The sequence below is a fragment of the Hyaena hyaena genome, unplaced genomic scaffold, assembly GCF_003009895.1.
Source record: "Hyaena hyaena isolate Hyena2069 unplaced genomic scaffold, ASM300989v1 scaffold_89, whole genome shotgun sequence".
Lineage (NCBI taxonomy): Eukaryota > Metazoa > Chordata > Mammalia > Carnivora > Hyaenidae > Hyaena > Hyaena hyaena.
The window spans coordinates 126,804-415,161 of record NW_024080719.1 but is presented as its reverse complement, the minus strand read 5'-3'; the positions used below and the strand labels follow the sequence as shown (position 1 = coordinate 415,161).

The 288,358-nt window shown below is 37.8% G+C and overlaps 2 protein-coding genes across 13 annotated transcripts in view; one reads left to right on the top strand and one right to left on the bottom strand.

The window, feature by feature from the left end:
* LRBA (LPS responsive beige-like anchor protein) overlaps positions 1-112,505 on the top strand; it is a 737,219-nt gene extending 624,714 nt beyond the window's left edge. For 3 of the 6 annotated variants that reach the window (XM_039234336.1, XM_039234333.1, XM_039234338.1), the window contains 10 exons: positions 34,501-34,668; positions 64,180-64,269; positions 68,629-68,821; positions 73,088-73,150; positions 78,186-78,341; positions 84,271-84,438; positions 99,271-99,372; positions 101,030-101,226; positions 105,271-105,422; positions 111,336-112,505. In XM_039234336.1, coding sequence (XP_039090267.1) covers positions 34,501-34,668; positions 64,180-64,269; positions 68,629-68,821; positions 73,088-73,150; positions 78,186-78,341; positions 84,271-84,438; positions 99,271-99,372; positions 101,030-101,226; positions 105,271-105,422; positions 111,336-111,426 — 1,380 coding nt within the window. In that variant the 3' untranslated portion in view covers positions 111,427-112,505. The remainder of the gene's footprint in view (positions 1-34,500; positions 34,669-64,179; positions 64,270-68,628; positions 68,822-73,087; positions 73,151-78,185; positions 78,342-84,270; positions 84,439-99,270; positions 99,373-101,029; positions 101,227-105,270; positions 105,423-111,335) is intronic. The other 3 variants (XM_039234337.1, XM_039234335.1, XM_039234334.1) reach the window with 2 other exon arrangements.
* Positions 112,506-117,913: 5,408 nt separating this feature from the next.
* On the bottom strand, positions 117,914-272,578 carry DCLK2 (doublecortin like kinase 2). 7 transcript variants are annotated; one of them, XR_005528756.1, is made up of 18 exons: positions 272,061-272,578; positions 251,645-251,979; positions 178,884-178,986; positions 175,834-175,935; positions 174,894-174,944; positions 170,510-170,604; positions 151,698-151,773; positions 150,766-150,874; positions 148,623-148,680; positions 141,274-141,393; positions 140,888-141,034; positions 134,354-134,487; positions 133,852-133,929; positions 127,915-128,011; positions 127,203-127,283; positions 125,917-126,033; positions 122,902-122,984; positions 120,526-120,609 (listed from the first exon to the last, which is right to left on the bottom strand). XR_005528756.1 is itself a non-coding variant. In XM_039234366.1 (17 exons), exons 1-17 carry the CDS (start codon positions 272,479-272,481, stop codon positions 120,382-120,384), a joined length of 2,352 nt encoding a protein of 783 aa, XP_039090297.1. In that variant the 5' UTR covers positions 272,482-272,578; the 3' UTR covers positions 117,914-120,381. The 7 variants fall into 7 exon arrangements, 5 of the variants coding, with proteins under 5 accessions (XP_039090297.1, XP_039090298.1, XP_039090299.1 ...); XM_039234366.1 differs by lacking the exon at positions 122,902-122,984 and having other exon boundaries at positions 117,914-120,609; XM_039234367.1 differs by lacking the exon at positions 122,902-122,984 and having other exon boundaries at positions 117,914-120,609; positions 151,698-151,770.
* Between the last annotated feature and the right edge of the window lie 15,780 nt (positions 272,579-288,358).

The following is a 288,358-nucleotide window of genomic DNA, read 5'->3' as shown; positions in this document are numbered from 1 at the left end:
CTGATATTTCCCAGCATTCCACATCTTGAAGTTATTATCAATATCAGAAATTGATCTGGGGAGTTTACATTCATGTACATTCTTTAGACAATTGAGAACTTTGAAATTATAGCACTTTGAAAAATAATAAAAGCCATTAATAAAAGTGTGTTTTGTTTTCATCTGGAAATATGATTTACTCAGGTACAGAAGAAATAGAGGCTGTGAATGACTATGATCAATTTATGAAAAGCAGCAGTTGTTATTATGTACCTGTTAGGGATCACTGATCAGTCAAGCAAAGAACAGTAAATGAGAAAAAAATTAATAATATATCCTGCCTTGATGAGAGTATCAGTGTTCAGTGGAGTTCAAAAAGCAAACTGGACATGCAGCTTATAACCAACCACTTATACATCAGAAGGGAGGGTTTGTGCTAATAGTAAAATGTCTTGTTACTACTAATGATTGACATGATTTGGAATATGCTATTCAGAACGATGACAAGATATGTGAAATTTAGGAAGATATAGACTTAAATTTTTTTAAATTCAGGTGATTCTCAAGTGGCCAAATACAGATTCTACTTGTTATGCCCTTGGGGACCAACAATGATAAGGCACTTTGTTAATTTTTTAAACTTTTTATTTATTAATTTTGAGAGAGAGAGAGCACGAGCAGGGGAGAGGCAGAGAAAGCGAGAGAAAGAGAGAATCCCAAGCAGGCTCCATGCTGTCAGCGCAGAGCCCAATGTGGGGCTCAGACTCATTAACCATATCATAACCTGAGCCAAAACCAAGAGTCAGATGCTTAACCGACTGAGCCTGCCAAGCACCCCAAGGATAAGGCACTTTTAAATTAGTGTAGAACAGATACTTAAAGCAGTTATGATAGATTCCAAGTTCCTATAATTCAGACATTGGTTTACAATCATGATTAATTACGTATGTTATTTATAGTGTATTACATTTTAAAACTTGACCTGGGCATGTGTCTTATTGAAAACTGCAGGTCTTGGGACACCTGGATGGCTCAGTTGGTTAAGCATCCGACTCTTACCTTAGACTCAGGATCTCACAGTTCTTGAGTTTGAGGCCCACATTGGGAAGAAGCCCAGAGAAGCCTGCTTGGAATTCTGTCTCCCTCTTTCTTTGCCCCTATATGTCCTCTTTCTTAAAAATAAAACACACATGCACACAAAACTACAGATCTTATAGAGATTTGAAATACTATTTCTTAAAGAGGTATGACTTTTTCTTCTACTTTGAGGATTGAAATAATCCTGTTTCTAAAGATTTTAACTCAAGTCATAGTCTGCATCAGCTGCTGCATTGTAAATGAATTATTTAATTTACTTGGTAGACATGTTCACATGCACTGCATAGTTTATGAGTGACACCCTGAATGGCTGATTATGGACCTGGGGTTCCACATGCAAAACAGCATGAACTAAGTAGTTGTTCTGTTGTCTACTTATTGGTAGACTATTTTAAAATACTTAACACTAAAGTGTTTAAAGTACTTTTACTAAAGCCACCAATGTTTCTGCTTAAAGGCCTGGTGATCTTTAATATAATAGCAACTTTAACCAATAAAAAACAACTCCTAAACAGATTTTATTACTACCAAATTATTAATAGTAATAGTACTTTAGGTATGAGATTTAGAAATTATGGCCAAAGAATGCATAATAATAATAACTTAAAGTTGTATATACTTAACATGTATAAATAGCTTTCACTTCTTAGTCATTTGAGCCTCATAATGTCCTTGGAGGTTGGTAATGAAGATATTCCTAATTTTCTAGAAATTCAGAAAGGCTGATTGGCAAGGTTACACAATTAATAGCAAAAATTCAAAATTGCTTTCCAGAATCCTATGCCATTACCTTTTCTTTCTAATTTCATATTATAGTACTTCATAATTTTCAAAGCAATTTTTATACATCTTATTTGACCTTTGGAAAAATCCTTTGTTGTAGGTTATTGGTTTTATAGGTTAGTGGTTTTATAATAAAGAACGGTCTAGAAGTCCTAGCCAGAGTAATTAGGAAAGAAAAAGAAATAAAAATCATCCAAATCAGAAAGCTAAAAGTAGAAGTGTCCTTATTTGTAGATAACAGGGTCTAATATACAGAAATCCTAAAGACATACAAAACTATTAGAACTAATAGATGATTTCAATAAAGTGTTCTTTTTTATACACTGACAATGAACTATTTGAAAAGGAAATTAGAAGAACAATTGCATTTATAATAGCACCAAAAAAACAATAAAATACTTAGGAATAAACTTAAGGAGAGGAAAGACTTACATGCTGAAAACTACAAAACATTGATGAAAGAAATTAGGCACAAACAAATGGCAAGACATAATGTATTCATGGATTTGAAGACGTAATGTTGTTAAAATGCTCATACTCCCAAAGCAGTCTACGGATTTAGTATAATCTCTATCAAAAACTCTAATGTCATTTTTTCCAGAAATAGAAAAAAAATCCTAAATTCATATGGAAGAACAAAAGACTCTGAATAGTCAAAAAAAAAAAGTCTTGAGAAAAGAGAACAAAACTGGAGGCCTCATACTCACTGATTTCAAAATATGTTACAAAGCTATAGTAATTAAAATATGATACTGGCTTAAAACAGACATACAGACCAATGGAACAGAATAGAGAATCCAGAAATAAATACATGTATAAATGGTGAGCTGATCTTCAGCAAGAGTGCCAAGAATATAGAGAAGGGAAAAGATATTCCCTTAAATCAGTGGTACTGGGAAAACTGAATATTCACATCCAAAAGAATGACATTGAACACTTAACCTACACCATATGCAAAAATCACTCAAAATGGGAAGACTTAAACATAAGACCTGTATTCATAAAACTCCTAGAAGAAAACATCATGGAAAACTTCCTAACATTGGTCTTGGCAGTGATTTCATGGATATGATACCAAAAGCACTGGCAAAAATACAAGAATAAACAAGTGGGCCTACATTATACTAGAAAGCATCTGCACAGCAAGGAAAACAATTGATAAAAGTGAAGCTATGAGATGAGAAGATACTTCCTTTAAAAAAATTTTTTTACATTTATTTATTTTTGAGAGACAGATTGAAACAGAGCATGAATGGAGGAATGGCAGAGAGAGAAGGAGACACAGAATCTGAAGCAGGCTCCAGATTCTGAGCAAGCATTCAGCATCAAGCCCTACGCGGGGCTCGGGGCTCAAGCCCACAAACCATGAGGTCATGACCTGAACTGAAGTTGGATACACAATTGACTGAGCCACCCAGGTGCCCTAAGAAGATATTTTCGAACCATATTTCAGATAAAGGCTTAATTTCCAAAATATGTAAGGAACTCCTGCAACTCAGTAACAAATGAAACTTAATAATCTAGTTTTTAAACTGTGCTAAAGACTTAAATAGACATTTATCCAAAGAAAACTTCACACTAACAAATGGCCAACATGTGTGAAAATATGCTCAGCATCATTACTCATCAGGGAAATTCAAATCAAACTATAATGAAATATCATTTCATACCTGTTAGAATGAGTATCAAATTTAGAAAAGACAAGTCCTGACAACATAGGTGGATCTAAAAGGTATTATGCTAAGTGAAATAAGTCAGAGAAAGACAGGTACCATATATGATTTCACTCATATGTGGAATTTAAGAAACAAAACAAGGAAAAAAGAGACAAACCAAAAAACCATACATTTAACCATATAGATCAAATTGGTGGTTACCAGAGGGGGGTGGGTAGAGGCATGCGTGAAATAGGTGAAAGGGATTAAAAGTACACTTACCGTGATAAGCACTTAGTAATGTATAGAATTGTTGAATCACTACATTGTACCACTGAAACTAATACAGCCTTATATGTTAATTACACTAGCATTAAAAATAAATTAATAAAGAAGGGGAAGGTGGTTATCTGTATTGAATTATGTAGTTGAGTAAAATAAAGATTACGTATTGACTACAGGATTATATGACGTATATAGGCGATTAATGAACTTGACAGTGGAGTTTTGATATTGTAGTTTAAGACAGAAAAGAATAAATGTTATTAGAGCTAGAGAAACTATAAAATTTCAAGAAGAGCAGAGATTTGAGCAGTAAATATCAGGTGAACCAGGAAAAAAAAAAAAAGACAAATCCTCGTGAGAATGTAGAGAAATTGGCAATCTTCTCCACACTTGGTGGGAATGTAAAATGGCTGAAGTAGCAGAGCAGAGAGGGGCGTTCATGTCTGGCATGAACAGAATTGAATAATGGCTATATTGAATAATTGGCAATAACAGTCCCAGATGAGTCCTACTTCCTTTCTGATAATGAATGTGCTAGAACCTTTCTAACCTCTAGAATTTTGTACTTGTTCAGCCCATCTAGAATACTCTTTCCTCACCTGCTTTGACTAGCTGATTTTTATCCTTTAAATCTCAAGTCTTACGCCACCTTTCTAGAGGAACTTTTCCTACTCATTCTACTCAAACTTTTCAGTTACCATGTATCTCATCACTTTGTCCTTAGCACTAATTACTATTTGACATCATTTTGTTGAATAGTTTGTATGTTAATGTCAGTTTTCCCACAAAAAAAATGAGAACAGAGACTTTGTCAGTGTTTTTTACTGCTATGTTCCCAGGTTTTAGCATAATCCCTGACATGTACGGGGACCCCTGACACTAAGAATGTTTAATGGTGGAATAAATGAATCAACTTAGGGTCAGAGGATTTTTGTGGCTAAGGAGGTTAAGTGGTACACCAGAAGAGGACAGTCATTGTTGAATCCCTACTATATATCAGCCATTATTTTAGGCATGCTTTCATATATTATTTTATTCTCCCTCTCTAGATATATTACTCCTATTTTAAGGAAATTAGGGTTTACTAAAAATAAGCTATATACCTATTTGTCATAGTTGGCCTGGGAGGAATCTTTTGATTCTTACAGAGACTTTAAGTCAGGGATAATGATAGAATGAGTGTCTGGTTCTACTGAGGAAGAAACTATTCTCTTTCAGATTAGAAGGCTTCTGAGGCAGTCCCATATGCCAATGAAGAGAAAAGGAAAATACCATTGGGGACGAGATAGAAGTCATATTTCTTCAGACATTAGAGCCATCTGCAGAACTTGGGTTCTTCTTAGTTTGGACTCTATACCTAATCACCTTCTTTCAGTGGAGAAAAGATCAAAATTCAACTAATTTTATTTAAAGCTATTTTTATGAGTCTAAAGCAGAGATCAGCAAACTATGGCCCATGATGGGCCACATCCACCCTGCTGCCTGTTTTTTGTAAATAAACTTTTATTGGAACACAGCCACCATATTTATTTGTTTATATTGTCTGTGGCTGCCCCTGAGCTACAGTACTAAGTTGTAATTGTGATAGTGATCATATGGCAAAGCCCAAACTATTTACTATCCAGACTTTTATAGGAAAAGTTTGCCAAGGCCTATCTAAAGCATAGTTAGCACTGAGGCACCTGGATGGCTCACTCAGTTAAGTGTCCTATTCTTGGTTTTGGCTCAAGTTACGATCTCACAGTTTGTAGGTTCAAGCCCTACATTAAGCTTTGGCTAACAGTGTGCAACGTGCTTGGGATTCTCTATCTCTCCCTCTTTCTCTGCATCTCCTCTGCTTCCTTACTCTCTCTCTCAAAATAAAGAAATAAACACCAAAAAAAAATAAATAAAGCATAGTTAGCAGCAAAACATAAACAAAAATAAAACCAGTTCTTTCAAAAAGGCAATAATGAAAAGTCTATAAAAATCATAAGATTACAGTGGTTAAATCTCTAGCTGACCTTAAACACTTAGCCAAAGATGGGGCAACTCTTAATTTCCTTTCCCTCTAAATCCCTGCTTTTTAAATTTCACAGTTGTTTATTCAGATGATATCATTGTTCATTTAGAGAGTGAACAAACAGTTCTTTTATTTTAATGCATTTTTTACACTATGCCATCAAACTGAGAGAATTTACCATTCATTTCATTGAATCATATATGTTCTGTATTTTAAAATCCATTTCAAAACTGTCTTTTCTAAAGTAGAATTCCTGAGTAACTTAGAACCACCATGTGAGAGCAGCATTTCTAGTTTCATACACAAATATATCTAGTTTGAATAATGCATAATTTAGAAATATGCAAGGGAAGTGGAATATCTTTTTTAATTTTATGATCAACTACCTCAGAAATCACATATTTACTTCTTTGGTAATAATGACATGATGAGAATGATACTGTCTTTCTTTAGCAGGCTTTTTGATATCTCAGGGTCATCTGTATATTATTAATAGGATCTTCAGTCTATGAGAATCTGGAGTACTATTGTTATTTTGTTCTGCTATCCATGAAATGCAGTAAGCCCCTCTACATTTCCCTCAGGGATGATTATCTAGCTTCTGTGTAAACACTTTGGTTGACAGGTGGAAATATGTGTGACTGTGTTGAATAAGGGAAAGAATGAAGGAAGAGGAAATTGAGGGCATTCTCTCATGAGACTCAGACTGAGAACTAGGTATGCATAAGTGAATAGTTTCTACCCTATCCCCACTTCCAGCTGTTTACACATAGGAGACCTTCTGCAGCTATCTGTTAAATTTTTATTTTAATTGAATTTCAGTAAATGAAAGAACCTGTACAGAGACACACAAGAGAGATGTTATTTTGGCTAACAGCAATCTAATCTGACTAATGAAGAAAAGAGAGTAGTTGCGACTTAACACCATAAAGGGAGTTTGAGGTCACATATTCAAAGGGACTTGAATGTGATGATAAGGAGTTGGATTGACTCTGTGAACAGAAGAGTATATAAGAATTTTGTGGGGGCGCCCGGGTGGCGTAGTTGGTTAAGCGTCCGACTTTCGCTCGGGTCATGATCTCGCGGTTCGTGGGTTCGAGCCCCGCGTCGGGCTCTGTGCTGACTGCCAGCTCAGAGCCTGGAGCCTGTTTCAGTCTGTGACTCCCTCTCTCTCTGACCCTCCCCTGCTCACGCTGTCTCTCTCTCTCTCTCTCCTAGAAATAAATAAAACATTAAAAAAAAAAAAAGAATTTTGTGGAGAAGAGTGGTATGACTGAATTTCTAATTTAGGAAGTTTTCTCTAGCAGCATCATATAGGATTGAATGAAGGACAATTTCAACAGTTATGAAATCAGTTTAGGAAGCTTTTATGTCCAGATAATATGAGACTGAGGCAGAATGGTGACATTGGGAGCATGTGGCACAGAAGACAAATATATAGGTAGTTTTGTAGGATTTTGTATCTGAAAAGAAGTTAAATGGTATTTTAAAGTTTTGACTTTAGGTGACTGGAAGATGGTGGTGAATTTAACACAATTGATAAGTCTAGAAGAGGAAAAGGTTTTGGAAATACAGTCATGTTCATCCTTAGACAGGTTGAGTTTTAGATGTTGGTATAACACAGGAAGCCTGACAATTTAAGTTCTAGAGATAGAGCAGAATTTGGAAATTTTTGGTAGCCTATGGGCAATATAAACCTGCAGAAATGGTTTTCACATGGTGTTTTTCATCTAAAATGACTTTTTTTATTCTCACTCTTTGGCTAATAGGTTGACTCTTCTCTCTCCTATCATTTAGAAAATATTGTTTCTCATTTTTGTTCTTATTGTTGAGAAATCCATCAGCTATTTCTTTTTAGGCTGCTTGTAACATTTTTTCTAATTGTCCAGTATTTTGTAGTTTTATAATGTGTCTAAGTATGTATTTATTTTTAATATTTTTAAAAATTTTTTAATGTTTATTTTTGAGAGAGAGAGAAAGACACAGAGCATAAGCAGAGGAAGAGCAGAGAAAGAGGGAAACAGAATTCAAAGCAGGCTCCAGGCTCTGAACTATAAGCACAGAGCCCAACGCAGGGCTCAAACCCACTATCCATGAAATCATGACCTCAGCCAAAATTGGACACTCAACTGACTGAGCCACCCTGGGTACCGCTGACATATTTTTATATTCTTCTTGGGATTTATTTTGTATCTTGAATAAAAATGTGTGTCTTAAGTACATTCTGGGAAGTTTTCAGAAATTAATCATTTTGATACTGTCTACTCCCCATTCACTCAGTTTATTCTTTTTTTTTTTTTTTTTTAACGTTTATTTACTTTTGAGACAGAGAGAGAGCACGGGCTGGGGAGGGGCAGAGGGAGAGAGGGAGACACAGAATGTGAAACAGGATCCAGGCTCTGAGCCGTCAGCACAGAGACCTGACAAGGGGCCCAAACCCGCAGACTGCGAGGTCATATCCTGAGCCAAAGTCGGACGCCTAACTGACTGAGCCACCCAGGTGCCCCTCTCTCAGTTTATTCTTGATAGAATTCCTTTTAGATGCATTTTGGACCTTCTCATTCTATCTTCCATGACTACAAAACCTCTCTTTTACATTTCCCATTTTATTGTTTCTGTGCTCTGATTTTATAATTTCCTCATACTTTTTAGATCATCACTTGCCTTTTTGCCTATTTCAAATCTGTTTAAGCAGTCCACTAAAAGTTTAGTGACTTTTTCCCCCTAATATTTCTTTGGTTCTTTTTCAGATCAACTTTAAAAAATCATCTTCTTAAATTCTCATTTGTTGTATGCTTTTAACAGCTTAAAACAGTTACTTTAAGAGCCCTATTCAATATTCCTGTTATCTTATTACATTTGTGTTTTTTGATAACTCTTGACAGTCTATTTCCTCATATATTTGGTAATTTTGGATGTGTGTTCAACTTTAGGAGAGCGATTACCCATTAGAATCCTTGATTGATAGTATTACTCTCTAGAGTGTTTTGCTTTTGCCCCCTCATTGTGTCACAGCCTAGGACCAATTTGTATGTAAATTTCAGACCACTTGGTTATATTTTTAAGTCCCATGTCTATTTAAGGGACAGACCTGTAGATATGAATTCCTAGGGAAAGCTTTTCTACTCTAAGCCCAAATGAAGACAGATAAATTTGTCCTTATGTCCTTTTGTTGGAAGATGTTTCTTCTGGTCCCCCTTTTTCTTGGTGTATAACTCTTTGTGGGTTCCAGCTTTATATGTGAAAATATTTCATTTCCAAGTCCCTTTTTCCTCACCACCAGAAAAGAGGAGCGAAGGCATTCTCTACTTTTTCTGCATGGGCATTAAAACCAAGCTCTTCAGTGGCTGAGACGTGGAGAAAACACCTGGGGGTTACCTTTACCTGTTTATAACTTGCTAATACAGTTTTCTCATTTTATTGTTGTTAATTGTCTCTGACTCCTGGGGATTTCTTTTGCTGTTTCCTTTCTAACTCAGTTTTCAATTTAAAAGCTTACTTGTTATTTTTTTTCCTTTGTAATTAATATGCACAGCAACTAAATGCAATATGGGATTCTCTCTTTGGTCCTAGAACAGAAAATGGGTATTGGGGGAAATGGTAAAAGTCACCTAATCTCTGCATATTAGTTCAGTGTGGCACCACATAGATTTTCTGGTTTTGATACTGTATAGTTATGTGAGTTGATAACATTTGTAAAAGTTGGATGAGGGGTATACAGCAAATGTACTATTTTCATGTAATTTTTCTGTAAGTCATATTATTTCAAAACAAAGTTTTAAGAAAGCATATTCATTTTTATTTAACATTTCTGGGTGTTTTTTTTAGTGAGAGGGCTTTCAAATTTATTTATGAAATAAACAACCTGATTAAAAAGGACTTGGTTGCCAGCATTAAAAAAAAAAAAAAAAAGAATAGAGATCCCTTCTTCTTCCATATTTAGATTTGTAGCCTTTCTTTAAAAGTAGACTATCTGATTGCCCTGGAACTACATTACTGCATGGCATCATCAATTAGAGCTAAGTGATGGCCACACCTATAAATAGGCATATGTCTCTAGTTTTCTTCTCTCTCTTTCTACTGTTTTATATCCAGTTTGTCTTGTTAATTTATTTTTTTACCTACCTAGTTTTCATAGATATTTAAACATGCAACCTTTGGTATAGCAATTAAGAGAGAGAGCAGTGTTGGAGATAGTGATTTGGTGTGCATCTATATTGAATGATAGTTGGAGGTAGAGGGAGTTTATGACTGTATCTTATGTAATATTTGGCATAGAGGCAAGAAATTCAGGGACAAGCCCTGGGAAATAATTTTCTTCTGAGAGCAAGAAGAGAGAGAGTGGAACCCACAAAAAAAGATATCCATGGCAGCTGGAGAGGTAAGAATGTATGGTGTTAAACATAAAAAAGAAGAGGGTTTTTAAAGAGGAATTGTACATTAAAAAATGTGCTTCAGAATGGGTCAAAAGTACCAAATCCTGATGTGATACTATACTTTTAACTTGCTAATAGATATACTTCTCTTTCCCCCTTGTCCTCCTCCATGCCATTCCCCCTTCTCTGCCTTCCTTTATGCCCCAGAGGGCTGATGACTAGGACTGCAAATGGCAGGTAGTAGATAGGAGAGCAGGAGAAGAAAGAGGTAACATTATTCTCCACCAATACCACTTCTAGACTGTAGACCTTTTACAGCTACCGCTACACGCAGGTAGTTTTCCCTTCTATAACTTCACTTCTCAACAGTCTCTAGTAATAATAATTCCTCCCTTTTCTCCTTCAGGCCTATGGGTTGTAATTCCTTCTCGTTGTTATGAGACTGCAAGTTCCTCAGAATGTCTTTTTGGTTCCCTTGACCCTGTATGTGAGTTGAACTTTTATCAGATTTCCATCTAATTGTACCATCTATTTTTTGCTAGGACCCTGACCAATATACTAAGTGCATTAGTTATACTACAGGCTAAGTTGTTTTCTGTTATGTTTAAGACACTGTATCTTAGAGTCGTCTTATATCTCTTTCATGTACATAAGAACTCTATAGTTTTGATTTGTTACTGGTAATATTATTTAGGGTCTCCTCATTGTTTTCTTGTGTACATAGGAAAGGAGTCTAAAGCAGAAGAGCACCTTTGCCAATTATAGCATGTGACTTCTATATCTGGACCCAAGGTGGGTCTAGTTTGCTTTGCTTCCCAGCCAGTAGAAAGATAGAAAGGAATCCTTTTGTTTTGAGCTGAGCTACCCAGACGTGGAACAAATTACCAGTGTTCATATCTCATTCACCATAACTTGATCACATGCCTCATCACATTAGAAGGGAGAGTGGTGAATGTGTTTCTGACTTAAATTTTTTAGTCTAGCTACAATAGTTCACTTTCACAGAGGGACAAAAATTTTCAGACATAAAGGGGAGAATATTGGCAACATTCAGAAGAAAATTTCAATAGAGTATGGTGAAATCTAGGTTTCAAGGAGTTGAGGAGTGAAGGGGTAAAGAGATAGTGGAGTGAATGCATATGCTTCTTTTGAAGAGCATGCTGTACAATGAAAAAAGAGGTGATTCTCGGATAAAAAGGAGTTAACGGAAAGATACTTTTTAGGTAGGAGAATCTGAGTAGTCCCAGAGAAGAAATAACATAGAAGAGAAGAATTGAAAAACCAGGAACATAGCATATTTTTAGGAAATGTGAGGACACTTCTTACACCAAAGCACAGGGAAAAGAGGAAAGAGCTAAGATCAAAATCCAAACATGTTGCAATGGAGAAGAAAATCAAGGAAAAGTGATACCCTCTTTTTGAAGTCAAAGACCAGATAATCAATTGAGAAAGTGAGGCAGGTATGTAATTTAGAGTAGCCACTGAGTGGGGTATGATATTAGTGAACGAGAAGCATAAAATAATCTGAGTAGAATTTGAGGCTCAGTTGAAGACAGAGAGCCTGGATTACAGTAAAACTGTTGGTATTTGTTTTGATCATTCTGTAATGAAATATAGCAGCCTATGTATAAAAGATAGGAAAATAGATCATGGAATTTCCTAAGATGAAATGCTATCAAAGTAGGTTTGGTAAGAGTCAAGTTGGTGAAATGTTGCTTATAAAAAATCTAATTGAAAATAACCACCATGGGATCTGCTATGGGTTAAAAGAGGTCAAGGAGGTCTGAGGAAAATGTAAACTAGAAGGTGTATTAGTGATCTGTTGCTTTGTAACAAGTTACTCCAAAATTTAACAGCTAAAACAACAGTAGGCCTTTATTATCTTGCATCATCCCATTGGATCAGGAATTTGGTAATGGCTTAGCTAGGTGGTTCTGGCTCTCTATCTCTCCTTAGATTGTAGCCAAGATGTTTATTGGAGATATAGTCATCTACAAGTATGAGTGGGCTAGATGTGCTTCTAAGATGACTTGCTGACTTTGTTTATGAGTTGGCAGGAGACCTCAGTTTTCTAGGACAAGGACCTCTCCATAGAGCTGCTTGAATAACTTTACTGTATGGCAGCTGACTTTCCCCAGAGCAAGCAGTCAAAAATAGAGGAGGGTTGGAGAACAGTGTCTTTTATGAGTTAGTCTCAAAAGTCCTACTGTGTTATTTTCTTCTCTATTCAGTTGGTTATAGAGGTCAGCTATATTCAGTGTAGGATGGAACTAGCAAGAACATGAATACCAGGAGGTAAGAATCATTAGGGACTATTTTGAAGGCTCACCACCGCAGAAGGAAAACTGGAAAGAGAACTGACATCTAAAAAGAATTTACTCTGTACCAGGCATATAACTTAATTCTTATAATAACTTTATGAGGACTGTATCAGTTTTTCATTTTAGAGATGAGTAAATTTAAGCTTTAAGAACTTAACTGTTGCCAAACATTTTATAACATTTCAGCCAGGCTTGGAATCCAGGTTTGTTAGCCTGTTCCCATAACATTTCATCATATGGGAAGAAAATATGGTTGTAGTTGTTTGGCACATCTACTTTGAAGACATAAGGTTGCTTGAGATTAATTGATACAGTTTGTGCATATTATCACTGTACTCAAATACTTATTGGCTGTTTTTATTATGTGTCTTTGTAATTTAAGAACTAAAGTTACAGAAGTGAGGATAAAGGACATGTTTGAAGGAAAAATTAACTGGCAGAAAAGAGGTTATGGTTATTTAAGGACATTTAGATTTGAATTGCTTTGATTATTAAGCCAAAAGCATATTAATGCTGAAAGGTGACTACGGTGCAGAGAGAGGGAAGACTTCCAAGAGAAGAACCATTAGTATGAAACCTGAAGCCATCAAGAATGATGGCAAAGAATAGAACTATGACCCAAAGGCTGAAATAGTTGAAGGAAATGGTATATGCTTCATGAAGGCAGTTCATAATTTGATTAAGAATAATTTGATAAGACATTGAAATGAGAATATAGGCAGTATTTTAAGTTTTAAGCTTTATGATCTCTTGAGTGTTGATTGATGAAAATTATATTTTTATCTCCTGACTATTTAAAATGAGGTATTTCTTGGGGCACCTGGGTGGCTTAGTCGGTTGAGCGTCCGACTTTCACTTAGGTCATGATCTCACGGTTCGTGGGTTCGAGCCCCACGTCGAGCTCTGTGCTGACTACCAGCTCAGAGCCTGGAGCCTGTTTCAGTCTGTGACTCCCTCTCTCTCTGACCTTCCCCTGCTCACGCTGTCTCTCTCTCTCTCTCTCCTAGAAATAAATAAAACATTTAAAAAAAATAAAAAATAAATAAAATGAGGTATTTCTTTAATATTATTTGTACATTCATCTGAAAGGGTGTAATACTACTTAAGCTCATTTTGTGCTCTCCTGTCTCTGCTGTCTACTCCCCTTTGTACATAGTTGTGCCTAGCACAGTGTCCTAAACATAATAATAGATAGTGAATATTAGATAAATTAGTGGCTTGCCAGGTCATACTTCACAACTCGCTCTGTAAAAGAGATAGATTATATTCATACTGGGATATACTAATAAAAATCATAAGAAAAGTCTGAATTTAATATTTTTAATGTTTATTTAATGGAGCCTGATACGGGGCTTGATCCCACAGCTGTGAGATCATGACCTGAGCCAACATCAGAATTCAGATACTCAACTGACTAAACCACCCAGGCGTCCTGAGTTTAGTATTTATTAATACATCTCATACTGTAGGCCTTAGTACACTTGGTGGGAATGAAGGCTCTGAAAATCCTTTAAGTAGGTCAGCCATTCTCCTTCCCCTTCAAAGAGTAGCAATTAAAGCCCCCATGTGTACCAATAACTGTGTTAGGCATGAGAACCAAAGATGAACGAGTTGTGAGTCATACTTTAAGATACATCAGTGAAGGAAGAGGCAGACATATAAACATCATTTAAAAAACTAATCAACTTTATATTTTAGAGCAGTTTTAGTTTTTTTTGAAAAATGGAGGGAAACTTAGAGTTCTATATACCCCTTACTCTCTGGCCTGCCCTCCATTCTCTCTATTATTAATATCTTGATTAGTGTGGTACGTTTATTGTAATTGATAAACCAGTATTAATACATTATTATTAACTAAATTCCATATTACATTAATGATCACTTTTTTTGTTGTACATTCTATGGGCTCTGACAAATACATAATAATACATCTTTACTGTTACAGTACCATATACAATAGTTTCACTGCCCTAAAAATCTCCTTTGTTCTTCCTTTTATTCTTCCCACTCCCACTACTCCAAACTCCTGGCAACCACTGATCACTTTATCATTTCTATAGTTTTTCTTTTTCCAGAAGGTCGTGTATCGAGAATCATATAGCATATAGCCTTTTCAGATTGGCTTCTTTCACCTAGCAATATGCATTTAATGTTCTTCCATGTCTTTACATGGCTGGATATGATGGCTGATTTATTTTTATTGTAGAATAATATTCCTGTGTATGTATAGATATACCAGTTTATTTAGCCCTTCAGTTACAGAGGGATATCTTTGTTTTTTCTAAGTTTTAGCAGTTATTAATAAAATTGCTATAAACATTCATGTGCAGGTTTCCATGTAGACATAAATATTCAACCCAAGGAGTGCAGTTGCTGGGTCACATGTTAAGAGTATATTTAGCTTTGAAAGAAACTGGCAAACAGCATTCCACTACACAGTGTTACTCCATTAAACTTCATTTTTTATGTATTTAGTTATGCTTTAAGGCAGAGTTATCACAGTGGAAGTATTAAGATAGAAATATCATAGTTAACAAACATAAACATAGAAGAGGATAGGAGTAGTCATAAAGAGTACACTAAATGACAGTTCTAAAAATGAGAGAGGGATTTTTTTTTTCGTTTTCTTTTCTTTTCTTTCTTTCTTTTTTTTTTNTCGTTTTCTTTTCTTTTCTTTCTTTCTTTTTTTTTTATTTTTTTATTTTTTTATTTTTATTTTTTTTTTGAGAGAGAGAGCATGAGTGGGGAAGAGGGAAAAAGAATCTTAAGCAGGCTCCATGCTCAGCACAGAGCCTGATGGCAGGCTCGATCCCACATCACTAGGATCACGACCTGAGCCACATTCAAGAGTTAGACACTCAACTGAATGAACCACCTAAGTGCTCTGAGAATTTTTCTTTTAAAATGCTGCCTCATTTGGAGTGCCTGGGTGGCTCAGTTGGTTAAGTGTCCGAATCCTAGTTTTGGCACAAGTCATGATCTCTCAGTTTGTGAGATCACCCTTATCTGGCTCTAAGCTGACAGTACAGAGTCTGTTTGGGATTCTCTCTCCCTCTTTGCTCTTCCCCCACACTCTTACACTCGCTCTCACTCTCTCTTTCAAAATAAATAAACTTTAAAAAATAGTTTTATAAAAAATATTAAAAAATAAAAAATAGTTTTAAAATGCTACCCCGTACTACTTTTTAGAGGTATCACAGGCAATGTTGTGTGGAAAAACAGACTTAAACATTTTTGAATCAGGAAGTAATTCAGAAGAATCGGACTCTCTGAAACTTTTTATGAATAACCGATTTACTTCATTTATACATTTTAATATGCAGACAGTACATAATAAAATCTGTGTCTAAAAAGTCTATAGCTCTTTCAATCAATATAAAACTAAAATTTTGTATGATAAAGCATTTTGTTATAATTATTGTAGCTCTTTTTAATTCTTAGAAATACATTATATAATCAATATATCTAATAATCAGTGGAGTTTTAAGGCTATGAGATTCGTATAATTTATATGTGTTCAGTAGGTCTCAACTAAAGATCATTATATCCCTAGAACTGCCACAGCAGTTTTTAAACATTTTCAACATAGTTCTCTTACCTATAATAAGATAACATATGTTAAATTCTAGTTATTGTGCTTTTGTAGCTAAATTATATCCAATCAGTGCCACTGGCTTTCTCATTCTAATCAGAAGTTCTGGTAGATGCGTACATCTTTGTCAAGTGTATTTGATAACATTTTTCTTTTTTTTTCCTTTCTTAAAATTTTTAAATTTATTTCTGAGAGAGAGAGAGAAAGTGTGAGCAGGGACGGGTCAGAGAGAGAGGGAGATGCAGAATCTGAAACAGATTCCAGGCTCTGAGCTAGCTGTCAGCACAGAGCCTGACGTGGGGCTCGAACCCATGAACTGTGAGATCATGACCTGAGCCGAAGTTGGACGCACAACTGACTGAGCCACCCAGGCACCCCAGATAACATTTTTCAATACATGTCCTTGGAGAAGAGAAACATTGAAATAATTAAAAAGATTCTGAGATAGTATTTCTTTAAAAACAGGGTATTCTTAATATATAGTATTGTAATAGTATCGGTTTCTCATTTTATACTTTATATTTAAAGTAATATTCTTGTTTGGGTCAAAAACTACTAACTCTTCAAATAGCTATCCAACTACTAGGAATATTGAGTCTTATAAATAGTGTTTAAATGATCTATTTCAAGGTTCATTCTTTAAAAAGAAGTAGTCAGATTGGAACTCTCAGCTTCTGAATCCTCAGTACCTTATCCCTACAGATATTTAAAACTTGGAAAAAGTGGAATCCGTCTTCAGGCTATGTTCCAGTAGATCCAAATATAGTACACAGAAAGACATCCATCCTGTAAACATGAGTGAGAGGAAGAGAACAATTAGATAATACAGTAATGTTTTTAGATGTGTACATAAGAAGCTCTTGTTAGAAAATGTTTTCTTAAATTACTTGACATCAGCATATGTAAGTTAAACAGGATTTGGTTCATAGTAGTTTCTTCCTTTAGAACTGTCTTTCCAAGAGGGATGATAAAGTGAAATATAAACACTACATGAGAAAGTGAACAGGTTTCTAAATATTTCATTGATTTTTTTTTTTAAATAAACAACTTATCATTGTTACCTTTAGTGTGGGTACAGTGTCTCCTCAGGTTATTATGTAGTAAGAAGTACATTTTAAATGTTTTTATATATTTGATAGGGTCCAAATGCTTCATTAATGGTCTGATATTGTTTACATGAGCATTTTTGTTAGACTGTGAACCAATACTCTAGGTGCTTTCCAGAATGAAAACATGATGCAATATAGTTGAAATAAATCAGCTTTCATTTTTAAAATGATAGTTTAGTGGACAATTTTGCATTTTTTCATTTTTAGAGAGGTTTTTAATCTATGTATTTGAGTAGTACTACTAATGGGAACATTTTCTGCAGGTTAGATAATGAACAGTGGATTTTTCCGAAACTGAGTAGTAATTTAGGAGTATTGTGATTTCTCACTTCCTCAAGAAGTGAATATTGACATCTGAGAGAACCATGCAGCACAGATTACTATAATAAAAATCTGGAACCTGGCACCTTGGAAAATGCGGATAACTCTTCAGTTTTTAATGGCTGAGTTTGAAGAACCATTGCTTCTCCCTGGGTTGCTTTAAATCCTTTTAAATAGCATATAGTGGTGACCTTTAAAAAATATATACTGGGACGCCTAGCTGGCTCACTTGGCAGAATGTGCAACTCTTGATCTCAGGGTTGTAAGTTTGAACCCCACAGTGGGTATAGAGATTACTTTAAAAAGTCAATCTTTAAAAAATAGCAAAATATATATATATATATATATATATATATATATACTATTTCTTAGTCTGTGCTTTTTAATATTGTCACTTCTAAAATGATAGAAAATAGTCTAAGACAGAGTTTAAGGGTTATATTGTTAATCTTAAATCTGCTTTATTTTCCCTTTGTTGATATTAAAGTCATTATCAATATTTGTCAAGGGAATATTTTTCATAGAAGAAATTTGAAATAATTAGGTAAAACATTTGGACCGACATTTACTCCTGTCTTTGTGCGTTTTATTGGAATGCATTGCTAAAAGTGGTTCAGGGTATAAGCAAATTACTTCATTTTGATTCTAGATGCTGAGCTCCTAATAGGTTTTAAATTTATACAGTTTCTGTTTAGCTGTCAAAACATTTAATTATATCATGCCCAAAGGTGTAAAGCTGTCAAATAAATCTAAGTTTAGGCGTAAACATTTGCTAAGTTACATGTGCTACTATACCGTAGTTGGTACTGGACAGCTTGTGAACCTGTTTCAGGGGAAGGGGTGTGTCAAGGAACATTAACTCAGCAGGTACAGAACAACATTGGCCCAATGAATTGATGATTACTTGTAAAACAGCAGGTAGTAATGCCCCCAATCTTTATAATTCCTCTCTTTGTAAAATAAAGCAGACTAGAAAGTGTATTGGATTCCTTGGCTCGATTTGTACTGTAAGAAAGCTTTTTTGTGGAAATATATACTCTCTTTCCTGGCCTTAACATTTGTTTTATTTTCTCTTCAAAAACAAATGTACCCCATTCATACTTTATAACCTTCTCCCTTTCTACAAGGGTCTCTTACATAGGAAGAATAATTCCTAAGGCACTTATAAAAGAAGCATTGACCCTGATCAACAATTAACTATGTAAACATTTTTAAGCTTAGTGTGATTGATAAATAAAAAATATGTATATTCAGTATGTACATGGATGTTGTAAACATTTTTAAAGAAGGGAAAATTTTAAAGTTTTGTCTTTATCTGGTTATTTCATAAATAAAAATTTGGGATATTTGATGACATTACTTGGAGGTAGATTGGTAGCATAAATACTAATGCAGACTTCACATGCAAAATTCACTAAGAGGTAGGGGAGTAAAGTAAATTAGTTCTACTTTGAAGCTTTTATTTTCTTCCCCTTTCAAAATGAATGGGAAGGCCCTTGAGAGGCCCTTGAATGAAAGCTGCTTTTCATTAGTGCTACCAAATACCTACTTGAAAGAGTTGAGTTCTAACTGAACACCCACACAAGAGAAAGGGAAAGCTTCCTTTTTCTACTGGAAGACCATCAGCTAAATAGCTCTTGGCTTCTCTTTTCCAATCAGGTGGTTTCACATCAGAGTTAATTACTCCAGTCATTTATTCTAATCACCCTCCTCTTATGGCTAGCTGCATTCTGTCATGGGGTGGCATCGTTTGAAGCCAGTTAAGTTTGAAAACCACTGCAGGGTACTTGAGGCTCATTAGTGAGGCCTATCCATGCCTGGCTTTGGATTTGCTCCCTGATTAACTCTGCATCTTTCGGCCTTGCTCCCTCCTCCTGCCATCCACCAGCCCCCACTCCTCAAGGCTGTTGCTCTAAAGAGGAATGTTTCAATTAACTCTTGCTTTGCTGTTTGTCTTTTCACCTACGTATTTAAGAAAAATTTAAATGCTTAAAATGCTAATAATATAGTTGATAGATTCTAGCCTTGTAACTGCATCCTTTGAGTTGAATTTAACTGAAAAGGTAGATATTCCACAAAGAGTTATTTCGAACAACAAAGGAGGAAAATGGTGGCCTCTCAGAATGAATACATCTATGTCCTTGATCCAGTTCTCTTAACCTAATAAAGGTCATGATTCCAACTCTGATTTTACAATACTCTAGTGTTTCTTAAGTCTTATCATAGGAGTTATCTTTTTAAAAATCTCAAAACATTTATTTGTTTGACATTGTTTTTATTATTATAGTAATTAAATTTAAAAGTGTTTGCCAACTGGCACATTTAAGAGATTAACATCACAAATGCAAATAATGTTTGTGCTGTACTTTTTAAAAAATAAAAGAGATAAAAAAGAAAAGAAAAACATGGAATCAGTATCCTGAGTAGATAGTTCCAGACAGTGTTATTACATGAAAGTATTTAAAACATTTTCCAAAATTAACAAAAACACATACTGGGTTTGGTAGTTAAGTGAAAATGTTTATTTAACTAGGAAATGAGAGAAATTTTCTTGGTTCTTTTTACATGGTAGTTTGATTTTAAAAAATCAAGCGGTATGTGTGTCAAAATAAAATATGATACACATTAAAGTATGTGAAATCACATATTTTAAGTTGCTAACGTCCGTGAGTGTTCAGAAATTAGAATGAGCTCTGATTGTTAATTCTTATCCCATAATAGTATTTAATGGATTGCGTCTTTATTAAGAGACTTTGGATGTAGCAATAAATATGTTCTTATTCTTTATCTTGCTCTAATGGGTGACTTTTTTAAAATCTGAGTTTTAAAATCCTCCTAATGAATATACAGTTAACTTAATGAAAATGAGGCCAAGAATATAAATTTCATTTTCAGCTCTGTAAATATTTATTGAATGTGTACTATGTGCCCAGTTCCAAGGATGCCGATAAAATCTCTGCCTTTCAGGAACTCACAGTTTAGTGAGGAACACAGAAAAATAAACTATAATGCAAAGTGAGAGTATTAGTTTTCATATGTAAAACCAAAAAAAACCCCAAAAGAACCTATAAATAAGTAAGTTGAAATAAGTTGAAAAACCGAAAGGACCTGTAAAGCCTCCAGGTTGACGCAGCATATTAGGTCAGAAACTCTTAATAGTGATGTTAACAAATGGTATATGTGAAACTCATTGACAGTAACTCGTAGTATGAAATGGCTTCATAACTTTAGAATTTTTATACTGTAGCTTTGGCCTATACCATTCTGTTAAAGAATTTTTCAAGAGTATATATAGTGGTTAATAACATGGCTTTAGGAGTCAGATATGGGTTCCTGCTACAACTCTGACATTTACTAGCTGCGTGACAGTAGGCAATTTACTTAGCATTTTAGCCTCATTTGTAAACCATTTTTTAAAAATGTAGTGCTTATCTCATAAGATTATTGTGAGGATTAAGTAAAATAATCCATGTAAACCATTTCTCATAAAACTGGGTGCGTCATAAGCACTCAATAAATGTTAAGTGCTGCTGTTATTGTTATTATGTTGTTTGGTTGGTTAGTGAATTTCTTCCATGTTGACCTTCAGATGCATTTTCCCTGCGTAATATATTGTCTTTCTAGAGCTTTTGCCAAGTTTATGATTGACATCATTTGCATCCATCTTCCTGACATTGTTCAAGAGAAAATAAAACCTTGAAAGATGATACTGTAACATCTACTTCACTTTTTCTTCCTTCCATGTAATCACCCTACCCCAAATTTGATTGATTGGTTAACAAACTGTGGACATCTTATTTGCAATGGCTAGTAATCACAGAAATTCTTCACATTTTCTAAAATTCTGCCAAATTAGCACTGTATCAACTGGATAAAGTTTCTGTGGTCAATTTCATGCTTTTCATACAATGCTTGAAGATCATAGTCCCACAGCAGAGACACTGAATTGTGCAAAATCACAAGAATTTCTTAAATGCCATTCATTCATTCAACATTTATTAAGGGCCTACTGGGTAATTAGGTCTGTGATCACAAAATTGGAAGAATATGACACCTGCCCTTTCGGGGCTGTCATTGTGAAGATCACATAGACATGGCAGTAACTAATTAGAGAAATAGATTAAGTGATGTATTTGTGTATTCATTCAACAAATATTTTGTGATTTCCTACTACTTATTAGTCTTTGGGACTATAATAGTGAGAAATACAGCATAGTACTTGCCCTTTTGGAACTTTATTGTTTAGTGAGGGAGATGGACAATAAATAAGAAACTAACATAAACATATAACTTGTGATAGTATATAGTGTTATGTAACAAAAAATATAATACTTGTGATGTGTACCATGAAGGAGGTGCCATTAAAACAGTTGGCATTTTATTTATTTGTGTATATATGATTTTTTAAATCTTACTGAGATATAATTGGCATATAACATATTAGTTTCAGATGTACAGTATAGCTATCCAGTATTTGTATATATTGTGAAATGATCACAAGTCAACACCTGTCGCCATACTTAATTTTTTTTTTTTTTTACTCTGAGACAGAATGAGGAAATACCTTATTTTACTTCCAGAAAAGGTTGAGGAAGGCTTCACTGTAGGAAATTACGTTTGATCTTTAAGAATGAGTAGGAGTTCTCCAGGGAGGGAGCAAGATGCTGGAAAGGGCATTAGAGATATAAGAAGCAGTGTTAACAGAGATCTTACTGTTATCGTATAGTACATGAGCTGTGCTTTATCCAGAAGGTAGAGTGCAATATGTGTATAAGAGAACTGTGAGCATTACCTATGGAAGGATAAGACTGTAGCCAGATTGTGTGAACAGTCTTAATGGCTTGTCAGTAGTTTGAACTTTTTTCTTTGGCATAGTGGACTCCAAAAGGCGGTTGCCAGGCCAGAAGCATCAGTATTGCCTGAGAACTTGTTAAAAAGGCAATCTTGAGCTCAAGTCCAGATCTACAGAAACAGAAGCTTTGGCAAGGGGAGCCCAGCAGTCTGTGTTTTAACAAATCCTCCAGGTGATTTTAGTGTATGTTGAAGTGGGAGATCCACTGTTTCAGGGAAAGCAGAAGCAGCGAAAAGTCTTACAGAGAGCCGTAATTTGGCTAGGTTTTAGATAGCAGTTCATATGGAGGAGGGATTGAAGGAGGCAGAATTCTAGAGATAAAGAGAACAGTTTGGATAGTGTTAGAATAACTATACTAAGCAATAATGAAGCACAGAACCAAAAATAGTCATAGTGGAAAAGAAAGAATGAGTGAATTGGAAAGATATTTTGGAGGCTTACTGTCTGATTAGATAAGGTTTTAGAGGAAGAAGAAAAAGGAAATGTCAGGATGACTGCCACATTTCTGAATTGGCTGGGTAAAGGAGGACTATATCCATAATCAAAAAAGCAAGAAAGTAAACAAGTTTAAGAGGAAAATTATTCATTCTTTTTTTTCTCTTGCTACATTAGGTTTGAGTTACCAGAAGCATACCAAAATAAGTAGTCTAATGTGCAGTTGACATTTTGGACTTGAAATTCTGGAAATGGTGATAATTGTCGATTAAGGTAGTTGAAGCTCACCTAACCTGAGTTACATCAAAAACAAGGGCCTGGGACTGTATCATGAGGAGAACTAACACTAAGGAAGTAGATGAAAAAGACCCTACATTAAAAAGCAAGGAGGTTCACCTGGCTGGCTCTGTCAGCAGAGCATGCGACTCTTAATCTCGGGGTCATGAGTTCAAGCCTCTTGTTGGGCATAGAGCTTACTTAAAAAAAAAAAAAGTGAGAAGGAAGTCAGAAATGTAGAAAGAATCTGGAGGTAGGGTATCAAAGAAGCTTATAGATGAGAGAGAAACGTAAATGCCATAATGCAGAGAGGTGAAGGGGGATAAGCATCTATTGGATTCAGACAATTGGGCATGGTAATCTTAGCAGAAACATTTTTTTGTGGGGTTGCCTATAATAGAATGATAAGAGATTAGTTAATAAGTAAAAAGGAGGTAAGGAAGTATAAATAAAAAATTTACTTAAATCTTTTAAGAAGTTTAGATTGATCTCATATTGCCTGTTTGTTTAATCATGGCTGCATAAAAATATTTAAGACTGGCCCTATTAACTGGACATTATTTCACTGATAATTCAGAAGGAATCAGACCTACAGTTGTCATTTGGAGAATCATAAACTATTATTACATATATTAAGGAATATCTAGGAGTGAGCAAACACAAGTTAGTTCTATCTGCTACTAAAATCAGGTACTTTTTATGAGGTTTATGAATATATCCATGTTGCCTACATATTTCATATAACTGGGTTTCAGCAAATGTTGTGTTCTCTATACTAAATTGTAATCTATGGCTATATGCTAGCTCTTAAAGTGCATAGCTGATACCGCTATGAAGACAATATGTAAGAATTCCAACCAAGGACTTTTGAGGATGAAGTTTACAGATAGCATCATAGTTGCTATAATTAGGCCTTTACCTGTAGTAAGAGAGAATGGTCATAATGCCTTCTTTTGAATGCTTCCAGAATTCATCAGAGATTTGTAAGTGGCTAAAGAATATACATTCCAGAACACTATGTCTGTTTCATACCTGAAGATGTTTTATTTCTGCTGTCATGTCCTAAGATTTAGCCATTCTTCACTGGGAAGTGCCATTCTAGCACTGAGAATTGTAATGACCTCTTTAAAACTGCATCAAAGGTCATTTTGTAGTCTGCAGGTGCCTGTGCTTTGTAAGGTTTACCTTTATTTTCAATAAGAGAATCTGTATTTTTAAAAAGGTTAAATGTTGTTAATCCCTGAACTCTGTCTAACATCGAAATGCTGTAAAAATCTGAATACAACTGGGATGAGAGGTACAGCATAGAGAATACAGTCAATGTTGTTGTAATAGCATAGTATGGTGACAGGTGGTAGCTACACTTGTGGTGAACATAGTATAACATATTGTGTTGTCAAATCACTGTGTTGTACACCTGAAATTAATGTAATATAGTGTGTCAACTCTAATTCAATAAAAAATCTGAATGCAGATTCAGTATTTGGAACTGAATAAAGCTTTACTGTCCAATGTTGAAACTACCATTCATATGTGGCTATTGATCACTTGAAATATGACTAGTCTGAATTGAGAAGTGCTATATGTTGTAAGTATAAAATTCATACCCGATTTCTAAGATTTAATACAAAATAAATTTTATACTGATTATATTTTAAATGATTTTTTAATATTCTCAGTTAAATATCCTAAAATTAATTTTACCTATTTATTTTTTTACGTGTGGCTTCTAGAAAATTTTAAATTACACATGTGGCTTGCATTATATTTCTTTTGGACAGCATGGGTATAATGTCTTGGTGATCATTTTCTTTCTCCAGTTTGTTGTTGTTGTTGTTGTTGTTGTTGTTGTTGTTGTTGTTTGGACATCCCAGCATTGAACGTGAGAGTATTTTAATACTTAAGTAGTATATACGTTTCTTTTATAATTAGCAGCCTTAGATTCAAAACAAAAGCTTAGGGTTAAGTTCAAATCTGTTTTAAAAAGTCCAAAATATTAATACTAAATTCAAAACTGAGTTAATCTCTTACCATATAAACTCTTCCTTCTCCAGTATAATTAAGGTCCAAAGTTGAAACCTGGGTATCATCCTAGACTCCTTTTCCTTCACCTCTCATAGTAGTTATCAGTTTGTGTAAGTGATAACTCTTTCTGAACTCTTTCCCTCCTTCTTCACTTCCATTGCTGCTTTCTTGAGGCTCTCAGTACTTCTCACATAGACTGTTATAGTCATCTTAGCGATGACCTTTTGCCTCTTTACTCTTCCTCCAAAGGGATATCTCATCTCTTTATCCCCAGAATCTAGCATAGAACAAAACCTATAGAAAGCATTCAGTAAATGTTTGTTGATTGAATGGATGAGAGAAATGCTGGTATTAAAAGTTGTAGAATGAAAAAAGACTTTTAAGGGTGCCTGGCTGGCTCAGTTGGTAGAGCATGCAACCCTTGATATTGGTGTCATGAGATCAAGCCCCCATTGGGCGTAGAGATCACTGAGAAAAAAAATACTTTTATTCCTACATAATGTATGTGTATACAGTTACATACACAGAGTAACTGCAGATGTAATTTCTGGCTGAACTTGTCAATGCCTTTAAAAAAATATTCAACTTTGCATCATATTCTTCAGTTCAGGTTTTCCTTTATTGGATAGTCTTGGAAGTGATGATATCATAAGTGTGCTATTTTGCCAAGGATTTTGATTTGCCAATATAAGTTTATAGCATTCAGTCTAGGGAATCATTGGTGCCCTGAAGACAGCTCCTTGTTTTTGTCTGGAGTCCCCATGGGATTAAACTACATCTGGCAATAAGTAGGGATTCTGGTCTGGCCATCTTCAAAGGCAAGAGACTGCTAGTATTTATCAGATCTGTGCGGATAAGCAAATGGGAAGGGATTAATTTTTTTTTTTTTTGGTTTGGTTTTCCTTCTTTTTGTAAGTAACTATAAAATAAAAACTACAGAAATTCACACAGCAAAGTAATATATTTTCAATGTTGTTGGAGAAGAAATCTATTCTTTTTTCCATACATACATGGATAATTGAGAATTTTAGATTAATACTTTATTTAAATGTATTTTTAACTAGTTTACCTTAAAGAGCATAACAATAATTTACAGTGTTCAATATTAATTTTCCAAGGATACTTTGCTAAATCTTTTTAAAGGTTTAGCATTTACTACAGCACTTTTAAACATTTTAACATCTATAGTATTAGGAGATCATGGTGGCATTTGGAGCTTTTTGTTGCCTATTTATCTATGTGGGAAAGTTAACCCAAAGTTACTTTCTGAGGAGAATCTTGAACCTGTCTTAGCATCACATAGACTACTATCCCTTTCAGGTGAAGGTGGGCCTGACTTCCATAGAGGCTTGTTTGTGTCTTTCTCCTCATACTCTTCACATGTTTGAGATATTATTAGTCCTGTGACTCAGTTAGCTGTTGTTGAAACATGTGGCTCTACATTTAGCTGACAAAGCAAAATGGCTGCATTCCAGGTACTTGTCACGGAGTGTAATCTAGAATTTACCATTCAAAGCCTCACCTAAGAGAAATAATGTTTATGCAGGATTGCCTGAAGAGTATGTAGTCTCTCCATTTGTCTATACTTTAAATCTATCCCAGGATTAAGTCAGTCCCTCTGAGAGTCACATACCTGGATTCCATCATATTGCCAAGGGAGGAATTTCTTATCTCAGGAATAGAAATAATGTGTTTTTCTAGGCCATCTGGTTTGTTTTTACATTATGGTCAATTTTTGACTCTTGTAAGTGTTCGTGTTTCTTTCTTTATGTTGCCTGCTAGAAAGTTTAGGAACAAATACATGGCACACCTCTAAGTCTATGGAATTTCATGGCATTGTTATGTACTTATTAATTTTGCATTACCTTCTCTTATGTTAAATTTATCTTATCTTGATGCATACACATTGTTTTAAGCTCTGTGAACTGTTTTCTGCATGAAGTCATGCAAAATGCAAACACATAATAAAATAGATTGGTATATCTATCATTTAATTGTAGTTGTTCCCCATCCGTTCTTACTAAAATAGAATTTTTTTAAAGCTCCATCTATGTGTGTTATATTGTAACTAGTTTAAAATTTCTGTATATTATGAATTCCTGGGTTTTAGATTAAGAGTGACCTAAGGTTGAAATGTTAATTAAATGTTTTAATGTTCTGTGGCTCTAAAGAAAATAGTTGGATAAAATGTCAGCATATAGGACTATTTTAAACATTAGAAAAAAATCATCTCTCTGAAAAGGAGGGTAATTGTACAAGTTTGCCTAATCCTTTTGATCTTGGCACACAGCAATACAGACTTCAGTTGAGATTAAAACTATGAATTTCAAAGGAAACATGGCCTTCAGTGTGTAAAATATATAACAGCTGGTTGACTAGTCCATTTAAAACTACACAATAACAATCGTAGACAGAATGATTCTCCTGCCAAAAGATGCACGAGTGCTTGATGGTTATATCAAGATATGATACTAACTCACACTTTTCTTCAGTAATGATATAAATGTAGAAATGAACAGCACGCTGCCGGCTCCAGTATCTTTCTTCTGCCCAACAGTTCAAGGGCAGTTTAGAAGTACAGAACTCCTTTTAGTGATTTCTCTATCTGCTTTTCAGCCTGAACTTCAATGTGTTGTGACTAAATTACACTTTTTTTAACTGTCAGATAGTAAGTTTTATTCTTAGCATCCCACAGTTTTTTTCTCTAAATCCTTAATTCTCCTTTTTTTCTTCTTTGAAATTCATGACTCGCTTTTAATGTTACAGCTTCGCACGTATTTTTAAGCCCTCAAAGTTAAATTTTTCTTTGTAAATAATATATAATTTATTATGTTTCATGTTTTTGTTATATATTTATAGTAAGGTAAATATCTGAATTCTGAAGCACTGTGATATTTGTAATTAATATAGGACAGTGTTAAACTCATGTTAGATTATACATCACCACATATCCTAACATTTTCACTGTTGTGTTTCATCTGAACAAGTAATTCTGTATACTTTAATTAATGCATTTTCTTAAATGAGAATTAGTGTGGATTTTTCACTTTTGGAAAATCCCATTTGGCAGTTAAATTTATATTCTGAATTTGTATCTGTCCAATTAGAAAAAATAATTTTTTCTGTGACCTCATTTTTAAAATTTTGATATAATAGCAAATTTTCTTTACTATTCTTTAAATTTGTTTGAAAGAAAAAACTTATAGGTAAATTAAAAATTTGCTACATTTACTTGGATTCATCACAAGTTCAGAGCCAGCATTTAAAGAGTTAATGTATCTTATTAGGGTGACAGGAAATCTGGCAACTATTGCAGAAACTAGACCTAATGGTGCACACAAACAATTTGTCAGTCTTCTTAAATGTGAATAGCTTTCCGCAAAGTGGCTGCTCTTGCTTTGTTTGAACAGGCTAAACTTTTCCTTTTTGGACTTTAAATCTTAGAAGTGAAATGTGATCCACATATTCAATCAAAATCATTTAATTCAAAGCATATTTTGATTGGAACAAAGTTGACATGGAAAGAAACTCTAGAATAAAAAAGTTGAAAGGACTTTATATCATATATTTAGCAGGAAAATTTGAAACAGTTCTAATTAGGCTGAAAAAAACAGCTTTCTTCAATGTAAATTACAAAGGTCATATATCAATGTTAAGGAAACATTACCACTAGTGTTTGAAATCCAGCACATGCAAACATAACAGACCAGTTCATTTTAAATCTGTGTGTATGTGTGTGTGTGTGTGTGCGTGTGCGCGCGCGTGTGTGTGTGTAGAGGAAGAAGGCTGCATTACATGTATTTGAAGTGAAAAATACTTAAAATTCCAAGTTCATAATGTTCTGGTCAGTCCAAAATTAACTCCTTTGAAACATGTGCTCTACACTCAGATGAATTAATACTCTTAATTTATAACAGTACAATTAAAATTTTATAAAACTAATTTTTATTCTTCCATTTAAAATATGACTGGGTTGCCTGTCTGGCCCAGTCAAAAGTAGATGCAACTCTTAATCTCAAGGTTGTGAGTTTGAGCCCCAAGTTAGGTATAGAGGTTACATAAAAATTTTTAAAAACCTTTAAAATATGGTTAAATACATCTCATAATTAAATGTATACCAAGGCAAGAGGGTGATTCAGTCATTTTTATTTTCTTCTTTGATACTTATAGCTAATGCATTTTGAATCTCAGAATTGAATCAGGTCTTCTAGAAACCTGAGAATGGAAGTGGTGGTATAAGTGTGCATAAATGTTTATCTGTGTTACACAGACCTAATTCATTCTGTTATATAATTATTTCTGTACTTAAAGGTTTGTAAATACTATGTGATCCTTTATTTTTTTCATAAACATCATTTGTTCTATAGATATTAGTAGCTTTTATTTAGTGGCTTTTAAAAATGGTGTGGTATGAGAACATTTAACAAAAGTATAAATGAATATTAGCATTAATTTGGGAATAATACACAAATAAGGTTTTCAGATCTTGAGTGAAACAATTACCTTTCTTTTGTTAACTAAAATTGATTTTCAGGGTACCTGGGTGGCTCAGTCAGTGAAATGTCTGACCCTTGATTTTGACTCAGTTCATGATCCCAGGGTTCATGGGATGGACCCTCACATCCGGCTCGGCAGTGAGCACGGATCCTGCTTTGGATTCTCCCACTCTTCCTCTGCTCCTTTCCCCCACTGGTGTCTCTTTCTCTATAAAATAAAAAAAAAATTAAAAAATAGGGGCCTCTGGGTGGCTCAGTCAATTAAACACTCGACTTCAGGTCAGATTATGATATCATGGTTCTTGAGTTTGACCCCCGTATTCGGCTCTGTGCTGACAGCTTACAGCCTGGAGCTGCTTTGGATTCTGTGTCTCTCTCATTCTCTGCCCCTCCCCAGCTCAAGCTCTGTCTCTCTCTCAAAAATAAATAAACCTTAAAAAATTTGTTTAAGTAATTAAAGTAAAAAATTTTTAAATAAATAAAATTGCTTTTATTGATTTTAAACTTCTACATTATTTGTTTGAAAACAAAAGGAAATGGCTAGAATATCTCTAAAGCATACATAGATTAACAAACATTATTAATGCCTTTTATTATTCCCAAACAGCTTAGGATTTTTTGAAAAAAGTAAGCCATTTCTATATAAATTATCATACTATTTGATTGTAGTAAGGAAACAAGAATAATTTTTTAAAAATATTTTTTTATCTATAAATAATTCATTTCCTTAATGGGTTAGTTTCAAGAAAACACAGGTTACATTCTTTCAGTGAGATTTATTGTAAGACACATATTCATATATGTTATAATTATTTCTGACACAAGATTACACAAATGAGTTGTTTATGAATAATTTACTATTATCTTTATAATATTAAAGCTTGAATTTGTTGATGTTCTGCATGTGGACCAAACAAATGAAAGTTACTAATAAGTGTTTGTATTTGACATCTGTATACTGTACTTTTTAGCATATCTCAAGTGTTTTAGTCTCTGCTTAATAGGTCTCATTAAAAAAGCAGATATCAGCCCCAAGACAGTTTGTCAAGACTAATATGAGTCCCCCTGGATTGGATTGACAATTTGTATGAGGCTTCATATGATAGTCTTTTCATAGTCTTATTTGATCCTTAACAATTGGGCATTAGTCACTGATTTATTTTATAATAACTCAGATGAGTTGAATATTATTGTATTGTGTCGGACATTTTAGTGGATTTTCTTTTTACAGTTTTTACTCAGAGCACACATTGGATGTAAATGATGTATCCAGCCTGCTAAGGGAGTACTAACAATTGATTGGTTAGGTTTGAGAGCAGCATGGGAAGAATGTTACTATCCCCTAGCTGCAAACCATATTTAACTCCAGTCTTAATGAGGACTGTTGGACCTAAAGGCTTTGAAAAATCACAAATGCTCAGCATTGCACTGTCATGTTTTTTTTTTAAATTACAAATGTGAATATAAGTATTTTATATAGATTATTTTTTTCAAAAAATCTTAACATAAAAAGAGATTTAAAGAATTTTAATATGTTTTATGATTCATGTTTTTGAATTTCAAAAACAAGGTATAAGATGTATTCTCAGGGTATTCCATTTTGAATTAGTTGTATTTCTGTCCCTCAATTTTATTCTGCTTGTCGTTACCTCTTAGCTCAAGTCTTTAGTACATGTTTATTATTATGTACCTTCGGTTAGGCAGTTGTCATTCACTACTACTAAAAGGATGTTAAAGACCTTAACTGGCTTTTTCTGAAATGATTTTAAACTTTTTTGGAAGTCTTATACCCATAGCAGTTGTTCTTTTGTATCCCTTTTTAAAGCTTTGGTAAATTGCAAGAAATGTTTGAAGACTGCTAATGACATTTTTGGTTTAGTTTTTTAAAATGTAAATGAAATCTACCCATGAAAGTAATTTGTTTCTCAATTTCTGGAAAAAAATTTTGCCAATATATCCATGAATTACTAGTCAACCTCTTAAAGGATTGACCAGTATGACAATGTAACGGGAGGGGTGAATCATCACACTGTGGACATCTCTGCACCTGTGTTTGAGGTGTAACGGGGATATACGGTGTCTTTCATTTCAGTATTTTTGTTTAACGTTCTGATGTAGCATCAAGATATAAAGGTTTAAGGATCTAAATGTCACCAACTTTACCATTTTGAATATGCATAAAGAAGATTAGAAAAACTCGCAATTCCTTGTTTGATGACACATAAAATGAAATTGTACTGGTTTTTAGAGCTTTAATATTGAGAAAATTCTCTTGTACTTTATCATTTGCTCAGCCTTCTGGAATTTTATAGTCTCAAATCACAACACCACAGACACTCAGGAGACTCCTGACTGTTTTATCTTATTAAACAATTTTGAAATCATTAATTTTTAATTAGCTTGGATGCAGGGGTTTTTTTTTATTGTTTCAATAGTGCGTGTATATGAGCTAAACGTTTTTTATTTAAACTACTGGCGAGAGTATTATTTACATAAATAAGTGTAGGTTCTTTCTAAGAGTGCATACTGTGAGTTTGTTTCACTATATAGTCACACTTTTTTGTAGACTCAGAGATATTACATGTTAATCTATTATTGGAGGGCTTTTCAGTAGTTTATTAACTCAGATTTTGAACAACTAAAAAGGATGTAAGCTCAAAGATATGTGTAGGTCCTTCCCTGATTGAAAGTTCTAATTAAGTGAATTGGAGAAAATTAACTGAAATTAGCTGTCAGAAAGTCACATTTAAATGAGTGATGAGCTAGTCTGGCAGTAAACATTTAAATGATATAAATTGCCATTTAAGTGTATGGTTTAATGTTTGTCATGCATTAATGTGACATGAGACTGCCGTGACAATCAAGCAGCTTGCTCTAATTTGAACATATTTAGGGCTTTTGTGTGGAGTGCACTGCACACAAATTAAGACAATTGCTGTTTTTATGTGTCACTTTAAACATGGCCCCCACACCCCCATCCCTACTCGAGCCCCAAGTTAATGAAACAAACGTATCATTTTTGTGTGCATCTTCCATTAATAACTCCTGAATTTTCAGATTAATTTTAAATCTATGTACTTACTACAAGCTCTTCTTTAATTTCAAATAACATTTGCAGCACTTATGTGCCCTTAGCTTTTTACTAAATTTATAAATATAATGTTTTATAAGAGATATCTAAAATAATAACTTTCACAGTTGAAGCTAGCTAAATATTTTTATTTCATTTCAGCTATGCATTACAATATGAGAATTGACTAGTGTTTTATTTACAGAATTTTTTTTTTACATTTTACATAGTATGTGATATATGTGAAGTCATCTTAAATATTATTAAAGGAGATATTTGAATTCAGTTGTAAATATCTTTCTTATTCATAGGCATTTATTTTAGATAAGGATTTTTTTAAACATTTTATTTTAAGTAATCTCTGTACACAGTGTGGGACTTGAACTCAGAGTCCTATGATCAAGAGATGGGGGAGAAGAAGGGGGGAAATGGTGGGGGAAAGGGAGAGAGGCAAACCATGAGAGACTCTTGAATGCTGAGAACAATTTGAGGACTCATGGGTGTGGGGCGGGAGGGGGGAGATGGGCATGGAGGAGGGCACTTGTGGGGATGAGCACTGGGTGTTATATGGAAACCAACTTGACAATAAACTATCTGTAAATAAAAAAATAAAATAAAACTTAAAAAGGAAAAATAAAAGAGTCACATGCTCTACTGACTGAGCCAGCCAGGTGCCCCCACAAGCATTTATTTTAATGAAGCGATACTTAACACAAGTGTATACCTGTGAACTAATATGAAGGGTTTTGTCACAAGATGGTTTATATCTTATTGGTTGCTTACTATAGAGGTTACCCAGTTTGTTTTAAAACCAACAGATTACTTTTTATGATATTGATAACTTAGCAAGCCACACCAAAAATACATCACAACCATATACTTCTTATAGTAAAAATAAGAATTTCCGTGAGATATATCATCTGATATAATTTGGTGTACTTCAAATCAAGCTTCAGCATTTGTCTTAGAGCTCTGTGACTTGAATAGCATTATTTATTGATAATCGAGTCCATATTCTAAACTTTTATGGTGAAATAATTTTGAAGAACATTAAATAATACAAATCTGAACACTTTTATGAAAATGTATCCAGTTTTTTAACCTTTTTTACATTTATAACTGTATTAAATGCAGCAAACATTTATTGGTACTTACTGTATGTTGGGTACAGTGCTGGTAACTTGGAATGTAATGATGGGTTGGAAGTGAATCTAGTGCCCATATCCGCTGAACACTTGATTATGTTCATTCATTATTTATTGGGCACTATTAATCACATCAAATGTCTGGTCTGGTTTGATATTAATACCTAGAATAATATCAGTAATTATACTTCAGAAATTGTAAGTATTCCTCCAAAGATCAGATTTGTTGGCATAAAACTCAGTTGAAATCACTAAATAATTTTATTTTAATTGTTACAGTAGACAACAAAAGGTTTATATCTAGAAAAATCATAAACAGGTGGATAGTAAATGTTTCATGTTTTCTCTCTTTGAAGCATGAATTGGGTACCTGTCAGGCCCAAGTTACAAGTTACAAGTTACAAATATCATAAAGACAGACCCAGTCCAGGCCCTCACAGTGCTTATAGTATCATAGAATAATACTGAAATGTAAGCATGCTAATATAATTCAGCATGACGAGTACCAGAAGGTTTCTAATTATAAACAAAGGAGAACAAATTTTGGTGGAAAATAGACCATCAGAATAAGTCTGTTCCCAGTAAATTTAGTAGAACTACTACATGTTCTAAATTTCTGCGTGTTCTAAAAACCAAATTTGGCATAATAATATGTTCTGTGCCCTTTTTTTTTTTTTCAGGCCCTGGAGAGTGAATTTGTTTCCTGCCAGCTTCACCAATGGATTGATCTCATTTTTGGCTATAAACAGCAAGGACCAGAGGCCGTTCGATCCCTCAATGTGTTCTATTACCTGACCTATGAAGGAGCTGTCAATCTGAATTCAATAGCTGATCCTGTATTGCGAGAGGTAAGTTGTCTGATTGGATCTCCTAGGTATATTTAGACAAAATAGACACTGGATATCATCTTCCACATGCCTTCAATTTGCTTATGATGAAACTCAAACCACATGAGTGTAGTGACTTACACATAATAACCTTTCAGTTTGTGATCTCACTGAGACTTAAATCCAGGACTTCCCTCCAACAAAATGAGTCAGTATGAAATGAGAGCTTCTTCAGTTTGAACCCATTAAGGGATCACCAATCATAGTTACATAGTAACTACATAGTAGTTAAACGCTACTCACTCCCTCCTACACTGTTGGTGGGAATGTAAACTGGTACAGCCCCTCTGGAAAACAGTATGGAGGTTCCTCAAAAGATTAACACTAGAACTCCCCTGTGACCCAGAGTAGCACTGTGAGGAATTTACCCAAGGGATACAGGAGTGCTGATGTGTAGGAGCACATGTACCCCAATGTTCATAACAGAACTCTCAACAATAACCAAATCATGGAAAGAGCCTAAATGTCCTTCAACTGACGAATGGATCAAGAAGATGTGGTTTATCTATACAATGGAATACTAGACGGCAATGAGAAAGAATGAAATCTGGCCATGTGTAACAACATGGATGGAACTTGGGGGTGTTATGCTGAGCGAAATAAGTCAGGCAGAGAAGGACAGATACCATATGTTTTCACTTATAAGTGATTCAGGAGAAACTTAACAGAGGACCATGGGGGAGGAGAAGGGGAAAAAATAGTTGGGGAGAGGGAGGGAGCGAAACCATGAGAGACTCTTGAATACTGAGAACAAACTGAAGGCGGATGGGGGGGAGGGGAAGAGGGGCGATGGGCATGGAGGAGGGCACTTGTGGGGATGAGCACTGGGTGTTATATGGAAACCAACTGGACAATAAACTATGAAAGCAAAAGAAAAAAATAAAAGGCTACTCACTAAAGTATTAGGAAAATAATAATTATTAAAGAAATAGATCGTAAGTATAAATTTATTTAAACATGATAAAACTCATATGTATATATATATATATATATATAGTACATAAACATGTATAACCATATAGAAGTTAATTGTAGGAAAGAACTCTAAACCTTTCCTACATCATCAAACTTGGGCTTAGAAGTTATTGAGACTTTTTTTTTATATTTGTCATTTATATTCTGTGTAAAACACTCAGAACTTGGTTTTGACAAAAACAATATTCACTAAATATTCTGTATTTAGCCTTGATTTTTTTAAAATTTTTAATCAATTATGTATCCCTCTAACTCCAGCCTATATCATGTGCAAATATTATAGGATTAAATGGATCACCTCAAATATCTTTACAATTTTAGAACAAAAGTATACTTAAGAAACCAAGATTGATTCATAAGGAGTTTTATATCACTTTAAAGGGAACATTATTTGTGGTAAGGTTTGCCATTTTTCACCAACACTTGATGCAGCCCTTTAGAATTCTACTTATGACCTACTAATATTGACAGTATATAATCATATATTTAAATGTAGTTGCTTGTATATATCAGTGCAGGGTTTATGAGCCAGATAAGAGTTAGTACACAAAGAAAAGTACCATGTATTAGATGCACTTTTGTCTTACAGTGCACAGGTTTTGAATTATTTTTCAGTTTAACTTGGAGCTGGATCAAATGAACTCTTAAAGAGTTCTCTAATTTTCTAACATTGTTTTGAAGATGTTCCCTACAGGGCTATTTTATTAAAGCAACAACAGATTGCATAGTTCCATATATGCAATTGAGGTTACAACAAACATACAAATGGTGTTATAAAACAATATGTAATTTCATTGTAAGTATAGAATAGCAGAGGCCAGTTTACTTTTTTGTTTTAAATATATTTGAACAATGTTAGTTTGTTTCATAGATGTCCATAATTCTTCACCAAATACACTACCTTTTTTTGTTTTTTCATGTTCCCTTATAGTAATTATTCATATATTTGCTTAGCTACTTTATGACTGAAATCAGATTATAGATTTGATTTTAGAAACTCCTGTTTTACTTGACATACCAGTGTATTACTTTATATTGTTATAATCTGTAATTTAAAATTCCATAATATTCTATAGAGTTGCTCTGAAGATATTCTTAACACTTTTTTCCAATGTAGGATCCTGTTTTTTGAAAAAGACTTTATTAGGTTATCCAAAATGATGTAACTACACCTTCCAAGTCATTAAAGTTGATTCTATATTTGCATGATAAAGAAAGGTTTTCAGCCAGTATCCTTGTGAAACTGCTAGTTAAAAAGTGAAACATTTAGGGGTGCCTGGCTGACTCAGTGGTTGAGCGTCAGACTTCAGCTCAGGTCATGATCTCACCGTTTGTGAGTTCGAGCCCTTCATCAGGCTATGTGCTGAAGGCTCGGAGCCTGGAGCCTGCTCGGATTTGTTGTCTCCTTCTCTCTCTGGCCCTCTCCCACCCACTTGTGCTCTCTCTCTGCCTCTCAAAAATAAATAAATGTAAAAAAAAATAAACAAGCAGTAAAAAAAAAATTAAGCGAAACATTTAGTGGATCTTTGTTTTACGGGCTTTTTTTCCCCTTTTCTCTATTTCACCCATTCCCCATAGCCATCTCTCCTCTGGCAACCCCCATTTTGTTATATGTATTTAAGAATCTGTTTTTTGGTTGTCTCCTTTTTCTTAGTTTGATTTTTTTTTATTCTTAAACTCCACATATGAGTGAAACCATGTAATATTTGTCTTTCTCTGACTTATTTAACATTATACCCTCTAAGTCTTTCTGTGTTTTTGCAAATGGCAAGATCTCATTTTTTATGGCTAAGTAATATTCCATTGTGTGTGTGTGTGTGTGTGTGTGTGTGTGTGTATACATACATATACATATATATACCATATCTTCTTTATCCATTCATCTATAGAAGGACACTTGGGTTGCTTTGATAGCTTTGCTATTGTACAAAACGGTGCAGTAAACATAAGGGCACCTATACCTTTTTTATTCCATATTTTCCTTGTCTTAGGGTAAATACCCAGTACTAGATTACTGGATCATATGATAATTCTATTTTTAATTTTTTGAGGAACCTCCATACTGTTTTCCACAGTGACTGCATCAGTTTGCATTTTTATCAGCAGTGCAGAAGGGTTTTGTTTTGTTTTGTTTTTTTCCTCCACATCCTCACCAACACTCGTTTCTTGTCTTTTTGATTTTTAGCCATACTGGCAGGTGTAACGTGGTATCTCATTGTGGTTTTGATTTGTATTTCCCTGATAATTAGTGATGTTGAGCATCTTTTCATGTGTCTGTTGGCCATCTAGAAGACATTTGGAAAAATAAATTCTTTATATACTTTGGATATTAACCCTTTATTGGATATATCATTTGCAAATATCATCTCCCATTCGATAGGTTGCCTTTTTGTTTTGTTGAGTTTCCTTTGCAGTGCAAAAGTTTTTCATTTTGGTGGAGTCCTTATAGTTGAATTTTGCTTTTGTTTGCCTTTCCTGAGGATACATCTGGAAAAATGTTACTATTTGATGTCAAGGATATTACTGCCTATGTTTTCTTGTAGGAGTTTTATGTTTTCAGGTTTGACATTTAGGCCTTTAATTCATTTTGAGTTTATTTTTGTGTATGGTGTAACAAAGTAGTCCAGTTTCATTCTTTTGCATGTAGCTGTCCTATTTTCCCAGCACCATTTATTGAAGAGACGGTCTTTCCCCCCATTGTATATTCTTGCTTCCTTTGTTATAAATTAATTGACCATATATTCATGGACTTATTCCTGGGCTCTGTCTTCTGTTTCATAGATGTATATATTTCTTTTCATGCCAGTACTATATTGTTTTGATTGCTACAGCTTTGTAGCCTGTCTTGAAATCAGGAATTGTGATACCTCCAGCGTTGTTCTTCTTTCTCAAGGTTGCTTTGGTTACTTGGGATCTTTTGTGGTTCCACAGAACTTGAAGATGACACAAACAAATGGAAAAATAATCCATGTTCATGGATTAGATGAACTTATATTGTTAAAATATCCATGCTACCCAAAGCAATCTGCAGATTTAATGCAATCCTTGTCAAAATATGAACAACATTTTTCACAGAACTAGAACAAATAATACTAAATTTTGGCTCTTTGTTTTTATTCTGGATTGACCTCTTCCTCACACACAGGTATATGTGATTTACATATAATATTTATAGTATAATGTAAAAGAGCACTGTCCAATGAAACTTTCTTCAGTGACTGATGGAAATATTCATTATATCTACACTGTCCAATATAGTAGCCACTAGTTGCATATGGCTGTTGTGCATTTGAAATGTGGGTAGTGTGACTGAAGAACTGACTGTCTAATTTTATTTATTTCTAGTTCATCCAAACATAAATAGCCCCATGTGGCTACTGGCTACCATATTAGATAGTAGAGATCCAGAAGAATGTCATATATCTTTGGTATTTTCTGAATCCAAATTCTAGGCATGTGGTTATACAATGGGAGAGTACATGTTTGTTATATTAACTCTGTAGAATATTTAAATATGAGTATTGTCCATTTAGACATTAGATATATAGTTCAAATATATGTATAAATGATAATTTTTCTTTCACTTTAAACATGTGGGGACTTCAAATAATGTTTTTTATTGTGGTGAAATGATAGCATAAAATTCATTATTTTAACCATTTTTAAGTGTAATTCAGTGGTATGAAACACTGGTATGAAACACATTCACATTGTTGTGCAACCATTACTACCATCCATCTCCAGAAGTTTTCCATCTTCCCAAACTGAAACTCTATATTTGTTCAAATAGTAACTCCTCATCCCTCCCACTGCCCTTAATCCTTGACCACCACCATTCTACTTTCTGTCTCCAGGAACTTGACTACTCGAGGTACCTCATCAAAGTAGAATCATATAATATTTATCCTTTTGTGGCTGGCTTATTTTACTTAGCATAGTATCTTCATCTATGCTGTAGCATGTGTCAGTATTTCCTTCCTTATAAGGATGAATAATATATCCATTGTTTGTGTATACTATATTTTGTTTATCCATTCATCTGTTCATGGACATTTTGGGTTGTTTTTACCTTTTGGCTATTGTGAATAGTGCTTCTATAAACATTGGTGTTTAAGTCTCTGCTTTTAGTTCTTTTGTATGTATACCCAAAAGTAGAATTGCTAGAGTGTATGGTAATACTATGTTTAACTTTTTGAGGAGCTGCCTTACCAAATAAGTTTTTAATATTTATTTTTCTAGATCAGCATTTGCTAAAGATTATTTAAAACTTCTGCTTTAAGTTTGCTTGGCTTCCTTTTTTATACCCAAAACCCCAAAGTGTTAATTATTAGCAAATTAAACTCTAACTGGAGAGTTTTCCATTTATCACACCCAAATTTATTTTTATGTTATATAAACACATATATATTCAGCATTCATTTAAAGAATATGGCATATTATGTTCTAAGTATAGTAGGTGCCCAATATTCTTGAAAGATGAATACAGTAGTTCCCCCCCAACCCTTATCCATGGGGGGATATGTTTCAGGACCCACAATGGATGCCTGAAACTATGGATGATACCAAACTCTATTCATACTATGTTTTTATTATACAAATATACCTATAGTAAAGTTTATTTTATAAATTAGGCATAGTAAGAGATTGACAACAATAACCAATAGTAAAATAGAACATTATAGCAAATACTATAATAAAAGGTGAATGTGGTTTCTCTCTCTCTCTTTCAAAATATCTTATTGTATTGTACTTACCCTTCTTGTGATGATGTGAGATGATAAAATGCTTACATGATGAGATTAAGTGAGATGAATGATGTGTAAGCATTGTGAATAGTGTTAGGCTAGTATTGACCTGCTGGTGTGGCAGAAGGAAGATCATTTGCTTCTAGACCATAGTCGATGACAGATAACTAAATCCACCAAAAGCAAAACCACAAATAAGGGAGGACCACTGTATATCATTTCATTACTTAATACTATTCATATAAATATGCATGATTAATTCTCAAAGTTTTCTGGATGTTATTAAAACAAATATAATTTTTTATTATAGCCATTCCATATCCTAGTGTTAAGTCTTGTGTTACAATGCAGTGTGATACAGTAGAATAAACAAACAAGCAAATAGATGATTGATAGATACATATATAGATAGGAGTTTAATTCCTAACCCTGATGGCTACTAGTTATGTGACTTGGATCTTCCTTAGACTGTGTTTCCACATATATAGAACTGGTATGAGAATGCTCACCCCATAGAAGACTAGACGGGAGTATAATACATGTAAAGTGTCTGGCATGGTACCTATCTTATCATAAGTATTCATCATTTGTTAGTTCCTTTCCTTATGTTGTTCTCAGTTAAACCCCTGGGTTAAGAAACACAACTATAAAAACTGATCATCATAAGATCATAAAATGGTAACACTAGATAGTTTATCAGAGACTGTTTCCTAGAAGACACATGCAGAGTTCATTGTAAAGTGAGGCAAGAAGAAAACAGAAAACAAGAATAGGTCATTAATTTATTCACTTATTTGAACATTTTTTAAAAAATTTTTTAATGTTTATTTATTTTGAGAAAGATACAGCAAGCAGTGGAGGGACAGAGAGAGAGGGAGATACAGAATCTGAAGCAGGTCCAGGCTTTGAGCTGTCAGCACAGAACCCAGTGCAGGGCTAGAACCCACAAATTGTAAGATCATGACCTGAGTAGAAGTCAGATGCCCAACCAAATGAACCTCCCAGGTGCCCTAATTTATTCATTTTTTAAACAACCTTTTACTAAACCCAAATTATATAAGGTTAAAAGTTGAACTCATCAGCTTGAGCTCATTGTCTAGCGTGGAAATCTGGATAAGTAAACAATTACAAATACTGTGATGAATTCAGTATAGAAGTAAGTACACTGTATGTGTCTACAAGCATATAGAATAGGCACTAAACCCAGACTGCCAGAATCCAGTCCTGTTTTCTGGGAAATGAGAGGCTCTAGATTGAAGGGTAAATGAGAACACTGAGTAGAGTCATGAGCAAGGGGTATCTGCACAGAAGAAAGTGTAAATGCTTTATGCACTTAGGTGAGAGAGATCATGATAGGAGAATCCAGTTAACCAAAGGTGATAGGGTGAGAAGGAGAGACAAGACCATACTCTAAAGGAAATTTAATGACATAAAAAGTAATTACAGCTGCACTATAAGGCAATAGATTATGTAAAATTGAAGGTTTAGTGACATAACCACATGTGTGTTTTAGAACCTGTTTGAAAGAAAGATTGAACAGATAAGAACTGAAAGTTACCCACTGGATTATTCTAAGAATCACTGTGTGATCTTACAGAAAGTAACTTAGAAGCAGTATATAGGACACAAGCAAGTAAACACAGTGAGAAAAGCAAATAATTGAAGGGAGAATCTTTAATCACTTTTTTGAGATATAGCTCACATATGATACAATTCACCCATTTAAAGTATACAATAGTTCTTAGCATATTCATAGAATTTTACAAGCACCACCACAATCTAACTATAGAACATTATCATCTCCACAAAAAGAAACTCCATCCCTGTTAGCAGTCACTCTGAGCCTTTTTTTCTTTTTTAATGGGTAGATATTTGACCACGATTCTGTGTTGATTGGGAAGATCCAAAAAGAGGGAAGTATGTCAAACATACATGAAAGAAAGCATGTCAATAGACTATCAAGCTCTATGAGGAACAAGAAAGGACCAAAATCAATGACACTGATAGAGATAAGCACTGGACATCAGGGAACGATACTGCCTTGTCTAAGAGTAGAGAGTAGAGAGTAAACCAGCCTGAGGACTGGTTTAAGTAAATGTGCATGAATGAGGGGAAAAGGCAACAAAATTATGTGGGTTTGTATTAATGTTGAGATAATATTTATGGAAATACCTAACATAATAATAGGTGCTTAATAGACGCGCAGTAATAAATGATTACTTTTCTTTCCATCGTATTTCTCTGTTGTCAACAGCAGGAGAGTGGGTGTACAAACACATTGACTAGAGAAGGGGTGTTTGTGTGTATGTGTAAATATACATATGGAGAGAGAAACAGATGGGCTTTTGCATGGCAAAATTACGGTAGAATATATAAAGAAGGATTAAAAGTGGAAGGGTGATTGGTGAAACTGTTAAAAAGTAGATCTAGGTTGGTTTGCATAGATGAGGAAGGTGCTGGTAAATTGGGAGAATATGCTCTTTCATTCATTTATGCAACAAATACTCATTTAATTCAAGGTACTAATAATACAGAGATGAGCAATAAAGTCAGAGAAAATCCCTCCCCTCATGGAATTCACAATGTAATGGGGGTGCACAGAAAATAAGCAATAAAGATTAATCTTAATTAGTGATAAATGCTATGAAGAAAATAAGGCTGGGTAACGGGATACAGAGTGAGTTGTGAGTATGGCACTATTTCAGAGAGTTTGCTCACAGACTGCCTCTTTATAAACATGGCCCAGGAAGGTAGCTCCTACTGCTCTAACCCTGCCATGCCATGTGCCTGGGCAGCCTCCAAGTCAGGTCTTGTCATAGCCTCCTGCTAAGTTGTAAAGCTCCCACTATTTCCCTTTCTTTGTTTTGCCCCCCACCCCGTCTCTCGGCTCCGCTCTCTTTTCTTCAGAATCTTGTTCCCCTTAGATGCTTTAACATCTCTAATACTAGTAGATTTGTGCAGACACTTGACTTCTATTAAAACATTATCTCTGTAAGATCACAGCATTGGGACCACAATAGATCTCTGCTTCTGCAGTATTAAAAGCAGACTAGACTAGACTTCTTACTGTCAGTATCTATAGTTTTACTTATTTCTGTTCACTAGTATATATATATTTAGTTAAACTTGAAACACTTAGATATTCACAGAGAGACAAGTTGTTTATGTACAAGTCATGTATTTACCTACTACTTGGGAAAAGCCTCATTTCTCTTGAGAAAGTTTTATTCTAGAGTGAATGGTTAATACATATGGCATAGTAAGTGATCATAAAAATAATCTCTCTATAAAAAAAGCACTAAACAATAGAAATAATAACTATAAGAGGGGGAAGAGTAATCAGAGAAACAGCCTGCAGCACATTAAACTTTTATGTTGTTTTTAATTTTTAGAAAACAGCTGGGTTATCAATATACAACTATGTCTGCATTTACATGTATCACACACCAGAGAGAATTATTTTTCAGACAAATGCACTATTTTTCTTTCAAATATCTATGACCTCCACTAAAAGATATGTTCTTATCTATAGCTTTTTATTCTAACAGACCTCTTTGCTCTTTATTTCTGTCTCTTTCATTATTTTTAATCTGTTCTATTTTCCAGCATATTATATATATATATATATATTCATTTTTTGCATTTAAAAAATTGAAGTATAATTGACATACAAGATTTTATTAGTTTCAGGAATACAGCATAATTGATATTTGTATATATTGTGAAATGATCACCACAGTTAAGTCTGGCTAACACCTGTCACCATACATAATTATGGAATTTTTTTTCCTGTGATGAGTATATACATTCTTTCGTGGACAAAATATAAATAAATAAAAGTTGGTTATTTTCTTACTGTTAATTCTACTGAAGTTGGTTTTACTTGCTTCTCTTCCTTCATACAATCTTATCAGTCCTTTCTGGGGTGCCTGGCTGACTCAGTTGGTAGAACATGTGATACTGGTTTTGTGAGTTCAAGCCCCATGTTGGATGTGGAGGCTTAAAAAAACATGTTTCTAACACCATTTCAAAAAAACTAAGATGAAGGAAAGAAGAAATTTAGAAAGAGAAAAATTAGGATAATTGAATTCAGAGTCAGATATGAGTAAGAATAAATAATTTTATTAAGGACAAAAACCTTCTAAAATACAAATTCATAAAATAAATATATAACAAATTGAGTATTAATTATACAAATAATTTTTCTTTTCCTAAAAAATGTAACATAAGTATTTACCTTATATATTTTATTTAAATATATTTAGAATATGATTTTATTTACAAGTGTGATTTTTAGAACAATCTTATATTCTTATCCACAGTTCAACTATCAGTTTTAATATAACTGATATTTGCTCTATCCAAAAGTTCAGAACTCTGTTATCTATCCCTTAATATAAAACATTTCATTGATAGAGTTTTAGTAGGTCAGGAATAAGTTTTTAAAGTTGTATATACAGTGATATGCTCCTCCTGAGATTTATACACTCTACATAGGAGCACAAAGGAGGAAAAGCCAACCCTGATTAAGGGGGTAATAACTGCCTAAACCTAATCCTTAAAAAATGAGGGCTTAAATAGGCTAAGCAGCAGAAAAGGTAAGGGCATTCAAAGCAGAGAATACAGCATATGGGAAGGAGAATAGTAGGGCTCTAAGACTGGAAAAAACTATGTGGTATGTGGGGAAGGTATGGGAAGTTGGTTAAAGAATCGCAGTGTTGACAATAGCCAAAATATGGAGTCCAAATGGCCATCAACAGATGAATGGATAAAGAAGATGTACATACATACACATACACATACACACACACACACACACACACACACACACACACACACACACTGGAGTATTACTTGGCAATCAAAAAGAATGAAATCTTGCCATTTGCAACAAAATGGATGGAACTAGAGGATATTATGCTAAGCGAAATTAGTCAGAGAAAAACAAATACCATATGACTTTCACTCATATGTGGAACTTAAGATGCAAAACAGATGAACATAAGGGAAGAAAAGCAAAAATAATAAAAACAGGGAGGGGGACAAAACATAAGTAGGTCTTAAATATAGAGAACAAATTGGGGGTTGCTGAAGGGGTTATGGGTGTTGGGATGGGCTAAATAGGTAAGGGGCATTAAGGAATCTACTCCTGAAACCATTGTTGCACTATATGCTAAAATTGGATGTAATTTTTAAAAAAGCAATAAAATAAAAAGATAGCAACTAAATTGATGGTTTCTCCAAAACATATTTGGAAACCATTTATGTCTTCTATCATTAATCTAAGCCACCAACATCATCTCTCTCCTGGCTAGTATTAATACACCTGGTCACCCCTTTCTGTCTAGAATCCATTTTCTACAGAGCTGCCAAAATCTTATTTTAAAAATGTAAATCAGATCAAGTCACTCCTCTACTTAAATCTTCCCCTTTCACAGTAAACATAGATTAAAATCCACTTTGATCCATGTGATTGTGCCCTTGCCTGCCTTTCTGATCTCATGCATGCTATTCTCTTACTCATTTGTGTGTTCTGCCATCATATGAAGGTTGTCATTGACTTATTAGCACCTTTTTTTGATGTTGCTTTCTCTGATTATTTCAGATTTTCACATTCTGGCTCCTTATTTATGCCTCACCTTAAAGGTCATCACTTCAGTGATGGCTTGCCTTCCTACATGCAATCTAGTTATCCTTTTGTTACTAATTTTAACTTAAAGCTAATGAATGTGGTATATATGATACAGATTATTTGAAATCTGTTGAGACTTGACTCACTTTGGACATAGTTAAGTTTCATAAATCTTTTTTTTTTTTAAACTTTTTGCAACTTTATTCTATTCTATTCTATTCTATTTTAATATTTTTAGAAGGGGGGGAGGAAGGGGACAGAGGAGAGAGAGGGAGAGAATCCCACGCAGGCTCCATATTGTCAGCACATCGAAGCAGAGTTCGAGCTCACCTGATGTGGGGCTTAAACCCACAAACCGTGAGATCATGACCTAGGCTGAAGTTGGATGCTTAACCAACCGAGCCACTCGGACGCCCCTAAATCTTGTGTGTATTTGTGAAACAATGGATGTGCTACAGTTTTTAGAAGTAGAGGTCATTTTACAGGAAGACATTAATGAGAAGTAGGGATAATTAGCAAATGTGATTTTTAAAATTATTAATATTAGTTATTGTTCTGTGTTAATTTTGACCTTAAAGTAAACAATTCCATACTACTATTTTTCAGTTCTTATGCTCTCTTTTTATATATTTTTTCTATTTCTACCCTCAAGCTATCAGTCTTGCTTCTTGTACTGTGTCAAGTATATCTTGTATATAGATATATACAGTAGCCATCTATCCCCCTACTCTACAATTTCATAGATGCACTAGCCTGAGAAACCAGATTTGATAGAACTAAATCAAAGAAAAAGTAAATAGGTTTGGTTACTTTATGAGATACATAAGCATAAACCACAGCAATGAAGACAACATGTTGTAGTGAAGGAACTGAAGTTCAGTGGAACAAAATAGAGCTTCCAAAAATAGGCATATTACATCTGAGCATTTTTGTTAAAAGTGGTATTTTAAATCACTTGGGAAAAGGCTATCATGTGTTCTATGTGATGTTGGGACACCTAGCTAATTGTTTAGATAGAAATTAATTTAGATTCCAGTTTCACATCTTAAAGTGGAAGAAATTGCAAATGAATTACATGTATTTGTTTAGAATAAAGATTATGTTATGAATATAAAAAATGAAACTACAGAACTTAGAAGATAATATAGGTGAGTAGTTTTATACTCTTGGAATGGAGAAAGCCCATTTTGTAAGTCCTTTATTAATATTAAAGAAATTGATGTACTTGGCTACATAAAAACTGAAGTTTGTATACATCCAGAAAAACACCTCAAAACCATAACAAAGTTTAGGAACAGTTGGTTTACAAAAGATGAAGTACAAGCCACAAATGATAAATAGTTCATCCTCACCAGTAATCAATAAAATTCGGTTTAAAATGTGACAATATTTTTGCCTTTTAGGTTACTTAAGATTAAAAATAATGAAAATCCTAATGTTAGAAAACAGACATTGTTATGAATCTTTAGTTTTTTCTTCCCCCCTCCTCTGGAAAAGGGTTCTGTTTTCACATTAGAATCTCAGAATAGTTTCTGGCAATTAAAAAAAAAAGAAAAAACAGCCATATTTGATATAGCCAAAATCTATATCAGTTTTTTAAAATATTCATGCATTATTTACAAAGAACATTAACCAAAGCAGTAATTGAACAAGTATGCAGAAAAATATGTTAAGTCGTATAGTTGTTCATAATAGCAAAAAAAAAGCACATATATGTCTAATAATAGAGCTGATTGAATAAATACTGGTAAATCCATACAGTACAATGCTATACCTAATCAAAAATATTGCTTTGGAAATATATTTTGCTACATTGCTGGGAAAACGTGTCATAAACAATTTAAATACAAGTTTTATATGTGTATGTATGCATAAGGACAAGTCTGGAATTATAGACTTCAAGATGTTTATATGGTGGTCTAACCAAAAATGGTCATTATCTTTGGTTAGTGAAATCATAGAATTCTTTCATTTGCTACTTTCTGTATTCTGAAAATTGTTTTTCTTAAAAATCAAGGAGAAAAAGCCAACCAATTCACAACTCTTTTTCTCTTTTGAAGAGGAAAAAGTCTCCTCTTGAAAATCTGAACAAGTAAGGCATGTTAACATGAGGATAAGGATATTGACTTTGCTTTTGGCTCTTCAGAAGTCTTTTATGATTACTTTCTGTTTTTTTGGTTATGTGAATATTTTAAACTTTTTCTCAGAAATCAGAGTACCTCCAGTCTCTTATTGTGTTACTTAATTCACTGAGCTATGATTTTTTCATACATTTAACAATATATTTCTTCACTTTTCCCATCATATTTGAGGAGGACCAAAAAGATCACTTCTACTTATATGGAAAATAGCTTAGATATATCACTGCTAATGGTAATTCTTGTCATCATTTTCTAAAATCAAGAAGGCTAGGGGTGCCTGGGTTGCTCAGTTGGTTAAGTGTCTGACTTAGGTCATGATCTCACGGTTTGTGGGTTCGAGCCCTGCATCGGGCTCTGTGCTGACAGCTAGCTCAGAGCCTGGATCCTGCTTCAGATTCTGTGTCGTCTTCTCTCTCTGATCCTCCCCTGATCACAGTGTGTGTCTCTCTCTCTCTCTCAGAAATAAATAAAAACATTTAATTTTTTTTAAAAAAAATAAAATCAAGAAGGCTTTTGGCCCAATATTAATGAATTCTAGATCTCTGGGTTCACTGCTTAGTTGTGTGTGTGTGTGTGTGTGTGTGTGTGTGTGTGTGTGTAATTAGTTATATGCTTTTAAAACTTATTCAGCAGATTGGGGCACCTGGGTGGCTTAGTCGGCTAAGCGTCCGACTTTCTCTTAGGTCATGATCTCGCGGTTCGTGGGTTCGAGCCCCGCGTCGGGCTTTGTGCTGACAACCAGCTCAGAGCCTGGAGCCTATTTCAGAGTCTTTATCTCCCTCTCTATCTGACCCTCCCCTGCTCACGCTGTCTGTCTGTCTTTCTCTCTCTCCTAGAGATAAATAAAAATAAAAAATAAATAAAAAATAAATAAATAAAAATAAATAAAAAAACTTATTCAGCAAAGCAGTGCATAGTAACTATAAAAATTTTAAATAATGCAAAACTATAAAGTAAAACAGTAGAAAGCCCCATCCCTAAATTTGTATTTTGTTAACTAATACCAGAGTCACATGCTAAAGTCAGCCATAATAGTTCCTATATGATGTGGTTTGATATATACAGAAAAAAAACCCTCTGCAACAGAATCCTTCATCTTATGCTAATGCTTAAAACTCCAGCATTAGAGATACAGTAATTTGATTACACATCTTTTTTTTTTAAACAACCCTTTCCAATCATTCAGCTCTTTGTGCACAGGATTTGATAATAGGTTTTGACAAACGGGGAAATACAGACACAGCACAGGATCTGACCTGCCATTGTGTGGGAAGTGCAGGGCAAATCTTGAGGTGTATGAAACGTTAGAAGAAGAGGTGGAGAGGCAGAAAAATACATTGCTCAGGTAGATAGATGTTGCTCAGGAACAACATTAACATGAGCAGTAATTGTCTGTGTTTTGTCATCTTGCACCTTGCCAGAAGTATTCACCACATTTCCTTCGGAAGGGTCATTTCTTCTTTACTTTTTAAGCAAAGACAGTGTTATTTTATGTTTATGTGAGTTCAGAAATTAGTTATTAATTTTCTTTTGAAAATAGAACTCAGCTCTATTTACATAGATGGATGGGGATGAGGAGGAGGAGAGCCATGATATTGCTCAATTTAAAGAATTATATACAATGGGTCTCACAATGTGAAAGTAAAATCTGAAAAATTTCCCCAAGTTGTGTTTAGTGTCAGTGGTTGGTTTTACCTCTTCCAAATTTATCCTTCCAAATGCTGTTTTAGCAACACATAATCACTCTGAGAAGGTCTGTTTTCCAAAAGCAGCAGCAGCAGTGTTTAAGTTTACATGACCCCAGTTTCATGACAGCAGTAGCAAATCAGATATCTTATCCAAGGAAAAGCATTTTTGGCTTAGAATTCAATCACTTTCATGGTGGGAGTCAACAACTTGTTTCAGCTCTAACACTACTGCAGAACAGTGCCTGCAGTGAATCTTTCAGAAAGCATAAACACAATTGGTATTTATAGCATTGTTAACATTTGTTAAATAGTTATGGGAATGGGCTATAAGTCTGTTTTAAGCAGGTGGGGCAGGAATCTTTGTTGTGACTGCAGTGAGATTTAAGACTAGGACAGTAAGACAACATGATTACTATGATTGTGGCAATAGAGTAAATTAGAATACAGTGAGTTAAGATTTCATACAGCCACAATTCAATGTTACAAAAATAATTCTGAAGTATCTCTGGCTAGCAGTATGTTACACAGATGGCATATTTGACACAGTGCAGGGCAGGAACTATACAATGAAAAGCCAAATAAACAGTAAGGATTAGTCAAGTTTTAATTGAAAACCTCCATAAAAAATAACTTGAAATTATGCCAGACTTTCTTGTATATAAAAACCACAGTAAATAAAGTTTCCCTTTGTCAACTAAATGAACATCCAAGTTGTCAGTAAAGCTGATTCTTGTATTTTGCTAGTTATTACTTCATATTGCAGTCTTAGTTCATAGGTGTAACTAAATTATACATGCAAGGATATAAAGCAGGCAGGGTATTAATATTTCTGTGATTTTTTTACCCTGTCAACTACCCAAGGAATTCGGAGCCATTCTATCATGCTGATGACTTCTGTCATGGACCCTTTTGCTTCAGATACCATCTTCATTCTAAATTGAGAATGTGAAAAGTAGTTCCAAAGCAAGTAATTGACTTTTTGTTCTCTTAATTTTAAACTAAATAAAGCTTCTAGAAATTGTTAAGATGAAAAAAAAATTGCATGGATTTGAAAAATCTGTGTAAGATTATTTACAAGTATGTTAGATTTCTAAATGTTCAGAGTAGCAACTTTAAAAGCATTGCTAATGGATGAGCACTGAGTGTTATATGGAAACCAACTTGACAATAAACTATTAAAAAAATAATAATAAATAAAAGCATTGCTAACAAAGATGAGGAAGTTTAGAATGTAATCACTGTTTTTAGTTTTCATTATTGTTGCAAAGAAGGAATTGAAATTCTGTTCATATTTGGGAAATTCTGGAGTCGTACAAATGTTTTTCATGTTAAGTATTATTAAACTGTACTATAACAGTAAATTTGTTTTCTTACATCTCTCTATCCCTGCCAGTACTGTTTAATTGGAGTGTGTGTGTGTGTGTGTGTGTGTGTGTGTGTGTACTGTCCTTCAACTCTAAGGTCCTTAAGATCAAAGATCATGTCATCTGATCCTTCACTGTACCTCATTTCATTATTCTTACACAGTAGATGCTCACAAATATTACTGAGAAAAAAGATTAAGTGATTTTTACCAAATGAATGATTAAATGATTGCTTATTTCCATGATAAAGTTTAAACACATTTGTCTGATTTTGAGAAATAATTATTTCATGTTCTGAATACAGAAAACTAACTCTCCTGATTTTTTTTTCTTTAAAACATTTGCACTACGTTTTCACTGCTTTCCTCTTAGTGTTGGCAACCTCTTTGAAGCAGCATTTCACTTATTTTTCTAGGCAGGCTGCTTTATCTACTCATTTCCAGTAGCTAGAGATGGAGGTGTTTTGAATGAGCACATCAATGTTCTAGACAGAGATACTGTTTGAAATTATCCATGAACACAGTGCCGCTGAACGTTATTGAGTGACGTTTGTTTCTGTTGGTTGTGTCTGCTCTGACTAGCTGGTTTCTTTCAGATTGGCACCTGGGATTATGCTGCAGTGGATGGACAGCTATAAGAAGTGGAGATTGTAGTAAGGCTGGGCTGAGCCTCAATTTAATGTGTGTCTGGAATGTATGGGTTCAGTTAAATGCACTAATGGGTTATCTATGCATATTTTTACAATTTAAAATTGCCTTATGTTTTACTTACTAAATTCCATATTATTGAATAAATTTATAAGTAAAAATCCCTCCCCTTCTCTAATGTTCTCTCTGTGCTGATTAATTACTGCATTCTTATTTTTTTAATAAGTTTTATTTAGCAAGCTACCCTTTATCTTTGTTCTTCATGTACTCCTTACCATCATCATGACATGCATATGCCCCCAGGTAACTGTGAGAAACTAGTTTACTTATAAAACTTATATGCTTTTATGAATATTTAATTAATACTAAATGATGACAAAATATTGCTAAAATGAATGGTTCCTTGAAATCAGGTAGACATAAGTTAGGGAATAAGCTCAAATAACTAAATTAACTTTGTAGCAGAATCTGGATTTCACTATTTTTGACGAGTTTATCAGCTAGAGTTGTTTCCAAATGATTAAAAAATTCTTATGGCTACTATGTTGATGGAGAAATTAAACTTCATAAAGCTGTATCAAATATGGCAGATTTTTATTTAGATTTTTATATTATTTAAGATTTTTTCAAAATAGAAGAATTTTTTGTTTTTCTTTATTTTTTTAGATATTTTTAAAAGTTTATTTATTTTGAGAGAGAAAGAGAGCACAAGCAGGAGAGGGGCAGAGAGAGTTTCTCAACCAGGTGCTACACTGTCAGTGTGGAGCCTGATGCAGGGCTCAAACTCACAAACCCCAAGATCATGACCAAAATCAAGAGTCAGACACTTAACTGACTGAGCCACCGAGGCACCCTGTTTTTCTTTATTTAAAAATGTTTTAATGTTTATTAATTTTTTAGTGTGAGAGACAGAGAGAGCGAGAGGAGGGGAGCACAGAGGGCAGGGAGAGGAGACACAGAATCCAAAGCAGGCTCCAGGCTCTGAGCTTTCAGCACAGAGCCCAACACAGAGCTCAAACTCACAAACCATGAGATCATGACCTGAGCCAAAGTCAGGCACTTAGCCAACTGAGCCACCCAGGCGCGCCCCATGTTTTCCTTTATTTTTAAAGTAATGCATGTTTTGTGTAAGATGTTAAGCAGTATAAAAGGAATAAGGTATTAATTTTTATTCTGCCAGTCCTTCCATCTACTCCCCATCAGAGATAACAGCTGATAATAGTTTGGTACATCACTCCCAGATTTTATACATATATATTCAAGTAAAGTAAAACGTTGGATTGCAAGTAACTTGTTCTGTGAATATTCCACAAGGCAAACAAACATTTCTAATAAATTTTAATTTGATAAATGAGTGATGTCTTGCAATATGAGTAGTACGTGATACTGAATGTCACATGATCACAACTGAGCCAGTGGCTCTTGAAATTCACTTTGATTTACAGGTGCTTTGGATTACAAACATGTTCCCAGAGCAAATTATGCTTAGAAACCAAGGTTTTACTGAGTATATGTATACTCACATAACACATGTAAATATATGTGTGTGTTTATATATTTTTATTTATTTTTATTTTTTACTTAAATGAAGTCATACACTATATTCTTTGGTAATTAGGTTTTTTTGTTCCAATCAGTGTATTGTAGACTATTTTCCATGTCAGGTACACTTAGTTCAACTTACTCATTTTAATGGCTGCATAGTATTCCATTATCATTGTTTAAGTAGTTTTTGCTCCTGAAGTTTTACTGTTGGAGACTATAATATTTGTTTCTACCATTTCGCATTCATCTGATTCTTTCCTTATAAAATTTTATAGAAGTAGGATCAAAAGCTTAGTCTTTAGTTGAAAACATAAAAATTTGACTCTTAACTGAATTTTTATTTTACTATATTATAATTTTCAAAATTTAAAAAAAGACTATGTTTCAAGTCCAAGTTTACAGAAAATTACTTTTGTTCAATTTAACTTATTACTTAACTATACCGTTTGGTTTCTATTTTGAATATCTATCTGGTTGAGTTTAACATATACCAGTATATCCATGACATTTTTTTTTCCCTGATAGGCTATTTATCTTTTACATTTATGCTTTACAAAGTTTGAATTCTTTTTTTTAAATTTCTATTGCACTTTGAATATTTACATTTCAATCTTAAATGATTCCTTTTAGATAATTTGAGTTAGGTTCATTATGTGATCTTTTAAAAATTTTGTGCATTTAAAAATTTTGTTTTGGGGCACCTGGGTGGCTTAGTCGGTTAAGCGTCCGACTTTCTCTTAGGTCATGATCTCGCGGTTCGTGGGTTCGAGCCCCGCGTCGGGCTCTGTGCTGACTGCCAGCTCAGGGCCTGGAGCCTGTTTCAGAGTCTGTGACTCCCTCTCTCTCTGACCCTCCCCTGCTCACACTGTCTCTCTCTCTCCTAGAAATAAATAAAACATTTAAAAAAAAATTTGTTTTGACTTCTAAAAAATAATTTTATATTTCTTTTTTTTTTTTTTTTTTACAAATAGTTTATTGTCAAATTAGTTTCCACATAACACCCAGTGCTCATCCCCACAAGTGTCCTCCTCCATGCCCATCCCTCCTCCCCCCCACATCCATCAGTCCTCAGTTTTTGTCAGCATTCAAGAGTCTCTCATGGTTTGCCTCTCTCCCTTTCCCCCACCATTTCCGCCCTTCTTCTCCCCCTTGGTCCTCTGTTAAGTTCCTCCTAATCCTCCTATACGTGCACACATATGATATTTGTCCTTCTCTGCCTGACTTATTTTGCTCAGCATAACACCCTCAAGGTCCATCCACGTTGCTACACATGGCCAGATTTCATTGTTTCTCATTGCCATGTAGTATTCCATGGTATAGATAAACCACATCTTCTTGATCCATTCATCTGTTGATGGACACTTAGGCTCTTTCCATGTTTTAGCTATTGTGGAGAGTGCTGCTATGAACATTGGGGTACATGTGCTCCTATGCCTCAGCAAAAAATAATTTTATATTTCATTTCTTAGGTTAAGAGTCTGATTTCTCCATGTTTATAAATGATGCTTTGGTTTTTTTTTAAGCAGCTAGAGATGTTATCCAAACAAAACCATATTTATTATATAGATAATTTTCTCTTTTGCAATCTTCATGTATTTCTTATCAAGTACATTTACTTGTTATGGGTCGTCTTTTGATCTTAGTAGTTCATATTATCAGGATTTTTGTCCTTTAGGTATTAAGTACAAAGTTAAACATATTATGAATAAGTGGTCATTTTATTAGTATACTTTTTAAATTTGCTGACACCAAAGCTAAACTTTTTTTTAAAGTTTTATTTATTTTGAAAGAGACACATTGGTGGATAGGGACAGAGAGAGAGGGGGAGAGAAAGAATCACAAGCAGGCGCTGTGCAGTCAGGCCAGAGACCTACCCAGGGCTCAGTCCCATAAACTGTGAGATCATGACCTGAACCAAAACCAAGGGTCAGATGCTTAACCCATGCTCCCCCACCCCCCGCAAAGCTAGGTTTTTAACTGTGGCCCCAGAGGGCATTGAGGCTGGTCATCTAGTAGTCAGTAAACATTGAGTGGACACCTGCTCCAATATCTGGCAAGTTGTCCTCAACTTAAGTTCAAGTGTGTGAAGGGCAAGAGGAAAACTGGCACAAGTAATGATAATTATATGTAATAGTAGAAATCAGTGAATGTTCTTAATGTGCTCTTTTTTAAATACTGAAAAGTGAATTCTGAAATATAAAATATAAAGTCTTATTTGGATTTTTAAACCTTTCTTACTAAACAATTACTCTAGAATCTTAAGACCACTTTGTAGAATTTCATTTTGGTAGTGACAGAAGATCTTGATATATTAATAAATATGTGTTTACTTAATGAGTTATTTTTTTCAGTTTCTAAATATATTGGGGATAAAATGCAATTTCAAAGTTGTGTTCTTAAAAGCAATAGCATACATACTGTGTTTACCTTAATCACATCCAAATGTTTAAGTTATTTCTCTTCCAAACCCATCTTAAAATAAAATTTTACAACTTTATTGTTGGTTGCTAAGTGTTATACTGATTTAACTTGTTTTCTATGTTGGATTAAAAGAACAGTTCTGAGAGACTATAATAGTCATTGTTAAATTGAAGCCAAATACCACATTGTCACTAAGCCAAGTCTACTTTTATTTACTTTTATTTCTTTTCTTTCTTTCTTCCTTTCATTCTCTCTAGTGTGCGTATCTATATTCTCTTTATATACATATTCTCTTCCACTCTAGATGCAGCTATAAAATCATGCAACTATGCAATAGTTGGCACAGAAAACAATGGAATACACAGCTTGTTGAAAATATTTTCATAATATTTCCATTTGGAAATCCATTAATAAATTCTCTAGGTAATATTTGAGATGCTTTTTATAAAATATAAATATGTGGTTTTACTGGAATGTCTCACAGTATTTGCATAGTCTTTTTTATTACTATGTATTTCAACATCTGGAATGCTGCCTGCCAAACTCAGGTTTTATTATAGAAAGTAGTAACAGGCTATTTGCAGGAATAATTGGGAATTGATGAATAAGAATGTTAAGTAATAAACTAAGCTTTTTAGTAGAAATGTTTAATAGAATGTTTTATTCAATGCAGGGCTGCTTTGTAATGGTGGTAGAAGTATATCTTGGTATCTTGGCTGCATCCCTGTTGAATTATATTGACTTGAATGGCCATTCATTCTTTCAGTAAATATTTTTTGAGCACCTACTGTGTGCCAAGCCCCTTGAAGTGAAAAATATTTGACAGTCTCTGATCTCAAGGAGACTTATAGCCTAGTCAATAAGGTAGAAGTTATTAGCAAATAATTAGAATATTGGATAAGTAAGTAGTAGGGATCAGTGTGCATTGCTCTAAGAGCAGCAGAGTAGGACAGCAACAGTCTGGATGAAATAAAAAACAAGATTTTCCAGAAGACAAAGATGCCTGAGCTAAGAATGAGAAGGAGGCAGCCACACAAAGAAAATAAAATAGAAAAAAAATTGGAAAAGTAAACAATCTATACAAAGGCAGTACAACACATTGCATCTCACATTATATAATATGAGGTGAACAATGGCAGAGGATGATATTAGAAGTATAGGCAAGGGCTATGTTATTATTACTCTTAATTATGACTAGTTGGTAACATTTATGAAATGCTTACTTAGCCTCAACCAGCACTGTGTTAAGTCATATACTTACATATATATATATATTTGATATATAGTATATATCAAACACTTATTGCTCATTTGCTTTGTGTCAAGAATTGTTTCAAGTTTTTTATATTAGCTCATTTAATCTTCATAAAAAAACAATAAAATATCCAATTTATTATCACCATTTTTAGAGGAGGAAATGTAGTCACAGAAAGCTAAGTAACTTGCCCAAAGTCACTCAGCTAAAATGTGATAAAGCTAAGATTTTGAATTAAGCAGTCTAATTTCAGTGTCTACATACTTAACCCCATGAATGGTGCAATCCCATGGAAAGGAATTTGGATGGAAGGATTTTACCTAGAGAAGTTATATAATCAAATTTGCAACTTCAGGATTGAACATCTCTTGCCAGCCCAAGAATATGTTCACTCCTCCTAAGAAAGATGAAGCCCTCTGGCTAATGTTTTCAATATTTTGGTCATTGTAGGATACTTTTTCTTCAGTGTAGTTTTACAGTTGAGGTGATAAAACTGCTTAAAAGCAGGAACCCTCTTGTTTTTCAGCGAATCTTTCTAGCACATTGCCTAAGCAGAACCCTCTGTAAGATAGCCTAAGGCCAAATGTGTTAATAATTATTGAAATTGACTAATGAGTACCTGGGGATTCATTATCTTATTCCATAGTAGAAATTTAACATAATAAACAAATTTTATCACCTGGAACCAAAACTATCTAGATGAAGGAAAGTTCATTCAAAACAGTTGAGGCATTTGGTAGAGTTATTAAGCTACTCTATTACCAATCTATTTTCCTGAATCTTCTACCTGTATGTTTCCTAGAATTTCAAACCTCAGTTGTGCCTCTATATTTTCTGTTGCATTATACAAAAAGCTGAAGGGAAAAGTGAAGAAAAAGTGATAAATAAAATTACTTTGAAGGGGTTTTTCAAAAAAAAAATTTTAATGTTTATTTATTTTTGAGAGAGAGAGAGAGGGTGCAAGCAGGGGAGAGACAGAAAGAAAGACACACAGAATCTGAAGCAGGCTCCAGGTTCCTAGCTCTCAGCACAGAGCCCAAAGCAGGGCTCAAAATCACCAACCACGAGATCATGACCTGAGCCGAAATCAGGCACTTAGGCGCCCCATGAGGGGCTTTTTCAAATCACACATATTCCCCCAGAATTTCTCACATGGCCCTTAAGAATCACTGTATAGTGAAACACGGAAGTGTTGTCACATTCCCCAGCTGTGTTAGGGTGAAGAAATGAGAATTATTGCCTTCATTGGCATCTTTCAGATACTCCCTGAAAGACTCTTTTGTCTCTTACTAATAGCAGTTAGCAGACTTCCCTTATACTCCCCAATCTCCTCCTTGCCCACATTGGCCTTGTCAAGAACTGTGCTCATGTCTCAAGCTTGGCTTTGTCCCCAATGCAAACCTAGATGAGGCATAAGGATCTGGGTGATCTGGCTATGTATAATAGGCACTTGGTACACTTTTTTGGTGTGTGAATACTATGTGCAAGATGTTTTACCAGTTGCACACCACTAAAATATATGACATTCTCATCCTTTATGGTATAGTTGAAGAGACAGACTAGTAATCTATGAGAAGTTACAAAACATGACAAGGAAGCTTGAATCAAGTGTGTAATCAATCAGCAAAATGAACAGGCTGTAAGATTTGAGAAGTAGTACACCAAATAGGTAGAACTCAAGCAGGGTTTTCTAGAGAGGGTGGGACTCAGAAAATTGAAGATGAGGGTGACCATTCTAGAAATGGGCAGTCACATGAGAGGAGATGTAGGGGAGACAGAGCTGGTTATATTTGTGTAAGAAAAGAAGCATAACTGAACACTGTATGAGGGAATTGGATGAGGTAATAAAAGTTAAGAGATGCAGTAAGACCTTTATTGCTTGCCATTAGGCCTTTATCTTTTAATTACTGGGGATTAATCAAAGACATTTGATCAAGAGAATATTGCATAAAGGAGAGTTTGGGGAAACTTAATTCTGCAGGATATGTTGAAGGAAGAAACTAAAGAGACTATTGCAATCCTCAATACCTGAAATTATAAGGGGTTTGGATTCATAAAGAAGTGATGGATATGAGAGACTTTATAAAGTGAGTGATTGGATCTGATAACTGATTATATATGAAGGGAGGAGGTAAAATTTTAAAATACAAGTAAGAACCTGAGCATGAAAGAAAATCAAAATAGAAGTCTAACCCTAAAGAATGCTAGAATAAAATTATTTTTTTCCAGACTTTAGATATGTTAATTTTAGGTGTGCTGAGACATACCATATACACAGTATACATAGATGGTGATTAGGCAGGAATGTAAATGGACACTTCATAGAAATCAATAATCCTCTGGTTTTAGATTTGAAAACCTTTCTCATAGAAGAAACATTTGTAGTCGTGACAGCAGAAAAAATTTATAGGGCAGAAAGTGTAGATTGATAAAATCACGATGCTAGGAGAGAACTTGCAGGGATGAGTTCATTTATTGATGAGAAAGAATAGAAGTCAGCAAAATACAGAGAATAAAGGTTAAAGAACCAGGCTGAGATAAAGCCATGAAAGCCACAGAAAAGAGAATGTGAAGAAACTAGGATGTGATCAACAGTGTAGACTGCTACAGAGATCAGGGTGAATAAAAAATGGTAGGTGAGTTGTAGAAATAATGAAAAGAACCCAGAACTGTCAGTTGATGATATAAAGTGTAACTACAAGAATTTGAGATTATAGAGGCAGCTGGCTGGCTCAGTCGGTAAAGTGTGCTACTCTTGATCTCAGAGTTATGAGTTCAAACCCCAAGTTGGGCTTGGAGCCACCTAAAATGAAATAAAAGGACTTTGAGATTATAATCATTACTTTACAATCTTATTGCATAATTTTCACACTTGAAAAAGCCCTTGTATCATATTTTTATCACCAAGAACTCAAAGGTTAGTCCAGAGTTAAAGTATTTGTATCTAAGAATTCTGTAGTCTTTTTAGATGTTGGGAGTACTTGGAAAGAAAATAATTATTTAACTTGTGTGGGATCATACAGTTTTTATTCTGTCATTGAGAGAGAATAATCAGATCACTATATACATGACTTGAAAAAAACCTTTTCCTTAAAGAGGTCGCTAATGTGCAAATTCTACTAAAATTTTAAGACTTTAAAAACTGTTAAAAAAAGAACATTGGTATTTTTGAAAGTTGTCTTACCATCATATCCTTTTTATTTCAAAACAATGTAAAATGCAAAATAAGATATGTATTGCCAAGACCTGTTACATTAAATTTATATCTATAATTAAGATTTATATGCAGTAATGTCATTATTCTTATTTTCTCTGTAGTAGTTAATGTTCTTGACCATTCTGTGTTTGGAAATCTCACCTTACAGCTTCCATATCACCCGATCCTGCTCCCCCATTCCTAGCTCTTCCTCCTCTGTTTTCTTTATTCATTTTTGTATGATACCCTAAATATGACTCTTTCCCAAGGGTCAGCTCTAGGTCCTTTTGTGTGTATTTTCTTTCATGTATTTTCTTCCTGGAGTTTAACCAGTGAGTTTCATACTGTGTGCCAGAGCACTAAGATTTCTCAGAATTATCTCAGGAGCTGCAAAGGAAGCTTATTAAGGATGGCTTCATCCACCTTTAAAGTAGATAGCCCTACATCTATATTTTTGACATACTGCATTGAAAAAGGAAGCCATTTCTGCTGCTTAAAAATACAAATATACAGAGAGAGAGAAAGGTCTATAACCACTGACTTACACTTCTCTTTTATTAATTACAACTAAATCAATACTCATCTTTCACTTCAGAGCCAGTATTAGGCTTTCTTTTGCTCATTGGATATCTCAACATGGGTGGATGACTCACTATCTCTTCAGATTCCACATGTTACATAAAATATAATTTTTCACGGCAAATTCTGTTAGTTCTCCTAACAGAAACTTCTATTTCCATTCATTGCTTTACTACTCTTGAAAGTATGCCAGTTCAAAGAAAAAAATTAGCCTGTTTTTTCTCTTTTCTTCATTGGTCAAAGTCCTCTTCTTTAAGACCTGTTGATTTTTACTTAGTCCCTGGTTCACATATTTATCTCTTCTTTCAAATACCACGACTTCCATAAAGACTGAAGTATATATATAAACCCTTTTGTTTTGGACTGGTCTCTGAACCTCCAAAGAGATATTTTTGTCTCTGGGTACTTAGCCATGCAGTATATTTTGAAATCTTGAGCCAGACTCCAGTTTCCTAACACTAATGTGTTTATCACTATCATTATTTATTCCTGAAACATTTCTTCCTTTCCTTCCCTATTTTAGCTATGATAGATGGGGATCATGCTGAGTCCCAAGCCTAAAAATGCAGTATTTTATTTAGTGTTTTGTATGTGCTAAGTACTGTACTAAATACTTTGTAAGTATTATTTAATTTTACAAATGATTCTGTGAACTAGGCATTATTAGTGTCTCTACTTTGTAGATGAGGAACAGAGATTAAGCTAAATCACACAGCAAATAAATGACAAAGTCCAGATTAACACCCTGGATTAACACGCCTTGGCCATCTGATAACACAGGCCAAGTATGGAAGTTGTCTCTTCCTTCCTCTCCTCCATTTAAATAGGGGTAAATACATGAGGGCTGTTGGGCATGGACCACCAAAAACAGCAGTCAAGGGCAATGACACTGGTTTTGCCAATTCTTCTTAAAAGAAATGTAAGATTTACATTCATATTTGTCCATAAATCCATGTATCATAAAATAGCAGTGCTCCCACCTCTTTCTCTGTGGCTACCTCTGGACTTCAAGTTCTCCCACTGTGTGATACTTTTTCTTCTTCAAGATTGTCCTGATGTTGATCATAAATTGATTTCACCTCATCACAAAACATTTTAGAAGTTCTGAAATGATCCTAGGCTCTATTCTTTGCTCCCTCTTGGCTCCTTTTCTCGTTTCTGAAGTCTAGGGCCAGTCTTATGTTCCGCTATGTAAAATCAAACTTGGCCTAGCTGTGCTACTCTACTAATTGTGTCTGAACATACTTTGTGATGATGATGATGATGATGATGATGATAGAGATAACTTATTAATACATTCATTAGATTGTAGGATCCTGCTTTTTGGTGCTCAGTCTTTTTGAACCCCCGGCCTTGGTATAGTACCTAACAGATAAGAAGGAAGAATAGCTTAATGACTCAGAGTATTAGCTCTAGAATCATGCTGCTTAGGTATAAATTTTGAGCCTGTCATTTATATGACCTTGGGCAAAATATCTAAGTTCTTTGTGCATTATTTTCTTTATAGATAAAGATAGATAAAATAAAGGACTCATGTCATAGAGTTTAAAGATTAGCTGATGTAAGATAGTAAGCCCTTAGAAAAGTTCCTGGTAAATAGTAAGTACTATATAAATTTGTTATTATCAACCCTTAATATTTGTTGACTGCATACTGAGGGTCTAATCTATACCAAGCACTTTGCTATGGTTTTTACATAAATATAATTTAATTCTTAATAATAGCATGATGAGGTGGATGCTATTATTGTCTACATTTTATAGGAAAGAAAACTGAAACTTAGAAGGGTTATTAAATACCTAGATCACAGAGCTTATAAGAGGTATGCCTTCAGGATTTAAACGTAGTCTGTTTAATTTCAAAACCCATCTTCCACCATACCACTCAGCTTTCACAGAGGTATTTTCCAATCTTTTCTGCCTAAGCAAGTGATTGAGCAGTCCTTGAACTCATTGAAACTGCTGTTTAATCTTCTGAGTATATTTTCCCTGCTTCCTATATTGTGAATACATTCAAGGACAGAAACATTGAGACATAATCCTGCTATGTACATAGTTGACGATTGTTGACTGCATAAATGAATGAATTGCTGTCATTGTTTCCTACAAGGTTCATTGTAAAGGACTATTACTAGTATCCTCAACAAATAAAAAAAGGAAATTAATCCTGGATAATGATTATATTTACTTGTTAATGAAATATTAATTGCCTATAGTCCTGCAAAGCATATAAAAATTAAGGTTCTGTTTTCTTAGGGATTGAAAAAAATAACATGATGAACATATATTCTCTTATGAATTTGAGAGGTTTTCCTCACTCATTTAACCTGGAAGTTCAGAATACTGACTATTGTGGTGTTGAAACAGTCATTGTATACTTTGTTTCCTTCTCTCTTCTCACACGTACTGTATAATTTATTCATTCACCCAATTTAGGGATCTAACAGTAAAGAAGATAGATCAGATCCTTGCTCTCACAGATCTTGTATTTTAGTGGAAGAGACAGGCATAAACAAGTAAACAAATAAAATAATTAGATATAGTGATAGCATCTGGCATTTAGTAGTTTTCTATGATTAAGGAGTTGTTGATGATTGGGAAGTGTGCTAGGTATTCAGGAAGTTCCACGGTAAGGGAGTGCCTTGCAAAGGGCGCATGTACACATCTTTCGGAAAGGGTATGCACATGTTTCTTATGTTTAGTTAGTCCCTATTTTAACTGTTTCATGCTTGGATGCAACATATGGCTTTTACTTTGTTGTTTAGCCACCGAAGTTCAAAGAGACTGTCAACAATAATGCTCTTCCAGTGGCAAAAATAATAGCATCAAGCCATTTCACAGGTGCTATCTTTCTTTTTCCCTCCTTTCTACTTCCCACGATGAAATGGGGCCTAGAATCAAAGCAGCAATAGGTTTTTCTCTATACCTGTAAAAGATTAGCTTTAGTCATCAGAGATGATGCAAGCAGGAGAAAAAAAAATGCACAAAAACAGAGGTGAAGCCAAAAAGGACAATTTCTGATTGTAATAGCTGGTTTCTGTTTCATATCACTGAGCAAGATGAGAAGGTTTTGCAGGGTTTTATAGGAACAGCTTACACAGTACTAAAGGATGACCTCACCCCCAGTGCCCTTGCCAGGTGCTTAGACCCACTGTGAAAACACAGAGTTGATTTTCAACATGAAACAAGCCAGAAGTATGGAATGACATTTTCAGGTGACACTTGTGGTTCTACTGCCTATAATTAGTACCTCTTAACCCTCTAACTTGCCCGTGCCTTTTTCAGGCTGTTGAAGCTCAAATCCGAAGTTTTGGACAGACACCTTCTCAACTACTCATAGAGCCCCATCCTCCCAGAGGTTCTGCGATGCAAGTGGTAAGTGCTGCTTACACTCTTCTCATTTCTTGCCTCTGAGAGCATGCTTGACATTCATAACAGTGTTTTCTTATACTTGAGATTCCCTACCACATCTGAGCCTGTTCTTTTTATGTGATGCCAATCTACTAACAACCAGCAAATATTAGTACATGCTGTCCTGGAGTCTTTGGGAACATAAACATTGCTCCAGTGCTCTCCTGTCTCATCAGTTCATCTTTTGCATTGTAGACTTAAAAAGCCTTATAATTGTCACATGTCCTCACTGCAGGATAATGGCTCCAGACATAGAAGCAATGAGTTTTCTGATTTGATCCTATGAGTTTCTAGATTAGTTTTCCTATTGTGTTTGTTCTTTAACATCCCAATATGTTTTTCAGTTGGGAATTTTAAAACTCATCCTAGTACTTAGGATATTGTTACTACGGTTAACAGACCGCAGAGAGAAGGAAAGGTGGTTTGATATACCATTACCACCCAAAGCTTAATGCAGTGATTTACATTTCTCATGATTCTGAGGGTTAGGCGAGCACTTCTGCTTTTCTCACCTTGGCTCCCTTACACTGCTGCAGGGTGGGCTGAGGTGCCCAGACCTCTCTTTCCATGTGGTCTTTCATCATCAAGGAAGTTGGCCCAGGCCACTTGCATAGTAGGAACAGTGTTGTAAGAGAACACTTCTGCAGGACTTCTTGAAGCTTGCTTTCACACATCATTTACACCACACTTTATTGGTCCAGCCCAGAATCCGGAGCTGGAGATGGTAGAATTTTGACCAATACTCAGAAGGAGACAGTAGCAGCAAAGAGAGCAAGAGATAGAGATGTGGCCCTTTCACCTCTGCCTCCCTGATTTTTTTGTTTTGATTTGTTGTTTTGTTGGGATTTTTTTTCATTTTTTCTTTTTCTTCCCATCTCACCATCTTCTTTGTGTCTTTTTCCTTTTCACCCTTTGTCATCTTCTTTCTCCTTCCAAACATTTCTTCCCTTCTTTCTCCAGCTATATGAATTAGCCATCACAATAAACTACAACCATTTTAAGAATTAACTTGCATCATGGGCGCCTGGGTGGCTCAGTCAGTTAGGCATCGACTTTTGGTGTTGGCTCAGGTCATGATCTCGCGGTTCATGAGTTCGAACCCTGCATCGGTCTCTGTGCCTGTAGTATAGAGCCTGCTTGGGATTCTTTCTCTCCCCTCTCTCTCTGCCCCTACCCCGCTTGCCCTCTCTTTCATAAAAATTAAGTAAACTTTAAAAAAAATTTAAAAATTATTTGCATCACATTTTCCCCTAAGTGTTTTTAATTAGGTGAAATCAGATTTAAATGAACATAAAAGATAAAAGGGTAACCAGTGAGCAAAAGAATATACAAAAAGCAAGCATTTAGCAAGAACAGTAGAAGGTAATGCCATAAAATAGTAAGAATGATTTGTGTTTGTGGTTTAGAATTAGTTGTAGTAATAGCTTGTCAGTAAGACTCAGGCTGTCATGATGGAAACACAGAGTCACTGCTCCGGTGACTTTCTACCTGGGTCGCTGCACAGACTTGCTCACGGGGGCAAGGAGAGAGCTCCTACTTCCAAGCCTCTCTCACGTGGCAAAAGGATTCACTGGGGCAGACCAGCTTTCTAGGGTCGGAAGGAACATGCCCATATAGGATTGGGTGTAGGCTTTCCCATTATCTGAATCCTCTGAATTGAATCCCTGAACTCCTTTTCAAACTTGTGCAAATTGTGTTTTTCATCTTATACATGTGTGGGTAGGAAAGAAAGGTGTGTTGGAAAGAAACCAGAGTTGTCTACAAGTGTATACTTAATCTGGGAAATCTGAATGAAATTTGGTCAGCAGTTTCCTACTTCCACCTCAAACTTGACTCCCGGAGGCACCCAGGATTAGATGAAGGTGTGTTTCTCTGATTCCTGTTTTACCAGCTGTCCTCATCTATGGCTGTTGTGATCACAGCAGAATAGCCCAGTATGCTGGAATGTGCTTTCTCTTATTCCTAGTCCTCATTCCATACTTGCCAGCCAAGGATATGATGGAACTTCCAAGAGATTCCTCCTTGCCTGCACTGGGAGCAGTAGTCAAGATGGAGTATGTAGAACAGACTAGAAGGGCAGCTTGTTGTACGAATGAAGTTCACTGCTCTGGATATGGTGTCTGTGGCTTTCTGTGGAAAGTAGCTTCTCTTTGCCATGTGGCTAAGAGTTGGCCCACTGGAGTCACTATATAAACAAGACCCTCTCCCTATACATTAGAGACTTTTCTATGTTTTTTTAGGGCATAAACAGTGGAATTATTCAATTTCAGTTTAATTGTATTTACAATATGAACTGTTAAGCCCAAAAATAAGGGTCAACTTCCTTTCAGTGAGACTTTATGATGTATGTTATATATACCCTGACTTTCTCAGAGTTTATAAATTAACTTTAGTAAATATTATTTTTAAGAAAACTACCTAACTGAAAAATAAGGCTTAGTACTCTGAAATGATGTTCATTTCCTTTTCCCAGACTTCTTTAAAACTAGCGTGTAGGGTGGTGTGTTTGTTGTTGCTTCTTTTTTCTCATTTTTACCCAATTTCACAGAGTTCCTTAGAAACCGTATAAACAGTTCTTTGTGTGACAAAAAATACTAATTGATACAGAGGTTTTAAAAATCAGAGGCCCAAATGTTTATTGTTTTTACTGCCATTCATGAGCCCCCACCATCAACTGTCAATGCACCCCACCACACACACGCACACGCACCCGAATACAGCAGAAATTAAAGCCACTTCGTGCTGCGTTAAGTGCATGAGCCATAATATACACCAGGTGTAGTAATTAGCAGGCACACGAAGGCTGCCTATTTGTCTGGTTTTGCTGCTGTTGCTGTATCCCCCTGTGTTTTCACACCATCAGATAGTTGGATTTAATTGAGGCCACATCAGATGAGGCATTACTGACACCTTTAATTGAATGAGCATCCAGGGAGGATTAACTCATAATATTGATTGGCTTTTAGCCACTTGCTCAGAAGGGTGTCTGGGTAGCTTATTAGTTGCCTTTATTTACACCTTTATGCAAAGAGTGCAAATAGGAATTCTTAGTGCAATATGTTTTTCTAAGTACTCTTAATAACTTTTTTAAAAGGACTGATAATAAAAATGCAAATGTATTTAATTTTTTATTAGCAGTTCTGAATAAATATGTTAAATATATGTGCCTACACATTTACATATACCTGGTGTTTTGAAATATGGCAGTAGGAAAGCAGCCAGAAGCCCTTCATCAAAGTGTTTCAATTGTGAATGATACTAATCAGCTATTAGAAAATAGACACGGTAGAAGAGGGTTGCTGAAAATGTACAGGGCAATTACTATGTGATAGCATACCACCACAACATATAAATAAAGTCAGTAAATCAGAGTGCTGTTATATGTGTCTTGGATTATGACATATGAGTTGTAGGAATGTTCTAAATCCTTAGTAGTCTTCAAGATTTATTTTGTTGCTAGTTATTAGAACAGACAGTGATTTTTGTTTAACATTTTCAATTTCTGCTTTGGAAAGGAGAAATCAGAAGTCTTGAGCTTTAGTTTTTTGGTTTTTGGTTTTTGGTTTTTTTCACCAAGGGAGAGGAGAGGCATCTAGGTATTTCTCTTTATCCTTAGTGATAGCAGAAAACAGTAGCATTTCCATTATAATGGGGCAGTGTTTATGACTTGGTACACTATATAAATATATTGTTTTTACAAGTGCATTTAATTATGCATTGCTTTGAAACACCTTTATAATTAAGTTTGTATATTACATTCATAAGTTATTTCTCTAGTGTAATAATAAATATATGCTGTATAACTGTTGTTTATAAATAGATGTTTTAATTATGTCTTTATTTACTTGTCAAAATCTTCATGCTAACTCAACGCGACTTTTGATAATCTTTGGAAATTACCTTGCCTCGCTTTTGTACCTATTGGCTGTATTCATTCTTTTTTTTTTTGTACTTGACACATAATAGCAATTGAAATGCTTTAATGCAACCCCCCATACTTTGCCTATTTAGAATCTAAATCAAATCATTTCTTTAGTTCTTCATGGGAGTAGGGTAGGGAAGGGAACTAATAAAATTTATGGATTTTTAAAATGTTTCTGTTAAGGTATTCTACCTCAGTCACCAAAACATTCAAATAATGACATACATGAAAAACAAGCCAATCTTAACTGATGTTTCTATAAACCTCTGCTCACCACGCTCTCAGCTGCAACTTGTGTTAACATGGTCTTTCCTCTTCTTTTCCTGCACCCTCTCTTCTTTCTTGTCTTTCTTTGTCTTTTCCTTCTTGTATATTTGGGTCTTGTCATGCCCACTCAACAGTATCTCCTCCTGCAGAGTCCATTGATGTTCACAGACCAAGCCCAGCAGGATGTTATCATGGTCCTAAAGTTTCCCTCCAACTCCCCTGTCACTCATGTGGCAGCTAACACCCAGCCTGGTTTGGCGACTCCTGCTGTGATCACAGTCACTGCTAACAGGCTATTTGCAGTGAACAAGTGGCACAACCTTCCTGGTAAGTAAGCTGCACACTGTCTAAAGATACTGTAATATACACTTAAATATCTCAAACTTTGAGCTTTTCAATTTCCAAGCATTAGTCTGAATCAAAATATTTAATAATTTCAAAGGCTTAAAGAATCCCCTCTGTGGTATACAATACAAATGTTAAACCATCACCTATTCTTTGGCATGTGGTGGTTTGTCTATTCCTTGTAGATAAATATTATTTCCAATTTCTTAATATAATAATAGTCTATATTGTGTCCATAAATACTTTATATTTATTTATCAGATGTTCTTTTTATTCATTTACTCGATAAACACTTTTGATTGTCTACTTATAACATCATAGAATTTGTCATGGGTGATAGAATAAAGAACACTTAAGTTACACAGCCAAAATACTACAAACCCATAAACATTCCATTTTTCCATTAAATGTTGAATAGGTAGGGTAACTAATAGCAAGATACTAAAATAACCTTTAAAATCATAAACCAATGGTTTAAGGAGACCTGGGAGTTCATCTAATCCAGCACCATGTTTTACCAATGAAGATGGTGAGCCCCAGGGAGCTTGCCTTATTCAGTATCACATATGGCCAGTCAGTGGCAGAGCCATGTTTGAACCCAAGATTTCTGACTCAAATTTTATGATCACCCCTCTATGATTTATTACCTCTCATTAGAACAGGAATGTTGGGATCTGGATTTTGCACTGTGCTTTTTGGCAACTAGTTAGAAATTCTAATTTTAAGAAGGAAAATCTTTTAAAGTCCTGAAAATTATATGCTTTTTTCCAAGCTATTGTTTTAGGTGGGAAAATGTAAAAGATAGATTTCAGTAGTCTGTTGTCATTAAATCTGTAAAATGTGCATAAAGTACTGCTCATTATAAGACCTCAACTGGTTGCAAAAATATAAGTTCTTGAATAGGGCCTCTTGCCAAATTAAATGCAAAAACTTTTAGAATTGAACAGAATTGAATTGACACTCAAACAAAAACTTGGTGTACTGACTATGCTCAATAAGGTACTTACCATGAAGAATCTGTGGTTGGTATCAAATTTATTAAATATAGCCATTGCCTGGCTATTAGAAAGTAAATGAATACCAGTATTTGATTAGAGAATAGATTTCAGGAAAAGTAGAGAAGGTAAAAATCGAGGTGTATATAATAGTCTCTATTATTAGGTCCTTTTATTCCTTTTTGTTCAGGTGAACTTTCAGTGCTAAATGTGTATGCAGATAGCATACTTGTATTTTGGGACAAAAGATTATAATTTAACAAATGTGATTTTTGGATTCTCTAAATAGCACTTGTTAGAGGGAAAACATGCTGGTGGTGGGTTCCATCAGCTACACTAGAGGATTACCTACACTGGGTGCACTTAGCTTGGCAAAACCACAGTCTGTGTGGTGTCAGGGCCAGCACAAAGGATGCTTATTCTGGGTGACTTAACTGTGGCAGCTCTGAGAACTTCTTCAGTCTAAACAGTGACAGCATATGTGAGAGAAACAAACCTTTTCAATTGCTGGAAAGCCCTCACTGCTCTCTGCCACTGACTTGAGCCTACCAAAGATTGAGCTCAGCAGGAACTGACTGGCTCAACCAGAGGGCTACTAGGTCTCCAGCTGATAACTCAGGTTGTTAGGTGCACTCCAGAGGCACTGATGATGAGCTCCTGGCACTCCCATTTTGAGCAGGCCCATCTCCCTAACCAGAAAGCTTGCTACCCTTAGTAGCTGGCTGTCAGGTATTCTTTATATGTAAACTGGTTTAGGGGCGGCATCCCTCTGTGGAAGTACCACTTATGGTATACCCACCTGTTCCCAGCCCAAGCTCACCATTCTCTAAGATAAGAGCTTGGGGGGACAGCATGTGTTTTTGCCAATTCTTTGCCTGTAATTCTCTCCAGTGAGCCTTCTTTGTGTCTGTACCCTGTGTCACTAATGCGTTTTGTCCCCAGCCTCTGGCTTTACAGTATGACACAGCAACTCCTCACTAGATAAATATATATGGGAATACACAGGTAGTTATTCTACAATATGATCTCCAATTCTGAGCTTCTACCTATACCTAAAAATGCATCCATTTTATTAAATCTAGGTCTCATTTCAAGTATGTTTATGTAAATCTGATCTTTCATTCTATCTTGTTCTACCTTTACCTTGCCTTGATATACCTTGATTTAAAACAAATGTCAGGAAGAAAAATGTCAGAAATCCCTTACAGTTTTCCTTCAGTGAATATCAAATTCATGTTATGCTATTTTTTTTAAATTTAGATTCTTGTTCTTTTCTGAGAATCTATGATTTCCATAGTTTGTTCATTAGACAGCTATCTCCTGTCATTTCTTTTCAGCAGTGTCTGTCCTAATTTAAAAAGAAAAAAACATCTTTATTTTTCTTTCTCATTCAAAGGACCTTATAGGAACTGTGGGAAAAATAAAAGAATAGCAGCTAACGTTTAAAGAGGATTTTCTAGGTTCTGTATGCTATTTTAGTCTCTTTACACGGTTTAATTCACTGAATCCCCTCAGTCCCTTAGGATGTAAGTTCCACAATTAGGTTGAACCATGAAATCACCGTCTTTACAGGTCAAAAAGTCAGATATTATTAATTTCATATTGTTTAGTCTAACCCACTTCACAGATTAGGAAGCTGAAACACAGAGTCTATATAACTTGCCCAAGGTCACCCAGGCAACTATCTTTGAGGCCCGACCAAAGATAGTTATCCTCTTAAACCTCTTTCACTGATAGTGTATCTTTAATGTTTCTATGATCCCAGATTCTCAGAGAAGTAGAGAAAAACTATCAAGGTAATAGTGTTGATCAGCACTGGTGTCACTGGAAGTAAATGGCACTGTTGGATAAATCAGAGGCTTTGGTGCATTTTCACAATGTGTCCTGTGATTTCTTTGGTGGCAGACCCAGTAATCAGCAAAGACGATACCTTTAGTAAAAAAGACTGAGTTATACAGCTTCCTTTCTTCAGCTACCTTAATTTTTTATACATACTGAAGTATAAACATTTTTATGCTAATATTATACTTAGATATTTTATCAGTGTTAATGATCTTTGAACCTCTTCGAAAAGTTGGTATTTGCTAATAGGGGAAATGATGACACAATAAGTTTTAAAATAATCTTATGAACTCATTGGAATGTATCCCATTTTTCTTTTCAGCCCCTCAAGGACGGTCAGAAAGATTTCCCAAGTGATGATGGTGTTAAGCAAAGTTCTAATACCAGCTAAGCAGTAGTTTAAATGCTGATGAGTCTATAAAAGGCAGATACTGACCAGAGTGAATGGCTGAGTCATTTGGGGAAAATCATTTGGAAAAGGGCCCAGAATTTAACTATCAGAATTACAAAGCTGAAAAGATCATCTCTTCCAAACCCTTCATTTTCAAGCTGATGCTTGCCCAAGTCTCCATAAATAGCCAGCAGCGGCTCCTGCTTCCTAGCACACTTCCTCTTTACCTTAAGTCCTTCTACTTTTCACAGGGAAACAGCCCACAAAATCTCTTTTCAATTACAAAATAAATAAGCAGGAATCTTTAGAACCATTTTGAGAATTGAACAACTATTCTTAGCATGGATTGATTTTTGTTATTCATTTGTTTCTCTGAGTATTTTTAAACTGAAACCATGGAAATATTAAATATTAATAAAACTTTTCTTAAAAACCTCAATCCAGTCTTTAAGAAAGTATTTCAGCCAAATGCATTTAACTAAAACATTTATCTGCGGATAGCTTTCTTTATTTTTATTCAAACTTTCAATTGATTGGTTTTAAGTGATGGATGAAACATTAAATGTTCCCTGACTTAGAGCTTTCCCTTTCTCCATCATAAATTGACATTTTTGTGGATCCTTTGTGCTGCAGCATTCAAAACTGCCTTTTTAAGAAGTAACAAAAAAATAGTATTTGCTACAGTCAGCAGATGGTTGTCACATTTTGTTTTCAGCGCGCTTTACCACTTAATTTTGTTTTGTTGCAGCAGCAAAGGTTGCCAGTCAAGCATCTGCTATAGCTTATGGCCCAGGACTGGAGCCACTGCTGATGGCACATGTTCAGAACAGCACTAATCTAAAATAAATGTTTAATAAGCTAGCCACGAAAGCACCTGGATTTTTTTTCTTTAAATTTCACAAAACTGTATGAGGGATTTAGAGGTTGGAAACAATTCTACATAAGATTTGACTTATGCATTTTTATGTAGGTTAGTATATGAAAAATAATGCTTTTTTTTTAATCTTTTGTGAATTCCAGCTCATCAAGGTGCAGTACAAGACCAGCCATACCAGCTGCCAGTGGAAATCGATCCTCTCATAGGTCTGTCACTTCTTTCTCTCTTTGCGATTCATTAAGCTCTGTATGGTGGCCCTGAAGTGTAGATTACAGTTGTTTTTCACTTGCTGGTTGCTGGGAATGGAATTTTCCTGATAAACCATTTGCATGCAAATTGGAATGCAATGAGCTGTGGCTATGCTGGTATTTCATCAACTCCCCCTCGTTGGTTTGCCTAATTTGAACAGGCCTAGGACGCGTGTCACTGAAAATTAATATGGATGCTGTAATAATGTGTGATTGAGAATGCGCATGAAGTACTGTCAGGATAATATTGGATCTTTTCATCACTCAGACTTGTTGATGAGCAGGAGCGAGGCACGTTATGATGAATTGGTGCACCGGTAATGTGATGGAGCTCCTTTGCTAGGGAAATTTTCATAATAACAGTGGGGTTCTTAGCAGCACTGTGTTGTGAAAAATAAAACTCCAGTGCCAGGGTTTCATCATTAAAGGAGATCAATCCTTTCTTCCTGGACCCTCTGTTCAGTCTGAAGGGATTAATGTGCAATTGCAGAGCAGTTTCGAAGTTGAAATATATTGCCCAGCCGATGGCAGTGTTAAGATATTTGTATTCATTTTCCTATGGTCCTATAGCCCAATAAATTGCCATTGGAGGTTAAATTTGTTCAAGGGGGAAAAAAGAAAAGGGAGGAGACCAGAAAGAGTCATTGGAGTAAAATGAGCATCTGCAGCAGATGACTTAGAATATTTAATTGCTTCTGTGCTTTTTGAGTCAGGCAGAATCTCTAGCATTTTTCATTCTTATGGGTGGGAATTTCATATGTGGCTTCACTGAAAGTATTACTGATCTTAACATATTAACACGTCTTCTTATTAAAGATGCTATTTCAATAACTTTTAGAATAAAATACTTAATTGCCTACTTATTGGGGTGTGCTACCAATGGATGTGTAGCTTGTAATCCTGTTAAATTTCCCTGGCACATAAATTTGTTAAAATTTTTAAGTTTTCAAATAAAGCAGATGAATACACTGATTTATTATTTTAAAATCCAAGGTCATCCTTATGGTTCATATGTCACCTTTTTTTTGTCTTTAAAACCATTGTTTCAGTAGAGAGCTAGGTGGCTACCATTTGCAAATGAACTAACAAGATTAACTAAACTAACTTTAAGCTCAAAACTAATTCATTTGTCCTTCTCCCACATACAAGCAGAAATCTTAAGAAGTAATTATCCATATGAAGGATAAATACTACTCTGATTCCTAAATAATCTTTTGCTTTGAGTACATATGATTTGCCGTATATTAAAAAATAAAATGTTCACTTGGGTAAAGTTTTAAAAGTCAGGAAAATAAAGTCCATTTGATAAGTCCTTTAAAAGCATTATTTATGAAGTATAGAATCATTCTTTGTCTTAAAACTTGAAAGTGAATATCCTATAGGCAAGTCTAATTAAATGAATTCAGCAACTGTCATCCTTTAGATTAGGCATGGGTAAACTTTTTTGATAAAGGGCCAGATAGTAAATACTTCAGCCTTTGTAGACCATAAAGTCTCAGATACAACTACTTAATTCTGTCATAGCACAAAAGCTGCCAGAGACAATATATAAACAAATGATTATTTTTGTGTTCCAATAAAACTTTATATACAAAACCAGACACAGGCCATAGTTTTCTTCTCTACTGTAGATCATTGGTCAGCTGTTTGCTCCTATATCCCCTAAAATAATTGTTTAAAACCATGTACCTTCCTATATACTTTAAATGTAGCATCTGAAAGTAATCAGCACAAATTTCGATAGTTGCAAATGTTATAGTTTCTTTCATAATGTATAAAATTTTAAATCTATCCAGTGGAATTTAAATCTCAAAGTGAATTAATAGTCAACTTTTCTGTTTTTTAAAAATACATTAAAAAAGCTGTTAACAATTGAAAATACTGTAATATCCTTTTTTCATCTAAATTTATATTTTAATTCCACTTCTATACAATTTTAAGTTTTCAAAATTACTTTACTGAAAATACTTTCCAGCAATAAAAATATATGGAAAATTAAACATATGTATGTAAGTTAATTGTTAAAATTTTCTATGACCATAAGGCTATTTTGTAAGAAATTAATCTTCAGTGAGTTATCATTACAAATATTATACACTTATTAAAATTATAATTTTTAATAAACATTGTTAAACATTAAAAAGAATCATTTATTAGAAATACATCTTTAATGAGATGGATGGGACTTCCTCCTCCCCCCCACCATTCCCCCATTTGCTCATGTATCTGAGTGAAATTATTTGTTACTGAATGAAACAGGATTTCCCAATGGTTCTATCCTCTTTTTATTTATTTTTAATTTTTTAAAATTAGTAGGTGGAAGCTCAGAGGAATGTTACCTATGTAAGAAGATAGATGGGAAAGGAAAGAATTTTGTTTTTACAGTGTCACTAATATCTTTGAACTCTTTCTGAGTTATATGACAAAAATTTATATAGTAATCTGTTATTAAGAATTATTTTCACGGTTTGTCATTAAGTGATCATTTTAACAATCTATCATTGAAATTTATTTTTAACGATCTGTCAATTGACATCATGATTAGATCCTCCTTCCATTTTAATGAAAGCGATGAATTGGAAACCACTGGCCCTGCAGAATGATTTGATACCTTGGCTTTCACTTTTCAGCTTCACCTCAGTATTTTGAATTGTCCCTTTATTTGCATCTCAAGAGATTTTCACATCCTCAGATAAAACTCCATAGTAAGATTCTGGATAGAAAAGAAACATGCTTTATTTTATTTAGTGGAAGAAGAACATGCAGAAAGGGACGTAAGAAAGGAAAACTCACAGGAAAGTTCTCAGGCAAAGCTGTTACAAGGAAGAGAACATATAAAAGTTGAGGAACTAGACTGATTCCCTTAAAACCATCTGTGCTTGTTTATCCTTTGGGAAATCTTATACCACCCTCCTGCCAGGGGTGTGCATGCCCCAGTTTGAAGACTGCTTATCTGGACAAATATACCTAATCTTCATTAAGTAAAAATACCTTCAGTACTGAATCTTGGGAGGCAACGAGATAAAGGAAGGTCATTGTGAGATAGATTATATAGATTGGATGGATGGCTAGATGGATGGATGTTACAATATTAAATTATAGGTAAGCACTTACTTGGAAAATAATTCATCTGAATGCTGAATGGGCATCAGCCTGTACCCTTGGGTACTTTGTGGTCACTCAATTCAAATTTATGCACATACCCAAATCTGTGAAGCAAGGTCCTCCTAAGAGATCATGCCTCCCCCTGCCAAAAAAAAATAGGCCAGTGAAAGTTTGTATCATAGAAGCAAAAGTCATCTATATGGTAACAAATAAATATTTTTACAGTTTTCATGTGGAAAGAAGAACTGTAATAACTAGTATAGAAATTATTACATGCCTTGTCTTTAATTGCTGGGTTTCTTGGAATAAAAAAATCTAAGTTGTACCATACAGCTACTGCAGCAGGATGCTAATGTCTCTCTGTGACGCACCATGATACTCCTAAAAGCTTTTCTCATTTGCCAGCAGCTTCCCTTTGTGTGGAAAGGAGGCGGCAAGGGAGTGATCCCCAAATAGGATTTTGCTCTTTTTACTGCTGTCACTTTCTAGTTAATTAATCCCCCAAAAGTATATGAAGTCTATTATCAAATAGTTATCTAATAATCTTCCTTGGTTACATTGTATAGACAGACACTAGCAGAATCTTCCGCTATGTCAGTGCATATGTTTGCTAGGTCATGTTTGCCATGAGGGCAGGGAATAGTTTATTTCTCTGTATCCCCAGTAGTTCCTAGGACAGCACTGGAAAGTATTTTGAATACTTTTTTTCTTCTGCATTACTTTCTGAGCCTTCTCTTGGGTTGGCCACAGTAATTTAGTTATTACATACAATGAATAGTTTCCTTTATTTTTATTTTTATCAATGCATTTATAGGTTGGGGTTCCCCCCCCCAAAAAAAACCCGGAAGACTAATGATGCAAAGAATGTGATGATCAGATGCAGAAATTTGTTTTATTCTGATTTCCGAGACAATCAAGTTTGTTTATTATTATAAAAACCATTATTTGTATTGGAAAGTTGGTGGTGAAATAACCCTTAGATCCCTGGAAACAAAGCTTTCTATTTGGTTGGTCTCCTGGTGCCAAAAAAGGCATCTCAGTGAAAATTCCTTTTCTGATAATGACATACTTGATCGTATATTTCTAGCGGATTATTACTCTTCCTATGTGCTTGATGTCGCTCTGTGTCTGACCTTGTGCCTAGTGACAAACCCCCATATCAGGTGCTCTGTAGCACTTTGAAAACACACTGCCAGACTGTCTTGTTTTATTGCTTACATAAGGCGTAAGAAGGTGGCAGTGTGCTGTGCTTTGACTTTTTCAATTACAAGTATCTTTAATAAATAGTCATTCTACCCTTTGCTTACATGCACGTGCAGCCGTAAACAGGGGAAATGGGAGTTCACATCTAGTCAAATTAAAAACCTGTTAAAGCCAAAGTACTCCAAGATGCTACAATATTTCAAGTATATGACATTTAAATTCTAATATTGCTTTCTTGTGACAAAAAGTTAAAGGTAATAGATTGTCACAACATGAATCCATTCTCATGACAATGGACGTAATGAGATTGTCAGAAACACAAACCTAACGGTGGTGCAGTCTGGAGACTGTAATCTAGTTTGGTCCTGCCCAAGAGCTAGAAAGCATGTTCTGAGAATTGTATACTATTTTGAAATTGTAGTATGTTATTATTTTTCCCTCTAGGCAAAATTTCTTTCTGAGACGTTGAATTTAGCTACCCACATTCTTCCAACAACTGGATATATTTTCCTGTTTTGTCTTTCAAATATTATTATGTTTATGTTTAAAATTTTAAATTAAGGATCAAATATTCTTGTCCTGGAATGCTTTCGACCTCAACCCAACCACCAGTGTCACAGACCGTAGGATTTTTGTATGTATGTGGGTTTAGTAGAATTTTTTGTTTTTTCCTCTGTTGTCACAGCCAGCAATACAGGAATGCACAGGAGGCAAATCACTGACCTTTTAGACCAAAGTATTCAAGTCCATTCCCAGTGCTTTGTCATCACTTCGGACAACCGCTATATTCTCATCTGTGGCTTCTGGGATAAGAGTTTCCGAGTCTACTCTACAGACACAGGTAACTTATTTTCTTCATCAGTGAACTAAAATTAGCTGTAAGTATCGGTGAGAGGCTAGAATGCTCTCTCATCTCTTTCCCTAAATTAGAGTTCTTAAATGTGTAACATAAGGAAGACACATTGTTTTCCCTTTTTAAGTAAACATCTATAATATAGTCCACTATTAAGTTAACTTAAGCAAGTTTTTAAGAGTCAGTTTGTTATAATAGCTCTGTCTCCCAAGCCTCATACCTACAGAATGAATGATTCATTTGAAATCGTATCCATTTGAAATCGGCATGTAAGTACTGTAATAGTACAGCAGGGGCACTTACCTATAAGTATATCTTCCTACTTTTGTATTATATAAAAGGCTTTATTTTTTTTTCCCTTACTGGAAATTCTCATTAAGTGTATTTCTTAGTACTAGATATCTTGCCTCCACTTAATTCTGCATAGAATCTTGTTGAAAGCTACACCATCATGAAGGAAAGTAGCTGACTACTGATTTTATGTGTGACAGGAGCTCTTGTTAAAATGTAAAAGTTTAAGTGTATATATTCATTTGCATGCATCTCCCCAAGACACAAATCAGGCTTATAACTCATCATTATTATTATGGAAGATCCAATCTAGGAAAATGTTAATAAATTTTTGTATGTAGGAAATTTTGTATATAGGAAAGTCTCTTTAAAGTATTTTAGAAACTGTTACAGGAAGAAATCAATTTACAGTAAATATTTAGTTGAATATTTGAAAGAATGAAAATTAGATATTAATATATCAGAATTTGATAATACTATGGAAGTAGAAATTTCAACTAAAACAAGGATCTACAAATATCTTGCTTAAATGTGGGAATAGGAAATTCTTTTTAATTGAAATTTCTAGTAAATTAAATATTTTATAGTAAATCATTTTTCAGTCCTGTTAGTAATCTTTATAGAATGTACGAGTCCGTGTTTCTGCCTTAGTAAGTATAATATGTTGAAAAATTAACTGTTGGTTAGTCAAGAATTTTGTCCTAATGCATTTTGATGATTTAACTATAATATATAGCCATGAGGAAGTAGGGGAGAAATACTTGAATATATACTGTTCATATAATAGACCCTAGAAGTTGTTTTTGCCATGATCTTATATTTTTTATGGAACTGATGATAGTTTTCTTAAAATGCGTATCCTGTATTCTGTAGGTTCAAAAATAAAGTAACCATTATTCAAGTCTTTCTCATTATTTAGGCACTTACTACATGTTGAGGCTTAAGAGGTTGATGACTATTGAGCCTAAAACTCCTCTAGAATTCCTGAAAAATGCAATGGAATTGATGTGTCTGTAAAATTATTTATTATTATAGTGACTTTTCTCTGATTTAATAATTGAATTTAAATTTTAACCTCTTCTGTCATTATTATGGAAATGACAACCTTAGAATCATTTGACCTCAAATTGTGCTCCCCTTTTGCATAAAGTTTCCAATTAAAACAGTTATATCTTCTCACAAAATTTTCTTAAACATTCTTTTATTTTGCTTATTTTTATACATTTAAAAATTATTTTATAATTTACATACAATAAAATTCTTTTTGAGTTATAGTTCTGTAAGCCTAAGCAGTGTATAGAATTACATAACCACAACAATAAAGATGCATAGCAGTTCTGTCACCCCAAAATTCTCTGTGCCCCCACTTTGCAGTCAGCCTCTTTCCCCACCTCAGCCTTGCACCACTGATCTATTCTTCATCTCTAATTTTGCGTTTTCTGGAATGTTATATAAATGGAATCCTGTATTATGTCAGTCTTTGATTTTTACATGTGAGGATTTTTTAATTTGCTAACATTCCATATCACTTTTAAAAAGCATTGACTATTAATATTTGTAATATAATTGTAATAACCTCCCTTTTATGTGATACTAATAATTAAAATAACATTACATTCACACACAATTCTTTAGAATTTACAGTTCTTTCATATACATGATATTGTTTCAACCTCATAACAGTCCTGTGAGAGAGACATAACAGTTATCTTTTTCCCTACTTTTCAGATGATGAAACTGAGGTTTTGAAAGGTTAAGTAACTTGTTGAAATTTGTATAGGTAATGGTGATTGAATTTGGACTTAGAGCCAGTTCTTCTGACTTCAGATGTAGCATTCTTTGTCATTACACCATGTTATCTCATATAGGTGTACCTGTCAATATTGGTTAATTTTGGGAAATGCTATAATGTACAGCTAAGTTACTGTATGTCTGCCATGTTACATTAGACTTGATAAAGTAGGTAACATTCCTTCCTCTTTGTTCCAAAACCTCCCACTTTACAGGGTTTTTTTTTTTTGATATGTGAGTGTGTGTGTGTGTGTGTGTAAAACATTTTCATAAGTAGTAGACTTATTTTAAACTTCATTTTTAAAGTGGGACTTACTTAGCTTCTACAATAAAAATATTTACATTTGCCAGCAAAGTTATGAAAAAATGCTGAAATGATAGTCCTAGTATGTTTGCTAATGTCTTCTATACAAAAAAACTCTGATACTAGTTTTATTTAAAGTAGCTTCAGTTAAGGTAAATATGTATTTTATGACAATAGGGATATTAAATATTTTCTCCTTTAGGTTTACCAGAAAAGCAAGGGGAAAATTGTATGGTCAATAATACGTAATAGCAAAGCTATCACAAGTGTTGAATTCAATTATATTTTAGCACATAAGCCAAAAAAAAGAAAAATCCTTCTCTTATTAGATTCAGGGTGGGGTGGGGTGGAGGAGAGAAACATGATTGTAACGGGAAATTCTTTAAACATAAATCATGTTTTCGGGACACAACCAGAACAGCAGAGGCAACAATAAAACCTTCCCTCAGCAGTGGGGATTATTTTCAGGCCACATTTCAGATTCAATGGTGTAGAGTCCTGAGCTCGAATTTTTTTTATTTGTAGCACAGCTGTCAAATAAAACATTAACTAGAAAATTTGTTCTGTCAAAAAAAGGATATTCTAGTGCTTGTGGTAATATTTGATATTAGTGTGTGGAGAGGTGGAGTGGTATTAAAGGAAACAAAAAGTAAAGGCTGAGGAACACTTATGAGATTATCAGAAAATAATTTACCAAAAAGAGCAGCAGGTATTTATATGCTGTGATTTATTTAGGAGGCGTGAACCTCAACCTCATAGCAATAACAAATATTGCTGAGGAAGGCTTCCAGAACAGGAAAAAGTAAACTTAAAAAAGTAATGCTTTCCAGAGTTGAGTCCAAAGTATAAATTGTAAAAAATGAAGTTAATTGGTATAAAATATGAAACCTTTAGGTGTAGATATGTAAATATCACATCACTGTCTCCTTTTGAGTTTCCTTGATGCCCAATCTAAATTCATTCTACCTTATTATTCTCACTGATCCTACCTTGTTTTTTTTTCTTTTATAAAATTATCAGCATTCATAATTAACATATGTTTCTGTTTGTTTAATGTCTGTCTCCCCCACTAGTCACTAAACACTGTAAGGGCAGGCATCATGTCTGTTTATCACCAATATGCATGTAAGAAGGCCTAATGCTTAGCACTTAGTAGGTGCTCAGCAAATATAGGTTGAGTAAAAAATAATTGTGATAATTTTGGGTGCCAAAATTTAAACATGAGGAAATTTTAATTAAAGAACCACAGTGATTGAGTATACATTTTTCTAACACTGACATTACAGATACAGAGTGATGACTTAGAATTAACCAATGGATCGGGGAAGATTCTGCCACTGTAGCTAATTTATCCCACTTGTAGAGCTAAATTTTTCCACTTTGTTCTCACATGAGTTGGAAATTAGATAGGTTATCAGGAGAATAGCTGCTTTTTGCAAGAGGCTCCTGGAAGCACTTGGGTTTCCTGTGCGCCATGTGCCTCTTGTACCGTTAATCGTTAATTGTAGTCACTCCTCACTCCTACAAGCCACTGGGCTGATGGGCATCAAATCTTAAATAGGCCTACCCTAAATAATCTATTTAAATTACTCATGTAGTTTACATGTTATCAGTATTTAGGTGTAGGCTGAGGCAGAAATAACTTTTTCAGTGGTTACAACTCAATGGCATTGCCTTCAGTTTTCCAGTTAGTTTTAAGAGTGCATTCAGCTGACTAACTTCCGTCTTACCCTTTGTAAGGCCTGCCTTTACTCTGACCCCACCCATTTTACCACTAACCCTCTCTACTTTGTTCTTCATATAAGCTGGAAATGATGTGGAAAGGATTATATCTTTCCATATTTAATTTGCTCTTTTCTGTTTCCATTTGTTTTTATTCTAAGAAGGCTTGAATTCTTCTTGTTCTTTGTCAATACAGTTAATTTTTTAAATGAAATGTTTTGATATCCATTTAAAAAGTTGAAGAAATTCAGAAGTACACATTTTTAACTTTAGCAGTTAAAACACCTGCTTTAATTTTAAAGTCTTTATTTACAGGAGAAAAACTGCATTTTATTAACTGTGCAATTTGAGACTGAAATGAATCTGAACTTAAAGTTACTAGTAGTAGGCTATCTATCTGCAAGAGTGATAACACTGTACTGTATTTGACTTTATACCTGAGTTAAATAAATTCTGGTTCAACATTTTATTTTTAAACTTGCAGCCTTTTTCATAAGTGTTAGACTTATTAAAATCAAGAATTTAAAAAATTAACATAAGTACTTTTTTAGTTATATTTATGATTATTTTGAAATGTTAAATATACTTGGATGCCAATACTTAACTGAGACCTCAAACTTCTGAATAGGTTATATGTTACAAATTAAACACAAACGTTTTTAGGCATATTAACCTTTTTTCAGCTTAGTGGTCTTTCTTCTTAAATATTTGAATTATAGTTGTATGTCCCCACTGAAACATTTATTCAAAAATAAAAAACTCATGCTGAATATTAGAGATAGATATTCTCTGACATTCAACTGTACATTCTGTAGACCTTTTGAAAGGAAAATGTTAGCTAGAAACCATAGGGATGGAGTGGAAGGGCTGCTATAGCTATTTAATTCTTTAGACAGTTTGTATGAATTATAAACACCATCCTGATTTTTAAACAAAGATTTTAAAAGTGGGGACTTTACTTTTTTTTCTGGCACTAAAAGTGGGGGCTTTACTCTTTTTTCTGGCACTGTTATGTGAACAGTTTATCCTGTGTCTGAAGCCCTAGATCTGTATTAAATTTTGTGGGTTCCTCCCTTTCACCCCCAGTCATTAATGTTAGATAAACTGCCATTATCTGAATTTCATCATCAGCCCCCAGGGAATTTTTATCATTTAGACAATTGAAACAGAGAAGAAATAACCTGGCTCAAATTGCAATCACAATATATTAGTCTTTTTACAAAAATTTAGTTCATGTAATTCTAATTTGAAAAAAAAAAAAAAAACAGAAATTCTCCAAAGTGGCTTATGTCATCCTTGTATAGATTACTTAAAAAAAAAAAAAAAACATTAAACCTTTACTAATTCAGAGACAAGTTTGTATTAGTAAAGTCTAAATTATAAAGTACTTAAAGAAAATCACCTAAGTTTTATTTGGTTTTGAATCATACAGAGAAACTTAAGAAGTTGCTGAAATTGTTCCAAATAAGAGCTCTCCTAGGTCTGTTTTAATCAGTAGACAGGATTCATTTGTAATTTATAATAGCCATGTATATAATGCTATATGGTATCATAATCCTCAAATATTGTTTGTTGAAATAGTTTTAACATCTGTCTTTTAAAAATGTTATTATCACTGCTCAATTGATTTTTTGTTGTTGTAATATTCAAAGAAAACTTTTAGGTTAGACCAGATCAAATTGTAATATAAAACCTGAATCATCAGAATCTGAGTTAATATGACTTCATTATCTTATAAGTTAAATGGTCACTGGAATTCTTTCTTATTTGTTTAATAGCAGCTTTAAAGAAAATTGTTTTGTATTTCAGGAAAATTGATCCAAGTGGTATTTGGCCATTGGGATGTGGTTACTTGCCTCACTCGTTCTGAGTCTTATATTGGGGGAAATTGCTACATTCTCTCAGGGTCACGTGATGCAACCCTTCTGCTCTGGTACTGGAATGGAAAAAGCAGTGGGATTGGAGATAACCCAGGCAGTGAGTACAACTCATTTTATAAGTAAACTGTTAAAAGTGATGTATAATAACATTTTGCAGTGACGTTTGAAGTTACGTTTTTCATCAAGGTGAAAATGAAACTGAGTTATCGAGTTGTTTTAATTTCTTAGTTATAATTTAAGAAAGGTCTAGATAGGCTTTCAGTTATTAACATTTTGTGAGCATTGATAATTCAAATCCAACTACGGAATCTCATTTTTCATGTTACATGTTATTATGATCTGAACGCATTAGTTCTTCATTGGAAATGGCTGTCACCAAATAAGAGAGGTGTTTCATTCACGAACAAGACAAAACATAAAAGAACCATCACATATTATCTTGTTTATTGAGTTCATTATTTTAAGAGAGCAAAAGAAAAATTATAATTTCATAGAAACAAACCAGTCTTTATAAAGAATTTGCTTTCATTTACATATTAAAAGATAAAACAGGTCATAAAAGGCCAATATGGAATATTCAAATTGGCTCTTGGTGTTTCATATGGGAAATGAAAATGCTCACCAACAGCCTTAAACATCTTTATGAAACTATGCTGAAGGCAGTAAAACAAAAAATGTGTAACCATTTAAAATTGTAATTCACAGAAGGCAAAAAAGGAAGCAGCTACCATTAAAACCAATCGCACACAGCTGCAGAAAAGAAATGGCTTTAGAAAAACACATTAAGAAGTAGGAAAAAACAATTAAAGGGACCACCTGAAAAATGAGAATTTAATTAAAATGATTATGACAGCACTGAAGAGTTCCTGCAAAAATAGCTTTAGATTTTTACTTCATAAAGTAGAGCATTTTAACTGCTCTTAAATATTTACAGTTTCTTAATTTAAAGCGAGCTGCAGTACAGTTGGTTAAGGAAGGACCATTTCGTCCCTGATTGCTTTACCTGAATACTACGGCACTTCTGTCACTTAGCTCCGAATTATGAGACAGTCTGAATATGCTAAAGTCCATCACATTTTGGGTTGCTTTCTTAAAGCTGTGCTTATTAAATGTATAATATTTGGTTGAAAGTGAAATATTTAAAAAGTCAAAATTTTTCAATAGTCAAAAGCCAGTGTATAATTTTAAAAGAAGTATATGGGAAATATTTGTCAAAGCTGTTTATGCTTTTCTGTTTTGTGTGATGAGTAAACATGATTTTATGAAATCCTCTAACATATTTCTCATGTTAATCAAATAAGGGATAATTCCCTATACAAATAGAATATGAAAAATAGCTTAAGACTGTGATGCTATGGATAATACAGACTCTGTGATCAAGTCAAACTTTACTGTATGTGTTTCTATGGAAGAGTAATGTGTTCATGTGTGTATTTCACACATTTACAGAGACATCTGCATTTTACATATAATTACAATAAAATGTTTAAACATGTAAATTTCAGGAATTTTGTTTTTCACTTTTGTTTGAAAAGTCCTTCATGTTCTTATTGGACGCTCACATTCTGCTCCTTCTTCATTTCTGGCCTTTTATGAGTGTCTCCTTTCAATTTCTTTTTTTCCTGTGTTTATAAATTCAGTTATCAAGATTCAGTAAATTATCTTAGACAACTAGATTTGACATAAATAATATATAATTTGTTACTTATCTGAAAATATATAGGAAGAACTTTCTCTTGCCTTAAAATAATGTATTTCATTCACATGTAGCAGTCCAAACACAAGAAAATTTTTTTTTTTTACTTCCGTGGTCTAATTTGTGTTCTATATGTTATACATGGTCATTACTAATGTGTACTCTAAGAAGTAGCTAGAGGCTTATTAACTATACTTATATGTAATTGCTGTTACGTTTCAGAAATTAAAGTATATTTTCATACTAGAAATATTCAGCTTTTCCAGAAGAAGAAATATATATATTTAAATACCTTATAAATCATCCTAGAGATGGTTTTTACATGCATGTCTTCTAGAAAAAATGAATCCAGTAGCATTGACCAAATCCTGGAGTTTGGGGTAAAACAAATCTAAGTTCTAAGCTTTGCTGTGGTCCTTCTGTCTAGTCTGTAAAATGAAAGCAACAATAGCCACTGACTTAAAATGTTATCAGAAGCACAGAATGCTTAGAGCAAATAAATCACCACACAAACACCATCTTGTTGGCATTATAGTATATATTATAATGTTATATTTTTCATAAGGCACTTCATCTATAGCCTCTCATTGTCTGCAGTATGGTGGACATTAACTCCTTCTAATGCTGGTAATGAAAAGAAAAAATAAATAAAAGAATAACATAACAGCACATCTCATAAAAATTTTAGAAAATTGTAATGTATCTTGACTAAATTAAATTACCTTTCTCAAAGTGAACCTTGTCCTTTCTGGCTCTTTTATAATGTCTGATGTCCCAATCTAATTTTGCTTTAGCTTTGAAGGATGAATCTGGGAGAAAGACAAATAGGCACTTTTTCACATAATGAGAATTTCCACATATTAGAATAGAAAAATGAACAAGCCAGTCTAAGCTTTTCAAAAGAAAATGACAAACAAAAACAAAGACATTTTTACCATGCGTGTGAACTGTGTTTTACACATTCATGCAAGCTGGTTTGGATTTTATAAGCTTCTGGCTCGTTGATGGCTCCACGATGCAGCCGCTGAAGTCTGAGCTTTTCACACGAGGAATTTTAGGTAATGCTTATTCCTACGTTGTATCTCTTGGATGCAATATAAATGCCCTTTAAGAAATGGCCAAGCTTTTTCATACATAATTTCAGTCTGGTCTATAAATGCACACAATGTCTCAACCTAAATTTTTGAATATAGACTTTTTTTCTTTTGTTAAAGGAAAATAGGTGAGTTAAAGAAAACTATGTTGTTGCTTTTTCTACATTTTTTATGTTTCATGCAAGTATTTAGTTCTGTTTTGTTTTCAGAAACCATGAAAATAAGCTCATATTTTTACTTGCTAGGGTAATAAGCCTGCACCATTTTCTACAAATTAGTATTAGTGCTATATGTAAAGTTTATAGCTTTATTACTATCTATCTTTTCAAAATCATGTTATTCGATATTAAAATACACTTGGCTTGGCAAAATCCAACTAATTCAAACTGGTTAAGACCCATATATACTATAACTTGGGCTTTTAAAAGGATGCATATGTCTTATAAACTGTCTAAATTATGTGGCAAAAGCCTTGCTTTCCTGTATAACAGTTTCTCATCTTTGACTCTTCTGTTTTGTGATAGGTATCTCCTGTGGAATACAGTTTTCTTGCCAAGAAGAAAAATTAAGATTCAATTCCATTCAGTTGCAGATTTTTAAATAAAATTAACCGAGAACATTTTAAAGAAAGGTGTTTTCTACAAGAAAGCATGTCTCCCTTTGCCCTAGTACTCTTTGTGTTTTAGAGCTGGATTTGTGCACCAGAATGCTGTTCTCAAAACACTAATTTTTCCTTCAGAATAATACTATACAGACTGTCCATTTTCAAATTTTGGAGAAAATCACCCCCAGTGCACTCAGTTGACATTCAAATACTTCAAACTTTAAAATGATCTTATAAATGAAAATTTACAAAATAGTTCTTATCCACAGTTTTTATATTGTATTACTAGATCATAAACTTAAAATTAAATGCTTATTAAGCATTTAAAAGTAAATGTTTATTAAGTATTTTCAGGTTTCTGAGTAATTTTTTTAAAGCCACAGTTGATTAGCTTTAGAAGCAAATGGTTGCTGACTGTGAGGGTGTTGCATAGATTTGTGTATATAGTATTTCAGTAAAGTAGTTTTCCATCCTCACATTCTGGTTTTGATTTGATTGAAAGGTGGCATTTTTTTTTCCTCTTTGCAATCAGACATGCTAATCTATGTCAGCTTTCTCCTTTATGGGAATGGCGTCTACTAAAAAAAAAAACACACAACTATTTAAGTTTTTTTTTCATAACAACAAGATTCTGTTCTTAAGAATATTTCAGCACCATTAATTAGAAAGAAGGTTTTATTAACCATAAGGCTAGCACTAACAGACCACAGAGCTGTTTTTTAAAGTACTGTATGCCATAGCTGCCCTGCTTTTTCTCTGTCTAAAACTTCATTTTGTTATACTCTCATCAATCACTAAAGTCATTACCGTAAATCCTACTGTTGTTAATTTTACTAGTATCACCCTAATGAGACATTCCTGCTATAATTAAAAATGAATTCTAACTTTAAGGCATTCTAAATTTTTTTTTAATGAATTTAGAATGATCTTGCCATATGACTATAAATACCGCTGATATACATATAGACTACTCATCAGTCTATAAGAAAAGTAGTATCATTATATGTCCAGGTGTGAATTATTTACTGGTTGCTTCTGTGCACATGTGCTTATGCATATGTATATTTTTGTGCACATATTTAGGAATTATGTTCTTTCTATCATAAAGCCTAATATGTTTTACTGAAGCTACTGATAAATCCCTATTCTTTGTCTTGCCAAAATATAGGTGGATGTAACACAAACGATATTACTCTCTTTAAGTAGGTGTCCTAGAGCACCATCTGCTGGATATATTTGGGGACTTAATTTGGTAAATTTGAAAATCAGTATGTGATAAGACAGGTGTACATTGTTTTTAATTGCCTGTGATACATTATTTATGGGTCACAAATGCCAGCATATATACATTTGAAGCATATAAGTTTGTAAAAGAAACCACTTTCTTCCTTCTTTTTCCCTACCCTGATGTGGATTTGGAAATTTATAATAAATACATTGTTTAAGGAAGAAGTAAGTCATGTGCCTCATGAAACAAAGCACCAGTTTGTCATGAGACAGACTCTTCTTACATTCTTGATTGCAGGTAAGCTGCAGTTGAAGAAAATTGTTTAGCTATTTTGACCTTATGTTCACTAGATTCTGAATATGAAAGCAATGTTTGACCCAAGTAGCCTTCTTGCACCCGGCATATTTCTCTTGGTCTGATTCTTTGTCTAGAACATGATTTCTTGTATATACCTCATCAAGAGCTTTGTTTGTGGCCTGACTTTTGGCGTACACTGTTGTACTAACACTAAGACTGCCGCTTAGTTTTCTTTTTTTCTTGAAGAATTCATCAAGTTGGGTTTGAAGCAGTATGTTGGCAGTGTTCAAGTTCAGGTGACATTAAACTACATTTATGAAATTCTCCAGAAGGTCCAGGATGTTTAGTGCTCCATGATGTAATGCAGGCCCTCAAGTTCCAGCAAAACAACTCTGTATTTACTGCTTGTAACTAATAGTAGATGTGGTAAAAGGAATTATATTCATATGGCAAATGAATACAACCTTAATGTGCACCATATGCAGAGTGGTGGGGTGATGTGCCAATATATCACATTTATTTACCTTGTTTAGTTGCAGAGAAAAATGACTATACCATTCAGCCGTAGGCTATAGTCATATAAATATGAGAACAGAAGAACTGATGATTTATGCCCTCAAATTGAAACTGAGTATCTTCATGTGTAGACTTTAATAGTGCCACACCAAGAAAGTTGCTTGCCTAATACTTTATGCTCAGATGGGAAATTTAATTTCAAAGAATTGGTCAGACTGATGTAAGAAGATACAGGTTCCCTCTGGTCAACTAGAGTTCTCAAAGAAAATTTTGAATGTATCTTTCTTCATTTAATTGAAATCGAATATACCTTGAAATTGCAAGCCACTTCTTCCACCCTTTTTTGAACCTAAAAGCAGGATTCTTCTGCTTTTAGAATATTGCACTCACACGTGTGTGTGTGTATAACATCAGTGGAGAATCCCTGTAAGGACACATTTAATCAAGGCCTCCAGGAACAATCTATTAGACCAACTTTGTCACCTTCCAAAAAGTTCAGTTGATTAGAGAAATTGTATGACAGCTCTGTGCATATGTACCTCATATCATACATTATATATTCCTAACAGTATATGAAAAGAGAACTTTGAAATTAAGTACTTAAATGCCTCTAGTGATTTATTTTACAAAGCAACAGTTGCCCTAGTTTTTAAAATAATTTTGCTCACACATAGGCTTAGTCAGACTTCAGATTCTAGATTTGAAGTATTTCTAGGTAGGGGAAAAAAATCCTTAGAATTCTTTCTGTCTCCTATGGTGAAGTCTTCATGACTGCTGAACTTTTAGCTTTTATTCTTGTAGCTTGTAATTCTCTACACCTGAGAGATTACTTTATTTCCTTGGTGTGAGTGGGATCAGGTTTTTTTTTTTTTTTAATTGAGATAAAATGGACATATATAAGTTTTAGGTAGAAACATAATGACTTGATATATGTATCTACTGTGATATAATCACCACAATTTATTTAGGTAATGTCCATCACCACACATAATTATACGTTTTTATCCTGTTATGAGAATCTACTCTCTTAGCAGCTTTCAAATCTACAATAGAGTATTATTAACTATAGTTACCATGTGTACATTGCATCTTCAGGACTTACTTATTTTATAACTGAAAGTACCTTTGGACCACCTTTGCCATCTCCCCTCCCACTCCCCCCAACCTCCCCAGCTACCAGTCTGTTGTTTGTGTCTCTGAGGTCAGTTTTTTTTTTATTTTTTTGGGTTTTTTAAATTCCACATATAACTGAAATTATAAAGTATTTGTCTTTCTCTGGCTTATTTCACTCAGCACAGTACCCTCAAGATCCATCCATGTTGTCACAAATGGCAGGATTTCCTCTTTTTTATTAATGAATAATAATCCACTGGTGTGTATATACAACATATACACACACACACCACATGTTCTTATCCATTCATCCATTGATAGATACAGGTTGTTCCCAAGTCTTGGCTATTATACATAATGCTGCAGCGACCATGAGGGTGCAGATACCTTTTCAAGGTAGTGTTTTCATGTCCTTTAGATAAATACCCAGAAGTGGAATTGCTGTACCATATGATAGCTCTTTTTTAAATTTTTTGAGGGACCTCCATATTGCTTTCCACAGTTGCTGCAGCAATCTACATCCCACCAACAGTGCATGAAGGATCCCTCTTCTCCACATCCTCTCCAACACTTGATATTTATTGTCATTTTGATGACCACCATTTGAACAGTTGTGACATATTATTGTTGTTTTGGTTTGCGTTTCCCTGATGATGAGTGATGTTCAGTACCTTTACATGTACCTGTTGGCCATCTATATGTCTTCTTTGGAAAAAATACTTACTCACATCCTCTGCCTGTCTATCAATCTACCAATCAGTCTATCTGTCAATCTATATCTGTCTATCTATCTATCTATCATCTATTTAAAATCAGATTGTTTTACATTCTTTTGTTTGCTATTAAGTTGTATGAGCTCTTTATATATTTTGGATATTATCAGATATATGATTTGCAAGTATTTTCTTCCATTCCATAGGCTGCCTTTTCATTTTGTTTGTGGTTTCTTCTGCTGTACATAAGCGTTTTAGTTTGAGGTAGTGCTACTTGTTTATTTTTGCTTCTGTTGCCTTTGTTTTGGTGTTAAAATCAGAATGTTTCTAATTAAGCTAACAATGTGAAATGTTTTTATCTGTATTGTTTGGAAGCAGAACTTTATAATGCCCATGTTATTAGGTACTAGATATACAGCTACAGGTGCTATCATTGAATTTGAACCAAAAGCAAGCCCCTCTGTGGGGAATTGACAAATGAAAAGTGTGAAGAAAGTAAGAAACATAAATACATACGTTAAATAGAGTTTTGTATGTTCACATAATGAAATACTCTACAGCCATTAATGTATTACGCGTTTGTGGTACTGACATGGATAGATAATGCTGTCTGTATCGTTAAGTGTACAAGATCACCACACTACTTGTATAATTTTTTAGATATCTATGTGTATACTTTGTATTCTGTGTATACTTTTGCACAGAAAGAAGTCCAGAATGATAGCCAGCAAAATTATTTTTCTTATGTTAACAATGGTTATTTATAGGTAGTGGCATTTAGAGACTGATTTTTCATTTCCTTGTTCATAATTTACTACATTATCTGAATATTTACTATGATAATAGTGATGATACTACTATTAATATGTATTACTATGATAATAGTAATGTTATTACTCTACTATTACCTAATGATTATAATGTACCTCCACTTCCTGCCTAGGTTTCTAGATATTAGTAGTTTTATCAGAATTTATATGGATTGTTAGGGAAGACTGGAAAGTGTAAGAAAAGGAAGAATGGGAAATCAAAGTATAGTTTTTAGAAATTAAGAAAGGAAAGAATGACAAAAATAATCAGAACCATCTCTAATTTTCATTTATGAAGGATTGGCTCAGATATACTTTTGCTGAAAGAGTGTCTACATCAGAGAATGAACACCATTCTACTGTTACTACTACTACTAATACTAGGTGATACCTTCTGAGTGCTCACTACATGCTAAGCACCACCAAAAGCACTTTACATAGTAACTAATTGAACCTTACATCAATCCTATGTAGTAACTACTATTATTATCCTCGTTTTATAGGTGAAGCACAGAGAGATTATAAATATATCTTTACTTTCTGACCTGGGCCTTGAAGCTCCTAGATCTTACTGTAAAGTATGAGAACATGCCCAAGGGAGGTCACATGGCTAGTGTTCTAGGCCAGAAGTGCCATTCTTGATCACTAAATTGTACTGCATTTTTCATTTGTTAATTGGGCCATCAGCTGTAGAGGATTTGATGCAAGCCTATCACTAAAGCATGCTTTGCATTTGCAGAGGACAATACAGAGGTAATTTTGATAAACTGAGTTCTTATGAAAGTCTATATCATGTTAGGATTTTGTATTTTTTTATATTATTACACAATTTAGGATTATACTTTAAGTATACAGTTGCAGGTACATACTCACACACATTTTCTCTTGTAGAGAGAGAAAGATGTACACACAGAAACAAAGAGCATAAAGAAGAAAGGTTATTAACCAGCAACCTACAATTGACTTTTATACCAACATCATCTTATTTGCATTAATAATTATATTATTTACATAAGGAAGCTATCAAAATTTACTATCTGATGGTTGTCCCACCCTAAATGCAGCTTATTTTCCATAGTCTATATATTTAACAAAATTAACAGTTTTTTCACCAAAGAGACTGTGATGAGTGGAGAAAAGGAGAAGGGTTGCAGAGATAGAAGGAATAGAACAAATTTCAAAGAATTCCTCTTTCATAATTCAAATGTAGTGTTATAATTCCCACTGAGACATTAGGAAGTTAACGGGAAAGGTTCAAGAAACATTTAGTAGCTAACCTCATTTCCGCTTCAGAAAGCCATTTCCTTTCTTGGTTTGCCATTATGGTGAGCCACACAAGAAAGTTTAATGTACAGTTTATACGTGAATTTTTTTCCTCAGCAAATTGTTGTAGTAATCAAAATGTAATTAAAATGGAACAAAAGGCATATGCAAAACAGAAGTATCCATCTTTAGGAAATGACTGGCATATATTGTATAATACTTAGATTATTAAAAAAACCATATATACGTAATAACTTTTATATTTAGGTTCTTAAATATGTTTTCTTTCAAAATGAATACTCTATTGAAATGATTTTTTTTAACAAAGCCGGGTTTCATATTTTCTTTTACCTAAGAAGTCAGATGGTTATATTTTAATAAAGTGGAAAATTATATCCCTTGTTTTTATTAAAGGACTTCATTAGTTGATGTGAAATGTGCATTTGGTATAAAAATTCCATTGTAACAGTCTGAACTTCAGTACAGCTTTTTGACCTTACCAATTATAGGTATTTATAATTATAATGTGCAGGTTTATAGTAAGGTAACAAAACCTGATCCAGTGACCATTTAAAATCAAGTTATTGCCAATAGACTATATTTTATTCCCGTCCTTGTTTCCACAGTGCATTGAATATAATATATATCCAATAAAAGCTATTAAGTAAATGAAGGAGTAAATGAATGAATGAGAAAGCAATGGGAAATATTAACTTTTGGCCCAGGAATCATCTCAGCTAAGTATTAATTGAAAGAACCAATTTCATTTCTACAAAACTAGAAATAGGGAAATGTAGAACCAACTTTCATTATGAAATGAAGTCAAGTAGTAACTTAAGAAAAAAAAAATGGGGAGTGAATGAAGGGGATTCTCTTTGCTAGTAACATATTTAAGCTGCTAATGAGAATTGTGCAGTACATTTTAAAGTAATTTAATTTTCATAAGACTGAGGAGATGATGCCAAAAATACCAAGAACTTTAGTGAAATTTTAAAATGTAACTCAGATGTTTGCCAGAACTACATGTCTGGTCTGTTTTCACCTGGATTGTTAATCCCCCTTGCCTTAATGGAGACATATCTTGAAATATTTTTCTCATTGAATATTTATGAACAGGTACTAGAGAAATGACTATTTCCTCTTCTCTTCTTTGAGGTATAACTATAAGTGGTTCAGGGTCCATTTGATGGAGAAATATACTTAGTTATGAGGGCACCAAATACACACATTTAACAAAAACATTTGTTGTTCTGCCTAATGGTGGAAAACATGTCACCTAATATTTTAAAACATAGGTCCAGTATAAATGCTAATGGAGATCTTGTGCTGCTTAAATGTAAGTTGGGTTGCTAGAATAGTGTCTGTAAATTAGTACTGATATTTCCAGTATTATGTACTGAGAAAAGCACATCTGTAAAAACTGGTGTGTCTTGGTATTCTTGGCAGGATTTGGACTGTCTTTAATCTCCTTTGACTTGTTCATCTTCCTTTAAGGCCATCCATAAAGATGCACTGAGTATCCTTTTCAGCCTTTGGTTAGGATTTGCATCAGTAGTCATAAACCTGCTCTCCGGACAAAGACGCCCTTTCCTTTGAAGTAATTGCTCAAGCTTTTCAAAGCAGTCCAAGAAGTCTATCCTCTTTCTCTTTTTATTTTTCTTTAAGAAGAGTTTGAAGTGTAGCCCCTTAAACTAGCAGCAAGATAAATTTTTCTCTCAGCTTTATGGAAAGCCATGACGATTTTTCAAGCAGTAAGACTTTAAAAGGTTCTTAAAGGAATCTCTTCTGCTTTATGAGCTAGCTTTTGGTAGATCCTACTATCTCAGAAAGCAAAAGTAAAGACTTTTTATAGCCATTAACTACTGCAAATCCTTATCAAAGAATTAACCTGATATTTTTCAGAAAACTTTTTTTTTTTTTTCTGCTCTTTATTTGGTTTAGAGACCTCAGTGAAAGATGGTGATTAGCTTTGGGACCTTTGAAAAAGTAATATATGGCCAGTATTATTTTATTTGAGCTGATTTTCCCTTCTAAGTATTAAACTCTCAGGGCTGGCAAAAGGTTGGGATGTGAGTGCTACAATGACACTGAGTTACATGGTTCCTAGATTTTGTTTCCAGACTTTCCAAACAAATATACACAGATATGTAGCAGTTTGTCCTTTCCTTTCTATAAGACGTTCTTGCTTAGGCTCTGTGATCCAGGATGATGTATAACAGTGTGACTACAGAGAAATAAGTAGATTCTTTGAGCCACATATTAAGCCTGTGTTCTGCCTCAGGTTTCCCCCTTTGCTCTTAGTAATTTTATTCTAGCGGTCCTCAAAATATCTGTTGAACTTAAATCATTTGGACCTGTTGGATTTAAATCCCATATCCTATAATTCTGTTTGCTGAGGTGAAATTTTAATATTTAAAACATTTGGTTTATTGGAACTTAAAAAACCCTACAAGTATTTACTGTGAACAGATTTTTTTGGTTAGAAAATTTAAAGAACATGAGATCTGCATAACAGATAATAATGAGCTCTAATATACAGTTCAGTTTTTAAACAAGACTGGAAGGCAGCCTTTTTAAAGATGATTTGATAGCTCCTTGTATTCTTGTATGTGGATTTTTAGAGGCTATTAATGTACATTTCTTAAAAAGGAGGGAAGTTAAATAGCACAATCTTTTTTACTGGAAATCTGATGAATATTTGTGAAACCAGTTACCTGAGAACAACCCAATGGTCCTAAGTTTACCCTTATGGTTTTAATTTGTTTTTCTTGTCCTTTCCTATTCTTTTCTTTCTTCTTCTTTTTCTTCCTTTCTTTTTTGTTTTTCTGTATTTCCTGAACTGTCTAACCTGCTTCCTGAGAACATCTTGCCAAACTTGAGGCCAAAGTCCTAGCATTGAACAGTTCTTTATTTAGAGATCAGGCCCTAGGAAAAGAAAAATCTTTTTCAACTTTGAAATCATTCAGTATGTGTGTGTCTTTCTACTTGTGGAGGGAGAAAGGATTGGTATAGTGTGGAAACTCACATTTTGTAAGTAAAGCATACTTACGAAAAAAATCTTCATTACGAGTTTACAAAAAAGAATGATTTTATCCTAACCCACTTTATGGGGTTATCATGAGGCTTCCTATACTCTGTAGTCCTCGAAAATTCTCAGTATTTCAACTCTTACATGAAAGAAAGAAATACAGTTGACAGCAGTTTTCCTTCCTTCCTATGTCCCTGAGAAAAAATTCTTAGATCTAGAAAACAAAAAGCATTGCCATGCTCAAGTGACAATGTCTTCTGAGTCCACCATTATCCATCCGTCCTTTGTTTACTTTGGCTTACACTTTAGATTGCTTTCAGCAGCCATCAGTTTTCCTTCAAACTTTGATTTCCCACTGAGGAATTCCAAGATAACTCCAGTTAAAACACAAGTCTCACCCCTCCCCCATAAAATGGTAGCATATGAAAACAAAAAACGAACAATCACATTGAAAATGCATTCCTTAGATCTTAATTATTTTAATCCTTTATTTTAAAAGGCTGCCAATAGATATAACTAAACGTTAATTTCCAAAGTTAGACCTTCAACAGTATTTTTGTAGAATGTAGAGCATCTTGGGAAAGGGGGAATCCATGAATCAGGGCTAATTATTGGTAACTTTTTAAAACATAGTTCTAATGTTATGCCAAAGCTTATCTCTAACAGAAAGTTAAGTGGTTTAGATTGACTTACATTATTTCCTGCTTTTCTTAAAACAATTCCCCAAATTTGTGTACTTTTTAAGGGAAAAAAATAGTTCCTCTTCTAACAGAGTCTTTCTGGTTTGCAAAACGTCAAGTGAACTTTGTAATTAAGGTGGCTTTCCCTCAGAGTTTACCGACTTTGAATCAAAAGAAACCAAGCTCATCATTCCACTTATCCCCTTGCCTTTTAATACGTCATTTGAAGTCGCCCTTTGTCACTAAGCATGTAGGCCACTTATACTCTCTGGCTACATGTGGCACAGCCAAAGTAGTGCCAAGTTTGCTACGATGCCTTTTACATAAATCTCATTCAGAAGTATGTATGGTCACCAAAAGCCATGAAGGACTCTGTGAGAACACAGCTATGTATTATATACTACAATAAATACATTGTAATAATTCTTTGTAGTGGCTAGACATGAAGTAACTGCAGGTCCAGCAGAAAGTGGAGCAGGAAGCACAGAATCTAGGCCCCTGTCTTCATAGGAAAGACCCTGCCCTGTTTTTGGTCTGGATCTCTGTGCATTCAATAAAAGCTATTTTCCATTCTCCCCTCCACAGTACCCCTCCACCCCCCACCCCCAGAAAAACATAGGCATGGGACATTTGTTTTGCATGAAATTTCAGAGAAGCCACTGATGCATCATAAAATCCATTGCTTTGGAGGCTAGTTTAATTTTTTTGACAGCCAGTATTTGCCTTTCCAAGGACAGCAGGTTTCTGCTGGATTTTCCCTGACCTACCTGATAGGGTAGCAAGTTGTTCTTTTCCACAGAATTCCACAGCTGGTGCTAGAGACCTTCTTCTGGGCACATGTGCCCTTTTGGGTTAGACAAGATTGTTTATCAATATTCCTGCAAAACCAATCCAAATCAAGGAAATCTAAGCACCCTAACAGGACACTGCCCCTTACTTCCATTTATAAAGGCTTTTGTGTTTGTCTTTAGATACTATAAAAGTAGAGGGCTAGTGTGGTCTTAAAATAGTGTTCTTCAGGCTAAATATGGAGTTCATTTGATCCTTGCAGTTTGGCAGGAATCAAGCCACAAATCAAGCCCATTACTGTCTTCTTTATCTGAGCTGGGGCCATTTGTGGTGTGGATTTCTTATTAACCAACTAGTTTTTTTCTTTTCAGTTTGGGACTAGAAAAAGGATGACTGTTTCTACTTGTGAAAATGTCTACAAACATCTTCTATTATCTGGATACTGATTCTCTGCTATCCCTTCCTCACTTTCCTCCCCTAATTTTCAGTCACTATCAGTAGAATGTAGAATCAGTAGAATATGAGAGTTTGCTTTATTCCCCCTCTGTTCTTTGAACCATAGAGAAATGCACTCTGCGAGGTTTATATTTCAGAAAAGTACGTAAGATTAGTAAATAAGCATTTAAGAGGTGGACTACTTTGAGGTACTAGGTCCTAGTTCAGACTGTCTTTCTTATGACAGGGATCTCAGTGGCCCACAGAAGTCAGGGCCTGGCTACCTTTCTTTGAAATGTGCAGCAAGCCAGAGTCTCTACTTTTATAATCATCAATCTACAAATCATCTAATCAAGGGGCTAATATTTGTATTTGGAAAGTGAGGCATTCTACAGTGCAGATTTTTGTCTTATTTTACCCTGTGTTTTCAGCCACTGTTGTTTGAGATAATCCTGTAAGGATTCGAAATTTGGCAACTGTGGTCCTCATACTGTAGCATATAGTTTGGATCTAGTCCTAAAATAGAAGTTTTGGACAGATTTCTAAACTGTGAATTAAAGATTTAGGTATTATAGGAATGCCTAAGTAGAGGGAGCTGAGTAGAGAGAGGTAATCCCCTGTGTGAACTTGAATTAATTTATTGTTTATCTGTTTGTTCTTGAAGGTGAGCCTACCACACCCCGGGCGATTTTGACAGGCCACGACTACGAGATCACTTGTGCTGCTGTCTGCGCTGAGCTAGGCCTCGTGTTAAGTGGTTCCAAAGGTAAATCTGTGGCACCTTCATAAAATCGTATGCGTTTTCTGATGTCTTCTAGTAACGAAACCAAGAATAGATTTGGTACTTTTTTTTCTGAGCTATACTGCCCATAATAGTAGCCATAGCCACATAGGATTGTTTAAACTAACTAAAATGTATAAGTTAACTACATAAAGTTTAAAATTCATTTTCTTGGTGGTATTAGCCACTTCTCAGGTGTTTACTATTCATGCATGACTAGTGGCTACTGTGTTGAACAGCATAAATACAGAACATTGACATCATTGCAGAAAATTGTATTTCATAGCAGTTCTCTGAAGAGGGAGGCAGGAACAAGGAAAATCTTTGTTTATTCTTCTGACTCTGGGCTGGGTTTCATCTCACACCTGGATAGAAACTCTTGACCTAGTCTGTTTTAACTTCCAAATCTAAGAACTAGGCAGAAGCCAGGATGGCATTGAGAATGGAGTGAAAGATACTTAAGTTGGTCTGCCTAGAGGCCTGCCCTTGCAACATCATCATATGTTTAGGCCACAGATATTAAGTGAGCTTTTAGAGAGCACACGGAACAAATCAAGATCTGACCAGGAACCAAGCTGTTCCTAATTCATTGCTTATTCCATCTCTGAGGTGTATTCATCTCTGAGGATATGGACCTAAGCTGAGGTATGAACACACAAAAAAGTACTATAATCTTATGTCTTTGAAGGTTATCTGATGGGGATGCATTGAGCATCTGACTCACCTTATCTGCATCTCAAACTATAATACTTAGTCTAGCTACCAAGACTTATTAAATATTCAAAGGATTTTATTTAAAACTTTAGTTGGTCAAAGCAATGAAATAATGATAGCAAGAATTCTATGCCTAGTGGAATTTTTCCTTTCTTATACCCAGTAATTCCATATATCCTGAGCAAACGAGTTCTTAGACATTACGTGATCCAAATAGGGGCACCTAGCTGACTCAGTCAGTAGAAGATGTGACTCTTGATCTTGGGGTTGTGAATTTGAACCCCACATTTGGTATAGAGATTACTTAAGAATAAAATCTTCAAACAAACAAAATTAGACATATAAAATGAGCCTGTCATATTAAAGGTTATCCTTGCTTTGCATGGTAGTGCAGGACCATAAACATGACCATGCAAGCTGAAACCGGGGAAAATGAGCCTAACAACCAACAGGAAAACTTGTGGTGGTTCCATGGCTTTTAAAAGGTTTTCATCAAACATTAAAGTTTTTCATATACAGTTATATATATACAGGCATAAAAACTGTGTCACAGTGAGCTTGATGGCAGCCTGTGTTTAATTGTGGCCCAGCCTTCCCAGAAGCTCCTCTAGGAATTGAAATTTGTCCTGTTCCTTTCTGAATGCTTCTTGTTTTTATCATCTCTTGGCATAAATAATTTCATAAAGTAACTTCCTGCCTCTTGAGGAAAAGTGAACTTGAAAACATACGACTTGGCTTTCTCCTCTCCCAAATAGGAGGTGAGGTGTAGCCAGCATGCAGAGGACATTTTGCAAAATAACATATATAAGATAAATAATTTTTAAAGGCTTGCTACAGCAACCTTTTGATCCTGTTTGTGCTCAGGATTCATTTTCACATTTGTCATCCTTAAGAAAATTTTGCCAGTTGTTTCTCTTTTTTTTCTCAGAAGGACCATGTCTCATACATTCCATGAATGGAGACTTGTTAAGGACTTTGGAGGGTCCTGAAAACTGCCTGAAACCAAAACTCATTCAGGCTTCGAGAGAGGGCCATTGTGTCATATTCTATGAAAATGGCTGCTTCTGTACATTCAGTGTGAATGGGAAACTCCAGGCCACTATGGAAACAGATGATAACATAAGGGTGAGTATGCTACAGACTTTTCACCATTCTTGATTTTGACCTCCAAGTGTGGTAGGTGAGGAGGGACAGGGTTCACTAGAGAGACCTGTTTAGTCACTGAGGGCCTCTTTCCATGCCCAGAGAAAATCACCAGGTAGCCCGTGGACGAGGCTTATGTATCTCACAGACCATAGCGTATCCTGCTGTGCCAACCGCATTGCTCAGAGAGCTCTGTGCATGAGCGCCCTCAGTGAGGCCCAAGGGGTGAGCCTTCAGCAGAGGGTTTTCTTAAAGTTCTGTGAGGCCAACCTGGGTAGTTTTCAGGGGGCTTGTTCAGCTTTTTTTAATCTAAGAAAGTTAACTGCACATGGTTGTTTTTTGCGTATCAAAGCCGCCGTGGAACAGACCACACCTAAAACTGGCCCCTCTTCATACCTGGATATGCTGCTGGTGAGAGTGATAGGGGGTTATGACTGTTCAGGATTAGTATCTCGTTTCAGACTTGACTTCTTCGTAAATAACAAGACAAGCATTTGCCAAGTTGCGGGAGTTGGGCTTCCAATTATGATGTGAATTAGGTAGATATTTTTTCGCTTCGGATGTACAAGGACGGGTAATGCTAGTGGACCTTCTGGAGTCTAACTTCATCTTCAGGACGTGACTCCAAAAGTCTTGGAAACAATGAGTACTGCTCTTTAGGGAGGCTGTTTTTTCAAGGTCCTTTTCTCACTCCCAACCTGCTGGTGCAGGTTAAAATAAAGTGAAGCTGTGGTATTCCTATCATTTTCCAGGATGAGGTTGGAGGTACATGTGAACTTGTACAGTGAGGGAACCCCGGACATGTTGGGAGTGCAAAGAGGGTCACAGAGGCCTCGGCCTCTGAGTGTGGCTTTAGACTAGCTCTGTACATTTTATTCGTTGCTCCTCCTGATCCGGGGGACAGCTTAGACGACATAAATTCTCCCAGTTTCCCAGATCTAGTCTGATCAGCCCCTTCTCAAGTAAACAGATCTTGGGGTAAGAAAGTATTAAGAAACAACAACCCTAACTACAGATTACACAGACGAAGTGAAGGGCACTTACCTCTTCTCTATCATAGCACTGAATTCTTAATTGGGTCAATGTCTTCTTTTCTCTGTGAGTTTTCTTCCTTGTATTTTGACTGCCTCTACCACAAAAACATGCACTCCTGCTTGGCTTTTATTTTTCCCTACTTTCCCATAATACTTCATTTAAACCAAGTACACATCAGAGGATTTTCCTTTCCTCTTTTCTTTACAATAATAATGTTGATAATCTGTCACTTTGAGTTACGATTATACTGTCAGCTACACTAATAAATCTGTAAAATAATTTGAAATCCCTTGCTGGCTAAAACAATATCTGTGGCATTTCAGTTAGTACGAAAGGCTCTGGGAAGTTCCTGGAGGCAGTAGTAAGGAGGCTTTCTGCAGACTGTTCATACACATATGCTTTTCCTCTCTGCCCTGTAGCCATTGTTGTTTTTTTCTCCCTGTAATATTTCCCATTGGATTTTAGGCTTAAACAATCCGTTGCCTTTTTCCCAGCTCTCCTGCACTTTATCATACTAACTTGCAAGTGGCAACTGTGTGATTAAAACAAGCTTGCCTAAAATGAGCACTACCTGCCCATGGCTCCAGAGACTGACACTTTCACAGCTAACTGCCTTGGGGAGGGATGGAGGGAGTGAGAGAGGAAGAATAGGAGACCTCACAGAGCAAAAATCTCCAGCTCCATCCTGCAGGCCCAGCAGTCTGAGCCTGTGTAAGGAAAGGAGACCGTGGAAACAAATTAGTCATCAGCTCAGACCAGAAATTAAATTTCTTTGAAATACTGAGAACCCTGCAGGCAGGCAGCCTGGGGAACCTCTGTGCTAATCAAGGCTCCCCACCTGTTTTTATTTAGATGCCAGATTGTTCAGTGGCGTTTGGTTAACATATCATAGCACATCAACCAGGAGGTGTTTAGATGTCTTAATGAGTAACTTAAATGAAGTGGGCAGCCTGTACAGAACAGCAAAGTTATTTTACCCTAAACAAAGGATCGCCACCATTGCACCCACAGGAACTCATCTATTTTCTTTTTTGGCGGAAGCTGTGTTTTAGGATGTGATCGTGGCCGGCAGACCACTCTGGCCATAGAAACCCGTGCAGCTGTGGCCTTGTCCAAGGCACTCTGGATTGCAGAGGACATTAGCATGTCTCCGGGGCCCTCTCAGTCTTGCCAGTCTCAACCCAGCCTGGGTACTGAGGGAGGCGTGTTAGAGTGAAGAACTATGCGAGTGCTGCTTTGGGTAGAAGACGGTGCCATTCAGTGAATGTTACCCTGGCTCTTGCCTCCAGGGGAACTTGACAGGTTCCTCACGAGAAAGGCCAAAAAAAATGCTTTTTCACGTTGGCAGGCAGGCCCTGGGCTTATTAAAATGTTTGGATGCTGATAAATGTATAATCCTAAAAATCCAGACTTTAAATTCCAGATAGACTAGGATTAGAGATTCTTTACTAGTACAAAGAGTTAAAGATTAGTAGTTTTAATTTATGTTTTAATATAGCACTTATCCAGCCAAAAGCCTCAAGTATGAAACTCAAGTGAACCACAACCATAAGGTTAATGGCTTTTCATCAGCTGAATTTTATAAGTGCAGCAAATAATTGTTTGTCCTAGTCTTTACTGCAGCTCCCAGATACCCCCTAGAGATCACCATTTGTGAAGTGTATGGGGGGAAAGGATATTGATTTTTACTTATACTGAACAGTGTTACTATTTGTATTAAGATGTAGAGAATACTTCTTACATGTGACTCTCTTCTACACATGGGTTTTTATTCCTTAGATGTATTTTTGTATTCTTGGGAAGCTACATTTAAGAGATCAATAAAAGTTGGCATTTACGTAAATATGAATTGAATGTCAATGAAACGGCCCTTTTCTATGATTTTTTAAAAGTTTTGTCAAAGGATCGATTAAAGACTTAAGGTAACTATACTAAAACTGAGTGCAGGACAGTGTAGATAGATTTTTCAGAAGTTAGATTTTTTACTTTCTGGCTTGCCTGCACCATCTGTATTCCCATTTCACTATCCAAGTGGACACAGGATTACAGATGTTTACACTTTTTCTGTAAAGGGATAAGTAAAAAATATTTTCGGCTTTTCAGGCTCTATATTCTGTTAGTCATATGTGAAAGTAAACGGGTGTGGTTATGTTCCAGTAACCCTTATTTATGGGTACTGAAATTTGGAATTCATATTAATTCTCACATCATGAAATATTTTGATTTTTCTTCAACCATTAAAAATGTAGATCATATAAAAACAAGTAGGATTTGTTTTACTTATATAAATTTACTTATATAAATACAAATTTACTAATAAATTTGGCCCAGTTTACAGGATCGAAGAGCAAATTCCATGTCTGTACTTCCTGTTCAGTCCTGGCAGGAAGCAGTCAATCCTGAGGCAAGAAGAAAATGCTTCACCGGGGGTTTAATCACCCTGGAAGCTGTAGTTCTCTACCAAGTTGTCTCCCTAACCTGGGGTCTAAATTCAGCAGGCCCAGTGAACCCGTTGGTCTTCTCCCATGGGGCCGTAACCCCAAAGGCAGCAGTGTTTTATTGGCGATATGAGGCCAGCCAGCACTGTTTGCCCAGTTTGGGTACAAAATTAGCATTATTAGGCCTATTAGCATGTCCACAGTGCCACTGGAGAGGTGCCGGGAGGCTCCTCATGTTAGAGCGCTGGCTCCAGTCCACCGCGTACACAATCTAAATAGTATTCACAGAACTAGAGGGGTTTGCCACCTCCTCTTTAAAAATCAAAAATTAAAAACACAAAAACAAAACCTCAAACATTGCCTAACTTTGTCCATTTGGCTTTTGAAAAATGGCAGAAGTTTTCTGTAACTCATGATTTCCTAAAAACTCCTAAGGAACAAATACAATCTCTCCCTGCCATTGCAGTGGCTTCGCGGTGTAGGGCTTAAAGAGGGGAAGGGAGCAGGAGTTCTCCTAGGACCACATCTCCACTGAATTTGCTATGTCTCTTAGGCCATCCAGCTGAGCCGAGATGGGCAGTACCTGCTCACAGGAGGAGACAACGGTGTGGTCATGGTCTGGCAGGTGTCTGACCTCAAGCGCCTCTTCACCTATCCGGGCTGTGATGCTGGAATCCGGGCTATGGCCCTGTCTTACGACCAGAGGTAACACTGAAATCACATGGTCTACTGATGGTGATATTAAAGACCGGAGGAAATTTATTTAAATGGGCTGATGAACAGACTGGGTTACAGGGTTCACCTTGGGTTGTGTGGGTACCTTTGTAATCAAAAAAGCCAGTAAATATTGGGGTTCCCAAGATACTTTTTAAAAACTGTGATTTTTCTTATTGATGGCATTGCCACTCTTAGACAAAAGCTTAATTCTCCAGCAGTAGACAGGATTTAAGTAACAAAGGCTGTAATTATGTTGCCATAAGGCTTTTTATATTTAATTTTTTTAATGTTTATTTTTGAGAGAGAGAGACAAAGTGCGAGTAGGGGAGAGGCAAAGAGAGAGGGAGACACAGAATCTGAAACAGGCCCCAGGCTCTGAGCTGTCAGCACAGAGTCTGATGCAGGGTTCTAACCCATGAACCGTGAGATCATGGCTTGAGCCAAAGTTGGATGCTTAACTGACTGAGCCACTCAGGCACCCCAAGCTTTTTATGTTTCTTATTTTTTCTTTAAAACTTAAAAAATATAAACATGTATAATACAAAATGTCTCTATGTCTGTCCGTGAGGATTTTATGGAGAGATTTACCTTATTTCCTAAAACCTTCTAAGTGGTAAATTTGGGGAACGTAATCATTGGCGTCTTATTTCTTCTACACTCATTTCAAAATGCTTCTGATTTTTTATAGTGGTAACATATTTTTTTGTGTTCAATTTAGTGTCATTAAGTACATTCTTAATGCCACACTGTTGTACAACTATGGCCACTGCCCATTTCCACAAGTTTTTCATCATCCCAAACAGAAGCTCTGTACCCTTTAAACACTAACTTCCCATTTTCCCTCCCAGAGCTCCAGCTCACCTCAATTCCAGTGTGTCTGTGAATTTACTTCTTCTAGGTATTCTGTATAAGTGGAATCATACAGTATTTGTCCTGTTGTAGCAAGTATTAGAACTTCATTCCTTTTTAAGGCTGAATAGTATATGCCACTTTGTTTATCCATTCATCTGCTGACATTTTTGGTGTTGTCACCTTTTGGCTATTGTGAATAATGATGCAGTGAACATTTGCATACAAATATCTGTTCAGATCCCTGTTTTCCCTTATTTGGAGTAGATACCAGGAGTGGATTGGTTGAGTCACATAGTAGTTCTGTGTTTAACTTTTTGAGGCACTGTCAAACTTTTCTCCAAGTGGCTGCACCATTTTATATTCCTACCAGCCACACGCAAGGGTTTGTTTTTCCACATCTTCACCAACACAGGTTATATTTTGGTTGTGGATTAATAATATCCATCCTAATGGGTGTGAAGTAGTCTCTTATTGTGGTTTTGATTTGCATTTCCCTAATGACTAGTGGTGTTGATTCTGCATTCTTAATAATGTCCTCTGATGTACAAGTTTTTAATTTTGAAGTTTTTTTTTTCTGTTGTTGCAAATGCTTTACCAACATCCAAGTGATCATTGCAAAATCCAATATCATGAAGCTTTTCCTCTGAGTTTTAACGTTTATGTTTATTTAGCATTTGATCCAATTTGAATTAAGGTCTGTATCATAGTAGAGAAGGACCCAGTTTCATTATTTTGCATGTGGATATCAGTTTTCCCAAAACTGTTTGCTGAAAAGACTGTCCTTTCCCCCACTGGATAGACTTGACACCTTGTTAAAAATCATTTGACCATACATATCAGAGTTTATTTGTGGGTTCTTTATTCTGTTTGTCTATATGCCAGTACCAGACTGTTTTGGTTACTATTGCTTTGTGGGAAGTTTTGAAATCATGAAATATAAAACATCTGATTTTGCTTTTTTTTTTCAAGAATATTTTTTGGCTATTTGAGGTTCCTTGAGAATCCACTGTGAAATTTTAAGATGGGTTTGTCTATTTTTGTTTAAAAAAAAAAAAAAAAAAGGGAGGGGCTGATAGGATTGAGTTGACTCTCTTGATTGCTTAGGCGGCTAGTATTATCACTTTAACAATATTAAATCTTCCAATCCATGATCACAGATGTCTTTAAGTTTATTCTTTTGTCTCCTGCATTAAATTATTCTTGAATATTTTATGCACTTTTGCTATTGTAGGTAGAATTGTGCTTAATTTCCTTTTCTGATTTTTTTCATTGTACAGAAATGCAGCTAATTTTTGTGTTGATTTTATACCTTGCAACTTTGTTGCATTCATTAACCGACTTTTTTTTTTGTGGAATCCTTAGGATTTCCTAAATATGACCATGTCATCTGTAATAGAAATAATTTTACTTTTTCCTTTCCAATTTAGATGCTTTTCATTTCTTTGCCTTGCCTAATTGGTCTGGCTGGTACTTCTAGTACCATATTGAACTGGTAGAAGTGGTTATCTGTGCCTTGTTTCTGATCATAAAAGACAAGTTTTGAGTCTTTGACCATGGAGTATGTTGTTAGTTGTGAGGTTTTCATTATTATGTTTATGTCCTTTCCTTCTATTCCTAGTTATCATAAAAGGATGTTGAATTTTGTCAAATGCCTCTTGTGCGTCAGTTGAGGTGATTATGTAATTTTTGTTAATTCTATTAATGTGGTAGATTACATTAATTTTTCTGTGAACCATCCTTGCATTCCAAGAATAAATCCATTTTGGTCATGGTATCTAATCCTTTAAATATGTGGCTGAATTAGGTTTGCTAGCATCTGTTGAAGATTTCTGTGTCAGTATTCATAAGGGATATTGGTCTGTAATTTCTGTTTCTTGTAGTGTCTTTCTCTGACTTTCATGTCAGGGTAATGCTGGCCTCATTGAATAACTCAGGAGGTGTTCTCTCCAGTTACTTAGAAGAGTCAAATATTTGATAGAATTCACCATTGAAGCTATCTAGTCCAGGGCTTTTCTTTTGGGAGACTACCAGTTTAGTCTCCTTAGTAGTTATAAGTCTATTCAGGCTTTCTATTTTTTTTCATGATTCAATTTTGTTATAGTGTGTGTTTCTAATTTTTTTTTTTTCCATTTCAGGGGCACTTGGCTGCAACTCTTGATCTCAGGGTTGTGAGCTTGGGCCCCACACTGTATATACAGATTACTTAAAATCTTAATTTTTTTCCATCTCCATTCAATTTGTTGGCATATAATTGTCTTGTCCTTAGTATTCTCTTATACTACTACTTCTGTAATATTGGTAGTAATATATCTATGATTTTAGTAATGTGAGTCCTCTTTTTTCCTTAGTCAGTTTAGCTCAAAGTTTGTCAATTTTGTTTTACATAATCTTTATAATCTCCTTCCATTAGCTTTGGGTTTAGTTTGCTCTTTTTCTTGTTCCTCAAGGTGTAGAATTAGGTTACTGATAAAGAGATCCTCTTTTTTAATGTATCTACAGCTATAAATTTCCTTCTTAGCATTGAAGTTTTGGTTTATTGTTTTCATTTGTCTCAGTATTTTCTAATTTCTGTTAAGATTTCTTCTTTAAATTGGTTAATTTCTATGTGAATTTTCCAGTTTTCCTTCTGTTAACTGATTTCTACTTCAGTTATATTGTGATCAGAAAAGATGCCTTGTATGATTTTTATATTAAGACTAGTTTTGTGGCCTAACATGGTTTATCTGGAGAATGTTCCATGCACACTTGACAAAAATATCTATTCTGCTGTTGTTGGGTGAGTGATATATGTGTTAAATCCACTTGGTGGGTTCCCCCCCTTAGAATTTAAGTTACCTCTACACCCAACATAGGGCACAAACTCATGACCCCCGAGACCAAAAGTCTACTGACTGAGCTGGCCAGGAACCCCAGGTCCCCTTGGATTTCAGCGTTCTTTAGGTTCTCTTCTTTCTGGTCATTCTACCCATTATTGACAGCAGGGTATTGAAGTCTCCAGCTATTGTTGTAGAACTGCTCATGTTTCCTTTCGGTTCATTCCATTTTGGCTCCGTATCTCTTGGGGGCTCAGATATTTGGTGCATTTAAGTTTGTACAGGCGGACTTCATTTTATTGTGCTTTACAGATCCTGTTTTTACAAATTGAAGTTTTGTGGCAAACTGGTGTCAAGCAGGCCATCACTGCCATTTTTCCAACAGCATTTACCCAGTTCATGTTTTTGTTACATTTTGAACATTCTCCTTCCATTTGTTATGGTGATCTGTGATTACAACTTACAGAAAGCTCAGATAATGGTTAGCAATTTTTAGCACTATTTGTAATTTATATACACCACTTTTTTAGACATGCTTTTGTACACTTAATAGACTACAGCGTAGAAGCATCTGATGTCGCTTCAGCTCAGGTCATGATCTCACGGTTAGTGAGTTTGAGCCCCACATCGGGCTCTGTTGACAGCTCCGAGTCTGGAGCCTGTTTTGGGTTATGTGTCTCCCTCTCGTTCTGCCCCTCCCCTGCTCATACTCTCTCTCTCTCTGTCAAAAATAAGACTACAGTGTAAACTTTTACATGCACTGGGAAACCAAAATTCATTTGACTCACTTTATTGCAGTGGTCTAGAACCAACCCAGTGTCTCCAAGGTATGCCTGCAATTGCTGTATCTTTTGACAAACTGACCTTTTAACTGAGATAGTGTACTTCTTTGTCTCATAACAGATATTAATAGCCTATTTTGTCTGATGTTTGTTAGTATAGCCACTCCTGCTCTTGTTACTTTATGCGTGCAATAGCTTCCATCCTGTCACTTTTCAGCCTTTTTGTGTAAAGGCTGTATCCTGTAGACAGGATATAGTTTGATCATGTTTCTTTTTTATCCATTCTGCCAGTCTCTTTTGATTAGAGAATTCAGTGCCTTTATAACTAATTACTGATAAGACTTCTGCATTTTACTATTTTCTGTATGTCTTAGAGCATTTTTTGTCTTTCATTCTCTCATTACTGCCTTCTATTGTGTTTGATATTTTGGTAGTGGCATATTTTAATTCCTAATTTAGATATGAGACAGTAGGAAGGATATTGAAAATGACTTCTAAGGACTGGTTCTAACTAGACTATTCAGAGGAAGATCTAAGATAATAGGCTCCCTCTAAACTGTTCATCTTAGTGGGGTACCTGGGTGGCGCAGTGAGTTAGCATCCAGCGTCAACTCAGGTCATGATCTCCTGGTTCGCGAGGTCAAGCCCTCTGTCAGTGCAGAGTCAGCTTCGGATCCTCTGTTCCCTGCCCCCGCCCCTCCCCTGCTCACGTTCCCTTTCTCTCTCTCAAAAATTACAAGTAAATAAACAGTGCTCTCCATGTTCTCCCTGTATCACCTTCTCAGGGATGGGGAGCAAGCAGCAGCAGCAGCTCCTGTCCTTGGTGATCATCCCAGTGAGTTCACGGTCTTCAGAGGATTAAGTCCCTACCCAGACCTTCTGCAGAGCATGGCCTGGCCCAAATTACAGTCAACACACTGCTTTCTTACTCTTCACGGACTCTGTACCCATCATAGAGCTCTCCATCACTTAACTGTGCTGCTTCCTTCACCAGCAGTTACTTTTGAGTTTCTTTTGCTTCTGATACCTCATATGAAAGAGAGGGGAAAGGTACAGCACAGGAATAGAGCCCATGGTCCTGTAGCATCCTATGGGGACAGATGGTAGCTCCACTTGTGAACACAGCAGAACATACAGTTAGAGAATCACGATGTTGTACATCTGAAACTAATGTATCGTTGTGTGTCAATTATGCTTCTATGTTATCTATGTAAAAATAAACACTAGGGCTCACCTGAAGCCAGCTCCCCATTAGAAATCATCAAGTCTCTTCAGGTTTTATTTAGTCACTTGTTATTTTGATCATCAAAAAACATACCTTAGTTCTCACAAATTGCTAGGTTTCACTGCCATCTTCTCTTATTTACCTTGTCGGTTTGGGGAGGGCGGTTCTCTTTAGGAATAGATCCCTAGGGAAAAAATAGGTTTGTAACGCCCCTCCCTCCTTCTCCCAGGTGCATCATTTCTGGCATGGCGTCAGGAAGCATCGTTCTGTTTTACAACGACTTTAACCGGTGGCATCACGAATACCAAACCCGCTACTGACAGTGACAGCTGCGCATCTGCCTCTGGCCGAGGCTGGAGAAGGAATCTGCAGAATCTTTCTCTGGGAAGTAGCTATCACATCTGAATGTAACTTAAATTTGCTCGAAGAAGCAAAATATTTTTTAAAGTTAATTGCTATTTTTGTAGACTTTGCTTGACTTTTTTGGGGGGAATAGCAAAGCAGAAAATTGGCTGCTGGGTTCTGTAGTTTAAAAAATCTATATTTTTAGTCATAATGAGAAGTCTATTTTCACCAATTATGGAAACATATCGAGTGGAGCAAAGTAAACCCACTTACTCTAGCTATATTATGAAAAAAACACTTCCCCTTTATCTGTAATCTTGAGAAATACATGATTTTAACAATAGGGAAATGGGTATAGGGCATTTTATGCTGTACTTTGGGTCCTGTATTTTTCCAAGCAATTGTGCTTCTTCAGCACTGAAATTTCTGGGATTTACATAGTAATGTTTAAATTATGGTAAATGTAATTTAAAACATCTCAATGGATTATTTCTACCAATATTATTCTTCAAGCATGCTTTAGACCTAGAAAAACTATGGTTTGGGGAAGGCTATTTTATTGTGTTTAACATAAAGGATCTCATGTTCTATCAAGTGTGAAGTATTTACAATGTAGTTTGTTGGTTTTTTGTTTTGTTTTTTGGTTTTTTACAATGCTTTCCCTGATACGTTGTCCTCCCAGCACACCAACTGACAGGATGGGAATGCCCGTGGGCTCACAGCTTTTGTTTTCCTTCTGAAGTAAACGCAAGTACCAAAGCTCACCCCTGAGATTTGACTGTGCCCACGCACTGAGGCAGAGCCGTCAGTGGGGCTCCCCTTGCCCACCCCAGTCTGAGAGCAGAGGCTTCCAGGTGCTGTATTAAGCAACACCCATTTCACCTATTTGTTACTGAACATCTTCACCTTCCTTTGAGTAGCAATTTGTACCGAGAAACATGTTATTTTGGTGTTGTATAATTCTACTTTTCTAGTAGATTGCTGTGTGGAATTCTGTGAAAAATATTTGAGAAAAGGTCTGTATTGCATAAATAAATTCTTTGTAAGTTGTGAACTTTGAGTTGAAACCGACATTCCATCTGTTTACTTTGCAGCTTCCCTAACGTCCCTTCCTATTTTCCAACACTCAGCTTTTCACTAAAAGCAAATATTTGGAATGGAACAACTCAGTTTGACAGAAAAAATTAAATAGCATTTGTAATTAATTTTTGGAAAATAATAATCTTTTCACTTCTAGTTTAAAACATGGATAAAATAATTCTTTGCAAAAAAAAAAAAAAAAACAACAACTCTGGTTCAGTCTCAGATTTTGAGCCATAAACAGCAAGAGACACTTTTGAATGAAGACAGGAACACATAGGCTTTCTTTGGCTCCCTCTTACCAAGACTTTGCTGATGAGAACTCTAGACCTATACCTAAGATTCACCACTGTTTTATAAACCAAGAAAGAAAAAACAAGTCAAATGTGAGAACATATGTCTTACATCAAAAAAATATACAAGTGGGGTGCCTGTGTGGCTTAGTCAGTTAAGCGTCCGACTTTTGCTTGGGTCATGATCTCGCGGTTCGTGGGTTCGAGCCCCGCGTCGGGCTCTGTGCTGACTGCCAGCTCAGAGCCTGGAGCCTGTTTCAGTCTGTGACTCCCTCTCTCTCTGACCCTCCCCTGCTCACGCTGTCTCTCTCTCTCTCCTAGAAATAAATAAAAATATTTAAAAAAAAAATACACAAGTTACAGGTAAATTAACTAAGCATCTTCACTGCAATTACCCTGATACTATAGAAACTATAGAGAAAGTGGTAGATGAGAATCGGGAATACCTAAATCCTTATGCCAAGCATTTGAAACTTCAACTCCTCTATTTTTATAAGCTTAAAGCAAAGTGAATAAAGCAGCTTCCTCTTAGAATATAAGAAAATTGGTGCCTCCATGGCCCATACTGCTTTTAAAACTTATAACTCTGAAAAATTAACAGAAAGACAAAGTAACACAGAAGCACGACTTACACATGTATCACTTCTGTGTTCCTTTACTCAGGAAACAAACCTACTTCGTGTCAACATAAGGGCTTCTTAATGACAGAATCTGTTTACCATATTTGCTAGGATTGATTCAGCATTTACTTTATATCCAGTATTAACTACTTTTTAAAGAAACCATTACACTTCAAATAAATTTTAACCAATTAGGGGGAAACGTCAAAGTTGAGGTGGTTTGGGATGAAACTGGATGCCCTACAACAGACGGGAAGTGTGCGGGGCCATTCAGTACATGGACGTGGTTGAAAGTGTCCAGTGTGTTCAGTTTACATACAGTGATTTACGGCTACTTTTAAAGTGCACTGCCTCAAGAAATTCAGATTTCCTCCCTGATAGTATTGATTCTTACTGAAAAGTCACCAATCAAGTCCTTGAGGCTCTGCAATTCAAGAAACAGCACTAGATCTCTGGGAGAGGGTGTGCAGGCTTAGCGAATACAGGACATGAAAACTTGACAAGCACAGATACATGCTGATGAATGACTCACTCTTAGATGAGAATCGTATTCCCCAGAGTACACCAAACATCCATAAATAAATATCTCATTCAGTAATTCGATAAAAAGGAACCATCTTGCCCCCTGAAATGACATCACACTTTAGTACTACTGAGCACACACGACAGGAAGATTCAAAGTACCCTGCACGGGAACCCCAAGAAGCTGCGTGTAAGACGTAAGGTAACTTAGAACCCGGAGCCGCCCTCGGGGCCTGACCACACACACCTGGTGCCATGTGCCCCCTGTCCCCATCTTGCTGGCAGAGGTGGCGTGGATCAAGTTTGCAGGAGATGGCTGGGAATCCTGGGAACAGCCACACGGCACATCCACCTTGCGCCCTTTTCAGCAACTAGAATTCAATTAAAATAGCATACAACAGATTTACCAGATAGGAATTTTAGGAGAGAGATCTTCACTGGGTATCTGTGATATATTTTTACCGGCTATGATTTCAAGAGCTCCAGACCATACAAATCATGGGCCTGGTTTGGTCCTTCTCACTGCACTAGTCCTGCCCCCGCTCCGTCTCCCATCCCCACGAAAGAACACAGCAGACCAAGGATTCTGTATCCTTCTGCATGGACACAGAATGAAGGATCCCACCACTGAGCTTGGCGGAGGGGGTCTGCCGGTTTCTCATGTGCGTTATAGATCGTGGACTAGCAGCCAGCCCCCCACCCCCACCCCAGCATCACATCATCATGTGACATCACATTAGGACAAAGCATATTCACAAATAACGGAGGAGGAGTTCAGGATGTAAATCCCCAAATCTGCATAAACCGTGTGTATCAGCAAATACGCTAGTGCCCCAAACCAGACTATTTCTGTCTCACTGCTGGGGAAAGCGTTTTCTACTTCAGTTAGGAGAGCTACCAGCCTCACTACTCCCCCCCCTTTTTTGTAGCATAAGGAAGCTGGGAAGTTTCACAACTTCCTAAACTGAAAAACAGAAGGAAAAGACCATAAAAACAACAAACCAATAAAATAACAAAATACAACAAAAATTTGTTAAATTTTCTTTTGTCTCTTCTATTTCCTCTCAGATGTGTGAGAAAAACCTCATTTGTATTTTTTTTCACACTGAAGAGTTGAATCCATCTTGCACTTTTCAGTCTCCCAAAGTCATAAGATCACTATGTATAAAAACGCAAGCCTATTATTAATGACATTGACACATCACTCTCAGCCCTCCCTGCTATGAACCAAAAATGCAAATTGCTCAAGCGAAGGAAGTCACATTTTTCTAATGAAACTGTGTGGTTTGGTCTTCACACAAGCTGTCTTCCAGAGACAGCCAGACTCTCCAGCAAGGGAAGACGGCCATCCACAAATGTTCCTGTGAATTCTGAGACCTCAGCAGTCATATGCCAGAAACATGAAATGAATTACTTTTCTGTCTCAAGTTCAGGAGTATTTTTCCTTGCCAGAACCAAGGTGGGGGGAGTGGGGCAGGCTTGTTATTTCCTCATCCCTGGCAGGAAGCAACTGGCTGCTTTGCAGCTTTGGACTTGGGACAATTTGAAAGACATTCCCCAGACCCAACTTCATTCTCAGCACAGACAGGTGCCCAACCCTCACAACCCATCAAACTCGGCCCACAGTCTTGAAACCATCCTGACCACATGAATGAAAGGGGTTTGTTTGGGAAAGGGAAGGAGCAAAATGTCTATGTACCAAATACACCCTTTCCTTCCCCTCAGCTGTTCAATAAGGACAACCCTTTCCCACAGCTAACTGCCTCTGAGTTCAAGGCTGTAGGTTTTATCATAAGGTAGCCCCCTTAAAATCCACTGGCCAATGGGGCACCTGGGGGTCTGGTTGGTTAAGCATCTGACTCTTAATCCCAGACCAGGCCACCATCTCCCCGCTCATGGGTTTGCTCCCCGTGTTGGGCTCTGTGCTGACCACACAAAGCCTGCCTGGGTTCTCTCTCTCTGCCCCTCCCCTGCCCACACAGGCTCTCTCTCAAAATAAGTAAATTTTTAAAAAATCCACTGGCTAAGACTAAGTTGTATATATCAGCCTCCTTCTGGAAAAACTACTCTCCTTCCTCATCTAACAGAGTTCACCGCCCTGCTTGTGATAACCCGTCAGGCCGCCTCAGTTTTCTACCACTTTGCCAGGCGTCTCTGCCAGTCCATCCCACCTCTGCCTATGACATAGATGTCCCATCTAAAGCATCTCTGAGCACGTAGATGACAGCCCAGTCGTAAGGACAGCTTCCTGGGGAACCGGGAGGAGCAAGTCCCAGCTCCGCATGCCTGGATGGGCGCCTGGTCCTTCTGAGTTTCCTCATTTGTGGAATGTGGGTGTTAACATCTCTAACGGAAGTGGTGTGGCTCAAATGATACAGGATAAAATACTCTGTACACTCTAAACTTAGCTGCTTTCTGAAGAAGTGATAATCTAGTCCTTCCAAATGCTTTGCTGCTAAATAATCACCACCAGAAAATTCTGTCACAGGAGTGCCATTTGACTAGAGTCTTAGACTCTGCACTCACATCTGACCCTTCATACCTCCTGCCTACTAACCTCAGACCACCATCCCTGCTCTGGAACAGTTCTTCATTCAGCCAAAGACATCCAGCAGATGTGCCTCTGTGTCCCCTAACTAACACCATACAGTGTTTCCCACCAGTCCCTGGCTGCCAGGGCTGCGGTCCCCCTCACCTCTCTGACTGCCCTCTTTCGGGTGATTGTTGCTTCATGGGCATCACACGCTGGGAGGCCTTCATGACAGACACACAGGAGGGCTTGGCTCATGCTGCCCACAATTTGCATAGATTTCTCCCGACGCAGTTTAAGGTTCTGCTAACATTTCAACAGCTCTGTCAGCACCTAATGAATGGTGACCACTGAAGTTCTCCGCTCCCGGGTCTCCCATGAAGTGGTGAAGATCAAGGCCTTAGGCAACAGAATGGCAGGGGCTTCACGCTCTGATTTCACAGCACAGGTTCGGATCAGTGTTCTAACCTGCTGAGGGAACTTGACATCCAGCCCATCCCATTTAAAACACAGATAAGCTTTCTTGATCGTCATTCACATCATATGCAAAATCAAAACAAAAACAAAAACAAAAAAAAAAAAAGAAAAGGAACAAAGACCAAGCTTTGTCTGGGCTTCCTCTCCAGCGGCACAATCCAGTGTGGCTGGTGGGGCCACATGGTCTATGAAACACTCAAGTGGTGCCAGGTCCAAGCCAAGATGTTCTGTACCTGTCAACACACACTAGATTTCAAATATTAAAAAAAAAAAAAAAAATGTATCTCAAAGATTGTCTTTTGTTTACATTATGGGTTACATGTTGAAATAATACCATAGATACATTGGACTAAATAAAATATACTACAAAATTGACTTCACCCATTCCTCTTTAATGTGGCACCAGAAAATGTTAAATGAGGCAGCTTACACTGCGTTTCCAGGGGGCGGCACACTGTTCCAGAAGTCTTTCCCCACCACCATCGGTAGTCCGCACCCTTTCTCTTTCCTTACAGTCTGTTCTGAACAGTCCTCACTACTTTCAAATTCACATTTCACAGTTGTATCCATGAAAGTATCCTGGGAAGTTTTACCAAATGTTTTTAATCCATATATTCCATATATTTCCACAACGCAGCAACCTTTTTGAAGAGAGAGACACACACACACGGTGACCCCTGGGCAGTTGCTGAGCCCAGCAGGCACCCCATGATGGCTACAGGTCACCACTTCCCTTTTTCTACCCCTTCAAAGGTCAGTTCCTTTAGACACAGATCCCCCGCTGGAGTAAGGGAATGAACATCAAACAAGTACATACCATTCTCACTGTGCAGGAGCAGAGGAACCTAGCAATTACATCCCTGCATTTAATTTGGATTCTAAGAACAGACGAAGAGCTCAAAAAATGTTTTCTAAACACACGGGGAAATGAACGGTTTGCTTGTGGTGTCAAAGGCTTTATTTAGGCTCATTACTTAGATGACCATTCACACCTAGGCCTTGATTTGCCCCCATGGGACAGGGTTCCTCCAAAGGGCACAGCTTCAGAGATGGAAAAGCCTAAAACTGCATGGTGACTCTGTCTCCCACCCATTCTGTGACTTGCATTACGCCTCCTAACTGCTTGGTTTGCTCCTTCACAGCCACACATCACGGCTCCAGGTGTGTGTGGGATTCGTGTAACTACAGAAGAGCCACTAGGCTGTGCTGCCCCACATGCTCATGCTACTTCCTGTCTCCAGACCATCCTCCCCCACCATATCCCAGCCATCCGAGGGTGGCATAGAGGATGGGGGCACGTGCTGGACAGAAGACGGTCCTTTACCTTAGCACCAGTGACCAGCACTGCCCTGGCAAATACTTTCTTAAGTCGTCAGCAAATGCCTTTTTACCTCAGTTCCAGGGAGGGACTCCAGTTTCAGGCTCTGATCGCTGCCAGAGGCCATGCTCCATCACTATTTCCATGTTCTCTTTCCTTTACATTAGCTCTTCCCTTTCATTAACAAAAATATTTCCACTGGAAGCCATGACAAAGCCTGGTCCTTAACTCATCCGTGAGGCCAGAGACAAGCAGAACGCTCTAGACCTGTATATCACAGCTTTTCTGAAACCTCCCTCCTCCTGGAGCCTATACCTGCTGCAGCTGTGGGCCCAGGAGGAAAACTCTGCATTCTGTAACCAGCCTCTGGATTGAATCACCGGTCAGCACCAGCCCAGGGGGAAATCATCGCATGGCTGGAGCCAGTCGGATGGTCTCATTCCTTCAGCACTGTGAATTAAGGGATCCAGAGCTGAAGCAGATGATCTCAAGGCCTGGAGTTGGACAGCCTTGAGAAGCTGGGGACAGAGCAGCACCAGGCTATGCCAGAGCTACAGGCAAGCAGGAGTTACAAGAGACCAGAACCAAGAGCCAAAATGCACCCACAGCAGAACAGACTGGAGACACTACCCTGCTCCCTATTTCCTGGGAAGCCTGACCCTCCTGCCATAAGATTCCTCTGCGGTACAGTAATAGCCCCTATTTATTCCTGAGCTTTTGCTGCAGGTGTGTGCACCTATTAGCAAATACACTTTGACCGAGATGTATTTTCATGTGCTCTCCCCAAGTATCACTCTCCCTCCCCACTCCTCACCCAAGACTTCATAAAAAGACATGGAACCTAGACCAAGGAAGTGTGCTTTGATCCCACCTCCTTTGCCAAACACCACCACACAATCCTTTGCCCACCCCCATCACTTTTTTCTCAAGAAGGGTTTATTGCAGGTTGGGTACACTTGTAAGAGGCAAAAGTCTAACAATGAGAATGAACTACAGGGCTCCCCAGTTTAGAAGATGAGCAGGTAAAACAAATACATTGATTATGTACAATTATTAAAAAGGGCAGGGTAGTGGGGGAAAAAAGGAAAAACTGCCAGCAGCCTTCCACAAGGGTAATAAGAGAGGATGTTTGTGGAGCACCTTCCTGCCCCGGTCCTGACGGTGCCTCGGGCTATGTTTCCTCAGTTGTTTCCAGCCAGCTCCAGATGACAAGCAGATGATGAAAGAGACTGCGTGGCTACTCAGATGCCTCGTTTTCCCTGCTCTGCTAGAAGCCGGCTTGCTGAGAAGAAACCGCTCGGCCTGGGTGATGCCGCATGCGCCAAGCCTTCCATGAAAAAGCCCGAAGGACAGCTCCATTAATGTTTCCTAATACAGATGTGGGAAGAGTTGGGGGAGAACACGCACTGTCTAGGGAAGAAAGTGACATTCCCCTGTGGTCTGTATACAAATAAATATCCAGTGTTGTCTTAGGTAAGCCCAGGGCCCCAGGCTAACAGTGGGCTGCTTCCTTGGGCACCTGGAACCACTTTTCGAAGTATGAATTAGTGTCCGATGACCACACTGTCCTCTTGGGCACTCACTTCCTCCATCAGAAAGCCAGTCCTCCAAACCCCCTCAGCAGAGGAAGGTGCTATGGCACCTCTCATGGGACACCCACAAAGGGACAAATGCAGTTCTAAGTTGTTTGTAAGAAAAAAAAGGAACGCTCCGAGTTTACTTAAATAGGGAGAGAGCTTCATTCATCCAACGTGTTTCTATAAAAATGCGTTAAATCCCAGACAAAAGTTGCACATTCTCCTGGTGACATTGCAAAATATCCATTGAACTGAAAACAATTTAAAACGAGCCACTCCGATTATCTGTCACTGCAGCTAACACTGCATAGGACACCTCCAGGAACTGGAGGGCAGAGCCCAGATTATGAAAAGAAGCAAATCCCTGGCACTGAGCTCCTGGCAGCCCTCGGAGGTGCCAGCAAACTTCCCAACAGCAGTCAGCAGAGAAAGGCTCTTCAGTGAGAGGACCGCACAGCCCGACAGAAGAGGGGCTTTCCAGCAGTGGCGGGCTCCAGCCTGTCCGCCCAGGGATCAGTCACGGTGGCGGCGCCAGGTCCCTGCCCGCTCGCAGCTTTCGGCAGCAGGAGGACAAGGGGGTGAGGGACATTCTGGAGGGGCGGGGGCCAGGGCTGCCGGTGCGGACACGGGGGGCTCCTCGGCTGAGGGAGGGACTGGAGAGGTCGGCTCCATCCCGGGTCGGCTGCTGTCCTGACAGTGCTTGCTGCAGAAAATCTGTCCCTCCTTATCTAGAGCCGTGTTCTGAGGAGAAACCAGTGGAGAAACAACACGTTAGCCCAGCCCGGGCCTGGGTCATAGCAACACGACAGGAGCGCACAAGAGCATGCACAGGGCTCAGAAACAGAAGAGGAGAAATAACATCAAGCTTCTCTTCCAATGGAAGCCTAAGAGAAAAGCAATTGCTGAGTGCACCCCACCCCCAACCCCCCGGGCAGTCCGCCACACTTGGCCCCTGCTCCTTTCTCAGTCTCAGCTGGTCCTGGATGGCAGCCTGAGGCAATTCTTTTCTGGCTCTGAGCTTGCCTGAGTTCTGAGTGCTTCTTCCCATGCCCAGATCTTGAGCCCCTAAGAATCCTGGACAATGGGTAAACCCTACAAGAACACTAGGGCTTTGACAGCTTTTCTAAGGCAAGCTCTTCATCACAGGTTGAAAAGTTACTCACATGTCATATAAATAAGTAATCTCCTTACAACCCAAGTGGCTGCATAATCTACAAAAGTCTTGCAATCCAATCGTGTGCCATTACTCCTTTTTACATCCTCCATGATCACCTGATCTCTTCTTGTCTTTCTGGACAGTTTTATCTTGTTATACCCCAAGTTTGTTGCTGTTGTCTTTTTTAAGTAAGCTCCATGCCCAACGTGGGACTCGAACTCATGATCCTGAGATCAAGAGTTGCATGCTTTCCCAAAGGAGCCAGCCAGATCCTTTACCCTCAACATTTTTAATCTGGTCAGCTCTTCAAGGAGCACAGAAATGGCCACAAACATGAAAAACCACCCTGCTTTTCTGACCTTACACTGGGAGGTTAAAGGTTAAGAGCTAGTCTTCTTTTCTCCTCTTCTGACTCAGTTTGAACTATCCTTGCTTGCCCAGTGAGACCCAGCCAGCCATCATCTCACTGGGTTTCCAAATGTGCTTTCAGTTCTCAGGTACCTGTAGCTGAAAGGCTAAACGATCAGGAGGTGTTTTGTAATCTAACTACCCCGGGGGGAAATGCACTGTTTCAGTATTTCTTTAAAAAAAAGGTCTGGAGAAGATCTAAAAACACAACACTTTCTAAGACTGTGTGGCTGGCTGCAGGGCGCTTGGTGTCAGCTGTAAAATAGGGTTCTCCACAGACCCTTCCAAACCCAGCTGAACAGTCAGCAATTTCCGAGGACAATTTCAGTTTCCTGAGGAGCAGGTAACTGTGGAAAAGCCTCCTCAGAGCTTAGCATCTCTCTTTAACAAGCTTCCAAGCTCCTAGTATGAGAAGAGGCCATGCCACGCCTTGGTAAAACACTGAAAATGGAAGGAGACAGCATTGACTCAGTTCTACCACAGAACTCCTCCTGGGTAGAAGAGAACAGTAACTCCCCAGTCATTTCTCCTCTTCTCTTCCTGTCAGGAGACCATGTGTTTGTGCAGCGGAACAAAGCATTGCGGTGCGGTTAGTACATACCATTGCCTTGGACCTAGTCAGAGGGAAGCAATGCAGGCGGCGGGAGAGGCAGGAGAAAGCAGGGACAGAAACTAGACTTACTTTAAACAGAAGCAACACGACTGAAACAGTTTTGTCTATCTTAAATTAAGCCCAAATCATTCCCAATTTTCCCCCTGAAAGAAACATCATTCCCTCTGAGCAGGGAAAGCCCTCCGTGTGAATTTATCCTTCCTCAAGTTGGCTACAAGGTGCAGCAAATGAGGGTTTCTGGTAATTCCCTTTCCTGCCACAAGATGGCCTTGTCTCATCCCTGAGGCTGGGATGCGACCCCCCACCCCCAGATAAACAAGGAGCCTACCCTGCAGAGGCACTGTCCTTTACCTATACCAACTGACAAGTCAAAGAAAATGCAAGTGCTTTTCAGAACCACAGGCCTGTCTTAAACCAAAACCTCATCCAGTATAAATCTATCTCAAAGGCTCCACACCTGTCTTATTGATAAAAATGCATCTTTGGACATGTAGCTGGAGAAAGAGAACAAAAGCCTTCACAGAGTTACTTGTCCTATGCTGTTGTTCACAAAAAGTTGCTTTTTCACCAAGTGAAAAATAGCACTGAGCAGGAGAGCTGCTGGCGGCGTCCTGCTAGGCGCTGGCCAGCTCTTGATCTGGGATGACAGGCAGTGGGGCAGGCTGTAAAGCTTCAAAGTAAAGTTTTCCAAGGGTACGCTTTGCTGGCTGAGAAGGATGTCAGTGGGTACAGGAGACCCGCACCGATAAGAAGCTAAGAGCTGGACGCTGGTGTCAGAAAGTCTGAGACAAGCATGCAGATTTAAGACGGGCTGCGAATTAGAAGTTGCTCTGATTAAACACAGCATGTTGAATACCAGAATTCTGCTTCGGGATCCCCCATAGTCTCAACGGGGTTAAGAGTGAAACTCTGAAGTGTCTCTCAAACTGTCAAATCAAACTGTCAAATAAAATGCAGACAATAGTATCAACTTTACTGTTTTTCGCTGTTATTTACATTCCTATCCTATAATTTTCTCACAGGAGCCTCAGGCACCGACTTGGGGGTGGGGGGCTAAGGCAGAGGGAATGCCAGGAGCGACAACAGACAGTAAGGTTCTGTCTGTGGGTCACACGACAGTTATCTGACAATTCGACCTGAGAACACCAGTATACTATTTCCACTACGATTTGTATCTGCAGGAAAGGAGGTTAGCCTCGCATACTCTACTTATGAGAACGTATGAAGACCAGAAAGAGTCATTTGTGGTTACTCTTAACGTAAAAACCACTTAAAACTGTTCCCAAGGGCAGGACACACAGACACGTAGTAGCGGTGATGAGGATGACGACACAGAAGCACCGCCAGCTGCCCCCACACAACCATGCCGCAGGCCAGGTCCTCAGCTGGGTGAGGATTAGCATGGCATCCCCATGGAGGCCTTCTTGCCACTGCTTTTGGGAACAAGCCCAAAATTCACAGGCCAGCTTTTTGGCCACTGAGAATTGGTACCTCCAGAGACAAGCTTTACTGATTTCTCCTGTAGGTACTGAAATATGGTAATGCCACTCAGCAGCTCCTCAGACCTAACAACCTGCAGAGTTGTGTAGGGAACATGAGGTTAGACGGAACCCTGCCAACATGCTCAAAATCAACTGAACACACACGTAAACACACACTTGTACAACCACCACTGAGATTACAAATATAATAAAGGTCGTTCATTCACACAACCATTCAGTTAAAGCTCAGGGGCTTGAAATTTGACTACTGATCTCCTTCACCAGCAAATGGGAAACTATCATTTATAAGCCAGAAGATACAGCTTCTGTCTGAGAGTCTCTAAATGTCATTATCCATAACAGAGCCTACACTGGGCCATAAGGTAAAGGGCTGGATTATTCTAGAACTTCAGTGGGCCACAGGCCTTGGGCCATGATTCCTGTGTGGGCGCTGAGTCCACAGGTGATCCAGGCAATGATGGTAGAACTCTCCTAAGCCCTGGGCACAGTCCTGTAAAGGTCCTTCTTCTAGGAGACTCTGAAGCTTAATTAACCTATTAAATTTTGATTCTAAAAAAACATTCTTAAGCTTTTTCATTAAGTGTCAAGTGGGCCAATTTTTAAGGTTTTATTTCAGTTTCACAGAAGCCACATTATGGTGTCCATGCGGCCAGTCTGTAACTTGCCATCCGTCCCATCCATCGGTGCCTGCTCTTATAAGTGAATCACTTGGAAATGTTTTCATGCTGTTGAGTCAATCAAAATGGTTCTTTTCAAAGTGTTTAAGCTGTAATTCTGTGACAACTCTGACTTTCTCGGGCTTTCAGCAGAATGCTGCTAAAATGCTAGGAAAACCACAGCTCAAGAGGCCTTCTCATTACTTTGGCACAAAGCACCCCAATGTCCTGCAACATGTCAAAAGACCGAGTCTGCAAGCTCAGGCCTTGTCTGGGGGAGGAAAGTGGGGTGAGAGCATGCTTTCTAGCAGGGGGGGAGTAAAGGAGTTACAAGGAAATACAGAGGGCTTCCAAGTAAATGCAGCCTCCCCAGGGGGAGGAAGGCGAATGACAGAACATTAGTGGGGCCAAGGTGGTGGATACCCAACAAAACATACTACAGTGTTCTGTATTCTTGGTATTGAGGGTGGGGGTGGGGAGCGGGGAAGGGGTTCCCTCCAGCCTCTATCTGGACCTGTAATCTTCTTGAGTAAAGGTGCCTAGACTACAATGTGCCACAGAGTAAGCAACCCCTTTCCTTCCAGTTGGGTAGGAAACAAGTCGAACCTTCCCAGAGGGTGAGATGCTTTTCCCGAGATAAGAAAGCTAGAAATGTGGAGACCGCCCTTCACTGGCCATCGGGTTCCCAAGGGGCTGTGAGGGGTGGCCAAGCCGCTAACAACTCAGGCACCTGTCCCCTTAGAAAGTCTGATTCCAAAGCTACCCCAGGTGACTCTCTGGCCCTGGAGAAGGCAACCCCTCACCTGCTCCCAGATCCTGAGAGTAGTGTGGGCAGAACAGAGGTCATGGCCCCTGGTGTTGGTGTCATAACAGGAGGGGACATGCTCCCCACCTGGCTTCAGGCCCGGCTTCCACAGGGACTCAGGCCTGCACAGCTGGTATTAAGTAAGCTAATTGCACTTCTGGTTCACTTTTATTCTTTCTGCCTTTATTTTCTCTTTTGCTAAATTTACCTTAATGTTTCTTCCCTTACTTTAATGCCACTGTTGATTTGTTGTGTTTATGCATTTAGATAAACTGCCTTAAAAGCATTTTTAAAGAAGGAAGGTCTAAAAATATATGGGGATCATTGTTACTGACTTCTCATAAAATCTAACCCTGAAAAAAATGAATATATATATATATTTTTTTACATTGTTCTGTACTTTTAAAAGCCACAAAACACTGATTTTTTAAAGGAATTTGTTTAATGTTAGCAGTTTCTTATCCCAGGTCTCAAAGAATAATTCATACCTCACATAGTGTGTTTGTGAAGCCTTGAACAGGCAGGGAGTTCCTTCCTTAGGCTGTAAATCCCAGCCGGGCCTGGGAGGCCCTCTCCAGATGAGAGACAAAGACGAGAGCAGAAGCAGCTGCCAGGGATGGCACTGAGCCCGAGAGAAGGATCCAGCGGCTCCTCGGCGCTGGGGCCCATCAGGCTGGCCTTGCTGGTACCTGAACAGCCCCCTACCCTAGGACTCGAGGCCTAGAAGTCGGCCAGATGGGTACACGCCACGTGCCAAGCCAATCTTGAAAAGCAAAGAGGAACATGGAAGGTACCAACTTCCATGTGAGGGAACCTCGGCTATTCACTTTTAAAGATTCAGTGTCGGCTGAGCAGTCAGGCTGGACACTGCAGCTTTCCAAAGGCAGAGGAGAGTGCCTTCCACTTACCATGATAACCGAGACCCCGGTGGTGGTGCTGTTCTGTTTGGGGAGCGCATTATTAAAGTGCTGTTTGAGTTTACCTGTTACTTCAGCTTGCATATTATTCTCCTGGGAGGCATCATCCTACAGGAAAGAAAAGAATCAAATATAATGATTTTGGATTCTCAGGTTTACTTTGTCTTTTCCTGAATAGTCACTTTCACCCCCACCATCTCTTCCTAATAGGACCACAAGGTCAGGGGAACAATTACTGTTTGTTGTTTAGCAGTCCTCTGTCCTCAGAAAGGCCCCAGGCCATTCCCTTTGCCCCTTAAGCCTCAATCAGGCCACGTAGAGAGCACTGGTCTCTGAGAACAGGAAAGAAGGCACTCTTCAGGCTTCTGAGACTCTCCGCCCCACCCCCAACCCCCGCAAGGCACAAATCCTACAGAATTTAGTACAGGTCCCTCCCACGGCAGCACCAAAATTAATAAAGAGTTTATTATTTTCATCAAGAATTCACTTAGTTGTTAGTCTTTATCGCTCATAAAGAAATGTGGCATCTCAGCTACTCGGTCCAAGACCCAAGTCACTTGGCAGGATCCAGAGAGGCTGAACCCTCATGTTAGGATGTGTGGGCCCCCACAGAGATAGTGGAGGGGCACAAGGAGCCACCCCTCACCCACAAGCTGGCAAAAGCCGGTGGTTAAGTACATCAGCCTCACTCTCACGGAGCCTTCGGGAATAAGGTAAATGCAAACTCTTCCACCAGCACCATTTAACGGATCACATTTACCCTAAACCCAGAAGTACCACCAAACCCAGAAGAACTCTGGTCAACATCACACACTCTCCCCCAGGCTCCAGGAGGCACTATGTCTCAGCCTCATTATCATCAGCAGGAGAACTCCCATGACCATGTGCCATAAAGACAGAGGGATCAGCGTCTGAAACATGCTCACCTCTGGGCAAATCCTGAAAACTCTCAAACCCCCTAAGTACAGAAGGCAAAAGCTGAAAGGATCCTGAGTGCATCCAACCAACTCTTTCATTTTGTAGATGAGGAAAGTGAGGGCCAGAAAGGGACAGTGACTTGCCCAGGTCACTCACAAAGCAGGATCAAATACTCCGAGATCCTCATGCCAACTGCCTTCTCCCAGAAAGCTATCTTCAAGCTCATGAAAGAAAACAGACATTTCATCTGCCAGGGAACATGGATGCAGAGCTCTGCATGTGCAAAAGCTGCGGTGAGGAAGCAGGTTGTTGGTCACGGAACTTACAGGTGTTCTTTCCCCGAGAATGTGGGTACTTACTGACACCCAGGGGTGGCTCAGGATTTCTCCCGCGGTACACCGAGCTTCAACGTTTACCTGAAGCATTTGACTGATTAATTCCTGGAATGAAATAAAGAAGACCATAGAGGAGGCGAAGTGGGAGAATTCCAGCATAAACACAGAGATCTGAGCTTGCACTAAGTACTTCAAAGAACTAGCCAACACAGCTGCTCAGCCATTTCAACTTAGAAGCTATTATCACCTACATTTCTACTGCCTACTAGGCAATCACACAGACACAGCTGCCTTAGGCAGCCCCAGTGTGAGAGAAGAGAAGCTCTCTCCTGGGTCTACATTAAACCAAGATGTTCTCTCCTAAGAGTTCTGGTTATTATCATCATTCCACAGTGTAAAAACTGCAGTATTGTTCCTTTTGGCAAGTCAGTATGTCTCATTCCCACATTCTGATGGGTGTCCAACACACATTTCATAAATAAATGAAAGAAAGAATGTTTAGGGTTTAGAAGAATGCAGGAGGGTGGCAGGGGCAAATTGGGAAGACAGCCAGTCCAACTTTCAGAGCGTGTCTATAAGTTTCAGAGACTGTGCTGTGGGATTACCTTAAAGAAGAATCACACATTAAAAGTCAAGCCAGACCCAGAGCTTGATACCAAGAGCTGCAACAGCCCCACACAGCAAATGAGAGCCCCGTGACAGAACATAACCCACGGAAGCAAACCCAGATGGGTACCTTTGCTGAGTCTGTGATGTTATCCCAGTAGGGGGCTGGAAACTCTAGCTTCCCAGCCAAGATCTGGTCAAAGAGATCTTCCTGGAGATTGTTCTCACTAAGTCAGTGACAAAGAAATAGAAGAAAAATCAAAGTTAGCATATAGTTTTTCAACAAAATGCTCACAGGAAGAATGGGGTGAGGAGTCCAGTCTCTTTGGCTTGGGCGTTTCTTATGTCAATTGTATTTGTTATTACACATTTTTTCCTTTTCGTTGATGGGCTAAAGAACATTTCCATATGCATGGGTATCAGGGAAAGAGAGGACACAATGCTTAAAGAAGCTTGGGAAGATGCAGTAATTCTGAAGAGGTATGGTGGTGATGGCTGTACAATACTGTGAATATACTTCATGCCATTAAAACTGTACATTTAGGGGCACCTGGGTGGCTCAGTCAGTTAAACTTCCAACTTTGACTCAGGTCATGTTCTCAAAGTTCATGAGTTCGAGCCCTGAATTTGGCCCTGCACTGGTAGCTTAGAGCCTGGAGCCTGCTTCAGATTCTGTGTATCTCTCTCTCTCTCTGCCCCTCCCCCCACTTACACTCTGTTTCTCTCTCTCAAAAATAAGTAATGTTAAAAAAACGTACATTTAATAATGGTTAAAATGGCAAATTTTATGTTGTATATATTCTGCCAAAGAAACAAAAGACTCAAAAAATATGGAATCCACAAATAATGTAAATCCTCATTTCAGAAAAAAACAATCTCAGCATCTGCCCTCACTTAACCTCTCATAGAGATCAGAATGGAAAAGTAACAAACCTGAGTCAGCTCTCCTTGCCCTCCTCTTTCTACTTTCTTAATAAAAGAGCCAAGAGCAGTGAAATAGCCAAGATATGAAAAAGTCATTGAATCCAGAATCTGGATAAAATATTCATGACATAATTAGCTACCCATTGGAACTTGACTTTCACTTAAGCTCAATCTGGAAAAAAAAAAAAAAAAAAAAAAAAAAAGAGCCCATCCAAGAACAGCGACTAAAACCTCACAGACGGAGGTGAACGGATGTTGCTGCTGCCCCTGGGTGGGCATCCTTCCTCAGCCTGTACCTAACTGTGCTACCCTCAGAGGTGCTCCTTCACACACAGCTGGTGCTGAGTAAGTTCATGATGCCTGGACTTTTGAGGGAAGGTACAGAGAAACGTAACAACACTGGTGGGAAACATTCAGGAAGCTGGATGTCCCCATCTTCTGGGAAACAGAGCCACAGCCACAGAGCCCCACCCACCCCTTACTTGGTAGGTGCATCAATGGTCTGAGTGAGAACAAAATGATTAGCCGTCTAGGCCATTCATTACAGAGCCCTAGTGGAAAATTCAGGATAGACTATTGGAGTCAAGATCAAAATCCAGGAGTGGAAGTTCAGTCTCTGTCGGAGAGTGTGCGCCATTTATTGGAGTTCCCAACAGGGAACTGCAGCCTACCGCACAGATTCTCACATGGGACCCTACCCAGCCTTCTGGACATAAGCCTAGTCATGCTAACTGCCCTCTCAGAGTTAGCAAGAGTGGTGTCCACACAAACAGGTCATTTGGGGAGGTGCCTAGGGACAAATTCTGGGGCTGCGTGATGATTACACCTTTAATGAAAAAGAAGACTGGCAAACCTCGTTTTATTTCTGCTTCCCTTTATTGTACGTTGCAGATAAGTGTTTTGTTTTTTGGTTTTTGTTGTTGTTGTTGTTGTTTTTTACAAGGTGAGGATTTGTGGCAACACTGCAGGGAGCAAGTCCATCGGTACCATTTTCCAACAGCATCAGCTCACTCTGTGCCTCTATGTTACATTTTGGTAATTCCCTCAATATTTCAAACTGTTTCATTATTAATCTATGTTATGGTGATCTGTGATACTTGATTACAGTTCACTAAAGCTCAAATTATGGTTAGCACTTTTTAGCAAAAATGTATTTTTATTTTACTATTATTATTATTTTCAAGTAAGCATCATGTCCAGCCTAGGGCTTGAACTTACAACCCTGAGATCAAGGGTTGTATGCTCCACCAACTAAGCCAGCCAGGAAACTCTTTTTTTTTTAATAAAGCATTTCCTAATTAAGGTATGCACATTGTTTTTCTTAGGCATAAGGCTGCTGCACACTTAAAAGACTAGAGTGTGAACATAACCTTTATATGTATCGGGAAACCAAAAATTTCAATGAACTCGCTTTTACAATGTGATTTGCTTTATTGTGGTGGTCTGGAACCACTTTCACAACATGTCCAAGGTATGCCTGCAGAGTCTGTGGCCTTTTATGAATATCCAGGACATCTCACCAAGCCCAGGTGAGTCGACATCTGCCAGTTCATGAAGTCTGGGTCAAGAGGCACATCGAGTGAGTAGCAAAAGTCATGCCAGACAACCAGGAAAGGCTAGAGATCCCCACTGTCCTCCTGGAAAGTGCTTTCTATGAGCCTGCACAAACTATTTCTTTTTAGGTGTCTGATGGAGTTTTTTTTCCACTGCTATTCCCCTACTGACTGAACTCAGCTCAACTCACCAGGAGAAAATGTTAGAAAAAGATGTTAAACATCATGCATTTCCAGAACCGTTGCTTTTAGCCATCTCTCCCTATTAGTAGTCTCCCCTTTTTTCCTGGAATAGTAAATAGCTTATATTTTGTTAACATACAGGACTTTTATTTTGTTCATAAACAGCTAAAGAGTTGGAAGTGTAACTGCAGCAAGTTATTTAGGTTCTTGGCAAAATAGTCTGAGTCAACAAACAGAAGCTTAGGGGATCTAGGCAATTAGAAGTCACCTAAAGGACCAATGCTGTGAACTTCCAGCACTTGGAACATTTCAAGCTGCCCCTCAGCAGGAGAACAGAAAGCTAATTTATCCTAAGTAGTCACGTAGTAAAAGTCAGTCTGATTAAATCTGCACTGGACGTATTTTCACACTTATACTCTATAATCGGGCTGAGACAAGTCAGGGCATGAAACAATATAGCTGATGGATCAAGGTGCTGTAAGTTTAAAAATGTACACTGAGAAAAACCTTGAAAACAACAGGAGAGTTTGAGCACAATTGAACACATTCCCTCTTTTCAATGCCAAGTTGTTAAAGGTCTGATGAGGTAACTTGGAATGTTGTAAGCTAATGATGTTTAAACATTTAGCTTATGGGAGGTATGTTTCAGAAAAATCAAATTATCATGCAAATATTACTTTTTGTCAGTGGCCCCAAGAACAGACTTGCTTAGGCAATAACTAATCTTGTGATTGTAGGACTGGCTTCTGAATATAACATATAAGTCAACAGCTTTTGGAAGGTAGTTTTACTGCTTTTAATTAGCCAGACTTACCTCCAGTTCCCACAAAAACGCTGCCGTGCACTGAGCAACAAGTCACAATAGATACATACTGTTCAATCTGAGTCTCAGTCTCGCTTTTGGTTAAAAGCAAAAAGCAAAATCAAATTAAAAACCCGCAGACTGCACTGGCATGTGGAAACACTAGAGGGAGTTGTGAGCACACAATCCTCTAAACTGATCCCTGGTAACCCTTTTCCAACCAATCTCAACTTGGGTTAACCAAGGAGAACTCTACTATAATGGGCCCGTGATCACCTGCCAACAAAACTACCCCCTTCACTTGACTCGTTCCCCAAAGAGGTCCCCACTAAACCCAGCCAGAACAAAATGGCCACAAATTATTCCACTCCATGTACATACCTGCTTAATCTCTGCTCACATTTACTCTAGGCTTAGCTATTTGACTTCATTTGGTCAGTGGGACATCAATTAGCAAATGCGAGTCAAGTGGATACTAGGAAAGTGGTTGAACAAAGAAACTTACGCTCCCTTAGGTGCTTTTGGAGATCCTGTACCCACAGTCATGTGAAACCAAGACCAGCCCTCCGGCTGAATGCTGAAAGGCACTTGACCAAGTCTTATCTGTTGCTCCAGCTGACCCAGGCATGTGAATGATGACACACTCAACCATCAAGTCCAAATTAGCTAGCCCAGATTAGAAGAACTGCCCAATCAATCCACAGAATTGAGTGATAGCTCTAATATTTATAGTAGTTAAATGTTCAGCAAAAGCTGGCCAATAGTGCAGTAATCTATGGTCTGTGTAAACCACCTAAGCAATGGCCTTGAAGGAAGACTTTGATTTGACAGCCAGATATAGAGCTTCCTACCTGCAGAAACCCAATCCCCGCTGCAAGGACAAGGTCCCACTCAAATGCTCTACCTTTCATTTAACCTTTATTATTTCCTCAAATAATCATACCCTCATACTCAATTTATTCTTCTTGATCAAAATTCTGGTGATGGGTGTCTTTACCCTATAAGGGTCTCAAAAGTAGAAAACTGACATCTCTGTGTCACTCTTGTGTTTACTGTAATGTCAATAAAAAGAAAACTTGTTCAAATCAACTGAAAAATTGATCATTTAACAATAGCTAAAACATGGAAAGAGCCTAAGTGTCCATCCATGGACGAATGGATCAAGATGTGGTTTATCTGTACAATGGAATACTACATGGCAATGAAAAAGAATGAAATCTGGCCATGTGTAGCAGCATGGATGGACCTTGAGGGTGTTATGCTTAGCGAAATAAGTCAGGCAGAGAAGGACAAATATCATATGTTTGCACATATAGGAGGATTAGGAGGAACTTAACAGAGGACCATGGGGGAGAAGAAGGGGGGAAATGGTGGGGGAAAGGGAGAGAGGCAAACCATGAGAGACTCTTGAATGCTGAGAACAAACTGAGGACTTGTGGGTGTGGGGGTGAGGGGGGAGATGGGCATGGAGGAGGGCACTTGTGGGGATGAGCACTGGGTGTTATATGGAAACCAACTTGACAAACTATTTGTAAATTAAAAAAAAGAAAAAGAAAAATTGGTCATTTAAAAAAGATATACCCCTTTCAACTTTTCTGCAGGTTTGAAAGCTTTAAAATAAAATGTTGGGGAGAGATGGCGAATTAAGTGTATTGAACTTATTGACCAAATACACCACCATAAATATGACATCAAAGAATATGCTTTGTTTACCATTTGATCCCTGACACCTAGAATAGTGCCTGGCACACAGTAGCTACTCAACAGTAGTTGTAAAATGAACAAAACGAGAGACTAAAGTGAAAAGAGAGCTCAAGAAGATGCATAAGAAAATCAAACTTGCATCATTAGATGGACTTCTACTTCCAAGTCATTAATTTGCTCCAAAGAGGAATATGGGACAGATCACAAGACCTTCTGGTCAAAGCTCTGCACTCTCGCAAGTCCACACTCCTGGGGTACTGGGTGTGCTCTGTGCCTGTGTGTGTGGCCACCTCTGCTCCCCCTGCCCCACCCCTGGTGAGATACATGATTACCAACAGTCAGTCTCTGTTCCCAGGCCTACTTATGCTGAAAGTATTTGTAATTCTACTTCATTAAATATTATGTGAATAGACAGAATTAATTTTAAAAAAAGAAGAGTTAACTGTTTCTATGAGAACTAGGTTGAAAGCTTTGGAAAGTGAGTTGTTAAAAAAAAAATGTGCTGTCAAATTAAATAGGAGAAATGACTATTAAGAACTGTAAAGGGTTTGTTTACCTAGAAGGATCAGACTGCTTCATAAGGATCTTTACCTCTCACTTCCTTTGAAAAAGACCAAGAATGGATATTGCAGACATTGGACAATAGGTGTGTTTTACAGAAGAGTGCCCACAAGAAATTCAGAGGACTATATACCAAGCCTCATATCAAAAGTGTGGTCAAGGAATATCCATTTATAGATTGTAAATTAAGAAAAAAAAGTGAAAGGTACATTTATATAATTTTTAACTGACATTTTTATTGACCAGTTCCTCGTCCTCATTGCCAGGATGACAATGTCTGCTTCCTGACCAAAGGGAGAGAGTATACAATTCAGATATTGTTACTCAAACAGCCACTGACCTTCGGAATGGTGGGAATCCACAGAGAAGTATGTAAGTGATCACGCCTGCTGCCCAAATGTCCACCTTCAGGCCATAGCTGGGAAAACAAAGTGGGTGGAAGGAAGAATTAATGATATTACTCCCAGGGACCCTCCACATTACTGGAGCAGTTGCCTTTGTTTGTTATGACAGAGGGCTTCGTCAGTGTCAAACTGCTCATTTCACACAGAGGAATTAACTACCCTTTGGACAGGGGCATCTACTTTTCTCTGGAGCTAACCACAATACTGGGGATTGTTGAGGTATTTCTAAGACTGGCCCTGGGACAAAAGTCCAGGCCTAGAGCTCTTGGACATAGATACACACACCTGAGTTTCTGAGATCAAAGTCATGGTGCAGGTAATGGTCTCTCCCACCCTCCACCTTCCTAGGAGGTATGTGAATACACCGGAGCCAGAGCAGCAAAACACACCTTTTTCCACCAAACTTTAAGTACTAACTAAAGCCACCAGGAGTCTTACCCAGTTTCAGCAATTATTTCTGGAGCCACATATGTTGGTGTGCCACAGACTGTGTACAAAGGGCCTTCCACCACAGTGGCCAGACCAAAGTCTCCCAGCTTCAAGGACTTGGTGCCGTCAGGATATTCACACACCTGGAACAGAAACCAGCCAATAATCAGAAGTAGTTTCTTTTCTCAACAATTCCAAATGGGCCCTTGAAATGAGGTAGAAACAACATTTATCAATAAACTAAAAAAAAAAATCTCACCTGTGATAATAATACACAATGATTTACTTCTGATGCTCTAAAGCTCTAAGTAAGGTTTTTCTTTAGAGATTTTGCATGCTTATGTGAAATATGGAAGACAGTATCTTCCCTCTTTGTAAAAAGTTCCTTATCTTGGGGTATCTGGATGGCTCAGTTGGTTAAGTGCCTGACTTCAGCTCAGGTCATGATCTCACAGCTTGTGAGTTCAAGCCCCACTTCAGGCTCTGTGCTGACAGTACAGAGCCTGCTTGGGTGGGTCTGTCTGTCTGTCTCTCTCTAAAAATAAATAAATAAATAAATAACTTTTTTACAAAAGCTCCTTATCTAAGAGTATAATGAATTTGTGTGCATGCTGGCACAGCAGTTAGGGGTGTAGGTAGCTGCTTACCCAGTGTGGCCTAAAAGGCAGGAAATGGACCTTTACTACATCCTCACTGTGTGAAGTGAGACTCAGAAATGGTGTTTATTAAGTGTCCACTAAAACCTTTTCATGTTTAGTTTAGAAAATAAAATCAAGACTTGTTCTCTGAACAGTGATGAATATAAATATTACATAAGGGAAAACTCTGGAAGTTTGGAAAGAAAATAAACTTTGGGATCCAACTGCCTGAACCTGAATAACCTCCATTCATTTTCTGGTTGAGTGACCTTTGAAAGGCACCCTGTGTACATGTCTTCACCTGTGAAGTGGGATGAGATGAGTCCCTAACTCATGGGGTTGGTATGAAGAGACGAAGCTCAGATCAGGGCTCAATGAATGTTCCTACCTTTTCCCAGAATGACTGGCTGATTAGATCAAATAATTATCATATTGGAAATGGTTTAACAATGCTGGTGAAGATCTGAATGCTTTTTGCTTCACAGATCTTCCTAGAAAACATTTCAGCAACATGTAAATTTCTTTAAATTATTTATAAGCCTTGATCCAGTAAATCTACTTCTAAGAACTAACCCTAAGGGAATAGAGATGAACCCAAAGGTTACACACAAAGCCACTAATCTAAGAATTTATCTTCGTTTTTAAAAAGTGGAAGGAACATAAATGGCTAACAGGACAATGACTTCATCAATCATGGACCATTCATATAATAAAATTCTATGCAGTCACTAATAAGCACATTTCAAATAAGTATTAATCCTATGGAAAATAGTCACTATATTACATAAAAAGAATATTCAAAATTATATATTAACTGTAATACACCCAAATTTTCAGTTTCTTTCTAGGTGGTAACACCAAAGATTACTTTAGCTTTCTTCTGTATACTTTCCTCTCATTTCCAAAATGTTTACAATGAACATGTGCTGGTTCTATAATCAGGAAAATTAATTTTATTCTTAAGCAAATTCTGCTTTGGGAATAAAAGTCTGAAAGTTACATTCTAAATAGAAGGTTTTTAGATTTAACTATGTAATCTTTAACCTACTCATCTTTTGGATGTCCATTCTAAAAACAGTGAATTTCAGAGAAGAGTAACTTCAGAGAACTAATCTATACTGATGTAATGTCTTTCTCTATTTTTATATTTTAGTCATATTTAGTTTCCTTTTCCTCACATTTTACTACAAACTGAACCAGTTTCTCCCCCAAGCCACTACTTACTAAAGGATGAAAGATTTAGAAAATTATGCTTTTTCAAGATAAGCATGTTAACAACATTGTCCATTAATCTGATTCTCAGTGAGGGGGAGTGATTTATACAGACATCATTAAAAAGCATCAAGAATCTCAGGGCTCCATTAAAAGGCAGGATACTGAAATGCCTTCCTTACCTGTGATGCCCTCATCAGGTGAAGAATGTTTTTCACCTTAGTATTTAATAACTGCTTCCACATTTATGTACTAAGTATACATCCCAAACACACATCTTTATGACTTTCAAGTTTCATGGGAGTAATGGTGAGGCTGCTGAGTCCCTCACAGATATTTATCATTCTGAGTCAGCCACAACTCAGCAGAGGAATATTCAAAGCTACTAATGATTTAGCCTAAAGCAACAGAAACCAGGTTTTCAGTCATGCCAGGGTCTAAGGACGACCTTCCATCCATTATGTTTAATGTAAACATTAACGAGAACAATCCGATATAGAGAATTACAGTTAGAATTTATGATGCATTTACTGAAACCCAGACTTCACAAATTCCCTAAGTAATTGCAGTGATAAGAACATTCTAAGCAACATTATAATTTTAAATGTCTGTATCATGAAAGTAAAAAAAAAAGAGTTTTATTAATGTCATTGTTATTTTGTTTTTACAACTTTAAAATATACTCATTAGGTACATTTTTTGAAAAATAATGTTTACTTTAGACATGCAATTTAGGGATGCCTAGGGGTATTTGAGGGTTGCTATGGACACTCAGAAGTCCCTGAAGCCCCATTTCTCATATCCCCTGTAAGGAATTCAGAGTCAGATTCAGGAGCATAAATAGTAAGGTAATGAACAGTTTATAATCACTGAATTATGTCTGGGCAACTGTCACTCCTTGGCTAAACATCTAAAGAGAAGTATCATAAGGAGCAGACAAGCCTGAAATAATATTTTATTTGATTTGTTTCTCCCCAGTGCTAGACACAGAGGCAAATATATGAAAGATAATATGAGCAAATTTCAAATCTTAGCTGGAGATTCTCTTCAAAGCAGGAAAAAATATCTATAAATCTACACCTATAGACACACATTTATACACTGCTTTAAGAGAATGGCACGGACATATAAACACATATGGCTTTGCTTTAAGAGCCTGATTTTAAGAAAGAGGTGAACAAATGCATCAGGACCCCAGAGAAAGGCCTTCTGTTCTGGCAATGTGCTCAGTTCTCTCCCCAGTTACTGACATCCTCAAAAACTCTAGAAATGCCAACATCTTCCCACACATTAGCTCTAATGGACCTCAGGGTCACCCCCTTGGGGTGATTAGAAAAATAACTGTTACCTCTGTTTTACAGATGAGGAAACTGAGGCACAGAGAACTCAAGTTACTAGTAGCTACCAAGAGGGGATTCCAACCCAAACCATTCCCATCCCTCCGCACAATCCTGCAACAGATTCTGTGTCTGAAAGTGAGAGACTAGGCCTGGTGGAACCCTGGCTGCAGCCTGCACCCCCACGCAGATTCTGAGTGAATTTAAGCAATCACAACTGTGAGAACTCCAGCCCTGTGGTGTTCAAATGCCCCACCACAAGCTGAGAGACGCTGTGTCAAAAGTTGCGCCCGGAATGCAAAAGTTAAAAATGTGAGGAATGCAGATCCCACGTACAGAGTAAACGCTGCTTGTTCTCTAAATAAAATGTCAACATAATGATTTAGAAGGGCTTCAAATAGGAGAAACCAGCCCTCTTCTCTCCTCGGTCCCCAGAACTCCCGGAAAAGCAGAATTTATCACTGGTCTCTCATAGTTACGTCTGACAGGGCACCGCCAGGCTGTAACTCACAGCATTAATGGCCACCTCAGTGCTCCCTGACACGCCGACCCATACATCTCTGCTGGCAGGGTTTTAAATTATGACCCCACTACCGGAGAAGGGGATGCAAATCAGATATCTGAATGCTCTGCTGTTTAAAAATGGAATTCGTTTTTAAAGTAGGGAGAAGCTGATGGTCACTCTGTGTACTTATGTCTAGTGCCTCGATGGCACTTTCTCATCCTAGGGCAATGCTGACCTACTGACTCAATCTAGACTCTGCAGAGTGGTCTAGTTCAGTTTTTGATGGCAGGTATATATTTTACTTAGATATGTGCAGCTAAGGTTTCCAAAGCCTGACCCTTTTATAGCACACATTAGCCTCATCCAGACATCAGTTTTATCATCCTCCTTCTCTCCCCTTTGGGTAGCAGAGTGGGGCTGGTGCAGGTCTTGAAGAGGGGTGAAGACTCATCTAGGGCAAGTTAGACTGCACGAGGAAGTTGGTTCCAAACTCCTGGTTACACTCTGAGACATGTCATCTTGGAGACACCAATCTCCATTCTATTATCTTCCTTTGATGTGTGACAAAAGGATGAGGGATCTGATTCTGAGACTCACAATACACACTGTGAGTAAAAAAGAGAAGACATGAGAGGGGAGAGTGGAATCCGTGATCTGGGAAATGGACACTCCCTGGTTACAGGCAAGTTCGCTAATGCCGCAGTCACCTTCCTCACAGGGCCTTGTCATTCAAAGCTGCAGTATGGGTTGGCTAAACAGAAACCAATTATCCCTGGAGATGTGTGGCTCTGTTATTTTCAGAAAACATCAGTACGTGCAGCCACCAGGGTGAGGTGCGCCATGGACAGCAGGGAGAAATGAAGGAGGCATCCTCTTTAATACCATGACATTTAGGTCTGGCCACCACCAGAGAAGGCCCTGTCACCTTTGTGAAGCCCCTGGACGACCTCAGTCACATGGTGAGGAGCCTGGGCCTGAAAGACACGGGAAGGTCATAATGGGTGAGAAGACAGTTTTGAGGTGAAAACACCATATTCTCACTTCTATCTTGAGGTCCAGTCCTCCTTAGAGATCATAAAACCAAGCCCATGACACATCCTGTTTTACAGAGAAAGGATATTTATTTTCATAATAGGAAAATCTAGACCTGGAACACAATTCCTCAAGGCAGAAGACAGAAAGGAAAAAACTCACATACTTATAAGTGGGATACTCAAATGATATTACCAAAAGGGGAAAATGGATATTCTGGATTAGCAGAAAGCCCTCAGGATGGCCTCAAAGTCTGAACATCAAGGCATATTCTTTTCTATAATTATTTGTATAGTACAAGTATGAGACAAGCTATAAAGACCTGTGTTTGAGTGCCCCTCTGCTAGCTAGCTAAGTGACTGTCGATGGTCAGACAACAACCATTTACTTCACATCCACCATGTGCTTCCTTGAAACTGTCCAAGGCACTGACGATATAAAAATAATCAAGACACAGACCTTACCCCTAATGGTGCTCACCTACAGAAGGAAACACACAAGCACATGATAAACTCACCACACCAGGAAATGTACAGTAGAAACTAGAGGTGGCCATGATTGACTCTGCCAGGGAGTCAGGAATGATGTCAAAGAAGACCTGCCTTTTACTCAGTGCCTTATAAGATGAACATGTTTGCCACATCACTGGGAGAGAGGACATTTGAAAGTAGACCAGTATGGAAATAAGCAATGATATATAATGGTGTCGATAAAGTTAAGTCTTAACTAATGAGTGGAGACAGGAAAATCTGGGTTTGTATTATCATGATATAAAATACTCAGATAACCTCACCTAAGTAGTAATGATGAGGATACTCAGCCTGGAAAGGTAGAAATAGAGAAAAAACAGTCTTATGTGTATTTGGGGGGAATATGTGAAGAAGCCCCTAATCAGCTTCTCTAAAATTCCTCTACAGTGTGGACACAAAGATTGGCCCAATTAGTAAGCTGTGTTTATTAAGGCCATCATGGTGGTGTGCTAAATAGGACATGAAGGTGAGTGTCACTCTGGTCAGATGGGTGGGGAAGGGTGGGTAACAGGAGAAGTGACTGGAAAGGTAAATTGGGCCAGATTATGAAGCTCTCCAAGTGCCACAGACTTTTTCTGTAGATCAGTGGGACAAATGAGACTTTTAAGCAAGAAAAATCAACATCTGAGTCTCAATTTCTGTACCTGTGAAGCTGAGATAAATGGACTAAATTATTTCCAAAGTTCTGCTCTGCATGTAAACAAACTGTCACACTTTACTTCTGTCTCCTATAAGCTTCTCATTCTATCTCTGATTTATTCCACAGAATTTTTGCCTCATAAAATAATTTTTTCTCACCTTTCTTTAGTCAGTACCATCAATCAAAACATAAATGAAAACCTATCACGCCTGGATAGCTCAATCTGTTAAGCATCCAACTCTTGGTTTCGGGTCAGGTCATGATCTCACAGTTCATGGGTTCAAGCCCCACATCGGGCTCTGTGCTGTCAGTGTGGAGCCTACTTGGGATTCTCTGTCTTCCTCTCTCTCTCTGTCCCTACCTTGCTTACACTCTCTCTCTCAAAATAAATAAACTTTAAAAAAAAACATAAATGGAAATGTGTTTTCTAATGTCTGATAAATAAATACAGAAATACATATCAATTCAAGAAATCCATTAATACTTTATGATCACTGACTTGAGCCATGCTGATTCTCCTAATTTAAATTCTCTCAGTCCCTTACTGCAAGATTGGTATAGACTCTGAAATGATACTGTCTGCATGAGATCATGTCACCTTAAAGGAAGAGAGGCATGAACTGGAACAAAAAAAGCAGAGATGACGTACCAAGAGGTTCTCTGGCTTGATGTCTCTGTGCACAATGCTGAGGCCATGAAGATACCTGAGGGCGTTGGCCAGGTTGTACACCATCGCACTACCATCTCTCTCAGTGTACTTGGTTGACGAGGTAATTGCATCAAAGAGATCTCCACCCTAATGGACATATAAAAAAAACATAGCAAAATGTCAATAGTGACAGTCCTGTGAGAGTAACAAAGAAGGTTCATCAGCCTGCAGCAAATGAAAAAATGACTTAAGTGCCATGAAAAATGATGATAAATGATGAAAGTTTCAAGGCAGTAAAACATTTTTCCAATTAGGTCCTTCAAGAATATGATAAGTCTTGGGATTTGGCAGCAATGAAATCGCTTGAAATCTCTTCATCCTCTTACTTTGACCAATTCCATCACCAGGAAGAGCTCAGTAGCTGTTTCCATTTCCTCGACCAGCATGATGATATTTGGATGCTTCACCCTGCGCAGGATTGACACTTCATTCTCAATCAGGTGCTCCTGTCAAAGGAAGGGGTTAGAGACGTGGGTCAGAAACCACAGAACCATCTGCCTGATTTCTACATCCTGGAGACTGCACAGTGTAGACTGGATGCCAAGGGAAGCAAATCAAACCCTAGCCAAGCTGGTTTCCACAGGGACAGGACAAGCCAGCATGACATGTCATTGTCACCAACAAAAAGGGACTGACATCCTTCAAAATGTCCCTTGAAAGGGCTCAGTGGTGCTTCCCTGGCACATAAAACACACTGCCTTCTCATCTCTTCAACACCTTAAGAGGTCATGATGCTGAAAGTTTGGGCACACAGCACTGTGCTTTGTGATTCAGCTGGAACCATTTTTTTTTAATTTGACTGTAACACTCAAAACTAAGATCAAGTATGAAAGGACAGTTGCAAGCATAGGAAATAAAACTTGAGCATTAAGTTATTTTGTTATTTTTAAACCATTATTAATATGAATTTGAGTTTCATGTTGAAATTTACAAAAAAAATTTTTTTTCCTCTATGGCTGGATGTGGAATCATTCCCCAGAAGGATGTTCCGTATCATCTTGTATTTCAGAAACCAGGAAACAGAGAACCACAGGGACCACAGTTCTCATTTTATTTCTAAACACTTCCCTAAAAATACTACCTGATTATCAATCCTGGTGAGTCATGCATCCAAGATGAGCAGCTATAGCAAAAATGTTTATCCATGGCATTAAGGAATTATTCTCAGTATACCAACCATGAATCATGAACAACCATTGTTTGACTTTATTATGAGACATGGAAATGTGTCAGTAATACCACATTTGTTGATCCTTAGTAGCTATAATAATGAATTAATCTGAATTGAGGGTATGCTTTGTAAAATTAACTAACTGCCCTGACACATTCTAATTTTTCAAATGTAACCTATACCTAAAACTTACTGTATACAAGGTATCATTTGCTACCTAAATACACACACATGTATACATCCATATGTGTGTATGTCCCTCATATCATCCCTTTTGCCTGTGCCATCATGAATCTCAGAACCAAATTTAGTGTCCACTGCAGCAGTAAGATAATTATCCCTAGGTCAAGGTGTCATTTAGGTTCTTGTCTTATCTTCACACATCCAAGTGTACATATGGTTTTACTCTAAGCCACCTCAAATACTCTGACAATAGATGAAGTATACAATATAACAAAAGCATAGCATCCACAGAAAATGTGTGCTAGCTCCCGCATATGTGGACCGTTTCCTGAGCATTGAATGTCCCATGCTTGTGCAAGTAATCACTCAGTCCATGTTGGCAAATGACAGTGCAAAAAAGTAGGAAAAGAACCAACTTTTACTAGGAATCTAGTCACTATTTGTCAGTCACTTTGCAAAGAAAGTACTTGTGTAATGTCTTAACACTTTATCTTTAGAACAGCTTTTGAGGGAAATGCAAACCTCGGTTTCTGACATCCAAAGCCCACATTTTTGTACTAAACAACATCACCTTTATTGTTGTCTTAATTATTATTTTTTAAGTAGGCTCCATGCACAGTGCAGAGCCCAACACGGGGCTTGAACTCACAACCCTGAGAACAAGACCTGAGCTGAGATCAAGAGTCAGACACTCAATCCACTGAGCCACCCAGGTGCCCGACAAGATCTAACCTCTTAAGAAGGAATGCTTCAGTAAAAGTAGGAATTTTTCAAAGTGAAAATGACAGTTGCAAAGCTGAAAATACTTGATTCATTGAAGAGATAGAAACTAGAGGTAGTATTACACTAAGTTGCGGGGTCAGGGCAGAACCACACTAGGCTTTGTGCAGGGAGGAGAATCTATAACACTTAATGAGCAGGGGTGGGAAGTCTATGCCCAGCAGGGGACTCAGCAAATGTTCCCAAATCTCCAGGAAGAATAGTGGTTACAGGACTCTAGTGCACCATGGCTGGGAGGCTGGAAACAGGGCCTCCTGTTTCCAAACTCCTCTGTCTACATTACGGAGCCACAGCACAACGCAGCAGACATTGCCCTGGTCACTCCCAAGGGAGGCAGCTCTACCGCCAACTCCTTGTGGACACAGAAACAAAGACTCAGCAAACAAACACTCCACATTTGTTCACTTACTTGGAGGCCTTTGGATCATCTGGGCCAGCCTTGTCCTTTATCACACTAACAAGCAGAGTTAGATGTACTTTTTTGAAAATGCAAAGTCGAGCAAATGCACTTAATTCTCTCTACGTGAAGCCAGGATGACAGGAGTTACTACCACTGCAGTAAGAGAGGCGTTTTGTTTTCAAGCTAAATGGATCTATGGCTTCAGTTCTCCCAAGTTGGAAGAGTCCATAAATTTACCTCTATTCAGGGGCTCTGTTAGTGATGCTAATTTAGAGTGACATATGTAAAATAATCCCTGTTAGAGTACCCCAGGAGCTCTCTTGAACTGGAGTTAAAATAAGATGTCTACCACCTAAGGAGACTACACCTTTCAAAAGTTATCTTTTTCAATAAAGGGCTCAAAAGAAAGTCTTATTGGGAACTTTCTGTATCCTGGATCCTCCCCGAGGACCACCGGCAGTGTTACATTGGAAATACTGAGCAAGTCCTGCAACATTCTCTCCACCACTATGTGTTATCTCAGCTTCCAGCACTCTCCTCCACAATGGCTTGTATTCTAAGCACACAGTGAATGTTTCTGTTGGAATGTGGGAGATGTTAGACTTTGTCTCCCAACCTCTGAACTGTGACTGTAAAACTGTCTAGGAACAATCCACTTTTTAAACTAATCATCATCAGAAGCAAAACGAAAGTAGTCCATAAAAATCTTTCCAAATGTTATCTTCCTATTTCTTAGGCAACTCACATGTTATCTTTCTTTATAATATGTAAACTCTATAGATTACATTTGCCAGGAAGAAAAAAAAAATCTCTGAATACAATATGAATGTCACTTTTATCTTGAACTGCAGTGAACTTGCATTATTGAGCCATCTACCATTATTCACGTTAAGTGATTCAGGATTCTAACTCCAAATAATTTACATATGAATCATTTTGTGGCAGTGTTCCATGGTTCTGAGAGTAAATAACAAAGAAAACTGCTAACTTGGCAAAGGATACACCTTATCTGTGGCTGTGGTGGTTTTTAATGTGGGGGGGGGGGAGGGAGCTGGAGAGAGAAATGGATTGGGGAATAAACAACTCTCCCAAAACAGACTCCTCATCTTTTCTCCACCCACTCCAGCCACACAAAGCGGTCCTTTCCTTCTGTGCCCTCTGTCTCACTGAATGAACCTGGCTGTCCATGTCAGACAGGGATCCCCACGCCCTTCCCTCATCCCCTAGCACAGCCCATCAATCCCCAATCCCTGCCATGAGACCTTCTCAACAGCCTCTGAATCCATCCATTTACCTCTATCCCTATTACCAATCTCTCACCTGGACCTCCAGAAATTTGCACAGGTTTCTCTTTCTGGAATTCCCAACCCCTCCACTCCTTAGGGGAACTCCTATGTATTCCTCAGGTCCAGATTAGACCTCACCTTCTCTAAATAGCCTCCCCTGCTCAACCATGGCTGGGTTAAGCACCCTTCTTACTTCCCTCAGTGCCTCCTGTGCTTGTTCCAACCACTGCTCTCACCCTGCTGCCTGGATGCTTCTGTTCACCTTGCTTTCCTGCAACCACTATAGTTCTGAAGTGCCTGAGTGAGTGAATAAATATACCACACATTGCTCTTGGCCAACAGTGCCTTTCCAGCTGGTATCCACATTGCTTAATGAGTATCACTGAGGATAATACAATAAGAGAGAGAAAAAGTTTAAATCACCCCATATAATTTCCATGGTAGATGTATGGAGTGGACTGAATGATGGCCACCCAAAGATATCAAGGCCTAACCCCTGGAACTTGTGAATAGTACCTTATTTGGAGAAAGGGTCTTTATAGATGTAAGGATTCCACAATGAGGGGATAACTCTGAACTATCAAGGTACCATCACAATTGTCCTTATGAATGGAGGCAGAGTTCACAAACAAAAGAGGAAAAATAAACACACAGACAAGAAAGTGATGTGAAGACAAGAGGCAGAGGTTGAAGTGATGTGGCCACAAGCCAAGGAATGCCATCAGCCACCAGAAGCCACTCAGAGTCAAAGAACAGATTCTCCTCTAGAACTCCAGAGGGAGTATGGATTTCACACTTCTGGGCCCCAGAATTGTGAGAGAATAAATTCCTGCTTTAATAAGCCACCAAGATATGTAATTTATTCCAATAGCCTCAGGAAGCTAATACAATATACATTCGGGTTTACACTGTGCTTGGTTCCATTATATGTAGATAATGAATGCACAACTGGGGGAAGCAAAGGATGTATCACTTCTAAGCACCATAACAGAAAGCTCAGAGCTTCGTACCCTATGTGGATTTAATAAATAACCATTTAGAATGAGTATTATTTAGAAAATTAGATATAGAAGAATTCTTAAATTTACAAACATCACAGCCTTCCAACAGCCTTCATAAATCTAGCCCCACAGCAGAGCTTGCAATAATCTCCTACTTAGAAGCACCTAACATGCTTTCCGTCCTCTGGGCCTTTGCTCAGGTCGTGCTGGCTACCTGGAAGCCTTTGCTTTCATTACTGCCTATTGAAATCCTACCCAGTGCTCAATGTCCAGCTCAAATGCTTACTCTATGGCTTCTTCACTGATCACCTAACTTCTCTCTCATGTGCTACCTCCAAACTCCCCTTATATTCTCTGCAGAACTGGGATTAATTTATATAGCATACACACACACACACACACACGCTATTTAACCTTCTTCCTAGCAGTGTCTTTCACACACATTAAATTTTAGCAAAATGAGCCATCTAATAATGTATATGTAAATTACAGAAAGGCAAATAGAAGGCCAGAAAGGTTAAAAACCTTTTTCTCAGGTTCTTATTACATGAACAAGTGAATAAATTGAACCTGGATATGGAACATGACAGACTGCCTAATATATAGGCTATGGAACCAATTGGCACAAAATTCCAATCACTGTTCTGCCTCTGTGTGACTTTGAGAAAGCTTTAATCTGAATCTCCTTTTATAGGTGAAACTGTGTATCTTGTTGAGCAAATCATTAAAGGTAATGCGCAAAATTCTTTTATGTCCAAGCTTGGGCATATCATTTTCAACATTATTAATTTTTCTGTATACAACCCACAAAGCAGAGGTAAACCAACAATACCACAGAATAGTAGCTAATTCTGCTATACTGCCCCCTAAATTTTTTTTTAGTGGTTGAGTCTTTTTTTTTTTAATGTTTCATTATTTTATTTTTTGAGAGAGAAAGACAGAGTGGGGGGAGAGGGAGGGGGCAAAGAGAGAGGGAGACACAGAATCTGAAGCAGGCTCCAGGCTCTGAGCTGTCAGCACAGAGCCAGGCACAGGGCTTGAACTCACAAAACACGAGATCATGACCTGAGCTGAAGTTGGATGCTCAACCAACTGAGCCACTCAGGTGCCCCTACTGTCCCCTAAATTTTGTTTTTAAAAACAAATTGTCTATACCATTTTTTTCTAAAATAATAAATGTGGCATTTTGCAAAGTCTCAGCTTCCTAAGCTGTCACAGTGTGGTTAAAAAAAAAAAAAAAGTTATGACAAATGTGTCTTTTGCCTTTCTGAAACTTCATCATATTTTAAGTTTTTTGTTAAAAAACATTTTTATAGAATCCAATGAAGACTAGTTTAGGAGTTCCATAAATACAACATCACTACTATCACTTCAAATTCTCCTAATTATAAATTCTGAATTCCTGTGGCATATTAATGTTAACAGTTAAAATGTGTTAAATTCTTATATACTGCTACTTCTCTACATGTTTTCCATACCTCAATTCAGTTAATATTCATGATAACCTTGTTTCTTAGATATTATTAACAACCACATTTTAGAGATTACATAACTTTTCCAAGATAATATAACAAAAAGAAGCAGAACCAGGACTAAACTTTAGACAATCTGGCACTAGAACAGCACTGTTCAACAGAAATATAATGTGATCCACACATACAAATCTAATTTTTCTCATATCCCCATTATGAAATGTAAAAGGAAACAGATAAAACTAGTAACTTGTATAACCCAATATATCCAAAGTATTATTGTTTCAACATGCAATCAAATTCAAAAGATATAATGAGGTACTACATTCTTTTTTCTAAGTCTTTGGAAAATCTACCATGTATTTTACATCTACATTTCAGTTCAGACTAGCCACATTTCAGATAGCCACATGTGTTGGAGAGTGAGTTCTAGAGCCTTGCTCTCTTAAATGCTATGCTACCAGAAAGTAATCTAAAAAGGTCTGTCATTCCTGTTATAGAATAATTAATTTTTCAAACATAATTAACTTAGCAATACTCCAGCAGCATTTCATCATTTGATCTTTCCCAACCCAGCTTGAGAGTGGGACAGAAGGAAAAAGTTCATCTAGTGGGGGGGGGGGAGCAGGGAAGACAATTCTTCACGTGTTTCTGCACATCTTCATCAGCTTTTGTGACAAACTATCTTCCCAAAGGTAGAGTTAGGGTCTCCCTCAGGGGCAGAGGACAGATTTGGTTCCTGACCATGATAATAAAAATAAAGTTCTCCCCTGGGTCAAGATTTGGACAAGTTTTCTAGGAGCCCCTTCATAAGACTGGGGGTTTACTAAGCTTGGGGACCCTCAACTGTGATGGAAACATTTTGTGTGCACAGCAACTACCGTGGCCCTTCCGCATCACTTCTATGGGATTTGGGGGCTAAGGGGAACCAAAGCCACCTCTTGTGCCATGAGTACTGAAGTCTTTTGTCACTGACCCAGCAATCTGGTGTCTTCTGCCAGAATCCATACAGCTAGCAGACTAATTTGTTAGTTTGAAAGCAAGGTAAAGTCTTAGACTCGTTATGGTTCATGATACATCTTTTGAGCACTGCTGGGTTGGAAATAGGCATCTCCCAAAGAAGAGAACTTACATTTTCGAAAGCTAGGACCATGTGAACTCAATTTACAGTTTTAGGATTAAAGTTTTTTAACAATGACAGGACCCCCGCCCCCCCCCCCAAAAAAAAAAAAACAAAAACAAAAACCCAGCTTGATAGTACTTCCACCGTTTTGATCAGTGGCCTATTCCTATTAAGGCCTTGCCAACGTCCACATAAACCCCAGCAAACACCTCACCAAGGTTTCTCAGTTTCTTTCACACAAAATTTATGTATACTGTACCTTTCCACAACACTTGGCTTTGTCTATAATCTTCAGGGCAAATTCCTTTCCAGTGGACCTATGTAACAATCAGAGAAAGGCAATTTAAAGATACAAATAAAGATACAATCATTCCTGATTTTCCTCTACAGCACAAATTCAGGAAAGAAGGGCTGGCTTCCTCATCTGCACATCAGGAGCAATGTTGAGTGGGGTCAGGGAGAAAGGTACCAAAAAAAGAAAAAAAATCCAAAGCCATCCTGTCAATCTCCTTTTATAAATATTAATAATTATAGTATTATTAAATAACTCTCATATTAAAAGTACTTATGTTGTACCAGAGCTGGACAAGAAACTTTTTCCATACTAAAACTCCAAAATAGTTCTCTTAGGAGGCAGAATAAAATTAAGAAAAGTGAATCAAAGTAACTGAAAACTTTCTATTAATGAAACTTTCTATTATCAATATATCTTTACATTAATCTATCAATGATTAAAAAGCCCTAGACTTTCAATATCTATTTCTCAGCAAAAACTCCATCTGGTACCATTTTACCCATACCTTTAAATGCTTATATCTGGTAGTAAAGAGACCGATCATTTACTTGGACACACAAATGTTGATGTTGTTACTTAACTTTTAATCATCTTTAACATAATTTAACCTGAACATGCCAAAAAATTTCTTGTAGAATAGGAAAACACTTCAACAAAAAATACAGCAGTATTTGGAATATATTAGTTCTCTCAAGTACAGCTGTTTTTGCCACATAGTCATAGTACACACTGCTTACACTGACCTTAAAAGAATAACTTTCATTTAAATTACTCAAACTCGGATTCAGATTTTTTTCTTTAAATTTTTTTAATGTTTTATTTATTTCTGAGACAGACAGAGACAGCATGAGCAGGGGAGGGTCAGAGAGAGAGGGAGACACAGAATCCGAAACAGGCTCCAGGCTCTGAGCTAGCTGCCAGCACAGAGCCCGATGCGGGGCTTGAACCCACAAACCGTGAGATCATGACCTGAGCCGAAGTCGGACGCTTAACCAACTGAGCCACCCAGGCGCCCCCGGATTTAGATTTTTTAAATATTTTATTATTTTGAGAGAGAGAGAGAGAAAGAGAGAGAGAGAGAAAGAGAGCAAGTGAGAGTGCACACAAAAGCATGTGCAGGGGAGGGGCAAAGATAGAGGGAGAGAGAGTATCCCAAGCAGGAATTGTGGGGCTCCAATTCAGGAACCATGAGATCATGACCTGAGCTGAAATCAAGACTCTGAGGCTTAACCAACTGAGTCACCCAGATATTCAGGACTCAGATTTCTAATGAGTCTTCAGAGGCTGTATTTTACCTACTTAATTTGTTACCTGGAAGACAAGCTATACATCAGGGCTAAGTCAAACAATGTAGAGGGCAGGGGAGCGTCCTCTACAAGGGGCACCAAAGCTTCACAGGAGACTGATGAAACTGAAAAGCTGTAGTTAATCTTTCTGGAAGATTCTCCACAAATAATAAAAAATTACCACTCAGAACAGGTTGGACATTGGCCTATAAACACAAAGACTAATGTGAGTCTTTTCCAGTTTTTATATGGTTTACAAAAGGCCTGGAATTTAAAATAATGGATTTCTTACCACTTGAGAATTTAAGACCTTAAACAAATTGAAGTTGAATAAGCAAAAATATAATTTTCATATAGGCAAAAGTTGGCTGACTCTGATCTTAATAGATTCAGAGCTCATGTTCCTGAACTACTAGTATAAGCAACTAAGTGTTAACAGAGGGCTAATGTGGGGTTTAAACTGGTTAATAATATAGGAATAGCATAGAGAACAGTGCCTAACACAGGTAAGTGCTATAGATTTTTTTTTAAATGAATCTTATCCTTCCCTATTCCTCTCTGGCTCGTGGATGAGACCTGATAAATCTCTTACGCCAACTGCATACAAAGCAAGTTTATATTCTGCATGTACACCTATATTTTTCGTGGACAAACTGCCAGTGGGCTTACAAAGCAGCTGATCCTAACAGTAGACTTTTTCAGGAAGGGGGAAAAAGAGACTTCCCAGGAAGGCATATTATTCATTCATTCAGATAAGAATAAACTCCAAGGAAGAAATGTACGTGTAGGTGAATAAATGATTATCCTCACTACACACTCACCTGTCCATGCACTCTTTGACTACTGCAAAATTCCCATCACCAATAACCTTCCCAATTTTGTATTTCTCAAGAAGAGTAGATGATTCAGAGCACCTGTTTCCATTCACACCTGCACAGAAGGATAAATGCAAAGTCTAGCAAACACATCATCATTTCATCTAGATTCCTATATATCCAGACAATAATAAATTGCAGTGAATTCATTTCTAAATCTATGGCGAACCATAAGAAAATTTCTAAGCATATTTTCTGAAGAGAACACCTGAATCACCAATTTACTTTTGACCTGGTTGTAGAATCCAAAACAAACATAATCAATACACCTAACAAAGCCCCCAGGCATCAGCTGAAATCAGTAAAAGGAAGTTTAACCTAAGCTTTGTAAACTTTTTTGTTAACACTCAAGAACGGGGGAAAGGGATGATAGTGGGGATTTGATCTTAGAAATTTTCAAGATTTCTCCCTAGGATTTTCCAGTAAAAAAATTCTACTCAGCTGGGATACCTGTGAAGGCTAACTCTGGCTCTAGGTCTTCTGAAAAAAAGGCAGGGGAGAGGGAGAAGGACAAAGTAGTTACAGTGACTACTTTTACAATGCGTTCCCAGTGCCCTGCACATAGCAGACATCCAATGAAGAAACATACTTTTGCTACCTGAGAGAATGTCTACGTGTAGGACTTGTGAGCAGACAGCTAAGGAAAAAAATAAGGAAGCCCAAGTGTAAAATCTGAAATTGGGTTAGCTTAATTAAAAACAAGGAAACTTTATATATCTTGCAGTGACTCCCATTCACTATGGCTCAATAGGCTAATTGGTGACATGATTACATCCCTGTTTAGGAAGATCATAATTTAGCACAGGTGGGTTCTGGGTGGCCACCAAGTTCACATGGATGACTTCCTGTACAGAAGTAATAATCAGATTGAGGACTACCTTCAGGACTCATGCAACGACCAAGCTCAGGTCCACCATTTACATTGGAAGAAGATCTGCCATGTGCAGAAATCTGCTGAAAGAAGAGAGTGACCATTACTTATCAGGATAAATTTACAAATCTTTGACTAGCAAATCCTTAAAGAATAGAAGATGGCTATATTGTGCAAAAATATAAGACACAAAAAGAGAGGAGGCATCCCTTTCTCCTCATCTTTTCCATATATATATATATATATATATATATATACATACCATTAACATATTTGTTCCTTAAAGTATTTTCAGTTCAGACTGGATTTCAGGAAATTGACAGTATGTTACTCTCTTAGGTACTGTTTTACTTTTGACCTCAGTGGAATAAAGTAAACTATCATGGCACCAGAGATGAATGAGGAACTATAGGTAATTCCAAGAAATGTTAGCACCGAGTCCCCAGATCCCACCACCACCCTGTGGCTGACCCCAGGGGTTCCTAAAGTGGAGCCCTTTTCCGAACTCTAGACCCATGCCTAGGACTGCACCACCTTCCAAACCCTCTGTGGCTTCAGGATCCAGAGTGTTGCCCTGGCTCAACCCTCATATTTACTGACACCAAGAAAGCAAGAATTCCTCCTAAGCATTTAAAAAACTTTTACTACTAAGAACTACAGGGAAATAAAAGATAAAACTAAAAGATAGGTTCCAACTCAGTGAAGCTGCAGTTCCCAGTCACAAAAATATCTGTAATTCTTAGAAGAATTGAAAAACTCATATTAGGGGCACCTGGGTGGCTCAGTCAGTTAAGCATCTGGCTTTTGACTATCGGCTCAGGCCATGATCTGACGGGTTCGTGGGTTCAAGCCCAGAGCCTGCCTGGGATTTTCTCTCCCTCTCTCTCTGCATTCCGACCCCCCCCCCAACTCATGTGAACTCTCTGTCAAAATAAATAAAACTTAAAAAAGAAAAACTCATATGATATTCTTCATATCAAATTTATTATTACGTATGCTTAGGGAACTTTTTTATTTATCTCTAAGGGCTTGTAGGTTTTTAAGCTCAAATTTTCCTCTTTGACCTTTGTCTTTCTTTAATGATTCCTTTCAGGAGCTTCCAAGGTCAAAGGACTGGCCAAATACTGAGAAACCTCTTTGACATCTTTTGTACTGCTATGGCTACCTGCTTGCCTTGATACCCAAACTATCCTGGTACCTCTGTCCCATAATGGCTATGCCTTACTCATCACTGCATAACTTGTATGCAGCACAGTGACTGATACACACAATCCTGAATTAATACTTGCTGATCCAAAGCACAAACAACACAAAGCCCACTCCCTTCCTCTGGTTGATGCAAGAACCTTGTAAAGACTGAGTTTGGTCCAAAACCTAGGAAAGCCCAATACTGATTTATACACGTTGCTTCAAGTAGGATCATCCAGAAGCCCTTCTGGAATAAGATACGAGTCTCAAGAATAAGAGGCACTAAAAATTGGTCTGTTTTCTCAGATCCCATGTAGCCACACCTTGTATGGACAGCAGCAGCATGTCCTGTTGGGAAACATGAGGCCAAGGGAAGGAAGTTCTGAGAGAACCAGTCAGCTCCCACCCTGAGTGGCAAACATGCTTCTCACAAGTTGTCTCCTGCACCTTGACATGGAGAACATGCGTGCGTGCAGGTTCCTTTCACGCCACCCTTAACTTGAAGAAACTGCTACAGTCAATTCATACCTCACTATTCATGGACTCCTTGGAGTTCATTTTGTTTCTCGCGAGGTAAATGGAGAATACAGTTTTTGGTTTTCATTTTTGTTTTTTTTTTTTGAGAGAGAAAGAGACAGAGTGTGAGTGGGGGAGGGACAGAGAGAGAGGGAGACACAGAATCTGAAGCAGGCTCCAGGCTCGGAGCTGTCAGCACAGAGCCCGATGTGGGGCTCAAACCCACAAATGTGGGATCATGACCTAAACCAAAGTCGGACACTTAACCAACTGAGCCACCCTGGCGCCCCCAAGGACAAGGCTTTTCAAATGTTAGCCTTTTTGTTTTCTCCTGGGTTTTTTTTTTCCCCTGCTGAAATTAAAAGCAACTCCAGAATCAGCAGTAGTCTCTGCTAGAATGTTTAAAAGGTAGATTGTTGGGGCGCCTGGGTGGCTTAGTCAGTTAAGCGTCCGACTTTCGCTTAGGTCATGATCTCGCGGTTTGTGGGTTCGAGCCCCGTTTCTGTCTCTGTGCTGACTGCCTGCTCAGAGCCTGGAGCCTGTTTCAGTCTGTGACTCCCTCTCTCTCTTACCCTCCCCTGCTCACGCTGTCTCTCTCTCTCTCCTAGAAATAAATAAAACATTAAAAAAAATAAATAAAAATAAATGGTAGATTGTTTAAAACTAAAGTCCAGAGAGGAGACTTGAAGGGAAGCTGAAAAGGAAACTACAAGGTTCTCTAGCCAGTTCTGTTTCCCCAACTATCACACTGGTCCTGGTCCTCCTCTGGTTTCTCCTGGAGCCTCATCAAAAGCTTCCTTAGTTACTTTCAGTGTCAGCCATTCCTCACAGGATTGCCAGGAAGTTTCTGCAAGCGTAGTTCTGACACAACCCCTAGGTTCCAAAACCTCAGTGGGTCTTTGTGACCAACAGAATAACCCCAATAGAACACCCCCATGATTTGTCTCTCTACCTATCAATTTGGTTCCCACCATTTCTTTTTTCATGCATTTTATACATTAACTCAATTTTTTTTTTAAGTTGCTTAAACTTCCCAAATCTTAATTTTCTACTCTGAATATAGAGGGGATAGTAGCGGCTCCTGGTTCAAAGATTTGCAGGAAAATTTAAATTAGCTCATACATGTAAATTCATTTAGCATGTCAACCTGTTGGCATGTAAGACTAAGTCAATATTAGTTATTAGTATACCTTTCCTTAAAATATCTAGCATAGAGCCTGGAATCCAGTGACTGAGAAATGTTTTCCATCTACTGAATGTACAATGGCTACAAGAGCTTTTTTGCTGCATAATTCATTCTAAATCTGTTCCTCTTCTAATCTAACCCTTCCTAGACTGAAAATGGTCAGTCAAGGGAATAAGAGATACAAATTAAATTCATATCAGTCAAGGGCACCTGGGTGGCTCAGTCGGTTAAGTGTCCAACTTCAGCTCAGGTTGTGATCTCACGTTTGGTGAGTTTGAGCCCCATGTCTGTGCTGACAGCTCAGAGTCTGGAACCTGCTTCGGATTCTGTCTCCCTTTCCCGCTCTGCCTCTCCCCCGCTCACTTTCTGGCTGTCTCTCTCTCAAAAATAAACACAAAATTTTGTAAATAAATAAAGTTTATTTTATTTTGAGAAAGACAAAGACAGCATGAGTGGGAGAGAGGGAAAGAGAGAGGGAGAGAGAAAATTGCAAGCAGGCTCCACACTTTCAGAGCAGAGCCTGATGTGGAGCTTGAACTCACAAACCATGAAATCATGACCTAAGCTGAAATCAAGAGACAACCCATGTATCCTGGAAAGATCCCTGCTCACCCCTAGATTATAGTGATGGAGGAGGTGGACTGTTAATACCTGGAACCAGCAGTGGACAGGGACCATTTTCTCTGCATGTCTACATTTCACAGCCCAGGATGGGGCAGCCCCACACCCTCAGGTCACAGCTGGCTGAGTCAGGCCTGGGTGCTGGGCAGAAGCCATCTCTCCTCCCAACAGTCTGAGCCTAGGGAAATGTGCAGTATGCAGGCCTCGCACCCACTGCTGAGGTCCTCTGACCTGCGTTTGCCCCTGCCTTCCCCCATGCCTGCCTGATTGCTCAGCTCTCCTGGAAGCAGAGAGCATTCTTCTAACAAGTCCCTTTCTTGAGTCTCTAATTTGAGTACATTTTAGTTCACTGCAAGCTGATGTGTTCTAACTCAGGGCGTCTCTAAGAGGGAAGTTTTAGAAGGGACTAAAATGCAGGCATTTTTATTTCCATATACATTTTCACAAGGATGGGTGACTCCTCAGTGTTTACTAATTGAGTTCCCGTGAACCACTGTAACTTTCCCAGTGTTTGTTTTGATTAACCCCCCAACTCTGACCTAACCTGCATCCCTGTACAGTCCAGCAATTACAAACATGGTTTGTGTTGGGATTCGGAGGCAGCAAGAGCAATGAAAGAGACCAGGAGACAGAGAAGGTGTGGGAACTGGTTCCCTAGCAACTAACAGAGAGCAGGACCTGGGCTGAAGCCTGAGCAGGGGAAGTGGCCTGTGGTGACCGGGTCCACTGAAAAGCTATTTTCAGGACTACCTGACAAAGGTTTTACTAAATCACCAGGAAGTGTGGCTTTCTTAGCAAATAATGATGGGAAGAAGCATTTTTCAAAACTCTCAAGCTGAAATGATTTTTTAAAGTGCTAAACCTAAAGCTTTTACCAAAACAAAAACAAACCCTCTGTATAGTTAACGGCAGTGACATACCTAATTACCTATCCAAATAATGTTCCTTTATATGGAAATAAAGCTTAAAAATAAAAACATGAAGGGGAATCGTTTCATTACAGCACAACTGAATAGACAGGGACATGATTTGACACAACAGCTTTCCTTTCCTCCCTCAGCAATAATCTATGCTGGATTGTTAGAGGATGTAAAGATGAAGGGACACGATCATTGCTGCCCAGAAGTTTATAATCTTATAAGGAGACATGTGTGCACGTTTAAAACCTTTCCAAGAAACCTCTTCAATCTGAAAAATGGTTTCTAAGGTTCTGATGATTACAAACGACTCAACACCTGTGAGAGGGAGCCATTTTGCTAAGGGATGAATCTGGACTCGTACTGCTTGAATCACACAGCTAGTGATTAAGTTCACTTGACCCCCCAGTAATGAAGCTTGTTGCTCCAAGGGTACAAGAAAAGCTGGGTATTCACCAAGATCCCTGGACAGATCCCTGGCAAATGTGAAGTGTCTATCGTGAAGCATAAAGCAAAGCATTCCCAGTGCCCTGAGAGACATGCAGACAAAGCGCGATGAAAATGCAGGGGATGAAGCTAGGACTACAAAATTCACAGTATCCCAGGCACAATTTATGCATTTCCCTGTCCCCTGTAAGAATTATTCTCTTATTGAAGCAAGGATGGAATTAGCACCAGAGAGATTAAAATATGGTGTTCCTGATTAAACCTGTCCCATTCCTATTGTCAAACTAACAATTTTTATTAAAATCTCTTAAAATGCTAATGAGCATTTATGCTTCCATCAGCAACTATGATGCTGAGACAGCACAAAGGAAGTGCCTACATGCTGCATGTTAGCAAGATCCTCCTCAATAAAGCCTAAATGGATGGCAGCATCTGGGCTCTTTCAAGATTATCTTCTATAATTACTAACTGGTTCAAAAAGATGTGATTATGTTTAGGGGTAGGGAGAGCAAGGGAGCATATTTCCTAATGAGGCCCAGATTGGTCAAGGAGGGAAGGTGATGTAAAAGACCATAAAAGACCATAATGCTGAGAATGTTATGTGACCAGTCCCCACCACCCTATCTGGCAGTAGCAGGTCCATTTTTATGAGTAACCAACAAAAGGAAATGCACAAGAACCTGCTTCTGCTAAGAAGATTTTTATTTTATTCTATTTTATCTTCTTATTTTAAGAAAATTCAGTTCCTCAGTTGCACTAGCCATATTTCCGGTCCCTAACAGCCACATGTGTCTGGTGACTACTGTATTAGACAATGAGATACAGACATTTCCCATCATCTCCCATCACCTCAGAATGTGCTACTGAACAGCACTAGGTTAAGCACTTAAGAGAAATTTATATTATTTTCTTTTAATTGAAGTATAGTTGATGTACAATACTACATTAGCTGTAGGTGTACAACATAGTGATCTGACATTTATATACATTATAAAATGCTCAATCTGATAAGTACAGTTATCATCTGTTATCACACAGAGTTATTACAATATTCTTGACTATATTCCCTAGCTTATACTTTACCTCTTAATCTTCTTCACCTATTTTGCCCATCTCCCCATTCCCCTCCCCTTTGGCAACCACTAGTTTTTTCTCTCTATTTATGAGTCTATTTCTGTTTTGTTCAGCTCTGCTAAAAACTTTAAAAGACTTGAAAATAGGGCAGAAAAAAAAGTCTAAGGTGTTCTTAACTGCTAGCATTATTTAAAAAAGCATTCAACTGGGAAACCTGGACAGCGACATGCAGAAAAATGAACCTGGACCACTTTTTTTACACCATACACAAAAATAAACTCAAAATGGATGAAAGACCTAAATGTAAGACAGGAAGCCATCGAAATCCTTAAGGAGAAAGCAGGCAAACACCTCTTTGACCTTGGCTGCAGCAACTTCTTATTCAACACGTCTCCAGAGGCAAGGGAAACAAAAGCAAAAATGAACTACTGGGACCTCATTAAAATAAAAAGGTTCTGTGCAGCAAAGGAAACAATCAGGTAAACTAAAAGGCAACCAACGGAATGGGAGAAGATATTTGCAAATGACATATCAGATAAAGTGTTAGTATCCAAAATCTATAAAGAACTTATCAAACCCAACATCCAAAAAACAAATAATCCAGTGAAGAAATGTGCAAAAGACATGAATAGACACTTTTCCAAAGAAGACATCCAGATGGCAAATCAACACATGAAAAAATGCTCAACATCACTCATCATCAGGGAAATACAAATCAAAACCACAATGATATACCACCTCACACCTGTCAGAATGCCTAACATTAACAAATTCAGACAGCAACAGATGATGGCAAGGATGTGGAGAAAGAGGATCTCTTTTGCACTGCTGGTGGGAATGCAAACTGGTGCAGCCACTCTGGAAAACAGTATGGAGGCCCCTCAAAAATTTAAAAATAGAACTACCCTATGACCCAGCAATTGCACTACTAGGTATCTATCCAAGGGAAACAGGTATGCTGTTTTTTAAGGGCACATGTTTCTCAATGTTTATAGCAGCACTATCAACAATAGCCAAAGTATGGAAAGAGCCCAAATGTCCACTGATTGATGAATGGATAAAGAAAATGTGGCATACATACATACACACACACACACACACACACACACACACAATGGAGTGTTACTCAGCAATCAAAAAGAATGAAATCTTGCCATTTGAAACAATGTGGATGGAACTACAGTGTATTATGATAAGTGAAATTAGTCAGAGAAAGACAAATATCATAGGACTTCACTCATATGAGAACTTTAAGATACAAAACAGATGAACATAAGGGAAGGAAAGCAAAAATAATATAAAAATAGGGAGGGGGACAAAACATAAGACACTCTTAAGTTTGGAGAACAAACACAGGGTTACTGGAGAGGTTGTGGGAGGGCAGGTGGGCTAAATGGATAAGGGGCATTAAGGAATCTACTCCTGAAATCATTGTTGCACTATATGCTAACTTGGATGTAAATTTTTAAAAAAATAAATTAATTTTTTAAAATTAAAAATAAATAAATAAATAAGCAAGCATTCATGGCTGACTGTGTAAATGCTAAATGAGTAACATTTTAGCTTTTTACATTTTTAGCCAAGAAGTCAAGTCAGAGTGTCCTATGTTAAATTTCTTTGATAAGCAGATTGTTAAAACTTCCACAAAATTTAAAATTCAAAGAGAAATGTTAGGTACTACACTAAAAACATGAAGTCTTATTCAAAAATGGGCAAGTCTCATAAAAAAGTAGAATGACTATATCAATAGATTATAGCATATTGAGTCTCCAGTATAATGCCAGACACTATTTCATTATGATTTTTAATAAAAGGAAACACTTGAGCAGAATATAGGAGATATTGTGTACAGAGTTGACTTACTTGATGCATCTTGGGAAATGGCACCATGATTCAATTTTTAATTGGCCTACTGCAGGGGTCAGGAATGTTTTCTGCAAAAGGTTAGGGAGTGGGAATGCCTGGGTAGCTCAGTTGGGTGAGCATCCAGCTCTTGGTTTCAGCTCAAGTCACGATCTCAAGGTTTGTGGGTTCAAGCCCCGCATTGAGCCCTGGGTGTCTGGCTCTCTGCTGACAGTGTGGAGCCTGCTTGGGATTCTCTGCCTCCCTCTCCCCCCCGCCCTCCCCCACTTGTGCATGTTCTTGTTCTCTCTCTCTTTCTCTCTCTCTAAATAAATAAACTTTTAAAAATAAAGGCTAGAGAGCAATATTTTAGGCTTTGTGGTATGGTCTCTTTCACAGTTACTCAGTTCTCCTATTGTAGAATAAAAGCAGCCACAGACCACATGTAAACAGATGAGTTCCAATAAAACTGAATTTTGAAAATAAGGCTATGGGCCAAATTTGGCCAGCAACAAACTCTTAGTCCTCAAGAACTTTCTTAGGACTCTAATTCTTACCCTTTCATACTCTAGAACAGAATAATCCTCAAGGTCTGTCTATAAAACAGTGTTTCTCTGGCCTTGGTGGTATATTAGGATCACCTGGGATGATCTGAAAGCTTCTATTGCTGGATTGCACCCTGAAGTAAAGAATCCCTGGAGTAGAGCCTGGGCATTTTTATTTTTTTAAGCTCCACAGATGACCTAATGTGCAGCCAAGTTTGAGAACCTCTTTGGAGGAAGTTTCTGGCAGCAATTGTAACTCTTCAGCTACCTTGTCTTCTCTGTCACTCATCTAACAATCTAACAATTGCAAGTTATCTATTGCCAAGGAACAATCTTCTCTTTTTAAGAAAAGGAAAGAAGACACTAACTACAGTTTACTGAATGCCTAATTTATGGGAAGTCCTAATATGAGTACTTTATATCTTATGAATTAGGTATTAAAATCTTCATTGAAGATTATAACCAAAACTCAGGGAGGTTATATAACTTGTTCAAATGCCACAGCAAATGCAGAGTCAGAACTAAAGCCAGATCTGACTCCAGAGCCCAAGAGCTATTTGGCTATTCTCACACTGTCCCCTCCTCTGACAACACAAAGTCTTCCAAGGCTATTAAGTTAATGTAGGGATGCCGCCCAGCATAAGACCCACTCATCAAAATATTCATTGTTGTATATTTAGAATATACTTTCAGATTACAGAACTACAGCCACATCCCTGTAATTTAATCAAATAATGACCAATTGATAAATTCACAGCCTTTCCTCACATAAAGAGAACTTAAGAACAATTTTTTTCTTTAAAAAGATAACCTCTGAAATGTACTGAAGATTTTTTTTTAAAGTCAGGATACTAGATATTACTTGCAAATTGATTTGCTTCCATTATAATTTTGGAGGATTTGAGAAAAGTATATAAAAACATCAATTCCATAAAAAAGGAAAGCCAGTATGAATTACAATAAATGCTAAATTAAAATGCATTTAGTAACAGAAATCTTCCAAAGATAAACAGATGGTCAACAGACACAAGAAAAGATGTTCAATGTCACTAATCATCAGAGAAATGCAAATCAAAACCACAATGAGGTTTCACCACATACATGTCAGAATGGCTAAAATCAAAAGCACAAGAAACAAGTGTTGGTGAGGATGTGGAGAAAAAGGAACCCTCATGCACTGTTGGTGGAAATGCAAGCTGGTGCAGACACTTTGAAAAACAATATAAATGTTCCTCAAAAAATTAAAAATAGGGGCACTTAGGTGGCTCAGTCAGTTGAGCATCCTACTCTTGATTTTGGCTCAGGTCATGATCCCATGATTGTACAATCAAGTCCTGCATCAGGCTCCACACTGAGCATACAGCCTGCTTAAAATTCTCTCTTTCTCCCTCTGCCCCTCTCTTCCTCTCTTTCTTTCTAATAATAATAACAACAACAACAGCAACAACAACAGAATTACTCCATGATCCATTAATTCCACTATTGAGTATATACCCAAAGAAAATGATAACACTAAGTCAAACAGAAATACACACCCTTAAGTTTATTGCAGTATTATTTACAACAGCCAAGATATGGAAATAACCCAAGTATCTATGCATAAATGAATGGATAAAGAACATATGGTGTACATAAAGACACAATGGAATATTAATCGGTCATATAAAAGAATGAAATATCGCCATGTGCAACAATATGGATGTATCTAGAGGATATGCTAAGTGAGGTAAGTCAGAGAAAGACATACCATATGATTTCACTCATAAATGAAATTTAAGAAACAAAACAAATGGCGATAAAAAAGAGACAAAAACAAAAACCCAGACTCTTAAATAAAGAGAACAAACTGGTGATTACCAGAGGGGAGGTAGTTGGGAGAATGGGTAAAACAGGTAAAGGGGATTAAGAGTAGACTTATTGTGACAAACACTGATTAATGTAACAGAATTGTTGAATCATATTGTATGACTGAAACTAATATAACACCATATTATATTTGGATTTTAAAAATTAAAATAAAGACAGAAATCTTTATCACTTTTGTATTGGATTTATGATAATTTACTCTGAAATACTTCACCATTAGTAATGAGATATGAGAACAATTAATGTGAATCGATACCTAAAGGCTAGTAACATACAAAATGTATTATCTGTAGCCCTACCTTAGACTTGCTTTCATTTGGCAAAATTAGTGGTGCTTGATTTTTGTGATTGGTTAACAGTGGTAAATAGTGGAGTTATTCAGCTAAACAGAACCCATAGCCTATACATGTACAATCCAATTCAACAGTCCATGAAAGGGGCTGTCAGTTCCCTTGAGTATCCCTGCTATCTCAGTGGACCACATGGTTCACCAAAACTGGCCTAGACTCTGCATATCCTTATGAGTGAGCCTTTCAGACCAACTGTTGCCTTACTGTGTTGTAAGCAACAGACAGGTGGTATAACCATGGCTACCTGCTAAAAATGTCTGCATGTTTTCATTGTGAGGTATCACCAATTTCGAGGATGCCAGGGTGGCTAGGTGAGGTGCCTGACTCTACAGTTCAAACTATGGAAGTTACCATTTTAAGTCATGGGTGCAGACCAATCCACTACAACTTCTGAGTCCTAATTCTATCCAATTATCTTTAATATACTACCAAGAACAATTTATAATGGCCTACTTTCATGAATAAAGGAGCATTTAAGATTAACATATGAGTTGCTTATATTCAAATAAAATTCTTACATGTGATCCTATTTATATGCTGATTTGCTTGGCAAACTCTCCTTCCAGTAGGCTTCAGCATAGTTGAGCCATTTATCCACCAAGTGCCTCTATTTAATAAGCAACCACAATGTGCAAATCACCGTCCTGAAACAGTCTGAGATTCCTAATGATGATTTATTTTGTTAGGCCACTGAAGTCTTCAAAAGCTTAGTCCCTCTTCTGTTTTTGTTTCTGTCTACAAAATCAATTACATTCAGAGATGAAGTTACCACCCAGCATTTCTGGGTAATAAAAAGTATAAAAGTAGTCAGTCTCTTAGTACTGAAGATTATTAACTAGCTTTAAATACCAGAGAAAAACCAAAGCTCCAGGGAAAAGCAAAAATGTCTAAGGTCAGCGGCTACTGTGGATTTACATTTCACAGCTTCGAAAAGAAGTTTTGAAGTTCAGAAGGTCAGAGAGTTGCATTTTAGCTCTGCCAATCAGTATGAGATACTACCAGTCCTTTCATCACACTTCACAAATCTGGAAAATCTTTCACCACCAGCAGACCCAGGAGACATCATCAGATAAATATCAGCACATCAGACGGTTTATAATCTCAAGATGTTGGATAGTGTTCCAAATGCACTGTTTTTTTTTTCTTTCTTCTTTCAACCAACAAGAACACTCACAGTAGACAGCCTCCAGGCATACACTTCAGCATCAAAATGTGAGACATTTCATCCCTCAGTGTCCACAGATGTGCCCCTGACTCTGAAGCCTTAAGTTACTACAGCCTTGAAAATCCTAAACTGGGACATGGATGATGAATGAAATTCCAGGGAAATGCTTTCTTCATCCATCTGGCAGCTGATGACACATTTAGTACTCTTTATTGCCTATCTGTCCCAAAGAAAATGCTGTGATTTAAGCACAGAAAATATTCCCACAAGGAAAGTTATCAGCTAGATCGAGGGACTCTGAGTAGCTTGGGCAGAGGAAACAGGAGATCATGGGCAGAGGTCAAGAGGAAGATGAAGATTAAGAAGAAAACATCAGTGGTGGTGGGATTCTAGAATTTGAAGGTGAGAGAAAAGAATGGGCAGGGAGTGATCAGTCAAGAGAACAAAAGACGGGGAGAAGAGCAAAGCAGTGAAACTGATAAGGAGACTTCTGTGACCCTCAGAAAGGAGAATGGGCAGAAACCTATTGAGGGAACAGGGACAGACCAAGAAAGAAATTTGAGGTGGCTGATAAAGAGATGAAAGCAGAGAGAAGAGGTGTGGCAGCCTCCAAAATGGTTCCCCTGAGCCTCATCTCCTGATTTTCATGCCCTAAGGTAGACCCTTCCCATGCAGAACTGTGCTGACACATGACTACTAAGCTCTTACGGAAATGATGGCGCCTGACTTCCAAGACTAGGTCATAGGCAGTAGGGCTTCTGCATGGCATTCTCTTTTGGATCATTTGCTTTGGAGAAACCCAGCTGCCATGTTCTGAGGACACTCAAGTCAACTTATGGAAAGTTGTACATGGCAAGGAACTGAGGCCTCCTGACAACAGCCAGCACCAACCTGCCACCACATGAGCAAGTCACCTTGGAAGGAGATCCTCCATTCCCAGTAGGGTCTTCAGGTAACTGTAGCTCTGGTGCACACCTTGACTACAACCTCATCAAAGATCTTAAGCCAGAGCCACCTAGTTAAACTGCTCCTGGATTCCTGACCCACAAGAATTATGCAAGACAATAGTTTTAATTTTTTTAATGTTCATTTATTTTTGAGAGAAAGAAAGACAGAGTGCAAGTGGAGGAGGGGCAGAGAGAGAGGGAGACACAGAATCCTAAGCAGGCTCCAGGCTCTTAGCTGTCAGCACAGAGCCTGACATGGGGCTTGAACCCACAAACCACAAGATCATGACCTGAGCCAAATTTGGACACTTAATGGACTAAGCCACCCAGGTGCCCAAAGACAATAATTTTTTATAGCTATTTTAAGCTGCTAAATTTTGAGATAGCATGTTACTAAGTTGCCTCACAGTGTACTAATGGATTCGGGCTGTATAAAAAGGGCAGGAAAACAGAGACTAAGGATAGAGTCAAGAAAGCAATTCATAAGAGAAAAGCAAAGGAAGTAATACAATCTGAAGTCTGACTTCTCTTACATCTTCCTCCCTTCTTATATACTACTTCATGTTAATTTTTTTTTTGTAGGTAAAACTTCCCTCATATGAACACTAAACCTGGAAATCCCAAGGCTTACAGTAAGAATGAACAGCAAAGCTATTCTAAGCGCTTTCTCTATATTTAATTAACATCAACCCTGTGCACTAGGTCCTATTAATCGTTTCCTCACAGGTAAGGGTGATATGACTTGCCCGAGATCATACAGCTAGTGAGTGGCCATGCCAAGATCAAACCCAGAAACTGTAGTTCCAGAGCTCATGTTTTTAACCACTATACTGTCATATCTCCTTCTCCAAATGGAGGCATCTAAGTACAAATGAGCTCTAGGCTTCATTCTTTGACACTCTCCTTCTATGTAACTACATACTATGGGGCATTGCATCTGCCTTAATCCTCTGGCCTGAGTGGGCAAGAGATTTGTCTTGGTTCCCTTTAGCTTAACTGGTTCAGACTGAAACACTCACAGAAAATTTTAATTATTAAGGACGACTAAAGAAGAACAAAGGCCTAGTACAACTTGGCATGAATTAGCCTTACTAAAAAGGCCTTTGGGCTCCCCAAGTGTCTGACTGTAGTATGTAGCCTGGAGTCAAGATAAAGCCTGGGGTGTCATGAAGGAGGCTTGGTTCTGGCCAACAGAACTACCTCCTTCCCAGGTGACCATGACCACCAATGGTTTTGTCCTAGTTAAACCAGATTCCCTAAATCCATACAAAAGGAAAACCAGTTCTATTAGCTACAGACTAGGTTTTGGGGAAATGGCCCAATAGAGACCTCCTAGGTAGCCGTAGCAACTCATTTTATGACTTTTTGGTCTGAGCACGTTGTTTCCAGTCATCTGTTTAAAAGACTGGCATTGCTTTCTCACTGTATCTTAGAGGCTAGTAACAGTGGTACGTTTGGGCTCTGTTTTCAAATCCCAGTTATGCTACTATCCTCACAATGTGGCTTCCATAACAGGCCCACCATGCAATATTATCTCATTCCCAGGTACCCATGTGTTTGCTGGGCCTGGACTACATGATCTTGTTTCAGCCTATGTCAATCTTGACAATACTCAGCTCAATTTTTTGCTTCCAAAGAAAACCAATAACCCTAACCTCTTGTGAACTTTTGTCATTTTACTAAAGCTTCATGGGGTCAGGTAGAAGTGCTGGACACTTCTCTATCTTTCTACCTCCCTTCATCTACCTCTCCCCCAATCAGGACTGCCTCACCCTTTTCCCAGGCACCATTCCTCTATTCCTTTTCTGATATCTCAACCCGTTTTTATTCAGAACATTTATGCATATCTAAATCCAGATACTCAGTAAGCAAAGCATCCCCAGCATTCCCCCTCCTAAAAGACCTATCCATTGATTTTCCATAATAATCATGCCAGCTTTCTCCTGAGATTCCTGGGCTGCAGTCCTTCAAGCAGATCCTCCAGTAATGGAGGGAAAGTCAGAGGTTAGAGACAGACCCTGAAAGAGTCAGAGATCCCAACGGGCCACTGAGACCCTGAGTTAAATGTTACTTCACATCTCTGCATCTCAGTTTCTCCATCTATAGTATGAAGATTAACCTATAGACCTGAGATTACTGTGTTTTCTCATTGTAGGTTTCAAAGAACTAGCAACATCAAAAAATGATAATTGAACTAATTCTCAGTTACCCTAACATCTTTCAGTTTTAGGTTTAAAGGACCCCAACTGCTTGGTTGCCACCCTATTCCTTACACTTCCATCCTGAAAAAAATATTCACAATTGGGAGAAAGCTTTGCTTCCTCTCTTGGCTTTGGTCCAGCTCTTCAAAAAAGCATGATCTTTTATAAATGCACATAAATGGTGCAGAAATGCCTCCTTCAAAAAGTATTACAGAAAAACTGAGTAGTTTTTTTTGTTTGTTTGTTTTTGTGGAGGTGGGTTGCTTCTGTATTTCTCTTTTTTTCAATGAGCAAACAAAAAACAGCCATGGACACTCTGTGGTCAGAGATTAAACACCACAATATGACTATTTTCATTTTCAGTTCATCCAAAGTCTCTGTCAAAACACTAAAATGATTCCCAGAAACTGCATAAAGAGGGGAAGGTTCTAAGAGGATCTCAAATTCTGCTTACCTAGACTTGATTCTGCTTAATTCCCAACTTAGTAAAACCCAGATAGTTAAAAAAAAAAAAAAAAAAAAAAAAAAAAAAAAAAAAAAAAAAAAAAATTCTGGCAAACGCTGCGTCCTGGCAGATAGAGAGGAGTGTCAGCTCCCACAAATGCTGTCCTGGCATGGTTGGCTTGTTTTTGTCAATTCTGATTCTGTGGAAAAAGATTATCTATCCCCAAAGCCATTAAAGCCTCAAACCAGGATAAATAGTTCCTGCCTATGAAAAACAGTCCTCCATTGTCAGACAATCCCTCTTAATTGATCTTAATAAGCCATTGTAAATGAAAGGGAAGAAAAAAGCAGAGCACTAAAACATGATAATTATCTGTAATTCTCCATTTATAATGTCACTGAATATAGAAAATACTGCAAAAGTGGACAGATGCTGACTCGCACTTAAGACATCAAAATCAGTGTATTTGGTTAAGTAACATGACTAAGCTGCAGTATTTCAAAGGCAGGTCTTCATCCCTATGACAATATCCAAGACCACAGATTGCCGGGGACAGTCATGACATGAGGTTCCACAAGGCATGACCCAGGCGGCAGTTTGGCACTGTGGCCTAAAACCTGATCAGTGTGGCAGAGACTCATCTAGCTGCAAATATTTAATGTAAAATTTGGTAATTCTGTGTCAGCTTTAAAGTGAGAAGAGAAAGATTCCCTAACCTTCTAGGTGGGTTTTTTTTGCTAACTTAAAAGAACTATAATCCTAGCATTTTGGAGGTCACTTTAAATCAAATGTCCTTATTTTATAGATGATAGAAAGAAAACAAAGAATAGGCCTCACAGCTGTGAGCAAAGCCCACAGGCTTCAAGTGTGGTGGAAGACAAAGTTGGTTTGGGAGGGACCAGAGTGGGGTCATGGAAATGTTAAGTAAATTTGAACAGTAAAGGAAGGCCAGGGCTCAGAGTCCAAAGTCCTTGAGCTGGAGGCAAGGATGGTGATAAACAGGTCACACATTAAAAGCTTGGGACACAACATCCTGACCTTGTAGCTTCCAAGACCTTGGGGCTGACAGATGAAGAGCCACAGGAAAAGAGCATGGGCTCTCTTCTTCCACCTCTGCTCCAGGGAAACTTCTAGACTCATTAAATGCATTTGCATTGAGGTTACTGCCCCCTCCATGGAGAAAGACTGCTAGGATCACCCAGGTACAAACCTTATAGGGTCAAAAACTCCCTCTCTCAACTTGTGGGAGGAATCCCCCAAATAATTGGAAGCAGCCTCCATCAGAGATCACCCCACAGTACATCCCAGCTCTTCCCCACCCAGAAAGATAAAATAATATCCAATCCCTAAACAACCTAGGGTCATTTCCACCTCACAGAACCCGCCTATACTCTCTCACCTTGCGAGTGTATTTTCACCTTAAAAAACTGTTCTGTGCTTGCTACTTTCCTTCTGGCTATCTTTACTGGATTGCAGGTCCCCAGGTACATCTCATGGGCAATCCAAAGGAAACCTCCCTTCACACAAGGCAGAGGCTCCCAGCAGTTACAGAAAGACCACTACTCTTTATCCAGATAATCTCATCTTCTATCTTGACCAGTAACCAACATTTCTCTTATCTTCTTTACCTCTTTAGGCACCAACAAGAAATCCTGAGCAGGGATCTATGTGCTAGGTGCTGGGGTTGCTATATCATTTCTGATACACTCAGCGTGATGAGAACAACTTCATCTAATGTCTCAGCAATAAAGCAACTTACTATGTTTTTAAAATTCCATGAACCTCCACTCCAGAAGTGCAAGTGATCTTGTGCGACTTTGTGTGCAAGGATGTAGACTGTGTGTGTATTCTGAGCATTCTAGTAGCACCCATTAAAAGGAACAATTTTAGGCTCACAACTGAAAATGAGCCAAAAAGATGGGAGCAAAGGTTACCAATAGATAACAGAAAAAGGGAAATGAATGACACTCTAGGGAAGCAGTCAGGTATCTGCCAGGGGCTCAGCCCAGAGCCATGGCCTGGGGGAGGACATGAAGAGCCTTCACATGTGGCTCCTTGGAAAGCTTGTGTGGGCTCTGCCCTAAGGCTAAGAGTTACCAGCACTAGGAGCCACCTGCTTTTATATCAACACACAACAAAACACCTGAAATCAGAAAAGAGGTGAACTAACTTCAACTATTTTTACTTTAGTTCTCTTGAAAGTTACTCAAATTAAAACACTGCACCTCCTATCTATTTCGGAGACAATAAATTGGGAGGGGGGAGCTGAAAATACTTAGCTGGTTAGTGATTTTTAATTTATATCACTTTCTCAATCATTCACAGTTAAGAATTCCACCAAAATCATATTATAAACTGACCTTAGCCAGCCAGTTTAGCACTTCAGAAAATGCCTGGTTCTACTCGTAAAGAGGAGCTTCCACCACTTGGAGGTAGGTGACAGCTATGTACTTGCTGCTCCCAAACTTACTGCCAGCTTCAGTTCAATTTCTGCCAACGCATACAAGCAAGCAGGCACAAAAACAGACAAGCTGTCCTTTTCCAGAAGGAATTTCTCTTTCTGATCTCTGTGACTTACACGAGTATCTTGCAGGTTCACTTTGTTCACACAACCTTCTCAGAAAAGGACGGGAAAACCCAGTGTCAGGTGGAGAATGAGCCCTTCGAGAAGTAGGGGGCCCACGATCCTCCTTGATCCTTGCTGCAGGTTCTCATTCCTCTCTCACCCAAGGGTGGTGAGGTGCTTACAACTCATTTCACTAACAAAAAAGATTTTCAACATCCTCAAAAGTAAAGAAAACCACTCAGACAATATTTGAAGTGTTTAGGCAACCATCTTTGGAGAATATTTCTACAAAAAGACACTTTCAATCTTCAACCCAAGTTATTTACTGCTATTTTACCAGGCAAAAGGACTGAAAACTACTAAGCAAAATTAATGTTGAATGAAACCAGATTTGCAAAATTTCAACACCATTTATATTTTTAGGACCTCACAGTCAAAACTTAGGATTTATTTCTAACTTCTCATCAAAGTGAACATATCTTTTTATGTTACCACATTTGTATATAAGTACCATGCTAGTATTTCATTCTATTTTAGACTTTTGCAAAGTCAAATTAGGTTAGCTAGCAATATTAAAATCATCATTCAAAATGAGATTTTTAGAAGAATTATAGTGTTCTCCAAGTCTTTCCCACTGCAAACCATTTTGATAATAATGTGAAAACTACTATTTAGTATACTTCACCACAATATATTCAACCCTAACCACAACCTTGTAGTCCCATTTTAGAGATAGAAACACTTGAGCTCAGAAGAGTTAAGTGAGTTGACCCAGATTACTAGATGAAAAACAAAGGATTCAAAGCCAGGTCTTCCTGGCTCCAAATCCTAAACTCTTTCCCTTTTGATTTATTACACCGAAGCCCCTGAATAAATTAAACTACCAAACTATGCAACTCAAAATAACAAAACATGCAAACATGCCATGTATCCAATTTCATACCTTCAGTCCTCTGAAACTTCCTGGGCTAGTTGGGGAAGAGCTGGAGGATTTCGTTGATTTAGGAGTAGACAGTTGGCTGCTGGGAGTTCCATTAACTGACCATAAGACAACAAAGGAAACAGAGGTCATTAAAACCCAAAACAACAAACCTGTGTTCAAAAACACTAAGCACATGCACAACATAGCTCCAAGGAAGGTTTGATTCATTTAAAGCTCAAAGCAGATGGCAAATCAGCAAAATGCAAAAGTAATGTGTCTTACTGCATTACAAAGTATCAGACAAATAAGGACTAAAACTAGAATTGTTTTCATTAATTGTTTTCCAACAGTGATATAAACAAATATATAAAACATTATGGAATTAGAGATGTGAATGAGAACTTGTCCATACACTCTGCCCACTAGCAAGGGTAGAAAAATAAAATGGCTGGTATATTTGTAATGCTTTACTATGAAGGTTTTTCTCTAACTTCCAGTATCCATTCTCTTGGTATATACCAACCTGAATAACCAAGAAGTTCTACGGCTCTCCAAACCAATTCCACCATAATCCAAACACATTTTCTAAGTATATCCTTGATGGAAAGGGAATATTACTGTTATTTTTCTTCTAGCACCTACTTATTTGTTTGAAGGCCATAAAAGACATTCTTCAATTTTATCTAAACTAGTCATTTCTAAATTCCTTCTATTTTCTTGTTTTCACAGTTTAATTTCTCCCATTATTTAGTAAATCTTGGTGGTTTTTATAGAACCCCCTCCAAACTTCCATACACTTCTTAGGCTGAAAGCTCAATTTAGAGCACACCTAGGAAAAGTATGACTGCTACTATTTTCTTTTCTTTTTACAATGTTTATTTATTTTTGAGAGAGAGACCACATGAGCATGGGAGAGGCAGAGCAAGAGAGAGCGAGAGAGAAAGAAAATCTTAAACAGGCTCCACTCTCCCTGTAAAACCTGACACAGGTCTGGATCCCATGACCCTGGGATCATGACCTGAGCCCAAATCAAGAGTCAGATGCTTCAATGACTGAGTCACCCAGGCACATCTAACCACTGCTGTTTAGAGGGGAAGATAAATTTTCAGATTTCGTACTACAGAATGCTGGTCAAACATTTCAGCAGGACTCATGCTCATTCTTAATTGTATCACCTGGATCCATCTCTGCTGTAATTTCACAAAGTTCGTAGTTAATGTCTATGACTGGTGTAATTATTTTTCTAAGAAGTTATTTGTAACCTCTTTTATCATTAACCTTTAATGTTTTGCCTAAAAATAGAAACTGCCATTCATCTCTATGGAAAGAAAAGTCCATCTTTTTTTTTTTTTTAATATCAGGAAGCAAACAACCATTATTTTAAATGAAGCTAATGGGTATAAAAAGCAAAATGTAAATAAAGATAAAGGTCCTAAATAGGGGACTCAAAAAAGTGAGCACCCGTCCTCGAGTAGGGGCAAAAGTCCTGTATCGACAAGTGTTTGTAACAGGATGTATCATCTGTAAACAAGGACATTTGGGGTCTACAAAGTCATGCTTTTTTTTTTGCTGCATTGCTCATTTTTAATTATTGGGTACATGGGCTGCGTAGGTGGCTTAGTTGGTTGAGTGGCTGACTTTGGCTCAGGTCATGATCTCACGGTCTGTGAGTTCAAGCCCTGTGTTGGGTTCTGTGTGGACAGCTCAGAGCCTAGAGCCTGCTTCAGATTCTGTGTCTTCCTCTCTCTACCCGTCCTGTGTTCATGCTCTGTCTCTCTAAGAATAAACAAACATTAAAAAATAAAGTTGGGTATAGATGAAAAAAAATTCTAGTCACTTTTAAGTGACCAAACTTTAATTTTTCTAATTCAAAATCCCTCATGCATAAATAATTATCAGTTATCTATAATTTCTTAATATATGTGCATCTTTAAAGTGCAAGTACAACACAAGGAACTGTGCAATTAGAAACTTTTAAGAATATTCAACAGTCCTTGTTATTTCTTAACTAAGTTAAATTTCAATGTTGTTTGTTTTAAAAATCCTCTTTAAATAAAGGGAATTGATGGCAGGAATTCACATAAAATAGAGATTATTATGGGCAATGAAAGAGCTGAGTTGCGGTGAGCTGAGACTGAATTTTATTCTCTTTCTTCTTCATTCCATACAGCAACCTGTACAGGTGACCAATCCCTACTCAATAAGTGCTATTAGCTTCACAGATGTTCAGACATCACACTGGTATCAAAGGTTACCTTGGAACAGTGACAGAAAAGGGACTAAAGGAGAAAAATCAATTCCTACAAATGGTGATCTTGACAGCAAACAAATCTCCCTAAAGACATACTACCCCCTGCTTAAACACAGTTTCTTAATAAAACTCAATGCCAGGATTTTACTGGTGTCAGTAACTACATGTCCATATTTCCCCCAAATAATCTCAGACTAAATAGATACTAAGTCACCTCTGGGCCTCTAAGTTTCCCAGAGCATTTGGAAGGCTCTAAAAGTGTTTCCTAATGAGTGGTCCTTAACTTCATTTATTTGCACATTTCTCCAGTCTTACCCTCCAGGGAGGGTAAGTGGGACCCAGGACAGTGCCGTGTTGTAGCCACTCCCCTCACACTGCTGCCACCAACTGGTAGGCAGGTAACAAGCTGCCAGCACCTTTCTCCTCCCACTACTCACCACCCCCAAATTCTTTCCCAACATAAGGCTATTTATCATACATCCCTCCCCTCTACTGTAAGGTAACAAATAAACTTAAGGCTTTCGTTGTTGTTGTTCACCTGCTTGAATACTCTACATCTTGGTGGACTCTCAAAGATTCACAAGAAACTGAAAGTGAGAATTTTGAGGACTCAAATTAGGGTAATATTTACTGAATTATGCTATCGGGATGAATTTCTTTGTTTATTACACGCTACTTAGCTATTCTGATTGAGTTTTGTTGAAGAATTCAGTCAACAAAGTGAAGAAGACTTCACTTCTGTCCCAAGATAGAAAAGTACAATATTATGTCTACCGAGTTACTAGCTCTCTTTGCAACTCCGATTAGTCCCATGGAATTTTCTAAATGTTAACAGGTATACCACAGCTTTTAAAGAGGTCTATAAAAGTGAGTTGTACTTATGGGTAGTTGGCTTTTAATAATACAAAATCCTCAGGTTTCTGTAACTGCAGTATGTGCCAAACATACTCTTTTTTAATATTTATTTTTGAGAAAGAGAGAGAGAGAGGGAGAGAGAGAGACTGACAGTGCATGATCAGGGGAGAGGCAGAGAAAGAGGGAGAGACCGAATCTGAAGGTGGCTACAGGCTCTGAGCTATCAGCACAGAGCCCGATGCAGGGCCTGAACCCACGAGCTTCGAGATCACAACCTGAGCCAAAGTTGGACACTTAACCAACTGAGCCAACCAGGTGCCCCTGTGCTGAACATACTTATGAGTATAATCTCTCATAAAGAAGCTATTTGCCCTCTGAAACATAATTTAAACATCTCACAGCTTTTACTTAGGAGTTTAAGATCTACTCTACTATCCCAAATGCAAATATGGACTTAAACACTGAGGGCACTGCAATGTTAAGATTTCTTGAGTCAATCTGTAAGCATTCCAAATCCAAGTTAAAAAGACTTGAATAAATCTTTCCTTATACAAATATGATTATGAAACATGTTTTTAGTTTAGTATGTATTGGATTCATTATAATACCTGATTCCTGAATCACTTTCCTCACTTCTATTTAGTTATTTTACTGTTAGGATAAACCTCTGTAAACCTATGGCTAAATGAAAAGCTAAGAACCTGACAAAAATCCACATTTTACTAAATGGTAAGGTCAGATAATTGTATTTATGCAAATTTCATGTTATATTAGCTTTCCTTGTTTGAGATACTTTACAGAAAGCACAGTATGATTTGAAATAAGCTTCACGGTAGAGAGATGCTTTCAGTTAAAAATATTCATATTGTCAATATTTTTAGATAGGGTGTTGGGCCTAGAAGGGGAAGAAGAACAGAAGAGTTTAATTGTTTTGATGGCCATTTCATATTACTTTTTCAATAACAGAATATATACCAATATCAATAACATTGCAAATGTTATCTTCAATAACAGAATATTAACTAGAAGATAGGCTCTTGGGTGTGGTGTGCTTTCTCAATCGCTTTGTCCTGCAAGTGCATACAGAGGCATCTGGCCATCTTCTGACAATGAGGTTTTCTGATAAAGACAGGAGGCTGAGGCATCCTGAGCACCGTGAAGCATTCCACAGCGCACAGTGTACACTGGTACAAGCCAGATACATTCATGGAAATGGAGCAAAAGGAAACAGAAATGTGGCAAAAGACAAAAACGAAAAAAACCCAGCAGAGCGACAAAGCCATAGTCATCATGGCTCACCTGGGGATCTGGCTGCAGAGTAGGCACTGGAGTGAAGGCCACCCCTCTTTACTGTACATTCAGTGAGTACAAGGAGGAGGAGACAGTAAGGAAAGCAGTTATTCAGCAGGTCTGATCAGGCATGTATACAAAAAACGGGTAAAACAACCCAACCTAAGGAAAGTGGGGTGGTTGCTAAAGGGGAATCAGTGAAAAGTATAATGTCCAAAAAACTCAGACTTTTATAAAGAGCCTGATGCTTTAGACAGTTTTTATTGATACTACTTTCATCAAGTTCTAGATTTCCCACATGTAAAATCACGTTTTTCATATCACTTCCTTAACAGTAAAATGATATTCCAAAATTATTTATAATTACTAGAGACAAACCTTATAAAATTAATACATCAAGATATTGACAGATGTTTTTAGCTTTATAAAAGTGCCCCAGAGCAGTCAAAATTAGGACAAATCTACAGGTTTAGAACCTGAAAGAAACTTAATTACAGATAAAGCTGACTTCTAAATAAGTACTAATTTCCAATAATAATCACTGCTACTATTCAACTGCTTAAAGAAGGAAACACCTGCAAAATTTATCAAATAAATGCATTTCTGTTAGGTGTGTGTACGTATGTTTTAAACCAGTAAGAGAAGAAAATATCCATAATCATAGAGCACAAAGTTAAAAATATAGTATGCAATGGTCACAATGTGAAGCACTTCTGAGTAAATACCAGAAGATTCTAGTTAATGATTGTTCTTAAGAAAATGTATCAGGACAAAACAAACAAGTGTCTTAGCAGATTTGTAACAACTCTGAGAAAGAGACTTAAACATTTGGTTTTAAAAGTCATGTCACCTATCTGTTGTTTTGGAACCAAGCTACATACAAACATGGGGAAGCTTACTAGTTCATAATAACCAAAGAATACTGAAAGGAAAATGATTAACCACCTACCTGAAGCTGGTGATTTGCTGCGTCGGGAGGGCCCAGGGCTTTTAGATCCAGAATACTTAACGGCTGAGGAGCGAGAATAAGATGACTTCAAGACACGGCATTCTAGAAAGGAAGGAAAATGCAATAACTAAATCTGGTTTAAATACTAACCAAGGGAAGATCACACGTGAACATAGACTACTGCCTAAAACCATTCCTGGATTATTTTCCTATTGTTGTTAAATGTTAATATACAGAGCAACTGTCCCAAAAGTACACCTGATATTATCTTTACTGAAGCACACATCTTGCAGAGCACATCTCATCATTTCTATATGAATGAATATAGAAATCCCAATGTCCTAACTTAATCACACCCACAGAGCCTAATCCAAATGTGTGCAACTTCATTTTTTAGTCAGTAGCGCTGAGAGCAAAAGCCTGCAATTTTATTATTCTCTCCAAACTCTCTGATAATCTTATTTTGAAAGGGTATGGGACTTCTTACCATCTTATTTTCCACTGTCCCTAAGGATGGAGCATCAAAAATGAGGAAACTAGCTTTAAACAATAACTCTGGTTTTTCCATAAATCACCAAATAAAATAGCATTTAGAGTACCAGAACTAATTACAGCTAAAGCAATCACTGCTAATTTGAATAACTAACAACATGGGTTTTGGAGTCATGCAGATTTTGAATGAATCATGACTTTGATTTTGCTAACTGGGGGACTTCGGTTAGGTTCTAAGCCTCAGGTTTTTCCCCTATGTGATAGGGATAAGTATAAAATCTGCTTCGGAGGCTTGTTATAAGGATTAAATTAGATAACATATTGACTGTAATTTATGTTAAAATACTTCAATTTATGCAGTAAGATTAAAATGTGGATTGGTTTTAATCTATACTTCAGGGGCAATAAATTAACATGTGAAGTACACTAATCAGGAAAATACACACCAGGGGAGGCTAGTTAGCATCTGAAAGACCCAAATCAAAACCTTACTCTGAAGGGGGCTGTGGCAACCTCAGTTTAGTTAATCAGCATTATGTAATTTAAAAAGTATTTTGTTGTTGAAAGGAGTGGTGTGTGTGTTAGAATCACCTTAAAGGCACTGCCACTCTTTAGTAAGCACAAGTGTAAATCTAGAGAACCAAGAACTAGAACTTCAGAACTACACCCTCATTTTAGGTCTCTAGGCCCGCCCCTGAAGCCAGCTCTTAATAGGAGGTTTTTGTCACTTGGCTAAGACGACATTAACAATCTATTGAATCTTTAATGCAAGATGTCAGGATCCTAAAAGGATAGAGAGTTAAGACTTTGTTAAGATTAAACACATCTTTAATTAAGATTAAAATAACTGATTTTAAAAGCAACAAAAACTTTGTCCCCTAATAAATATAACAGCGGCAGAATTAGGTCTAATGTTATGGCTTGATGGTGGTGGTACAATGACATTTACAGCAACAATAAGAATAGCAATAGCACATACTATATTATAGGCACTAATTACTTCACCTATATTAACTCATTTAATCCTCACAAAATCTTATGAAAAAGCCGATTACCCCCAGTTTGCAAAAGGTTAAGTAACTGGAGACTGAGAGGGAAGAAATCAGTAGCTCTCAACAACCTTTCACTATTGGAGGTCATCAGTAGCTAACAACAAAAACTACAAATGATGAAACTGGCTTAGGGAAGCTTCTAACATACACATAAAGCACAGAGAACAATGACTGCTACATACACAGTATGTACTCAGTAAATGTTGTTACCCAAATTAACCGTGTGACCTAGAATATCCTGTTAAAGTGTCTCACCTTTCAAATTTACTAATATTGACTGATATCAAAGAAATATTATGAAATGGAAACTAAGCTAAAATCAAGGAAGATGTAAAATACAGATGATAATGCAAACGCACAGTTTCAGTCAACCTTAGTCATCCCTGAGAACAGGGGAGAGTATTAGCACACATAATACAAAAGGACATTCTCTGTACTTCTTTCCAGTGGTAGTACCAGTTTAAAGCAGGGTCAGTCCAACAGAATACAAAACAGTACAGGAACCCTCAAAGAAATTTGGCAGCAGTGAAAAAATGAAACAAAAACAAAGTATAGAGAAATGAGGCCCATATACAAAGTAGATACATTATCCCCAAGGTAACTGACATAGTGTAACAGGAAAGAATTACACAAGGAAGTTCGGTGCCACAGAATGTATCATCTTGAATTTTAGCAAGTTTATGGATCGCACTATTTGGTAATATGTTTCTCTAATTCTGGATGGTCAGAATCACAACTGGAAAGGGTACACCATCAGTCTAATTTTTGAAAAGCCAAGGTTCCTGATTCATGAAATTAAAGAGTGAGAGTGTATCTCTAACATCCCTCTCCTATGTGAAATGTTATGTCTGTATGATTTTATTTCATTTAAAGAGGAAACTGACTATCAGCTAAAATAATCACGGTTACTGTAATAGGTTTAAATTAATTCAAGACAACAAGATAAAGCAATTTTCCAGAACCAAAACACTTGAAATCACTGGCGTTATTGCTAAAAAGCTGAAAACTCCATACACTGGAGAAAGGGATTTTCTTATTGTATCAATGAAAATAGCTTTGTTTTTTTCCTGCATACATGAACAATGCATGCTATTTTTTCAAGTTGCAAACAGAACAAGTTAAAAAAAAAAAAACACCTGAGACAATTATTATCAACAATTTAGTTACTATCCTTTTAAATATCCCATTACGCACATGGAAATTGTATAACCATTTCAGATTCAATAGAATCCAATTTATGTTGGCACATCCCTTGTTCTGAAACAGGGCAGGAAATTCATCTCAGAGGCAAAAGAATGCAGTAAAAAGAGAATTAAAACAGCTAAAAATTGAAAAGTACTTGAATAAAGTTTTTTGTTTTTTACAACCAGGCAAATGCTTTCATTAGTTACATACATACATACATAGAGTATGGCCACTGTCCCCTTTCTTCAACATGCTAGACCATGCAACATGTACCAACTAACTAAACCCCAAGCCTCCAAGACAGTCAAAGAATTGCCTTACCACTGTGATCCAGGACAAAGTCATCTTGGGCATAACGGAATTTTTCAGGTCCACAAGCAATAAAAACATCATCATCACCAAAAAAGTCTTGCAGACAAGTAACCTAAAAATTAAAAAAAAAAAAAAAATCACATCCAAGAAATAAATTAGAAACATCAGAAGTAAATTAGAAGCATTACAAGTAAAATAAAAAGTCAGCAAAATTCATATTTGCAAGCCTCACCTGTAATATTGAGTTGGAATGAAAAGCAATTTCATGTCACACTATGTTCCCAAGCACTCTACTCTTCACAAAGCACTTGCACACACTTTCCCTGACCTCAGAACAGAATAAGTAGTTCATAGCTCAGTGAGTATGTCTCAATATGTCTGTTTCACAAATGAAGTTGAGGACATACATGCAAGATGAAGCGATGTCTTCCACATCTCCCCAAATGATGGGTGGCAAGGCTGAGGTTGATGGAGGTCTCTGTTCTCAATTTAATTTCTTCATTTCTGCCCTTCCTCACTCTCCTAACAACTCTACTTCCCAGCTGTGTGACCCTGGGCATGACTTCTCTGTACCTCTGGTACAGTGTGCCTTAGGTTTGTTTTGGGGAATAAATGTGTGAACACTGCCTGGAACAGTGCCGGGCATGTAAGGGCTCAAGGTGTGAATGCTCATCTCCATCCCCATGACCAACATGATCATCAAGATCAAAGGAAGCCTCAGGGACCTTCCAAAGCCCTGTACCTAAGTGTATCATCTTAATTTCACATCACCCCCTGGCTCCCAACACACACATTGGATCAGTTTCAGATCCCACAGAAATTGGATCCACTGCAGGAACGAAATTCATCTGCTCATCCCAGTGAGGAGGACACCTATCCTCCTGGACTTTGGACATAGGTAGGTTCCACTTTTACCTGTTTTTCAACTGGCTATTTGAGGTCTCCTTTTTTTTAAAGTACTTTTTCCCCCCAGTAATAAAGTTTAAAAGAAAAAATCACTGCTAGGGGACACCTGGGTGGCTTAGTCGGTTAAGCGTCCGACTTTCGCTTAGGTCATGATCTCGTGGTTCGTGGGTTCGAGCCCCGCGTCGGGCTCTGTGCTGACTGCCAGCTCAGAGCCTGGAGCCTGTTTCGGAGTCTGTGTCTCCCTCTCTCTCTGACCCTCCCCTGCTCACGCTGTCTCTCTCTCTCTCCTAGAAATAATAATTTTTAAAAAATAAAAAATAAATAATAAATAAAAAAATCACTGCTGGGGCGCCTGGGTGGCTCAGTCACTTCAGCATCTGACTTTAGCTCGGGTCATGATCTGACAGTTCATGGGTTTGAGCCCCATGTCAGGCTCTGTGCTGACAGCTCGGAGCCTGGAGCCTGCTTCACATTCTGTGTCTCCTTCTCTCTCTGCCCCTCCTCTGTTCGCATTCTCTCTCTCTCTCTCTCTCAAAAATAAACATTAAAAAAAATTAATGACAAGATCACTGCTCTGGTACTTAGAAGGATTGGGCAATTGATTTTATTACAAGAAGGTATTTCATCTGGCACTAAACGTGTTGGTATTTGACTAGAATAAATGCCAAAGTAGGCCATTAAGTTGCTTATTATATGGAAAAGAGGTATTTAACAAGTTTAAGGACTATAAGAGCTCAAAAAGATGGTTTTATATTATTTAGATCTTCCTAATCAATCTTTTAATGACTTCACCTGTCAGTGTTAAGTTTGGCTGTCCAAACATGGTTTCTGAGATGCCTGCCTCCCTTTGACTCAGTTCCTAGGCAATGAATGCACATTTGGTTAAATAGTTAACCAAATTATATAAATATCAATTACACTCAGATTTACCTCAAATATTACTCTCTCACGGAATGGTCGGTATGAAATGAATAAGTGACACAACTGATTTAAACAAATGTGTATTCTGACTCAGGATACCGACATACCTCCTAGAATATTAAACAAATCTGTATTGACCATTTATTATGTGCCAAGCACCATTCTAGGTGCTATAGAAACATCAGTAAAGAAATAAAAAGAGACAGACAAAAATACCTGCCCTTCCAGAGCAAGTGTGAAAGGAAACACAATAAAAAAATGTGTAAGTAAATTTATGCACTATCAGAAGGAAGTATGTGCTATGAAGAAAGATAAAGCAAAGAAGGAGAACAGTGAGTACGAGGATGGTGCTACAATACTAAACGGGGTGGTTGGGGAAGGCCTCAGGCAAAGGTTACATTTGAACACAATATTAAAAGAGACCAAGGAACAAGCATGTCAGGCAAGTGTTCTAGGCAGAGAGCACAAAACGTGCAAAAACCCTGTGGAGAGATCTCGCTTGGCACGTTCACAAGAAAAGTCCTGGAATATAGTAAAAGGGGGGAGAGTGGATCAGAGAAGTAAGGGGGCATAGAGAAGATGACTTGTGGCCAGAAACAAAGTCATCAGCTGAAAGTGAGGCTGAGAGAGGAGGTACAGCAGGTTTGAGGAGGAAGAAAAGGCGTAAAACTGCAATCTGGAATTGTAGAGAATTACTCATTGGTTCAATGAATACCAGTTGCCTCTATTCTGAAAGGAGAGGAACAGGTAAAATTTGCTATCTCCTCAGCAAAGGCTCTTATTTAAAGAAACTGTACAACATAGTGTCTCTAACTAGAAAAGGAGCTACGTCCCCATTAGGGTCCTGGCCATAATCCCTCTGCCTACAGCTCCCCCTCACACACAGATAATGGGGTGCACTTTCCTGAGAGGGAAACAATGATGGGCCCACAAGCAGCATTAAAGGGTCTACTTACAATTCCACTTCTGAAACAAAAGTTATCCAGGCCATATATTGTTTTAGAAAAATCAAAACCTTTAAAGGTGGAATTCTTACAATTTCATGGGGTTGCATCTGACTAGACAAGAGAAGAAAATCGATATAAACACAAATGACACAAAAAACTTGACTGCACTGATAATGAGTAACTAAGGAATGAATGTGAATATTTTCTTTCTCTACTGCTGCTAATTTAAAATACAAGTCTCTGCAGGCACTTGAGTGGCTCAGTCAGTTAAGCATCTGACTCTTGATTCCGGCTCAGGTCATGATCAGGTCACGGGATATGGCCTTCTTAAGATACTCTCTCCCCTCTGCCCCTCTCCCCACTTTCTCCCTCCTTCTCTCTCCCCCACCTCTAAAAACATACAAGTCTCTGTTCACATTTTTCACAATATATATATGTACCATTTATTTTTTTTATATATATATTTATTTATTTTTTACAAATAGTTTATTGTCAAATTAGTTTCTACATAACACTCAGTGCTCATCCCCAAAGTGCCCTCCTCCATGCCCATCCCCCCCTCCCCCCCACATCCATCAGTCCTCAGTTTTTGTCAGCATTCAAGAGTCTCTCATGGTTTGCCTCTCTCCCTTTCCCCCACCATTTCCGCCCTTCTTCTCCCCCTTGTTCCTCCGTCAAGTTCCTCCTAATCCTCCTATACGTGCAAACATATGATATTTGTCCTTCTCTGCCTGACTTATTTCGCTCAGCATAACACCCTCAAGGTCCATCCATGTTGCTACACATGGCCAGATTTCATTGTTTCTCATTGCCATGTAGTATTCCATGGTATAGATAAACCACATCTTCTTGATCCATTCATCTGTTGATGGACACTTAGGCTCTTTCCATGTTTTAGCTATTGTGGAGAGTGCTGCTATGAACATTGGGGTACATGTGCTCCTATGCCTCAGCATTTCTGTATCCCTTGGGTAAATTCCTAGCAGTGCTATTGCTGGGTCATAGGGGAGTTCTATTGTTAGTTTCCTGAGGAACCTCCACACTGTTTTCCAGAGGGGCTGTACCAGTTTACATTCCCACCAACAGTGTAGGAGGGTGCCCGTTTCTCCACATCCTCGCCAGCATCTAGAGTTCTCTGATTTGCTCATTTTAGCCACTCTGACTGGCGTGAGGTGGTATCTCAGTGTGGTTTTGATTTGTATTTCCCTGATGAGGAGGGATGCTGAGCATCGTTTCATGTGTCTGTTGGCCATCTGGATGTCCTCTTTGGAGAAGTGTCTGTTCATGTCTTCTGCCCATTTCTTCACTGGGTTGTTTGTTTTTCGGGCGTGTAGTTTGGTGAGTTCCTTATAGATTCTGGATATTAACCCTTTATCTGATATGTCATTTGCAACTATCTTTTCCCATTCCGTTGGTTGCCTATTAATTTTCTGGGTTGTTTCCTTGGCTGTGCAGAAGCTTTTAATCTTGATGAGGTCCCAACAGTTTATTTTTGCTCTTGATTCCCTTGCTTTTGGGGATGTGTCAAGTAAGAAGTTGCTGCGGTGGAGGTCAAGGAGGTTGTTTCCTGCTTTCTCCTCTAGGGTGTTGATAGTTTCCTGTCTCACGTTCAGGTCCTTTATCCATTTTGAGTTGATTTTTGTGCATGGTGTGAGAAAATGATCTAGTTTCATTCTTCTGCATGTTGCTGTCCAGTTCTCCCAACACCATCTGTTAAAAAGGCTGTCTTTTTTCCATTGGATATTCTTTCCTGCTTTGTCAAAGATCAGTTGGCTGTATACTTTTGGGTCCACTTCTGAGTTCTCAATTCTGTTCCATTGGTCTATGTGTCTGTTTTTGTGCCAATACCATACTGTCTTGAGGATGACAGCTTTGTAGTAGAGGCTGAAGTCTGGGATGGTGATACCTCCCGTTTTGGTTTTATTTTTCAGTATTACTTTGGCTATTCGGGGTCTTTTGTGGTTCCATACAAATTTTTGGATAGTTTGTTCTAGTTTTGAGAAGTATGCTGGTGCAATTTTGATTGGAATTGCATTGAATGTGTAGAGTGCTTTAGGTAGTAATGACATCTTAACTATATTTATTCTTCCTATCCATGAGCATGGAATGTTTTTCCATTTCTTTGTGTCTTCTTCAATTTCCTTCATAAGTTTTCTATAGTTTTCATCATACAGATCTCTTGTATCCTTGGTTAGGTTTATTCCGAGGTATTTTATGGTTTTTTGTGCAATTGTGAATGGGATCAGTTTCTTGATTTCTCTTTCTGTTGCTTCATTATTGGTGTATAAAAATGCAACCGATTTCTGTACGTTGATTTTGTACCCTGCAACTTGGCTGAATTCTTGGATCAGTTCTAGTAGGCTTCTGGTGGAGTCTGTCGGGTTTTCTATGTAGAGTATCATGTCATCTGCGAAGAGTGAAAGTTTGACTTCCTCTTTGCCAATTCTGATGCCTTTGATTTCCTTTTGTTGTCTGATGGCTGATGCTAGGACTTCCAGCACTATGTTAAACAACAGTGGTGAGAGTGGACATCCCTGTCGTGTTCCTGATCTCAGGGGGAAAGCTCTCAGTTTTTCCCCGTTGAGGATGATGTTAGCTGAAGGCTTCTCATAGATGGCTTTGATGATGTTTAAGTAGGTTCCTTCTATCCCAACTTTCTCGAGAGTCTTTATTAAGAAGGGATGCTGTATTTTGTCAAATGCTTTTTCTGCATCTATTGACAGGATCATATGGTTTTTATCTTTTCTTTTATTGATATGATGGATCACATTGATTGATTTGCGAATGTTGAACCAGCCCTGTAACCCAGGAATGAATCCCACTTGATCTTGGTGGATGATTCTTTTGATATGCTGCTGGATTCGATTTGCAAGGATCTTGTTGAGAATTTTTGCATCCGTATTCATCAAGGATATTGGCCTATAGTTCTCTTTTTTTGTTGGATCTCTGTCTGGCTTGGGAATCAGAGTGATGCTGGCTTCATAAAATGAGTCCGGGAGTTTTTCTTCGACTATATATATGTACCATTTAGACCATCATTACTATGTTCAACAAAACTGTAAAGTTAAAACTCACTGGAAAGAGAACACCAGCAGAGGAGCAAGTTGATGAGTAAACCAAAACTGACATTCACAGGAGGAGAATGAGCAGGTTTCAGTTGTTTTCACCTTCACTGTAGAGAAAACTCAACTTATGGTATTAACTAAAATACAGGTGTACGCCCAGGAAACATGTGCTGAGAATAAGCTTTTGAAGCACCACGCTGCTGAGCCTAACCGTGTCACCTCCTCCTTTTCCTTTCTTTTTTTTTTTTTTCTTTTTTTACAAGTAGAAACCTTGGGCAAGATATGGATTTAATCTCATCTTTAAAGACTGTGAAAATAACCACTTGTGAAAGCAGTGGTTATTTCTTCATTTTCATTAATTCATAGCCTCAAATACTTTTTTTTTAAGTTTATTTATTTTGTGGGACTCCTGGGTGGTTCTATTGGTTAAGCATCTTACTCTTGATTTTGGCTCAGGTTATGATCTCATAGTTCATGGGATCAAGCACTTGTCAGGCTCTGTGCTGACAGTGCAGAGCCTGCCTAGGATTCTCTCTCTCCTCTGTCCCTTCCCTGCTCACATGTGTGTGCATGCACTCTCTCTTTATGTCTCTCACTTTCTCTCTCTCTCTCTCTCAAAATAAACTTAAAAAAAAATTCTTTTTAATGTTTATTTTGAGAGAGAACCAATGCACAACAGAGTGTGGGACGGGGGCAGAGAGAGAGGGTGAGAGAAACCCAAGCAGAGCCCAATGGAGGACTCAATTTCACTAACTGTGAGATCATAACCTGAGGGGAAATCCAGAGTTGGACATTTAACTTACTGAGACACCCAGATGCCCCTCTTTTACCTCTTTCATAATTATTCCAGGAGGCTGCTGGTAGAAACTATTCTTTAATATGCACATATATTTTACAAGTATATGTATACATGTGTATTTGTATGTATATTACATGGATGACATTTCTGTATATAATTTCTGGGAGTTTAAGATATCTTAATTTAAAAAAAAGATACCTGAATTTTTTTGGCTCCAATTGGAGCCCCATGTGGGGCTTGATTCCATCACCCTGGGATCATGACCTGAGCAGAAATCCAGGGTCAGGCGCTCAGCCCACAGAGCCACCCAGGTGTCCCAATGTCAACATTTTTAGATTATGCAGAGGAACAGAGAACTGTGAGCATATCATTCTAATTTTATGCTAAAATTATATTTGTGTAATACTAGGCCGCCATATAATACAGCCATTATTTGCCCATGCTTACATTTTACAAGCAGTGGACTACATAACTGTTCCTAGTAGCATCCCAAACTCAGCCAATACTTTTCAAAGTGAAATATCTGACAAACTGCCAGGGTCAGATGTAAGCTAAAATAAATTTCTCATCAATAGTGAGAAATGATATTTCTTACCAATGGGAATCATATTAATTTATCACTGTACATTCAGTCTAACATTAACCAAGTGCCTACGATATGCCAGGCATAAACAAAAAGCCAAGAAGCACACAGTCTATTATTAGAAATAGACAAGAAAAGTAACCTTTCAAAATGTTACAATAAGAGAATACTATAATGGAGAAACATCTTGACAGTTACAAGAATAAAGCAGCGCAAAAGAATATCCCATAATATAAAATACCCAATGCCTTGAGAATATTTCATATATTTGAACACTTACAGAATTCTAACTTTTATGGTTTTCAACATTTATTTTGTGCTTTAACTGTGGCGGTCTCATTCCTTTTATCATAAATTTTTAAAACTGGGATTTAACATTGAGTTATTGGCCATGCCACTAAATGTGACTCAGAAAAAAATATATCAATACCATGAATAACATCTAAGAGTCATTCTTAACAAGGAAAGTGTATCAGGTTAAAAGACCTCTTACTGTCTGCCTCTAAATTCTTCAATGCAAGAAGCTCTTCAGGAATAATAGATGTTATGTGGTTCAGCAAAGAAGCTACATAAACAAGGGGGAAGTGATATTTCTGCTAAGGTACAAAATTAAAGCAATCAGTAGGATCTAATGGGGAAACATCCAACTGAGAAATACTGTATCGATGGGAGCATATCTAAGCTTTTGAAAGGAATGTGAGCCATTTAAAAACAGTAATTTTTCCTATCCTTTCTGAGACAGATTAATTAGGTCAGGGTGGCTGGTGGCAGCCATAATTTTGGTGCTAGTTCTTAATAGATTGCATAGATTAATAGATTACAACTTTTTTTTTTATTTCCCTATTTGTTCTCTGTTAAAGGATATAGAAGCAGATACAAAGGCTTGAGGTCTGATAAAGATATTATGCATCTATTAGGAGAATAAAACTTTTCTCAAAAGAAAAAAGGTAGAGTATACAGAGATGTAATCTTCCCTGAACACTCACGTTATGAATGAGAGAAGGTCTCTACTTTCTGACCCAGTGGCCCACTTTGGAAATCTCACATTTCTTTTCCTTTCCAGAGTTATAGAGGTGTTGATGTTAAAATAGGTTGGGGGGCGCCTGGGTGGCTTAGTCGGTTAAGCGTCCGACTTTCGCTTAGGTCATGATCTCGAGGTTCGTGGTACGAGCTCCGCGTCGGGCTCTGTGCTGACTGCCAGCTCAGAGCCTGGAGCCATTTTCAGAGTCTGAATCTCCCTCTCTCTCTGACTCTCCCCTGCTCACGCTGGCTCTCTCTCTCTCCCCCCTAGAAATAAATTAAAAAATTTAAAAAAAAAATAAAATAAAATAGGTTGGATTTAACTAGGATCTCTTCTTACTATAAAATTCTAAAATCTAAAATATTTATTATTTAGTTTCTAAGAAAAGCTTATTTATATTTTAGGTGACTGTGCCCAAAAATTAAGTACAGAAAAAAGAAACCCTATTTTAAGTGGGTAAATAGCAATGTCCACTGGGATTTCTTTCTGTTTCAGTTTCATACATCCTCAAAGAAATCTTCCATGAAATCTGTTGTTCCCTTAAAAATCCAGATCTACCCTTAGTACTCTGTAATTCACCCAACATAGACATTATCAGTGAGGTAACTGCTTGGTTTTGTGTCCGGACCTCTCACCAGACTGTGAGCTCCACACATTTAGGAACACAGTCTTGTTCATTACTGTAATTCCAGCATAGTACATAACATCTAATATAAAGTGTTCAATAAATTTCTGTTGAATTAATGAAATGCTCTGAATCCCACTTCCTCCAAATAGCTCTTCTCTAGAGGCTCCACACTCCTTCACTGAATCCCTATCAACTCATTATCATGCAAGGTAGTCCTTTTTCCCAGATTTATGATATTGGCTTTCTATACCAAGACAGTCTATAACCTCTTTGAATAGACCAGTCAAATCCTATAGCTCCTTAAAGAAAATATTCAGTCTGTTCAGCGTCACATCTGACTTTAGCTTAGGTCATGATCTCATGGTTTGTGATATCAAGACCTTCATTGGGCTCTGTGCTGACAGTGCAGAGCCTACTTGGGATTCTCTCTCTGCCCCTTCCCTGCTTGTGTGCTCACTTACTCGCTCTCTCTCAAAAAATAAACACTAAAATTTTGGTTTTTTTAAAAAAGGGGCACTTGAGTGGTACAGTTGGTTAAGCGTCTGAATCTTGATCTCAGCTCAGATCATGATCTCACAGGTCCTGAGTTTAAGCTCCACATCTGACTCTGTGCTGATGGAAGAGCCTGCTTGGAATTCTGTCTCCTTCTCTCTTCCCCTTCCCTGCTTGTGTTTTCTCTCAAAATAAAGAGACTTTAAAAAACATTAAGAAAATATTCAGCTATTGGTTCAAAACCTTGAGATCTTCCCAGATAAAATCTGAAACTGGCCCCTTATTTAGTGGATGGGGAGAAACCACAGAGGCAGACAACTCCAGGTTGGTAGATGGCAGTTTTAGCCAGCAAAGGCAGCTTACTAATGAAATTTGTCTTGGGTGGCAGCAAGGCAATTGGATCCCCGCACTCGCCTGTCAAACCTTCAAAGTTCACACAGAGGTCTCAACTAGGTTCAGTCACGTATATCATGCAGATGTTCTCAACACACATTATCTCAAAGCTATGTCTTTGGAGCAGCCCCTGGGAGTGGGGAAAGCAAGCAGAACCCACATTCCAAGAATAGGGAGAGGGTATAGAGCCTCTGACCACCCACATCCCACTCACAGGCCAACCAACAGTCACTTCTTGATGATCTCCCCCAACATCAGCAAATACTTCATCAAATTTTGGCTCTAGATACCTTAAAATAGCTTTTTAAAAACTCATTTTAGATCATGCATGTTCTTTCAAAAAGTAGATTCTGTACATCATTATTTCAGGGTTACCTGAAAAAAATTATGTACAAAATCTACTACTGCAACCATCTGGTAGAGGACATTTAAAGCAAAGCAATTTGCTATTAAATCTGCCATTTGGTGCTAGTCAGACTTGAAGATGTATTAAATAAGGGTCTCTTGAGATACTTTCCAAACTATTTTATTGAAAAATGCCAAGACCTGATAAGATGAAAATGCAAAAGCAACATCATTGGAGCTCAGTAAAGGGCTAGTGTAAAATGGCATTAACTTATCTAAATATTGTCCGCGTCAAAATCTCAGCTCCCATGAAATGTCTATCTTGCAGAACAAGAACTACGTTTTATGGAAGAAATGGGATTGAGACAGGGAAACTGAGGGACTCCATGAAAATCTTTGCTCCCTTTCCTGCTTCTATTCTTGCTAGGATCTGTACCTCTGCCCTACACATACCTTAGTGTATGTCCTCCTCATAAGGGGTAAGGAGTTAATGATTTCTTTGGAGTCTTCCAGCACAACAGACAACATCTAAGAACTAAGCCATCATATCCATATTCCAGTTCGCTGGTGCTAAATATCTCAATGCTAAGACCCCCTGGCTCCCAGGAATAACACCTGGGTCCTCATCTTTGTTCTACCCACCAGTTCCAGGATGCCTAAGAGAACAAACACATCAGAGCATGATCCTCAATAAAAACTCTCAGCCCCAAGGAAAGACAAGACTCCCTCCTTTCCTGAGTCTTCTAAATGCTCTGTTTGTACCTGCCTTTCTCTATACCTTCAATAAACTGTTTTCACCTTTTCCTGGCTCATGTTTGATTTCTATTCGGCGTGCAGACAGGGACCCTCTTGGCAATCCTGTGGGATCCCCCTGTGGGTCCTTAGGCCTGGCCTGCCAGCACAAGGATGATGGGTATCAGGCATATAAAACACACACTGGAATTTTCTATGGCTTTTATTTTTAACTATGTGTATGAAAGAAACAGAGCAAGATTAGGAACAAAGGTCCACATCTGTTAAAACTAAAGGCTTTCATTATCAGAGTCCACTTTTAAAAGGCTGTCTCTATGGGCATCTGGGTGACTCAATCTGTTGAGTGTCCAACTTCAGCTCAGGTCATGTTCTCACAGTTCGGGAGTTCAAGTCCTGCATCAGGCTCTGTTTTGACAACTCAGAGCCTAAAGGCTGCTTCAGATTCTGTGTCTCCCTCTCTCTCTACCCTTCCCTCACTTGCGCTCTGTCTCTCTCAAAAATAAACATTAAAAAAAATTTAAGGCGGTCTCTACTAAAAAGTAAACAAAAAATTTTTTTTCTAACTTACTTCTAAAAAGAATTTGAAAGAGCTCAGAAAAGAAGTCGAATAAGTGGCCTATATTTGAAATTAAAATTATTATATCAGCTTCTAATAGAATTGCATTGATACCCTTGACTTATTTTCCTATGAACAGAAGTCAGAAATTTCCAGAAAGGAACTGCATTTAATTTTGAACCCCCAAAGACACTTCTACCATATATAATTTCTACCATGTAAACAAATGGGAATATAGGGTTTTTTTTTTAACATGTTAAGAAAATCCAGAAGACAATTTTAACATACAATAAAGGATAAGCCTAATAACTGCTGAGCCATTATTTTTCTGTGTCTACTGCTAGCATGGGACACTTTCTGTTGTTGTTAAATACACTGCCCTCATAGATACTTAAAAGCTATAAATTCACCATAACACACACCACCACCTTTTTTTTTTTTAAAAACCAGTTCTACCCTTAGAATATAAATTCTGCTTAACACAAACAGGAAAACCCATATCTGAAATAAAGAAAAGGTAAGTTATTTGGTTCTTCCAAAATGCTAGAAACAACATCCATGAAAACAAAGGTTAGTAAGCAGGGGTTGGGGTCTCCCTATTTCTTTACCCTCTACCCAGAATACAATCAGCATAAATACCTCCTTTGTTCCCAGTAAATGTTGGCTAGCCTACAGTAAGGGAAGGATCCCTTTGTACAGTAAAAAGAAAGCTCCTTAGAATAGCAATGTTTTTCAGCTTCCTGTAAAACCATTCAGGCAGGCACTCGAGAAGTGGTTGCCATGGAAACAGAACTGAAGCTAAGAGAAGACAGTACTTGACAGTAAAGGGCTTCTCAACCGCATCTACAGACAACTCCCGACATTTAGTTTGTTTCCATTAAAAAAATACTGGACCTAACCTTTCCTTTCCCGATGGGGCCTCTTCATAATAATAGCTATTCAACCAATAATCACAGAATCCTGAGACCAAAGATTTGGTTTCAGGAAATGCCTCTGTTAACAGGATAAAAATATCCTGAAAAATTCATAGCTATTTGGCTACCAAATGTACTCTGGAGGAGAAACAATAATAATTTCCTAGAAATGAGGTAATTTCTAAACTGACCCTCTGACTGCCCCCACTGAGGATCCACTGTTAATCCCTACAGGAAAAAGTTTCAAATATACTCTAGAGCTTTCCACCACTGGAAGGAGGCTGCAGCAAGAATTTAAAAGAATTCAGGTAAGGAAGTCAGAGGAAACCTACTGAGGGAACCATTATGAATCTTCCTCGAATTATGGGGAAGTTGGAGCTGCACATTTGCAAGCCGATGTGACTGGAACCAGAGTGCGCACTCTTCAGGACTATCTTCAAATAACAAACACAGATATCAAACCACTGGCATTACAGGAGGGGAAATTGAGAGACAAAGAAAAAGGAGGCAATTTTTTCTTTAACGTTTATTTATACTTGAGAAAGAGAGAGAGTCTGAAGCAGACTCTGTGAGGACAGCAGTAAGCCCGATGTGGGGCTTGAATTCACGAATCACAAGATCATGACCTGAGCCAAGTCGGTTGCTCAACCAAGGCTCCCCAAAGGTGGCAATTTTCTAATCCAAATTTTTCTTTTTCCAACAGAAAGAGATAGGGAACAAGTATGAAATACCTAACTATATACACTGTACACTGAGATGTAGTCTCATCTACACATGAATTTCATTTAACCCCCAGGACAACCTTAAGTAGGCATGGGGATTACCATTTTCCACAAAAAGAAACAAAGGATCAAAGAGGGTACGTAACTGGCTCAGGGTCAAACAAGAGGAGGAGAAGGAGCTGAGTCTGACCTCTTCCTGTGAGACTCTGTGTACCTGACCACACACGGTCTCCCTAAAGAAGAAAACAGTGTGATCTACAATTTATGAAAAACATAAGAGAGCTTATTGAGATGAGTCAGGAAAGTCTTTATACATGCCAAAACCCAAATAACCTGACCATTTTTCTAGGTCTTACATTTATGAAGTAAATGAATGACAAGTACGTAAACTTACGTTTAGGATTTATTTTTCTTTTTAAAGATCAACTTCTAAGTGATGTCATAAGGTCCATACAAGTTCAGGCTAACTTCCCATTATTCAGGGAATACTGAGTATGTTCTGAAATTGATAACTTCAAACCAACTGGCTAACTCTCTAAAAACAAATTACAAGCACAAGTTAGAATCATATGGTTTTCGGACAGGACTCCATTTGCTGCCAGACTGGAAATTCTGAGTATAAACATGTATTAATAAGTATTATGACCTTTAAAATTTTAACATGAAGGCAAAACCTGCAATATTTTCCAGAAATTTATTCTCTGCATATAAAAATCCACCATCAGATTAGTCCACCCTTATGGCATCAGTTCATCAAATGGGGAGTCTATCCAAGTAGTGAAGACCTTTGGAACCAAGACAAGAGATCCATTGGTTAAGGTGGTGTGGAAAAATGTGCTCGGATAACTCTAGACCTGTTCTGGAAAACACCAACCACTCAGCACTATGATTATAAACACCACCACTATGCTGTTATATAGTAGGGCTATTTAGGTTTGTAGGAAAATCATCCTTATTAAAACAATTTTTTAAGCAATCGTGTCCACTTTTTATGTTGCTTTCATCTTAATAAAATTATTTTCCTCCTTCCTTGCCACTATGCTCTGAACTTTCACTTGTGAAATTAAAAAGCCCACCCAATTACCCTTTCAGCAGCCCCTCTGCCCACTTCTAGTATGCTGCATTTAACATCGGTGAGCTGAGGAAGAGATTAGGTTTAGGAAACTGGGCAAGTGCTAAAGGCTTTGTGCCCAAATTTCACACTGTGCCCAAACTTCTGTTTGCTTTTTCCTAGTCTTAAGCTATTGGGTCCAACCTGGTGAGTTGACTAGAACCGAGTCTAAAATAACTGGGGTAGTACTATGCTGCAGAAAACATAAGATTTTGGTTTCTATTGCTGCATCTATTTTCATATGACAAGGACTCAAACTTTTCATTTTCAAACCAACATAAATCCTATATGAAAAGCAATGAGAAAATTTCTGCCCAGTGCAGGCTTCTTAGCAAATGAAATCCTCTGAATAAGTTACATGCCTGTGGCTATTCAGAAACGGAAAGCATGCGATCCATTTGAATTATTTATGACAACATTATAAAAATGAAAGTGATATTGGCTGAGGCAAATACCACAATTAGATTTTCCTGTTTAAAAGGCACCTGTTCCTGAAACATAGCCAAAAACTTGTTACATTAACATATACATAACTGATTTGCAAGTTGTTAGAACAAGTACTTAGTTTAGAAGAATTCAAAACAAGATAGCTCAGCAGTTTAGATTATGTGATTATCAAGACTCACTGTAAATATGCAAATACCCAGAGGAGGGTTATATCTATTGGCTGTGTACTGCTACTCTGATTTATGCAGAACTTAAGAATAAAGGAATAAAAAGTCTTTTTTCAATGTTTCATTTTGAGGTAATTTTATGTATTTAAGTAATCTAGGACCAGACCAAAGATTACAGCAAATAATGCCCAGCTCCCAGAGTTAACAAAGTTATTATGTCATGTTTGCCTCAGATCCCTTTAATATCTGCAAATAAAACATTATAAAGTTAAAATCTCTTTTGGTACTAGAACCCAAGCCTCACTGCTCCCTTCCTCCTTCCTTAAGCCTCCACTACCTCAGGAAAATACTATCAAGTTATTTATCATGGGCCCTCCTAAGCCATGATAAATGCCCTTACATTATAGATGAATATATCCATAGACAACCAAAAATATTGTATAGTAGGTCTTTAAACTTTTATATAAGTTGTATCACACTAAATATATCATCCTACAATTTATTTGGGGGGAGGCTGTGTTTTGTCATTTACCTAGTTTTGATTTTGAAACCTCACCAGGTCTTAGTTCTTCTTATTAATTCCCTTTTTCAGCTCATTGATCCAGTCCTAAAATTTAATTTTCAAAAGATCATTCTATCATTAACATTATTACTTTTGATAAACTGCAAAGAAATTCTGCATACTCTCAACACTTGCAAATTCTTTCAAATAAATGCCTGTTTTCTCTGAATATTCATTTTAATTTAGATATTATAACCATTATAGTGCCCAAGTTCTCAGATGGCAGAAGAGATGTATGACTCAATTCTTTCTTTGCTCATAAGACTTCATCTCCAATTCTGAGAAACAAATGTACAAGAAATGCTTGACATCTAGGTCCAGAGATTTAGGCATAACTGTTATTCGAAAGAAGGGTTTCTTGACCCAAAGGAGTATAAGCCCTGGAAAAAAAAGAATTTATAAATTACTAAAACTTGAACTTATCTAAGCTTTCAGGAAAAAACCTACAAGATGCCTTAAAATTACTAATTCATAGAAATAGTTTCTTTCAAAAGACAAAGCTAAAGAAAAAAATCACAGGTCAGATTTATTCTACGCTATAACACAAGGCAGGTTTTAAAGGCACAGAAAACTTCTGTTTCATAGGGAATGCATAAAAGGAATCCGTCCCTAAAGAATTCCATAAGCTAGAAAACACTGATGAACTGTATGCATGCACAATTTCTTATCTTTTTCTTGCATTCAGAGAAATCATATTCTCTCAAAGAAACATCTATTTATTTTTTGCAAATCTCCAGGGGTGTCAATTAAACTGAGACTGGAATCAGCAAGTAAGGGAAGTTGTCTGTAAGCATTTATCATCAAGTTATATGCCTTGCTTAGGGAGCCAGCTGTCTTAAATAACCATCCCCTCCCTGGGGCCACAAGTCTGGGCACGAATGCTACTCATGTCAGAAACTCATGTCATAAGATTAGATTTGAATGGAAAAAGCAAAGGGAACGTGGTCTCTTTGCTCCAGCTGGGATTCATTATTCCCTTCCCAACAAGGAGGCTGTTATTTAGCCTGAAAAGAAGAGCCTCCGTCCTTCTTGGATATTTTCCAATCCATCATGGCACCTGAGTGACTTAGATACTACCCAGCCTTACAACAACCTTGAAGCCTCTCAGTCTTCCTCCAGGAAAACGTTTTGGTATGTCATTTCTCCATCAATATGAACAGAAGCTACCCTTGGATTCTTGTGGTGTGGCAAAGTTAACGGGAACCTAAGCAGATGAATAAAACCAGAAGGAGTATCAAGATGGAGGCTTAGGGAACCTAGGCTCACATGAGTTTATAGCAGCTGAGGAGGATGGGGAAAACATCCAGCACCTGGAGACTGTGTTCATCTTTTGCCTTACTGTACCCAGAGCACCCGGCACTGTGCCTGAGTGTAGAACAGTCAGGGAGTATCTATGGAGTAAATACATGGATGAATAGCACACAGAAGGGGACTCGACATTCAGTGGTTCAAAGTATTAGATTCATGGGGGGCAGCTTTTACTAACAGCATACACATAGAGATGGCTACGGAGAACCAAAGGGCTTAGGCAGAAAACAGATGCGAGATGGGGAAATGGAGGTAGGTCAGCACAGCAGTAAGGATCTGAACACAAGCAAGATCCCAAATGTAAGTAAATGTTATCACAATATACCCCATCTACCTATCCTTTACCACTACAGCCGGTTTGTCTCTAGCAACTTAAATTAAAGGGAATATTCTAGCTTACAGCAAGGATAAAGATAATTGTGACTCATGTAGTCCTCATATCAGCAGCACTACGGACAGGAAGGGCATGCTTAGAAAACAGGGAAAGAGCTGAAGAGGAAAGGGTTTCTCCCCCATGTTAAGAGGCAGGAACTCCACTTCACTTTCCTAAAACAGGAAGAAATGCTGAATGGGGTTATCATCACCATGATATATTCTACACACAGTGCAACAAATTATTTAAATGCATAGAAATTACAGCTACATGAATACATTAGGTGGTGATTTTTTAAAGTTAATTTAAATAAATGAATGAACTTAATTTCTGAGAGGAAAGGCAGAGAGAATGGAGAGGGAGGGAGAAAGAGAATCCCAAGAGGGCTCCATTCTATAAGGCTTGATTCCATGGTTCCAGAGATCATGACCTGAACCAAAATCAAGAGTCAGATGCTTAACTGACTGAGCCACCCAGGCACCCCCAATAAGTGATAATTTTTAAAGACTAAATATGAATCCTTCATTTTGGCCCAGGCCAAATGGCCCACAAAGTCCTTGCCATCACTTCCACCAGTTGGTGATAAACCCTGGCAGGGGACCAAGGATGGGTTCCTTCTTCATAGCCTTGTAAAGAACAGCCCTGTTCCTTGTCTCCATTTATTACATGTTCTACCTTAATCTGGCTTGAGACCCAATTCCCCAGCATAGACATACTCATCTCACTCTCCTCTAGCTCCAGGAGAAGGACTAGCTCAGAGACCAAGAAATTAGTTCCATCCTTAATACCACATCTTGAAATGGCAGTTGCTGTTCCTGTTCAGTGTGTGATGATTTCTTCAGTACTCCCAAATATTATTCCGAACGTCAGCCAGTGCTGTCTTAGGTAACAGTCTTTGGCTGAAATCTTCCCAGGCTAAATAGTCTCACCAACAGACGAACATGATGAACACAGTTTGCAGCATATTTTTTAAGTGTCATATTCACACTTTAAAAAACCACACATTATTTCATGATTTATTCAGAAGAATGGGGTTCTGAAATGATTAGGTTTTCTATTTTAAGAAAGACTTGGGTCCCCCTTCTAAAATGAAGCATGGCTATATAAACAAGTAAGAACAAAGTGGCTTATGATTGCATTAATTCACAGATGCAGACCTCAGTTTCTAACAAACATTACTGGGTGTGGGTGTGGCACGGGGCCATGTTCTAAAAGGAGCAGTCTTTCCACATTCTCCACTCCTTGAGAGACCACCCTGGAGATATTGAGGCCAATAAGCAGCCCTTTCATGAAGAGGTCTGACAGTGGGTACCGACTCTGATCTTTCCACCCCAGGACAAACAGGATGCTGAGGGCTACTGAGAAGGGGAAATGCCAGGCACCAAGAGGGCTGCTAGGAAAGACAACCTGAAAGTGGCTCCTGGGTGGGTGGGTGGGTGTGTGTGTGTGTGTGTGTGTGTGTGTACAGAACTGCGCTCATCCAGTGTGTCCTTGAGGGAAGCAGTATCATCAGTGTAGTGACCACTGTGTTTCCCGGGGCTCATTTCCTGGGTACTGCTGAAGTGCAGTGTTTGAGGACGGCTACTGCTAACAAGTCATGTTTTGATATACCCACCTTCCTTGCCTTGAGTACAGTGGGATTAATAATCACAGAAGATTCATAACCCTTTCCACTTCACAAGAGTTCGGCAATCCTCCCCTCTTAAATCATCAACATCATTGTGGGATAAATAATTTGAATATGACTCTCATCACTGCCATGAGCTGTACATGTAGCAAACCCCCTTCTGCTCCTTTTGTTTGAATTGGCTTGGCTCTCTCTTTTCCCTCCCAACCTCATCCAGAAGCAGCACTCCTATTAAAATTCATGATGTTTCCCTCAATGCAAGTGTCTGATTGCAGCTGTCAGTTTCCCAATTCAAGGATTTTCATACTGCCTGAGAGGACAATGTGAGGCTCACACTGCTATGGAAATAGGTCAAGCTCAATTTTTCTATTTCAGCTCTGCTGCCAAAAGTGTAGGCTTTGCCTTCTAGAAAAAAACATGTCCTCTGGGTAGGCTCAGCACTTAAGAAGAGGTGAAGAGGGCACACTTCTTTCCTTCACGGGGGGGACTGCCACGGTTTCCTTACACAATGCCTCCAAACCTTTGTTCCATCACTGGTGACTCTCTGGAAGAGCCTGTCTTTTTGTTCTTTGTGTTATGCTTCACAGACATTGAGATACCAAACAAAATGGACCACAACAAAAATGGAACTGAAGATAGGGCATCAGACACCAAAAAAATTCATCCTGTTGAGCTGGTTGGTTTTTTTCACCCTGGGCTACCTAGAGAATGAAGGACAGGCAGAGTGGAAACCAACAGGTCTGTTAATACACAACAGAGCCCAGATCCATCTCCCCAACTCCTTTCCCTTCTCCTCACTCCCACGGATGCTTACACTCTTCTACATGGGGCAAATGCTGTGGAAACACTGTGTAACAGGGAAGGAAGAGCACAGAACATTCTTAAATCCTCAAAAAGTCAATATAATCCAGGACTCTGCTGAATTATTGAATGTAACCACAAGGGACCTAGCAATTTACATGGCATTAACCCCAAGCCCACCCCATTTTACAGATGTGGAAACAGACGCTGGTAAGTGAATTCTCTAAGGCACAAATGCAGGGCAGGGTTAGGAAGAAGCCAGGTCTCCTTACTCCTAGGGGCTCTTTCTACTTAACTCCTGTAATAGGAAAGGGAGAGAGGCATGCCATAGAGAGATAGATAATCAAACACCCTGAAACCAGCTAATTTTTCTTGTACTGTCTAGCAAAGATGAGAAAGAATAAGGCATCCAAAAAAAAAAAAAAAAACACTCACTAGAGAGAGGAGATCTGGATTCTAACATCTACTAAACATTTAAAAAAATTAATGTTTTATTTATTTCTGAGAGAGAGAGAGACAAACAGCATGAGCAGGGGAGGGTCAGAGAGAAGGGGAGATACAGAATCTGAAACAGGTTCCAGGCTCTGAGCTGTCAGCACAGAGCCCAACAATGCAGGGCTCGAACCCATGAACCACGGGATCATGACCTGAGCCGAAGTCAGATGCTTAACCAACTGAGCCACCCAGGCACCCCCCTACTAAACATTTTTTGTTCACCTCCAGAAATTTATTAGCCATTCGTTCTTTTACTCATAATACTAGAGGTTTGGAGTACATGATCTATAGATTCCTGTCAGTCATACATGAGCATGTTTCCACACATATGTTCACTATGCTATGTGGTCCAGGCACTATGTCAAGCACAGAGGGGATTAAAAGAAATGAAAAAGAGAAGACCTTTTTCATCAGAGAACATTCACATTTCTTTCCCACAATCTGTTAAGTTGAGCCAGGTCTTCAAGCATACAGAACAACTCGGAACACATTATGTTTCTGAACACCTACCACGTACAAGGCACAAGGCTTGCTACTAGAGGAACAACAACTAAGAGTAACAAAGGAATGGCCATCTCTTTAAGCAGGAGAGAAGACACATACCTGTGAGAAGTGAAATAATTTAACCCGTTACAAAATGGACTCATTTGCCAATTTACCTTCCATCCAGTCGGATCTGAGAGTGGGTTTGAAAGGCTTTCTTAGGAAGTAAAATAAGCAGGCCAGACTAGCCAGAGGGAGGGGTTCAATTCCAGTGGTAAACAAATTGGGGACAAGAAGGGACAGGACAATGCAGGTTGTGATAATGCTATCGGACACTATTTCCAAGCATGAATTATATGCTACAGCCAAAGTCTGGTCTTCTAGAACAATACATAATCATTTTTACTTCTGTACCTTTTCATAGGCTTTTCCTACCTGCCATCCCCACAACCTCAGTTCTCAAATTCTCCTGCTCTCTCAAGATTAAAATCAACTTCTATTCTTCAGGAATCTTCACTTCAGTTAAATTCTGCTATCCCTTTCTTTATCCCTGAGAACATTACTTTCCACATCAAACATATTAAATTTTCATTTAACTTAAGATTATTTTTGAACTATATTATAATGATCTATATTTTATTTTTTTAATGTTTTATTTTTTAATTTTTTTAAGTTTGTTTATTTTGAGAGAGAGCAAGCAGGGGAGGGTCAGAGAGAGAGAGGGAGGGAGAGAGAGAATCCCAAGCAGGCTCTGTGCTGTCAGCATGGAGTCCAACATGGGGCTTAAATCCACAAACCATGAGATCATAACCTGAACCAAAGTCAGATGCTTAACTGACTAACCCACCCAGGTGCTTGGTCTTTTTATTTATTTTTGAGAAAGACAGCATAAGTGGGGAGAAGCAGAAATAAAGGGGGCCTGAGGATCCCGAGCGGCCTCTGCACGAATAGCAGGGAGCCCGAAACTCATGAACCGTGAGATCATAACCTGAGCCAAAGTCGGATGCTCAACCAGCTGAGCCACTCAGGTGCCCCTGATCTCTATTTCATATGGGTATGTCATATCAACAGGATTGTAAATTGTTAACGAGGCATTCAGACAATACAAATTTTTGAGTCCTAGACTTAGAAGTTACCAATGAAATCATTAAGCCAAATTCCCTTAGTTTATAGGCAGGGTAAACTGGAATGCTACCTATAGGAGTCCAAGTAAGTCAGAAATACATGCTAAGGACACTGTGAATCTAGCTACTATAGAAAGGGCAATGTAGTTACTAAAAGGGGGCAACTGCTGTTTCAATTTCTATAATAATCACTTTTACACAAGAAATCTCTCTTTAGATGTCCATCATCAAAAGTATATGATTTTGCTTGATTAATTCTAAACTTATGGTATGTGAAAGCCAAGGTTCTACCTCTAAACAATGATGAAAATGTGGTCAGGTAAATTAGCCTTTTAGTATTTCAGTTCCAATTTCCTTCTACAAGAAAAGAAGATACCAAGACTAAGTAATCTATAAAGAACCTTTCCACTGTAATATAGAATTTTTCATTTCCCAATATGAGAGGGAACACCTTAGTCTTCTATGACCTCTTCTCTCACAGTCTATGTATTTTCTACCCATTTCCTTCTCATTCTAGCCTAACTTTGAAAACTTCTAGTTTCATGTAAACTGAACTGAGGTCAACTTTTCTCACCACTGCAACTGTCAGAAAACACTTTTACAGATTTCCTCCTTTCCCCACTCCAGCTATCAGCAGAGTTACTTCTTTTCTCTAATTTTCTTTCAACATTACCTGCATCAAGGGTTGCCAGATAAAACACAAGACATCTAGTTAAATTTGAATTTCAGATAAGTAACACATCAATTTGTAGTAAAAGTATGTAGGGGTGCCTGGGTGGCTCAGTCAGTTAAGCATCAGACCTAGGCTCAGGTCATGATCTCACAGTTTGTGGGTTTGAGCCCCTTGTCAGGCTCTGTGCTAACAGCTAGCTCAGAATCTAGAGCCTGTTTCAGATTCTGTATCACACTCTCTCTCTGACCCTCCCCTGCTCATGCTGTCTCTCTCTTTCTCATAAAACATTAAAGAAGTTTTTAAATAAATAAATAAAAATACATCCCACACAATTTATTTTCTAAATCTGACAATTCTTCTAGAATCCCTCAATGAATGATAGTATTCTTCAGTCTCATGCAGGGATTTTTTTTTAATTTTTTTAATGTTTTTATTTATTTTTGAGAGAGAGATAGAGACAGCATGAGCAGGGGAGGGTCAGAGAGAGAGGGAGACACAGAATCCAAAGACAGGCTCCAGTTCTGAGCTAGCTGTCAGCACAGAGCCTGACATGGGGCTCGAACCCATGAACCATGAGATCATGACCTGAGCCGAGGTCAGACACTTAACTGACTGAGCCACTCAGGCTCCCCTCATGCGGGGATTTTTAGAGATTAATTTTTATGTTGGAAATATTTTAGTTATTTTCCAAAAGTAAAGATCCTACTTATGTCAGATGAGTTCTCGCATCAGAGTTAGCACTCCTCACCTGGGGGAAGACATCTGGGGTAAGGGTCTAGGTAAGACAGCACACAGGAGCCAAGAGTCTTTGCCTTACGCCAGGAAGCTAAGAACAAAACAACAAAACTATGAAACCTGACCAACACAAATTCAACTTGCAGAGGTAGCCCCTCCTGCTGCCTGTGCGTAGTGATGGCCAAGCATGCTCTTACTGAGCCCTAGGATGCTAATACCTTTTAAACATCACATCTCCAGATCAAAGCAGATCATTTCTCTTTGACCTTCAGAAGCAACATCACCTTGGGGGAAACAAATAGTTCAGCTTGGTAATCAGCTCAATAGAACAAGCAAAAACTCTACAACTGACCAGTGAAAAATGTTGATTAGACATTTCTAAAGCACCAACTGATTACATAAAAGGACACATGCTAAGCTAAGCTTCCATTAATCGAAGATCATTACAGTCTTAGGACTCTAATAGCTGCCACACATCCAGAAGTATGGATCTTGGTTCCTGTCCTTACTAACAATCTAATGGTAGCACCACACAGAAGTACACCCCTTTCCTTTTTTTTGAGAGGATAAGGAAACCACAAGATATGATGCTTTTCTAGCTTTTCCACTCAAGTATTGGATAGAAGTTCCAAAAGTTAAATTTTGTAGGTATTAACTAAAATCTATAGTTGCATTTGGCTGACAAATAACTAGCAGACTGGTGCAAGATCAGAATGCAGATACAAAGTACCTTCTGTTATTTTATAGGAAACCTTCCATGAATATTAAATACATGAAAGGAGTCTCCTTCATAGTGACATGTGTAGCCACAAAGAGAGTCTGCCCTTCATAAGCCAAGGAAATAATTCCTGCAAAGGCCCAAAGAGCTGCTGTCTGTAGACTTGATGCCAGGTTTCTGAGAAGTTTATACATCTATCTTCCCTCCAGGTAAAATAGATAATTTGGGGGTATTTTTTCCCTTGAAATGAAAAAAGCAAATATTAAATTGCCTTTAACGGATAGCCCTCTGATGAGTACAATTTATCTTCTGAATATGAAAGAGAATTCCCTCAACCCCACCCCAGTAATGTGTCTCCCAAGAGGATAATGTACCCAGGCAGGCCCACAGAGCTACCCTTTAATCAGAGGCTATTTTACATGATCATAGTCATCATTAGGCAGTGTTCCGCCCACCATTTATCCCGATGACAAGGAAGAACTCTAAAAAGGAGGCAAGGCTCCCTGCCATTCAGGGGGATATGAAAAAAAGTCAGAAGCACTGATTTTTGAGGGTTGTCTCCTAATCAGAAAAGGACCAGCAATCAGCTCAGTGAGGGACCACCTCTTCTTGACAGTGCACAAAGATTGCAGGAGCAGAGAGGACTTTTAATCACTGCTTGGAGTAGTGCTTTAATTACAAACTCAGATAAAATATGCATTAACATTTGCATCTTGGGTAGTCATTTGTCACACAAAGAAAACAGGAAAGTGTTTACTCCTCACACGAGTTGGCATCCAGAACTTCACCCCTTTGGGGATAAAACACCAGGGAAATACTCCATTTCACAAGCAAACAAGAAAGCAAGGATTAAGTGGAACTTTGGTGAGATTTTAAAACAAATACCTTGTTGGTATTAACAGCTCAACTCTCTTCCATGATTAGAATCCAGACTCAAACAGTGGGTAGGCCAGTTAAAAGTAATGTAGATAACATTATAAATGTAACTAAAGGATTCACTGTCACCCTTTGTTGGTTCTAAGCCAGAGACTCAGATACAACATCCTAAGGTTCAAGGTTTTCACTCATTTTTTTTTACAGGTCAATTTACGTCCTCTCTAAAATAGGTTCTCTCTTCCAAGCAACATTCACTATCCCAACCATAACATGTTTACCATGTGTTCAAACCAACACACAGCATGCAGCTTGCTTATGGCAATAACTGTGGCTAACATGCTGCACATCTAAAAGCAATCGTTAGCAATATGCAGCAAATTCCCAAATCTAACCACCTTTATGTGGGAAGACAAAAAAACAAACAAAACAAAACAATAAAACCTCAATGCTAGTCAATCCAATCAGCAGTGACTGTATATAAAATTGCCACCTAATTTTAGCAAACATCCATGGTATTTCTAACAGCTGCTAGACCTACAGAACAGAAATAGTGTTAATGCTCTTAAAGGCAGACAAAGATCAGAAGAAACCACAGAACACTCAAAGCTCAATGACATTCCTTTAATTACCAAACCCCATAACCCACACTTGTTAAAAGTGTCTTTAAACAAGGAAGTTCTTGAAGTTCCTGAAAGTATATTCCATCATTAGAGACAGAAGGAATATTCACACCCTCAGGGAATTTTTCCTAAAAGTTAAGAATGTGCTTGTCTTCTTATCTCCCAAATCAGAGATGACTAATGTAAACCAAACAAGTGTTTTCAGAAATCAATATGATCAAAATGTTTAAAGGAGAACACAAGGGTCTCAGAATGACAGTAAGAAAATTTTTGTTGTCTCTATATAATGTTATTGCAACTCAAAATAAATCAGTACCACCCAAAGAGACAGGTTATGGTTAATCTACATGTGCTATAGACAGATTTCAAATACTTTCAAATTGTATACACTCTTATTGCCTTTTAATTAATAGCTATAAATCTACAGAGTATCTAGAATCGCTTCTATTTGCTGTGAGTTATAGGCTTTTAATTTAGGGGCGGGTTTGGGGTAAAGAAAGTGTGTGCACTAAAATAAGTAGTACTCATAGTGGTTTCCAACATGGCTCTTTGGGGTGTGGGGTCAGGCATCTGTATTTCCTCGACAGCATTCAAAATCTTCCCCAGGTGATCCTAATATAAATCTGGGGTTAAGATCACTGTCTTAGAAAACAGACATTATATCCTAATATCCAAGGCAAAACTAAAGGTTATCTTTATCTTTATGGATACAAAAACCATTAAGAAATGTCAGAATAAATATGACAAAGGACTGGAAGTGTGGTTTAATGGTTTGGTACTGTCCTTAACTATGGAAGAGCTGAGAATTTTTTTTTTTTTAAATAAGCAACCTCTTACAATCGATAAGAACTCTGGTGATCTCTCACCTTAATCATGGATATTCATTCTTTTATTATAAGGTTCAAGTCAGAGTGCAAGCCAGGATATTTTAAAAACAAAAATTGGATACAGATTAGATAAGTTATTTAAATATGTGTCTCAAACACATTACAGTTGACCCTTGAACAAGATGGGTTTGAACTGTGTGTGTCCACTTATACTGTAGTTTTTGTGGCACAGTACTGAGAACGTATTTTCTCTTTCTTTGGATCTTCTTAGCAACATCTTCTTTTCTCTAGCTTACTTTATTGTAAAGAATGCAGTATTAATATATATAAACACACACATGTGTGTTAATTGGCTGTTTATGTTATAAGGCTTCAGTCAACTGTTAGCTATGAGTGGTTAAGTTTGGGGGACTCAAAAATCATATAAGAATTTTTCAACTTCAAGGGGTCAGGGGAGTCAGGACTCTGAATCCCCATATTGTTCCAGGGTTAACTATATAATCTACTTGAGCCTGCCTATACAATGTTGTGTGTGCGTGCATGCGTGCATGTGTGTGTTTTAGATAGTAAGTATTATTGACACAAAATGAATAAACCTTTTAGAATCCCTAACACTAAGAGAATTTTATTTGAGCCCAATTTAGGACAGCTGCCCAGGAAACACACTCTTCATATGGAAGAAAGTGTTCCGGAGAATGAACAGTTTCCACAGGGTTATATGCTTTTTCACATCTTGTCAAAGCTGAAAAGATTTAGATTTAGCATATAAACTAGGAATCACAAGTTTTAACATCCGGGAACACAGGGAGTAAGACCACTGATCGATATCTTAGGGACAAGATGGTTTTCCTTTAGGCTACTCACTTACAAAGCAGGTGTACAATATACACTTGGTGGGCCATAAATCAAACTGTGGTTTAAGCAAAGTTTATGTACAGTCATGCTGACTTAGAAAAGTCAGAGAGAACCCTTCCTGAGTGTTCTCTTTTTTAATCCACACAGCCAACCTTGAAAGGTGGGCTTGGTAACTATCCTTACTGCATAGATAAGAAAACGATCTCAGGGAAACTAAGTTACATAGTCAAGTTGCACAGCACAGGGGTAGGAAGTGAGCTAGGATCCTACACTCTAAACTAGCATATGATCTAGTTGTTACTGAATAAGAGAAAATTAATGATGATTAAATGGCTGGTTTCTAAAGACAAGACTCCATTTGAGGAGGTAACTGCCCTGCAGAATGATTAAACAATTGTTATTTTGCCAATATTGGAAGAAAGAAAGATGTGTGACAGAGCCATAGTTAATTCTCAGACTCACTACTCATCAGACAATTCTACTGTCATAATAAATATTAAGCTGAATGGTGGGAGCAGGAGGCAGAATACAGGAGTGAAAAGAATATCTTCTGAATTTGAGTCTAAGCTACTGCCATCTGTGTTACATCTACACACAGGTTAAACTTACATCAATATCCTAAGAATCAAGAGTATTTACAGCAAGGAAAACCTTAAAAATAATAGCCCTGTGGAGAAAAAGCTCAGAAGACATCATTAAAAATTGTCTGTGCATTTGATTGGAGGTTATACCAACTAAAATACTTGGATGTCTGTATATTTACCATGTTAACTAAAATTAGCATTCTAATCTTTCATAATATGGGCCTGAAATTTTAGGAAGGAGGCCATTCATATATATGGAGGATAATGCTATTTAACAGATTTAGACCAGCCCTGAATCCTCATCTTTAAAAAAAAATGCAGAGTCTAGAGCTGTTCCTCTATCCCTAATAATTCTACTTTTAATATATTTTTTAAAATCTCAATCAGTAAACAGAAGGTGGTGACAGTAAGAAAGTCACAGTAGGAAAAATATGCTCTGCTGAGGCTTATGTGAGCTGGGAAGAATCACAAACCATAAGTCCCTGCAATATACGGGATGCAACCTTGAGATATCACACTACTGCAGAGATAAAGAGTCAGATGTAATATCATATTATTTTATTTTTAATTTAAGTTCCCTAGACAATTCAGCTCTAAAATAACAATTTCACAAATCAAAATCTCTCATCTCCCACTCTCGCAGCCCTTTGTAATTTGCCGATGGAATAAAGTACTTACAAATGGAAGTACCTCTCTGTGGATTCTGGGCGCATCTGTGCATACTTTCAAATATATGTGATCTGGTTTCCTTCCTTTCCTCACCAACTGTTAATATATTAGAAAACCAAACTGATTCCAGAGATCTTTGGTGAGTTATTGTACTGAATTATGGGGCGTTACATTGTCTTTTATCAGTTTCACATCTTATAAATTATCTGATATAATCCAAAGAAGTGGAAAAGATCTTAGACCTCAGGGAACTAAAAAATTTGTATTTTGTTTCTTTGTAATGCACATCCTAGATATATTACCCTTTGAAAGCACAAACACAGACTGATATCTAGCTCTTGAGGGAAGACCTATCAAGTGGCTCTCAAGGCTTCAGATTCACCAGTATCCATTAATATTTCTAATTTATAGAGGTTAGTTGAAACTGCAAATAGAAAGCACATTTATTACTGTTTTACAAGACCCTTATGAGTTCAAAGATATCCTCCATCTAGGCAATTCTATGCTGATTTACATCACAAAAGGGAAACTCCCCTATTTGCTCCTAAACTAACATCCCTACATCCTCAGTGACTGATTTTTATAGACCCAGGTCACAATCTATATAATTTAAAGCTCCTACAAAGCAGTCTGATGTTTTACCTAAATATTGCTTCTCCTCTTTTTCTCACTTCCTTTTAATACAAATTGTTTTAACTAGCTCAGTAAGGTTCTGTATGTTTGGTTTTTTTAGTAGTGGGTAAGATTTTTAAAAATACTGAATCTGGAGTCAGAAGTCTTGCCACCATAATAGCTATGTTGTTTTAGTCAAAACACAGCCTCTCCTAGGGTTCAATTATCTATCAATAAAATAAAAACACCTCAGTAGAGGATTTCTAGGGTTCCTCCCACCTATGATCACATAACACAAATGTTTCCCTTCGTTTTCCTTCTCTTGGAAATGAGTCCAGCGGGAATACATTTTCCAGTTGGATGAAATGGTCTGCCCTATTGAGTTAGATTCAACTTTGTTGAGATTTGTCAAGATTCAACTTTGGAGTCTCTGAATGCTGTTAGGAACATCAGTCTTGGCTGTATCCCACGTCACTGTGAAATAAAACAAGTCATTTAGCTCTTTCATACAGCCATTTCCTCAGCTTTACAATATCCCTGTAGAAGCCTGAGCAAACTATTTAACCTCCTTGGGTTCTGGGTTTTTAATTGCCCAGGAATATCAAGAATCCTAAAATATCCAGATGAAGTTCATTGACATTCTCAGAGCCTCTGAATCACCAGGTGCTAGAATACTGAACATAGATAATCTTAAAAGCTGCAAAACAACACAGGTGACTATCAGGGGGGAAAATATTACTCTTCAAGCACCCCTAATGATGCAAGTCATCAGGGAGGGTCCGCAAACAAGAAGGGAAGGAAAAAGGAGACCACACTTGTTGACTATCTTTTCTGTACTGCACCACGATGAGTTTTACAGGTTTCTCTCCTAAGTCTCATGTCCAGAGGCTCCTACTCTTTCTAGTGAGGAAACAAAGAAACATGTTCCTCCATACTTCCCAATTTCTTTCTAATTCAAATCCTATTATGCCACCATGATTATTCTTCTAAAAAACCTTCCTGATTGTATCACTTTCACTGTCATTATCCACTTTACCTTTGTGTCAATTACAAAAATGTTCCCTTTCTTCAGTGAAGATTTTAATTTAGTGTATTATTCCATACTGTGAAAGCTTTGTTCAGGGGAGCTGTTACTGGTCATAGCTATGCCTGCACATACAGAAAACCCACAATCTCATCTACTCACAGCCAACCCCCCAAATGCCAGTGCACACAAGCCAGACGTGTACACATTCCATTGGCCCATGCCTCTCAGGTGAAGTGACCCGATCAGGTTCCAAATTGGTAAGAAATGAGTATTAGGTCCCTATGAGTGGTAGAAGAGAAGCTACCTTAGGGAAATTCCAGAATCTACTACATCCAGTAGTGCAGCAGACACACATATGTGCGCCGTAAGTTTACACATGGACTGTGTTGATTTGTGGACATACGAGCTGGTGGGATTTATGCAGGAGGGCCTCTCCTCTACAGCCCCGGGACTCATCCAAGAAGACCAGACTCTCCACACCAACCACCCTCATGTTAGTCCATATCTAGAATGTGAATGGTAACTCCTTTGACATGATATCCTTTTAGAGGGCACATACATTTTATATGGCCTCCTCCCTACTTACATCGTTAATTCCTCCTTGCTCAAAAAAATCCAATTCCTTAGCCAAATTTTATTCAATATCCTTCAGAACCTAGCTAAACATCTCACCATTTCTTTTCCGTCACATTCCCTAAGGTTTCCACAAACTGCAGTATTCATGAGTCCTCCAATAAGCCACGCACTTTCACTCACTGGTTCAGCCATTCTTTTGGAATGACATTTTCTATACTCAAAACTCCAATTCATACTCAAATGTTGTCTTTGCTATGAAGTCTTTCCTTTTTTTTTTTTTTTTCAGCAAAATCAGTCACTAACACTTTGATTATTCATTCAACAAATACTTATATGGCATCTCAATCTTTTAGGAGTATCTAGTATAGTATTTTAGTTTGTGTGTCTGGAATTTCTCTGAAGACATATTTCTTAAATTCTTGGAGACCGCAAGGTGTCTGACACATATTAGGTGCCCAATAAAGAAATGCATCTTTACATCTCCATTACAGTAAGCAAAATCCAGAGTAAGTGTTCTCAATTAGGATAAAGATTCTATGCATTCTCAAAAGGGGAAATATTGTCCCTGACCAGGGGTTGGGGAGATTATGTACTGATTTGTGTCCTTCCTCACAAATTCACATGATTAAGCTCAAACCCCTGGTCCTTCAGAATGTGACTGACTGTATTTGGAGACAGGGCCTTTAAACAGGTCAAGTTAAATGAGGTCATGTGGATAGGCCTTAGCTGAATCTGACTGGAATTCTCACAAGAAGAAGAAATTTGGAAACACAACAAGAGACAACAGGCATGTGTATGTACAGAGGAAAGGCCATATGAGGACACAGCCAGAAGATGGCATTTGCAAGCCAAGGAGAGATGCCTGAGGAGCAATCAAATCTCCTGACTTCTTATCTCCAGAACTATGAGAAAACATATTTATGTTATTTAAGCCACCAGACTGTGGGATCTGGTTACAGCAAATACAGGGGCAAAAGAATCTTAGATATTAAAATGATTTATGGCCCTCAAAATTCAACCCTACTTGACAAAACTGCATTCCTTAGTATTATTTCACTAAAGCAAAATTAAAATATTTTGAATAAAGGCATAAGAGGTTGATAATAAAAAAAGAGCTGAGAAACAATGAAGTGGCTAATACAGAAATGCATCTACTATTACAGTTTTTAAGCCTGGATGGATACATACACACTGGAAAATAGTAACTCCCCAGAATGTACATGCATACATATTCTTGGTACCTTCCTTCTTGTAAGAGGATCAATATCTCCCTCTGTGCTGGTCTAAAATCCACAGCCCTCCTACCTTGTCAGTACCTTATCAGTTTTTACTTCTTTATGAGATAATTTACTAGGGTATTTACATATTTCTCAAGTCACTGCACCTCAAAAACAAAAATTTCTACAAACCCCCTTAATCTTCCTCACTTTCTGTCTCCTTCACAGTCAACATTCTTGGAGGACCGACTTCACTGCCCATCTCCAAGGTGGCTTCTACCATCTTGCTTCACAGAGGCTTCTGATCACCAGCAACTGCCATGCAGCCAAATGCAATGGGCATGTTTCAGTTCTCACCTCACGGTGACCGCATGCCAGCATTGGTCCACTTACCTGAAAGAGTCTACTCTACCTTGGCTTTTATCCCACTCTCACCTGTTTTTCCCCAGCCTCCCATGCCACTCCTCCCTTACCCTCCTCCCTCAGTCCATTACTGGGGAATTCTTCAGGGCTCAGTCCTAAGTCCTCTTCCTTCTTCTGGCTCTATACTCTGTATAGATGATTCCAGTTCAGCACTTCAATCATGCCTCACCTTCCTTCATGGCTGCCTCTCTTCCTGAATGCACCTCTATCTATCCAGTTGCACAACCTTGACTCTACTCTCTTCCCATTATTGGGTAGAAACTCAAAAACTCCCAATACAATGTGCAATGCAGTGCAACAGACTCCCATGGATCACTCAAGATTTTTCTCCCTGATACCTGGAAGCCTACTTGCTTGATACCTACTGTCAGTAACCAGTCAGCCTCTCTATCTCCCCTTCACCATTCCTGACCTTCCAGAGGGGCATCCCCATGACCACAGTCACCATCCCCCACATTTCTGGACAGGCTCTAATAAGCAGTTTATTCACTTCTCAGATGCCAGCACAGCTATCCTCTTCCTTTCACAAAGTAATGCCTTGTTGTATATAAAGACCAAGCCTCTTGAAAAACTATTCCAACCCTAGGAGCACCTGGGTCGATCAGTCATTTGGGCATTTGACTCTTGATTTTGGCTCAGGTCACTGGGATAGAGCCCCACATCAGGCTCCACACTGAGCATGGAGCCTGCTAGGATTCTCTCGGTTGCTCCCTCTACCCTTCTGCGCCACTCACACTCATATGTGCCCTCTCTAAAACAAAACCAAAACAAAACCATTCCAACCCTAAAGTTGATTATGAACTGATTACATATCTCAGCTCGTATACAGAAGGAAAACAAATGTCCTGATCCATAAAAAAAATTATACAGCATATACCTAAGTATATACTTATGCATAGGTTGGTGATCCTGGTGAATTCAACCTTGTGAATTAACTTTCTCTTGAACCATTTTCATGAGTTATTGTTATTTAAATAAGAACATTCATTCACACACATTGTAACTTATAAAAGTGAGTTTTCTGACATGACGAAGGCAAATTTAAAAAATAAAAACCCAACACTCCATTTCTGTTTCTGTACACTTATCTAGTAGAGGTACCTACAATTAATTGATTAGCTTCCTTTATATGTTTAAAACCACACAGTAACATGAAAGCTTGTTTCGAAAAAATTCAAAACAAGAAGTACACACCATTATTCCACATAAAAATTCAAGTTGGAAAAAAAGAAAAAAATTCAAGTTGGAATTGAAAATTAAATCTCTTTACAGAAATAAAGTGTGCTAATCTGAAGCCCTACCAGGAAAATGGAGTATCTTCTGACCTCAATCTCTCTTCAACATAAGTACCTTAGGAGAAGAAAGTCCAAACTTGTGTATCTTTGCATCCCTAACACACAGCATGATTCTGATACAAAAAGGCTGTTAACACTAATGAAGTGAATACATGCATCCTCATTTCACAGAGCTCATAGTCTAGAGGGGAGTGGTAATGTAACTAAAGGATACTTTAATCAGTGAGTATTAGCAAACAAAGAGAGTGACAAATGGATTACTGGAAAGACCCAAGACAAGGAGACCTTGAATCAAGTCTATGTAACAAGCTGGGTTTTCTTGCCCAGCATACATGTCTCCACTTTTCTAGTAGGGGAACATACTTTTTCCCTGGGGAACCATCTCTCTGCACTCCATCCAAGATGGTCTTGGACCAGTGCAATCAGAGCACGGAGTCTGTCATAGTTTGATTCAGAAATTATGCCATGGTGACAGAGTTCCTTCCAAGATGCTTGCTGGAGGGATGGAGAGGCAACTAGAACTCTGTTAGAATAGCCCTGAAGCTGTTGGGAGCCACAAGGAGAGAAGCATGCACAGCAATGGTAGACTCTTCGACAGTTGCCAAAATTCTCTTCTACTCCTTCACAGATGAAGTCTTACTCATTCCACTGCCTTATTTAAATGTTCTAACCTTTGAGAGGAGGGAAGGTCTTCTCAGTCAGAATGAGTCATTCCTTTGTTCTCACAGTATTTTATTTAATATCCTAAAGCATTTACCAAGCTTGTTATTCAACTCTTCTCGCTGACAAATGGATAATATTGGCCTTGAATTTGCTGTGAGCTTGCTCCATTTAAGTACCGTTTTAAAGATTCAAATACCAGCAAGACCACGGTTTTTAGCCTTTTTTTTTTTTAAATAAAAGAGGTGGGTTTTATTTTTTAAATTAGACTTTAAGCAACAATGATGCATATTTTTGGTCTTACCTTAAGTATTAATTACAGTCATTTCAAAAACTAAATCTAAATCCCAGTTTAGCTATTTTGAGAACAGTGTATGGGAGAATTCATTGTTTTTGGTCAGTTATTAGGCTTTCATTTCCTTTGAGCTAAACGTAGAGTTAAAAAAATCATTTGTATCACACAAATGCTTTCAAATCATGTATGCATTTCCCACTCAATTTTGTTATTTAACAAAGACTGAGATCCTGAAGATTCACAGGATCCAAATCTAGTGGTTGCTATGCTCACTGTTGCTTCAGACCTTTTTTACTCCTGTTCTTTTAACATAATATATATGTACATTTATATATACATATCTACACATACATTTATATCAATTTTATGCATGTATAAAATATTTATATATACCTACAAAATGTTCTCCACTTCAATGAACGACTTGATACATGATTCAAACTGACATAAAGTATTTTATTTATTTATTTTTATTTTTTTATTTATTTCTAGGAGAGAGAGAACCAGCGTGAGCAGGGGAGGGTCAGAGAGAGAGGGAGACACAGACTCTGAAATAGGCTCCAGGCTCTGAGCTGGCAGTCAGCACAGAGCCCGACGTGGGGCTCGAACCCACAAACCGCGAGATCATGACCTAAGCGAAAGTCGGACGCTTAACCGACTAAGCCACCCAGGCGCCCCAAAATATGTTATTTAAAGAAGCTGATATTACAATAACGACATTAACATTAATATATCCATACCACCTCATTTTATTATCTATATACATTTTAACCAGACCCACATTATAAAAAAAAAATCTTAATTACTAATAAAACTTCACTGGGGGATGGAGGTCTCATCTAGAGACACATTTTCCATTTCAAACTTCTTGAGAAATAAAACATTCATAGTGTTATTTTCCTAGACTTCCAAAGTAACTTATTCAATAGTCCTTTATCTGCAGTAAAATGAAGAGGGAAGGCAATAGCCTCAGCAAGGAGCTAGGGTGTCCTCATTCAAGTTCATCCCTTTCTGGGCATGCAGAGTTTATATGGGACTGTCCAAACATCCAACCTCAAGATCTTGCCTCTTTCATGGAATCAGATACATTGATTAGGATGCTTCTCCAGGGGTGCTTGGGTGGTTCAATGGGTTGAGCATCTGACTCTTGATTTCATCTCAGGTCATTATCCCACAGTCCTGAGATCGAGCCCCATGTCAGGCTCTGTGCTGGGCATGGAGCCTGCTTGAGATCCTTTCACTCTCCCTTTCCCTCTGTCCCTCCCCACTTACACGCATGCTCTCTCCCTCAAAAAAAAAAAAAATGCTCCTGCAGATCCCCAAATCATTCAGTCTTCTGCAAATTCTTTACATTGGCTACTGTTTCCAGAAAGCAAGATTGCATAAATATATATATAAATAAATGTATGTATACACACACATACTACATACATGCACTGTATCTTCTTTATTTATCAGTCAATGGATATTTGGGCTCTTTCCGTAATTTGGCTATTGTTGATAGTGCTGCTATAAATATAGGGGTGCATGTGCCTCTTCGAATCAGTATTTTTTGGTAAATACCTAGTAGTTCAACTGATAGGTCATAGGGTAGTTATATTTTGGTGGGAGTGCAAAGTGGCACAGCCCCTTTGTAAAACAATTTGGAGGTTCATCAAAAAATTAAAAATAGAACTTCCCTCCTTCGTTTTAGTTAGGAAAGTTCCCCACATGGAACTCCACAGGACTGGCTGAGAAAGATTCACAGCTCATTAATGGTCAGCCAAAAGAGGCCAAGAGGAAGGCAATCAGTTATTAGTCCATCAGCTGTAAGCTCACTCTATTTTGGAGTAAAAGGCAGGAAATGGGAGGAAACAGGTCTGAAGAATGTGTCCAGAAGTATTCCTACTCAGCAAGAGGGCAATAAGCTCTATATAAACAGAAGTGCCAGGTTCAAGGGTAAAAGTCTCTGCATTTTTGAAACGATAAATGCCATATTTATCAAGCATTTACTCTGTATTAAACACAGTACTAAATGCTTTTAACATCTATATCTCACTTAATCCTAGCCAGCCTTATGAGTTGGTATAGTCATTCCCATTTTATGAATGAAAATGGCCTACTGTTCTCATTTTACAGATAAAGAAACTAAGGGGTAAAGGCCCTTCCAGGTATCATCCAGGCTAGGGTTTGAACTACAGCCTTCTGGTTTCAATTCCAGTGCTCTGTCAATGTACAGCATATCCTCGCTTTATGAGAGAGTAAGAGTATCATACTGACCTTTCTCAAAAGGCGAGAATCTGCAGGAGTTACAGATATAAAATGTTCTTTTAAAATAATCGCAAACACAATTAAACTTCCCATTAAATACTAGAACTCTAAAGGAGAGGAAAAGAATCTCCTTTTGATTATGAGAAGTCAGCATATTATAGATATACTCATGTGTGCTTCAACTATGTTCTTCGTCAAAATGTTCTTTGAACAAAAAGGCAAAAACGTTCATTTAAAAACACAATAAAAAACATCATTTTCTTTGTATTAAAGTTTCATCCCTTGGTTTTACAAGAACTAGATGAACAATTCAATAGCATTTTAAGTCAGTAAACGACCTCATTTCCATCCCCAACCAACCTGTCAAGATATCTTTTACTGAAGTCCAGAGTCAGTGCAGATTTTATGTATTAAACATAATTCCAAAATGTACAGTGAGAGACATTCACAACAGCGCCATGAGAAAAACTTTTATGTTGTGAAACAGCACGTTTGCCAAATGACTGTAAGTTAGTCTTCATGAAACATTAAGCAAAAAAAAATCCCCCCAATACAAAACCAAAACACTTCATGCCAGGCATCTTATATTCATTTGCCAAAATGCATACTGCAATAAAAACTTGCTGATTTTCTTTCCATTTTGTCCTCCATTTCTTCTGTGAAACACTCTGGCTAAATGACACACTGAATGTTCGGTACTCACAGGCTACTTTCTGGTACCCCAAATTCATCAGCTTCCGCCAGGCAAGATTAATACATAGTAAGTCAGTCCTATTTCTTACCAAACGTGTTTACACCAGTTGTGCTTGTGTTAAAATTATATAATTTAGTTAATTATTAAATAAATTGGAGAAATATCAGTATGAAAACAAAGCTTTTCAATGGAAATTAATTGGAATGATTTGGAAAAGTTCCATGAAGACAGGTTACTAAAGGACGCCTGGGTAATTCAGTCAGTTAAGCATCCGACTTCGGCTCAGGTCATGATCTCACAGTTCACGGGTTTGAGCCCCGCATCCGGCTCTGTGCTGACAGCTCAGAGCCTGGAGTCTGCTTTGATATTCTGTGTCCCCTCTCTCTCTACCCCTCTCCCACTTGCACACACTCTCTCTCCCTCTCTCTCTCTCTCAAAAATAAACATTTTTTTAAAAATATTTTTAAAAATATAGGTTACTAAAATAAACTGCTACTAAATGTTCTCAAAACATCTTAGATTTAGGGGGATGAGGTTTGATAAAAGTTTGAATGGATTCTGCCCTCAGACTGACTCACAGGTTTCTAAGGTCTCTACCTTAAACCAAGACTTTAAATTACCATTTATAAACTCTGCATTGTAGATGCAGTTTTATAAAGAGAGATGAGGTAGAACTTTCTTCAGCTAATCACAGTCTAAGCAGAGGCCTTGGCTCTACATCAAATATTTGGTGAATCAAAGTGCATTCACTTTTTAAAGTTAAAATCTACTATAAAAAGTACATGTAATTTTTATATTATGAACCTAAAAAGTAAAACTTCCAGTTATTAAAATAAATAAGTCATGGGAATAAGTAGTACAGCACAGGGAAAATGGTCAATAATACTGAAATAGTTTCGTATGGTGACAGATGGTAATTACATTCAGTGAGAAAAAAAAGTATGTGTGATTTTTTATAATCCTTTCAGGTTAAGACTTTTGATTTACCAATAAACTACTAGACCAATTACGTTAAAATAAGAGGATTTCTACCGTAGTTCTTATCATGAGCAACTTTTTAACACTGCCACAGTTTACTTTTCAGGCACCTTATTTCATTTGATAAAATATTGTTTTTTACCCTATCATCATTTGATAAAATATTGTTTCATTACTTTACCAATAAATATTGCCCAAATTGTGGGGCACCTGAGTGGCTCTGTCCGTTAAGCATTCGACCCTTAATATCAGCTCAGGTCATGATCTCACGCCTTGTGAGATGGAGCCCACATCAGGGTCCGTGCTGATAGCACAGAGCCTGCTTGGGATTCTCTCCCTCTGTCTCCCCTACCCCTGCTCATGCTCTCTCCCTCTCCCTCAAAATAAATAAATAAACATTAAAAAAAAAAGAAATAATTGTTTTTAATCTGTTTTTTCACCCAGTTTTACATAGATAACTCAGCTCCAGCTCCCTGTACAAAAAGGGCCTTCAGAATACCAGTTCTTACTTTGCTTACAGTATACAGCATGATTTTATATTTATTATTTCACCTGACCTGCAGGAAACTCTGTCAGGTGGGCTAACAGGTATCATTATCTACATTTCACAGATGGGAAAGCTGGGCCTTACATCACTTGCCCAAACTTAGGCAGCAGATTGGTGGTGGCTAGAGCCCAAGCCTTAAAACCTACTTTCACTACCTGACTAGTTTCCCTTCCCCAAGACACCAAATTATGCCACATTCTAACCATCTGAACTTTAATCAAGTTACACAACTCTTACACATACCTAAGGCTTCTTTAAAGGTAAACAGCTACCACCTAGTGATGGCAGGTATTATGCTGAGCACTGACCATGTACAATAACCTCATCTCATCCCTTTGCTAGGGACTTGCCCAAGCTTACACATGTAGGCAGGAGAACTGGGACTTGACTCAGGCTGACTCCAAGAATCCAGCTCTCAAATGAACAATTGAGCTGAAAGGTGCTCGCTGAGTAGTTTATAAACTCATCTAGATAAGCAAACATGTATTTATATTCTTGTCTTGGGAATTTATAATCGGTGCAATGGACAAAGTAATCTGTTGACAGTTTTCTCTTGCGTTGCCTTCAAGCAGTGACTCTGAAATCTGTGTGTACAAATCAGTTGGAGACTTTGTGAAAATGTACATTCTTTTTTTTTAATGTTTATTATTTTGAAACAGAGAGCAAGCAGGAGAGGAGCAGAGACAGAGGGAGACCCAGAATCAAAATCAGGCTCCAGGCTCTAAGCTGCCAGCACAGAGACTAATGCAGGGCTCGAACCTACAGACCGCAAGATCATGACCTGAGCTTAAGTCAGCCACTTAACTGACTGAGCCACAGAGGCACCGCACCCCCCCTTTTTTTTTTTTTTGAAAATGTAGATTCTGATGCAAGAGAGCAGAGGTTGAACCTGAGATTCCATGTTTGTGAAAATGTCCAAGTGATGCTGATGCTGGTCTTGAACCACACTCCAAATGGTAAGATGCAAAACAAATGCTGCTGTTCTCCCATGCACGTGGACATAAGCAAATGGCTTTTCTGGGTTAGGTATCTCATCAGTTTTACCTCAGGATGGATCAAGGGCCCTTAGACATCAACTGATGGCAAGAAATCAGGTGGCCTTCACTATTTGAAGACAAACAGGAAGCTAGGGAGTAGGAATCTTCTTTGCTCAAAGTTTTATCTCCAAATTTTATTTGAATAAATTAATTTTGCGTGTGAAGTTGTATAAGCTCTTCAGCATCAGAAGCCTCAGAAACTTTGATACTTTCTGCATTTTTGATAGAAAATTCTCTTTTGATGGAAGGTTTTGACACTCTGAATTTTTAAATTATTTTTTAAAATTTTATTTTTTCATTAAAGTATATTAGCAATGTTGCATTAGTTTCAGGTGTACAGCACAGTGACTCAAACAAGTCCACATGTTATGCTGTGCTCACAAGCATAGCTCCCATTTGTCACCATACAATGCCACCACAATACCACTGACTATACTCCCTATGTGTCACCCCTCATCCCTGGGACTTTTTCATTCCACGACTGCAAGCCTGCAATACTCTGTATTTTTGAGTCATTTCATAACAAATTTTGTAAGATATTATAGAAAAAACATGAGTTTTGGAGCAACAAAAGATCAGGATTTAGCATTCCAGCTCTAACTACATATTAGTCGAGTGACCCAAGAGAACTGATGTTTCAAGAAGCTAAGTTACTTTGCTATCAATAAAACTGGGCTAAAGCTACCTATATCTCCTAATATCTGTCATAAGAATTAAGTGCAATAATATATCTAACATCACCTAGCCACACAGTAGGTATCTATATCTGTTTTATCATCCCACTTCCTTAGTATTTAGAAAAATTACTTCCTAGTCTATTCCAGTTGGCAAAAGTGAATGACAACAACAAAATATGTTTGCTAATACTTGGGCTTTACAGGGAAAAGAGTGTTAAATTAATAACAGCTAACACTCCCTAAACACCTATTAGGGCACCATGCACTCTCCAGGGATGCTTCCATTATCATCCCTTTTACAAGTAAAAAAACAGGCTCAGAAAGATTAAGTAACCAGCCAAATATTTCAGACCAGCACCGTGACTCCCATAACCATAGTTTGCTCCCATAACCACTAGCCTCCCAAGTAACCACATACTTGGTGATGCAAAGGAAATCAAAGGCAACCCCAAGGAGAGAGTGAAAAATCTGAGTTAGTATGCCTTGGAATGTCTCATCTTACTGTCTGGAATACTTCCTTCCAAGGCTCTTAGGAAAAATCTTACACAGAATTGGGGGATTTAGTTGTTCTTATTGAAGCTGCTTCTTTATACTTATTTTGACAATTCAAACTTAAGTTCACTGAAGTTATGAACCAAATCTTAAGACTTTTGTGTCTGTTAAGCATACAGCTTTGAATCCAGGGGTGCTCAAATACTTGATTTAATATATTATTTCCCTCTGGAGCTTGGCTCATTGCTAACTCCAGCACAGATTCTGTAAATAAAATGCTTGAAGTCAATTCTGATGTTGACAAATACCAGAGCAAACGGACTTTAATTTGGAACATGAGTGAGGAAAATGAATGCTATAGAAGTTTAGCATGATAAATCACAAAGAAAAGAAACAAAAAACATCCAGGAAGATACCATCTTTCTTTTTTAAATCCTACATTCTATTCAACTGAAAGGGTGCAATGGCTTAGAAACCATTATCTACTATTACCCCTCAGAGAAGGAAGATCTGAGGTCAATTATGACATCTCAAATTACCCAATCATTATCCCTGTTGAGTAATTCAAATGACACCACCTAAGACACTATGTTAATTATATACAAGATGATGACAGATGTGCTGCTGAAAATTGGTTGCAGATCTAAAGATGGAGTCAGGAGGGAGTGATGAAAGAGATTCAGAGAAGAATATTTGGCAATGCAGGGGATTAAATGGGAACTACATTAAATAATTACTGCACTTCATTCATGACAGGTTCATAAACTTTTTTTCATTACTAATGGGGACAAAAACTCAGACCTTTCATGATATTCTGTCTAAAAGAAAGATCCTAACATAGTTGAACTTAACATAGTATGATTTCATTGTTACAGAAATTTTCCTAAGAGAAGGCTGAAGCATTTAACATGTCAAGCATTAAACCTCAAATGAGGGTTCGAGCCAATCCAGCGTGTTATAATTACAGCTGTATGGTTCACCACAATAACTATACTCCAGAGCATGAACTCAAGCTACTCTCTTGGGGAAAGAGTCCTTGTCTTGGAGAACAAAGTTAACAACCACACAAACAAAAAATATTTCAAAGGCATCCTTCAGACCTTTGTAAAGTAGTCTGCATTTGCTGTGATGTCATACTTTCCTTCACATCTTTCTGCCAAGAAATGGATATGTATCTCAAATTTATCACTCTCTAAGCCTTAATGTCTTTAGAACTCTTCTTTGTGTCATGATCTGTCTAGATACATTGAAAGGGAACTGTGTGAAGAGACAATGAGCATTCCCGGAGGACTGGTCTCGTAAAGATGTTGATAAAATGGTAAAAGCCAAATGCTAAGAAATGAACAAAACCCTATGCACCAGGTGTCTCTGAATGGTTTCTATCTCATAAGAACCAAAGGCTTATTCTTCTGTTTCAGCACTCCTTTCTAACCCCCTACTTAGTTCTGCAAAATGAAACACCAACAGGAACACCTGAGAAATAAAATCTGACCCTGTCATCGCACTCATTGCTGGCAGAGACCAAATGAGTATTCGGGGAAACAGCCAAGTGCCAAACTCTAAATATTTCACCTTAACTTACAAAAGCTTTTCCAATACAACTTTAAAAATGAGTCATGATCTGGAGAAGGAAAGCTAGCATGAATCATCCTAGGACTTTTATAAGATTAAATTTCAGAAAAGTTAGTGAAATACTGCCTAGTGTTAAAAATTAGAAATAGTATGGAATTAAAAGTCTCAGGCTAAGGAAATGCCATGCCAACTTCTGCCACCACAAAAACAGAACATCCAAAGCCATAAACAGTTTGTAGTCTGGTTTCGAAACTAAAAATGAAACAGCTGATTAAATGAATCTACATGCTTTAAGGAAGAGAATGAGTTAGAATAGGCATTATTCATCCCCCTGAACAGGTAGATAGCTTTATAGGTAAACACTTTAAAAATCTGAACAATAAAGAAATTTCCCATCTAATTTCTCTACACATTCTACAAAAGTTCTGAAAACCCTTAGGGACACAAATATGACAATGCTTGGTATCATCTAGTAGACTTATTTACTAGTCCCAGTCATTTCATTGTTCTTATCAATAAATTCTTTTAACCTCCAGGGGTGCCTGGGTGGCTCAGTCAGTTAAGTGTCCGACTCTTCATTTCGGCTCAGGTTATGATGTGAGTCAGAGCCCCAGGCTCTGTTAGTGTAGAGATTGCTTGGGAGTCTCTCTGTCTCTCTGCCCCTCCCCTGGTCATGTGTGCTGTGTCAAAATAAATAAACTTAGAAAATATATTTTAAAAAATTATTTTAACCTCTTTACAGCATTCTCCATCTTACTCTCTAAAAGGATATACTAACTATACCAAAGAACATTTAAAAAAATAACAATAAAGGAACAGCATCTTCATGAAAATCAAATAGGAAAAGAACAGGAAGAATAAAATATACTAAATTTCTCACTGGCACCTTGACTTATCTTCAACCCTTGAGCATATAGCAGTACATGTTGCATGGTTACTGCAAAATCTTTTGTGAAAAAGTCCATTTCTCCCTATCAGTGTCTTTGTGAGTGACTCTGTCCCGTTCTTCTGCCTGACACACAGCATCACCAACGCTGACCTCAACCATGTGGTCTCTTTCACTGGCATCGTCAGTTATTCTGAGTCCCGGAGGCCCATGGGATCACAAGAGGAGCCTCTATTCTCACAGGGGGAGGCCTATTACATATTTATTTCCTCTTCAGTCCCATTCAGCTGGGGAGGACAAGGTGAAAAAAGTGGCTAATTTCTTCTGTCAAAGCTTAAATTCTAAGAAATAAAATATAACAATATAAAAAAATAGAGAAGATAAACTAACAAATCATTCTGTTTATTATTAGAATTTGTTTTGAGTTACTTTAAAATACTTCATGAAAAAAATCTGTTATGCTTACATTTTTTTCTTGCAAAGGGAAAATTATATTCTACATTCCCCGCTTTGATCTATTACTAGAGTCCTTGATTCTATTACATACACTAGTTTATTAAAGCTTTATTTTTTTTTCTTAGCCATACTGAGATAAAAACCAATACCCACCTTTACAGACTATATATGAGGCTATGCTATAACTAAGCAATGACATTCTACAAGTATTTTCCCTGTTACATTTACCATGAGTACACATACAGGCCATATCACTTGTATAAGAAATAGGCAAACAAAAAGGATCTCACATAAACTCTGAAATTACACTTTTAAAAAGACACATTGTGGGGCACCTCAGTGGCTCCATTGTTTGAGTGCCTGAGTCTTGATTTCGGCTCAGGTCATGATCCCAGGGTCATGGGAATGAGCCCGGCACTGGGCTCCACAGTGAGCATGGAGGCTGCTTAGGATTCTGTCTCTGTCTCTCTCTTTCCCTCCCTCCCTCCCCCCACCTTGTGCCTTCTCCCCTGCTCACATACATGTTCTCTCTCTCAAAAAAAAATTAAAAAGACAGATTGCAAAGACAATAATTCTCAAGTATACTGGAATACGCTCTTGACTCAAAACAGCATTAACTTTACAAATCAAAACCACGTTGAGATACTACCTCACACTGGTCAGATTGGCTAAAGTTAACAACTTAGGAAACAACAGATGTTGGTGAGGATGTGGAAAAAGGAGAAGCCTCTTGTATTATTGGTGGGAATGCCAACTGGTATAGCCACTCTGGAAAATAGTGTGGAGGTTCCTCAAAAAATTAAAAATAGAATTACCCTATGAGCCAGCAATAGCACTACTAGGAATTTGTACAGAAAGTGCAAATTCATAGGGGCACATGTACCCTAATGTTTATAGCAGCACTTTCAACAATAGCCAAATTATGGAAAGAGCCCAAATATCCATCAATTGATGAATGAATAAAGAAGATATGGTTTATATATACAATGGAATACTTGGCAATGAGAAAGAATGAAATATTGCCATTTACAACAACATGGATGGAATTGGAGGGTATTATGCTAAGTGAAATAAGTCAGAGAAAGATATCATATGTTTTCACTCATATGTGGAATTTGAGAAACTTAACAGAAGACCATGGGGGAAGGAAAGGGGAAAAAACAGTTTCAAATAGAGAGGGAGGCAAACCATAAGAGACTCTTAAATACAGAAAACAAACTGAGGGGTTGATGGGGGTGGGGGTGGGGGAAAGGGGAAGGAGGGTGATGGGCATAGAGGAGGGCACCTGTTGGGATGAGCACTGGGTATTGTATGTAAGTGATGAATCATGGGAATCTACTCCCGAAGCCAAGAGCACACTCTAAACACTTTGTTACCTGACTTGACAATAAATTATATTTAAAAAATAAAAATCATCACCAAGAAAAAAGAAGACAATTCACACAGAACTTCTGACTCCCCTCAAAACTTAACTGCTTTAACCTACTCTTGACCAGAAGCCTTGCTGATAGCATAAACAGTAGATTAACACATACTTTGTATATTATATACTATACTCTAACAATAAAGTAAGCTAAAGAAAATTAAGTTATTAAGTCATAAGGAAAATACATTTACAGTACTGCACTGTATTTTTTTTTTAAATCCACATATGAGTGAACCCATGTGTTTCAAACCCATGTTGCTATATTTTTTAAAAACAGAATGACAGTTGAATCACTATCTTGTACACCTGAAACTAATATACATGGTATGCAATTAATTCAAATAAAAACTTTTTAAAAATAGCATTAGCTTTGGCACTGCAGAGCCACCGTACCCAGAATAAGCCAGCTTCTGCCTCTCCCAGCAACAGCCAACACCACCTCATTGTTAATGATGCATGACTGCATTCACTCTGTAAGGAGACCCACAGTGTGTGCTGACTTAGCTTTCTTCTGCAATCTCTTGCACAGAAGCCCTCTCAGAGTCTTCAGAAGCACTGTTAACAAGAACTATGAAACTCCCCTTTCTCCCTTTGTGGATCCTCATTTCCACTGCAAACATCCTGTAAGACCACCACTTAATTCTGCACCCCCGTGTAAGTTCCTACATAACCACACTCTGCTGTGGCTAGCCACTGAGCAGTTACCTGAACACATGCTTATCAAGTTAAGGATATCATTACACTGGCACCTGCCTAGTTGTGTGAACAGACACTCCTTTTACACACCTAGTCTGCACTGTCTCTCTCAGTGCACTAAGATCACTTCATATGTGATCATTTTTGTTTTTCCCAACTCCCTGCTAGCTTTTTAAAGGTGGAGACCATATCTGAAGTTATTTGCTAAGTACAACACATTCAGTACACGTGGCAGGTCCACGTAAATGTTTGATTTCTTTTCACAAAATAATTCTCACACTTAAGACTTGAAAAATCCAAAAACAGATACAACCCTTTGAACTTTTCCACTCAGATTCCTAAATTTACAAAATTTACCACATATCTCATACTTGCTTTAGCAACTGTTAAGCATTTAATTGGTCAAATAGCAACTTTATTTGTATTCCATTTACTGTAGCAAAAACATATAACCTTTCCTGAGCACATACAGTGGGGTCAGGCACAGTGTCCACCTCAGAGGTTTACACCCACCACACCTCAGTGAATCCTCCAACTACCTTAGAGGGAAGGCAGGAGTCTTATTCACTTTTAAAGAACAGTCATAGGGAGATGACTACCTAGCCCTACATCCCACAGCTAGGTTGGTAAAGCCAGAAATCAAGCCAGGTATTTCGGCTGTGGAGCCCAAGAGCTTACTCTCTATGCTCTTAAAGAAACTACTCCTATTTATTACTAGTTTATGATATTTGATAACCTTAAAGCTACTCTCACATACTTACTACATCTGAAATCAATAATGAACTTGTGAAGAAGGGCAGATATCACTACAAAGGAAGAATGGGCAGAGATCTCTCTTCCATGTAGCCCCAATGCAAATATCATATAAAGCACCTAATTCCTCTGTGTTAAAATCCAATGTGCAAGGATTCCCATAGGTTTCCCTGGATATGCAGCACTATAATTAGATGGTAACTGAAAAAGATGTGGTTTGGGGGTTCAATAACACCATTTTACAACATATTTTATTACGAAGTGGGAATTTAAGCAACATGGAAAACACAGGTGGCTACATTTTATGAATAGTTTTCCAAAATTCATTTGAAATCCTGTATAAATTTTCCTATGGAGAGGAAAAGTTATAAATGGAGATAGGTTTCCAAAATCCTGGCCCCTAAAAGCCTATTTAATTCCTAGAATAACTAATACATATTATTAATCCTTTTCTATGGGTAATTCCTGGTCACTTTTCCTTGGCACGTTACCAGTTGAGCCTAATGTAGAGTGGGTCCTTCACAGACATTTATTTTCATTTGCAGTCATTCAACATTCACTTAGGTCTCAGACTTCTGTGATAGACTGTACCACTGTCCTACATTCTCCATCCCTTGGCCACGAGACACTTTGGTCAACAGAATGAGGTGAAAGTAATTTTCTAAGATTAAGCTTCAAGAGGTCATGTGTACTTTCACTTGCTTTCCTGTGCTTCTGATATACCATGAGGTCTGGGCTAGTTGAAGGAGGAGGAGAGACACATGGAGGAAGGCTGTGGGCTGTTGATCCAGTCAGTCTCACCCCATTCCCTAATGGGAATTCCTCAGCTGGGATCAGCAGAGCTGCTGAGGTCAACATTTAAAGGGTGAGAGATAAATGCTTACTTGTGAATGCCATCGAGATTGCAGTGATTTATTATGCAACTAAAGAGAACTGACACAACTTTTGAATTGTAGTAAAATGTGAGGCAATTTCACCAATTACTTTACCTAATCCGAACAGCTTTGGGAAGTTTTAATTATTAATCCTACCTTCTAACTTTACCAGTTCATACACCTATTTATATATATTTTAAAATCATTTGTACAGGCCCTACCCCAGGTCTGTAAATGAAAGTCTCCTGGGGTATGAAGCCTATGAATATTTTTTTAAGCTTCACAGATGATTTTGAGATGTAGCCATGGTTAAGAACCCCTAATTGACAGTCCCAAAAGATTAAGGGCCAGACTATTTATACTCCAGATTTTGCCTCACTTTCCCACTTAGGCAGGCATTTAAAATTTGTATGAGACTGGGTCTTAAGATGTGTCAAGTTCACATTGAAGAAGGTCAAGAATCAATCTACTCCTGTTGGGACAACAGATTCCAAATATCCCTCCCCATCAAGCCCAGTCAATTCCAGGTGCATTTTACACTGATGGTTCCCAGAACCTATGGAAATGCTAATAAGAACCACTACATCTGTCAATCAAGTACCATGTGTTAGCCCTGTGCTAAATACTTGAATATAAATCTTACTTCATTCACATTCAGCAAAGAGAATAAGGATAATAAGTACTTTGATGAAGGTCACACCATTAATAAATAGCGGCTCCAGAAACCAAATTCATGTCCGTTCAACTAAAAAGCCCTCTTTCTTTCTTTTCTTCTATTTGAGAGAGAGAGAGAGAGAGAGAGAGAGAGAGAATGAGAGAGAATGAGCATAAATGGGGCAGAGAGAGAGAGAGAATCCCAAGCAGGCTCCACACTGAGTGTGGGGCCCGATCCCACAATCCAGGAATCATGAACTGAGCAGAAATCAAGAGTTGGTTGCTCAACTGACTGAGCCACCCAGGTGCCCCGAAAGCCCTCATTCTTAATCTCTAAAGTAAACCATTCCAGCATGAGTATCTCTCAGAACGACTCAAAGGAAAATGTATTAGTTGAAGCAATGACCTCTTAAAGTTCTCCATGGGTGAGGTGTAGGCTTGGGTTTCCTGAAAAACTTCCAGCCACTGTCAGGACCAAGGCAGGATGGAAGGTACACAAGGAACCAGACAGGAGTATGGGAACTGGGGTGGGGAGGGAAACGTTATCAGATAGAGATCTGGGAGCAATCACTTGGTGAATAAGTCAACTTTTCAAACATCAGATGTCCAAAATTCAAAAACTATCTGCGTTAAAATCCAGAAGCTGGGTTCATTATGTACTCAAATTCACACACTACATATAATACCAAGAGCACTCATGAAAGAAGTATTTCCTTGGCTGCTTGATGAATTTGTGACTACTTTTTATCTTGTAGTCTTTACATCTCGGCACCTAAGATAAAGTAAGTGCACTAAGATAAAGTGACGTGGAGTCAGATTTGAAGTTTGGCATCTGCCAGTTGCTAATTACATGGAAAAGTCAAAACTTCTTCAGAACCAAGACCGATCTGTGGACCACATTCCAGGATCCCTGGAGGCTGCTCCTTGCCCCAGACCCCATTTCCTCTCAGAGTGAGAGTAAGGAAGCATCCGCTACTGTCCACTCATACTAACTTTTCCAATCACTTCTCCACCCTTATTTTTTGTAATCCCTTATTCCTTTGAGTCTCTTATCACCTAGTTATACCACTTTGTATTTTCTAGTTCTGGCATTCCTTTCTTCCCCCAGAGGTTTTAGACCTGGGTTCATGGCCTCCCTATCCCAAGCACTTCTATTATCTTAGGTGATAACATGAATATATTGACAGTCAGGATAACCTATTCAGATCCAGTGTGGCCAGTACTGCCACAGTTCTTCGGCCACACTAGACCACTGCCACATCTTGGACCTTATCATTCACGAATCCTTAAAACATCTCCCATGACCACAAACTTCCTGTTCTTCCTTCCCAGTCCTACTACACCTATCCATTGATCTCTGAAATTTTAGACTCTTAACCATACTCCTTCCACCTTCTATGGGATTCCTCTAGACATGGCTCCTTCCTCATCCAGCTTCCATGGTTCACAATCGATGGGGTCAAAACTCAATGACTCAATTGTTCTCTCAGTGCCCATAAGTGAGAAAACCCAAAATTCTTGTCAACCCAATTTCAGCTACCTTCTTCATCTTCTTCATGGCACTTTTCAAAATCAAAAATGTTAAATTATTTACTTGTGTATTATTTGCCTTCCTCCAATGGTATTTAACCTTCATGAGAACAGAGACCTGATCTTATTCACGGTAGTCTCCCCCATTCTAGAAGACACTCATTTTTGCCAAAGGAATGAACCATAAGTCTTCCTTCAAATGGCTTTCCCTGCCACATGTAGGTTGGGTGCCTCTCTTACATTCTTTCACAGCACCTTGTACTTACTCTATCACATTGTATTTCATCATTATCCACTGCTCTCTTTTTGAGGACACTGACAAGTCTTTGTCACCTGTTGTATGCCTTCCACTTATCCCAGAGTCTGGTACATGGTAGATACTCACTATATTTGACTAAGTGATAACATTTAAGCATTTGTAATTAGGACAGCATTTTATGGAACATTAGTCTAAAGGGGTATTAATAGGGTATTCTGCATGAAAAGTTCTACGACCAAATAATTTGAGAAATGTTCTAACAGTTTTCTTCATGCAGGAATTTTCAAATACATTAATGTAACAATATGCACCATGAATCTCCAAAAATTTAGCTTCTCCTAAATATAACCTGAAACACACACACACAATGAGTGTATATGAGAGAAAAAGAGAGAGATTGGTTTTGATTTTTCTTAACAAATGTTCCAGAAATAAAGAAAAATAGTTTATAAAAACAATCTTCTAAAACAGAGGCCATAAATTGCTTAAAAGCATCATAAGCAGCCATTTCATTACAAAAATGAAATTGATATTTCCTCATAATCAGCAGTCCTACATTATCAGTCAATTTAGGCAAGTCAGTAAACAGCTATTTAGAAAGATGTACTCACTTAAAGGGCAAAACAGTATCTAAAGGGAGAATGGCGGCTGTTGCTAACCTAGTCCCCTTAGTGAAATGGAAGGCTGCAAGGAGAAAGAACACACTTTCAGGAAACTACTGTGATGAACAACTACAAACCAATAGCACACCAGGCTGCAAAACACAGTAGGGGTTTCTAGAAGGCAGAAAAACAAAAACAAAAAAAAGTAAGTATTTTAAAGCTTTGCTGCAAGATATCAATAAAACAACAGACATACAATCCCTCACTACATACACACACACACACACTGCTTCTTATAAATGACTGAAATTTTCATCAGACATTTTGAACATATCAAGCACTACTTGTTTCTTTCACACAACAGTCCCTACCATAGGAATATCTCAAAATATTTTGAACACAAAAGTGAAATTCAGAAGAGAATGCTTTGAAAATGTATGACATCATTTTGTGAATTTCAACATTATATCACAAATACTCACTAAATTCTGCTTTCCAATGGAGTTCCTTTAATTGTGGAATAGAGAATAAACACAATTTGAGGTCATATCAGTCTCTGCTAACAGCATGCAAAGCCCCTTTCCTCTCTGAATTCCTCTCATCTCCTCACCTTGTTACAACCCTTGTTTACAGGAGAGGACTCATGAACTGAAACTAATGTAACCTACTATCAGTTAGACATTTTATTTCTACACACTGTAATTAGCTGACACTTAATGATTGTTATTAGCACAATCAGTTATCAAACCCACGACACCTTCTTCACATTCTCTTATCAGAGAGAAGTATATGCATTTTAGGTTTAATTTGGGAACATCTGACACAGAATAAATTTTTTTTTCCCATCCTCTGATTCAGTTTTTCCAAATTTTTAAAAACACTGCCTTGGGTTCTCAGAGATAAATATATTATATCCTATTATAAATATATTATATATATATTATATCCTACTATATCATCCCCTCAAAAATAAAGAGTAAACTCTTTCTGCCACATTAATAATTTTTTTTTTTTTATAACACAGACCTGCTCTCTGTGATGGAACAGCTGAAATTCAAAGTACATTTGATCCTCATCACTCACAGACTCCATATTTCCAAACTTGCCTACTTCCTAAAATGTATCTTTAGCCCCCAAATCAATACACATGCTGTTTTTGTGGTCATTTTCTGACATGCACACAGTGATGAAAATTCTGAGTTGCCCAACACACACATTGCCAGCTGGGGCTGACCAAAGTGGTGCTTTGCCATCTTGTTTCAGCTCGTGCACTTTCTGTCATCTGTTTAGTCCAATGCATTTGCATTTTTGTGCTTTTTGTTGGTTTTCTGCTTAAAATGGTCCCCAAGCATAGTGCTCAAGTGCCACCTAGCATTCCTAAGCTCAAGAAGGTTGTAATGTGTCTTACAGAGAAAATACAGGTGCTAGATACACTTCATTCAGACATGAGTTACAGTGCTGCTGATGGGGAATTCAATGTACATGAATCAATAATACGTATGTTAAACAAGGTGTCTTTAAACAGGTGTACATAAAACAAGATTATGTATTAAATGATTGATGAAAATTGTCACCACAGGCACACAGGAACCTGACCCTGTATTTCCCCTAGAAGCAACAGACCAGTATTTGCTAACTGTCTGCAGCAACTTTAGTAATGATGGTGAAAAGCGAGTATCAATTTTATTTTCCCTGACACTCATCTTGCTATTGTTCCTTAAAACAAAGCCTCTACTTCCCCAGCACTGCTCCCTACAGAATATTCAGCACACAACCTAGCACTCAAATGCCAGAAGCAGTCAACCAATCATGTAGAAACAATGTTCCTACTAACAAAACCAATCTGAATGCAGAGGGCATGGAGGGAGCTACCTCTGTCCTTAACACTGGATCATGGGAAGAGGTGTGAAGAGAAGGTGGAAGAAGTAGCTGGTCTCCTGTGTGCCTTCTTCCATCCAGGTGGAAAGCTGGACAAGCTTTTCCTATGCCTCACAAGACCTTGAGAGAAGGCCAGGATATCACACACACAGGGCTTGCTCTATGGTCATGTGACCTGTGCAGGTACACAAAGCCTAGGCTTGCTTTAATATTCTGATGTTGAAGTTTTTTATTTTTTATTTTTATTCAGGAGAGAGACAGACAGACAGAGATAGACAGAGAGAGACAGAAAGCGGTGGGGAGGGAGATGGAGGAGAGGACAGAGAGAATATTTCAAGCAGGGCTAGATCCCATGACCCTGGGATCATGACCAGAGCCAAAATCAAAAGTCAGAGCTAAACCAACTGAGCCACCCAGGAGCCCCAAAGTCTTAAAAATCTTAAATTTTGAACAAGGATTGTTGTCATTATGTTGAATTGTCACTTTGCATTGAGCCCCACAAATTAAGTAGCTAGTCCTGCCCCCTGGAGTCCCATTCCACTACTCAGTGGGTTAGTTCCAAGAAAAGGAGGCTCACCTCTGCCCAGGAGGAAGGGGCACACATGTTACCTAGAGAAGGAACAGAGGGGTCTGTTAAGGCCCAACAGGGTGACCAGAGTGTAGGAACGTCTCCCCAGCACTCTTACAGCATTTCTATCTCTAATAACAAGTTTTCTGATGCGCAACAGTGACTCTGGGACCCAGTGTCTCTGCTCTAACCTAGGATAGTAATAGGCTCAGATAAAGAACCCAGGTAACACTGAAAGGGGACCTCAGCTATTTTCTCACAGGATACTTCTCACAAACTTACACATATCTTGCAAAATGTGCTCCAGTGACAATATAGTTGTCACTTTTTCCAGAGTCATTTCAGCCTAACAGCAAAATAAGGATATATGCTACATAAACTAGGTTTAAGTTCTACTCAGGTAAAAATAATAGTTTATTTTTCTTCACACAATTTTTTTTAAACTGCCACACAAGTGATCTGTGACATGTAATTCAAAAAAAAACAAAAATAAACAAAACAAAAAGCTACATTATTTCTCCCTCAGCCCCAACTTTACAGTGAAGTGGTTACTTTTTAAAATGAACTTAATTTACTCCTAGATGAAAATGTTATCAGGACTTTTTCTACATCAAATACCATAACAAGCTGCCATGCCCTTTTAAACAAATGACTGAGTTACTGTATAAACCATACTTCTGGTCCTTAATATTCTGATATTGATATTTCTTTCTAAACTCATTCCACACTCTTCAGAGTAAACTTTAAACCTTTAGTGGCCCCTTAGGAAACCAAGACTTTGAAGAGTTTCTGCGGTAGGACTTCACGCCAACTCTGTGGTTTGGCAATCATATAAAGGACACTGGAGTAGCTCTTCAAATTCTGTGTTGTTCTTAGCACTCTCCAATTTTTCTCAGTGGTCCAGGTTATGGATCCTGCACTCAGTCTGGATTCTCTGCTTCACATCTGCCCTTGTCTCCCTTTTGTCATGCTACTCTGGAACAGAGGCTGTTGAGAGGGGCTATACGACCCTCCTTCCTCCTCAGCATCAGTCCAGAGGCAGATGGACTCCAAAGCACAGTCTTCTTACATGGCTGCTTTATCAAAAGCTGGCATTCTCCCTCCACACAGCCTTCTGTGCTAACTTATATCTACTCTGCCTTCCAAGTTTCTTCAAATTCATTTCCTACTCTGTCCTGACATTCACCCCACTGCCCTTGTAATGCTATTTGTTTTCATTCTTAATTTGCCTGCTGCTGTGGGTGGTTGGTGGCAACAGTCTCTCTAAATGTCTCCCCAGCTAAAGACCATTTTACATTCTATTTCTTCATGAACTCTTCCCAATTCCTCTGGTTCCCACTTCTGTCCTTTAGCTGAGAACAGTATCTACTAGCCTTTTGTCATTGTCTAATTATGGCATGTGCTTTTAATTTCTTTGCCAAATAGAGTATAAGCACCTCACAAGTTGGGGATTTACCTTACCTGCATTCTGGATGAGCTGGCTGTAAGTGAATATGTGTTAAGCACTTCTGAGCACCCCAGATTTGCTGTAACATTCCAGATTAAGTATAGAATAGTAGAGTGGATGCTGACTTAACAAGGAATTAGTTTTTTTATGTATTTTTTTTTAACAAATAGTTTATTGTCAAATTAGTTTCTACATAACACTCAGTGCTCATCCCCAAAGTGCCCTCCTCCATGCCCCTCCCCCCCACACCCATCAGTCCTCAGTTTTTGTCAGCATTCAAGAGTCTCTCATGGTTTGCCTCTCCCCCTTTCCCCCACCTCACGCCAGTCAGAGTGGCTAAAATGAGCAAATCAGATAACTCTAGATGCTGGCGAGGATGTGGAGAAACGGGCACCCTCCTACACTGTTGGTGGGAATGTAAACTGGTACAGCCCCTCTGGAAAACAGTGTGGAGGTTCCTCAGGAAACTAACAATAGAACTCCCTTATGACCCAGCAATAGCACTGCTAGGAATTTACCCAAGGGATACAGAAATGCTGAGGCATAGGAGCACATGTACCCCAATGTTCATAGCAGCACTCTCCACAATAGCTAAAACATGGAAAGAGCCTAAGTGTCCATCAACAGATGAATGGATCAAGAAGATGTGGTTTATCTATACCATGGAATACTACATGGCAATGAGAAACAATGAAATCTGGCCATGTGTAGCAACATGGATGGACCTTGAGGGGGTTATGCTGAGCGAAATAAGTCAGGCAGAGAAGGACAAATATCATATGTATTTTTAATATATAAAATTTACAGATAGCCTGTCTATATCTTATGTATCTCATTTTCCTATATCAATGTCAAAACTGTTTTAAACATAGTTTGAGGAAGTCATTAACCAGGAACCATCATACAACATAAATGACACAGAATTTTATGTGTCACCAAATTAGCCGAAATATATCAGAATCAAAATTGCAAACACAACTGCTTGAAAAGCCAAATCATTAATGGAGATTAGGCACCCCTTCAAAGCAATTTCTATTTCTCTAAGTAAAATAGAAAGCTTTTTTAAAAATGTTTATTTTGAAAGAGTGTGCGCAAGAGAGCAGGGGAGGGGCAGAGAGAGAAAGAGAGAGAGAACCCCAAGCAAGCTCCATGCTGTCAGTACAGAACCCAATGTGGAGCTCAAACTCATGAACTAGGAGATCATCACATGAGCTGAAATCAAGTCGGATGCTCGACTGACTAAGCCACCAAGGGGCCCCTAAAGAAAATTTTTACTTCAGGAAGAAATATTTTTTATTTTTTTTTCCTGTTTAATGTTTGGTATTTTTTTTTTTATTAAAAAGTAAAATAATGGACTTAACCACAAATGTTTTAGAACTTCAGAAAACGATGACCTCTTCCACTTAATATTTTGGATAAGAAATTTTTTTAGTATAAAATCATCAACTTCAGTGCAATACTCTAATCATTGCTTTTATTTTTACTTTTTGTTTCAAGTTTGGTTTTTTTTGAATTCCAGTTAACATACAGTGTAATAATAGTTTCAGGAGAATTTAGTGATTTGTCACTTACATACAATACCCAGTGCTCATCACAAGTGACTTCCTTAATACCCAGCACCTACCTAGCCCATCTCCCGCCCACCTCCCTTCATCAACCCATAGTTTGTTCTCTATCATTAAGAGTCTCACGTGGTTTGTTTCCCTCTTTTCTCTTTTTACCCCCCTCTTCTCATATGTTTATCCATTTTGTTTCATAAATTCCACATTTAAGAAATCATATAGTATTTGTCTTTCTCTGACTTATTTGGCTTAGCATAATACACTTTAGTTCCATCCACATGGTAGCAAATGGCAAGATTTCATTCTTTTTGATGGCTAAGTAATATTCCATTGTGTGTATGTGTTATACCACATCTTCTTTACCATCAGTCAATGAATATTTGGGCTTTCTCCATAATTTGCTATTGTTGATAATGCTGCTATAAACATCAGGGTACATGTGCCCCTTCCAAACAGTATTTTTGTAACCCTCAGGTAAATACATGGTAGTGATTGCTGTATCATAAGGTAGGTCTAATTTTAAGTTTCTGAGGAACCCCCATACTGTTTTCCAGAGTGATGAAAAACTATTGATTTTTTTAAAAAAGTAGGGATATTTCTTTAATAAATTACTCTGAATATAATTCTGATAACACATCTTATTTGCCAAAGCACATGAGCATTTACATTTTTAAAGCTGTTAAAAATTTTAAAATATTCCAATAGATCATATCATAATTGACTCATGAAGACTGGACCATTTGTTTTCTACTCCACTGTAATAATTTTAAGGAAAAGTATTTTTTTTTTTTTTTTACCAAGAAGCACCTCTGTATTAAAGTTTCCTAGTTATCATAATGACTATATTTTTAAGTCATTCACAAATATGTTATTGGAGACAGAATACTGCAGAACTTTTCATACTGCAACAGATTTCTCAAATAGAAATTTACCTTGTGATCACAGATCACCTGATCATATCAGGTGTATGCTGTGAAAGGAAGGGAAAAGGTAGTCACAATTCCAATAAAAATAAGAAAAGGCAGTATTACCTACATTCCAGGATTTCTTCTAAATAACAATACTGATATCCATCCTGCCACAAACATCTGAAATAATTTGACAGTATAAAAAACAAAGAAAAATTAATGAAAGTAGTAAAATACCACCTCTTCACAGTCACTGTGAAGATTTTCTATAATCTCCAATCAAATAATACTTTTTGTCCATGGACTTATGAAAATCCACTACACTATTTTTCTCATTTCCTGCTAAAACCAAATCTTTACCCTCTGAAACTACTTAAATTTCTTTAGGAATTTCTGCTCCTTATCTGGAATACAGTTTAGGAATGACCTCCCATGAGCATAAAATATATTACAACAATGAAATAATATTCTCTTAAACAACTTCCCATATTCTGGGACAGGGAATCCTTTAGGATTCATGATCTTTCTGAACTCATTTCACATGCTCCAAATAAACTTCCTAAAAAGCAAATCTGATCCTCTTCCAATTCTTCAATGTCAATTCACAGCCCGATTTTTGAGATTCCCATCCTCAAAAGGATGTATGCTGTGTATGCTGTGCATAATCTACCCCTTGTCTTAATTTCAAAAACCTATACTCAACCATACCTACCTACATCTCTTACGCTGGCCATTCTAAAACCACTTGCATTTTCCTCCCAAAATCCCCATATCATCCCTCCTTATATCCATTAAATTAGGCTATCAGTGCTATTGACATTTTGGACCAGTTCATCCTTTACTCTCCTTTACTTTACAGTCCTGTGCACCTTACAGTGCATTCCTAATCTCTATGCATTAGATAGCAGTAACACATTCTGCCTTACTCCACTCCAGTTATAGCATCCAAAAATGTCTCCAGAAATTTCCAAATATCCCCTCAATGTCAAAATTATTTCTAGTCAAGAACCACTGAACCAAACAGTCACTGGATCTTTACATGCCTCAATACTCACAAGCCCCTTAAGAACAAAGTTAGTTCTCTCAGGGCACCTGGGTGGCTTAGTTGGTTAAGCATTTGACCTCATCTCCGGTCATTATCTCATGACTCATGAGTTCAAGCCCTCCATTGGGCTCTGTGCTGACAGCTCAGAGCCTGGAACCTGCTTCAAATTCTGTCTCCATTTCTCTCTCTGCCCTTCCCCCATTCATACTTTGTTGTCTTCCTCTTGCTCAAATATTTAAAAAAAAATTTTTTAAAAATCATCTCTCTCCTTGGGGTGCCTGACTGGCTCAGTTAATAGATTATGCGACTCCTGATCTTGGGGTTTTGAATTCAAGCCCCATGTTGGGTATAGGGATTACTTAAAAATAAAATCTTAAAAAGAATTAAATTCTCTACACATAGGCTTCATGGTTATACAACTCAACATGGCAACTGTTCAAAATAAATCACGTGTTTCTCTAAAGTACAAGTCAAGAAAAGGGAGGCTAATGCCTTATGATGGTGCTCTTATGTTGGACAATAACCAGTTAACTCATATATACCCTAGATTCTAGTTTCTAGGGTTTAGTGGCAAATATACTAACAAAGACAGAGCTGCACAGAATCAAGGAGTCACCTGCAGTGAACTGAAATCACATGGAAGAATGCACAGCATTATAAGACACCTGAGAGGATCGCCTGGGTGGCTGAGCTGGTTGAGCATTTGACTTTGGTTCAGGTCATGATCTCGCAATTCCGGAGTTGGAGCCCCGTATCAGGCTCTGGGCTGTCAGCACAGTAGGGAGCCTACTTCAGATTCCGGATCTCCCTCTCTCTCTGCCCCTTCCTCACTCATGCTCTCTGTCTCTCAAAAAATGAATAAAAACTTTTGAAAAAAAGAAGACACCCGAGAACAGGAGACCTGGAGCAATCACTGGGGTGCAGGATTGTTATGATATTTTTGTTTGCCACAAAAAGTATCATAACAATTCTGTTATGACCCTGACAGAGTTCCCTATAATCCTTACTCTATGTACCCTTAAATATGTCAAAAAGCCATAGGATCTAACTTGCAGATGGTTCCATTGACCAAATATAGGACCATCTTGAGTTCCTAAATAAATGATAATAAGGAATAAACTCTTCACCACGTGAAGGTGACCAGAAGTTTTGAGAAAAATCTAAGAAGCTTTTCAGAGCTAAGCCTAAAGATTAAAGTAAATTAATCATGCTACATAACAGAGTCTGGAAAATCACTAAAAATGATTATAAAGTGCTAAATCTAAACTTCCTCTGACTCTTGATAACCAGTCTGAGAGTAAACAGAAAAACATCTGGAGCAAAGGCACACATAAATGCACAATCATATGCAAGATGTCTAACTGACACCAAAGGACAAGATTCTTTGGGTATGCAATATAGCATTCGTTGCAGAGATATCACCATATGCCTACTTCAGGGTGATCACAAGAATTAAATGACAACATGTGTAAATAGTCTGCCATAATATTTGGCATTAAGGGTTAGTGTCATCATTTAAAAAAATCTTTAATGACATTCCTCATTGATTAAGTGTGAAATTTGTGTCATTCAATATTAGAGTGTGATTGTGTGTCATAGGAAATGAATATGTTTAAATCAAATTTCAATTTTAATTTTCTGACTCCAATGCATATAATCAGCTCTTCAGGGCACAATCACACTGACCACAGCCCTCTTAAATCCTAGAGGCTGAAGACATGATTAAGACTGGTACTGCCTGGGCAGTGAGAAACAATTTAAAACATCTAGAAAAGTTTTAAATTTTTATTTTTTATCTACATGTAAAAATCTTGGCTACTATATTAAGTGAAAATGTTAAAATCTGGATTAAATTGCCTAATGAGACATCCACAAGTATCCATTTACACAACTTTTGCTTTTCACTTCACAGAGCTATGTGTCAATCATATTTTACCACTAAAAATATATACCCTAAGTGATACTACAGACTAGGTGTTTAATAAACTTAATCCTTTAGAAACACAACCATGTAACCTAATGTCAGTTTCAATAAGTACCCACACACCGATATTTAAATACCTACCATAATTCATATTTTAAATGGCATTTTAATGACTTAGCATGTGGGCAAACAAAGAACGATATTTTCAAATATAATCAAATGTCTCCATGCTCATATTTAGAGAAGCTTGCCATAAACCATCAAAAAACAAAGAAATTTTAAATAAAACTTGTATTATTTCAAGTCTTGGGAAGAGCCTGAAATGTATAAGGAAAAGCAGAATGCTCCTTCTGGGTAAGCGCTGCTTCATTGCAACAGTCCTCGGGCTCCAAAAATTAAACTTCTGTGGAGGCGAACCTCTAATGACTATGAAGATTTCCAACACTTTTGTGCTGTGAGTCTGGCAGCTGCATCACACTACAATTAAAATATTCTAAAAATACGAGAGAATATTCATGAAAGCTAGTCTTACTGTTTGAAGTATGGTGCTCTTCCTTACCTAAAGAAATATTTTAAGAGGTTGATTTTTAAGTCCAGAAAATTGCACAGGATTACTAAAAAACCAAATACAGACTCGAGCCCTATTTTTCTCCATGAAGCAGTTTTTAAATTAGATTCAATTAGTTCCTCTTCCTTGAGGCATCACCCTAAGCATATGGATGACCAGGGTCAAACCTAACTTTTGCTCTCTAGAAAAATCAACAGCCATAAGGCTGAAAGTAAAAACTCCCCTAAACTAAAGGGAAGAGAGTAAAACCCCTCTGTGGTCTGCAAACAAGCTGATCACAAAGAAAATGTTGATGAGGATTTATCTGGGAGAGAAGAACCCAGGATTCCAACTCGCTCTCAAAAGCTATCACAAGCTCCCAAAGATGTCTCATCTATAAAATTAGCAGGCTGGACTAAGTAATTTCCTAAATAAGCTACACATTCTAAAACACTACACTGACTTTGCACCTGTCTTTGTTTTCACCAAAAGGCATGATGAATGGCCCTTTCACAAATTCTAATCAACTTGTAAATATTGGTAGAAACTGTGATTAGCAGACATTCATGATAGATTACAAAAATAATAAAACAAATCCAAAAGCTAGCTATGACCACCAAAAGCCAACAATTAACTTTACAAAACATCTATTTCAAGTAATCTCCTTGAGTTAATGTTGAATCAAAATATCACAAAGCAAAAAGTTACTTGAATTCACTAAATACCAGAAACATACCCATGGGATTTTTGGCATCTAGGCAAAGGTTAGAAAGCAAACATTGAATGAAGTGATGTAGCTTTTAGTTCAAGATTAAGACAACCAAAATCAGGGTTATTAGATTAAAAAGAAAACTCTCCCCCTACCAAACTTAATATTTTCAGGACTAGCTGGCCAGCACTTGCCTCTGGTATAACTTATACACAGGTCAGCTGGCTTTTCTTGTTAAACTACTTTCTAGAACAGAGAGTAGCCAAGGTAGAGGTGTAAGCAGGCATCAATTTATACAACAGGAACGTCAAAGAATGTGTGTTTTTCCATGCAACAAATTAAGTATGTGCATTCAGCTCAGCTGTCATGTCTGGTCTTTTTATAAGTCTCTCCCAGCTACAGAAATGCTGGTGGCACTGCCAACGAGGACAACTGTTTGTCTACAGTTTTGATAGTAACACTGTCTCACAAACCTCAAAATACTTGAGCCTCTTCCAGTAACCTACCTCGAGGAATCTATACCAAGGAAAGGAAATGATCCACAACATGTTAAATCTATAAACAGCAAAGTGAGCAGAGGATAAAAGAATGAGTAACTGGAAATGACCCAAATGCCCAGCAATAGATTAAATAAATTAAGGTATGTTTAGCCAATTAAATATTTAGTCATTTATGTATGAAATATGAAGATTATGTAACATAGAAAAGTATGATTAATGAGTGAAAAAAGCAGGATGCATGATTACACATAAAAACCATGTTATATAAAAAGTATGTGTACATATGTATTTAAATTGCATTAACAAAACTAGTATTAGTAGCTCTCTTTAGAAGTAGAGTGAGGCTGGGCAAGAAGCGCAGATGTGAAAAGAAACTTTCACTCTTTGCATTTCTTTGAATTGTTTGTAAAGGAGTTCAAACAAATCACTCCAAAATGTACAACTCTGGCATGAAGATTATTTCCAGCTGAAAACAATCAAGGCCCAAAAGACTCAGGAAGAAACTTTGACCTTCCTTCCAACATTTGCCTAAAAAAATTTAGATCTAGGACCTGCACCAGGAAAGGAGCTATCATCCTACATAACTACAGTATAATATGAACTAGGTATGGTAGACAGGAAGGAACCTAGCAAGGCCTGCTTGATCAAAGTCCTCTCTATATGCCACTGCTTGTAGGTGGCCCAGCAAACATTTGTTTACCAAGCATTGGGTCTTTCCATTCTTCCTGTGAATTGCCTTCCTTCCCTTTGAAGCTTGGGACTCCTATTCCCTTCTCCCTAGATCCAGAATGACATTATATATCTCATGTTGCCTATCTTTGGAATCTCACATTCCCCCCCTTTTTTTTAAATTGAGGTGTAAGTGACATCCAGTAAAGTACACAAATATTAAGCAAACAACCTGATATTTCCATTTGTGTATCCCTCTGTAACTACCACTCAGATCAAGTTATATAGAGCATTTCTAACACCCCAGCATTCTAACTCACACATCCCACTAGCAATAACATCCTGAAAAATAACTACTATTCTCATCTCTATCACAATTGATCAATGTGGGTTTTTTTTGGAAAGTAATTTTTTACTGAGGTATCAATAACATACAGTGTTATTTTTTTTATTTTTTTTGGTTTCATAAGGTTAGTATTTATTCACACTTGCCACATATTTAACTTTTTCTGTCACTGCTTCCTGTTATTTTTTTTTTTTTACAAATAGTTTATTGTCAAATTAGTTTCCACATAACACCCAGTGCTCATCCCCACGAGTGCCCTCCTCCAAGCCCATCCCCCCTCCCCCCTATATCCATCAGTTCTCAGTTTTTGTCAGCATTCAAGAGTCTCTCATGGTTTGCCTCTCCCCCCTTTCCCCCACCATTTCCCCCCTTCTTCTCCCCCTTGGTCCTCTGTTAAGTTCCTCCTAATCCTCCTATATGTGCAAACATATGACATTTGTCCTTCTCTGCCTGACTTATTTCACTCAGCATAACACCCTCAAGGTCCATCCATGTTGCTACACATGGATGTTGTGTTGCCAGATTTCATTTTCTCTCATTGCCATAGTATTCCATGGTATAGATAAACCACATCTTCTTGATCCATTCGTCTGTTGATGACACTTAGGCTCTTTCCATGTTTTAGCTATTGTGGAGAGTGCTGCTATGAACATTGGGGTACATGTGCTCCTATGCCTCAGCATTTCTGTATCCCTTGGGTAAATTCCTAGCAGTGCTATTGCTGGGTCCTAGGGGAGTTCTATTGTTAGTTTCCTGAGGAACCTCCACACTGTTTTCCAGAGGGGCTGTACCAGTTTACATTCCCACCAACAGTGCAAGAGGGTGCCCGTTTCTCCACATCTTTGCCAGCATCTAAAGTCCTCTGATTTGCTCATTTTAGCCACTCTGACTGGTGTGAGGTGGTATCTCAGTGTCGTTTTGATTTGTATTTCCCTGATGAGGAGGGATGCTGAGCATCGTTTCATATGTTTGTTGCCCATCTGGATGTCCTCTTTGGAGAAGTGTCTGTTCATATCTTCTGCCCATTTCTTTACTGGGTTGTTTGTTTTTCGGGCGTGTAGTTTGGTGAGTTCCTTATAGATTCTGGATATCAACCCTTTATCTGATATGTCATTTGCAACTATCTTTTCTCATTCGGTTGGTTGCCTATTAGTTTTGTGGGTTGTTTCCTTTGCCGTGCAGAAGCTTTTAATCTTGATGAGGTCCCAATCGTTTTTTATTATTTTTTAATGTTTGTTTACTTTTGAGAGACAGAGCATGAGCAGGGGAGGGGGACAGACACACACACACACACACACACACACACACACACACACACACAGAATCTGAAGCAGGATCCAGGCTCTGAGCTGTCAGCACAGAGGCTGACATGAGGCTTGAACTCATGAGCCATGAGATCACAACCTGAAGGCAAATACTTAACCAACTGAGCCACCCAGGCACCCCAGCATAAAGGTTATATTAGTTTCAGGTGTACAATATAATGACTCAACAATTCCATACATTACTTAGTGCTCATCAAGATACTCATATTCTTGATTCTCTTTATCTATTGCATCCCTGCCCCCAACTACCTCCCCTCCCCTCTGGCCACTATCAGGTTTGTTCTCTATATTTAACAGTCCGTTTCTTATATTTCTCTTGTTTTGTTTCTTAAGTTCCACATAAGAGTGAAGTCACATTGTGTTTGTCTTTCTCTGACTGATTTCACTTAGCCTTATTCCCTCCAGGTCCATCCTGGAATCTCATGTCTATGTGGATTGCTGTTATGTACATAATTAAACGTGATTTTTCTCCTATTAATTCGTCTCATGTCAATTTAATTCTTAGACCAGCCAGAATAACATTAAAAAGGGTAGAGAAAATTTTTTTCTTCTCCAAAGTTGTATAATTTTCTGTTAAGAAAAATGATATATATAAAAATATGGATAGGATACTCAATGATGCCAAAAATCGTATTAAAATGAAAGATTGTGCATTTGCTTTTCCTAGATTTTCAGCAATGTCATTCTTTAATTTAATAAAATTAAATCTATGAAATAACTCTAGAAGTCATCTTTTTGTCAAGCATATAATTACTCTTTAACCTTTTTTTCATTTTAAGATCCTACTCAAAAAATAATTTTGTCATATAATCTACAATTACACAGACTGCATTGCAGATAAACCCCAGGTAAGAGTGCATCACTCTAAAACCTAAAAAAAAAAAAGGAAAGAAAAAACTGAAATAACCTTAGCTTATTAGTTTAGTTGTCTTATCCCTAATCTTTATCACTAAAGCCTTTCACAGAGCTTGACCACAGAGGCCTACGGCACAGCTATGAAGTATGCGTGTGTGTGTGTGTTGGGGGAAGGAGCTGGAACACACTTCCTGGGTGTGAATTCCAGCTCCACCATCAGCTGTGTGATTCTGAATGGTTACTTTATCTGTTTTAATTTCTCCAATATAAAATGAGAATTATAATACCAACCTCTCAAGGTTGTTGTGAGGACTAGTGGAAAAGGCTAATAGAAAGCACTAATGCCTGATGTAGTAAGTTACTAGCTTTAATCTATTAGGTAATTAAGCTCTTAGCTATTATTCTAAGCATTCTAAAATATGAAACAAAGAAAAATAAACATTAATTTTTTAATAAATATGAAAATGTATTGTTTGTATTTATAATCAATTATTATAACCACTGCAAAATACATGTATAACAAAAACACAATGAATTTAACACAATTTTATAATCCATGCATTACTCCAGCTTAGACATCAAAGGATAAATAAGGAAACAAAAGAGTTTCCAATGATGATGTTTTTATCTCAGCTACACTTTACATTCCATAATTCATTGCAAGCTGAAATTGTTTTCCTTAAACATCTCTTCTTCTCCTAATTGGCAACTGTACTCACTACTAACAGGATTTTAGTGTTTTCCTCCAACTTTCCATTAAAAGGGAGAAAATATTATTTAAGGTCAGGCAAAACACAAGCTTTACTTGAACAAAAAAAATAAGAGAAATATCTAAATGCTTCCTTCTTTCTTCCCACTGTTTATATCACTCTTTGAAAAGAGGGGTTCATTAAACCAAAGAGTAGAACTAACAACACCCTCCCCTTAAAATCTGCTTAGATTCAGGGATCAAAGAACAAATGAATATTTTCTCTCTTTCTATGCCTAGACTTCCTGCAGTTCTAAAAAATCCCACTAGTTACTCTTACTCTATTGATTCCTGATTGGGATAAATTAAATAAGGGCTACTCACACTGTAGAGGTAAAAATGTATCTAATAAGACAAAACACAGTCATCTAGATTTCTATTATCTACAAAAAGAAATGCATGCAGTGGGAGCAGTAGGAGAATTAAAGCCAAACTCTGTCCTCATCTATTTCAAGGAAAAACTATACCAGAATTAAATGAAGCACAGAAAATATTTAAAAACAGTATCAACCATTTGATTTTTATGTAGCAATTTTTGAGGGAAGAAATGCTCTAAATAAGAACGGTCATTCATTACAAAGAAGTGAACCTTCACTAGAAGCTGTCATGCCAGAAAGGGTACAAAAATAAGTTATTATTCATATTACTGCATCCATGAAATAATTAAACTTTTTAAAAAGTGGTGGTGGAAACATTCACAAACCCTAAGATGACTGATAAGAGGAGTGTCTTCCAAGAGGTCGTCATGATCCCCAGAGAGGATCCACTGCATGTGGATATCCTCAGACTGGCAGTGATCCTGAAGTCTGGAAGTATTTTACCCCCAAGCATCAACTGCTAGCAATTTCTGAGTCTGTTTTGCCTCTGCCCATGACAAGAATCAACTTGTTCCAAAATTCTACTAAATAGGTTTCTTTTATGTTAAAACTCTGCTGTTTCTGGGAAAGCTAAAAGCTAGAATTTTTTACACATGTGGACAAAAGCTATATTTGGACCTTTCATTCTCTTAAAAGAATAAAGACAGTTTTAAAGAAACTCCCCCCTGCTGCAGTTTATCATAAGAAAGTAACTCTTTTGAAAAATATTAAAAATAAGCCTTATTCTCCTATTCAATTCTTTTAACTTAAAAGTTCAAAGTTTTATTAAAAAATAAATAAGAGTAAAGCACTTAATCTAAATTAACTGCAAGTTAAAAATACTACTTAAGAGGAAAATAGTCATGACTTCTATTTACAGATTTTTTTCCAGTCACTTCACCTAGAAGTACATATCTTGTGCATTTTTTAAATAAATTTTATAACATCACTTTTAAGTATTAAGTACTTAAAATCCCACAAGACTAAATCATTATTTCTTAGACTTCTCTTTAAAGTCATGTAAAAACATTTGGGACATCTTTATTTAATCCCTTGTGAAGCTGTACTACCCAACTGCATGTTAGCATCATATTACAAAGACAATGGACTGAAGTCCAGAACAACAAAGACTATAAGCCATATCATGCTGACATACCTGCCTCAACTAGATAAGTGGACAGGCAAGCTAGAAGAACATCTCTAACTTCTCAAATAAAGTTTAGTATGTGGCCTAAATGGTAACAAAGTTAACATTCAAACAAATATTTCTTTTTGAATCGTTTCACTTAATACCATAATTTCTGAATCTTAGCACTATTGACCTTTGGGACTTCCAAAGAAGTATGCTGTGTGTGTTCTGTACACTGTAAGATGGTTAGCAGCATTCCTGGCCTCTCACTACTTACTACATGCCAGGGGAATCCTCATCCCCAGGCATGGCATCAAAAAAAGATTCCACTGAATGGGTGACAGATGGTAACCACTTATTGTGGTAAGTACTGTGTAATGTATCCAATTGTCAAATAGCTATGCTGTACACCTGAAACTAACATACTATGTCAACTGTACTTCAATAAAAATTTTAAAAGAAAAGATTCCAGACACTGCTGAATGTCCCCTAGAAATGAATTGTATCCAGTTGAGAACTACTGCTCTACACTAAAGAAAACCCAAGAGTTAGCCTAAAATATGACTTTATTTGAAGTGATTTTATAAAGAGATATAAAATGCATGAGTTAGATGTACTAATCAAGTCTACCTTGTAAATGAAGTCAATGCTGCTAGGAAGATATGATGGTCCATTTTGATGGAAGATGGAAGACATTGTTTTAACAAAAATGCTATCAGCGCATGACACTGTAATCAGGAAACCCTTCAAAGCCCATAAAAGATAACCGGGGCCCCTTAAGACTCTAGCATAGGTGTCAGGATGAGATCAGTGACTGTTCATGATGAACTGCCTATAAACTATTAACCTCTATCCTTGTGTTAAATATCAGATTAATGTAAGATAAAAACAGCACATCTGAGTAGGAAGTAACCAGTTAAGGCAGAGAGCCTAAAATTTTGTGTGGGGACAACTTATTAACAGATCTTAGTTCCTTTCGATTCCTTTCTCTTCACCTAAGCAAAGCTGTCCTTTTCTTGAAAATGTTCAGAGAACAGATGGTTTTACATACTCATAGAGAATCATTTTATAGGTGTGCCTGGGTGGCTCAGTCAGTTAAGCATCTGACTCTTGATTTCAGTTCAGGTCATGATCTCACTGTTCATGAGATCAAGCCCCAAGCAGGCTCTGTGCTGACAGAATGGAGACTGCTTAGGATTTTCCCTTTTCCTCTCTCTCTCTCTCTCTGCCCCTCTCCCCTCTCTCCTTTCAAAATAAGTAAATTTTTTAAAAAGAAATAATTTTATAAAATAAAATCAAAATGAACACTGACCAAAGATTTACATTAACTTTAAGCAGAAGACAAATTTCCTACACTTTTTCAAAGCAAGAAATAAATGTGCCAACCAAAACTCAGACTTCAAGTTTTAAATGGCAAGTCAACCTATAGTTCAGGTGCTGAATCAGTGTGCCAAGGAAACTATGGCTTTTAAGGATACCTGGCACTCTGAAAATAATACCCAAAAATTGTGTCTATCAAAAGTAAAATCTATAATTTTTCCAAAGCAGTATTTTATTTGAAAGTTTAAAGATAATTTTTTCTTTGCACATGGGAAATAATGCTGTAAGTTCTATAAAACATAAATAGTGACAAAAATGATTCATGTAACATTTTATAGTCACATGCTAAAATTTCAAGGATTAACTTATAAGGTTTTCATTTTTACAACTGATTGAAATCAGTCTTTGTTTTCCTTCTCAGTCCTTAAATTTTTGCTTCTGAGCAGACATGAGAAAGTCTGCTTAGAAATTGGAATAGCATATACTGGATTTCTGATGGCAACTATAATCGTGTTTCCTTCTGAATTAGTTTTAAAAAATCTTCCTCTACTTTTCTTTCTTATACAAAATTGAAAACATACTACAGAGGGTTTTTTTTTCTTGCTTTTTCCACTCAACATTTTCCCAGATCTTTATAAATATTCCCTCAAATATAGTTTTCAGTGTCCACTACATATTAATTCTATGGCATTATTATTTAGCTCTTTTCCACATTAGAGATTTTAAATGGTTTTGAATCCTTTGCTTTTACCGCTGAAATGAAAGTTCTTATGTATAATTATGTTTGCATCTCAGGTTAATTTGGATAAATTCCTAGAAGTTAATTTATTAATTCAAATAGTGAAGAATATTGTAAAGTTGTATAAAACAAATTGTTTTCCATAAAGATTATAAAATTTATACTTCCAACATTCTTTGACAATGACAATTCACTGCATATTTAAAAAGTAAACATTCTCTTTTAAAAATCTGTCCATTTTAAATATCAAAAATACTATCTCATTGCTTTAATTCATTTTTTAGTGAGCTTGAACTCTTTTATGCTCAGTATTTATAATTCTATCTTTTCAAGTTGTTGTCTTCTATCTTGCCATTGCAATGTCATTTGTTCATATTCAACTACTATGACTCAATATAAAGGACCTAAATCTTGCTAATGACATCTAGGAATTTTTATTGTATACGTTACCCAGCCAACCTTTCCCCTTGTGACTTTCCCACAATTTTTATGCTTAGGAATATCTTTCCCATTTCAATCTATTGACATATTTTCTTTTAGTTCTTTTGTTTCATTTGACATCTAGATTTTTAAAACACCTGGAATTTATTTTTGGTATGGAATCAGGATGATGATTTAATATCTGGTAGCACAAGAGCCCATTTTATTTCCAAAATTTTTCAGCCTCTTTTTCCAGATCAGCTTTTGAAATCACTTAGGTATTCTTCCCCTACCAGAAAAAAAAAAATCTCATTTAGGTTCTTACTGAAATTGCAATTCAAATATAAATAAAAACTAGGAAGAATATATAGAAGAATGCTGAATACTGGTGCTGTCAGGCAATTACCTCATACCTGACTATCATAGACATCCTTCTAATATCTCATTTGTTTACAACTACATAAGCTTGTTGTTTCAGACGGTATTTTTTTAGAAGTGTATTAGAGATTTCACTCTCCATTTTTATTACTAATTTTTTTTAAATAAATGTTAATTTTTGAGAGAGAGAGAGAGAGAGAACACATCTCCATGCACACAGGAGAGGGGCAGAGAGAGAGAAAGGGGTCAGAGGATCTGAAGCCGGCTCCCCACTGACAGCAGAGAGCCTGACAGAGGGCTCCAATTCAGGAACCGCAAGATCATGACCTGAGCTGAAGTTGGATGCTCAACCAAATGAGCCACCAGGCACCCCTATTACTAAATCTTTAACTAAGTTATCAATTCTGTATTTTGTCAAATACCTTTGCAACTGTTCTGGGATTAGATGCCCCTTTATGCTTTATCCCCTAGATCTCATGTATAAACAGGTTTCTTGACAGTGATCCGTTCTTTAATTCCTGTCATTAATTCCAGCTCTTAGCAGTGTGGTACTTAATATGTGGGTAATTTGAGGTTGCTTGTGCTTTAGTTATCATTTTTACATACTGTTATTTCTAGCCTGGAGCCTCTTTGAAATCATTTTTTAAATAATTATTAAAATTTCAATGATTATCCATTTCAATAAGATGTTCAACTTCTGGATTTCAGTTCCATTTTCCCTGAAAAACATTTATTTGGAGATTTCCTAATCTGAGTTTCAATTTTAAAAATCTTATCTGCGTTTACTGTTTATATACCATTCAGTTTTTTTTTTTTAATTTGGCAGATTTATGATTCTTTTTTCTTTTTGTTAGGGGTCTTAAACGTTTCTCTATTTCTCATCATCCTCTGTCAACCAAGAATTATTTATTTAACTTACATCTTTATTTTAGTTTAATTCATTTTTACTCACTTGCAGAATGAATATTGTGATGTGCTATGCTATTAACTCAATTTGTAAAGTGTCTGTTTCTATTCATACTGTGAACCTATCTTGGGCAGATAGGTTCATGCTATGAAGTGTCATGTCTTCCAATCGCCAATTTAATCAATCAGAAAAGTCATTATTAACTCATTATAGTCTACTGGAATTTTTAGAACCTAGTGTTTAAATTTTGTTAATGCTTCAAGAAACAATCAGCTAACTAGATCTGGTGTTAGGAAATTAGAAAACTACCTTCTTGCATTTTTCCAGAAGGCACTGCTCCAGTGTTTCATTTTCAGCACTATACAAGCTAAAAACTTGAGAATAAATTAAGTGTGTTACAGGGAAGAAATAAAATGGAATGAAGAAACAAATTGAATGCTAGAAAGTATAATGTTCAATATAATGTAAACACAAACAATTTAACTTCATTGAAATGAGGAAAAAATATATTTCAGAAGCTACATGTTTCTTTTTAGGAATGATAATCTGATTGTGGCAAAACTCAGCATTCATGCATCCTTCAGATTTGCTGAAGTTTTCTTCTTTTTTTAAGTTTATTTATTTATTTTGAGAGAGGGTGAGTATGCGCAAGTAAAAGAGGGGCAGAGAGAGAGGGAGAAAGAGAATCCCAAGCAGGCTCCCCCCTGTCAGATCTTGATCTCATGAATCATGAGATCATGGTCTGAGCTGAAGAGTTGGACGCTTAACCAACTGATCCACCTAGGCACCATTCCCAATTTTTCTTCTTTAGCCCATTAGATTTTCTGGTATATGGTCACCATGATTTGGCTTTCGTTTTCCTGTGTAATTTGTGTATATTTTTCAGAAATGCTGATTAATTACCTGCAAGGTGCTCTATGAAACTCACATAAACATTCCTATCAAAGTACTTTTTTGAAATGCATTTTCAAAATTATATATAGGTGGAGAGGAAAGGTGCTTTTCTAAAAATGTTAAATATCTTTAATTTGGACTCCTACAATTTACCAAACCCATAAGGACTCTACTAGTCAATAGATGTTCCTATTCTTAGAAAACATTCCACTTAATGTAGGAAGCCTCTTCATCTTCTACTTTTCCCTCAGAAGTTTACATTTCCCTAACCCCCCAAAAATGACTAATCCAATTAAAAAAATGGGCAGAAGACATGAACAGATACTTTTCCAAAGAAGATGTACAAATGGCCAACAGACACATGAAAAGATGCTCAACGTCACTCATCATTAGGGAAATGCAAATCAAAACCATGATGAGATACCACCTCATACCTGTCAGAATGACTAAAATTAATAGCACAAGAAACAACAGGTATTGGTGAAGATGCAGAGAAAGGGGAACCTTCTTGCACTATTGATGTGAATGCTAACTGGTGCAGCCACTCTGGAAAATAGCATGGAGGGTCCTCAAAAAGTTAAAAATAGAACTACCCTAAGATGCAGCAATCACACTACTAGGTTATTTACCCAAAGAATACAAAAATGCTGATTCAAAGGGATACATGCACCCTGATGCTTAGAGCAGCATTATCAACAGCCAAATATGGAAACAACATGTGTCTATCAATAAATGAAGAAATATGGTATACATATACAATAAAATATTATTCTGCCACAAAAAAGAATGAAATCTTGCCACTTGCAATAATATGGTTACAGCTAGAGAGTATTATGCTAAGTGAAATAAGCCAGTCAGAGGAAGACAATATCATATGATTCCACATATGAGTGAAATTAGAGTCTTCTAGCAGACTCTGAACTTCTTATTGTCAAATATATAACTACCATGATACAGGGAGACTTTAAAAGTAAGATGGAGAGCTGGGAGGCTAGTAAACATCTTACCTGCTTTCCGTCCAGTGTGCAGAGCCTCTTGACCACTCCTGAATCTAGTTTAATGGCTTCCGTGATATCTGTCAAGACCTGTTCAAAGGAATGAGCAGTCTTCTTATTTAGAAGGATCCTCACGGCTTTTCTAGGCTTCACTCCACTTCGAATCACAGTCACCAATTTCGGTTTGATGAAATCTTTACTCTCCTTCACTTCACTTTTCACCGAGGAGGGAGCAGCCAGGGCTCGGGATGTCCCGCCCTTGATGTTCACAGACCAGTTTGGATTAATATTTTTGGTGTAATCAACTTTACGAAATGGTTCATTTGATGCACACACGTAACTCTCACCTGAAAAGCAAAAATCAGTTTTATTAGCATAGTTATCCTTACTACAGAAGCACTGTATCTTAAGAACAAATGCTGGAGACCCTTAAGTGAACTCTTAAACCTAACAGGTTTGCTGAAACCTGATTCACATCCTTTTCCTTTGGCATTCTGGCACCCTATTTAAACATCTCAATTGGTTTTGAGAGGGAGAATAACACAACTTACAAAGTGAAAAGCACAGGACAAATGAAACAAGAGAGACTTGGGTTTTATTCTGATCAAATATGTCATCCTGAATAACTATGCTTATTCACTTTGGTTCTCAAGATCATTGTCTATAAATTCAAGTTGTTGAATCAGATGAATTCTAGAGTACTTTCTAATTGCAAAATCTATTAACCACTTTAATTTTTTTAAATCTCATTCTGGAAGAAATAATATATTCACACAAGGAAATAAAACTATTTTTCTTTTTCCAATTACAGATTTCAGTCCTAATTGAAGAATGACTACTCCATCTTCACATAGCTGCCTAAAATATATTTAGTCATAGGATCATTTACTCAATTAATGAAGTACAGCAAAAATGAAGGAAGAGTTTTGACAGCTCACAGAAATATATTTCAGGCATTTTTTTCTTTATTAAAGAATATGAATTTAGAATAATTAGTTCAAATAGACAGCCTTTTCTATATTTTCCTTAATGGGAAAGGATATTAAGCATTTAAAATGATGTGTTCATTATTCATGCAGCCTTCTGCCTAATTCTTAGGTAAAATATAAAAACTATACTGTTTGTTGATTACTTTACCAAGTCAATGTTCATTAATTTTAAGTTCCAACATTATAGGTTGAAAAATGCTTATAATTATGTTGAAAATCATAATTCATAATAATATGTTTAAAATCATAACTTTTCTTTCATGAAACTCAGAAGTCACCCAATCCTTGTATTCTCACCTTTTTGACATACAAGGTAAGAGAATTACACTCTAAAATTTTCTCTAGGATTCCTTCTAACTCAAAAAGAATCCAGTATTTTTTTCACATTTTCAGTGTAACAATCTCACTCTTAATAATTATGACATCAGTCTTAATATTCATGCTTAAAACAAAAATAATAAAAATAGTGAAAGGGAAACCTATTAATATAAATATTTAACTATTATTAGGATGTTCTTAAAATCCTGCTTAATGGAGAACTTAAAGACTCCCAAAGGCACATGAACAATTCAGTAACAGATCAGGCATGTAAGAAGGGTCTAAAATGAGGAGTAACATCTTCTATTTAACAGTATAATTAGGTCACTGTCCAACTAGGGAACCAGCCATAGGCTTTAACGCTGTTTCCATACCAGTAATCTGAAAGCTAGCCCAACCATCCCCATTCAGTTAGAGAGTTTTCATCTTTGTAGGTTTATCTAAATCACTTTTCACAGTGTAATCATATGGGGAAATGGTATGTAATTTCAAAGACACACATAAATTTAATAAAATGGAACTATATATCACATGCATGTATTTATGAGCAAAAATAAACACGTATGATTTTGCTTTAATTTTATGGAGAATGCAAGTCTCATATTGAAAAGTTCTATCTTTACCTACAATAAAAATTTAATTGTATGCCCTGATTCAAAATATTAAGTCAAAGAAAAGGAAATTGCAGCAAGAGACGGGATTTTTTTTTTTTTTTTTTTTTTTTTTAAGGGCAGAGAGAAGTCAGCTGAAGAAAAGCCTTTCCCAGTATAAAGGGAAAAAACAATGGCAAGGAGAAACAAAGCAAGAGCAAGTTTAGTATGTCAGATCTCCTTGATCAGTCTGGTCCCTGCACAGTTGACATATCAACCAGGAAAGCTGTCTTTTAAATTCATCTGTATTTTGCCTCTTTATACAGGTTCAGGACGCCAGAATGAAAACAGGTAGAGGAAGTCTGTCTTTTAATTTGTGTATGTGGGGGCGCCTGGGTGGCTTAGTCGGTTAAGCGTCCGACTTTTGCTTAGGTCATGATCTCGCGGTTCGTGAGTTCGAGCCCCACATTGGGCTCTGTGCTGACTGCCAGCTCAGAGCCTGGAGGCTGTTTCAGTCTGTGACTCCCTCTCTCTCTGACCCTCCCCTGCTCACGCTGTCTTTCTCTCTCTCTCCTAGAAATAAATAAAACATTTAAAAAAATAATAATTTGTGTATGTGTAGTTACGCATACATTTTAATTCCCTCCTTATCTCCCTTTTTCGCTTCATAATGTTTCTATTAAAAACTTGTAGGGGTACCTGAATGGCTCAGTCAGTCAGTTAAGCATCTGACTTCAGCTCAGGTCATGATCTCACGGTTTGGGAGTTCGAGCCCCACATCAGACTCAGCACTGACAGCGCAAAGCCTGCTTTGGATCCTCTGTCTCCCTCTCTCTGCCCCTTCACACTTTCTTTCAAAAATAAACATAAAAAAAAAAAAAAAAAAAACTTGTAGATCAGGGGCTCCTGGATGGTTCAGTTGGTTAAGCATCTGACTCTTGATCTCAGCTCTTGGGGTTGTGAGTTCAGGTCCCGCATTGGGCTCCACACTGGGCATGTTTTTATTTAAAAAACAAACAAAAACTTGTAGATCAGTTCTATAATATATAAAGTTTTGAACCAGCAAATACCTGCTAGACAGAGCCTCATCCCTTCCACATACGCATGCAGACAAATAACAGTCCACAGAGTGTTCTGTTAGGCTTAGACTCTTCCTCACAGTATGCAAGTGTACCTACTATGTGCCAGCTCACATGCTAAATGCTGACATATTAAGATATCCACTTTGGCATCCTTGGCATACAACATTTCAGGACGAAGGTTTAAGACATGGTTTTGAAGTCACACTTGTGTTTCTGTATACTGGCCACATAAAGCCTTATAGTACAGATGTCATACTTTGAGAACAACAGCTACTGAGATACCTAGGCTAGCTTCCCTTGCTATGTCCCCACTCTTGCAACAATCTCCTGATTGTAATTTTGTCACTTCCATAGATTTGCCTATCAGGAGAATATGGTGACAAAAGAATTTAAGATTTTGGTTCCTTGGCCAGTTACAGCTCTTGCTGTTAATCAAACAATAAATTATTATTCTGTTAGGTACTAGGCATCTACAAGATTGCTTAGAAGCAATCAGCCTCCCCTCAACCAGATTCATGCTTCTGTAGGGATTCTGGTTTAAGATTTGTTACCTTTCTGCCAACTTGTCACTTCCCCCTACCTCCCCATCCTGGTGAGGAACATCACTTCCTGCTAAAACTACTTAGCTAAAACCTAGACATCATTCTTCACCCTTCTGGTTTCCCTACATACTACATTCTGACATCAAGTTCTGTCCTCTCTATTTTCTAAATATTTCTCAAAATATCCACTCCGTGTTCCCTTACCACCACCTACTTCCTACTTGGATCAGTTCAAAAATCATGTGTTTTCTGCTGATTCCCCAATAACATTACAAATGGCAGTGCATTTTATGCTACTGATACACCTGAAAAAGTATATACTAAAGTAATGAGTTTTGATATATTGATAAAATACTATATTCTGAAAGGATTTTTTAAACTTTTGCCAATACACACTCACCCAAACAAGGAAAAGATAAGCATCGCATAAGAGTTATACGAAGATATAAATGTGTATGTAAACATGTATCATATACGGATATAGAAAAATAAAGAAGTCCTTAACATCAAAAACAGATCTGACATTAACAGCAATCTTGACATTATTACAAGCTGGTCTGATGCTAAGACAGACCTATGTTCTTCCCTGGTATATAAGCTCACAGAATATATCAAAGTCACTCAGGCTATGGTAAAGTGACAAAAACAAGCCCACAAAATATCAGACATCTTCCTCTCAACTCAAGGAATGACTGCTACTTCTTTACCAATTATAGCTTTTTTCCTCAATCTACTCTGTGTTCCTTATAAGATTTAATGAGTATGAGATACTCATAGAATTGTCCTTCCTTCTAACAGCACCCAATACAGAGCAAGTCCCTGCTTCCTCAATCCTCCCTGGAATTATCCAACCAAAGCCCAAATTCTATGTAGGTCTAACCTTGCTGAGATGCCCCATGATATCCTACAATGTCCATTCTCCTTTCTGCAATGAGTAATAAACTCAACGTGTTGAACTATAGGTATGTTCTTGGTGGTCTCTGGTGTTTCTCTCAGAGAAATGAGATACACACACACTTAATTTCTTTCTCTCCCCCCTTCCGATAGTAGTTCTTTGACCATAAGAGTTTGGGGGGAAACCATTTTGGAAATTATAATCTCATGAATACTACATACAAAGAAAATTTGCTTTATGTATAGAAAGAAGATGGATAGAAGCATAAGGTGGCTTATAAAACTTAACTGTTTTCGTGCACAAAGAGAAAGTCTTTGAATATCTTTTAAGACTCTACAGTGGCATGGCTATGGCTTCTTACCACTGACATTTGTTCAAAGTCACTACCTCATAGTTAGCGGGTTGATAGTCTACAATTGTGTAATACAACCGGGGTATTAACCATTAATTTTCATCCTTACTCAACCCAAGATACTGCCTCCTCTTAAGTGGCAAGAGGATAGGGGAGCCTGGATGTCAGCTGGTTAAGTGTTTGACTCTTCATTTCAGTTCAAGTTATGATCCCAGGATTGTGGAATTGAGCCCCATGTGGGTCTCTGCACTGAGTGTGAAACGTGCTTGGAATTCTTTTGCTCTCCTCTCTCCCCCTCTTGCTCTCTCTCTAAAAATAACATAAATCTTAAAGAAAAAAAAGAGGCAAGAAGATATTACAAGCCATGAACTCCCCAATTTCTTGTCTCTGAAAACTTTCATTGCCACAAATGTATTTCAGACCATGACAATTTTTCCCACCTTCTCTCCCTTTTCAGTACTAGGACAGCCGCCTCCTATTCGATGTTGAGTCCCTCCACCAGGATTTGGATCCTTCTGTCTCCCCATGCTGCAGTTTCAGGGACATTTTTCTTCTCATCTCCATTTAACTAGGCAGCCCTCTCTCCAGAATTAGATACAAATACCTCCCACCTTAAACACACACAAATCCTCCCTCTCTTCATTCCTCATCCCACTCTACCTAATGTGCTTTTGGCTTCCATTCACTGCTGAGTTAAAAAGCACTCCTCAAATGTTTTTTCCCCACTTCCTCACCCACTGTTTGCTCTTAAACCACGGTGGCATCACTTCTGCTCCCTGCATTCCCCTGGGTGGAACACCCTGATCCCCAGCCAGGTGTTTGCCAAATGCAAAGTACACCTTCCAAATTCACTTGGTATCTTCTGAGGGCACTGGACACTAGTCATGTTTCTCTCATAGAAATCCTTTTTTCCTTAGATTCCATGATCTGATTTCTTTTGGTTTATACCTCTTACTTCTTCGGTTACTCCTTCTTGGTCTGCTTTTCAGGATCCTCTTCTCCCACCCATCTACTTCATCCTCCTCAGACTCTGTGGGCAGTTGCAATCACCCCCACAGCTCCAAACACCACCTGTATCCTCGGGACATCTCCAGCCTACTCCTACTAGATAATCTATGGATATCTCACATGCTACTGTCTAAAACTAACTTCAGTCCACATTATGGCCACTCTGACCTCAAGCTGTCTTCTTGAATTCCCCAACTTACTGAATGAAATCACCATCTATATGGTCACCTACCCAAAAACCAAGACTCCTGCCTCTCTTTTCCCTTTCCCACATTGAACAGAACTGGCAAAACTGTTGACCTTGGTCTAAGCATCTCTGGAATCTATCCTCTTTGACTCTGTTGTCTCTCATTTCTCCTTGTATTAGAGTAGTTAAGTTCCCTATGGGGCCTCACTCCATCTTCCACATAGCTGTCACAGCAAATGTTTTTTTAAAATGTAGATCTGAGGTCTTCTGCTTCACTGCCTTTAGAATAAAGACCAAACTCCTCAGCACATCAAACACTTCCACCCTCATCACTCACCACTTTCCCACAGGTTCCTAAGTTAGTGTCATACCAGTATATTTCCAATGTCCTTCCAAACCCACCATACCCTCTTATTTTCTTTGCTTCTTATATGTCTGAAACATAATTACTTACTCCTTCTCCCATATTGGCTCTTTTTAACTGACCAGTTAAGATTAGTCCCTCTTGGGAAAGAGGTAAAGCAACAGGAACTTTCATATATTGCTGGAAAGATTTTAAATTGGTTCAATCACCTAGGAAAAACATTACAACACACTAAGTTTACAACATACACATATGACCCAGGAATCCACCTCAAGAAAATATCCTGGAAAATTTCAGGCACATGGGTACTAGTGTGTATATGTGGAAGTATTGCTCAAAAGCCACAGATGAAAAAAAAATCAATCCAGATGTCCAACAGGAGAAGAGATATGCAGATTGTGGTATGGTCATGTCTACCAATATACAGTGAAAAAAAAAAAAAAGAACAAACAAGAACCATATTAACCTGGATGAATTTTACAAACAATGGTGAGAAAAAGATGACAACAGAATACATGTAGTAGGATTCAATTTCTCTAGAGTCCAAAACAGATAGAACTAACCTGTATCAATTAGGGATGCTCTCATTGGTGGTAGAAATATAGATAAAAGAGCCAGGTTATTATTACCTCGGGAAGAGTTTTAACTAGGAAGGGACACAGGGAGGGCTTCTCAGATTACAGCAATATTCTGTTTCTTGACCTGGCTGGTAGTCACAAAGGTGTTCACTTCATAACAACTTACTGGGCTGTACACGTATGTGCATTTTCACAATTTCAAAATAAAATTTAGAAGTTACATTTTTGTTGTATTGTGAGCTTGGAATGCATCAATTTCTCATAATAATCTATTCTTCCTTTCTTCCAATGGGTCTTAGTGGAGAATTTTTTAAATCAGGTGACTTTGCTGTATAAGTACAGATACTCAGACCTCACCACTGTTCAACTGAATCACTAGAATCACTGGAAAGTAGGACCAGAACATGTAGGTTAGGGTTTTTAATTTCACAAGTGACTCTGAAAACGTTTCATTACAAACTACTGCCTAGACTGGAAGCTCTTTTAACAACTTATCTTTTTCATACTGCCCACATCTAGAACAGTACCTGGTATATAACAGACACTCAAAACATGTTTGTCAAAGTAATGATGAAAATGCAAACTTACACATCTCATGGTTTGGATTTGCATTAGTTCTAGGTAAAACATTTGCACAGTGTGGCTGTTTACACAGAATGACCCTAGGAGGTTCAGGGTCAGGTTCCTGAAAGATACTGTGCATGACTGGAGACATTCATAGGTCATGCCAGTCCACTGAAAGGCAACCTAAGACATATATAAAAATAAGCAGGATATGAAGGCTGCCTAGTACCTACCAACATTCATAATTCATTTCAGACCAAAACATCAAGACTCCAGGGCACTTATTTATTTTAAAAAATTGAAGTATAATTAACGTTATTAATTATTGTCATACTACTTTCAAGTATATAGAGCACTTTTTAAGTCTAATAAATGTGTCTTTCAATCAGTGGAATATGCATATATATACACATATGGGTATGTGTATAATAAAATTTTAATAGCTAAATCACAGTAATCTCTCAACAGTTAAATGTGAATTTTGTGTTAGAAATTACAGATAGTTACATGCAAACTTACGCAGTTGGAAATTCAACAACAGTATGTTTAGCTTGTTTTTATGTCACTTCCTTTGAAGCCTCTCATCCACTTCTGTTAAAATGTTTACATTAACTACCTAACACTACTAATTAGTCTAATTATAAACTATTTTGACATTCATGGTAGAAAATCAATTCTACAAAATTTGGACATTGAGAGTATACATACCTTGGAATGGAAGCAAGCACTGAATTTTATAATACGAGTCTAAAGTAAAAGGTCTCTTCAAACTTAGAGAAAAACTCAGCTCCCCCCTACACATATTTAAATATGGTAACATAAAAATAGAAAGACAAAAGGAAAAGAAAGCTTGGCTGACTGACACTTTAGGTCTAATATCAGCAATAATCTAAGGAACCTTAATTCTTTCCTAACTTCCAAAACTGAGAAAAAAAATACTCCAAAGGCATATAACCAGGGAAGATAAATCTGGGTATACTGCATCTACAAAATGGTTGGATGTCCTTCATCAAGTGCAGCATTTGCAAGACTGTCCTGAGTGGATTAAAATGTGTGTATCTCCATCTAAAGCACATCAGACATGAGTTCCCATGCCCATCTGGTTGAGAAAAATACAGAGTAAGGAAAAGTAAGACTGATTTATTATCCTGTTGTGGCAAACAACTTAGGCTTTTTTACCTGAACTATACAGTACCCAGAACTTATAGGGACCAGCGAGTTACGCAAAGTGCACTACTCTGGCCTGGAAGACTATCCCACTCTGCACTCCTTTGCTGTGTCATGGGCCACTGCTGTTTCATTCACAAAACAAAAATAATGGCATTTTCTGCAGGGCAGGTTTGAGGGCACAAAACAAGATCTTTTGTCTCTAAGACTCAGGTTCTTTCAACATATCTGAAGGCAACTGGTTGAATCAAGCCATGTCCTAAAGTTACATCTGGTGGTCCAGTCTGTGATACATTCCATTGAGAAAGGGGTACAAAAGCGACTTTGAATGTCTACATATCTTTCAAGAAGTATGGCCAGAAATCCATGTTTCAGCATTGAAATTTCAGAGAAGTTTAACTGAAGACCATAAAACTTAGGTAGAAATAGAAAAAAGAAAATAAAAGCCTACTCACTAACAAAAAGCTTTAATGCTTTTATCTATTCTCCTGGTAGGATAGAACCTATAGATCATATCCATTATCTTTTTGCTCTTTACACCTGGGACAAGCATGTTCTGCAATCTACAAGAGTTCACTATGACAAAACATAAAAGACTCTTAAATATGGAGAACAAACAGAGGGTTACTGGAGGGGGTGTGGGAGTGGGGATGGGCTAAATGGGTAAGGGGCATTAAGGAATCTACTCCTGAAATCACTGTTGCACTATATGGCAACTAACTTGGATGTAAATTTTAAAAATAAATTAAATTTAAAAACAAAAGTTCACTATGAAAATTTTACCTCTGTTTATCTTTTTTTTTTTTTTAATGTTTTATTTATTTCTAGGAGAGAGAGAGAGACAGCGTGAGCAGGGGAGGGTTAGAGAGAGAGGGAGTGGCAGACTCTGAAATAGGCTCCAGGCTCTGAGCTGGCAGTCAGCACAGAGCCCGACGCGGGGCTCGAACCCACAAACCGCGAGATCATGACCTAAGCGAAAGTCGGACGCTTAACCGACTAAGCCACCCAGGCGCCCCTACCTCTGTTTATCTTGATGATAAAATTTTAAATGTTTTTATCATCCTATTCTGGAACATGGGAACAACTGCTTCTAAAATAAAGTACATTCAAGGCCACACTCTGTCCAGTTTTAACTCCTTTGACATAAAGTGGTATAACTATGCTGGGAGTTCATAAGGAAAAAGAGAAGTGGACTTAATCTATGTAAAAGATGTGTGTGCATACATCTGTAAAGTTAAGGCCAGAGGACATAATTGTACTCTGCAGGAATGGAGGCTTACGAACTGTGCAAAATTGACTCCTTTCATGGCATTCTGAAATACAGCATACTGAACTCAGCATTCAGTACCATGGTCACATGTGGGAACTAAATTTTACCTGAGCAAACAGTATCTGTAGCTTTGTATTGCTATTTTACATTTTTATTATGAGTTTTATTGGCATTTACATTATCAAATTCTTTAGGTTGTACTGGTGTATAAAACCTATAGTATAAATATACCTACCTTTTTTATATATTGAAGTGACAATGTAATTAAAGTAATTAAGGCAATACTGGACTTCTACAAGTTAGCTGTTACATTTTTACATTGTGTTTCATTTTTAAGTGGCCCAAATAACACAAAAGTTTGAGAAACACTATGATGTTTTTTCTTTTTTGTAAGTTTATTTTGAGAGAGAGAATAGGGGGAGGGGCAGAGAAAGAAGGGTAAAGAGAAGCTCAAGCAGACTCCATGCTATCAGCCTGACATGGGGCTCGATCCCACAAACTGTGAAGTCACGACCTGACCCAAAATCAAGAGTCAGATGCTTGGGGCGCCTGAGTGGCTCAGTCAGTTAATCTTCTGACTTTGGCTCAGGTCACAATCTCGTGGTTTGTGAGTTTGAGCACCACACTGGGCTCTGTGCTGACAGCTCCAAGCCTAGAGCCTGCTTCAGATTCTATGTCCCCCCATCTCTCTGCTCCTCTCCTGCTCATGCTCTCTCGCTCTCTCTCACTCTCGCTCTCTCAAAAATAAAGAAACATTTAAAAAAAATTTTTTTTAAAAAGTCAGATGCTTAACCCACTAAGCTACCCAGGTGCCCTGAGAAATACTACAATCTTAAGGATACTGAGAAAGAGAGAAAACGTCAGACCAAAATATGCCCAGCTAATATTTCTAAAGCAACTGGGGAATAATGAATCAAGGGTCAGTCCTTCAACTGGCTCACCATCTGAGCAGAGATAAAACTTTCCTTGACAGAGTTTCCCCCACTTCTGGAGACCTTTGCTTAACACTTCCTCCCTCATCCCTTAAATATCACTGTGAGTCTAAGAGGAAGACTTGGCCCCAATTTTAAGCAAGTGACTGATAATGAGGATGGCTCAAAATGATACAATGCAAGTGATGAAAGATTCAGAAGCCAGATGTTTGCCCCCAAAATAGATGATGTATGCAGGACAGAAAGAAAGGAGAAATAGTCAAGTATGACCATTGTTCCAAGATATCTGAAGAACTGCCATGTAAAAGTAGAATAAGTCACATGTAACTCCAAAGGGTGCCTCTAGAATACAGCAGGCAAGTTATAAGGGCATAAAATTTGGTTTAAGATGCTGAGGACCACTACCATTTGTCAAAGAGCCACTGAATGCTAGGACTCTGCTAAGTGTTTTATATACATCATAGGGTTCATGTGGGGCCTTCCATCTATTCACCTTGATCACTAAACTAATACAAGAGGAGTTCACATCAGGCTATTTCTCAAGTTGTTTCTCTCACAGAGGCTTGATGAACATGAATATCAACAGTAAAATTCCATAACTCCTTTTTTTCTTTCCTTGATTTTCTGCCAATGAGGCAAAATACTGTTAAGTAAAAAGCCTAATATAATGGACAAAGGTATTGGGAAAAGAGCACCGATCATTACTTTTAAGAAATATATTGTTATTATTTAAAACTTAAAGCAATTTTTTATTTTAGAAAGAGAGAGCACCCAAAGGAGAGAGGCAGAGAGAATCTTAAGCAGGCTCCATGCTCAGCCCAAGCCTGATGTGGGGCTCACTCTCAAAACCACAAGATCATGACCTGGGGCCAAATCAAGAGTCAGACGCTTAACTGACTAAGCCACCGAGGTGCCGTAAAACTTAAAGTTATCTCAAGTTTGTAAAAACATATACAGTGAAGAAAGAGAAATCAGTGAAGATATGTTAGAACTTTCATTGAGAGTATAATTTAATCAACATGTAAACAGCAGATAACATAGTACATCATAATTGTATATTACTTTAGTCATTTTGAGATGCTATGCAAAGGTAATCAAAATTACTTAAGTTGATCTCATAAGCCAATTTTTTCCTTTTCCTTCAGTCTATAAAATAGAGCTTCTCACAAATTACGGTATGCCTAGTCTACTGCCTTACTCTACCTCTACAAATCTGGCCAACTATCCAGCTGGCTGTGGTAACTAAGAAAGGATCTCAAAAACACCTATATCCACCTATTCCCACCTACTAAAAGTTCTTATATATAGCACAAACATTAAATAATCAAATATCATGTGCCCAAAGGTATTTGTTGCAAGGGATAAAGAAATGAATAAAACAGCTGTGCTCCCAGTGCCTTTTCCCTTGTAATTTTCCCTTTCCTGGGAATGTTTTATGGAGAAGAGCCTCCTGCAGGTTATTAAGGGTTCTAACAACTCCATATAAACTGACCAACATTTTAGTTTTGTTTCGTTTTTTAAGATTTTATTAAGTAATCTCTACAACCAACATGGAACTCAAATTCACAACCTCAAGACAACGCTCTACTAACCAAGCCAGCCAGGAGCCCCTAACCCTGGCCTACTTTTAAAAAGGGACATAAATCTAGAGAGAGCCAAAAATCATTTCTCTTTCCCACGCCCTGAAGGATTTCCCAAGATCACTGAACTTTAAAGGGGAAAGGGCCTTAGCAATTACGTAACATGTCTTTCATTTTATTGAGGTCAAGCAAGGCAACTATGCAGAATTGTGCACAGATCTTACTTTGCAGGTGTGTAGGATAATGCATTTAATTCAGGACCCATACATGAAACATCCTAAACTGTCTTTACACCTACACTGACTAATGAACTACTGTAATATTCATTTTCTAAACATAAGAGATTAACAGGTTTGGTTCTAACAGTGATGGAGCTCTAGACTGCTCATCTACTGTGACCTATGTAAACTTGGGGGTGTGTGGAATAGACCCCATTTCTTCACAGATGGTAGAAAACACCAGTTCAGAATAGAGTTCAAAATCCAAGGCTTCAAACTCCAGCTACACCTCTTACTAAAGGTGTGAGAGGGCAATTTCTTTATCCTCTCTGAGCCTCAGCTTCCCCATCTGTAAAATGGAAAGACAATACAGCCTTATTTCAGAAGGTATTGCAAAAGCTAAATGAGACGAAACATGTAAAGGATTTCACACAATGACTGCAAATAAAACATCTCACATGTCCATCAACTGACAAATGGATAAAGATATATACATATCTATATACAGATATGTATACACACAATGGAATATTAGTCATAAAAAAAAGAAGAATGAAATCTGGGGCACCTGGAGGGCTCCGCTGGTTGAGCATTCAACTTTGGCTCAGGTCATGATCTCACAGTTCATGATATTAAGCCCTGTGTCAAGTTCTGGCCTGACAGCTCAGAGCCTGGAATGTGCTTCAGATTCTGTGTCTCCCTCTCTCTGCCTCTCCCCTGCTCACACTCTGTTGCTTTGTCGTGCACTCTCTCTCTCTCTCAAAAATAAATTTAAAAACTTTTTTAAAAGTTAAAAAAAAACAACAACAACAACAACAACAATAACCAGGGGCGCCTGGGTGGCTCAGTCAGTTGTGTCTGACTTCAGCTCAGGCCATGATCTCGCGGTCCGTGGGTTTGAGCCCCGCCTCGGGCTCTGTGCTGACAGCTAGCTCAGAGCCTGGAGCGTGTTTCAGATTCTGTGTCTCCCTCTCTCTCTGACCCTCCCCTGTTCACACACACACTCTCTCACTCTCTCTCAGAAATAAATTTTAAAAAATGAAATCTTGCCATTTGCAATGACGTGGATGGAGCTAGAAAGTGTTACGGTAAATGAAATAAATCAGAGAAAGACAAACACCATATGATTTCACCCATATGTGGAATTAAATAAAACAGATGAACATAAAGGGGAGGTAAGCAGCAAACCAGAAAACAGGCTCTTAACTATAGAGAAAAAACTGAGCTTTGCTAGAGGAAAGGTGGGCAGTGGGATAGGTTAAATGGGTATTAAGGAGGGCACTTGTGATGAGCACTGGGTTTTACATGTAAGTGAGAAAAATCACTAAATTCTATCCCTGAATCAAATATTACACTGTACGTTGACTGGAATTTTTTTAAATTTATTTTGAGAGACAGAGAGAGAGAACGTGAGTGGAGGAGGGACAGAGAGAGAGAGGAAGAGAGAATCCCAAGCAGGCTGAGTACAGAGCCCAACAGGGGGCTTGAACCCATGAACTGTGAGATCATGACCTGAGCCGAAGTCAGACACTTAACCGACTGAACCACCCGGGTGCCCCAACTAGCTGGAATTTAAATAAAAACTTGAAAAAGGAATGAGTAAATAAATAAAAATCTCACATGTTTATGGTGAGATGGTGCCAATGTAAGAATCCTGAATCCTCAGGGTAGTGATTTACCTTATCAATTGAAGAAATAAAAACAAAAGTGGTGAGGGTATAGGCAGGGGGGAAATGCAGGGGAAGAGACCCAGTCAGTCAGTAGAGACTGACAGCAACTCCCCTAGCCTTCCTAGCAATGAAGAAAGCAGTTTGACAACTACTGCCCAAAGGAATCTAGTTTTCTTTATTTTACATCACAGGATCATAAATTACCTATTTCCATAGCTTAAAATCTTATGAAATATTGATATTTTCTTTTAACTACCAAAGTATCACTGTGTTCCACTCGAATTCATAAGTGCTCTCCCAAATATTCCATTTCTTACCCTCACCCTTAATAATTCTTTATTCTTCAAATGAAAACTTCTCTTTCCATTACCTCTGGAAAGAGCTTATTAGTTGGCTGTATTATAGTACATCTGAACGTCTGTTTTAGGAAATGAGAGGAAGAAAATAATCATATTTGTAGAAGCAGGTGTTACAGAAAAGTGACTTTCTCCACAATGATGAGTGAACATAGAATCATTGATGTATCTAAACATAATCCAACTTTTCAAAATATGTACTTCTCCACAAATATAGAGGAACAACTCAATTCAAATGTAATTCATATAAAGCTTTCCCTTGACAAGCAAGGGACTTAGAAGTACAATCGCTTTCTTGTCTACTTCTTCAGCAAACTTACTGTGTGTCCCAGAGATCTGACTTCACCATGCTCCCAGTCTAGTGCAGCAAGACAGACCTGATATACCACTAATTACAAAGATCAGTGTTATAATAGCGCTACGGAAAAATGCTGTGAGTAAGCAAAGGGAAGAGTTCTAAGCTTGACCTCAGACCTTAACTCCAACATCTATTCCTCAGGAATGAGGTTTTCATCATTTTGCCCCCACCTCATTACTACTTCATTTACAGCACGTGAGCTGGAACCAACTCTGTGTGTGTGTGTGTGTGTGTGTGTGTGTGTGTGTGTTCACTATCTCTCTCCCTCTAGAATGTGAGCATCTTAGGGGAAACTGTACCCTGGAACAGCACTTGAAACAACAAATATTCTCCCAATCAACAACTATCAGACCAAAATCCCCAAGGCCTGGGAGGTTCTTGAAGAACCGATGAGTCTGCCAGAGAAGGCTTGCACACCTAAAATTCAGTGCTAAACTGCCACATCTGATCATCATAAATGCCTTGGTGTACTACTTTTGACTTCTATGCAAATATCTTATGAAGTTTATGTTTCTTTCCTTACCTCAAGTTTCAAAGAACTCGATTTCTATTATTACTATAAAAAATCTATCTTTCAGGGGGAACCCTTACCCTGGGTTCTTGAGATCATTTTTACTTAAAAACTCTTTCAGTAACTATATTTCAGCTTAACACCTTCAAAGAGGTTGACCTACCCAAATAAATTCAATAAACTAGGCTTACTATAAGAACCTCAGAAACGTCAAGTGCTTGATCACTTTAGAACTTTATTTCTCTTAAATTCAAATGAATTCAAGCTAATTTTAAAGTTCATTTAATGGATGAATGGAAGTATCACTTATCAAAATAATCAAAATTTTCTTGCAAAAAAGTTCAATGTTTGATGCTGACTGAGTAAAATATCAAAATAACATAAATCAACATTTTACTTTGGAATGAGAGAGGCAGAGACAGGTGGCTATTAATATTTGTGACTCCTGGCAAATACTTCATCAAACCCTTATATCCACTACTTTCTTGGTAGTAGGACATTCGCTGGAAGACAGGTTCTAGGTAAGGAAAGGCAGCCCAGGCCATCATACACTCAGTAATCGCTCAGAAAGGAGAAGGGTATATATGGTCTCAGTCTAGAAAGGATCTTCTTTAGATAATCTGCCAACCTTTCATTCAATAGGAAAGGACTCTAATGCCCAGAGAACAGAGGTGATTTTTCCTTAAATCCAGTCACTAGACCCCAGTGATCCTGACTCAATCAGACATTGTTTCTACTATCCATGAATCTACCATCCATCTCTTTAGGACATCAAAACTTTACAAATATAGCCAAAGTGTTCAGAAGGGGAGAACTCATGAAACAAAAACTAAGATTAGAGTTGTGCCTGGCTGACTCAGTAGGAGGAACATAAGACTCTTGATCTGTGGGTCATGAGTTCGAGCCCCATGTCAGGTGCAGAGATTACTTAAATAAACTTAAACACCTAAGATTAGGAATTCTCTTAGCCGCAGACATGAGAACTTCAGAACAAGTCATCTGAACATCCTCAATTGTCTATCAGAGATGCTGTAAGTTTGACTGTATCATGGCTTCAGACATCAGAAACAGATTTTGCCAGTACTGACTGTTATGACTCACAGTCCTCTTCTGAGAGAAGGTGCCCATCCAGTTTCAAAGACTAAACATAGTACAGGCATGCACAGCACCAACTCAGTGAAATTAATCCAGCAAGGGGAAGTAAACCAAAAGGCTAAAGATGCCTGCTGGTTTAGCATAGTATAGGAGGAGTGTCAGCCAACATCTGAATACTGTTTTCAGTCTCCAGAGACATTCAAGGTCAATGGCCAAAGAAAAAAATCTGGGCCATGCAAATTTCTTTTGTCATGTGAGTTCAACAGGACTGGGGCTCTAAATGAGTGTTCATGCCCAGCTGTCTTGAATCATCACTTTCTATTCTAGCGTTTTAGAAAAATATTTTAGAAAAGCAATATCTCCTAAACTACAAGTTTTGTGGGATGGAAGATGCAGAGAACAGAATATAATGTTGTAAAAACTAATATCAAAGAATCTTTATTAAAAATGAACCAGGGGCAGGGTGCCGTTTGGTTGAGCATCTGACTCTTGATTTTGGCTCAGGTCATGATCTCATGGTTCGTGGGATTAAGCCCTGTGTGGGGCTCTGCACTGACAGCATGGAGCCTGCTTAGGATTCCCACTCTCTGCCCCTTTCTCACTCACACTCCCTGTCTGTCTCTCTCTCTCTCAAATTAATTAATTAAACACTTTAAGAAAATGAACCAGGAGCACCTGTTGTGGTTCAGGCTGTTGAGTGTCTGACTCTTGGTTTCGGCTCAGGTGATGATCCCAGGGTTATGGAATCGAGCCCCAAGTCGGGCTCTGCACTGACTATGGAGCCTGCTTAGGATTCTCATCTCTCTCTCTCTCTGTCTCCCTCTCTCCCCTACTTACACTCAAAAAAGGGGGAGGGAGGGGCACCTGGGTGGTTCACTCAAATGTCCAACTCTTGATTTTATCTCAGGTCTTGATCTTGGGGTCATGAGTTCAAGCCCCATTTTGCTCTCCTTGCTGGGCTCTGCACTGGGCCTGAAGCCTATTTAAAAAAAAAAATGAAAATAGCCAGGGGTGCCTGGATGACTCAGCTGGAAAAGCTTAGGGCTCTCGATCTCAGAATCATAAGTTCAAGCTCCATATTGAGTGTAGAGATTACTAAAATAATACAATTTAAAAATAAAACATTTTTTAAAATGATCTGAAATGAATTAGTCAATTTTGACCATATGGGCAACACTCATATAGTCTGTATTCATTTTTACTGATGCAAATATTAACTTTGCCGATAGCTGGTTAGTTCTTCCTCATGATAAATCTGAACATCTGAGCACACAATTTTAACTAAAAGTTTAAACTATTTAAGTTTGAAAATGATTGATATTAAGTACTGATTTTTTTTCTTGCAAACGGCCTTGCAACAAGGTATTCCACTCATTTTGTTGGAAATTCAAGACCTAGACAAAGATCCATTGTCAGAGAGAATGTCACTACGACAAAAGGGCACAAACTTTCTTCTTTTGCAGTAATTTTTTTATATTAAAGACTGCTTGAAACAAGCAGGCAACTGGCTAGACCAGGAAAACATTTCTATTGTGCAAGTTATTTATGTTATATTATTTATCATACAGCAGTAAAATTTGGACTGTATCCATACTTATGGTTCCCCATCCTCCAAACATCAGCGAATACATAATGGGAAATAAACTTGTCAACTTTCAACTTACAGTTGAAACTACACAGTTTCATTCCTTCTCGGCCTTTTGGCTAAGATCAAGTGAAACTACACAGTTTCAGTGGAGCATGTAATTCCTGGGCAATCTCAAACTCAGGGTACAATACATGCTCTCATTAACTCATATGCATAATGGTCATCTTGACCACCCCTTCCCCCACCATGATGATATTCATCTCTGGAGTACACTAACTTCATGTAGCAAATACACTGTTAAAATTACTTGAAAGTATGTTAAAATTTTTGTCCCTCCTCAGACACAATACACAGCATCCAAAGGGAATGTGAGAAATGGGTGCTTCAGCAATAGGCATTGCCTTGATTTTTCCACAGGGCTGCTAATATGGCTTGGGTCAGCCAGAAAATGTTACTCAGTTTTGAAATATCTAGGCAAACGCTACTTTTAAGTATTTCACATGATAAAGTAATAAAGCGCTTTAAAAAATGTATCATTTAAACTCCTCTGGCTGTCATCATCTCCTCAGGAAGACTTTAAAACCAAAACACACAACAACCAAGTGAATGTGTGAAGTTGAGAAAACACATACACATAGGCTGAAGAGACAATTTAATTTTGGCAGGGTCCTCATCTAGCTAAGACAGGGAAAACCTCTGATAACAATGACTAAGTAGAGAAACTCAACCACCTTCAGTACTCCTAGTATGGCTACATCAATTTATTAGAGGTGAACTGGAGATGAAAGGGCATTATATGCAGGCGCTGTGTAACAAGGCATGATGCTCAAGTTTCCTCATGTATAAGATGGGCAAACTGCCTTCAAACCAAAAGACCATGGTGAGATAATATAAGAAAAATAGTTGGCTCAAAGTTCAGTTTCCTTTCCGTGTCAAGCCAGTATTGCTATCACTACATGGAATGTACCATTTGCATTAAGAAGATGCATGAGAGGGGCACTGGGTGGCTCAGTGGAGTAAGCATCCAACTCTTGATTTTGGCTCAGGTCATGATCTCATAGGTCATGGAATCAAGCCTCAAGTCAGACTCCAAGCTGATAGTGCAGAGCCTGCCTGGGACTTTCTCTCTCTCTCTCTCTCTCTCTCGCCCTCTCCCCAAGCTTTTTTTTTTTTTTCCTCAAAAAGATGCATGAGAGGAGACTGTATGCAAACATGCAGCCTGCATACACTTGGGTTCTGTCTCTATAGGTGCTGTTTAGATCTGGAAAGAAGTTAACTACTAGTGACGCTTTTCACCTTGAAAGGAAAGAATAAATTCAAGGATGACACAACACACAGCCAAGCAGACCCTCTGAGTAAAGCCTCATTAATGCTCTAGGATTACTAATTCATAATAGGCCCCAACTGCTGATTCCAACAGACTCTATCATCTTAACTAGCTACTTTCAGTAGGGGAGGGAGGCAGGAGAAACTGACCTTGATTCACCTCATTACCAACCAAATGTGGAAAACCCTTTAGCACAGTGGTTCTCAATCTTGGCTGTACATTGCAACCACCTGGGGAGCTTTTAAAGCTCCAACTGCCCAGATCACACCCCAAACATCCAAATATCTGGGGGCAGGGGGCAGCCATCCATAATTTTTTAAAGTCTCTAGTGAGTCAAGACGCAGCCAAGGTTGAGAACCACTGTCTAGGATCATGCCTCCTGACCTTAAATTACACGCTGCAAACCAAACTAGGAAAGCCAACCTGGAGGGTTTCACAACCACAACTTCTGAGGAGAGCAGGTACAATGGAGTCCCAAACGCTGGAACATCACAGGTGCCTGCACTGAGGTCCACACACACGGCCGAAAATCTAGCTTATCAGCAAGAGGGTTACCCAGATCCTCAGCTGAGAGCCACCTTTTCAAACAATTTGCATTACAAACAAAAACTCCAAGTTCACCAGTCTTAAGAGATGGCACGAAAGCCCTCTAGGATTTTTTTTTTCTTTTTTAAAGACAAATCTCTGGGGAAGGACAGTGTACGTGGGAGCGCGCCCCACACACACAATCTATAGAAAAGCAGACAGAAACGTACTTCCCATGGCCGCCTAGAAAACACCCCGTAAACTCCCCTCTGCGCAGCGCAAGCGGGCGCGCGCCGGCCCGTGGCCACTGCACCTGCTGTCGCGCCGGGCCGCACCTGCCGCGCCGGGCCCTCTCCTCCTACCTTCCAGCAGCTCGTCCAGGCTGGTGACCTTCCGACTGCCGTCGATGGTGTAGATGGTGCGGACGCCCTGGGGCAGGTTCACGTTGTCCGACAGGGAGCGGGTGAGCTCGATGAGCAGGGCATCGAAGGACCGGAAGCGGTCGCTGGAGATGGCAAACACCAGGCCCTTGAAGTAGCGGTCCCCATTCCGGTAGAAGCGCGCCTTCTTGGCCTTCTTCTCTGAGCTCAGAGCCTGCAGGGTCCGCGTGCGGTAGAAGCTGCAGTGGGCACTGTGCGCCGGGCTGGGGATGAGCCCGTTCCCCTTGGGGCCCGAACTGCTGCTGCCTCCTGAGGAGCTGGGCGCCCCTCTCCGCGACCCCGGTCGCGGCCTTTTGTCCCGTTCCTCAAAGTGCTCCAGTTCAATACTCCTGGTGCTGGCCATCGCGGCTGCTCCGAGGGCTCCCCACAAAACCCTCCCAGCCACAACCCCTGGGTAGCCTAACGTCAACGCGAGAACCGAGTCCAGGGACGTTCGGACCCTGAGGGGCCTCACAGAGCCGGGACACCTGGCTCTGGCATCCCGCCGTCTCCTCGCAGGTGGGGGCCTCTGAGCAGCCGAGGCGCCAACCGGCCCGCGCCCCCACTACAAGTGGCCGCAGCGTCGAGCTGCCCAGCTCATTGTCCAGCGCGGCTCGCTAGATCCCTCCCGCCCACCGGGGAGCCCCCCGCCCCCCCAGTCCCGGTCGCCTTCTCCACCCAGCCACGCCTCACAACTCCCGCCTGGGAGCCGGCCAGGAGCCGCGAAGTTGGGCCACCCCAGGCTCGCCTCGGGCCCGCGGGCGCACACAAAGCTCGGGCGCCCGCCGCGGCTCGCGTCCGCCAGCGCCTCCCGGGAGGCTGAGGGGAAGGAAGGAAGAGGAGGGGGAGGAGCTGGGAGCGTGGGAGAGGCGCCGCGGGCCCGCAGGGGCGTCGCGCCCGGCCCCGGCCCGCCCACGCGCCCGGCCGGAGGCCCGGGATGCGGCGCCGCCGCCTCGCTCCCCCGCAGACCCTGCCCTGGGGCGGCGCGCGCGGACTCGGGCCGAGAAGGCGGTGCGGGGCCCCTTCCTCCCACAGAGCCTGCCTCACGCTCTGCCGGCCGGCCCAGCCCACCCGCGAGCATCCGCACCCAGAGTCTGCGAGGTTGGCGGGGGTTGGGGTGGGGGTAGTGGGGGCGGTTCCTGCCACCAAGGGGCTGCCACAACCCGGCAGGGAGGGGGTGCGCGGGTCGGCGCGGTGGCTCTGCGGCGCGAGAGGAGCGGCTCCTCCCGGGTCCTAGGCAGCCCCGCCCGCCTGACAGCTACAGACCCGCGCAGCGCGCGCTTATGGGCGCAGCCGCGGCGCGCGCTCCTCCGCCTGGGAAACGTAAACGCGCAGGCCAAAAAAACTACAAAGGAAGGAGATTCAAGGGCAGAGATCACATCCCTAACTAATCTTCAAAGGAGGAACCGAGGCCAAACTAGGGCAGAAATTCGAATCAGGACATTGGATTTGGGCACAAAATTTACTTTTTAAAAGGAAATTTAAAGCTTTATTTTAAAATCCTTTAATAAAACAGTTTCCGTTGCAGATTTGCTAGCATGGAATGCTGAGTAACTTTGGATGAATGAATCATCAGAAGTTACTGGGTTTTGAGGGATTTATGTCAACAAATATTTGTTAAGAGCATGCCATGTGCCAGGCATTGTTTCCATCCCTACAGATGCAATAGTAAGGGAAACAAACACCTCCCCTCCCCCACTTACACTCAAGTGGTATTAAATGTTATCAATTTAAGCTTCTTATTAAGCAATCAGCCTAACATTTGCAAGCACCCATCACATTAGAAATCTTAGTTTACTAGTATTTGGTCAACAGTAAAATCATTTCCTAACGACTTGTGAGAAACATTAGTTACTTCCATATTGCCGTCCGGGAAAGATAAAGCTAAAAGATGCTGGGTCCTAATCCAGCAGGTTACCCAGCCTATCCTGAAACTTTCTTTATTCAGCATCTGGTTCTCTGGCCCTCGACAACAAATCCAAATTGACCTGTAAGACAGGAAGGCATGGATACTTTTCTTGGAATGAATTGAGTCATGGAAGAACATGAATATGAGAAGGCAGAAATAATCTGCAGTAGTTCTTGAGCAGGTGTGAAGTTGCTTTGGCATGCAGTGCCCCAGAAGAATCCTGTTCCCTGCACCATTGTAGCCCCAGGGCAGTCTCAGGGGCACACCTCGACATAGCTGACTTCTAGAATCAGGCCTGGAGCAGACCAGGAAGTCAGCTGATGTGAGGTTTCAGTGTAGTTTTCAAGGGGAAAAATTCTAAAATAGACCTCAATCCAGACCAGTTAAATCACAATTTCTGGGGATGGGCTTTTCCAACAGTAGTTTTTGAAAGGGCTCTTAATTATATAGCCAGGGTTTCCAACTACAGGCTATAACATTAACAATCGAACACCTAAGTGTTCTCAAACTTGGATGTACTTATATGTAGTGGGGGAATCTCATAAAATGTAGATTCTGATTCAGTAGGTCTGGGATAGAATTTGAAATTCTACGTTTCTAACAAGCTCCTAACTAATGCTAACTATTAGTTACTAGTTAATAATCCTCCTGGTCTCCATACAGCACTTTGAAAAAAAAGGGACTTAATGGCGAGTTCCTTGAGATAAGGCCTCATTAAGTACAAAAATTACAGAAGCTATCAACTTTGTAAATGACTTAAAGTGGTTGGGTTCATTTTGCTATTACTATTTCTTGGGAGAGAAAACACACACACTTTCTAATCTGCTGCAGTAACAAATTATCCCAAACCTTGTGATTTACAGCAATAAATATGTGTTATCTCCGCAGTTTCTGTGATTCGGAGATCTAGGGGCATTTTCCCTTGAGTTCTCATTTGATTGTAGTCAAGACATTGATTGGGGCTGCAGTCCTCTGCAGGTTTGACTGGCACCGAAGACCCACTTCCAACATGGCTCACTCACATGTTTGGTTGGAGCTCTCAGCTCCTTGCCATGAACACCTCTCTGTAGGGTCGCTTGAATGTTGTAACATCTCAGCTGGCTTCCTCTAGAACAAGCATTTATCAGAGAACAAGGTGAAAACCATTATGTCTTTCCCACAGTATCCTGTAAGTTACCAGGGTCAGCCCTCTTAATACTGGACACAATGGTATGAGTCCCGGGAATCAGGGATCATTGGGGGCATCTAGTAGGCTGGTAGTGCAGGTTTCAGTCACTCAAGCTTTAGGACCCTGACATATACACGTTTTCTCACTCAAAGATCCCTGATAAAAGATTTGGCCTTCTTTAATAGTAAATACAATGATGTAATATGCCTATTTTAACATTATTCCCTAATATTTTATCTCTAAATTAAACAAAGATTACTGTTTCTCAACAAGAGTGAAGGGAGAGGAGAAAGAATTTCCACAGCAGTTAATTAAAATTATTTTGTTCATGTCTTTGCATTAATTTGTTTAAAGAATTTTATTCCTAGCTCTCATATAAGAATTAAGATGTAATCACTTTTCATAAGCTATTTACTTAATATATACAGCATATGTCAAAACCCAGTTTGCCAAAATTTGAATTTTTATTGTGGCGGCAAAAAATTAGTGTCAGCATTACAATCTTAATGCAAACAAAATTTGGGGGTCCTAGGTAGGCAACTATTAATTAACTTGGGTTACTTCATAGTAGAAGCAAAGCAAATTCTCTCCTTGTAAGCCACTGTGGAATTTGAAGAGTAGGATGTTTCAACTGGCATTTACTTTGTTGCGAAAATCCTTTTTTTTTTTTTTTTTTTAACCAAGGAACACATAGTGATTTGCCAATCATTCCTCATTACAGAGATGGGTCTAATTCTCCTTGGTGGTTGCAATTTCTACCAATTCTGTCTGCCAGGTCCCGATTGAAAAGCGCTTCATTCGAAGGGACTGGCCCTGATTTTTCACCATGTGGAAGCTGGCCTTGACTTAGCTTTCTGTTGGTGATAGTTTCTACATACCCTTTTCTCACACCTCTTAATCTAACATTTGTCTGAATTAAAACTTTTGCTCAGAGTACTTTTTTTTTTAATGCTTCATTTCTTTGCTAGAGAATCTAAGAATTTTAATCCAATCTCTTCTCCGTTTTTTGCATATTACAAATGACCCTTTTCTGCTCTTAATATATAATAATGTTAAATCACGAAGTATCTGAATGTGACCGTTTTCTTGATGATATCCAGAAGAGGGTTTTTAAAAACCATTTGTGGGGCACCTGGGTGGCTCGGTTAAGCGTCCAGCTTCAACTCAGGTCATTATCTCATGGTTCATGGGTTCAAGCCCCACGAAGGGCTCTGTGCTGACAACTAGCTCAGAGTCTGGAGCCTGCTTCAGATTCTGTGTGTGTCTCTCTCTCTCTGACCCTCCCCTGCTCACATTGTCTCTCTCAGAAATTTAAGAATAAAAAATAAACATTTGGGGCAGAAACACTCAACTAGGCATGAAGGGAAGGTAATTGCTTTTTGTTCTCTACACTTGTCCTTAGATCACATAGATTAGCAACACAATTTTAGAGTTTTGGAGCTGCCTTTTAGCCAAGTGGTAACTCCCTCCCCTCAACCACCTCACCTCCCTACCACCACCTTGACTAACAAATACAATGCAAAATTTTCCTTAGTATTATTTGTTTACATGAGGTTTCATTACATACTTCTTTATGGAGTTTTACATAAGAAAATTTGCCTTGAACATCTGCTGATTTTGCTTCAGGCTACTTTATTTTCAAATGTGCTGGCTAGTCTTTACTTCTAGCCAGAAACTTCAGCTCTTAGAGGCAGGTTTCCAGCTCCATTATTTATTACCTAAAGATGCTTACAAGCCTTTTAGACTGCACTGTGCTAAGACTTTCTGCTGTGTCATGTTTTCATTCCTGTTCACCTTGTGCCAAACATTGCTCCCAGAAGCAAAAATGATGAAATGACTGTTTTCAGTGAAAGGGCGGGGTGACTATGGACTTGAATTTTTGAAACTGAGCATTATTTTTAATTTCATAATCTTTAATGAGTGTACATTCTGGTGTTTTTGTCAAGTTTTAACAGCAAAGGACAAAAAGCAAAACAGTTCAGGGAGAGATTTCTCCTCTTACTCCATAACCTGAACCAAGACTGGAAGAAAGATTCATACAAACTTCCCTTATTTGTTGTTTCACCTTAGGAGCTTTGCTGCCCTTTAGTCATGATTCTTGTAGCTTTTTACAAACATATTAATGGCTTATTTACAAATGACATGAGGAAATGATTAAAACTAATTTTTCAGGTTCATAAAATTCAAGCATATTGGTTAAGTCCTTCAAAAATTTCAAGTTTCAGAAGCCAGGGTGGTTCAGTGGGTTGGTTGAGCATCTGACTCTTGACTTTGGCTCAGGTCATGATCTCCTGGCTGTGGTATTGAACCTTGAGTTCTCTCTGAGCATGGAGCCTGTGGGATCTCTCTCTCTCTCTCTCTCTCTCTCTCTCTTTTCTCTCTCCCCCACCTCTGCCTCTCAGCTCCTCTCCCCTGCTTGTAGTCTCTCTCTCTCTCTCAAATAAAATAATTTTTTAAATGTTTATTTATTTTTGAGAGAGACTAAATGCGAGTGGAGGAGGGGCAGAGAGAGACAGAGACACAGAATCCAAAGCAGGCTCCAAGCTCTGAGATGTCAGCACAGACCCTGACTTGGAGCTCAAACTCACAAACTGAAAGGTCATGATCTGTTGAAGGCTTAACCAGCTGAGCCACCCAGGTGCCCCTCATGATAACTTTTTTAAAAATTCTAAGTTTAATTCTTTTAATAAAAATATCATGAAGAAAATTCAAATATGCATGCTTTAAGTGGATATAGCACACAAATTTTTTTTACCTATGGGAAACTGTGGTTATTATTTCTTTCTATTGGTACATTTCACTTCCACAAAGTGTTTGGGACAAAGATTCTTACTTTTTATTTGAATTCCATCTATGTATTCAAAATTATACTCAGTTATTTTGTCATTTACTAGTTCAACTACAATAATTGTTCAAATGAAATAAAAACATTAAAATTTATATCAGCTCTCTTCTAAGATCTTTGAACTTTTTTCTCTCAAATCTTTCTAAGAAGCAAATTTAGGCAGGTAGTAGTGTCCTTACTTTCCAGATAAGGGAATCGAGGCACAGACAGTGATTTTCAACAATTATTTTAATAATATCAAAAGTTAAAGAGGTGCGCCTGGGTGGCTCAGTCAGTTAAGCATCTGACTTCGGCTCAGGTCATGATCTCACTCTTCGTGGATTCGAGCCCCGCATTGGGCTCTATGCTGGCAGCTCAGAGCCTGAAGCCTGCTTCACATTCTGTGTCTCACATATAGGAGGATTAGGAGGAGCTTAACAGAGGACCATGGGGGAGAAGAAGGGGAAAAATAGCTGGGGAGAGGGAGGGAGGCAAAACATGAGAGACTCTTGAATACTGAGAACAAACTGAGGGCTGATGGGGGTGGGGGAGAAGGGAAGGGGGGTGATGGGCATGGAGGAGGGCACTTGTTGGGATGAGCACTGGGTGTTATATGGAAACCAACTGACAATAAACTATTTTAAAAAATAAATGAACAATAATGAAATAAATTTTAAATTAAAAAAAAAGATTCTGTGTGTCTCTCTCTGACCCTCCCCTGCTCATGCTGTTTCCTCTCTCTCTCTCTCTCTCAGAAATAAATAAAACATTTTTTAAAAAGTGAAAGACCATGCAAAATACCACAGTACTCTCATTTTGTTTCCGTAGAATCAAATTTCCTAAACCCAGTATAAAATTTACTCTTTGAATCTAAACTTTTTGCTTCATTTAAAATTCAAAAAGAATTATCATAAAATCAATCATGATTTTAGTGATTTCCTCTTCTCAGTAGCACATTCCATGTTTATATTAATACTGAATGTGACAAACTGTGTTCACGCAAGTGAGATTAAAATAATGATGTTCGTGAGTACTTAAAGGGTAATAAAGCTTTTGTGATGATTAATCAGTAGTTATGACCTACTTAAAGAAACAGATTATAGACGAGGAAATAAGAAAGATTAAGTAGCAGAGATAGAAATTGACTCCAGGGTATGCTAACTCTAGAAAATGTTCATCTCAAGCTTTCAAAATTCATTAATCATAAAGAAGCCTGTCCCTTTAGGAAGTTATAATTAAAAATTAATGATTTTTATACCTACAGTAGGTTTACAATGCAAATTAGCTGGTTATTTTAGGACAACTGTTCTGTATCCCATACACATATTTGAAATATTCAAGTGTAAAAAAATGTTTATCATATATATGTTAATAATAATACTACTCACACTTGGTCAGTCCCCTTTAATAAATATATACTCATTTGGCTACATATTGAGAGTCAAGGGCTTTTCCGTGGTATTTCACAGAGTCCTTTCTGAGATAACTGATATTGACCATGATTTATTGTTTATACAAAAGATCAGATATGTGTGTGATAAAATTACACATCTTTTTATTTTATTTCTTTAATGTTTATTTATTTTTGAAAGAGAGAGAAAGAAAGAGAGAACATGAGTGGGGGAGGAGCAGAGAGAGAGGGAGACACAGAATCTGAAGAAGATTCCAGGCTCTAAGCTGTCAGCACAGAGCCTGATGCCGGGTTTGCACCTACAGACTGCAAGATCATGACCTGAGCCAAAGTCAGATGCTTAACCAACTGAGCCACCCAGGCACCCCATAGTTTATTTATTTAGTGTGTGTGTGTGTGTGTGTGTGTGTGTGTGTGTGAGACAGACAGACAGACAGAGAGACTGTGAGCAGAGAAGAGGCAGAGAAAGGGAGAGAGGGAATCCCAAGCAGGCTCTGTGCTATCAGCACAGAGCTAGGTGTGGTGCCCCAAAATTACACATCTTAATGTATCCCATATGTTCATTTTTAATAGTTTGCTAACATTATAAAGTTACATTTATTTCAGTACTGAAATTAATTACAATTAGTTACTATTTATTATTACTACAGTAATAATACTTATTACTACAGTAATACAGTATAATATACAGTAATACAGTATAATATAGTATACAGTACAATAATTATTACTACAGTAATAATAATACTTTTTTTCCCTGTAGTTCCTCCCTCTAGTGATAAGCCCAGAATTCCTGAGGTCTTACCTGGTTCAGAAACTTAGTCCCATGTCTTCATGAAGAGACATCTGTGAAATGACTCAACCCTCCAGGGGTCTCTGTCCCAGCTGCCATTGCTGTGTCAGCACCCGACACTGTTTCCTACCTTCTGATGACCCACTTATGGGCTACAACTCTGGGCCTAGCAACAGATTCAAAAAACATGGAGAAGAACAAAGAAAGAAAGAAAAATGTGTTCTCTTGAAACAAAGTCTTGGTGCTAACTTGGAAGAAAGACCTGTTCCAAGGTGACATATTCTTCTCACTAAGACATAGAATGATTGACTAAATCTGGGTATATAGTTACAAATATGTAGAAAATGGGGTTTGCCAAAGTAGTTACACATAATTTTCTTTTAAATTCTTATTTGTTAGGAAGGACTATCTTAATCTCTTCATCTTTCTCAAATTTCTTTAATAGACCTGGCAAGGCCTGAAATGTAAATGATAGGCCTTGTAACATGATGGAAAATTTTGCAAACCAATATAAATTGCCCAATTGTTTTTCTTGGAGTGGTTCTGAAGCTACTCACCACGTATCATGTAGTTTACCAATTTGTCACATACTTTAGTCAGAAATTCTTAAAGTAGCTTAGAATGTTAAGGGAAAGACAGCAGAGAAGTCCAATATGGGGTCCTGATGTGTCTCTACACACAACTGCTTTGTTCATTTTTATCAAGGTACAATTGAGATATAACACTGCAGTGTACAACTGTTTTATTTATTATTATTAGTAGTAGTATTATTAGTATTATTTTACTTGAGAGAGAGAGAGAGTGCAAGCAAGGGAGAGGGGCAGAGGGAGAGAGAGAGAGAGAGGGGGAGAGAGAGAGAGGGAGAGAGAGAGAGAATCCCAAGTGGGCTCCATGCTGGGAGCTTCCCACGACCCTGGGATCATGACACTCAACCAACAGAGCCACCTAGACACTCCAACAATCACTTTATATTTTAATTAATCTTAACTCAAACAATATGTAAGCTTTAGATTTTGGACCTGTTGTTTGAATAGGTGGATAACATTAATCACATTTATTTTTTATTACTAGTTTGGTCAAAGACTTTCTCTGGGGCAGAAGCTTTACCCCAATGTAGATTGTGTAAGAGCTGATATAAACTTGCCTGCTGGGGACACCTGGCTGGCTCAGTCCATGGAGCATGTGACCCTTGATCTCAGGGTTGTGAGCTCAAACCCCACACTAAGTGTAGAGATTACTTGGAAATGAAATCTTTAAAAAGAAAAAAAAAGAAAAAAAATATATAAACAAACTTATTTGCAACAGTTAATTTAAAGGCCTCCACCAAGAAACTGTAAACTCCTAGATTCATTACAGTCTATGTGCCAATGTCAAGATTTTCAGGCAGAAACAATAAATTTATCCACATTCAATATCAGAAAAAATCTTTTACAAAAATTGAAGAAAGTCTTAAAAAGACACTAATAAAGTTGCTACTAATATATATATTTTTTAAAAACACTGCTTTAGGGGCATCTGGGTAGCTCAGTAGGTTAAGCGCCTGACTCTTGATTTCTGCTCAGGTCGTGATCTCACAATTTGTGAAATTGAGACCTGCATCCGGCTCAGCACTTTCAGTGCAAAGCCTGCTTGGGATTCTCTCTCTCTCTCAAAATAAATAAATGAACATTTTTTTTGAAATCCCTTTTAAAAAATAAAAAGGAAAGAAAAATAAAACACTGCTTTATTTGGAGCAAATGAGTGATTTTTTTAAAAACCTCTGAATTAGATCACAGACTAAATGGTATCAACTAGCTCTGAAATTATTTTTTCATATTTTGGTTATAATTCTCCCTGGTAGCTACAAAACAATCTTTAAATTTCTATTACTAAAAATATTTTTTTGGGGTGCCTGGGTGGCTCAGTCGGTTTGGCGACCAACTTCGGCTCAGGTCATGATCCCACGGTTTGAGCCCCACATCTGGCTCTGTGCTAACAGCTAGCTCAGAGCCTGGAGTCTGCTTCTGATTCTGCATCTCCTTCTCTCTCTGATCCTCCCCTGCTCACGCTCTCTCTCTCTCTCTCTCAGAAATAAATAAAACATTAAAAAAATTTTAATAAAGTAAAAAAATAAAAATATATTTTAACAACCTCAAACTGACAGAAAAGGCATAATAAATTCAGTACAAAGCACTTTTTTCTGTATCATTTGAAAATAAGTTGCTAGTATAATATCTTATCATCCTTAAATATTCATCATGTAGTTTTACAAACAAAAACATTTTCCTACACAGCATAGTTCAAGTATCAAAGCTAGGATATTAACAGTGATAAATTGCTACTTCTAATTTTCAGAACCTATTCACATTTTGCCAGATCTCCTGATGATATGCTTTTAAGTGAAAGGATCCAGTTCAGAACCATACCATGTGCTTTGCTGTCATGTCACTTTAGTCTCCTTTGGCCTAGAACATTTCCACAGTCTTCCCTAGACTTTCATGACCTTCATACTTTGAAGATTATAGACTAGTTATTTCATACAGTCCCCCAGTTTGGGGTTTGTCCGATTTTTCCTCAGGACTAGATTTAAACTATGCATTTTGGGCAGGCAGAGAAGTGCTATGCTCTTCTTATTGTATCCCATTAGATGGGGCTCAGTTTCAATTTCTCTCATCACCTATGATACTCCCTTTGATGGCCTGATTGAGGTGGTACCTGCCAGTCTTCTTCACTGGAAATTTACCTTTTTTTCCCTTTGTAATTAATAAATATTTTGTGGGAAGGCACTTTGAAACTCATATAAGTACCTTATTCTACCTTAAACTTTCAATTTATTCATTTATTTTATCAATTTGGACTCACAGTGATAGGATTCAATTACTATCATTTTTTTTAAGTTTATTCTGAGAGAGAGAGAGAGAGCACATGCGTGTGCACAGGTGAAGGAGGGGCAGAGAGAGGGGGGAAAGAGAGAGAATCCCAAGCCTTGTGCCATTTGTGCAGACGCCTGATGCAGGGCTTGAACTCATGTCATGTCCTGAACCCAGAACTAGAGTCAGATGCTAGTGCTCACTTCGGCAGCACATATACTAGAGTCAGATGTTTAACTGACTGCACCATCCAGATGCCCCAATTCCTACCATCATTTACTTTAATGCTCAAATGACCTCCACTTTGGCCAATGCATTCAACCTGATTTTATGGCCTTTTGCTGGCCCCATCATTTTTGAGGACTTCCTTTCTTTCACTTATGTATTCTGGACTCATGTGTTACTTTTTCTGCCCTAGCCCTGGAATCAGTCATTTTTCTTCTTTTCAATGGAAAATGATATTTAGGGGCCAATATTTTGGTAATAGAGGTTTTCATTGCTATGGGTTTTAGCTGCTCCTGGGCCTCTCAGTGGATGGATCTAGAGAATGTATGTGTGTATATATATATATGTATATATATATATATATATATATATATATGTGTGTGTGTACCTTGATGACCATCTGTTGACACCACACACAGATGTCCTTCTCACCCCACTCAGACCTTATTGCCCTCTGTTGGGTCACCTCCTGCTTGCGTGTTCTCCTCCTCCCACTTGGACCTGGACACCCCACACTGGATGGCCTTTCTATACAGATGCTCCTCACCCTGCTTGGGCTCTGACACGCCTCACAGGCCAGTCTTCCTATGTGTTACCCTTCTCATTCCACCCCAGCTCCAACATACAGCACCTGGCTGTCACTGCTGCCTCCTTACCTGAATGTCTTCCTCCCCCTTCTCAAGCTCTGACACCCTGATTTGGTCCGCCATGGCTACGCCTTTGGCCCCACCTAACTAATGGCCTTAGTTCTGATGTGTTTGGGAAAGTAAAAATGAAGAGGAAGAGCTCAATTTTTTCTCTTGAAGTTTGTTTTACTCTATATGTGTCCTCTAGAATATAACCAGCAGACCTCTAATGAGCTGGTATCCTTAGTCACCCAGCATCTCTTACCCTTGCTTTTGGTGGCATATCCTGATTTTTTTTTCCTCTGTTGAAATACCCTCTTCCACTCTCAGTACTTGTAGTTTAGGCAAGATTGACTTTACCCCTTTGCTTCAGGGCTGAAATGGACATGTGACTGAGTCCTGACCAGTTGGAAACATTCTCTTGGCCCTAGTGGTTAGCAGTCCATTTTGCTTAAACCAACCAATCAAATAAACAAGCAAAAACAAACAAACAAAAATCATGGATTCATCTATGACTTCTTTTTCTCTCTCATATTCCACCTACAATTAATGAATAATTGTCTTCTTTCAAAACATACACCAGATGTAACCATTTCTCGTACTTATGCCATGTACAGAGGTAGCCTGCCCCAAATCATTTTCATCTCTCACCTGATATCCCACCTCCAGTCTGTTCCGTCATGGAGTAATCTTCACACAGTAGCCAAATGAGTCTTTTAAAACTTTAGAAAGATTATGTCACTTCTCTGCTCAACAGGCATCATCAGCTTCCCCTTACACTCAGAACAATATCTAATATTCTCACAATATTGCCAACCAGGGCTTGCATCAGGACCTACTTCACCTGAGGAATTGATAAAACTATGGATTCCTGTGCCCACCCACAAGAGATTCTGATTTCATTGACCTGGGGTGGGGGCCTGGATATTGGTTTCTTCTAAAATCTCCCCAGTTATTCTAACATGCAGCCAGAGCTAAGAACCACTGCCTATGTGATCTGGTGCTAGTTACCTGTCAGATCTCATATGTATCACTGTTACCAACATTCACTCCAGCCATCTGGGCCTCTCTGCTGTTCCTTGAGCATTCTAACAGGATCACACCTCAGAATCTTTGCATTGCTGGATATAATGACTTCTGACATTAGCTGCCCAGAGTTAAGCCAAACTTCACAGGTTAAGGGCACAGTCCTCCATAAGACCACCCTCTCTTCATGCTCAGAAGTTCCCAGGCCATCTACACTTCTGACCAACGGCTACCCACTCTATGGTCACGCTACCCCTTCAGTTGTGATAATTCACTAGAACAACTCACAGAACTCAGGCAACCAGTATACTTATGATTCCAATTTTACTATAGCAGAAAACAAACAACCAAATTGGGTGCAGTCAAAAGAAGGCAGGGTAGGGTCTGGGAGGGTCTCAAATGCAAAGCTTCTGTGTCCTCTCCCTGTAGACTCCAGATGCATTGGCTGCCCAGCACACAACATGTAACAATACCCACAGAATGTTGCTAATCTGGGATGGTCACTCAAATGTTCTTGTCTGGGGTTTTTACTGGGATTTCATCGATTCATTGATTGAATCATTAGCCATACAATTGAACTCAATTCCCAGACTCCCTCCCCTCTGTGGTGGTTAGGCCATGTATCATATGGCTGATATCCATAATCCTCTAATCATATAGTTGATATTTTTTTGTATGGCCATCCCGAGTCATCTCCTTAGCATAAACTACATAGGGGCCCAGTAGGAGTCACCTCATTAGCATAAATTATCAGGCTCCTTTGTAAATGACAGAAATACTCTTATTACTCAGGAAATCCCAAGGATTTAGAGGTTACCTTGTAGGAGCCCTGGGACAAAGGCTAGCCAAATACTTTATTATACAATGTTGGGTGAAGACATACCCGACCCAATCTACCCTGGACGTTTTGGTTGCATGATCTAATAAAACTCTTATTTGTTCAAGCCAGATTGAGTTGCATTTTCTGTCACTATTAAGAGTCCTTAGTGACACACAAATCAATTGATTTTCCTCACTCCTATGTCTTCCCTCTAGTTCGTATCGCAAGTAATTGTCGGTTGGATCAATCTTCCTAAACAATGGTTCTGATCTTGTCATTCCATTGCTGAAAAGCCTCCATCAGTAAGTTACTTGAGGTGCCTTTTCTTTATCTACTCATCTGAAATATTTAGTCTGACAGTCAAAGTCTGCATCATCTGGTTCTAATTTTCTTGATCTCCCACAATTGATCTTTGGAGGTACACTTTATTATTTTTTTTCAAGTAACATCCTTTTTTTTAAAAGTTTTTATTTAAACTCCGGTTAGCAAACATACTGTGTAATATTAGTTTCAGGTGTATAATATAGTGATTCCCACTTGCATAGAATACCCAGCCCTCATCATAACAAGTGCCCTCCTTAATCCCAGTCACCTATTTAACCCACCCCTGCCCACCTCCCGTCTGGTGACTATGGGTTTGTTCTCTATGGTAAAAGGGTTTGTTTATTGGTAGACAGACACTGTAACCAAAATGAACTGACTCTTTGCCTTTTCTGGAATGCATTTTGCATTTTTACATTCTGTGCCTTTGTTAGATCATCCTGTTTGTTTGGAATATGCAGCCTCTTCTTTCTACTTGTCAAATTGTACTTGTCTTCCATGAATTCTTCTCTAATAATCACAGCTGGAAGCAATTTCTCACTATAAATCTTCATCAGTGAGCTCTCTGTGATTCTTTAATGACACCCATCACATCTTCCTTGTTATTAATATTTGTCCTTTACTGATACATGTACACTTAACATTATATTAATTAAACCAATATTTAATGAGTTCTAACAATGATCAAAGAATATAAATATGAATAATTAGTTTATGTCCCAAAGCAATTAATTATCTAGTAAAATAATAATCTTCTAATAAAAGAAGAAAATACATCTTTTGTCAATTGACTTTACTAGCCAGCCATTATCTCTCCAAATGTTTTATCTCCCATGTCCTAATCTATTCTCTCCTTCTGGAATTCCTGTTAGATGGAAGTTAGACCTTTAAGTTTATTCTCCAAGCTTTTTCATATTTTGTGTTTCTTTATTTTTGTCCTATATTCAGGAAAATTTGTTCAAATCTATTTTCAAATTTATTAATTCCTTCTTCACTTGGTTCTAATCTGCTGCTTAACCCATTTGTTTAATAGTAAATCTAAGTGACTATCATTTCTAAAAGTTCTGACATGTTCTTTTAAAATTTGTTTTTTTTCCCACATTGAATTGCCATTTCTTAATTTTTTTCAGTGCCTTTTTGGTTTTCAAAATGTAAAACACATATTTATATTATGGTCTCTTTTAGATTGTTTTTCTATTGAAAACAATTCAATTTTGAGATAAAAATATTGTATTACATCTGATTCTTTTTTTAATTAAAAAATATTTTTAATATTTGAGAGAGACAGAGCGTGAGCAGGGAAGGGGCAGAGAGAGAGAGAGACATTGAATCCTAAGCAGGATCCAGGCTCTGAGCTGTCAGCACAGAGCCCAACTCAGGGCTTGAACTCACAAACCATGATATCATGACCTGAACTGAAGCTGGATGCTTAACCAACTGAGCTATGCAGGCACCCCAATCATTCTAGCTTTTAAATCCCTCTGTATGTCTGGCACTTGAGGATTCCCTTTCTGTCAGCTAAAACTAAATGGGTTTTTTTGTTTTTGTTGCTGTTTTTTCCTTTTATTACGTTTATTTATTTACTTAGAGAGAGAGAGAGAGAGAGAGAATAAGCTGGGGAGGGGCTGAAAGAGGGAGAGAGAAAGAATCCCAAGCAGGGTCCACACTGCCAGCATGGAGATTGATGCTGGGCTCAAACTCATGGACCATGAATTCATGACCTGAGCTGAGCTGGGATCTAAAGTCGGACACTTAACTGAGCCACCCAGACACCCCTTTTTGTTATTTTTCTATCCATAGTTCCTAAGGGGTTATAGCTAGAAGGCTTCCATGTTTTCTAGTTCAACAAATTGCTAGAATGACAACAAAACCAGATATGTATCCAGCTACATACTATCTACCCGTCCAGAAGGCAGCCTGCTACATGCCATAACAAAGAATTAATGGAAATCTTATGGAAATTCTCAAAAGCTAGTAATGAATTGTAATTGCAGGGTTTGAGAGTCTTGACTGAGTACCTATCTTAGTTCATTCAGGCTGCTATAACAAAATACCACAGACTGGTGGCTTATGAAAAACAGACATTTATTGCTTAAAGTTTTGGAGGCTGGAAGCCTGATATCAGGGGGCCAGCATGGTCAAGTGAAACCTTTAAATTTATTCTCAAAGCTGCTGCTTCCTTGGGCTAAATAAAGAGCCATTGCCTAGAAGTTCCCTTTTGAGATTCTAGTTTTCAAAAGCTTTCTCTGTATGAAAGCTTTAGTTTCTA

Coding starts and splice junctions, on each gene's coding strand:
- DCLK2 (XM_039234366.1), bottom strand. CDS start 272,481: ATGGCCAGCACCAGGAGTATTGAACTGGAGCACTTTGAGGAACGGGAC. Junction 150,875..151,697: donor TCGTTGCATGAGTCCTGAAG/GTAGTCCTCAAT, acceptor CCTTCTGTGCAG/GTGTGAATGGAAACAGGTGC. Junction 126,034..127,202: donor TGAGCCACCCCTGGGTGTCA/GTAAGTACCCAC, acceptor TCTTTCCTGTAG/GATGATGCCTCCCAGGAGAA.